Source organism: Brienomyrus brachyistius, chromosome 14 (genome assembly GCF_023856365.1).
Source record: "Brienomyrus brachyistius isolate T26 chromosome 14, BBRACH_0.4, whole genome shotgun sequence".
Classification (NCBI taxonomy): domain Eukaryota; kingdom Metazoa; phylum Chordata; class Actinopteri; order Osteoglossiformes; family Mormyridae; genus Brienomyrus; species Brienomyrus brachyistius.
The window spans coordinates 23708756-23970121 of NC_064546.1; the positions used below are offsets into that span (position 1 = coordinate 23708756).

General features: G+C 49.4%; 4 protein-coding genes across 7 annotated transcripts; 1 reads left to right on the forward strand and 3 right to left on the reverse strand.

Moving 5' to 3' along the window:
* Positions 1-6137: 6137 nt before the first annotated feature.
* Positions 6138-11242, reverse strand: LOC125708041 (G-protein coupled receptor family C group 6 member A-like). Of its 3 annotated transcripts, none has more exons than XM_048975523.1 (7): positions 10705-11242; positions 10248-10536; positions 9449-10029; positions 9169-9361; positions 8778-8990; positions 8567-8684; positions 6138-8436 (listed from the first exon to the last, which is right to left on the reverse strand). In XM_048975523.1, the coding sequence occupies exons 1-7, from the start codon at positions 10920-10922 to the stop codon at positions 7331-7333; spliced, it is 2718 nt and encodes a 905-aa protein (XP_048831480.1). In that variant the 5' UTR covers positions 10923-11242; the 3' UTR covers positions 6138-7330. The 3 variants fall into 3 exon arrangements, with proteins under 3 accessions (XP_048831480.1, XP_048831479.1, XP_048831481.1); XM_048975524.1 differs by having other exon boundaries at positions 7401-7690; positions 7795-8436; positions 9169-10029; XM_048975522.1 differs by having other exon boundaries at positions 9169-10029.
* A 1300-nt stretch (positions 11243-12542) lies between these two features.
* Positions 12543-47714, forward strand: LOC125707153 (CAP-Gly domain-containing linker protein 4-like). 2 transcript variants are annotated; one of them, XM_048974093.1, is made up of 15 exons: positions 12543-12661; positions 24999-25142; positions 28578-28717; positions 29819-29912; positions 30022-30183; positions 30291-30409; positions 37093-37329; positions 38843-38978; positions 39646-39774; positions 42699-42866; positions 43734-43868; positions 44063-44186; positions 45044-45108; positions 45273-45348; positions 46009-47714. In XM_048974093.1, the coding sequence occupies exons 2-15, from the start codon at positions 25013-25015 to the stop codon at positions 46337-46339; spliced, it is 2046 nt and encodes a 681-aa protein (XP_048830050.1). In that variant the 5' UTR covers positions 12543-12661; positions 24999-25012; the 3' UTR covers positions 46340-47714. The 2 variants fall into 2 exon arrangements, with proteins under 2 accessions (XP_048830050.1, XP_048830049.1); XM_048974092.1 differs by lacking the exon at positions 12543-12661 and adding an exon at positions 23383-23504.
* A 2535-nt stretch (positions 47715-50249) lies between these two features.
* On the reverse strand, positions 50250-52828 carry LOC125707246 (ALK tyrosine kinase receptor-like). Its single transcript, XM_048974230.1, has 4 exons — positions 52707-52828; positions 51759-51893; positions 51279-51369; positions 50250-51176 (listed from the first exon to the last, which is right to left on the reverse strand). The coding sequence occupies exons 1-4, from the start codon at positions 52826-52828 to the stop codon at positions 50250-50252; spliced, it is 1275 nt and encodes a 424-aa protein (XP_048830187.1).
* Positions 52829-54398: 1570 nt separating this feature from the next.
* Positions 54399-240294, reverse strand: alk (ALK receptor tyrosine kinase). Its single transcript, XM_048974091.1, has 25 exons — positions 238667-240294; positions 166058-166162; positions 159285-159425; positions 126792-126993; positions 92170-92297; positions 83196-83327; positions 80964-81098; positions 80769-80872; positions 79772-79944; positions 78823-78917; positions 68014-68136; positions 64150-64312; positions 63190-63337; positions 62543-62662; positions 62313-62454; positions 60952-61122; positions 60750-60848; positions 59679-59834; positions 58400-58501; positions 57559-57745; positions 56904-56994; positions 56566-56630; positions 55563-55692; positions 55375-55472; positions 54399-54531 (listed from the first exon to the last, which is right to left on the reverse strand). Exons 1-25 carry the CDS (start codon positions 239409-239411, stop codon positions 54426-54428), a joined length of 3861 nt encoding a protein of 1286 aa, XP_048830048.1. The 5' UTR covers positions 239412-240294; the 3' UTR covers positions 54399-54425.
* Between the last annotated feature and the right edge of the window lie 21072 nt (positions 240295-261366).

Here is a 261366-nt window from a genome sequence, read left to right on the forward strand (position 1 = left end):
ATGTGGTGCCGTGGTGGTACATTGGTTGGCGCCTCTGGGTTTGGTCTTGGTTCTGGGTTCGGTCCCGGGTCCTTTCTCTGTGGAGTTTGCACACTGTCCCTGTGTTCCCGTGGGTTAGGGTTTCCTCCCCCGGTAAAGGAGCGATAGCAGGTTAGGCTGATTGGTGAGATTAAATCGGCCCTGTGTGAGTGCGTGTGCACTGCGGTGTGTTGGTACCTGCCCAAGGTTGGTTCCTGCCTGCACCCATTGTTCCCAGGATAGGCGCCAGTGACCCCAGTTGGGATAAAGCAGCTTCTCTGTTAGTGGGCCATGTCTTAAAGCTGATCTATGGTGTTATTATAACAGTATCAGTGGTTATGCTAGTGGGTGCAGTATTACTGTCATTATTGGTTGTTGTGACAGCAGCTGAATGCTGGACAGAATGTTTCAGCCAATAAAAAGGATGCCTCTCCTGCTGGTTCCCCCAATGGACACTCTGGACAGAAGCTGGGGGTGAAATGCCACATGTCCCGTCTCTTCACATATTACTGCTCTGGCACTTGTGCCCCTTCTACTGCTTTGCAGCAGGTCCTAACCTGCACTGGGGTTTGTATTTGCCATTGTCTGGGTCTGAATTAGTAGCCCTTATTTAAAGCATGCGGAGGCCAAGAGGTCATTTTCAGTTCCGGAAGGCAGGCAGTGAAAGATGAATCGCAAATCCGTGACGTTTTCACGGCTGTCGAGTCAAAGAAAGCAGGTATATACTATTATAAAAACTGAAAACTGAGGGGACACGCTGAGCAGGCTAAGTGGCTAGAAAATGGACGGATGAATGGATAGAAAACTGATATAATAATGATAATGATAATAATGATAATGGTAATAATGATAATAAAAATAATTATAATGAGACAAAGATGAAGAGAATCGAAAGCCAATAGTAACAACACCAAGTAAAACAGTTACAATGAATTGCCTCTAAACTGTAAATTCGAAAAATTCCAGTGAAATAAGAGTATCCAGTGATGAGGGCCTCTGAGGGTTATTCCAGCAGTATAGAGCACTGCATCTGAATGCAGGCTTTACACTATGTACAGTATTACACTGCGTGCCCAGGAGATGGTCTCTCGGTGCCAGGCAGTCACACAGACACCCAGCAGCTCCTGCAGCCATCATACCTCATACCATGTCAGTGAAATAGTTTGGAGGAATATTAGGCGATTGAGCTGTTGTGGTGATTCAGAAGATCATTGGTGGTTTGAAAGCAATGGTTTTTTAATTGTCTGACATCAAAACCTTGTTTCTTATCAGGTGGCCCCTCAAACATTTCATTCTCAAATCTTTTCTAAATGGTTCCCAGCGACTCTTGGCTCCTAGGTAGTCCTTCCTACTTTGTTTTCCACCAATAATTATGTCTAAAAGCATCAGCAAGCTGTTCCCTATTTATTGTTGAAAACAGACCGGGATGTTTCATGCTAACCATGGGCTGAAGTGACTGCGTGAAGTGACTGCATGACTAGGTGGTACCAAACCCCTTTTCCACGAAGGATGTGATTTTCACTATAAGGAAACTGTCACGTGTGAATGATAAGGCAGAATCTCAGAGCCTAAGAAACACACAGACTGCTAGTTTATGACATAGAAGGTTGTGAATGCCACAAAGTTTTTGCTTCGTATGTAATTGTTCACTTAGGAACATAAAGAAAACAACTGAAAACTAGAAAGTAAGAACAACATTCAATTTTAATACAGAACTATATTTTACCATGCAGTTGCAGGCAGGTAAGAGAGTCCATTTTCTTTAAAATTCCCACCACAAGGTGGAACCATTTTCATAAGGCTGAATAGGTTGGCAACTTGACGGTGCCTTTACCTGACTTGTTGTTGGCAATTTTAAGTGGAACAGGGCTGTTAAACTACTGGGAAGTGGGGGTGTTATAACGAGGCCAGTCACCAGCATACGCTTAGATAAAACGCTGCTAATTGCTAACTCCCTTTGGTTACCTTATTGGTTAACAGAAAGTTAAACCAGGGGCGATATTAACAACAGATACTTGAAGATTTGTTTTTTTTATTATTTATTTACTTAAAATTGTTCCAAGTTCAAAGCAAAGTAATAAAATGCAGAGGCTGGTGGATTGTGATATATGTATGTTCCTTTGGGTGAATTTCCCCCCGCATTGAGGTTCACCGGAGCTGAAACGTAATCTCGGCTGCTTAACCGGTTTTAGTTCCTCTGCACCAACTCGCCACACCCCAACCTGCCGTGGTTGACAAGCATTGTTATCAGCTACAAAATCCCCCACATTCGAAATTCCTAAGACAATGGATTGTGGAATTGCCCTTATTTAATATCTGCTTTTAGTCATACATCCAAAATGTTCTTATACGTTTAATTGTATCATAGTATCAAAACTAGGGCATTTTCTTGAGATTAAAGATACAGGAAAATGAATACTGGTGTCTCTGTGTGGCGTGCAGGCTGCCACAACATGGTGTAAATCACAGAGAGCTGCTTCTCCACGCAGAATTTGATCTTCAGCATGGAGCATCAGTTATTTCAGCTAGGCTACAAGTGCAGCAACGGCTTCATAATTCAGGGAAGCGAAAAGATTGGCCCACTAAACGAAGCGACTCGTGTCAAAACGGAAACAAGACGCAACGGAATAAAGATTTCTTTGTTCCAGGCATAAAAATACCAACCATGTGCATCCGTAGAGCCCTTAACAAGTGCAACGGTCTACCAGCCAATGTGAGTGATGTTCCCCGGGTTCTACCTGCACATGTAATTATAGCCTTATGCTCCCATTCCGTGAAGAACCACAGTATCTTGTGTGAAAGTTGTCTTGCATGAGCCCACATTTTGTGAAAGTCTGTGAAAACAAACTTTGTTCACCACACAGATGTGACAGACCCTATTGAGTGTCCTGACATGCATCACAAACAACCCCAACAGAGAATCTGCGCACCAATCCAAAGTTTGGTTCATACAAAACTTATTTCCATTTTTTGACATGCCTAATGGGGTTTGCAAGCAAGTTGGACTTGGATGCCACATTTTCTCTTATAATTATACAGAATTTGTATTTTTGCAATATAAAATTCATTGGTCCCAAATGTCCCCCACAATGTAATATAAACCGAATCCACACACACACACACACACACACACACACTCATGACGGGTAAACATATCTTTTTGGGAAAAATGGGAAAAATGCTACCGCTAACTATGACAACCTTAATTTGCATTTTCAGTTTTTTCATTGCAGTCACAGATTTTTATTAAATTGAGTTTTCCCTCAAAAACGGGTATTCATCATGTTGTGGGGAGATGTCCCCATAAGGTAAGGTATACCCGCTCTCTCTCTCTGACACACACACACACAGACCCTGGGTGGGAATCAAATCAACACCCTGCAGATATCAAACCACAGCGGTATCCACTGCATTTAATACTGAATACTTCAGATGTAGATATATATATATTTGTTAACCTGCTAATTATGCTCATGTAGCCATTGGCATTGGAAACATGCAGTCTTACTACATTCAGAAAGATCGAGACAGATGAGTAGAACCTCAATGTGGCAACTGCTGCTTGAAGAATATCTGCGATGGCAAGAAAGTATGTGAACCCTTGGGAATTTCCTGGTTTTCTGCATGAATTGATAATAAAATATTATCTAACCCTCATCCCAGTCACAATGATGAACAAACACAATCTGTTTTAACTGATAATACACAAATTATTGTGCATATTGTTCTTGTATGTATTGAAGATATCATACAATTATGACCGATTAATGCAGAAAAGCAGGTAATTCAAAGGACTGACATACCTTGTCTTGTCACTGTAAGTACAGTTAGCTATAGTTTTATTGCATTTTCAGGTTTCAGGTGTTGGCATGAATATGTTAATTCAGCGTCTTGGCTTTGCAGGACCCAGTTAGACAATAGAGCAAGAACACATACATACTGTACAGCGAATTCTTCTGAGTTTCTGCTCATGCCTCTGGGGAATTACACTTAGGGTTCTGGGAATTTCTCAAGTCATTCAGTGACGTCCGTCACTGTGTGATAATTATTCAAGATCATGTTTCACACTTTCAAAAACCTCAACTTTTCCTTCCTCTTTATTTGACTAACAAATATTTAAGGCATGTACTGTAAATGTAATCCCCACATAATTGGACCTTTCATCGCCTACATTTGAGTATACAGTAAAATACTTTATACACATAAAATTCTTTATTTGACATGGAAATTTTTTTACATAAAACAAAAATGTACCTAGAACAACATGTAAAAATTATATCATAATTTACTTCCGCAAATATTATACTTCAAAGCAAAAAAAAAAGACTGACTATAGCGACTTTATTGTTTTGTGTATAATTCTGTTTAATAATGTTTTTGACAGGACCATTCAGTTTTAACTGATGATGGCCTAAATTCAGATTCATTTAGTTTTTAGTACTGATCACATTCCACAGACTTGTAAGTTAAGTGTTTTTTTTTGTAGGAAGCCAATTTAATAATAATAATAATTGACACTTTTATTGATCCCCGTAGGGAAATTGTCTTTACGCCTCCCACAACTTGCTCTTTTTTCATAGAGGAAGTTGTCTGCGAAGGGCTGCCACCTGTAGCAGCGCCCAGAGAGCTGGGGGTTAAGGGCCTTGCTCAAGGACCCACAGGCTGAGGCTGGGTTTGAACCTGCGACCTTCTGATTACAGGTACACATGCTGCCCCAATTTCACTAGTATTTGACTAATGCTAATTTGGCTTTTACTACTGAAATTAGTTTATTTGTGTAAAATGAATGATCATTTGATCTTCACTAATGAAGATCAGAAAAAGTACAAGTTTGTCACCAGAAACATTTGTTTCGCAGGTGGGACATTTATTTTGGGGGGGGGGGGGGGGGGGGGGGGGGGGGGGGGGGGGCACTGGTGCAGTGGTTACCTCTGGGACCTGGGTTACCAAATTGTCCATAGGTATGCATGCATTTCTGTGTGAATGATGTGTGAGTGTGCCCTGCAATGAACTTTAGCCATTTTACACCTTGACATATACTGTTATTATAACATCTGTACCAATAGCAAATTAGCATTAAAATTAATTAGCACGATGAGTTGTTTGGTTTTTATTAAAAAAAACTAAAATGTAATTAAGTAGAATTTCTTTGTATCGTAGCACAGCACCATCATACTCTTCTTGGTTGATCCCATCGACTTTTAACATGTAAATAAGTGATTATCTGTAATTAAAGATGAATGAGTCAATTAATGAGTCAAAGTTCTCGGTTACTGTTGAGTAACACATGGACTATGTATGTAGAGAAGCACCGCACTGCTGGTCGAAACGGGTGAACCGCTGTCGCTTTTCATGTTTCACTGCCCAGACGAGTTTTGGGGGATTAAAATACACGAAATGCTGGTGACTGGATTGCGATCCTAACAAATTAAGGCACTAGTAACATCTCAGCAACCTGTGTTTATTTATTAAAACTGAGCAAGTGCTCATGTTTGTAATAAATTCTGTAAGAACGACTGCAGTCGAGTCCAGCTTAAAAAAAATAATAAAATCCGTGACAATTTTACGTGTAGTGGATCAAAAATAATTAAGTAAAGGATGACCGAGAATTTAATAATACTACCCACAATATGACATTTATAACCAAGCGCAAGTGTGAGATCGCCAATCGTACAGCAAGTGTAAGTCGAGGATTTCTGGATAACCGCACGCCTCCAATAAACTAGCCACGGTTAACTTTTCAGAAGAAAATCATTTCAATTAGAATTTAAAGTTTCAATGTGCTCTTAAATATAGTCCCTATAAGAATAGAACGACTGGTCAAGCCTCACGGGAAAAGGCAAGTCCGTTTAGTTACCATAGAAACCGTCAACAGACAGGCGCGTGCGTTTTGAAAACCAAGGAAAATTATGCTGATGAGAATGTTAGGTGGTGTTAGGAGAACAAATGGGTGGGGGGTTATTGGGGTCAAAGGGGACGTCTTATATTGGGAAGGGTATAGGCAACGTAAGGACTAACTTCAACGACCGCATTGAACACAGGACTGGGAAGCACTTACATACAGGACTGGCGCAGGTGAGGATGGTTAGCGCAAGAGAGTTGGGGATAACGAGAGAGAGACAGACCTGGGGGAAATCAGAAGTGGTGCAGAGGACCAGCAGCGCCCCCTGTCGGTCATATGGGGGGATGGACAGGCCATGAAACTGCTTATTCACGAGTAAAAACTCACACAGGTTTTTGTATTGACATGTTTAATAAAACATTATAATGCAGTAATACAGAAGTGTTACTAGGTTGGTGGAACTACCCGTTGCACGAAAGGAATCAAAACCTACGTGACATCTCTGGACCCATAGAAAATAGTCCTAGTATAAACATTATATAAGACATTTGACACGAAATATATATAGATACAATTTACATGCACAGATATAAACACATATATCTTCTGAAATGGCACAAAGCATTTTACGCCAAAAAACAGATTCATAGATGATTTTCACAGGCACACTGCATACTCATGGAAATATATTTATATTTACATAAAAATCTTTAATGACAGGTATTTACAGATGTTTCATTATCAACTCAGACTCAAGTCACAAATATGATGACAAGTGACTCGACTCGATATAACTGATGGAAAGACTTGTAAAAAAAAAAAAGAAGAAAGTTTTAATCACTGAAGTTAAACTTATATAGGTAGGGACTCAAGTTAGGTGACTCCCAGCTCGAGTCACAAATATGATGACCTGTGGCTCAACAGCAAAAATGATGGAAAGACTTGGACATGAGGGCAGATGGCTTGAGAATTGACTTTGGCTTGTAATGTTTTGACTCAAGACTTGACTCGCCAAGGAGTGACTTGTTCCTTTTCATGGAGGATCACTGCTCTGGTTCTCAAACCTCTCCTTAGGGTCATCCCAGCAATTCCACATTGTTAAAATTTCACAAGCAGCTCACTAAATTAATAAACATAATTGGTTAAATAACTTGATGGGGTACTGATTAGCCAAAAATGGTAGGTTAGTGCGTGATTTAACAAACACATGGGTATATCTGATGGGCATTGCTAACACTGGGGTGATATTAGGAGATGTTTTGAAAATTCCAAGCTGTCACATGTTGACACACATCATATCACAGTTTTACACAAACATTAAGATCATTCAAACTCTGTTTTCCTTGACTGTCTAACAAAAATACATAAACTATGCACTGTTCAGTTCAGCAGAAATGTGTTCATAATTTTGTTTGTTTGCATAGGCATACCTTGTCTGTTTGCATAACTTACAAAGGCACAATGTTGCTTTTAAATAGAGGAACTCCTGAGCCTTCTCCTCAGATAGGTCAAGGATTCTGTAATAAGAAGGTCTTTACTGTGGCATGTGGCCATTGTGGATACAGATGCTGTAATCACTTCGGAGCTCATGGAATTTGGTGTAGATACTGACTCCATGTCACCATTCCCAGAGTCTACAGATGCACGAGCAACTGCCAGATTACTGCTCGTGATGGAGAAGATACGTATTTTGTCCAGGTATGCCTGGGGGCTGAGGTCTTGCTTCTTCTTGCAAAGGATCATGTAGCACTTTGGGAAGAAGTGGCAGAAAATGATCCCGTAGTTGGAGACCACGATGGCTGAGGCCTGGACGGCTGAACGCTGTTGATTCTTAGTGATATAGATGGGGATGAAACAGACCCAGACAAACAGGTATATCAGCATGCTGAAGATGATGTAGCCAGTCTCGTTGAACCGATGAGGGACCTTCCTACCCTTGAAGGCCAGGAGGAAGCAGATGAAGGCCAGGAGGCCGATGTAGCTGAGCATGACACCGAAGCCCACGCCAGAGCCCTCGATACACTGCAGCTGGATCTCCATGCTTTGGTTGGAAGTGATGGAGTCCAACCTGGGTGAGTCAAACACCAGCCAGAAGATGCAGATGAAGCCTTGGATTATGGTAAACAGGACGATGATTATGATGGGCTTGTAGAGCTTTTTCAGATTATGCTGCTGGTGCAGGTCAAAGAGGAAGGCGAGGAAGGTACGAAACGCCTTGATCAGGATGCAGGACACGCAGAGCGTGAAGCCCATACCATACATGGTCTGACGAATCTGGCAGATGGCATCGGTGGGCTTCAGCATGAAGAAGATCACCCCTACAAAGCTGACGAGCAAGCCCGCCATCATGACGTAGCAGAGATTCCCTCCAGCCACCTTCACGGCAGGGCTGTCTCGGGCTACTAGAAAAATAACGAGGACCACCAGCAGCATCAAGACCCCCAAGCCCACAATCGTAAGCAATACAATACCAAAAGGCTCAGACCAGCTGAAGAAGTTTTCTGATCTGCGGTGGCATTTGACCCAGCCCTTCAATGACCATGTGTCAATAGGGCAATTTAGACAAGTATCAAGGTCTGTAGGAAACATGCAGAGAAATCGAAGATTAGCATTTTTGCATTTAGCACGTGGATACAGACATTAAATGGGAAGGAATCCTATCAGTATGAAAAACAGATATGATCAATGAGCTCTTGTCACACTTACTGTAGGCATCAGAGTAGGTTCCTTCCTCACACTGTGTGCAGTTAAAGCAGCAGGATATGTTCAAAACCTTCTTAAATGTTCCATGGGGACAGGATGGTGAGCATTTGGACTCTGGGACCTAAGCAGGAAAGGAACACTGTTTACAAATTGACAGATTTTTTCATAACCATGGAGGTTTCAATTGGGAGTGTGAAGTGTGAATATTACAAACCGTGTTATTTGTGGTATGCCAGTCGATTTCATTCACACTGACATCCACATTGCCCTGGTTTGGAATGTACCGCCCAACTACCGTAAAATTTCTGCCGTCTCCATCTCTCATCCAGTTAATCAGGTCATAGCCATTCACTGCGTCGCCCGACTGGTCATAGTAAAACTGACGGCTGTCGATTGTAAAATTGATTTTTTTAATTTCTTGCAGAAGCTGAAAGGCATATCCAAGCAGAACATAAAATTATGCACGTTACAAGATGCAAAATGTTCGAATAAATCAGAAAGCAAACATACATTAAGAAATGGAAAAAATAACATATTTACGAGTAAATCGAACTAAAAGCAGCAGACAAATAAAGTCTTGTTTAGTTATAATTGTGTCTTCATACCTTCCAAGGGGGAAAGTTTCTCTCACCAGGACACACAATCTCATTGCAATTCAGGACTTTCTGCAGGCCATGAGCAATGGACCAGGTAGCCAATCTCTCACCATAGGTTACAGTGCGATCAACAGCACTTATCAAGAAGTCATCATTAGCTTCCTGAGGGTCAGTAATGTTGCAGGCACTGGGGGATGTAAAACTGAGGGGAGCAGGTGCAGGGCATGAATCTGAGGCATTGTTTGCGAGACATTTTCTATACTCGAGTATCTCAGGGGTACAGCCGAACCTCAGGTTCTTGTACTCCTCGATAAAATGGTTTACTGATCCTGGCTCTGGCTTTAGGTTCTGAAGGAAGTCACTGAATCCTGGGTTTGGTCCTGTCATGAAGCTAAATCCAAAGATATCTCCCACGTTGTTGATTCCTGGCATGCTGGCTAAAAGTCGAGACATGGACCAGATGTCACTGGCTATCCAGATTCTGGTAGTGTTAGTACGGATCATCTCAGCAAAGAGCTTCATGACCAGCTCCTCCTTCAGGATAAGGAGCACCACCTGGGCTGCTGAAGACCTGATCTTCTCCGCCACCTCTATGATCCGCCCATCACAGTCACCGTAATGTAAGTAGTGCGGCAACACCTGCTGATATGCCACGCAAATGCTTTCCATCTCGGAATCCAGCAAGAAGCTCTGGAGGGCTGCCTTGCCGTAATCGTCATCTCCATACACTACGCCGATCCAGTCCCAGCTAAAGAAGGACATGAGTTTGGCCAAGGCTCGGGTCTGGTGCACGTCGCTAGGCACCGTGCGCAGGAAGGACGGGAAGCGCAACTTGTCGCTCAGGATTGCTGCAGAAGATGATGTGCTAATCTGTTTGGATGAAACATGCAGAGAAAATATCAATTCAGTTCAATTATTCATAAATTGCATTTTCACAGCACTACACAGCCCTGACCCTAACCAGACCCAAAGGGGGAGCCCATCCGCCACAAGCAAGCAGAGGAAGTCAGTGCCCAATCCCAGTCAATCAATAAGGGCCATGATTAATATCCTTCAACACAAGTCCCAATAAGCTGCGTGTGACTCACCTGTGGAACCATATAAAGACCTAGGAGCCTAGCCACAGTAATGGACACCTCTGAGAAGCGAGCACCAATTACAGCTTTGACCGGAGGACGCTCAGTGGGGTCACATTCAATCTGCAGCGTGCCACTGCTGGACAGCAGGTACTCAGAGGCTTGGAGGGCTTTATTGGGGTTAGAACACGTGTCACAGACCATGTATCCGATCCGCACTCCGGGAAGGAAGCCGGAGTCATTGATTGTTTCGATGGTGTGGATGACAGCCAGTGACCGCACAAAAGAAAACAGATTAAAACTGCAAAAAGACAAAACATATTCAGCATATTCTACAACTAAAAAACACCAGTAATACCAAGCAATGAGAACATATGTATAACTAGACTGAAGTTAATTCTGTTAATTGCGTTAGCATAATATCCTATGTATGATATAATATCCTAACGTCAGCCTCTTCTCCTCTCACTCTGTGCAGTTGAAGCGCTGTGGTTGTGTCCGTTCATTCAGAGCCTCCACAGAAGCGTAGCAGGAGCTAAGGACCCCGATCAGGACGTCCCCAGGCGCCACTGCCCCACAGGTTGACTCGCAGACGTTAGCGCAGCCTCCCAGTCCCAGCAGCAAGGAAACCCCCAAGGGAGAAGTAAGCCAGAGAGCAGGCATGGCGCGCCGTACGGAGCGATACATGTGACAGAATGCGGCAGGAGCCCTGGCCAGCTCGCCCTTTCAAAGGCAGGAAGGGAGGTGACTGCGTACATTTGAGCAACTTTTCTGGCATGAATGTGAACAAAAGCGAGGCTGCAGGGTACAGCGGCATAATTACCTGTGGGAATCCTAGCTGCTGTTGCCTTATTGTTTCACGCATAGAATTAAGGTATCTAGAAACTTTGTCTTTTGTTTTTAAATGATGATGCTCATCTGATGTCAATATGTTTGTCATTTTCATAAAATGCCATATATGGTGAATGTTATGTCCGTGCATTGTAAAACAATTGTAGCACAACAGTTTATTCGATCTGCGCTTGGGTAAATTCCAGGTCACCACTGCTGTGACCGTGAATGCACGTAATGCTCTCCATTCTGGCATGTTTAAAGATCTTATTTCAGTTTTCCATTGTTACTCACCTGCGCCTCAGAATTTACATAAATGGTCTTCTCTTTGTCTGGCCTTACTGGCAGCCAACTCGCATTTCACACACTCTCATATCTATAACCATCAGGCACATGAGCCCAAAGCAGGCAGAGTATGGAACAGATGACACAAGGAGTATCTGGAATAAAACAGCAGTCCTGAGCCTGTGACACTAGTCAGGCATATTGATAACCATTCCACCAAAATCCTCTGTAGATGAACTGTTTGTTCAGCAGTATATATTTATAATGGAGGGACAGCAGGCTGCTGAAGCCTGAAATTTGAGACGTGCTCTAGTAGAATTCGTGGCTAGCTTGCTGGTTGCCATTCATCATGGTATATGGAGTAGATATTATTCAGTTTCACCTTTGACAAAAAGGGAGGCGTCTATGTGTCATTTATGACCTAATTGTGTCTGACATGTCTATCTTTCTGCCATATGTTATGACTTCATATGAAACATACAGTGAGATCTTTTTGTATCTTTTTAATGCACAGTGCCTTACGTAGCAAATTTATAGAGCAAAATCCAAAGCTGCAGCATCACAACAGGAGGGCAAACTAACAATATTTTCATTCTGAGGGTCTGCCACAGCTACACTGCCAGCCGTGCATATGAGGGCATACTTCAGGACAAATGGTGAATGGATTGCATTTATATGGCGTATAAAATTTATACAACCATATAAAGCTATTACATTTGAGTTATAGGTCAGTGCTCAAGGGACAGGCATACCCAAAATCCTAGCGATGTGTTAGACATGGCTGCAAATCATTCCACTTGCTATGTAGGATGCAGTAATGGCACCATAATCAATGAAAATAAAACAAAATAAAAACTGTAGTGCAACACATGGATCCAAAGATATATAGTAACCCACTACATTGAGCGAGTAATATAATATAAAGCAACTGTGGCTTTAACTACTTCTGGGTCAATATTGCGTTTCAAAGCATTTCAAATTAGATGAATGTGTGTGTGTTTACTTATATACTGTACATAGGTGACATAACAAATAGTAAGCAGATATAATATGGCGTATGATGGCAATATATACAAAATATTTATCACGATTATTTATTATATGTAATAGATTTCACAACAGTAATAATAGGAACACAAGTGTCGCTCGCCACCCCGCCCCCATCTGCGGTGCTGCGCGCCTCGTGACGACACGTCGCGTGTCGGAAGCGGCCGCACTTCACCTCGTACGTAAATCATTATGGTTGCTCGCATTTCCCAGCCGGCTCAAACGACGCGTATACTGGGGTCTTCTTTCGCACCTGGGAGGAGGTACTGTAAAATATGTGTGAAATGTATGCAAATGGTGTACTTAATTGAAATGTGTTTTTATTTTTTTTTTGACAGTCATTAAAATGCGCCCCCACCGTTCCATCGGCGGAAGGCGAACACCTTGCTAGTCCTAGGCAGCTAAGCTGTCAGGCTACCAGTACGGCTACATAGTAAGCTAGCTAGTTTATTATTTAAATATACAGTTTAATCATTAGCAATGGCGTAATGTAATAATATTTCCAGGAGTAGAAACGACGCGATATACTGACACGGGTATAAACGATATTCAGTCGCCCTTGACGTAAAACCACCTTCCACCTGTGTAGCTTTTGGGGATTAAAAATAAATACTTTAAAAGTGATGGTGTGTATTTTTTCACTTTATTTACGATGATTTGGAGACTGGTTAGGTGCCGGCGTCTCCGTAACGTTCTGAGGACTGCAGCCGGCTGTCATCGCATTTTTTCCGTTGTGATTCCCCCTCAACGTACAGAAAATGTCTGTTTAACCTCGTTTGAATTAAATGCCATTCAAGTTTATTTCAAAGTGATTGAGATTAGATGTGCTGTACGTATCAGTCGGCTTGTTACAATGCTAGAAGGTACTGCTAGATTTACCGATATCTCCATGTTACGAAACGAGTTTTTGCTGCTGTATTTTTTTTCTGTTATTTTTTCTGCCGATTTTTAGAGGATGTGCAGTTTGTGCGAGTTCTGTAGTTCCGCAATAAATGTTTTCTCCGCGGCATTAATATAGGCGCATGGGTCCTGTATCGTAGTCTCGTTTACTCAGCCTCCTGAAGCGGCTGTGCCGTCGAACACGCCTTCCACGCTCTCCATTGGTGGATTTTGTCCCAGTGTCACAGAGAGCTGAAATTTGATTGGACTTGAGTGGCTTTGGGCGGGACTTCATGTTTTAACATGTTGCAAGGTTGGGGTTACTTTAGCATGAACCCCTTGTTTTATGAGTCTGGATTTACGTCCTTGCCTCTGGTGTTGTAGTTATGAGTCACTTTATTTTTATATTTATTTATTCGCCAGTGATTCAGTTTAAGTACATGCCATAGATCATAAAAATAAACTCCCTGGTATAGATAATCGTTAAAAATCTTTGCTGAACTTCGACGTGAGTCATCATTAGTTGGGGTATATTTGGACGACTCCATCGATCAGTTTTCTGTACCTGCTTGTCCTATGCATGGTCACAGATGCCAATTCTAGAAAGCTACGGGTGCAAGGCAGACGGAGTGCCAGCCCATCGCAGAGCACACATACCATTCACACACACACACATTCACACCTACGGGCAATCTCGCAGACATTTGGATGGCTCTACAATAAAATAAACTTTTCACTTTTCAGCCCCAAGTTGCGTTTAAAAACATTATATTACAGACTTTTGTCACTTATTTTTCTAATAAAACGTCAACTATAGTGCAAGCATACTTTGAATTTCTATACTCTTTTAAAGGTATTTAATAATTATTTTGTTAGTGCTGTTTGAGTTTCACTTTACATGAAACACAGCCTGTGCTGAACTAAATGGCTGGTGCGTGTGAACCGACAAACAGAAAGAAAAAATGCCTTTGAACTGGTATAAACCCAAAGCTGCCCATTGAACTCCAAAAGACAGGGAACATTTAGAGTTTACTAGAAGAAAGCACCTGTTTATCCTCTTTATTCAAGCTTGTTTTGTGAAACTCCAGACAAAGGCCTCCTTACATCCCTGCACTTCTTATTATATTATATTTGTTGTAGGGTATTTCCGAAACTAATTTCAAAAGGAATAGGAGTCTTGTGGCTGACGCATGTTTCAGTATCCAAAAACAAATCTTCCCCTTGACTTAAGTTTGCAATTTTTATTTTAACGAACAAGATAAATAAGATATGAATTCCATATACATACAAGTCAAAGGGTTGAAATAAATACTGACTCATGGACACACAAATCTACAGATGCAGCTACCTCAAAAGGGAGTAACCCCCCCTCCTCCTTGGGGTGTGCATAATTCTCGTCTAAACCCGCCCAGTTATTCACTTGCAGGGTGTTACCATGAGATGGCGCTTTCTTTACGAAAACACATTTTAGTTGTGATCTCAAGTTCACACACACACACAAGTGCAACAGGTATCAACCAGAATCTTTTGGTAGCCATTAGCAAGCTTCTGGCATAATTCTGGCTGAATATTTGACCACTCTTCTTTGCAGAATTTCTAGTTAATTTAAACTAGCTGGGTTCCTGGCACGGACCCGGCTTTTAAGCATAACCCACAAATTTTAAATAGGGTTGAGATTGGGGGTATTTCTCAAAGCAGGATTTCTTGCTTAGCCGAATAACTGGTTGGAGTTAAGGTAAACTGAAGACACATCTGAACACCAGAGACAAACAGGGCTAGGTACTTGGCTAGCGATCATGCAAGTGCATTCTAATCCAGCGCAATGCTATTATACAGTACATACAAAAACCCCTTGAAATTGCAAAGCATGTGTTTTCTATCTCTGCCTTCAACCAGACAGGAACTGTTTTGAAGCTTGGCATCTTGACCAGGAATGACAATTTGTTGTTCTAATATTCATTTATTGTTTTGTATTATTCCTGTAATATAATTTGATTGCACATTTTATTCCTCAACGTTTAATCCGTTGCATGTTATAAATTGTAAAAAGGCTAGTATTGTGTCTTACAGTTTCTTCTGATTGATAAGAGAGTAGAATCTAGGGTAGTATCTCTTCACGTGCCTGATCCAACCTTGGCACTGCTCTGGAGAAATATCTTGGCATCCAACATTGTTGAAATATTAAAAATCATTCTGGGAACAAATCTGCCAATTGCCAAAAGTCATTTACTGAATCAGTCACTTGTCTGGCAAAACTTTAAACCACGGTCACATAGTTAGACACAACTTGCAGATCACAGTCAATCTCGAAACACATTCTCATTCATCAAAATACATTTTGTGCTTTGGTGAACTTTGAGGCAAAATAGAAAACACAGGCTGCAGAAGTTAAGCGCAGCCAGCACACAGTAGTCATTTAAACACAATGACTCAAAACTGTTCATACACATTTCTAAACATTTGAAGAAGCCAAAGAGTGACTAGAACATAGAATACGTGTCATAGGTGAATAGGAGCTGAATTTCAACATCAAGGTACAAATGGGCCACACAGAGGATTCTTTCTGCATCGCGCAACAAGGGATAGCATCGCTAGTCCCAGCCCTGAGACATGGTGATGAGGCAGAATGAATATACTTCCGTGACTCTGGCTTGGCAGTTGCACAATTTTACTGTAACATGCCTATTTGCTTACTTTTTGGCTTTGTCCTTTACAGTAACTTTTCTGGAGAACTGAATACGGCAAACGTTACCAGTTAACAGTTATCAGTCATAATTGTACAGTATACAAATATTTTTGGTAGACGACCATACTTTTTTTTTTTTTTTTTACTATAATCTTGCAATTTCTAATATACATGCCAACAAGAGTTTTTTAATTTCTTTGCTGTAGTGTGTAATGATTGTTCAGTAGTGTTTATTTAACCGACTGGCTTGATGCATGATCTGAAAGTGGTGTTTAGTTTTGAGCAAAGATAATATAGTTTTCAGAAGATTGATTTTGCAAGACAAGTGTAAGGTTTTGTTAGTTTAGCTTGAATTTTAGGGTTTGTGCTTAGTGGTTTGATTAAAGAGGAGGAGATTTTAGGAAATGTGTTTTAGCAATTCAGAAAAACTAAAATGTCAAGGCATGTCAGACTACTTTGATCGTGGGTGAGAGGCCTCCAAAGGGTTACAGTAAATACTTATTATGCTGTGTTTCTTTTCTGTTCCTCTTTTTGTGTCTAGTACTATGACAAAAAATCCCAATCTATCTAGTGCTGCTTCATTATTCCATCGTCTTTGTGTAATGTAGGTATCACTGCGAGAAAGTGTGACAGCTGCTTTCAGCCTGCTGCAAGTTGCCAAATTTAAATATTGTGTCAAACTAAGCTAACAGTTTATCTGCATACAAACAGCTTCTATTTTAACTTGTACAGCTTTATTGTAGCTTTGCTGCTGTGGAAGACAAATGGCGGTGGATGGGAGCAGCTGAAAACATCGCTTTTCTTCACCTTTCTGCTTGGTGAACAGCTGGTTTGGTTAAGGACTCTCGGCAGCTCTTTACCAGTAAAGGTTTAGTAGCGATTACAAGCACTGCTGCTGTTTTCCTTCACTCCACCTGAGTGTTCCTGTCACGATCGCGGGCGTGCTGAGCGGCGATCGTGAGGGTTGGCTGGTATGGAACAGGCAGGCAAGGCGAAATCGGGGCAAAACTCAGGGTTTATTAGGGAAACTAGGAACAGGCAGGATACCAACACCAGACCACATTGAATCCACAACTAACTACAATGACGGACAAGGGGAACAGGTCAGACCAGGACTTAAATACACGAAGACTAATCAAAGAAAGCGGACAAAGCTGGAGACGATCAGGGAAGTACACGTGGGTAATCAGGGGGCGTGGCACACACGAGGAGCGGACGAGCCGGGCATGACAGTTCCATTACAGAGATGGTGAAGTCTCTTTGCTCTTTGTGTATAGACAGGCTCCAGCTCTATGTTAAACATACATCATTTGTTAAACAGCATCATTTTCACTGCTGTTGTGTTATCAGTGTTTTTGTTGAAAAATAGGGGCTGCTTGGACTGAATCTTGCTATACTTTTTTGTTCGCACATATGCCCATAGATACGTTTCTATCGCAGGTTTATTTTAGCCGCAAATGTGAGTGAAACGCTCGCGCTTACCTTGTATTGGTTCCGCTCTGTGGACTGGATGCATAGACTGGGTGCTTTCTGTTGAGATGTTGAATCATTGACGTTGTGCTATTGTGGTAAGCTAATTCGGTTTTACAATGGACACACAGTACAGTATTTTCGCTTTTCTTTTGTTTGAAATGGTTCCAAATTTTAGACATTTTTCGTCTTTCTCTCGTCTTTTGCAACACAAGTACACTGTGCGACAGTAATAATCCTCCGAGTGAAACACGGTGATCACTAAGCAGTACATAGTCATACGGATTACACAAAGCACTGAAGCAAAGAATTTGCATCGAGGATTTTTTGTAATCGAGTTATTCGATGAAATGTTGTAGCCCTAGACACATTCACATGTCATTGTGACCCCCAGCAGGGACCTGTCATGGGCCAGCCAAGGCCCCATCATGGAAACTGGAAAATTCAAGTGACTACATCTGTATAAGCCGACAGGACACGACGATGACACGGTCAGAAAACCATGTGACTCCAGGCTTTTCAGCCCGTATCCCTCCTAAAGCGTTATCAAGCACAATGCACAGCCATTGCCCCGAAGTGCTTAAAGTGGCAGTACCTATTTTTATCATTAAAGTGCAATGACACTAAATCCAAGTGTTAACCATGTACATTATAAATACTAAATTATGTAATATAAACTTCATTTAAATTCCAGTGTTTAAAAACAGACATCTGGCACCTACATAACCATCCCCTAATTGTTCTAATAACAAACATCTTAGAACAATTACCGTATTTCCCTTCACTATGCACAATATGAACAGTATCCACATTAAGAAATATAAAAATTTCTCACATGACAAAGATGCTATTAATAAACACACTTAATGTCCATTGCTTTGTCATTCAACTTTTCAAAAGGATATAAAGTCCATTATCAGTCCATTTCCAAAAAAAAAAGAATGAAGAGAAAAAGACAAAGAAAGTCAGTGTTTACTAGCACATGGCTTATCGTTGGAACTCAATCTTTACCACTAGCCCAGTCATATTCCACGAGCAGACAAATCTTCGTAATGGGTCTGTCCAACATGTTGAGGTAGATACTCTTTAGTCCATCTCTTCCAGAATAAACTAGACATGTATTGCACCTGTTTCCATCTGCACCGTGAATAGAAGTCGTCCTGGTCAAACAATCCTGGAGGCAACAATGGTGTTTTCAACAACAGCAGATTAGATGTCAGAGCCTCCAAATCATTCTTAGTGATTGTCCGGCTGTTGATGATCGACTCTGCCTCACATAAGACTCACATATGAAGGCCTTTCTCATCGAGAATTTGCTCTTTTGCAGTGGAATTCAGCACCTTTCTGCTTGATCTTATCAACCTTTCCCATGCTCCACCGTAATGAGATGCAGTAGGAGGGTTGAATGTCCACCTAATTCCATGCAGGTGGAACAAATGCTGAAACTCTGAGGTGTTCCAATCAGCAATGGCTGCCTTCAGCTCACGATTGGCAGCAACAAAATTCGTCCCGTTATCTGAGCGAATCTCCTTCACTTGTCCTCTTCATGCTATGAAGTGCCGGATTGCATTTATGCACTAATCTGTGTCTAATGACGAGGCCAGCTTGATGTGCACTGCATGAATGGCTAAACAACTGAATATGACTCCATATCTTTTGAAGAGGGTTCTTCCACGCCTCACCTTGAAAGGGCCGAAATAACCTGCACCAACTCGGGTAAAGGGTGGATCATCTGGCATCACTCACTCTTGTGGAAGATCAGCCATTAGTTGTTTTCCAACCTTTCCATGCAAGTGGCGACATGTCACACACTTTGCAATGACCTTTCTGATGGCTGCGTTGGCTCTCGGAATCCAAAACCTCTGGTGCAATCCAGAGAGCATGTGATTGCGCCCTCTGTGCCCAATCTCTTTATGTATCTGTTGGAGGACTATTATCGGCAATGTAAAAGTCTCTGGGCAAGATGACAGGCTGCTTGCTATTTTCTGGTATTGCTGCCCGACGCATTCTCCTACCATCTCACAACAGATAATCCTGTAATACAGGGTTCAGCTTGTACAAGTGACTACTGCGTTTCATAATCTGCTTCTGAGAATTTCTCCCTTTGACAGAATTTGATTATGTCAAGTTCTACTTGATCCAGTTCCTCCACTGCGAGTTATGTATCCCTAAAGCTCGCCTTGAAACTGTCAATCTGACTTTGCATCAGATGTTGACCTCGATCTAAGCTGTTCTCCGCATTGGTCACACACAGCTCTTTTCATTTTTGAAAAGATAATAATAATAATTCCATAATAAGGCTTTAAGCTTCCGGAACCACACCACAGTTCTTTTTAACTTAATCCATGATGAGTAGCAGTTGATCGGTCTCTTGAATGGAGTAATGTTCTCTTCCACTTCTATTCGATTTACTGTGACCCCTTTGATCTTAGGATCATCTGTGATATCCGTGTGGCTCAATGGAGTGCTGGGATAACTCTACAGGACTGCGGAGAAACTCAGGTCCAGATACCCAAGTAGTGTTCTTCATAAATTCATCTACTTTTTGCCTTCTAGAGGTGCAGTCAGCCAGATTCTTGTCTGTGCTGACATGTCTCCACTGATCCACATCAGAGCCCTTCAAAATAGCTGAAACTCCGTTTGCCAAGAATGTGTGGAAACGTCTCATTCTGGAGATACTGTCAGTCCAAAAAATTGATCCAATTGTAGATGTTTTCAGGATGCCATCCATCTTAACGGCAACAGTAGCATCGGTCAATTCCATACGGGAAATGGTAGGAAACTTGAGAGACGCTACTCTGGACTTGCCCATCACGAATACACAATGCTACTCATTGTTCGCGTTGCGCAGGAGAAGGTAGCTGACTAATAATTAAGCATCCTCACTCGCATCCGCAAAGTGATGTAATTGCACGAATACACAACTTCCAAATTCTTCAGGTTTGAGATATCTTGCAACTGGGAAGTGTTGCAAAAATCAGGAAGACTGGCTATCCAGTCAAACCACCGCTTCTTCACATGCTCAGGTAAGTCGTCGTCCCATCCAATCTTCAATCTGCACAATTCTTGCACGATAGTCTTTGCTAGCAATACTACAGGTGACAAGATGCCTAATGGGTCATAGACTGATCCAATGACCGAAAGAAGACCTCTTCTTGTGAATGGGCGATCTCTAATGGTGATCTTGAATTTGAACGTGTCTGACTCAACAAATCAGTTGAGACCAAGGGTCCTCGTCATGTTCGTCATGGTCCAGATCTAAAGTTTTCATTTCTGTAGCCAGCTCAGACTTTGGGATCGAGTCGAGCACTTTACGTTGGTTGCTCCATTAGCACAGATTTGCATAAGATCCAGACACATTAATATGGCTGCCTCCTCTGTAGTAACAGACTTGAGACAGTCATCAACATAAAAGTTCTGTAATACTGTCTGAACCACTTCAGCTCTGAACTGCCCACTCTGATCTTCAGCACACCTCCTCAAATCAAAACTGGTGCAACTGGGTGAGGATGTGGCCCCGAACAAGTGCACAGTCATCTTGTGTTCAGTCAAAGCTTGGCTGCAGTCACCGCCTATCCACCAGAGGAACCTGAGTAAGTCAAAGTCTTCTTCAGGCACCTTTACCTGGTGGAACATTGCTTCCACGTCTGCCATGAACGCAACAGGCACTTATCTGAATCACGATGCCCATTAGACTGCTTGTCAAGTTTGGACCCTGAAGAAGTAGATTGTTCAGGGATGTGCCCTGATAGGATGCTGCACAGTCAAACACAACTCTTAATTTCTGCTTGAAGATGGTATACAGCGTAATGTGGTATATACCACACTTTCCCTTCTTTGTGTGTCAGTTTATCATTGGACAATTTCACTGCATAGCCCCTTTCAATCAATTCCATAAATCAGTTTATGTCTCTAAGGTAGATCCATTACAGACAGGTAATGGAATATATTCAGATTCAATTTTCATTACATGTGCAGGACTCACTTGTGATGAACACTCATTTTCTAAAAAACTCTTAATTTTGCATCAGACGCAGCGATAGCAGTTTGTAAATCTAATTTCAATGGATTTCAATTCAGCTTCTTGATGCTCAAGAGCTGGTTTTTGTTTGAAAGCTGCTGCCTGTGCAAGCGACGTAGCTCTCTCCATTTCTGCTTTAAGGCACACTGAGGAAGCATTGGACACTGCTCCCTGTGGCTGACCCACGCTTTCTGCTCTTATTACTTAATGCAGACACAACAGAGACGCTGTCAGACGGATGGAGGTCTGCGTCACAGTGCCTAGCTTCTTCTGAGCGGTCCTCAGCTGCTTTTATCCACAACTCCACATGCTGAATAAATCCATGCATACGACTTGCATTTGGCTCATACCAAGAACTTTGTTCCTTCTGAAATTCTTCCACATCCATTAATTGTTCTCAGCTATCATTTACCTTGCGCAATTCTCCAAAGGAGTCTTGATAGTCCAAACGCAATTTATGTTTAACTGTGTTTACGTTAGCATCATCTTCCACTAGTCTTTCAATCTGATTAGCTTGTCCAGTTAGGTGGCCTAGGTTAGCCTTTCTAGTTTGAATTAACCTGTACAGCCTTTCCTCAATAGCCTTCTCTGTCATTTTCGACTCTTTTCCCACAAGCTAATTGTCCACTAACATCGTCCATTATGGCAAACTTCCAAAAATAGCAAAGCAAGTTGCAGTTTACCAAAACTTTCTTTCATTCACACGGGTCTGGTTACCTTCCATCCACTGTGCGCGGCTAACTTTCGGTTCCTTGCTAACATTATTCAAGCGCCTCGTATCCTTTCCAATACTCCTTTTCCACACGAAGCAGCGGGTTTTCTGACTAAAGATGTAGGGCATTTCCGAAACTAATTTCAAAAGGAAGAGTTTTGTGGCTGGCGCGTGTTCCAGCATCCAAAAACAAAGCTTCCCGTTGACTTACGTTTGCAGTTTTTATTTTAGCGAACAAAATATGAATTCCATATATATACAAGTCAAAAGGTTCTAAATAAATACTGATTCGTACACACGCGAATCTATCAGCTGACAAGACACGACAACACGGTTAGAAAACCATGTAACTTCTGGCTTCTCAGCCCGTATCCCTCCTAAAGCGCTTTTAAGCGCAACGCACAGGCAAGCGCCTACGTGCTTAAAGTGGCAGTACCTATTTTTATCATTAAAGTGCAATGACACTAAATCATAGTAAAGTTTTAACCATGTACATTATAAATTCTAAATTATGAATTATGTAAATTGTGAACGTGTATGAAATATGTAATATAAACGTCATTTAAATTACAGTGTGTAAAAACAGACATCTGGCATCTACATTTACATTTATTTATATATGTATTTTTGCACAAACAGCCTGGCTGTTTCGTATGCACTATGTCTGGTTTCAGGGTGCCTCGATGCCCCATTAGTGAAGGTGGTTTGCACCATAAAGGTTATTATGCAGGTTCTTGAGGTTTTGCAATATAAATACTTCAAACAAAGCCCCTGAAGTACACTTTTACTCCGGTAATTAAAAAGGTTAAACCCAAGTTTGAGTTACTTGAGTTACTTCTCCCTGTTTCATTGGAGTTCCAAAAACAAACATTGGCCCTTCTGGTGCCATTACTGCACCCTACAACACCCCCCCCCTCCTTTTTTGTGTAAAGAGGATAAATGGGTGCTTTCTTTTCTACTACTCAAATGAATAGTCTTAAACATTTTCATTGACTGCCTAAAACTTTTGCGCAGTACTCGTTTGTTTGTGTTGTGTGTTGGTGTGCATTTTGCAAGGTTTTCTGTCCAGGGCATGTAATATTCTTGGAGGCCTCAAGACGAGAATGTCCAAAAGAGTGACAGTGAGAGAGAGGTAGGGATACTATACCCATACCATGAATGTCTGTGCTATAAATAGCCTGACTGCAGTTTCCAGGGACATGGGGATCAGGGTTTGTAGAGGGGGATATTGCAGGGGCTCAGCTGTTTGCTGTCTTATTTTGAGTTTTCTTTGACTCCAACAGCTGGGCCCTGGATCCTTTTTTATGGAGGATAGTGAATCTTTGGGTCAGAATAACAGTAAGTTGGGGTGCCAGTTGTTTGTGTGCATGTATTAGAGAGAGAAACTTTGTATGGACAGTCACTCATTCTTTTGCGCTGTTAACTACCTTGCTTATCTTGTTCTCTATACATAATCGTTCAGTTTTTTCCCCCCTTGAGTTGAGTGGATCTCCCCATTCCACTTCTGATATACCTATAAATGATCATGTATAGTGTAGTTTGTCAGGAATAATTGTAGCTGTTTTTTGAAAGCTGCTTTCAGTTTCACAACCAGCTTTATTCTGATCAAGTGAGTCATATAGTTTAGTGGAGCACTTGCTGTCGTAGCCATAATTCAAGTGTTTATTCAGATGAGAAATCCTGATGATGCCTCAGTTAGTGCTAAGGATGTCTTGCCACTTCTACAGATTGACAAAGCACATGGTACCGAGTTCAATTCTTCATTTAAAAGCAAGACTCCAGTCAGTGCTCTGAACTTTTCTCAGTTACTGATGCAGGTCCAGATAGGTCTTGCACAGTTGGTCACATAACACATGTATTTGTGTAGAGGGGCCATGCAGTGGGGTCAACTCAGAAGGACTGATCTGTAATAGCTTTTATGTACTGCCTTGCAGCAGAAAACTTTGAAACAAAGAGATTCCTTATAAGATCTGGTTTCATGTTTGTTAGGTTTGTTCATTGGTTCAGTCAAGGTGGTTAACTCATAAAATACTCAACGAGGTTACATACTTATTTTATTTTGTGGGTGTATATATTTTATTGCCATTTACTTGAGACCTCTTCTAAGTGGTGAATGAGTCGACAAAGTCCCTTGTCCTCTACAGAAAATGGCTTATCCAGTGCAATAATTGAATTATTTTAGTAGTTTTGCCCTTAGTGCTGCTGGCTTCAAATATTGACCAATTTGGCTGATACTTAAGGCTGTCACTGCCTCCAGTAGTTGCAGAGTCACTCCTGTGATGGAGCTGGCCATTTTGATGAGTTTATTCAGGTGTATGACCTCAGCTGAACTAATGCTGTTTCCCCAGCATGCAAACTACTGTATTACTGATGCCTAATATCTGTAGTTTTTTTCAATGCATCCATATCCCTGACCTTGTTGGCCTGAATTTATGTATGTCCCAAGATGAGCGTGGCCTAAACCTGAATGTGTCCTACAGAGAATGCATCCTGGACCTATATACGTCTCGAATCTTCTCTTGCATGGACGTATGTAGGCCCCACTCCCAAGGCGAGTGTGGCCTGGACGTAGGTGAGACATGGTTCCCCTCTGGGTTGGACCTATGTGCATTTGGATGTCTCTGAACTGGACTTGAGCACACCCTGGCTCCCGTCTGACCTGTCCCAAGACATGTGTTGGTCGTCCTCTGGGATATCGGTCTCGCACTTGCTAGAACCTAAGCAGATGCTGGCCCCTTCTTGGCGAATAAAAATTGTCATGTTACCTGTGCTTGGAGACGCCATTGCAAAAAGTGGTCAATTAGTTGTATGTTTTGTTCTTTCTCCCTGCAGGTCCTGAGAGGGACATGACCAAGGAGGATGTTCCCGAGTCATCGCAGGGAGACTCTGTCCTGGTTAGACACCAAAGCCTTTCCCATAACCTTGACCGGCCTGTTGTCCACCAAGTGGCGTCTGCCCCGATGCCTTTGGACTGTGGTGAGAATACACAGACATTAATAAAAGAGGACTAAAGAAGGACTTAGCCTGTACCTGGCTTTTTATTGTAATGTGTTTTGTGACCGTCCTCTCTCTTTTATGGGTGAAGTGCTGTGCGGTTTGTTTGCGTTCCTCAGACTCCCGCCATTTCACTGTGTACACGCGCGGTTTCTTTGCGCTCCTCAGGCTCCCGCCTTTTCACTGTGTGCACGCGCCGCGCGGTTTCTTTGCGTTCCTCAGACTCCCGCCATTTCACTGTGTACACGCGCGGTTTCTTTGCGCTCCTCAGGCTCCCGCCTTTTCACTGTGTGCACGCGCCGCGCGGTTTCTTTGCGTTCCTCAGGCTCCCGCCATTTCACTGTGTACACGCGCCGCGTGGTTTCTTTGCGTTCCTCAGGCTCCCGCCATTTCACTGTGTACACGCGCCGTGTGGTTTCCTTGCGTTCCTCAGGCTCCCGCCATTTCACTGTGTACACGCGCCGTGTGGTTTCCTTGCGTTCCTCAGGCTGCCGCCTTTTCACTGTGTACACGCGCCGTGTGGTTTCTTTGCGTTCCTCAGGCTCCCGCCTTTTCACTGTGTACATGCGCCGCGCGGTTTCTTTGCGTTCCTCAGACTCCCGCCTTTTCACTGTGTACACGCGCCGCGCGGTTTCTTTGCGTTCCTCAGGCTCCCGCCATTTCACTGTGTACACGCGCCGTGCGGTTTCTTTGCGTTCCTCAGGCTCCCGCCTTTTCACTGTGTACAGGCGCCGTGCGGTTTCCTTGCGTTCCTCAGGCTCCCGCCTTTTCACTGTGTACACGCGCCGCACGGTTTCTTTGTGTTCCTCAGACTCCCGCCATTTCACTGTGTACACGCGCCGCGTGGTTTATTTGCGCTCCTCAGGCTCCTGCCATGTCACTGTGTACACGTGCCGCGCGGTTTCTTTGCGTTCCTCAGGCTCCCGCCATTTCACTGTGTACACGCGCCGCGCGGTTTCTTTGCATTTCTCAGGCTCCCGCCATTTCACTGTGTACACGCGCCGTGTGGTTTCCTTGCGTTCCTCAGGCTCCCACCATTTCACTGTGTACACGCGCCGCGCGGTTTCTTTGCGTTCCTCAGACTCCCACCTTTTCACTGTGTACACGCGCCGTGCGGTTTCTTTGCGTTCCTCAGGCTCCAGCCTTTTCACTGTGTACACGCGCCGTGCGGTTTCTTTGCGCTCCTCAGGCTCCCGCCATTTCACTGTGTACACGTGCCGCGCGGTTTCTTTGCGTTCCTCAGGCTCCCGCCATTTCACTGTGTACACGCGCCGCGCGGTTTCTTTGCATTTCTCAGGCTCCCGCCATTTCACTGTGTACACGCGCCGTGTGGTTTCCTTGCGTTCCTCAGGCTCCCGCCATTTCACTGTGTACACGCGCCCCGCGGTTTCTTTGCGTTCCTCAGACTCCCACCTTTTCACTGTGTACACGCGCCGTGCGGTTTCTTTGCGTTCCTCAGACTCCCACCTTTTCACTGTGTACACGCGCCGTGCGGTTTCTTTGCGTTCCTCAGGCTCCAGCCTTTTCACTGTGTACACGCGCCGTGCGGTTTCTTTGCGTTCCTCAGGCTCCCGCCTTTTCACTGTGTACACGCGCCGCGCGGTTTCTTTGCGTTTCTCAGGCTGCCGCCATTTCACTGTGTACACGCGCCGCGCGGTTTCTTTGTGTTCCTCAGACTCCCGCCATTTCACTGTGTACACGCGCCGCGTGGTTTCTTTGCGTTCCTCAGGCTCCCGCCTTTTCACTGTGTACACGTGCCGCGCGGTTTCTTTGCGTTCCTCAGGCTCCCGCCATTTCACTGTGTACACGCGCCGTGCGGTTTCTTTGTGTTCCTCAGACTCCCGCCATTTCACTGTGTACACGCGCCGCGCGGTTTCTTTGCGTTCCTCAGGCTCCCGCCATTTCACTGTGTACACGCGCCGTGCGGTTTCTTTGCGTTCCTCAGACTCCCGCCATTTCACTGTGTACACGCGCCGTGCGGTTTCTTTGCGTTCCTCAGACTCCCGCCATTTCACTGTGTACACGCGCCGTGTGGTTTCTTTGCGTTCCTCAGGCTCCCGCCTTTTCACTGTGTACACGTGCCGCGCGGTTTCTTTGCGTTCCTCAGGCTCCCGCCATTTCACTGTGTACACGCGCCGCGCGGTTTCTTTGCGTTCCTCAGGCTCCCGCCTTTTCACTGTGTACACGCGGCGTGCGGTTTCTTTGCGTTCCTCAGGCTCCCGCCATTTCACTGTGTACACGCGCCGCGCGGTTTCTTTGCGTTCCTCAGGCTCCCGCCTTTTCACTGTGTACACGCGCCGCGCGGTTTCTTTGCGTTCCTCAGGCTCCCGCCATTTCACTGTGTACACGCGCCGCGCGGTTTCTTTGCGTTCCTCAGGCTCCCGCCTTTTCACTGTGTACACGCGCTGTGCGGTTTCCTTGCGTTCCTCAAGCTCCCGCCATTTCACTGTGTACACGCGCCGCGCGGTTTCCTTGCGTTCCTCAGGCTCCCGCCTTTTCACTGTGTACACGTGCCGTGCGGTTCCCTTGCGTTCCTCAGGCTCCCGCCTTTTCACTGTGTACACGTGCCGTGCGGTTCCCTTGCGTTCCTCAGGCTCCCGCCTTTTCACTGTGTACACGCGCCGCGCGGTTCCCTTGCGTTCCTCAGGCTCCCGCCTTTTCACTGTGTACACACGCCGCGCGGTTTCCTTGCGTTCCTCAGGCTCCCGCCTTTTCACTGTGTACACGTGCCGTGCGGTTCCCTTGCGTTCCTCAGGCTCCCCTCATTTCACTGTGTAATCATGCTGTGCAGTTTTTAAGAGCCCCTCCTTTAGCATGGTGCTAACAGAAGTTTGTGTTTCTCACAGCAGGGCTTTACATAATGGGCACACATTTGGGCTCATGGAGGATCAGCTGATTGGCTGATGTTGGGTTCACACACACACACGCAAGGATTTACCCCAGGGAAACTTTTTCTTGTCTTATTTTCAAACAAGTGCTGTCCTTTTTCATTCGTTTGTAATGGCTTTATAGACTTTGGTTCCTTTTTGGTGCATTGGAATTATATCATCAGTTAATTCTAATTCTCAGTGCCTTTTTGTCCTTTGTTATTTAATTAAACAGAGGGTTTAATGGCCTAGCTGATAGTATTTTACTGTTTGTTTAAAATAAAAAAAATCAAAGGATTAGGTTCTCTTTTGGAAGTTAATTATTTTTTCCCTCACAGTTTGGTCCTTCTGGTGTCTTCCTTATGAGTACTGTGGTCTCTCATACTGCTGGTTGTGGGTTTTGCCCCCCCCAGCCCCCCATGTTTGTGTCTCTTTTCTTACATGTGCTTTCTCTTCTACCTCTCTGAGGGGTAGTAATATAATATACATATATATTAATCCAATCAAGAAATATTGCTTTGGAGTAACAGATGAGCTGTCTCATCGGCAGAGTTCACGTTCTTCGACCCTAGCGAGCCGCAGTGCCGTGCTGTCCTGGTCGACCCGCAGACCACCGTGCCGGAGCTGTTTGCTGTGCTGAGGCAGTGGGTACCTCAGGTGCAGAGGAACATCAACCTCATCGGCAATGAGGTCAGCCCACCTGTGTGGCCCCGTACTCCACTGTTAGCTCCATTCCATGCAGCCCCACCTAATCTATCTCTATCACACTGACTTGATTGAAAGTAACTTTGCCAGCCCTCGAATACTCTTTCTTTAACACTATTTTTAAATGTTGTATATTTTATAATATATGCTAATATATTCATTAAGTGAAGTTTGTGTTGTACATCAAGCAAGAACCATTTTGACACCCAAATGTCTTTTAACCTTGTGCTTGACTTGGGCCATCAGCTTTTGCCTGTAGTAGATTGCCTCTTTTGCTCAATAACATCTTTCTGTTCTATTCAATATAAGAGAAGCAATTTCCCCTCAGCATCCACTCTTAAGACTCACTCTTTATTGCTACGTTTTTATTTGTTTACTTGTTACTGTAAGAACAATCAAAATTGCAGAACCATCTTATAGGGAAGCCAAAATGTGAATCAGATATATTTTGTTTGCTTTTCTCAGAGGCCTCTGGAAATACCCAGAATCAAGCATAACATCCTGTAGTCCTCACATCAGCGCACATCTATGCTTTCACATAACTGTTCTTCATGCTGGTTGACATAATTCTGGGGTTTTTGAGATTCTTATGACGTTGACCCCATTTATTGTTGTACATTCTCGCCAATGACTGTACAAACTTATGCTTTATCGTTGGGCTGTATTCCTAGAGAGCGCCCCCCCAAGAATTGTCATGGAGGCCTGTGCCACAAGGCTGTTGCACTTGCCCTTAAGGGTATCATACAAATCTCACAGTCTTGGCAGAGAGTTTCGCTCCCAGGCTTTCCAGGTTTGTGGGGTTTTTCTGTGTTAGGCCAGGCTGTATCATTACAGTTATGGTTTTCACAGGTATGATTATGACCTGGAATCAGCTGAATAGGCCTGAGGTGATTTTGGCTAACAGGAACCGCTTGCTGTATTATTATAGTGTCAAGGGGGATTGTGTGCTTGGGCTTGAATTTCAGGTTTAAGTTAACCTGTTTGGCTTGGTTTACTGGGGAATGTTGACACCCCAGCTGCTGTGCTGTTTGCTTGATCGCTAACTGTACCTGTGTCATCATTGGCCACCCTCTGTGGGCCTCGCAGATCCTGAAGCGAGGCTGCGGCATCAATGACCGAGATGGCCTGACAGACATGAGCCTGCTCCATTACTGCTGCAAGGCGGGAGCCCCCGGCATCGGTAAGTCATCCCCGAGTGGCATGTGCATGTAAATGCATCTGCGTGTCTGTGGGTGTTTATTCTTAATTGCTGCCTGTGCATGCGTGTGGATAACGGACCTGCCTCACAGGTGATGCGGAAGGGGCGGCTGGCTTTGCGCGGCAGCTGCTCTCGCTCGGAGCCGAGCCAAGCCTGCGGAGCCGCTGGACCGACATGAGTGCGCTGCACTACGCGGCCTACTTCGACGTGCCACAGCTCATCCACGTGGTGCTGGAGGCCGCGCAGCCGGGAGGTGAGTCCCGCAGGCTTGCTGGAGACTGACACGGACAGGAATATATACACATGGACACGGGTACGATTTCCAGTCACTGTGTGCTTCTCCGTGTGCTCCTCTTATAGAAGTGGACGCCACCTGCAGCGATTTTGACTTCGGTACCGCCCTGCATATCGCCGCATCCAACCTGTGCGTCTCTGCCGTCAAGTGCCTACTGGAGATGGGGGCCAACCCTGCCTTCAGGGTGCGTCAAAGCTGTGGGAATGGGTGGGTGTGGTAGGCAGTTCACTGAAGGAGAAGGGCAGTGTAACATTACTGCAGTTATAAACAAGCGAGTGACTGGTGTAAACAAACAGGTGTGTGCAGGTGTGGGACATCTGCATGCCTTCGGCAGGTAATGGGGGCTCCCTTGGGGAAGGGTTTGAACAGGCATTGCTTTTTAATTTGTAGGGGACCATAAGTCACCTGTAGCTCCACATGCTTTCATTTCAGCTGGTAAAGAATCACTTAATGTCGTTTTGGTTGCCACAGATGCAGATTTGAAAATAACTGAGCCGATTCATGTTATTGCTCATGCGCTTCAATGAATCATGTGATCTTGAGGAGAAGCGGGTGGCATTCTGGCTGGGGCTAAACACCAGCCAGGCCAGAGCTTCATAGGTCTACTATAAGAATAGTGGAAGTACGGCAGGGCTCCGAATAGCGCCGAGAGACCAGCGGGGGAGACGGTGCTTGCAGTGACAGGGAAGTGAGATGTTGGCAAAGTAGGCAGGAGGAATCTTTTACTTCAGTTACTTTAGCTGTGTCACACATGTGCCCACCAGCGCCGCCACAAGTGCCTGGCGAGGCCACCCTCCAGGAGGCACCACAAACGGCCGGCGAGGCCACCCTCCAGACAGCCCCACAAACGGCCGGCGAGGCCACCCTCCAAACAGCCCCACACACGTCCGTCGAGGCCACCCTCCAGACATCCCCACAAACGGCCGGCGAGGCCACCCTCCAGACAGCTCCACAAACGGCCGGTGAGGCCACCCTCCAAACAGCCCCACAAACGGCCGGCGAGGCCACCCTCCAAACAGCCCCACACACGTCCGTCGAGGCCACCCTCCAGACATCCCCACAAACGGCCGGCGAGGCCGCCCTCCAGACAGCTCCACAAACGGCCGGCGAGGCCACCCTCCAAACAGCCCCACAAACGGCCGGCGAGGCCACCCTCCAAACAGCCCCACACACGTCCGTCGAGGCCACCCTCCAGACATCCCCACAAACGGCCGGCGAGGCCACCCTCCAAACAGCCCCACAAACGGCCGGCGAGGCCACCCTCCAGACATCCCCACAAACGGCCGGCGAGGCCACCCTCCAGACATCCCCACAAACGGCCGGCGAGGCCACCCTCCAGACATCCCCACAAACGGCCGGCGAGGCCACCCTCCAGACATCCCCACAAACGGCCGGCGAGGCCACCCTCCAAACAGCCCCACAAACGGCCGGCGAGGCCACCCTCCAGACATCCCCACAAACGGCCGGCGAGGCCACCCTCCAGACATCCCCACAAACGGCCGGCGAGGCCACCCTCCAAACAGCCCCACAAACGGCCGGCGAGGCCACCCTCCAAACATCACCACAAACGGCCGGCGAGGCCACCCTCCAGACATCCCCACAAACGGCCGGCGAGGCCACCCTCCAAACAGCCCCACAAACGGCCGGCGAGGCCACCCTCCAGACATCCCCACAAACGGCCGGCGAGGCCACCCTCCAGACATCCCCACAAACGGCCGGCGAGGCCACCCTCCAGACATCCCCACAAACGGCCGGCGAGGCCACCCTCCAGACATCCCCACAAACGGCCGGCGAGGCCACCCTCCAGACAGCTCCACAAACGGCCGGCGAGGCCACCCTCCAGACATCCCCACAAACGGCCAGCGAGGCCACCCTCCAGACATCCCCACAAACGGCCGGCGAGGCCACCATCCAGACATCCCCACAAACGGCCGGCGAGGCCACCCTCCAAACAGCCCCACAAACGGCCGGCGAGGCCACCCTCCAAACAGCCCCACAAACGGCCGGCGAGGCCACCCTCCAGACATCCCCACAAACGGCCGGCGAGGCCACCCTCCAGACATCCCCACAAACGGCCGGCGAGGCCACCCTCCAGACATCCCCACAAACGGCCGGCGAGGCCGCCCTCCAGACAGCCCCACAAACGGCCGGCGAGGCCACCCTCCAGACATCCCCACAAACGGCCGGCGAGGCCACCCTCCAGACATCCCCACAAACGGCCGGCAAGGCTGCTCTCTAGACGGCCCCACAAATGCCCGGCGAGATCGCCCTTCCGAAGTCCCACAAACGCCCGCCGAGGCTGCCCTCCAGACACCCCCACAAACGCCCGGCGAGGCCACCCTCCAGAAGGCCCACAAACACCCGGCGAGGCTGCTCTCTAGACGGCCCCACAAACGCCCGGCGAGATCGCCCTTCCGAAGTCCCACAAACGCCCGCCGAGGCTGCCCTCCAGACACCCCCACAAACGCCCGGCGAGGCCACCCTCCAGAAGGCCCACAAACACCCGGCGAGGCTGCTCTCTAGACGGCCCCACAAACGCCTGGCGAGATCGCCCTTCCGAAGTCCCACAAACGCCCGCCGAGGCTGCCCTTCAGAAGGCCCACAAACGCCTGCCGAGGCCGCCCTCCAGACGGCCCCACAAACGCCCCGCAAGACCGCCCTCCAGACAGCCCCACAAACGCCCGCCGAGGCCACCTGCACACAAGCCCATATTGGCATAGGCAGATTCAGGACTGTGCACCCTTTCATTGCCAAGTGGCCTTTGCCTGTCTTTTCTGGTCTTTTCTGGTCTTTTCCTGTTCTTGTTTTTGTTATAGTTGTCTAGGGTGCCCCCCCCCCCCCCCCAGGAAGTCACACATGCGGGGGCCTGTCACCTGCTTATTTATTCTCTAATTTACTTTTCTCCTCTGGGCACTTTCTGGAAACGAGCTGCAGTAATTCATCCCCAAACTTATTTTGCAGCCCCGGAGCATGATGAGAAGCTAAAGCCAGGGGGTCATGGCTGGTAAATAGCAGAAGTAACCAGGTTGAATTTAATTATTTGCATTATTTTCACCATCATACTGAGGCACGGAGGTTGGTGGCTTCGCAGGCCCAGCAGGGGACGCCACCTTGCATCTGCTATCATGTGGCGTTTCTCCACATGGCTGTATTCAGCTGTCCCTCATGGCTACATGATACGTGTTAATCAAATAGATTGGGGGGGGGGTTGTTTTTGTCAGCAGTTTTTCAGTGATGCTCCCAGTCTGCCAGTTTTGAGTTGCATGGTCTTGCTGAGCGCAGATGTGATATTCTTCATATTTGTAATATTGCATTCAAAATGAAAAGATCACACATTGAAATATGACATGCTGACATTAGAAGCTGAAATATGATATCCTCACAGGTCACAAATTTATATATCTCCAGAGGAAACACACAAACAAGTAAGGACAGGGTGTCTGTGTGTGTTTGTAATTATTACATTGTTACAAATTATTACAATTTCCTCACAGTGTTATAAAAAAAAAACTTTTACATTAGGGGTGAATTTCTCTGGTCCCCACAAGGGAAACCTCAATTTTATAATAAAATAAATAAATAAATAAATCTGTGAATGCAGTCAGAAACCTAAAAATGCCAGAAGGCTTGTAGGCTTGTACTTCGTTTGGTTACTTACGGTTAAGGGGTGGGTTGGGGCTAGGATTCTCATACTTAGAATTAGGGTTATACCCATAGAAATGAATGGAGAGTCCCCTTAAAAATATGAATACATGCACTGTGTATGGTGTGAGTGTGGGAGACCAGCGATGGCTTGGCGTCCTCCCTCATCCTGACGCTCTTCCTCTAACTAGGGGACTTGTCACAGTGGTACCATTGTGCTGTTCCAAGTCCATACAGTATTTATGGTGGGGAAGTCAGCTTAGTTAATTATCTGAGGCTCAAAGGGCTTGCATGGCCAGTAAACCAGAGCTTGAAGCAGGCTGGAATCTCCCAGAATAACTAATAGCTATGCTAAAAATGCTGAGATGGTCTGGGGGACGGACACTTGTAGATGCACTAGAAGCTAGCTGTAGTGATAGGTGTCTTGCAATAGCATACACTTCCTTGTGATATGGGGGAGAGAGAGGCAAGGAGTGTGCAGTGACTGCAGCATGTTGCTGCACCCACCACATGACAAACCATCTCAGGGAACCTGATTTCAGTCGTGTAGTGGGTGATACCTCAGCTCCACAGTAGTTTGCTTTTTCTGGTGAGTACCAATCCTGACACCAATTCACTAAATTTCATTTCTAAATTGGAGGACAATCATGTAAATAAACATACCCAGGACAAAGCAATTGCAGATTAAGGGCCTTGCTCGAGGGCCAAATGAAGTAGGATCATTCCTGGAATTCACGGGATTCAAACCGGCAACCTTCTAGTGCCGCAGCCTCAGAGCCACCACTCCACCCACATGTGCTATTGGGTGTTTTTTTTTTAGTAGCACAGGTATGCCAGCTCGAGTTTAATACAGCCAGAAGGGTAATTAATCTAGCCACAAACAGCACAGCAATATACTGCTAGCCACATGCTAACGCTATCCAGAACCCTATCCCTGACAATGGCAGCAGGACCTGGGCTGCCTTAAAGCGCTCAGGATGGCCCGTTCATCTCGTCTTCCACGGGAGGCTTCATATTTTTTTCAAAGGAGAAATTTCTGGAAAACAGTTTCATGCAATCCTAAACAAAAACACTGTACTGGGTAAGCAGTTGAAAGACGGGAGGATGTTTAAGTTGATGTAAATTAGTTGTTCAAAAATTTGACAGTTCTGTCCAGATAGAGACATTTCTGAGGGCTTACTCACTATGTTCCTCTAAATGCCTTCTTGCTGAGTGATTTCTACCCTTTCCTACAATGCCTGGTTTTGGTAGACCAGGGTGTGCTGATGTGGAGAGTATGCTGGTATTATCACACAACCCCGGCTGACTTCTTGGCTGTAACATGCTGGTTTCTCTGGGCAGGGCGGTTTGGAAACCCACAGTGTCTTTTATTACAGCCATGTGAGAAGGACCAGGACCCCGTGTATCTGGGCATGGCTTTATATGCATGGCAGTGCCAGGAGTGTCCAGCAGAGAGCAGCATTGCCCCATCCCGCAATCTGATTAATCTCTGAGTTTGCTGAAAAGAGTCTGACTACAAATCGTACTGATCCTGCCGGTTTCTGATAGGTTTTCGCTGCCAGGCATTATTAAAGGTTGCTTTAGATAACACTCCCTCTTCTCGAATTTTTTTGTCCCCTTTTCTCCTGTTGGGGATTGATCTGTGCATTAAGGAACCAAATGCTGTGATGCGGGGAATGTGATCACAGCCTAACGCTGCTTAGTCTGTCCTTCAGTTCTTGCAGCCTGTAGAAGCAAAGAGCGTCTTTGATGGTATGATCATAGTCTGGGTGAGCAGATGGTACAAAAGGAGTGTGACATAATGGCTCAGCCTGCCGGCGTGGACAACAACAACGGTGACACCGGCCCACTGCCTTTTTAACTCTATTTCACACGTTACGTGAGTGTAGCAGGAGATGAATAAAGATACCTTTAATGCAAACGGATGAGGGTGTTCTCTCTTACTGGAGAGAGATGTGTTAATGTCCTTGTGTGCGCGATTATGTGAGTGTGGTCTCTCTTATGGAGAGAGATGTGTTAATGTCCTTGTGCGAGTGCTTATGTGAGTGTGGTCTCTCTTACTGGAGAGAGATGTGTTGATGTCCTTGTGCGCACGTTTATGTGAATGTGGTACTTTACTGGAGAGAGATGTGTTAATGATCTTGTGCGCGCGTTTAAGTGAGTGTGGTCTCTCTTACTGGAGAGAGATGTGTTAATGTCCTTGTGCATGCGTTTAAGTGAGTGTGGTCTCTCTTACTGGAGAGAGGAGTTAATGACCTTGTGCGCGCGTTTTAGTGAGTGCGGTCTCTCTTACTGGAGAGAGATGTGTTAATGTCCTTGTGCATGCGTTTAAGTGAGTGCGGTCTCTCTTACTGGAGAGATGTGTTAATGTCCTTGTGCATGTGTTTAAGTGAGTGTGGTCTCTCTTACTGGAGAGAGGTGTTTAATGTCCTTGTGCGCGCGTTTTAGTGAGTGCGGTCTCTCTTACTGGAGAGAAATGTATTAATGTCCATGTGCACGTGTTTATGCATGTTTATTGGACTACAGTCCAGCGCAAACTAGCTGATGAATTAGCTGCCAGGATGCGTGCCAAGTATGATTGTTCAGAGGGGAATTCCGCTGGAATTTGGCCATTCTGTACATGTTTATCATGTTTGCTATCCTGCTAATTTAGTGTAATAATACAATGGATATTTTTGTCTTGTGCTTCCAATCACATGGCTAGAAGTCGCTACTTAATAACAAATCTCACTATGCTACAAAAGCAGGTCTGGGCCAGCTGCTAATGTAGTGGCAATTGCATATAAACAGTGAACTGTATGGGTTTATTTTCAATATTTTATGTTCAGATTTATTCACTTCCATGTGAGCACTTTTTCTCCTTGTAGACAGTCGCACTTCATATTTTTCATAGCACATATGACACACGGAACATTGCAGTAACTTAATACAGGTAGGAGGGATCCAGACACATAACCATTTATCCCAGACAGTAGCATGCAGAGCTGTTCCCAGACAGCATGGGGCACAAGGCTGGGGTTCACCCTGGACAGGATGCCAGTTTGTGTCAGTTTTGAAGGCTCATCTAGTTTTACAGTACAGACTGAATCTTGTCTCCTTGTGAAATACAGATTTCTCTGATTACCTATGCCCGTGTGGTGGACATGGTCAGATTTTTGGGTTCGGTTTCCTTTCATGAGTCTCTCATTATCCACAATGTCGCCTCTCTTACCTGTCTTCCTGCAGAACGACAAGGGCCAGTGTCCTGCTGACGTGGTACCCGAACCATTGGACATGCCGCTGGAGATGGCCGATGCGGCCGCCCAGGCCAAAGCACTGCGGAGTCTGCTGAGGGAGGCTCTGCCCCAACTGCGGTACCCCGGCGCGCCCCCGGCTCCCGGTGTGCTCTCGGACCATGCCAGGACACAGCTTCTCAGCATGGGCATCCGGCTGGGGGATCGTGTGGTCATCGCGGGGCAAAAGGTCTGTCCGGCAGCATAATCCTTCTCACTTCCACTGAACCCGTTATGATTAAATGAGTCTTCTGGTACACCTGGTACAGGCTCTTGGACAGCCCATCTGTACCAGGATGGCACTATCCTGGAGGGTAAATTCCCGAGGCCAAATTCCCATTGGCGTTGTCCTGGCCCAGCCCGCGTGTTTAATTCAGTCTCTTGGCACAGCATCCTCCTCAGCAAAGCGATCCCAGATAAGCTCGCATAAATATTTATACAAATATGCCCAGGTTCTGTGGGGCGCTTCTAGAAGGCTGCCAGATGGACTTCACAAGCACATCCGCTTTTCAAGTGGGGTTAAGACAACATTGGCAGTGATGGCAGACAGAGAACAACAATCACTCTGAGAAAGCAGTGTTACCACGTCCGAGCTTTGATAAATACTTGTGTCTGTCGTTGTGGTAGATGTACTGTAGAGGCTTTAAGGTGAAGTAATGGGACGAGTGTCGAACATCTGTAAATCAATGAATTTCTGAAAGTGGAAAATCCACCAAGGGGTAGTATTTTGCAGTGAATGAGATGGTGATAATACATCTAGGAGTGCAGTGCAATGCACGTTAATCCAGCATGTATCCGTATCTGGTAATGCCCGTTCTGTCACTGCTAGCCACCCACCAGCTGCAGGCTGGGGTGGGGGGGGGGAGGGGGACGGGACTCAGTAACTAAGTCTCACACTGCGTGTGAGATCGCAGTGACTTGGGGGAGAGTCGGCACTTTGATTGGCCAATCATCCTTCTAACAGGCCGGCGCTGGCCCTCCGTGCTTTTCCCCTTTCTTACTGCCACAAGGCTTTCAGGTTTCTCCAGACGCGGAGCCGTATACAGGAACAAAAAAGGACATGATTGTTTTTAAAGCGCCGTGGCTGGACTGCTAAAGAGTAGCTCTGAGCGCCTGTGCTCTGAATGCTAATTCCGCCGTGTTTTTCACCTTTAGGGATTTTTAAATGAGCTACTTGTTTTTCCTTTTAATTTCACTTCATGTTCAGCTGGGCAGCACGTGTGGGAACACGTGTGCGTGTGCCTGCGTGTGTGGGTCCGCGTTTGCGTCCAGGTCCGCGTGTGCGCGCGCGTGTGGGTCCGCGTGTGCGTGTGGGTCCGCCTGTGTGTGTGCGTGCGCGTGTGGGTCCGCGTGTGCGTGCTCGTGTAGGTCCGCCTGTACATGTGCGTTCGGGTCCGCGTTGCGTGTGCGTGTGGGTCCGCGTGTGCGTGTGCCTGCGTGTGTGGGTCCGCGTGTGCGTGCGCGTGTGCGTCCGAGTCCGCACGTGCGTGCGCGTGTGGGTCTGCGTGTGCGTGCGCATGTGGGTCCGCCTGTGCATATGCGTGCAGGTCCACGTGTGCATGCACGTGTGGGTCTGCGTGTGCGTCCATGTGGGCATGTGGGTCCGTGCGGGTGCGCGTGTGCGTGTCGGTCCACGCGCCGCATCCCTGCCACGCCACATCAGGAATTCTAATGCAGTGCCATGTGTGTCTGTGTCCGCCCAGGTCGGCACCCTGCGATTCTGCGGCAGCACTGAATTCGCCGGGGGCCAGTGGGCCGGGGTAGAGCTGGACGACGCTGAGGGCAAGAACAACGGCTCGGTGGCCGGAGTCCAGTACTTCACCTGTCCACCCAAACATGGTACCTCTCACTCCTACTACTCGATCGTCAGTATCGATTCACTTGCCTCGGAGTCTGCCAGCACTTGTAATTTTACGTGCTTTTTTGATCTTTAAAAAAAAAATAAAAAATCGCCATGGTTTTTTCCAACTCTCTTAACACTCCCCAGCACTATTGCATGGATCTGCGGTACATGCAGTCGTGGAGGCCTCCAGTATAGTCACTATGCCACCTTTATGTGGTCATTATAACCCAGAGCATACTTTGGGCTCAGGAGGCCCCGCCCTGTACTCAGATCGTGATGAGTAGGCACAAGCTCTGCTGGTTCCTGCCCATCCCAGTAATCGCTGCACTCCTCTTTACAGCTTGCAGGTGAATTACTGAGTTAAATTTTGCCTCAGACTGAAATTGATTTCTTTCACCAAACACTGTCCTGAATATCCAGGAGACAGGCAGCCAAATAGCTGCCCATTTGCGCTTATGTACCCAGAGGAAATCAAAGTGTTCCTTACATAAACTGCCATCATTTCCTTTAGGTTCCTGCTGCTCCAAACAGCCTTTGTTTTTTATATCCTTCTTCTCCTGTGAGGATCTCTGAAAAAGTGTCACCAGGTTTCGGATCTCAGTATTACAATATGCACTTACTTGGTTCAGTATTTATTTTGACCTTTTTTTCACCTACTCTCAGGTATTTTTGCCCCACTGTCAAAAATCAGCAAACCCCCAGAGAGGCGTAAGCATGCCACTGTGCGAAGCTCCACCCCTGGCCGCCAGGCCCGGCCTGACCTGTCGCATGTGACCTCCAAGATCAACACAGGTACTTCTGTGCACGTCCCTGTCCATGCCTTCAGCTCCACATTCCAGCATGCAGTCAGTGGTCACAGGAAAGCTCTAGGTCTGCTGTCACCGGATCACCGGCTTAGGGAAGACGCAGGTGAATGATACGAATGCAGAAAGGAAGCTTTTCCCCAAGCAGAGTGCAGACGCAGCTCCCTGTTTACGGAGTGTCCGCCAATGGGACAAGTCGACGATTCTACTTCACGCTCTTACTTACGGTCACCTAAGGGGCAGGCTGATACAGTCTAACCCTAACCCTAACCCTACCGAACATGTGCAGATTCATTACCCCGGAAGCATGTGGCTCAAATCGTGATAAAAGCAATCGAAAAGAAAGCAGTAGCATGTCTGCCAGCGAGTGTCTGTGAGTGGCAGGGAAAGGACCTTCGTCGTGTAAACACAGGAAGCATAACACACTCTTCCATGTCCTCATAAACGTGCCACGTGAAGATCACAGAGCCCCCCCCGAAGAGGGAGGTCCTGCACGAACCCATGACTCAAACACCTGTGCTGCGTCACACTGACACAGCCCATAATTCCCGCCCGGCGCCCCTGCCCATTCTACGTAAGTGGTGTCTTGGCTGCTGGGGATATACTATGGTCATATGCTGTAATTCAGTGACGCTCGCAGGATCTTAAATTATATAAAGGAAGAAGAATGTTCCTGGAAATGGTGTCACAACTACCATCTCTTGTAGTAAACAGTACTTTAAAATTTTAGTTGTTTATTTTTCCCCAGGGCACCACTGGAGCGGATATGAGCAAAAGAGCCGGCCTAAGAATCTGGAATTCTGTGAGAGCTCCCCTGATCGATTGTCCAATTAAGCAGGTTTAATAACCCTGCCATGGCCGTTCTGAGTGACCAGCTCGTAATCCATCACAGGTTGTGGAGAAAATAAGTGTGTGTGTGTGTGTGTGTGTGTCCAGACGATGGCTGCGTTCCCTGCTATTGACAGTCTGACTCGTACTCTGGCTTGGTCTGTGTGCCAGGATCTGCATTGGGTTTATTATCGTAACGGTAAAGTACAAGTCAATGAGGTGGCCCTTGACACACAGAAGCCTCCAGTGGGGCTGCCAGGATTCTGAACATACAGGAAAAATAATGTTTCTTTTTGGTCTTTGGTCTATTATACGGTGCTTTTTTTGCCAACGTGCAACTTCACCATACTGTCAAAGTCCGCCCTGGCTGCTCGCTGACCCGTGAACGCGACGTCTGATTCCTGTCCGGCCACGAGGTAGTCAGTCTGCTGGCGCTCTGGGTGTGCGGAGGGAGGGGGGGGGAGGCAGGCGGGGGGCTTCTGGCCTCGTAAAAGTCATTGTTAAAGGTCAGCCTAGAAGCGCGGAATTCAGAAAGACTGGCGGGGTGCCGCCCGCCTATTAATACAGCCAGCGAGTATCGATAGAGCACATCCGTCTTTCAGGTCTGCGGTGTGGGTCCAGTGGTATGATAAATGTACTCTTCACATGATCTCTTTTGTTAGTCATCAGATACTAAAATGCGTTTAAGAAAAACCTCCGCACTCCTGCACTTCGCTGCTGGACGACATGCCCCTCAGCCTATCGCGGCTCTGCTGCCATTTCTCCACTGATAGTTTTTTTTGTCACTGCGCACCATTAAATTAGAAAAACAAAACCTGCTTAGAGCAGTTTAAAGGTTGCCGACCTGATGCGTGTTCACAGTGTGTTCGGGTTTAGCCTGGGCTCACCCCCTCGCCCGGCCCTCTGGGGGCAGCATAGACAATGAGCTCTTTTCTTCTCTCCTGCTCTCTCTACCTGGCATTCTTCTTCCTCTCCCCCGCCCACAAACTGAAGAAATTTGTGTACAGTCAGCTTCTTGCTTAAAAGTAAAAGCCTGTCTCACCTGGGGATTGAACTTTTGCTGTCTGCCCAGCTTCTTAATGTAGTTTTTTTTTCATTCTTTGCCGTCTTTGGTAAGTTGTGTTTCTTTTTGAGGTTTTGGGGGTCAGATGTTTCATCCAACAACGGAACACTCACCAAGCAACAGGTCTCTCCAGTCCCAATGGACCAGTAGGTCTCAATCCTGATCCTGTTCCTCCCCTCGCCAGAATGTTTTCATTTCAACCCACACTGCTTTCAACCTGCCACATCTATTACTATCCTATTAAGAACAATTTGAGCCTGATTAGGGTTGGAATATAAACATTTGGAGGGCGGGGCAGAAACAGGATTGCAATAGATGATGTCTGAGACAGGTGCTGCAGATGCTGTAATGCTTCATCTCGAATAACGTTTTGAAATTGATCCACTGAGCACAAGCCCCGTCTCTGAGTGGATTGTACTCCAGACAGCTGTGTGCCGGTGGTCTTTGCGACTGACGTCCCCCTGAATCAACACATGTAACCACGGCCTCTCTGTGGTCAGAATCCACCCATCTCCTAACGTTAGGCAAACCTTGTGCTTAATGGCCATCTCAGATGCTTAATTAATGAACTCCTCAGTCTGTGAAGGTCCATCAAAGTTAAAGTGTAATGAGGGCTGCATTCCAGAGGTTTCCGGAACCGTTAAATTGAAGAGCTTGCTCTGCTTGGCTCATTTGAAGTGTTAGATTAGGCTGTTCCCTTTATAGACCTGGACGAGGAGACACAGAAAAGTAGCAGGATTAAGATGTGATCTGAAACGTTCCTGCGGTAGGACCCTGAGCCGCGTGCCCCGTCCCCCCCGCGTCCGCGCAGGGTCCAGTGGCGGGTCCAGCGGTGCACTGTACCGGGAGCGTACATCCCGTGTCACGCCGAGCTCACGGTGGTGTGTTTGTAAATGCCTTCAGAGCGGGGCGATCACCTGCTGTTTGCCTGCACCCTCTGCTCCTCATTTTTCCCCCTATACTGATCCCCTGTCTGCCTCTCCCCCCCCCCCTCTCCTTCTCTCTCCCCCCCCCCCGGCTAGGTGCTCTGTCTCTTAGCGGTTCTTCCTCTTCCTCCTCTCTGGACTCCAGACACGGTTCTAATTCCCGGACTCGCCCGTTTCCCCGGCAACGACCCCCCGCTCGGCCGCACAGAGAGCGAGCATCACTCATCCCTAAAACTGCTTCTGCGAGTGCCCCCCCCTCAGCCGGTGTGTCTCAGTGGGCAATCCTATTCCACACCAACACCCGGGGCACAACCCTAACCGCCCCCCCTCCACAAACGCATACACATACACACATTTGTATTCATATCTTTGTGGAGACCGTTTATTCATTTCTATAGGCGTAACTCTACTCCCAAAAATGACAGCCTTAGCCCCGACCCAGCCCTAACCTTAACCATAAATAAACAAACTAAATATAAGATTTTTGGGATCTAATATTTTTAGTTTATTTTGACTGTATTCACAGATTTTTATGAAATTGATGTTGTCATAATTAGACACACGCACGCACGCACACACACAGAAAGTGTCAGCCTCTGATATCAGCAGCAGAGGTGTCTGTGCCGATCTGCGCTGTACATCTTACTTATTCTGCACATCACTCCATTTGCCCTTGCCAGTGGTGTCTCTCTTTTGACGATACTTCTATTCATTTTTCATTTCTTGCTGCATTGAAAAGGTTCAAGCCAGACCAAGATGGTGGTGGAACATTCAGTCCGAATCAAATCACATCTCGCATACAAACACAAACGTACCAATTGGACTAGTTAGGCAAACCACCTGAGTACTAATTATTGCAGCTTGCTGCTTTAGTAAACAGAGCAGTCATGAAATTAATTTTGGTGCCATTGCCTTTTGTATGTCTGTCCTCAGTTTCACCTTCAGTCTCTGCTCTAATAAAATGGATTTCATTTTGTTTTTATTTTTTAATGTTTTTTTTTCTTCAATAAAATATATAACTATCATAAAATATTTTACAACGCCATTGTGGTGCAGATGTACAAAGAGCGGGCTGATTTCATCGTGCATGTGCTTGAGATTGTTGCCATGGTGACGATGCGCCCACCGCAGGTTCCCGGAGCAGGACGCCCTCTGTCAGCAGCTCGCTGTGTGACAGCCCTGATGTGAGGCTGGGCGAGCGCGTGCTGGTGGTGGGCCAGCGTACAGGGGTCGTGCGCTTCTGCGGCAAGACTAACTTCGCCCCAGGTGAGGGCGCTTCGCCTGATACTCTGCCATTTTATTTCCTCCTTCCTGAAATCCTGAAATCTCGCACCTTAATATTGTACCTTTTCTGTGATATTTCACATAAAAGATCCGATAGTACTATCATAACAGCAGATTAAACAATTTTAGCTAGTTCAGCAGCGCATTGTCATGTATGGATCTGTTTGGTGCTCCAGGTTTCTGGCTGGGAATCGAGCTGGACAAGCCGAGCGGGAAGAATGACGGCTCGGTGGGTGGGGTGCGCTATTTCACCTGTCCTCCCAAACATGGCATCTTCGCCCCGCCCTCACGCGTGCAGAGGTGGGTTTACGTCCACCCCCCTGAAAATCAATACATCTCTATATCGCTATTAGACTAATTAAGCGAATATAGTAACTGTACAGTTGGTTCAGTAACTAGTTACATAAGATATACTCCAATTTATGCTGCTATTCAGAAGTGTAATATAGTTTCATAAAGTACTTGAACATTCAAAATTTGTGTCTCACATTTTTTACAAGCTTCACACATGACGACAGCAGTTATGTCAGTCCCGAATTACATGGTATGTTAGGAGGGAGAGATCAGCTCCGGGAGCCAGCAGATTTGTTTTTTCTTTTGTAATATCTGCAGTTCTGTAACGTATATCTTCTGCCTTGTATCTCCACACTCTGTGGTTATTTGCGGCTTTTCATTACGCTGTTAATGGCGGACGGTGTTGTGCAGCTCCCCGCCTTCTCGGCGGCCCTCTCGCTCGCCTGCAGCCCCGCAGCCCCACTCCGCGATAAGCTCTGTTTTTCTGTCCGGTCCGTCTTTCTTTTAATTAACCTTCAGGGCGGCTGGGCCACTGCAGAGCTCCACAGTGCTGGACTGGCCTAATGGAGACCTCGCTGACTCTCTTCATCTCCGAGTGTAATACCAGCCTTGCTCTTTCAATTCTGTGCTATTTTTCTCCTGGTCCTCAGCTATCAGCAGCCCTATTGAAACCCCCACCCCCCCTTCAGACTTCAAGGCCCCTGCAGGATGTAGACAGTAGCGAGGCGTCAGCTCACATGAAACATACCATCTCGTGGCTCTGTATATGCTGTAGCGGCTACTTCTGGAGGGAGTACGTGCTTGAGTAAATGAGCATGTGGAGGATGTATGTACCCGATGTGTCTCTTTCATCCCAACTCCAGGATCCATGGCTCTGTAGACTGCCTTTCCGAACTGTCCTCCTCGAGACTCAACAAATCATTGGGCGGTGGGTCTTTAAAAATTGCATCAATATTTCATTTTTAATTGGGTGCCATATGTTTGAGTGCATGCCCTGCGACGGATGACTGTTCCCCGCTTTATTGCGTCACCTTCAGTGACAGTGATGCAGCCAGTGATGCAGCTTCTTTCCCCGCTGTCTGTCTGCCGTAGGTATCCGGCGTACCCTCAGCAGCTCCTCGGCCTTCTCCATGCAGAAAGAGCAGAATCGCAGGAGTCCTGTCAGCAGGTACGCAAGCAGCCTATTCCTGCGAATTTTTAAGTGTCCATGTGGCAGACGGATCCAGAGTCTTGCAGGCTGATCAGAGTGAATGGTAATACAGTATGTCATACATGCATGCAGGGGACCAAGGTCACCACTTATCACCGCGGCTGGAATTGGTACAGTCATCAGGGCTGGCAGAAAACCTGCTCAATCCCAGAAACAGTCAGAGAACACGAGTCCACTTACCCTGTCGGGGGATTTCTGGGCCAGGCCAAACATGGTGCCGTCGCCCTTTAGCACGGTACTACCTGGTGCCCCCAGATAAAGGTGTGCTTTCTGAGGTAGCCCGTTCCTCACGTGGCATGAAAGAAAAGGTCTCTCCTGAATCAGAGCACCTTGCAGGCTTTCCATCCGCCCAGCCAGTGACAGGCCGAGACCCACTTAGACCTCCTATGGTTTAAACTCAGAAGAGAGATTTCATATAATGTAGGTCAAGACTGCGCTGAGAAGTACAGTAGATCCATATTTTGACTGCGAAATGTTCTCTGCCCCGGCCACATCGGCACCATGACAGGAGTAGCATGACGTAATGGGACAGGCTTTGGCGGTATCATTTTTAATGAGGGCCATCGCAATAAAGGCTTAAACAAGGACACTGTTCTCTCTCCGCCTGCTTTCTCTCAGGACACGGACGACCGTGTTGAGGCAGCGGTGGAGTGCAGCGGGGTCTGGGTCCCCAGGAGGAACGGACGGGGGGGCCAAGCTACACGTGGGCATGCAAGTCCTGCTGTGTAGCGCGAACGAGATGGCCGTGGTGCGCTACCTGGGCGCGGCCGACTTTGCACCAGGGCTATGGCTGGGCCTGGAGCTCCGGGGGCCCAAGGGTAAAAATGACGGCTCCGTGGAGGGACGTCGCTACTTCAGCTGCAGGCCGGGGCACGGGGTCATGGTGCGGCCCAGTCGGGTCACCTATCGAGGCATAAATGGGGCCAAGCTGGTTGATGAGCTCATCTGAAGAGAGGGCTTGTGCTCAGCTGGCTCCGGGGGGAAGGTAATGATCTGCAAGCCACGGCAATCGACTAAACACTAGTGACTTAACGTTCTGTAATAAAATTTAGTTTATTACTGTTCCTTGGTGATGGAGAGAGCAAAGTACCGGAAGTGACTAGGAGATCTTAGACAAAATGTGATTTAGTGAAATGAGACTCTCCTGGAATGAGACGTACCAGGCTGTACAAGAGATTCCCCCTAAATCTTAGTGCTGGGCCTTGCTCACCTCCGTCTGGTGCTTGTACTCCAAGGCGCAATCAGACTGGCCTGGTCTCAGCAGTGGCAGGGAGAGAATCTCCACAAGCAGGCGCTTTCCATCACTCAGATTGGCAAAACCCTGGTAGCACTTTAAAATGGCTCGTAGCACGTTGTTAACCTGATATAGCAACTGTAGCACTTAACTACTGATCTCTACTGAAACATAGGCAATGGACTTGGCGCGTTGTTGCTGTAGGTAATGTGAATGACTATCATTGTCCTATAAAGCGTAATAGACCAACAGCACTTTATTAACATTTTTGCTGAAAAGAAAAGTCTGAGAATTGTCATCTAACAGATTTAGCTGCGACGTTTCTTATTATGGACATGCACCAAATGTCAGGGTTATCTGACCAAAAAATGTAAATTATGTTGTTCTACTGTTCAGCTGTTTTCAGGGTGTGGTGAGTGTGGAGCTAAATCACAAAGATGTTATTAATAATGGCTTGTTTCACTGAGTAGAAAAAATGAACTTAAATGTCACCAGTAAGGATGGGTCTCATAGTCATGTGACTGTCACGTACACGATCATAATTGATCTTGATCTTGGGAAAGATCTCTGGCCAGGATCTCACGCCTCCTTCACACATACCTGCAAAAGCTTCTTCATCATCCATGTGACGCTGACAGTTGGAGGCCTTAAGCAAACCGCTGTTAATCCCATCTTGGGCCTCTTGGTCAGGGTAGCAGCACTGTGGGATTTCATGCAACAGCGCTTGATGCTGAAGGACGTGTCCAAGACTGCGACAGGGTGGGGCAGGCCGCCGGGCACGGACCCGTGTATCTACCAGATGGTTGTCGGGTCTCTGGTAAAGGAGGCGGCGCCGTCCTTGGCAGCGTGACAGCCGTGAGCCCTGATTACTCACATTACCGCACTGCTCAGATCTTCCAGCCTGGATTCTCCACTGTATGTATGTAAGTCTTGCGACCATATATATAGAATATAAGAGGTGTGTTTTGGCTTGTCAGATGTTAGTAAACTGCTAATTAATTTGTATTTTAGTAGCATACTCTACACATTAATTGTAAAAATAATTTGTAAAATAAGACATGAATAAAAATTTGTATTTCAATAATTCTAACTACAGTTTTTGGCACGAATCTGAAGGCTTCACGAAGATCAGTGTTTGCCTGTTAGGGATTTGTTCAGATTTTACATAAATCACAACAAGACAGACTGACTATTTACAGGCCATTGAAAAGAAAACAACCGAAAACATGAACAGTAATAACTTCTCGCAAACAGAACCTTAATTTCCCAAAATAACCTGTATTTTCTTTTTTTCTTATAATACACAATTCAGTCAGGATCATTAGGACATTGTACTGTGAATGTTACCTGTGCTCCAGGTTACTGGCGAAACTTACAAGGGCGTAAGCTAAACGGCTTTCAAACCTGCCCCCTCCCACTCTGGCTGCTATACTCTTAGCACACGGGGGCTTGTATTCGTTAGCCAGATGTTTTACCCTGGGTATATCTACAGGCTTTTTTTTTCTTTCTTTTTTACCAGCATCATAATATATTTCATAATTACAATATAGTACAAGAGCAGTTACAGTAGTATTAGCAAGAAATTGCCAATTTTCAAATAAAATCAGAGAGTATGTTTTTTTTTCCTTTTTCTTTTTTTTTTATCATCCTGCTATGCAAAAGAATCCAATCAGACCAGAGGGGGAAACAGGGAGCGACCAGCTTCAGACCAGTTTCAGACCAGCTTCAGACCAACTTGTATTCGGACAGCATCTGGCTGAAGAATGTGTATCCCAACCCACACCATGACAGCATAATCATTTCCACAGACATGCTCTACGGCGCCCCCTTGCCTTTTGGTACAGCATTCATTTAGAAATTTCTTTCTATGTAAGGCCTCGAGGGTCCCGAAAGCTGTACTGGAAGCACAGAGAGCCCAGCAGGGCGGGGTGGGGGGTGCGGAATATAATGGGGCTATACTGGTGCGTGGTCCGTACCCGTCTTCTAGCATTTTGGGTAGATGCCGCATACAGCCTTACTGTCCAGCATTTGCCTTAACAAATGCCGATAATTGCTTCCATGAAACATTCACTTTAGTAATTACGCCTGACTGCAGTAATTAAAATAAAATCTCTGTTGGTTACTGCGATCAGCTTTATTTCTGAAAGTTTTTTTTTTTTTTTCCTGTTATCTCTGGCATAATGACTAGTCATAATGACTGGCAACATTTTCTGTAGTAAAGTTAATTGTGCAGATGAACAGAAATAATGGCCACCAAGTCACTGAAGCTCAATATGGCTACGAAACGATACACAGAATCAGAAACCTGGGCATTTTTACAAGAGAAATTAAAAATATTAAAACCCAATATTCAAAAGAATCTTAATTAAAAAGTCCACACACAATTCAAAAACAGTTGACTTTTTTTTCTTTGCAGTTGTATGACACACGGACTGAACAGTGGCCCTGGCTTTCCCCATGTTTATGGTAAACAGCCAACACACAGAGCAGAGGAGCAGTACATCTCTTTAAAAGCTATTTTCTGGCAGGCGCTGGCTGGCCATACCTTAAAGCCCCCTCCTGCACTCGCTTCCCAAGGCCGCAGAAGACATTTCAGTCATACATTTCCGCTTTTCACCACACAGTGAATGACGTTAGCAGTCCCTGCTTCTGTGTGCCATGGCTGTCATGTGGGATTCACTTAATTAATCGTCAGTTTTGAATTAAAACTCCGGCAGTTAAAAAGCCACCAGTCCGTAAGCGTACAAAACAGTACCAGGGTCTAAGGGGAAGCGACTGGTACATAACTCTGTCATAAATAATTTACAGAGCTTCCAAATAATAAATTAAGAAATTAATAAATAAACAGGCAGGCAGGCAAACATCAACAAACGTTATGAAAATGCAGCCAGAATCCCTTTGTCCAGCTGCCGATAATCCACGATTTTGCATCACCTCAGAGCTGCTATTATTTTCCTCAATGCTAATCTGCTTGAGATTCCCTTCGGGGGGGAATGAGAACATGGAAAAGAGTCAGACTCCACAGCTGGGTTAGTTAGACGACGGCGACAGCGAGCGCTGGACGGGGCCGCCCAGCTTGATTCAGTGGTGTGTACGTGTGACACGGAGAGGCTGAGTGGTACTTTTCCTGCACATGGGTATAGTATCTGGATGGGTGTACCTCTGGCTGTGGGGGGCAGGGACTGAGGACCATTGTGGATGCTAGAGTGAAGCGAGGGGCGCGTGTCAAGCACAGCTACCAAAACAGGTGCCATCAGCAGCAAAAAAGTGCTTCAACAGAACGCTTCTTAAGCTTGAAGTGAATCTCTTTGCCGTACAAAGGGTCTAGACCTTAAAAGGCAAATATACAGGACTAAAGGGCCCCTCGCCATGTCAATATTTTGCTCGCTCACCGAACGACCCGGTCCACTTGAGTTAGACGGCTCATTAAATACGGCTGGATGAGCACCACGATGCTTTCCGTCTTTCTGAGCTCCTTTGTGGCAAAGAAACAACAAACGCATTTGTCCTGCAGGAAGCGTGGGCACATCCAAGCGAAACAGAGGCATTATGGGAGCAGTGCAGAGGACGTGGCGAGATGCAGTGCAGCACAGTGTTTGCGTGAGCGTGGCTACGCGGGGTAGAGTCACAGCACGGTGGCGTTGTGCCCCTCCATCGTAGGCAGCCTGGGGTCCTGCATTGTGGCCGTCCCCATCGTGACAAGCAATGGTCGGCCGTCCTCCGGGACGCCCAGCCGTGCCATAGATACGGGCCTCTGGGAGGGGGGCACGGGTGGTGGGGGCGGGGCCTGAGCCACGAGGGGCTCCATAGGCAGGCCCTGCTCCTGGTAACCATAGCCGATGTTTCCGCATGGGAAGCGGCGCAGTCTGAAGAGAGGCACGGGAGGAAGGGATGCCGAATCCAAAAGGAGTGGGGCGGCTGTGGGGGTGGGGGGCGGTGGGGGAGGGAGCAGCGGCCGACAAAGGCCTTGGTGCTGCTGCTGGAGCAGCTGTTTGTGCTGGAGCTGCAGACCGGCGGCCTCCCCCACAGTCCGGCCCCCATGCTCCTGCCCCTCCCCCAGGGCCCTCCCCACCACCTGCCTCTGCTGCCTCCGCTGCTGCTGCTGCAGGAACCAGGAGCCATACGTAGGATTCCACAGGTTGGTGGGCTTGCCGTTGTGGCCCTCCTTCTCAGGGGGCTGGCCCTGCGTGAAGCCCAGGTTGACATGGCCGCCCTCGGCGCCAGGTTGGCCAGCGGCGGAGACAGGCTTGGCAGCTGCTGGCGGCCCCTGCGGCACCTGGAGGTGTGGGTAGCAGGGTGGAGGAGGGGCTGCTCCCAGGGCGGGTGGAAGTTCAGGACCTCCAGCGGGTTGAGGGCACTGCGGGGCCTGACTGGGTTGTAGCGGCACGTCTGCCTCTTTCTTGCACTCCCCCGTGGGAGCTACCTCCTGTCCCGGGACGCACACCAGAAGCGAGGGGGTACTGGGGTCTTCGGGCCTCATGGGCACACGCTCCTCCTCCTCAGGGAGGGGGCCATACTCTACGGGGAGGGGCACGGACACCACATCCGGGTCCTGGATAGGGGAGAAGGTGGGGCCGGGTGAAGGACACTTTCAGTCACTTAAGTTAGGCGACCATAGGCGATCTCTGGCATGCAAGAGTGATGGCTGGCCGACCTGTAAGCAATAGTCGATCCTCTCCAGGATGGTGGAGAAGTTCGGTCTGTCTTCTGGCTGATGCTGCCAACTCTGTGTCATTATTCTGTAACTGCAAGGGTGCACATGCGCAATCCAGTGTCAGAAGGCATGCAGGACACACAGATGTATGCCGGTCATTTTACGTTTTGGTTCTTAGTTCACCGTTTTGGGACAACACATTTGTCAACAATAGTTTGTAAGTCACGCTAAAACAGGGTCTGAGTAGTTAGAATATGTATCCCTGTGAACTCCGAATACATTACGCTTCAAAAATTAGCTGTCAGTGGTAATGCGCAGTGTAGGGTTATTTCCAGCTTCGGGTCTAAATCAGCGTCTTCGTTCTGTGCCATATGGCACAAAGTGTGTTACAGTTGGGGACCGCAAAGCGCTTGTAGTGACAGAGGCTGTAGGAGGCAACGTCTCAACCTGAACCACGACGGCAATGGAACGTGCACTCACACGGGCCCGGGGCAGTTCTTAGGAGGGTCCATTCTGCCCCCATTGGTGACGAATTCTAGCACCTCCTGGTTGCTGCGACTGGGGTAAGGCATGTAGCCCAGGGAGAAGATCTCCCAGAGCAGCACGCCGAAGGACCTGAACTCGCCGCAGACATGGGGAGGGAAAGGAGAGGGGTAGCACTTAAGGTGGAGGACGGGAATAAAGAGGGAGCTGCACAAGGCAGACGGTGACAGCAGCAGTGTAAGTCTGAGATCTGATACTGAGGAAAATGCCTTAAGCGAGTTCTGGATGAATCGGTTATGGAGTGCATGTTGTTATTCTGAAGCTCCCTAGATGGTGTGTCTGGCGAATGTGAATAACTATGATGAGAAGCTCCGTCAGGCTCCCTCTCCAGGCCCTGCTGCCCCCCCCCAATGGGCTCCATGGAACGCATCGATTACAGACGATGCTAACAGGACAAGCTAAGATTACAGTGATGCTAACAGGAGCAGACGGGGGAGAGCAGACAGAAGGGAGCGGGAAGAGTGTCTCCGGGGACACACAGATAGTCATGTGATCTGCATGTCTGGGTAAGCTCGCTGTGTGTGTGTGTGTGGGTGTGTGTGTCTGTCTGTCTATGTGGAGGCATGTGTCCCCACATAATAAAAACCTGTTACTTTGACCTTCTGGGGACAATTTTTTCAATCCCCACAAGGGGAAAAATCAATTAAAATTATAAAAATCTGTGACCGCAATCAAAAAATAAAAATGCCAAAAGTCTTGTATTTTGTTAGGACCTGCAGGTCAGGGCTGGGGGGGGGGGGTTATGGTCAGGGCTGGGTGGGGGTTATGGTCGTCATATTTGGGATTAGGGTTTTGCACATAGAAATGAGAGAGTTCCTATCAAGATACAGGTCTGTGTGTGCACAGAGTACAGGTCTGTGTGTGCATGCATGTGTGTGTCCTCACCAGGTGTCCGTCTTGGAGGTGAAAATCCCCTCCATGAAGGCTTCAGGGGGCATCCACTTGACGGGCAGCATCGCCCTACCGCCCTTCCTATAGTAACTCGCCCTATGGGATCGCACAGGCATGTGCACACAAGCACACGCACACACACGCACGCACACACATGCATACCGACATCAGTCAGCTTCTCGGAGGTTTCATTCCTTACAGCACATTACCTGCAGACAGCACCAGAGAGGGCATGACCAGATCTCCTCATAGAATAACAATGATGAGAGGCGGACTCGGAGTCCCACCGCCGTTGCCACGGCAACTAGCTCTCGCGCTTATCAATTAGGAGACAGATTCCATTTCACTACCCATATTTTCAGGGGTTTTTTTTCTGCTCGTAACCCACCCTTATTCCGCGAAACGCATCATGAATACAGACATTTCTGCGTTTTACATAACCTCACTTCACACTTCGTGTTGCATTCCTGTTTCCCTCCCCCCTCCACCATAACATCTATACACTGTAATTATATTCCATGAGTTCCATGTCTCTGGGTTTACTCCTCGACTGCGTTATCACCAGCCTTCTCAGCGCAGCACTGGACCTAACGCCCAAACTTCCCCACCCCGTACAACCAGCGCCTGCTTTAGTGCATGAGCGACCTGCAGCTGGTACTGCGTGGGCCCCGGGAGCTGGAGTAGGAGCTGGGTGCTGAGAGCAGCTGCTCCGCACATTCTGAAGGACACGGACTGACAGCATTAAGAGAAATCTGCCTGACTGGTGGGACCGTATACGTATCACAGTCTTCACCGTCTAACAGCACAGAAAGTCAGAGTGGGGAGGTTGATAAAAGACAAAGAGTTGAGCGAAGACTCCCGTTTGCCGTGTTACACAACCCTTTTCTATGTCTGTCACTTTGGAGACATTTAAGGTTTCAGGGGTGCATTAGACCACCACAGGAGGGACATACCCCTATGAACTTACATGTAAGGCACTGAACTGAAGGACAGGCTACAGGAAACACAGGAGTGGCAGACAGAGAGGACCAGACACTGAACTAAGGGTTAAGGAATTTGGACCCGGAACTTTATAAGGTCAGATCCCACAGTATTGTGCTCTGAACCATAGTGTAATGGGGATAATGTCATTAAAGGAGTTCATTAATTCATTAAATGTTCACGCTGTACGTCGTCTTTAAAAAAAAACAAGTGTCCATCAAGCAGCCGTGAGATTTATGGTCAGGTGAGTACACAGTCAGACAGAATTATTCTTTGTCCCGCATGAATAATCGGCAGTGTCTGGCTCCGATGGCTGGGACAGAGGGTCAGAGTGCGTCACACATCACGAGGAACGTGACGCAAAGCGCACCGGGACAAGTCCAACAGCTTTCTCTTTCACAGAAGCCTCTAGAGGACTCCCAGCATGAGATGGGAAATCAGCTCCGGCAATTAAAAGCCGCTCTTATTGTATTAATCCCTGAGGAATTGTGCGATTCGAATGCCTTCCAATCTTTTGCCACATTATTCTCAAAATGACTCACTCCAGGCTTTTACAGATATTTCAGGAAACTGGCAGATGTTGCAGTTTGTTTCAAATCTTGATGGTTAGTTGTAGCCTCTGGGTACCCAGATGGATACAGGTGTTTCAGGAACACAGCAGTAAAGTGTGGGATACAGTGAAAGGTTCCTATCAGATTCACAGCCCTGTTCCTCATCAACAGCGATCCCACGTCACCATGCATACCTGTATATATCTCTGGCCATCCCAAAGTCCCCGATCTTGGCCACTCTTCCCGGTCCTTTGCACGTCAGCAGGCAGTTCCGGGCCGCTATATCCCTGTAGGAAGACAGCAGGCATCAGTTGGCTGCGCCTTGCCGGGGAAAAACCCAATTTAAACGCTGACAGCTGTCTGCCACGAAGAGGACCCCGGTGAATTTCTGCCGGCGTGGACAGTCGGCCGGCGTAACCTCGGAAGCCATCATTCCGGAGGCAGCCCTGAAGGGGCTTCTCCATAAAGCAGAGGAGGCCCAAGGACGTCAGCAGATACTTCATGCCGATTGGGCTGAGTGTGAAAAAAGCTCCCCCCTCACCACCCGCCTGGAATCATTAGGCGGATTGATGATTTTATTGCACATGTTTCTGAAATGAGGCTTAATTGTCCTCATTTGTCATGGGGGGGCCTGTAGGATTTGAAGTTCAGGAGTGGAAACTTTAGTTGCAGGTACAGAGATTGGTGGTGGCGGTGGGGGGGGGGGGGGGGCAGCATCAGGCCCACACAGCAGAAGCTTCCTATCGCAATTGGGCCTCTGAGCCAGATCCTTAACCTCCTGAACAATGCCCCAGGGGTCCTGGGTGGGTGGCAGACCCCAAGCTTCACACTCACCTTTATATGTGTGTGTGTCTTTAAAAAGGAGAGCATGATGGGGGAAAACATATCTCTTCTAGTATATCTGTTCTTGTACAAATGCAAATAAAGCCTAATTTCTTTTCATTTCATTGAAATGCTTAAGAGCCTTGAATGTGTATCTCTGCAAAAGCTTGGTTTACATTACACTCTTAAAACACGAACAGTCCCCAGTCCCTGGTCATAAACACTCATTCAGCATAATGAAATTGGACTATATTTGAGTGGTTGTTGAGTTTCATCTAATGTAATGTTCTTTCAGAACGTGGGCGTACCTGTGGATGAACTGATTCTCCTCCAGGTACTGGCAGCCCCGAGCAATGTCCCGGGCCACGTTCAGCAGGTCCACCATGTTCAGGCTAGAGGGCTGGTCCTGTGTGTCGAGGACAGGCGTTAGGCCACTGAGATGTGGTCGGCTGGCCTCATGAGCTACGGTTAGGTCTGTGTTGGGGGCGGGGCTTACCACTCTGGGTCGAGTCTCTCTGAGGAAGCTCTTTAGGTCTCCTCCCGCCATGAGCTCCAGCAGAATGAAACGCGGCAGGGCTTGAAGACTGACGCCAATGCAGCGCACGATGTTCTGGTGGTTGAACTTACTGTTGGAGGTAAGTCGGTTTAGCCCAAGGGTGTCTGACCCGTCAATTGCAGCATGTTTCCAGGTCGATCGCGAGATGATTAATGGGTAATGCTTTATTTCACTGGTGGCCAACTGGTCGATCGCAATCGGCAAAATGTACTAAGAAGGACACCAAACCCTGGATTGTCAAAATATATTGACGGTCCCCAACCCGCTGATGATATAACATTCAGTAGCCCATTAGACTATTTTCTTTGTCACGGCAAAGTAAAAATTTCTTAAACCAGGGACCCCTGAAGGAAAGTAGGTAAGGACCGGCTACTGATGTTTTATGTAAAGCGGACAATAAAATCTCAAGATCAGTTTATAATATGTCCCCGTGGACCCCCGGTAAACGCTCTATGGTGCCCCCTGGTGTAAAGCAAATGGCTCACTTTAGATGTCAGGACAGTCTGCTCTGCACTGTTACCATTTACATTGGTAGATTCTCACTGAAGGCATCAAAACTATGAATGAACATGTGGAGTTATGTACTTAACAAAAAAAGGTGACATAACTGAAAACATGTTTTATATTCTAGTTTCTTCAAAATAGCCACCCTTTGCTCTGATTACTGCTTTGCACACTCTTGGCATTCTTGAAGGAGTTCCCAGAGGTGTTTAGCAAGTGTGCAAATGTTTTCAGTTATGTCACCTTTTTTTGTTAAGTACATAACTCCACATGTGTTCATTCATAGTGTTGATGCCTTCAGTGAGAATCTACCAATGTAAATGGTCATGAAAATAAAGACAACACATTGAATGAGAAGGTGTGTCAAAACTTTTGGCCTGTACTGTATGCGAATCTGCTTACATGTTTAGATGTAGGATGGTGTGACGTGCATGTAACTCACCTGATGATCAGAGCCTCCATGAGGAAGTCTAACTCGTCCTGCTCGGAGCAAACCTCAGGAAGGGTCTAATGAAGGCACAAGGGATTGTGGGCACATACTCAGTGGTTGAGGGTAAGTACCCATCACTGGCACATTACACTCCTTCCAACAGGCTATGGACGATGATGGGTGCGGTCTGTGCTACTGCGTTGCCAGCTCTGAACAGGGCGATTTAACTGAGAATTATTATGCCCGGCCAAATTTATGGTTTTCACAACAGCTGGCGTGCCATTTTCGGAGACCAATGATAAAAACATTTACGAAACCCTTAGGAAACGCCCGGGGGGGGGCTTCCTTACCTTTACAGCCACCTGCATGGGGCTTGGCTCTCCAGGTATGCCTACTGCAAGGCCCTCATAGACCTCTCCAAACGCACCATGGCCCAACCCCCTGTACACACACGTGTGGGGGAAACGCAGCTTTATTGGTTATCTTACAACATTTGAGAGAACTAAAAATCCTAGTTAAAGGGCTAATTTATGGCCCCACCCCTGACATGACTTAAGTGTCCACACACAGCCATGAAGGTTTGGGGTCGGTAGGTGGGCGGTTTCAGTGGGGTCTGGTTCATGGGAGTTTTAGAGAGATAAGCAATCAAACTGTAGATGAGGTGGGTCCACCCAATCAGATGTCTTGGTCCCAACTCCTCTACAATTTGATTGGCTGTCTCTCCGAACAAATCATTGTTCCATCTGCTCTCAGAATATTTCTGTGTAAGTAAAACTCCCGCGAGCGTGGGTCTGCGTGTAAGCGGAAGGTCGCCGGCTCAAATCCCAAGGTCGGCAGAGTGATTTGACTATTGGGCCAATGAGCAAGGCCCTTAGCTGTCTGTCTCTGGCTTCCTGCAAAACTGCACGGTACTTTGGATATAAGTGTCTGCTACATAAGTAAAACATAAACGGTTTCAAGGAATTGGAGGGATTCACAGTGGCTGAGCTCTAACGGATTAGCCACCTGGTGAGCGAGATGTTGCGACGTGGAATCTCCTTCAGGTCATTGACGGAGGCCGTCTTGCCAGCAAAGCAGTAGTTGGGGTTGTAGTCGGTCATGATGGTGGAGGCCCTCAGCTTGCTCAGCTTGCAGTCGGGGCTCTGCAGCTCCAGCTGGATGGACTGCAGCTCTGTATGCTTGCGTCTGTACACTGGCGACACGCACATGTGAATTCCATCAGATTACGGGGGGGGCTGGGGGGAGCTCCAGAGCCAAGGAAGGTGCCCCGACCTCGGCTGTAAACACCCCGCTTTAGATATCGCCGTATTTATTTATCAAACTTTAATGGACGAGCACTGTCACACAGCCGTTAACTAGCAATCCATCTTCGGAGGGTTTCATTCATTACCGGCGCGCTGGCACAAGCCGGCCGCTGTAAATCAGAGCCGTGCGGTGTGTGGGTGAGGGTGATAAGGCCCTGCGGCCAGCCCCCAGCGCCTGAACGGGGGCGTGCGGCACAGCGTCCTTTGCATGTCTTACTGCATGTATTCCTGCTTTCTGTGTCTGTTACTTGTCTCCAGGGTTGTATATGGGGGCGGGGACACAGGGACACTGACCCAAGCTGAAGGCCGATTGGTCCCTGGAATGGCCCCTCCCCTGTCACTCACTAATTCAAAACATATCATTGGCTAATGATAAGGCTCCCCCCTCTGTATGAATTATGACCTCTCCTTAAACAATACTTAAGAACCCCCACCTTATAGAATTGGCCTTGCTTGTCTGTAATTTTGGGGAGGGAGGGCGGGGGGGGGGGGTACCCACGAGTATGTTTGCTAGTGCGTGCATGTGTCCGCGGGATACTCACTGATCATGACGCCAGAAACCGCCAGCAGTAGGGCAGCGATGAGGGCAGAGGTGCCCACGGAGAGACCCAAGGCCAGCTGGGGAAGTGGCAGCTGGGTCAGCGCTGAATAAGAGGAGGTACGGGGGGGCATCAGCACAAGGAAGACGTTTACAGAGTACAAAGCCCTAATGCATCACCTCACTAAGTCACACAGGACCCAATACAAACACACAGACACTGGAAACAAGCCATACCCCCGCAGCCCGGACAGGAATCTTAATTAAAATCTTTTTGTCCCCCCCCCCCCATTATATTCATAATTATTTTTATTGATGATGTTACAAGCACTGCAAAACACCACCATTTGTTTATTGAGCGAATTAATTATGGATTCTCAGAGTGGCCAAGAGTTGCAGGGAAGGAAGAGAGAGGGTTATGAAAAGTCAATCATAAATCTCTCTGGCAGGGTCTCGGTGTTCCTCAGCGAGAACGTCTCTCAGGCACGCCGACGACAGTTTTATAAGCTCTCTGGCTGCAGCAGTGATCGTAGGACATAAATATAAATTGAGTTATTAGCCCATTAACGACCAAATGCTGATTAAGAGCACAGTGTACTTTAATTACACAATCTTACTGCCATCCTTTACTCTTCAAAACAACCACACTGAGCATGTGACTTTGCAATAGATGAGATAGTATAAATACAGCAAGTGCTCAGGAATAGTTTATAGCCCGTAGGGCAGCATGGTCCGTAGCACCGGGCCCGTAAGCCAGAAGTCGACGGATCAAAAACCATCCTCTACTAAAGGATCACGGTTGGTTTGTTCCTCTAAATTTCATTTGAGATTTTCCCCCTGGGATCAATGACGTCTATCTAATGTGGCTAAAAACAACACGAAAACAGGAGCTATGCAGCAGCTACTTAAAGAACATTCTAGGCATGCGAAGTGTGTCCGCCTCACACTTCATAATTATTCGTTTGGACCCCCCCCCCCACATTTAACATGAAATATTAGTTGTATGCCAGTGTGTCCCCCCCCCCACATTCAAAATGCTTCCTACGCCCCTGATGCTAGGTCTCAAAAACCCAGGTAAAGATCAGGTTAAAGCAGGGGTGTCAAACTCATTGTGATAATTCACTGTTGTTTACTTATTCATGCCGGGTCCCTGGTCTGGTTCAGTTTATGCATCAGATCTGCTCACATGTTACCTTTCTGACCCAACATCTGCACCAGGAACAGCCCTGAATGACCATCACCACAAAAGGTTCCCCTTGGTTCCATCCCGGGTCCCAGGCTACCTGTGGTGTTGACACAGGACACCCCGTCAGTGGCCAGAACCAGGTCCTCCTCGCAGAAGCACACGACATCATCGCCGCTCTCATGGCAATCGCCAGTCTCGCAGTGGCTGCAGTTCAGCACAGGCGAGATAACGACCTCCCCGTGACCCTCGATCCCTGACGGATGCCAAAACAAGAAGGAGACGGGGTCAGCCGATAGACCACCTGCTGCTGTTTGTGAAACCTGTTTAAAAAGGTGGACAGACGAGGACAGATTAACGAACAGACGAGGGGTCTCATTTATCAAAGTGTCCATAGAACAAGTCTTAAATGTCTGGTGCAAATTGACAGCAAGCACAGGCAAATTGGTATTTATCACTCGTGCGTATGAACAGCCGGAAGAAGTGAACGTTGATAAATCTCACGCATTCTAAATGTGACTGAGTACACGGCAAGATTAATTAAAATTAAACAAAAAGCCCCCACGGAACCACATATGGACATATAACTTACAAATTAACACACGGCGAACCGCACAATAGGAGATGGTGCTGGAGAAATGGAAACCGTTAAGAGACTATGTCCTTATTCCTGTTTGTAATGTATTTCATACGATATGAAGTGGTTCGATCTGAAAATGACCACCACCGATCGCTGCCCACAGATCCCACCTCCGTGCCACAGGGGGGGTGGACCAATCCTCATGTCAGTGTCACCTCTGCATGGTAAGCAAAATGTCCCTAACAGGACTCATACCCGATGGTGACACTGACAGCCGCTCCGTCGCCCGTGGATGAGCCCGGGCTAACAGAAACAGGTAAGATGCTTTGGTGGGTGAACGCAGGAATAAAGTGTGTTTGCAGTGCTACAGTTAAAGTTCTCTGCTGCTAGGAGTTTATGCGTACACATGGTCGGAAGTATTCATAAATATACGCACTTTCCTATGGAAGAAATTGATAAATGCCATTCTATGCGTAAAAACTGTGCACGGTTTACGCAGAAATTGCACGTGTTTGTACAGACAGTACATAAACGAGACCACAGGACTAACGCCAAACCCCAACCGCAGAGTCAGACAGAAGAGCGTGACACCTTTCAGAGGCTCGATGAAGGTCTCTCCGATGGGACTGACGAAAGATGAGCCGTCTTTCCCGTCGTGGTTCGGGTCATCGTCCCGAGCGGTGCTGCCTCCTGCGTCATGACGGTAAGGAACGCGCGGATTAGGGGAAAGAGTGCAGACGGAAAGCAGCTAGATGGGCCTGTCCCTAAGGACGTGTCTCTATATTTGACCTACCTCTGTAGCCCCCTCCTCCACCACCAGAGGAGCAGGCTCCACCCCCTCCCCCGAAGCCCCCTTGTGTCTGCCAGCCAAACCGGCAGGACGCGCCCCCCTGGCCCCCCAGCAGGAGAGGCCTACCACCCTGAGTCGCCACTGGCATACTGTCGTTCCAGCCCCCACCGCCACCTGCAACACAAAGTCCAACACGTAAGGCCCATGGGAACTGAGCCCAGTATGAATCCCAGCTCCTGACCAGCAGGCTGTAGGTTCAAGGTCAATATGGGGAAAGTGACCAGCGTTTGGCCCGGAAGACTGAAGCAGAAGTGAAACAACATATCCACACCTTTACAGGCAGTGAGGGCCCTTGGACAAAGGGTTTGTTTTCTGCCATCTTTTGTCTTCGTTTGGTATTTTCTTTATCCTTAAAAACATAAACCATACTTTTTGCTTCACAGTAAAAAGTACTTTTAAGGCTGAAATGTTGGGGAGTTTCAGACAGAAGCATCTAGAAAGCAAAGGTGCCCCAGAAGTGTAGGTGGGATGACAGAAAGCCCAGAGATCACAGACAGGCGGGGTCTCCCTCCGCAGGCAGCAGGAGCATGACACGCGACACACTGAAGCCTCCTTCTGGCTCCCTGCCAGCTCCCCTCCTTCAATCATGCAAATGTTCAATTAATCTTTTCAGCCTGCTGCCTAAATTCCCCGCATGTCGCGTCGCTGACTCCGGTGAGGGGACAGGTCACCCGGTGAGTCCGCAGCCATGGCCTGCTTCCTAGGCGCTGCTCTCTAATCAGATGCCAGGGGGCGCCGCTCTTCACGTCGAGAATGCTCCACTTGAGCTGCAGTGCCCTAGTGACAGAGGGGCGGGCGTGACGCGAGAAAGGGCCAGTTTAAAGGGTGTTCCTTCTGCAAGGGGCCTCTGCTTTCGCAGCCGGAGGTGACAGCAAGTGATGAATAAAAACACTGGATGCCATGGCAGCGTCTCCCTGCTGGGGTAAAGCGGCGCACTACGATGCGCGAGGCGGGCATCAGACGCGGGCCTCGGACACGCTGGCACCAATGGCAGCCGCACGGGGTCGATGGCCGGCATGTCCTGCTACTTGGATCTGAAGTGGCGGAACAGACCCATGGAGGCCCAGCGAAGGAAAGGCCCTAATTCGGCTCCGCTGCATCCTAATGGAGCGCGCCTGGTGCGAGCGTGGAAGGATGTGGCACCTTTCCAGTCACAGCCCATTATCCTGCTCAGTAACTGTACCATTCAAGTCTGCTCCAAAACATGGGAGGGACACGTGCATCGAGGATGAAATTAAACACGATTTTCAGAGACAGCCTGAGATAGGGACGGAGGATTGTAGCGCTCTGTGGTATGTGCATACCTGCAACTCCTGAGCGTCCATTGGTCCCGAGTACACTGGGGTCTATGTCCAGCAGCTCCTCCTGGCTCTCTGATTGGCTGCTGTAGCCACGCCCCCCACCGCCAGCCGCTATGAGCAGGGGCACTGGAACCCCTTTTTCCATCTGCAAACATGAGTGATGTCAGCCTCGGAAGGTCCAGTCACTGTCAGGTATGGTCAGCTTCAGTCTATCCCTACATAGGAAGTCCCACCTTAAAAATGTACGTGGCTCCACCCCCTCCGCCTCCACCTCCTGGCAATTTTGCTCTTTTGGTCTTGCTATCAATGAGCAATGTCTGCTCTAAACACACCTTGTTGAGCGTGTGGTTGGACTGCAAGAGAAGACAGAAGAATATATTATTCAATGGATGACTTCTGTGATTCCTCTACGATGTGACAATGGTAGAAATGCATAATTAAAACAAAAGACTTATGGAGAATGGGGTCAGAAATTCTGAGGACCTGAAGACTCGGGCTAAGATAAGGAGAGATCCTGGGAAGCCAAGTCCTAAATCAGCTCTAGCCATTGGAAGCTGATGAGGGTGCTGGGGGAGGTCGATAAATCAGACTACAGTCACGTCTGGGGCTGCCGGCTCGGCGAGGCCCAATTTCACAGAGAATTATCCTCCTGTCGTTATCCTCCAGCAGTCTGCAAGGTTGGTCGGGGACAGATTGGCCGCTAGCTAAACCCTGTGCTCCTCCCAAAGAGGAGACATTAAACACACATTCCAGCCTCGGACGTTTAATGTGGCCTCATCTCCCCATCGCGATTACCCAGATGAGATAACACGAAGCTTCCTATTCAGCACCCCTGCCTGCCTGCTTGCGGCAGAGGGGTCCATGAGGAAGGGGTACCCACGTTCGGACAGGCGTCCTCCCCCTGCTGTCCCACCAGGATGTAGAGCAGCTGGTCCTGCTGCAGGTGGAAGTCTGCGGTGACGTAGACCCCGTGCGACCTGGCTGTGGCCACCACACTGCGGCCACCGGCGGCCCCGTAGCCCGTGATCCTGCGGGTGACAGGTGCAGACTCTCTCTAAATGTTCTGGCCCCTCTTAGCAAAACAGCTGGTGTTTCTCAGTACGCATACTTGACTATATTTGTGTTCCTGTTTTACTTCATCGCCAAATACACAAGGGCGGTAAAAATCCCCGGACGTCATTCCTGCCCCGCCCCAAATATGAAGGATACGCCAATCACATCTCTGCCCAATGACACCAATCCCATGATTCATTGCACCCCAAGTTCATTCTTGGAAGGCAAGTTACCAAGACCGGTTTTGCCAAGGCCACAAGTATGATCTTTCTTGGTATTGAGAAACACTCGGTGACAAGGGACGGCGCCCGGAGTGACTGAACATTTTCCGTTTGTTGTAACAATCAGTCCAGAAGCCTCCGCTTCCTTTGAAATGGATGGTCTTTTCAGGGACCTTCTTAACTCAGTTTGTTTGCCTGATATCGGGACTGTATCAGATAGTGTTTAATGTCTTAACATTTCAGCCCCATTTATAGCAAACACCTCCTCAGCTGAATTACCTAATTGTTTCGGAAATACTGCCTCACAATTCTACTCCCTTATATCAATTAAGTAATTAAGCAGCTTGGCATTAACAACATGAAATTTTGCACCGAGGAAACAGTGTCGTCCTGTGAAACAGAGAATAGATGAGAATGCATCATTTGTGGATTTTGGCAGCGTTCTCTTATCCCTGTACAAGATGTGTCCTTGCTGGAGAGGTGTGTATGTGTGTGTTTCGGGGGGACCAGGAGTATGTTTGTCTGCCGGATATGGGTGGGACCGTGCTGTATGAGGCTGGCCTCACCTGTAGGTTCCCGTCTCAGGAACCTTCCACATCTGCACGCCCTTGAGCATCCCCTTGGTTCCCACGGTGATGTTGATGTTGGTGTTCCGATAGGAATTGCTACACTGAGTGGGGGTGGGGCCGACGGGTCCAGTGGCCCCACAGGTGTGGAAGGTCCACTTGGCTGCAGGAACACACACACACACACACGCACACATACACACACACACACACACACACACACCCGGATGTGAGCCAGAGATGCTACATGGTCAGGGCCCTGCTATGTCAGGAAGTTCTGTAACCTGTGCTGAAACCAGTATCACACAGCTGGCGTCGCCCACGGGAGGGACAGTGTGTAAATCTTCCCAGATTGAGCCCCACGGGGCATAGAAATAGTCGCCGACCCATAAAGCAAATGAGAGAATCGACTGTAAAGTTGTGAATATTTACACCTGCATGAGAAAGTGACCAGAACACTCAGACGGCACATTCATCACACGAGCGCGTTGCACAAACACACTCCTCACGGGCATAAATCTGCCTGCTGTATTATGTCATCCCATGGGCGATCGATAACCTCCCACTTTTCAGCCCGACTCCCTGCCTGCTGGGGGCAGGGGGTCGGCAGAACAACAGCCAGCCATCCCCAAATATAGCAAAGGTGTGCACAAGAGAAAGGTGGGGGGGGTTAGGAAAGCAGTGTACTTTTTCATGCTCGGTGGGGAGGCAGCTTTTTACCCCTCCCCCCCAACCCACCCCCCAGGGATATTCAAGAGTCCTTCGTTCGGTCACCGGAGCTTTCAACACCTTAGCAGACTACACCTCTGAGTTGCACCATTGGCAAAGCCATGGGAGAGGATACACAACTCAAACGGCCCCCACCGAGGACAAAGGAGACAGGCACCCTAAAAAACAGGATGTCGCTCCTTCTCCTTCAATTATAGTTACTACTTTCATTTTTGTTTACTTCTTATTGTGCCTTGTGTCTGCTATTGTACTGAGCGAGCAGCTAGATGGAGGGGAGTAATGGATAAGGATTATATCCCCATTAGACCAAGGAATGCCGACAAATTGCAGAGAAGAATGGGAGTCCAAACTGATGCAGCAATTGTTAATCCCGAATTCTGCTTTACAGAATCGACGAAAAAGGAGTCTATCGGGAGAACTGCTGTTCAGAAAGAGAATCCGCCATGACCCGCAAGGTCACTGCACCGTACGTTATTACCGCAAATTTATTTCTTTTCATACTATATTTTTTGAAAGGATACTTACAAGTGAAATATGTGTAGCAGACCAAGCATATTTTTTCCGGTATGAATTTTTATTTTTAAAAAAAATGTTAGAAATGTTCCATTATGAAGTTTTTTGTCTTGCGTGGTAGAAGTTTTCGCCCACTTCATAAAAATTTGGATTAAAATTGGATGACTGGCACAGAGCGAGTAACCTTATTATGAACTTGATGGAAACACTCCTCCCAGTGCCCTATGGGTGTGATCAATCGGTGGGTTGTGGATCTGTGCCAGCGTCCAGAATGTCATGGGTTTGAATCCCCTTGCTAGTTGAACAGTCATATGAGCTTTGAGTCAGGTCATAACCCCGAATATTCCAGGGATACTGGCTAATGCCACATTTCTTTATTTTTAACTGATAGAAAGATGTTAGCTGATGTCAACAGGTTATGTTATGCTTTAGAGAACAAGACAATCCAAAATCCACCGGCAGGAATTTATCAAATATAAAATAAGGATTAGCTTTCACCAGGGAAGCATGACAGAAATCAGCTGACCAAGTGAGCAGACAAGCAAAAGACATACATCACTAGTGAAAAGTCTGGGCACAATTACAAACAAACATTTGTTTTTCAAATAGATAACAACCCATCTCCTCAAGGTTGTACGTATTGTCTTGTGAACAAGGAAAAACATGGCGTGCCGATGGGGGTGGATGACCTGACTGCCACAATCCCTGACCGAAAACCGACTGAGTAAGAGCAAGGTGCCCAGAACTTGTGGAAACTCCTTCAGGACTTTTGTAGAAGCGAAAGGGGGCTATTTTGAAAAGTCTAAAATTTGAGGAAATTTTGAAATGTTGAACACTTCTCTTAGTCATTGCAAAATCTGATACGTGTCACTTCATTGCCTCAAGGTCATCTACTATAAAGTGAATGATACAGCTAAAATAGAAACAAATGCATTAAAAGCAGATGTGTCCAGACTTTTGACTGGTACTTTACACAGAGCATAAGGACAGGATGAAGATGTAGGATGCTCCCATTTCAACGAGAACATGGGACATTCTGAGGCTAACCAGACTTGCAAACAGCAAACAAAGAATGCAAGCGAATGCCCTGGCACAGAGCTGCCCTGCCCCCCCCACCCACACACACACACACACACACACACACACACACACACACACACGCGGCTCATTTCTCATTGGCCGCCGTTTATGTAGCGTGCAAATGACCAGCGTTGCCTAAACCACAACGCCGTGAAGTTTCGTCTTGCCTGTACCGGCGCTCAGCGACCTGTTAGCGGTTCATTTGCCTTCGCCGCCGCCACCCCCCCCCCCCCCCCCCCCCACTTCCACTTCCCACCCTCCTCGCAAATCAGGGAGGAAATAGAGTGACAAACTGCGTAAATTACCCGTCTCCGAACGTGGTGGGAAAGCAGATGAGCGGCCAGAGCTGTTTGTTCTTTCAAAGCAGAGTTTGGGCGGCTCTCACTCCAGTTACGAGAGAAAGACCCAACCGCTTGGCGGCTAGCAGTCATCTTAGCGACTGTTTCTAGCGGACGGCTAATAGATGGCAGAGGATGGCGGGGATGAGACGACCGCACATATTAAATCGACTCCTCCCGATGAGACGACGAGCTCGGCGAGTCGCGCGCGGGCGGGGGCCTCCTTAGCATTGTTTATGAAAAATAATATATGCAGCGCCGCTGATTAATTCACATTGACGGGTGATCTGAGAGCGTAGGAAGGGAGTCACAAAGAGTAGCAATTACTCTGTAAGTAAACAAGATATTGAGTAATGGCGTCATGTGACCAGGGGGAGAGACGCGGCACCAGCCCCGCGGCCATTTATTTCGGCAGCAGTAGGAATAGATCTGCATCAATTTGCAGATCATTCCATGTGTACCGAACGCATATTCCATGATGTCCGTCGGAATTTTAAGAAGAAACTGAGGTCTTCCCCAGGTATGGCAAAGAATCTGCATTACTGTCAGTCAGACACCAACTTTGGTATAATAATATATTACAATTGTGAGAGTGATTGGTGTATGAGTGTGCTCTGTGATGGGTTGGCGCCCCTTCCTGGGTTGTTCCCTGCCTCCGGGATAGGCTCTGGACCCCCCACGACCCTGAATTGGATAAGCGGTTTCAGATAATGGATGGATGGATGGATGTATGGATGGATTATGCGAGTGGAAATTAAGGCCAATTAATATGACCTGTATACTTTCACGTCCGTTCATATGAATCATTAAAACCACTTCCACGGATTTACTTAAAAAACTAATTCTAGTTTGTACTAAAGCTGGTGTCCACGTACAGCGATGAACAGTGAATTATGTTCACCAGTGGGTGGCGCACTTTCTTCATTTGCTATGCTGCATGCTATATCTCTCTGCAGTTCTGCAGCAGAAGACCACAGGCAATGTATGGCTGACTTTCTGCACTAATTACAGACAGCCGCATGTTTCTCTCCCTTTTCTTGATTTTCTTATCGCTCTGCTTTCTCACATTAGCCTTGAAAATATCTGACAGTTTGAAAAGAAACACTGAGCGCTTATTGTATTTAATCTTTGTTTTGCTCGGGTAGGTATCGAGCGAAAGCATCATTAAGGATCAAAGTGCTACCCACGCAGTCGAGCCACTTACCGTCACTTGGGGGCGGTATTAGAATCGTCGAATGCGGATCCTCAGTGGCTGAAGGAGTGACCATCATACTCGGGTTTGACAGATCGGGTACCATGGGAACAACTGGAGGAAACTCTCCATTGGCTGAAGAGAAGGAGAAGGTATGGTCAGTGTCCTTCTGCTGTATCTACCATCACAACCTTAGCTGTGGACCTTCTGCTCAGATCTTTATCAATGGGGGAAATCCATCTGCTCTGAGGTGTAGTCTCCAAACAGATTGGGCATATCCACCATGACCATTAGCACAATTAGCATATCTAAATGATCCGGCCTCTGTTCCAAAACCTTTCGTGTGCTGGAGGAAAGCTCTGGAATTAAGCCTCTGAACTCCCCTCCAATGACCAGCAGCGAAGAGGCACTCGAGCAGCTGGGCCTCACCAGGTGGGAAGGAGCTTTGTGACCCCAGGCTACGGGAACCGGTGTGCAAGGAGTGAGTGGGGGGGGCAGAGAGGCTGCGAAAGGGCGCTTTTATCCGGGTGACTGACAGGTCAAGAGAGCGGCCGGAGAAAGCAAAGGCTGACACACGAGCAGCTCCTGAAACCTGACCGCTTTTCTGTATCAATTCATCTGTTTCTCCCAGCAAATTCATGGTGAGATAGAACTCAGCAAAGCAAATTCGCCAGGAAGCCGCGATACTTCTGGTGCAGCGAGGTGATGGCACACTAAAGGAGCCCTTTCCTATTGCCACTGCTCAATAGTACTTGTGCTACACACCTTTGAGCTCTACGCCGCAATATGAAGATACAGCCAAGCAGAGGCGCTAAATCATTTCAAATCTATTTACCCTCCCACTCGGAACCTTCATGACTCACCCCCCCACCTCCCCAAAAAAGCTATATACAGAAAGAAAATGGAATCAAGGGCTTCAAGGGATAGTTCGTGATCCTCAGGGGAGACTCTGTGAAGCCCACTTGTAGGGTAGGTGTGAGAGAGGGGCAGGTGTGGGACCCTTTGTTTAGGGCATTAAAGGTGAAGACTTGTGATGAGGGACTCAAGTTGGGGTGATGCTGGTGGCCCTGTCAGATCACACTTTATCTCGGGACGGCGCCTCTCATCACATGAAAGTGGAGCATGCTGTAGAGCAAAGATCTACAGCTGCCACCAGCAGAGCTGGTTTTAACAGTACTGAAACGAAAGATGGCCGACACTATAAACCGATCTACCAGCCCGAGAGTCTCGCATGTTGATGCTATGTATGGATTCTTCAGTTTGTAATACGCACGTATTTAGAATATGAGAATTGACAATGAGAAACGTGTAGCACGAATATCAGAAAGCGACCTGCCTTTTACAGGGAGAGCAGCAGAGAGTTTCTGAGTTTCTGACATGTTGATTGAGATTTCGGGGGCATATTCCCGCTCACCTCGCCCTCTTTAGCCGAGCTCCCGCTCGCTCACCTCAACCTCTTTAGCCGAGCTCCCGCTCGCTCACCTCAACCTCTTTAGCCGCGGTCCCACTCGCTCACCTCGCCCATTTTACCGCGCTCCCGCTCGCTCACCTTGCCCATTTTAGCCGCGCTCCCGCTCGCTCACCTCACCCTCTTTAGCCGCGCTCCCGCTCACTCACCTCGCCCTCTTTAGCCACGTTCCCGTCACCTCGCCCTCTTTAGCCGCGCTCCCCGCTCGCTCACCTCAACCTCTTTAGCCGCGGTCCCACTCGCTCACCTCGCCCATTTTACCGCGCTCCCGCACGCTCACCTCACCCTCTTTAGCTGCGCTCCCGCTCACTCACCTCGCCCTCCTTAGCCACGTTCCCGTCACCTCGCCCTCTTTAGCCGCGCTCCCGCTCGCTCACCTCGCCCTCTTTAGCCACGTTCCCGTCACCTCGCCCTCTTTAGCCGCGCTCCCGCTCACTCACCTCGCCCTCTTTAGCCGCGCTCCCGCTCACTCACGTCGCCCTCTTTAGCCACGTTCCCGTCACCTCGCCCTCTTTAGCCGCGCTCCCGCTCGCTCACCTCGCCCTCTTTAGCCACGTTCCCGTCACCTCGCCATCTTTAGCCGAGCTCCCGCTCGCTCACCTCAACCTCTTTAGCCGAGCTCCCGCTCGCTCACCTCAACCTCTTTAGCCGCGGTCCCACTCGCTCACCTCGCCCATTTTACCGCGCTCCCGCTCGCTCACCGTGCCCATTTTAGCCGCGCTCCCCGCTCGCTCACCGTGCCCATTTTAGCCGCGCTCCCGCTCGCTCACCTCACCCTCTTTAGCCGCGCTCCCGCTCACTCACCTCGCCCTCTTTAGCCACGTTCCCGTCACCTCGCCCTCTTTAGCCGCGCTCCCGCTCGCTCACCTCAACCTCTTTAGCCGCGGTCCCACTCGCTCACCTCGCCCATTTTACCGCGCTCCCGCTCGCTCACCTCACCCTCTTTAGCTGCGCTCCCGCTCACTCACCTCGCCCTCCTTAGCCACGTTCCCGTCACCTCGCCCTCTTTAGCCGCGCTCCCGCTCGCTCACCTCGCCCTCTTTAGCCACGTTCCCGTCACCTCGCCCTCTTTAGCCGCGCTCCCGCTCACTCACCTCGCCCTCTTTAGCCACGTTCCCGTCACCTCGCCCTCTTTAGCCGCGCTCCCGCTCGCTCACCTCACCCTCTTTAGCCGCGCTCCCGCTCGCTCACCTCACCCTCTTTAGCCGCGCTTCCATTCACCCACCTCACTCTCTTTAGCCGCGCTCCCGCTCACTCACCTCACCCTCTTTAGCCGCGCTCCCGCTCACTGACCTCACCCTCTTTAGCCGCGCTCCCGCTCACTCACCTCGCCCTCTTTAGCCACGTTCCCGTCACCTCGCCCTCTTTAGCCGCGCTCCCGCTCACTCACCTCGCCCTCTTTAGCCACGTTCCCGTCACCTCGCCCTCTTTAGCCGCGCTCCCGCTCACTCACCTCGCCCTCTTTAGCCGCGCTCCCGCTCACTCACCTCGCCCTCTTTAGCCGCGCTCCCGCTCACTCACCTCGCCCTCTTTAGCCACGTTCCCGTCACCTCGCCCTCTTTAGCCGCGCTCCCGCTCGCTCACCTCACCCTCTTTAGCCGCGCTCCCGCTCGCTCACCTCATCCTCTTTAGCCGCGCTTCCATTCACCCACCTCACCCTCTTTAGCCGCGCTCCCGCTCACTCACCTCACCCTCTTTAGCCGCGCTCCCGCTCACTCACCTCACCCTCTTTAGCCGCGCTCCCGCTCACTCACCTCGCCCTCTTTAGCCGCGCTCCCGCTCACTCACCTCGCCCTCTTTAGCCACGTTCCCGTCACCTCGCCCTCTTTAGCCGCGCTCCCGCTCACTCACCTCGCCCTCTTTAGCCACGCTCCCGCTCGCTCACCTCGCCCTCTTTAGCCGCGCTCCCGCTCGCTCACCTCACCCTCTTTAGCCACGTTCCCGTCACCTCGCCCTCTTTAGCCTCGCTCCCGCTTGCTCACCTCGCCCTCTTTAGCCACGTTCCCGTCACCTCGCCCTCTTTAGCCGCGCTCCCGCTCGCTCACCTCGCCCTCTTTAGCCGCGCTCCCGCTCGCTCACCTCGCCCTCTTTAGCCGCGCTCCCACTCGCTCACCTCGCCCTCTTTAGCTGCGCTCCCGCTCGCTCACCTCGCCCTCTTTAGCCGCGCTCCCACTCGCTCACCTCACCCTCTTTAGCCACGTTCCCGTCACCTCGCCCTCTTTATCCGCGCTCCCGCTCACTCACCTCGCCCTCTTTAGCCACGTTCCCGTCACCTCGCCCTCTTTAGCCGCGCTCCCACTCGCTCACCTCGCCCTCTTTAGCCGCGCTCCCGCTCGCTCACCTCACCCTCTTTAGCCGCGCTTCCATTCACCCACCTCACCCTCTTTAGCCGCGCTCCCGCTCACTCACCTCACCCTCTTTAGCCGCGCTCCCGCTCACTCACCTCGCCCTCTTTAGCCACGTTCCCGTCACCTCGCCCTCTTTAGCCGCGCTCCCGCTCACTCACCTCACCCTCTTTAGCCACGTTCCCGTCACCTTGCCCTCTTTAGCCACGCTCCCGCTCGCTCACCTCGCCCTCTTTAGCCGCGCTCCCCGCTCGATCACCTCACCCTCTTTAGCCACGTTCCCGTCACCTCGCCCTCATTAGCCTCGCTCCCGCTCGCTCACCTCACCCTCTTTAGCCACGTTCCCGCTCGCTCACCTCGCCCTCTTTAGCCGCGCTCCCGCTCGCTCACCTCACCCTCTTTAGCCACGTTCCCGTCACCTCACCCTCTTTAGCCGCGCTCCCGCTCACTCACCTCACCCTCTTTAGCCACGTTCCCGTCACCTCACCCTCTTTAGCCGCGCTCCCACTCACTCACCTCGCCCTCTTTAGCCGCGCTCCCGCTCACTCACCTCACCCTCTTTAGCCGCGCTTCCGTTCACTCACCTCGCCCTCTTTAGCTGCGCTCCCGCTCGCTCACCTCCCCCATTTTAGCCGCGCTCCCGCTCGCTCACCTCGCCCTCTTTAGCCGCGCTCCCGCTCGCTTACCTCTCCCTCTTTAGCCGCGCTTCCGCTACCTCACCTCACCCCCTTTAGCTGTGCTCCTGCTAGCCCCACATCTTATTTCATTATACGGTAATAACGACATTTCACGGCCCAACCGGGGAAGTCATTGTTGTGTTAATGTCACAAAGCCTCCTCCAGTACTAAAACCCCCAATTAAGCCCTGGAGGGGGGTCTTTATATCCGATCGAGATATAAAAGACGGACGGACGAGAACATCCATGACATGGTGGATGGGGGGGGAGCACCTTCATCTCTGACTTGGAAAAAGCCTGAAAGCAAGAACAGCGAATGGACCAGACTGGCCTACATGTCTGCTGTTAGGTGACACCAGGAGGGGACATTTTTATCTCACATGATGTATCAGCCTGGGACTCTCTTATCTCCCATCATGCACCAGGCCAGGTCATTTTTATCTCCCATGATGCATTAGGCAAGGTTATTCTTATCTACTATGATGTACCAGGCCGGGACATTCTCATCTCCCATGATGCACCAGGCTGGGACATTCTTATTTCCCCTTGTGAACCAGGACAGGACATTCTTATCTCCCATGATACATCAGGCTGGGACATTCTTATCTGCCATCGTGCACCAGACCAGGATATTCTCATCTTACATGATGCACCAGGCTGGGACATTCTTATTTCCCATCGTGAAACAGGCCAGGACATTCTCATCTCCATTGATGCACCAGGCCAAGACATTCTTATCTCTCATGATGTATTAGGCGTGGACATTCTTATTTCCCATTGTGAACAGGCCAGGACATTCTTATCTCCCATGATGCATCAGGCCGGTACATTCTTATCTCCCATCGTGAACCAGGCCAGGACATTCTCATCTCCCATGATGCAACAGGCTGGGACATTCTTATCTCCCATAGTGAACCAGGCCAGGACATTCTCATCTCCCATGATGCAACAGGCTGGGACATTCTTATCTCCCATCATGCACAAGGCCAGGATCTCCTCTCATATCTCATATCATGCATCATCACAGGTGATAGAAGCATAATGGATGCACACGTCACTAGGTGCACGTCAAGATCTCGCCTAGGTGAATCTGAAATTTGCAGTACGCCTGCTCACCCTGCTACCTGCTGTCAGCCATTACATTGGAGTGCATATTGTTATCAGGAGTGCCACAAGCTCAGTAATCGTGTCCCAGAGGCCAACATGGGTTTCTCTTTAATATTCATGCAATTTTCTCACTCCAGTTTTGAAATGAATTATATTGATCCATTTGGAACTTGAAAAGGAGGCAGTCTTTGCTTGTAAATTGTTTTAGCTGCAGGTGATGAGGAAACAACACAATAAAGTAAAATCACTGAAGCCGGCGAGAAACAAAGACTTCAGTGACGTGAAGGACCTGTGGGCACAAGATGAATGATCTAGAACCAACAATCCAAGTGCATTACATTACGGCGGAAGTCGTCACTGGGAGCCATAAAGCCCAGTGCAGTTCAGACTCTTTGTTTACTCCCTCTGAAGTTGGCTGCAGTGATTAAGCACATTATTAGCAGTACTGACAGACTCTGCGGAACTTCCTGTCGTGGGACAGGCCTCACATTCCATAACCCTCCCAGTTTGGCCAGCAGGATCACAGAGGTTGTGAACTGGTCATCTGCCGGCTTCACGATCCACGTCCCAGCATATAAATCAAAGCAGGGAATACGTGTCTTAGCGTAGTCACTGGCTGATTTCTTGGAGAAGGATGGTGTGGCACTTCCACATGCTAACAAGAGAGAATTGTTGTGACCCTCTGATGGCGATGTCCAAAAGCCTGGTTCATTCCAGCTGGAGCTGGAGAGGCACCATGGAGAACAACATCTTCATGCTCTGAAGGTGGCAAGCTTTTCCACACTCTCCTTAACAACCATGTACACACTATTTTGTAATTTCAATATTACATTTAATATATTAAAATATATGGATACCTGTCAATGGCTGAGTCTCTTAGACCACACAGACAAATAATGTAGACAAATAATGTTTTATCAGTCTCTTGATCACCAAACATCACAAAGGATGGTTAGAAGTGGCCTCCTTTTATCGCTCGCTCTTTAATCATCCTGAAAACCCCCAGTATCCCCGTGCACAGCCCTCTTCACCCCGTCATCTACAGATATCATCCATCAAAGTCCAGTGGGAGCTTTTAACAGCATACAGTACCGACGGTCCATAAATATTCCCCAAGGCGGGCGTCTCTGCACGCACCGCGGCCTCACAGCTTATGAAACAGCAGCACGCCGGTCCAGCTGCCCCCCCCCCCCCCTTGTGCCTGGCATGATGGGAGGCCCGGGCAGCCGCCATGACAGAGCTGTGACTTAATACTGCCAGCTCTCTTACTGTTATTTCATTTCTGGCTTCATTGAAGGCGATTCCCTTCAAAGCCGCTTTACTTTGTTATCGAACCTTCAGCACTTTTTTATAGTCAACTGGGTGTAGACAAGAGGAAGGCCGGGACACAGAAAGGGGTCTGGGAAGAAACGGCCAAAGTTCCTGTTCAGGAACTAGGAGCTGAGCATCACCGTGGAAACTGAAAACAAGATATCCTCCACCCCCCCCCTCCACCACCCCACCCCCCACAGGGATCTGCACCCTGGGCAGTTGCTTAGAGAAGCTGTGTAAAACCAAACATGTATGCGGACAGTTAAACAAGGCCCCTGAAGCAGGAAACAACCTCACTGATAACCTGGAGTTCTGGGTCAGTCAGAACCGCAGAAGCTGAGAGAGGCAACTTTGACCCGCTTACCTATAAATGTCAGGCCGTGTGTGTGTGTGTGTGTGTGTGTGCGTGTGCGCGAGCGGGTATACCTATCCTTATGGGGACACAAAACCGGTCCCCATAAGGGAAAACTCTATTTTATAAAATCGGTGACTGCTATGAAAAAAAATAAAAATGCAACAGTTCTTGTATTTTGCTTGGTTACTTATGGTTATGGTTAGGGCAGGGTGGGGGTTAAGGTTGTCATAGTTAGTGTTAGCGTTTGTCCCATAGAAGTGAATGAACTGGTCCCATAAGGATAGGTATACCCTACATGTGCGTGTGTGTGTCATGACCTGCTCGTCCGATCCTCCTCTGTGCCACGCCCCCCTCATTACCTCATGTCAATTGCTTGTTTTGCTAATAAACCCCCTTGTTTTGGATCTCCGTGTGCCTGACCCTGATTCCCCGGTTCCCGTTTGCTCGCCCTACACACGGTCATCACAGAGTGACAGGACTCCAAAAAGAAGAGAGGTTCCGCGGACCGAGGATCAGCGCCTCGGTCTGCTACAGGAAGTAATTTACTGGCTAAATCAGCCTGAGGTCTGAGGGGATCCCGTGGCGCTAGGTTAAGCCAGCCGGAGCGGGACCCTCTTGCAACTAATGTCTCCACCCGGGAATGCGCACCTCATAAGCGAGGTTTGGGAGAATCTCCGGCAGCTGATGGAGAGAGAGAAACGGAGGTGAGGACCCAACTGGTCTGTCCTCTCCGAAGCAAGCGAACCCCCGCCAACTCCAGCTGGCCGGAGGAAAAATAAGAAGCGAAAGGAGAAGAGACCGGAAGCCCCGGCAATCTTCCTGGGACCAGCTCTCTCTCCGCAGCTTCTCTCCCTGCCCAATATCGGGAGGAACGCCTCCCGACCCAGGATCCAGTAGGACTCGCCCCTAACATCACCGCCACCGTGAAGCTGTCATTGCGGGCAGCTCCCCCTTCCGGGGAACTCGACTGGCTCTTAAAGGGGCCAGGTCAATTTGGGTTGCCATCCCACGGGTCCTACGGTCTCTTAAAGGGGCAACGCCTGCTCTTGAGGGGCCAACTCTGGCGGCAATGTGTGATGTTCCTGTCCCACCGGTGCCTGATGTTCCTGACCCGCTTGCTGTTCCTGGCTCGCCTGACATTCCGGACCTGCCCGTGGTGCCTGACCTGCCTGTTCTGCCCGTTATGCCTGACCTGCTGCTCACAGAGGCTCCGGTCCCGGCGGCTGATGTGCCGCCCACAGAGGCTCGCGCTGCATCCGAGGCCCCCACAGCACCCCTAGTGGTTCCTGCAGCACTACCACCCTGCAGGGCTCCAGTCCTGACGGCTGCTCCGCCCGAGGCCCCTGCGGCGGGTGCTGCTCCGCCCGAGGCCCCTGCGGCGGATGCTGCTCCGCCCGAGGCCCCTGCTGCGGGTGCTGCTCCGCCAGAGGTCCCTGCTGTGCCTGTTGCACCGCCCGAGGTCACAGTTTGTGTGTGTGCGTGTGTGTGTGTGTATGTATGTGGAATATGTTAATATCACATAGTGGGGACCAAATGTTGCCCACAATGTAATAAAAACCTGTTATTTTGACGTTGCGGGGACCATTTTTCAGGTCTGTGAATGCTATCAAAAAACTAAAAATGCTAAAAGTCTTGTATTTTGTTTGGTTACTTATGCTTACGGGTGGGTCTGGGTTGGGGTTAAGGTCTCCCACAATCCTCCACACCACCATCCAAACAGACAGAAAAGCCCACAATTTCACACAATTACACCCAAGGGTCTGAACACAAAACCATGCACACAAATACACATTTGCATCTGCTTAGGAAGGCAGACAATGTAACCCATAACCCTTCAGTACTTGTTGGCAGATTTGCAAAACCAATAAATATTCTGTACTGGACAATCCCATTGTGAAGATCCATGAGGTTCTGACATTTCAGTGTATGACAGAGCAGAACGGGCCACATCACACCCTTTCAGAAAGGGGCCACATCACACTGCCAACAGCTTGGTATCGCAGCTGTTTCTTCAATAACCGTCAGCCTGCGGGATGCAGATGGGCACATTGGCACCCGTCCCCCCCAGGACGAAGCGGAAGCATTTTAATAACGACGATCAGCAGCTGTGAACAGCAGAGGACCCTCATAACAGGGTACTGAGACTCAGAACAGCTGCCCCCCCGTAAAATCACAACGGTTTGGCAGGAACTGGTTTGGAGAGAAGCCTGGGGAACACTGGTGGCTGGGGTATTCAAAAGGAACAAAACAGGTTCATAAACATAATTAACCATTATTAAAACCTAGATCCCACTGTTCATTCCGCAAAACCTTGTGGTCAATCTCGACATGGGGCTTTGAAGAACAGGATGACACGGAACATCACAACCCGACACCATCTGTACTTCCAACTAGGGGTGATTCTAGGATTTTTTTTAAGGTCAGAAGTGGCCTCCTTTTATGAACGTGTCGTTGGACCTTCACAGGCACATCAGCTACAATAAAGGACACCTGACTACACAGAAATAGCGCCATCTGGTGTGGCGCTTTAGGCCAGCGTTGTCCAACTGAATCAATATTTACGGCATGCAAGCCAAGTAAACAAAGCTCAAAGCGGATTCACAGAAAATATTAAAAACAAAATCGCAGAAATGTCCCGCTCAACGAGGTGCCCGTGATTGACGACGCCTGCGACTTGGCGGAGATGAATGCCCCGCGAATCGTAATCTCATCTCCAAACAGCTCTATCAAACAAATCACCGCGCATTGGACACGCATCATCCTTCGGCAAACCGCCCCTGCGGTGGCCCAGCCTAAACACTGCTAATTCCCGTGTAATAGGGCAGGCGCTTTAGCCTTCGTGGGTTACGGCTACGTCTACGACAGACGCCCTCGGCTGTCTAAAAGGCACCGCGGGGATGACCGCCATGTCATTTGCATATCCCTGCAGAGTCATTACGTTGACAAGCGGGACTCGAGGATAAACCCTTGGCCAACCGTACGTAATCAGCATACAGCTCCTTGCTAAATATGGTTTCCACACCGACTTTGTTGGTTTATTGAGATTCCGCCCTTGTCGCCACGGCTGATAGAGGCCCATTTGTTATTCAGTCTGGTCCCAATTTCATGAAGAAAACTAGTCAGCCAACTAAAATCATCGGCGTTTAAGCAGGAGATCTGGAGCCATTGAATCCTCAGAAGCCCCTTCCAGCTCCTTAAGGAAATGGATTTAGCTGCCTTTAAGGCCCTGTTTACATCACTGCAGCTGACAACTGCCTATCTTGGGGAGTGGCACAAATGTCATTGAGAAAATGGGAGTTGTGGCTGCCAGCCAATCAGAAGGTGGTGGGCAGGGGCCCTTCCTTCCTCAGAGCCAATGACGGAGGCCATTTTTTTCAGCAGTTAGCTCAATAGAAATGAAGGTTAAGACCATTTAACCTCAGCTTTAAAGTGATGTATTTGGAAACCTGAGATGAACTTTTTGGTCTGATATTGATCCAGAAAACAGCCGAACGAGGCAGGAAGAAAGAGTGTGCTGGAAGGGATGATCTTTCAGCGTTCCCGGAGCTTCTGTACTCACAGGCCAGGAAGCAGTCCAGGCTGAGGGAGACGTTGTCCAGGCAGAGGAGCGACCCGGGACCTGAGAGTTCCTCGGCGCTGAACTGCAGCCAGAACCTGTCCCGTGGCAGAAGGAGAAGGTCAACATATCCCCACGGCTGTGAGACTGCCAGCTGCAGGCATCCTGCCCAGCGAGCGACCCAGATGTCATCAGACACACATAGATGGACCAGTGACCCAGTTTGGCTTTGCTGCCACCCCAAGCGGTGTGTTCCGATGCTGCTGATATGGCATTGGAGCAGCAGAGACCCGGCTCGCTCACAAAGGGTACGGACCAGCATTTCCAGTCGGCCTGGCATTTCCGTCACTCCCCCGGATCCCGACTGCCCCCGACCCTGACACTAAAGCCAGGCCGACAGGCTCGTCCACTTGGAGACAGAACAGGCGTTTTTCACCGCCGTGCTTGGGAAACACTCAAGTGCCACGACTAATTGGGGGGGGGAAACGGGGGCCCTGGCTACACAGACTCCCCGGTCACTTTAAAGGAGGCATCAGAGGACACCTCGGGGAGGCCTGCCCAGCGGGACTCATTAAGCTTACACGCTGAAAGGGTTATTTCCCAGCACAGCAAGCACTCGCACATTTGCATCCGATAAAGGGGAGCAATAAATTATGCCATTTATGAAACCAGGAAAATTAACAGTAACACTGAATATTTATTCTATATCTCAAATAAAAGGATGCCTTAGCTGTTGCAGGGAGGGGGCGGCGTCCTTGGGTATTTGATGATTTGGCGTGTTTACGACGTGGGGATTTTTAAATTGAATTTTCCTGCATAAATCTGGTCGGCGGTGCGTGGTGTTTGAGCAGGGCGCATCGTGACTGTCAGCAGAACTCATTTTCGGGTTTAAGGTAAAGGCGGGAATTTCGTTATGCTTATGTCTCCAACCAGGAGGGGCGCTTTGCCTTACCAGTCCGCTAGCCTGTACAGCGGGATGACGACCAGCCTCCCGCCTGGTCCTGCATGGGCCTTGTCAGCCGAGTGCCACAGTCTCCGCCGTATGTCGGGCCCTGTGCCGTTCTCCACCACCCAGACAGACAGCTCCTCCCTGTGGAGGCCTCCAGAACACATCCAGAAACGGACCTGGGGAGTTCGGACAAATAATGTAAATAACCCAGGATCATGCTGTAAATGCTGGTACTGACCACTGTAATGGTCTCTGGCCCACAGCAATAGCGCAGACGGGCCGTTAGACAGATGGCGCAGTGGGATGCGATCCAGAACCATAACGCTCAAACGGCTCGCCGCCACACAGGGGCCGTGGGGTGCAGCTGTGCCGCTCAGAATCATTAAACTGCTCCAGCAAGTATCGGGTGCAGAAAAACTGTCATAGCACAGGGTTCAAAACAGACAACATCCTGTAATGCATAAAATATGTAAGATCAGATTTGCACCCTAGACACTGAGCAGATAAATGTATTAATCAAAGTTCATATAGAAATTATTAATAACACGTCTTAGAGTGGAAACAAAAAAAATATGTTCTTTTGCCCTGAGTGACTACAACTTTTTGTGCTTTGGACTGTTCCGTGCTGTTTCCGGGTCAGGAGAGCTAGAAAGCGGAATGCTCATCTGGAATTGCAATGCATGGTCGCCCTGTTCTCGGATCAGTCTTGCCTGTCAGCCGGTGCCACCTATCTGCCCCTCTAGCACAGCGCCGGAATCTCTCCCGACATGACATGTGGACCTGGGACAGGAGGAATCCCCATAAACCCTGATACTGCACTCCCGCTAACTCCGCCCTCCCGAGGAATGACGTCCAATTTACATGCTAGCTCAAGATGGCTGACGCTGTGTTTCATGGTACGAGTGCTAATGATGTATGAGCTCCCTCATTAGCAGCCGGTCAGGGTCCTGTTTCATTAACCTAGCTGGGCGTGACGCCATGCGACGGCTGTTCCTCTTACCATGCATGAGGAGTTCCTGAGAGGTGGAGGGAAAAGAGGGCTCCTGAGCAACGCTGCCCCCTGCTGGCCTTTAGACGGACCGCCTCTTGCAGCAATGACAGTCCCTGCGAATGCATGACACTCACAGGCTAGCTGAAAAGAGGCCCCCGTCCCATGGCTTTCAGGCTGTTTACTTCATGTCCCCCTCCCGCCTACCTCGGGGCTGACAGCTCGCGGCGGGGGCCCCTGGCTCGGAGGCCTGGAGCTTCCAGGATGGGCCCCGTGGGGAGACGGAGTGCCATCCACAGTCGCCGGCCTCAAACGAGCAGTAGCTGCCGTTGATAAAATGACCTGTCAAAGTGGAGAAAAGACACAAAAGGGGTGAGCTGTGGGGGTGAATGGAGAGAGAGCAGCTGGGGGGGGGGGTCTCAGGACAGTAGCAGAATGAAAGAATAACAGAGGGAGAGAGAGAGGGAGCATAAAATGATAGTGCTGGATGGGTGCTAATGGTCCCAGAGACATGGTGGGCAAACAGATGATAGATGGCGTCCCTCGCAGAGATGTGAGACACAGAGGACATAAAGAACCAGGTGTGAGCAGAGTAATTGGGCCTCAGAGAATCTTCTTGACTTGTCTGAGGCAGACGCAGTGGACATCAGAATGCTGTGTGTCAAGGCTGGGATTCCCCAACATGGCCGCCTGGTGGAACGGTAGTCTGTTATCAGGTTAAATAAAAGCTTTGATTTATACTGATTTGTAATCAGGTGGGTGGGGGTAAAAATTCAGCTGCCTAGGCTCTGAGAATGTCGCAAGCTCGCAGTGCACGCTAAGTCGATGCAAAGATGTCTTCGGTTTCACCACTGAATTTTAAACGGTCTCACTCGCCATAAGGGGAGGCTGAGTTACGCTGGTGGGGTCGTCTGGGGTGGGACTGCGACGGAGCACGTTCCTCACAGAAGGGCCCCATGGTGCAGCCGTGACCTTTGCGAGTGACGCTGATGTGGAAGGCGATCTCTCCCCCTAACTTCCCGGAGTGCAATCGGAATCTTTGGGAGGGAGACCACTGATCCGTAAGGTGTTCCCCTGGAGAAATGACCATTGGCCAGCCGGGAACGGACTCACAGACACGGCTGCCGTTAAACGTAATGGTGGACACATCAACCAGTGGGGGGGGGGGGGATCACAAATGTTAGATTAATTATCGAGATAAACAGAAACATCGCTGGATCACAGAATGGCATGGGAAATGCCTTCACCAACTGAAATCACAACACCATCCCTAGAGGCGCGTGTAGCACACACACACTCGCACTAATTCAGCACAATTCCTCTGATGATGTCCCCCCCCCAACTGTTTCCACTTGTTAAGTGCTTTGTTGATGAAAGTGGCAATAATTTTGCTGCCAGGATAGCGATTTAGGCTGCAGTGTGTGGAGAGAGAGAGATTGCAGCAGAGTGCAGTGAGAGAGTTGTTTCTGCTGACATAGTGATGTGAACGAAAATGGGCTCGGTGTCCCACAGATTGAACTTGTGTAAGAAGAAAAAGGTTGTACTTTGTCACAACTGCGCGCTGGACCAGTAGCCTTCAGCATTGGCCAAACTTTGGAAACAGAAAATGCTACTCTTTGCGTTGCAGGACAATTCGTAATACAAACACGGTTCACAGTGAAACTTAATATGATCCCTGGTGACGAAATGTGCCGTGGATTCACTCAGCATCTCCTGTATGCCCCCCAGGAAGCCCATAAAGCCACCCCCGCTATACCGCTTATTCGCAGAGTCCAGGGCCTGAGATGACCTCATACACAGCTGGACCCTTAAATCACAAGCCGCTCAACTTGAGCTTGGCACAGAAATATGAACGTGCAGGATCACAAGAAATATATCTGTCTGAAACATACGCAGAGCACATTTTAAGCTCCATCTGAAGGCCACAGATCCTCTGAGCTCGAAGCAAATCCGTATACCAAAAAGAGATATTTTAGCTAGGCACTATGTAACATTCCTGGTGTTAAACTAACTATTCCACATTCACCGTGCATGTCCACATCGCTTTACTTGAAAGATTAATGTCTTAAATAACCAGAATCACAGAGGTTATCTTCAGAGAAGACAAGATGGCTGCTTGATGGCTTCTTGAGTGCTCCTGTTGAATCGCTTTGCCTCTGAATGTGGGGGTAGACTAGCACACTGACTTTCAGCTGCTCCATGAACCACTGTGTGCATGTAATACATTAATTAACAACATGTCTGCGGCATTGATCTCCCAGTGTCATACCTTGCTGAAGCCCATTAATACGGGAACAAAGACTCGCTGATAAAAGGCCTCACAGGTATTCCCACAGGACACCGCGGATAACCCCAGCATCTAATCCCTCAAAAGATCCCAGATCTGCCCCCAAATAAAGGAGGGTTCAAGAGTAACATGACACAGAACATGGAACTCACTGCACATGTGTCCTTCATCGTCGCCGTGGGGACAGTCCGTCCGGAAGTCGCACATGTGTCCCATGGTGATCAGCGGTCCCTGATGACAGCGGTACCAACCCTGGAGGGTGATGTTGGGCGTGGGAGACGAGGCTGTGGACAGACAAAGGTTCAACAGCAACAGAAAACAACAGAGGGACTCAAAGGTCCAACATCAGCTTCCTTCCTAAAGATCTGAACCTGAACATAAGACCACAACATCAGATACCACTCCAGTTTGACCCTCCCCCATAGCCCTCGTTCCCGTTAATGTGATGTAGATTCCTAAACTTCTTGGATTTTAACCTCTCACAAAAAGCCCAAATATCCGTACATCCAGCACAGAGACTCCACAAAAGCAGAAAAAACACACGTGTCCTTGGCGAGGTGAATCTACCATCCTTACCATGGCAACCGCTTACTTTAATCAGGGCTCCGAAGCCGGCCGAGACAAGCGAATTACTCCCACCGATAACATGGCAGCTCTGTCACCACGACGACAAAACCAAACAAAGAAGCATCCCTGGGGGACGAACGCGATCTTGGCCAGTCAACTGTTGCGCGTCCCCTAGAAACGCTAACGGCGCCGCTTTGCATAGAGGACGGTAATGTAACGGGGGACCGGGACGGCTGGGCAGACGAAACAATGCAGGGACTGAGCGACACTGCTGATAACATCAGTTCACGCTTCAAGCGCTGACGTTGTATTTGCATATCAATGTAAATGGCTTCTGGCCCGACTCTGGCGCAGCTGTAAACTGCGACTGTTTTGCCTTTCACTGGCCCCATGATCCCCCTGGCCGGCACGCACGGAAACCGCCGGCATGTCGATGTTATGCACCGCGGCCTCCCCGATGCCCCCGGGAGGCCGGGGGCCGATTTAGCGGCGCGGGGGCCTCTGACTTCAGCTGTTTGCCGATTCTGTGGGAGCCTCGCGTCCGGACAGCAGTGAATGGCGCTCCACTGGCCTAATTAAAAGTTGGAGAGTGTGGAGAAGAACTTGGCTGACCTGAGCCGACCCAAGTCCCTTTGATCGTAAGGTTATAGCGAAGTCCTGCGAGCTGGATGTCCAGACAGAGCAGCTCGTCACAGAACTGCACACCCACCTGGAGTACATCGGGTACTGTGCTTTACATCACTCTGAGCAGATCAAGACACCTGCAAAGGGTAATCCATCCACCTCACAGCTGTTTATCATGATCAGGGACCCTGGGAGCCTGGAGCCTCTCATAGGTGGCATGGGGCACATCCAGGATGGGATTCCGGTCCCTCGCAAAACAGAGGTAGTTACTGTCCATGCCGCACCATAGACACGCAGTAAAGAGGGGATTCGAACCCACGGCATTGCAAGGGTGAAGTATTAGTGCTACCCACTGAGCCAAAGTCCCAATAGCGATTGCTCGTGCTGAGCAGCCACGATGTACAACACATGCACATACTGCGGGGAGACGCAGAAACGCAGGGGGTTGAGACCAAACGGCCATTCACAGGCATCAGACGTATGGCCCCAGTTAAAGGCCTCACACAGAAGCCCCTTCCCACATAATTGGCCTTGAAATCACAAATACCTACTTAAAAGAATATGGCAGGACGAGCTCCACACCGCGGCCGGTTCTCCCCCCGCCACACAGACTAATTGGGGGGACAGTTGTGCCCGTCAGTGTGGCAGTATCTCGCTAATGGCTGACAGAAACATGCCTCGCGGCTTCATTTACAGCACCGGTGGCTTGCTTGCTCTGTGCCCTCCCTGTTACCCTAATTAATGTCCTCCCGGTATGGCACGGGGGCGGCGGCTGTGGCCTCGACCCCGAACGGGCTTTTAATCATCCCACGCGTGGCAAAAACAGGGAGTTGGGAACAGGGAGGGGCTCGATGGGCGGCCGCATGCACTGCGACTTGATAAGATGCCCCCTCCCCCCACCAGTCAGGAAGGTGTGAATCCGCAGGCGAGGATGTCGTTAAGGGAAGATGGGATGCAGGTGGGGGCGGTTGGCTGGGGGGGATGGTGGTATCCATGCACCTATCTACTCTAAAGGATGATGTATGTCCGCAATGGAGACGCGCAGGTTAACGGAAAGCGGACACCAGCCATGATGGATGGTAGCATGGCGCTGCGGTATCTGTCACAACTGCCCCCATTCTCCACACCCGGTCATGCTCCAGGCATTGGCCACCAGGGGGCAGTATGGAGCAGGTTGACGATGGGCCTGCTGAGTTAACGCGGCAGCCCCGCTCCCACGACAGAAATCTCGAGGTTGTTTATACGTGTAGGTCAGCCGTGTGCTCTGAAGCAATTTCAGCTGAGGTCACTCTGTGTGAGAGGGGGCAGCGGGGGTCACAGACAGAGAGATAGCTTTGGTTTACATGGAGATTTTTCTAATATAACACATTCGCTTCCAGCCTGCTTGCGTGACGAGACACAAACGCAGCACTCAGCTGCATCTCCATCAAGCCCAACTCGTGCTGTCACACGTAATGAGGACGGCTGTTAGATGAAGACAGACATCATTATGCTGCTCTTAATGCTGTTTATTACCCGGCTTATAAACTCATAAGTAGGCTGCAAAATTAGCTGCTGCAAAACATGCTTTTGATTTATAAATATCATTACTGGAGTCTATTAATCTAAAACCATCCTCCATTAAATATACCAATAGCAGACCGCCATCTTTGGAGGCTTGATCCTGATTGGCTCCGACTGAGGGGACTGGTGAGGTCACTTGGCCTGGTAAGAGGCTCAGTCTCTACGCTGGTGATCGGAAGATCAGTGGAGCCCCGGCCTTGGAAGAACTGCTATATGTCTGTGGCTGACCCTCCACTGTGACCCCCCCAGTCTATGTAGAGCAAGACGGGATTAGCGAGGAAAATAACTCCAATTCCAGTGTACCTGTACTCATGCTAGTGCAAATGGTAAATAAAGGATTTATTATTATATACGCAGAAGCACTGAGGGAGGTAAAAGCCAGCGGGGGTGCATTCAGCTAGGGGACCAAAAACATTTTGGGGGGGGCAAAATGGCATTTGATAATCAAACAATGGTTCTGTTTCATAGCTTCGCCACTAACAACACCTGCGAATAGACTGGCACTTCCCCCGCTGAGAAATTATCTCTGCTTCACAATTCCGGAAGTTTCCGGGCCTAATTTGAATCGAAAAAATTGGCCGTCTAGCACAATTTGGGAAGTTCGGAACTTTTATTTGAATACGGAATGCAAACTGCCGTAAAATTTTTGCCGTGCGGTAAGAAGGGATTTTATTATTCATTTATCCAAATGCTGCTGTCGTGCATGTTGCTGCACCATGAACTCGGGAGTGAACTGCAACCCGCAGTGTAACCTCTGAGGAGGTGGTGGAGGAGATGGAGGGGGTGGAGAAGGAGGTCTGTTAGTGTTTCTTGGTTAACCAGGGCAAGTCAGACAGTGAGGGGAGGAAAGACTTGGAAATGGTGAACGCGGAATGATCTAGAGCACTGAGTTACAGCAATGTAACCAATGGGACGCGAGCCAGTGATTGGCAGCTGATGATAATACCCACCCCCCCATCCTACAGCTCCACCATTATGACCTATCACACCGGGACCTAATCAAGTTTAAAGCTGAGGTGGTGAAGACCAGTCCTCCAAGGACCTGGTTTACATTCTTACTCAGTCAGAATAGGAGTCACACCTCAGAGGCTCCTAGAAGCAAGTCCCTGACTAATTGGAATATCATGTGCCACCAGCACACCGAAAGCAGACAGGTGTATGGGTCACGCTATAATCATATTTTGGTCACACTATTGATATGACATTAAATCTCATCTTGGACAAGCCGAGGTTCCCATGACGTTGAAATTGGATGTAGGGCAGCCCGGTTCCTCCTCCGCAAACATCTCATCTCAGACTGAACAAGCGCATGGAGCAGATTCCACTGGCTTAGACCCTGTGGTCCCCCTGGGCCTCGTTCGGTGCAGGAAGCACTTGTTTAAGAATTCAATTAACTCTGGCGGGCCACGCTTGACTGGCTAACGGAAGCCTCTGGCTGCATCCATCTCTGTCACCCCCCGCCAAAGGGAGCAAGGGAAAAAATGGCCGTGAAGTCGACGCTAATGGCTTCAGCTGTGGTGGGTCACGGGAGCATAATGCCCCCCCCTCCACCCCTGCTTTGTCCTCCTCTACCTGGCAGCCGAGTTGATACAAGTATTTAAGCGACACATGGGCTCCGGCTCTCTCGTCAGTTGGACATAGGCACCCGCCCCCATGGGGCCATCCCGGGTAAAGCAGGTAGTGCTGTGATGTCACCGGCTGCTTGTCGGGACAATGAGCTGCTGTTTTAAGTGACTCCATCGCAAGTCATATACTCAAGGTGAGTCACGCTCAGAGCCACGGGCCCAACGGAATAATTGAAGAATCGTAGACGCCACAGGCACCCTCATATATGCAAAAGCGGGTGGACGTGTGTGCGACAAACAGGCGATTATGGAGACACTGTCGGAGGGACAGGCATAGAGTGGCACGCATCCAAACTTAGGTCAGACCATGCCTAATGAGACATGGGGAGGTGAACAGTCCAGACGACGAATCCGTCAAAAACACGGCGGGTGATTTATGTGATCGGCGCGCGGACATTCATTTCTGCTGTCAGAACAAGGATATTGAATCCAGAGAGGAAAGTCCGATTATGCGAGTCGATATCAGCCCCGGGGCATCGGAGAAAAGGCCGAAGCAGATGAGTCTGGGGTGAGCCGGTTCCATGCCGGAACCTCCCTCCAGGGCAGAGACTACGGAGTGAGGAATGAGACGCTCGCATGCCACAAAATGGCTACCTTAGCGTTGCCTGAATTATAAGTAGCCCCTGACACCTGTAGGGGGCGATACAGGCGACAAGGCACCAGAACTGCCCTCTTCCCAGGTGCTTAGATGGCAGGCCTGCATCTAACCGAGATGCGAGTCAGCGTGGATGTGTGTGTGTTCTTCTCGATAATTCATTTAGCCAAGGCGAAGCTTAGCGCCTGGATGTTTATTACGGTGCTTGACGTTAATGCTGCAGGGCTGCTGCCTAGACTTCATCACGCCGGCCAGTCGTTTCTAGGTGTTTCCATTGAAGACGGCGTTACCTGGAGGCCTTGCTTCACGCTCCAGATCAATTTGGCTAAGGGGAGGAATTAGCATTCGGCGGGCAGCCAAAACACTGGGGACGCCTCTCTCAATATCATCAGAAAATGCCAGGGGCTCGCATGTGTGAAGGCACACTCGCCTCGCAGGCTGTCTGCGGAGCGGGCGGGGGAGCGTGGATCAGAGGTGGAGGAGGAGGAGCAGGGGGAGGCGCGGTGCCGATGCCTCCCCCACCTGATATAGGATGCCCCTTTGCCGCCCACCAGAGCAAACAACGAGGACTCTTCGAACTGGGCCCCATAACAAGAGTTAACAAATGATGTCAAATCATCTGCAGATCACCCTCCCCCCCCCCCCCCCCCCGCCCCACACACACAAGCCGTGGGCTCACTGCCGTTGCTGACAGGCTCCAGCAACCTCGCGACTGACTCCCACGTGTGCTGGCACCTTCCAGAGAGAGTAAATTAGCGGCCACACATCCGTTCATGACATACGCCGCCAAAGATAAGCTAGACCATCGTGGAGAATAATTAGCGATTAGCCACAGAAAGCTGTAGGATGGGAGCCGGGGTGTCTGACGGGCATGTGTGATAATCTCTCATGGTGTCATGTGACACGGCAGCCATGTGCTCGCATTCCTGACACCGGAAGCTGCCAGCGTGGCGTGGGCGATGCTAAACCCACATGGCCCAAATCTCAGTTCCTCGTACGCATCGACAGCATTGAATTCGAACCCTGGGTTGACAACCCCCGCCTGTTAGTGCACCGCAGCCATGAAAAGGGAGTCCAGGGGGTGCCCTTGGGAAGACCGGCGGATCGTGGTACAAACGTTTTTCATGAAGTGGAATTATCGCTGCCCACTCACCGGACGGTTCCTTTAGCACGACCCCACATAAAACTTAGAATATGTCTTATTTACAAGCTAAACATTTCCGTTTTAATTGAATCACCGGAACAGGAACAGGAATGACAGAGAATGGGATATTATTCCTTTTGGATTTATTATTTAAAAAAAAACAATAAACACCAAGGCAGTCATGTGACCTTTGGCGTTCATCATGTGACTGCAGCGTTAAGACCTCGGAGGCGGTCATTGGCAGTCATAGGCAACGGCACCGAAGGTAGCACTGTAGGAGGACAGGGAACCTCAAAAAAACACATATATGTTTTTGTGAGTGCCAAAGACTAATTATGCTCCTGGAGAATAACGAGCCAAGGTAGGGTACCCTAGGGCAGGGCAGGGGACCCCAGGGCAGGGGACCCTAGGGCAGGGGACCTCAGGGTAGGGAACCCTAGGGCAGGGGACCCCAGGGCAGGGGACCCCAGGGCACGGGACCACAGGGTAGGGGACCCTAGGGCAGGGGACCCCAGGGCAGGGGACCACAGGGCACAGGACCATAGGGTAGAGGACCCTAGGGCAGGAGACCCCAGGGCAGGGGACCCTAGGGCAGGGGACCCCAGGGCAGGGGACCACAGGGCACAGGACCACAGGGTAGGGGATCCTAGGGCAGGGGACCCTAGGGCAGGGGACCACAAGGTAGGGGACCCCAGCATGCTTATGACATTTTTTAATGCTCCACAGCTATGTGTTAATACAGCTGAAACATCAACAAGTTTGAAAGTACAGCACTGCCCGCCCCCACCCCCAAACCACATGTGAGTGTGAAAGGGGTTGGGGAGCAGGGGGAGTCAGAAATTTGCCATCAGAATAGGACAAACCCTGAAAGTGAGGTATAGCAAATAATTAGCCAGGGGTGTGTTCATGGTGTGGGCGGGGGGTCCCTTTCATCCCCTAGAGCCACTGCAACGGCAGGCGACCATGGTAGGGGGCAGCGAGGGGGTCCAAACAGAAGGCCAAGCATGTTTCAGTGTGTGTGTCTGTGTGTCAGAGTGCGTCTGTGTGTCAGAGTGCGTCTGTGTGTTAGAGTGTGTCTGTGTGTCAGAGTGCGTCTGTGTCTTAGAGTGCGTCTGTGTGTCAGAGTGCGTCTGTGTGTCAGAGTGTGTCTGTGTGTCAGAGTGCGTCTGTGTCTTAGAGTGCGTCTGTGTCTTAGAGTGCGTCTGTGTGTCAGAGTGTGTCTGTGTGTTAGAGTGCGTCTGTGTCTTAGAGTGCGTCTGTGTCTTAGAGTGCGTCTGTGTGTCAGAGTGTGTCTGTGTGTTAGAGTGCGTCTGTGTCTTAGAGTGCGTCTGTGTCTTAGAGTGCGTCTGTGTCTTAGAGTGCGTCTGTGTGTCAGAGTGCGTCTGTGTCTTAGAGTGCGTCTGTGTGTCAGAGTGTGTCTGTGTGTTAGAGTGCGTCTGTGTGTTAGAGTGTGTCTGTGTGTCAGAGTGCGTCTGTGTGTCAGAGTGCGTCTGTGTCTTAGAGTGCATCTGTGTGTTAGAGTGTGTCTGTGTGTCAGAGTGCGTCTGTGTGTCAGAGTACGTCTGTGTGTTAGAGTGGGTCTGTGTGTTAGAGTGTGTGCTTTATGTGCAGGTCTGTGTCTGTGTGTCTGGCTGATTCTCCTACCTCTCAATGAGACTTCAGTCATATTCCATCATTTGCAATTCACTGATCTTCTCCTTTTTGAGTACCAGTACTTGGTATCCATTTTTTAACTGATTCACTTACATTTTGAGTAAAGAGTTCATTTTAAAAACAGGTTCCCTTTGCAAAAATATGTAATTTACATAAACAGTGTGGAACACTTTGAATGTTCTTTCGGAAGAACTTGTGGTGCGTTGCGATTTTATTTTTAGCGTAAATGTGCTAAATCACAGACTCCCCTCTTCAGCGTTTGATAAGGGGCTTTGATTTCCCCCGCAGGTGAAGCAAGTACCCCCCCAGCAGATTCAGATACCACGTCCTTGTAGAAGCCTGCAGATCTCATTTACAAGATAGTCATTCATTTTTGCCCAAACTAAAGCCCAGAGAACAAAATTATACATAAAAATTACACATAAAATAGAAAATGTATCTTTTCAGAAGCACCACCAAACACATTTCAATGAAAGTCAATAGCACTTTTAAGAGCGAAAGAGCCAGATGAAGAGAATGGAATTTCATACAAACAGAAGATATTGTTCTCCATAAATTTGCTGGAAGCTTCCGGTACATTTTATCACCATTTTATCATCTCCTCTCTCTGTCCACATGGCTCTGAAGAGACCATTAGATCTCTGAAACATGAACAACCCCCCCCCCCCCCCCCATTTAACCGAGGCAAGGAACACGTTGAATATCACAGCCTGCGACCATGTCCTTTAAAGGTAAGAAAAGTGCACGTAAGAAAGTTACGTAAAGTCACGCAAAGTCACGCAAAGTCACGCAAAGTCACGCGTACACTGTGGTCTGAACGGGGCTGAACATGACGGATGTGTGATCAGAACCACATTATATGTGTGACCACCTGACAGTCACATCCAATCTGAACACAAAATATCGTCAACGCACCTCGCAGCACGAAGGAATTCATAAACGACTGCCAGCGTGTGAGAAAGTGAATAATATTAAGGAGAGAACATTTCTAGAGATTTGTGTCTTGTAAGGGTCAACCCTTACATCCTTTTACCTTAATCTTTATATATTGCTGCATGTTTAAATCTGCAGGGAGTCACACAGCAAAGCATTTCTTTGTAGTTGTACTTGTACAAATGGCAGTAAAGCTTTCGTAATCTTTGAACCCTTGAAAACACACACACACACTATTCATTATATATCCGCATAAAGAAATGTGCTGAAATAATCTCATGTAAATGTATTTATTATTATTTATATATCAGGTACTTTGGCACAAAAACACCACTGGTAACACTGTGCTGTAAAACGTAACGATAAAAACGCGTCAGAGTAAATAAAGGCAGCTGTCAGTGACCAAGACGTGGGGATCTTACCCAGGGTGCAGTTGGTGGTGAAGTCCGGATCGAAGGCGGCGGTTCCCGCGTCTCCCGCTTGGCTGTAGCCGGACGAGATCCGGAAGGGGTTCACCCGGGCTCCCATGGTGAGCCGCAGAATCACCCAGCTGGCCAGAAGAGACGAGAACAGCAAGACCAGGGTGAGAAGCAGGTAGCAGGGGGAGCAGGGGCCTCGGCGGGGGGAGCACGTGGGGGCTGGGGCAGGGGCCAGGCTGTCGGGGGGCGGCAGGCCCGCAGGGACTCCCGGATCCGCCATCGGACAAAGCAGGGATATGCCTGTGTACGGTGCACGCTGTCTGACTATAGGAGGCCGTCGGGGGTCAGATGGGAAGGAGAGGATCCGGCAGCAGGCGGGAGCGACTCTGCACACGACTGAGGAGGGCAGCCCTAGCGGCAGAGCGCCATGCACGCCCCCCCCACTCAGCGCCGCCCCCTGCGCCTAATTTTGTTAACCAAATAACACAGATTGCATTTTGGCTCCAGGCTACAGAGCGGTTTGGGCCATGTGCACCCCCTCCCCCCCCCCCCCCGCTGAGTGACTCAGCCACCCCCCCCATGCCAACAGTACCACCTCGTTCCCTCATCCCCATTTCCCTCCCCCGCCCCCGCATGTCCACTGCGTGGTACCTCAGCCGCACTCACCTACCTGAGAACCACAAGATCCCAACCTTTACAGACTCCTGTCACCTTTTCCACATGGACTGTCTGCTCGCACGCCCATCCGCTGACTCACACGCCTCCTGTATTTCCGACGAGCCTGACTCTCAGCTCAGCCGGAGACATCAGCCATGTGTAGCCGCTTTAAAAGGTTGGTTGTTATCCTGTAAATTACGCATATGGCTTTCTGTTGGAGGACTGTCTATAAGATACTTCTGTATGAAGTACCTACTATGCCCATGTCTTAACCCTTAACCGGAACGTTCCACTCTGAATGATGTCGGCTGTGATAACCGGCGTTGGCCTGAAGCAGGCGTCTGTGCTCTCTGTCACTGAAACATTATGCTGCCTGTTAGCTGATGCCGTGCCTCGCCTCGCTCTCTGCCGCTGTACTGATATCTTTTCTTGTTTCCACCTGCAGACGTTGTTTACACGCTGTTATCTACACCTCTACTCCGCGCTGCTTTTTGGGCCTGAGAAGACAGGCTGGATGGATGAACACCGGACATGATGAATGCGACGAGCGCCCACGTCTGCATATCACTAAGCAAATGCGATGTCTGGGTCTCCTCCATGTCATACAGTGTCCCGTCGCATTTCAGTATGACACACATTTGCTCCAATGACCATCCGACTATAATCAATAATGTCCCGGGACATTTTTCTACAGTCCCCCCACCCTGCCAAAAAACTAAACCCAGCTTTATTTACAGACCCTGCCAAGACACCGACGCCAACGCACCTGTGAGCCGAGTGGCTTCATTTGCTTATTTGCATTCGTGCTGGAGATCAGACAAAGAGGCAGTGTAAGGTGCCCCCCCCCCCCCCCCGCGGGTGCCCAGCATGGACCAACTCCGCTGCCATGTAAATCCCGGCACAGATCAGCAGCAGATCTAACAGATCTCCTGACCTCGGCCTCGAACCCGCAGTAACGTCCGGTATGCCATCAGGAAGCTCGCAGGCCGGGAAGAGCACGTCTCTCACACGACAGAGGAACAAGCGACAGAAGAAGCAGATCTTTCCGGAAGATTCCATCAGGTTAACACCATGACCTTATTTACATAAAGCTACTTATCAAATTCATATCCAAAGTGAATTGAAAGTGTTTTTTTAAGTGCATCTCTCTGGACATTTTTCTATGCAGCCCCGTCCAAAACAAACACTCAAAGCAAAATGCGCGGGGCTATTGGCAAACGCGGAGAGGAGCGCTGGGGGTCTGAGAGCCAAGCAACTGCCCTTCTGCTTCCCCCTGCTGAGAGAGAACAGACCCTCCCCTGGAGAGAGGATGGTGCGCTCCGCGGTGCAGGGTGGATGGGGCAGCTCACGCGGCCTGTCCGGGCGCGATGGAAAACACAACAACAATGCAGACAATGCAACAGAGATGTCATCTGCCATCTTTCCCTTTCAAATATCACAGCTGGAAAGCAGGATTATGAAGTGTAAAATGTGCTGCTATTGCTGACTGAAAGAATTATACTCGAGGATTTTTTAAAACTGGAGCAACAGTAGCAGTAAATTCCCATGAAGGTTCACAGTCCAATTCTGGCTGGAATCAAATCCTTCCTAAAACAATATGGGCACCAGTGTGAGCAGGCAAACAACAAGGCCTGGCTTAGGACGGATATTCATGTCAGCCTTCTGTGAAACGAAAAGGGCTTTGTACACATTATTACATTGTTTCTATATTTCTGCCTGTTATTACATGTTTTCTAACGATAACAATTCATTATCGCAATACTGATTGTTCTAAAACATCCTTGAGCTGCAAGGACATTTAGAGCAGGCCGAGCGTAAACCACACCACGGCAGACGGTAAAATCAGGGCGATACATGGCAGGACGGTAAAATCAGGCCGATCCATGGCAGGACGGTAAAATCAGGGCGATCCATGGCAGGACGGTAAAATCAGGCCGATCCATGGCAGGACGGTAAAATCAGGGCGATCCATGGCAGGACGGTAAAATCAGGGCGATCCATGGCAGGACGGTAAAATCAGGGCGATCCATGGCAGGACGGTAAAATCAGGGCGATCCATGGCAGGACGGTAAAATCAGGGCGATGCATGGCAGGACGGTAAAATCAGGGCGATCCATGGCAGGACGGTAAAATCAGGGCGATCCATGGCAGGACAGTGACACTGACACACATATAAGAACAGTATCAGTCAGGAGAGAGTCTATCCTTAATCCTGAGATCCACCATCATAGCCAGCCAGACGTCTGAGTCCCCCCCCCCCCCCCCCCCAGTTACGTAGAACACCCACTAAATGAGATTCCTCTATATTTATTTACTGCGGTGTATGAAGATGCAACAATATATTTTATTTAGCAGATGCCTTTATCCACACTGGCATACATTATTTTTTTTAAAAGAGAGCAGCATTAGACTGTCCCTGGAGCAACTGAAACTGAAGGGTCTGGCTCAGGGCCCAGTAGTGACGTCAGTCTGCTGATGCTGGGATTTGAACTGGAAACCTTCTGATCACAAGCTCAACATTATTAGCAACTGAGCCACACACCAACCCCACAATGAGTGGAAGCACAACATCAGGGGGTCAGAAAGCTGTGCTACATATGTGTTGTTTGGCCGTAGGGTGCTTGTAATAAGCAGTTCACTGGTCAATCTCCGTGGTGACGAATCATTATCATCCAATAACCCAAACACTACATTCATTAAAATGGCACCTGCAGGGAAACCGGCCTCACAGATCCGCTGCAAAAATGTGGTGCCACATGCTGCAAAGGTGACGGCATGCCGGTGAGTCGGGATGCCGGTCCTCGGCCTCTGACTAATGGGCCACAAACTGCAATGAGTCACAGGACCGCAGGCGTCCCCAGCCTCGGAGGAGAGGCTGAAACAGACCCCACGTGTCGGGTCACAGGACCGGAGGCGTCCACAGCCTCGAAGTAGAGGCTGAAACAGACCCCACGTGTCGGGTCACAGGACCGGAGGCGTCCACAGCCTCGAAGTAGAGGCTGAAACAGACCCCACGTGTCGGGTCACAGGACCGGAGGCGTCCACAGCCTCGAAGTAGAGGCTGAAACAGACCCCACGTGTCGGGTCACAGGACCGGAGGCGTCCACAGCCTCGAAGTAGAGGCTGAAACAGACCCCACGTGTCGGGTCACAGGACCGGAGGTGTCCACAGCCTCAAAGTAGAGGCTGAAACAGACCCCACGTGTCGGGCCTCTCTGCAATAACAATATGTAAATAAAAAAGGCAGTGACCCTGTGTCCTTGCAGGCATCATGAGCTAGAATAAACACAGCTGTCTGCGTTCTGCATGTGCTGATCATTAATATTACAAATCGCACAGCAGTTCGATAGGATCCAAGGTCCTCGGCAAACTCGCTAAAAATCCGTCACGTTAGGAGCCCTTGTTTGGACCAGACCCAAGCTCAGGAAGTCATGCCGCCCACGCCACCTCAGGAAAAGCGCTGGATGTAGTGTAAGCGAGCTTCTCTGCACGTTTGTATGCCTTGCGGACGTAATAACGAGTATATGTGGAAGATGTGCTTACAAGCAAATTCTTTGTGCTAGATCTTTAGAGGAAAATGCAATAATGAACCCAGCTGCACAGTTTCTGGGAACAAAAAGGATACATATGTATAGCCATTCGTTCCGTTAAATAAATCTCTGTTTAGTGTCAGTAGATACAGTGTGGCCTTTGTGTGTTCGACACGCAGCCGCATTTATACAGACCTACGTTTTCGCCTCTTGGAGGATTCGCTTTATTTCCTTGGTACTTGTTTTCACACGCGTGTCTAAGGGTCACGGTTCTCTGCGTGTGTCCTCAGCGTGGTGCTGTGCCTGTCTGTGTACTCAGGGGGGTGCTGTGCCTGTCTGTGTACTCAGGGGGGTGCTGTGCCTGTCTGTGTACTCAGGGGGGTGTTGTGCCTGTCTGTGTACTCAGGGGGTGCTGTGCCTGTCTGTGTCCTCAGGGGGGTGCTGTGCCTGTCTGTGTACTCAGGGGGGTGCTGTGCCTGTCTGTGTCCTCAGGGGGGTGCTGTGCCTGTCTGTGTACTCAGGGGGGTGCTGTGCCTGTCTGTGTACTCAGGGGGTGCTGTGCCTGTCTGTGTCCTCAGGGGGGTGCTGTGCCTGTCTGTGTACTCAGGGGGTGCTGTGCCTGTCTGTGTCCTCAGGGGGGTGCTGTGCCTGTCTGTGTACTCAGGGGGGTGCTGTGCCTGTCTGTTTACTCAGGGGGGTGCTGTGCCTGTCTGTGTACTCAGGGGGGTGCTGTGCCTGTGTGTACTCAGGGGGGTGCTGTGCCTGTCTGTGCAGTCAGGAGGGTGCTGTGCCTGTCTGTGCACTCAGCGGGTTGCTGTGCCTGTCTGTGTACTCAGGTAGCTGCTGTGTGCTTCCATCTGTGGTTCTTTGATCATTGGGGCTGCTCGGGTTGTCCTGGGGACCCACTCAGAGAGTCAGTTTGGGATCCCCCCCAGCCCCCAGATGTATTAAAAACAAAATAAATATCTATCAAGTATAGCCTGAAGATCATAGCTGGCTGGCTGGGTAAATGAAGCAGTGTGTTCTGCGTCTCTTCAGCATGGAATATGTTTGATATTTAGTATAGTGATTGTCTGTGGCCAACAGGAGGCCAAATCTTGGGGGCCCATGAATGTGTGGTTTGAGAGCCAGTAAACACCATCTCTGTCTGTACATATAAGCCCATTGTCCTAGTACTAGAATCCATTTCAGTCCGGCCAACACTTCATAGCACCGGACCGGAACCAAAACCTGGAATCAAAGTCCCGCGATCTTGGCCGGCACTCTGGTCGCCGTAATCTTCTGTGAACGTCTCTGTGTTAAAAGGCCGAGAGACACGGCGATCTGACTGACAATTTGTGTCCACTGTGAGCAACAAATGAGCAGCTAGAGGGAGAGAAAAAAACAGACCTGCAATCAGTCCGATCTTATCCATGGCTGTATGGAAATCATGCCCAGAACGGACACGCTCCAGATGTCACGGAAACAAACTACAGAGAGCTCAAAGTGCTGTTAAAAAGGGGTGAAATAGTGATTAGTGACGTTAAGTGTGTCTGTCCAGCGCGCAGGATCCAGGACTGGGGGGGGGGGGAATACCTTACAGATAAATCGATGGCTTATTTGCAATCTCCCCGCCCCATGCTTCCTCTCACGTCCACGTCATGATAAATCCTGTGATGGATGATGCCTGGCTTTTTCCTTAACACAAATCCTTTACTTAAACCATTAACTAACTCCTAATTCCTACACCGTATGTCAATTATTTACAAGAAGATCCAGGACAGGAATAAGCAGCCAATGCTCCGTACGGAGCAGCCGCACATTCAGGGAGGAATTTCCAAACAGCGCTTTTTCGCTGAGGTACCCACTGTTTATAACCAAACCAGGTTCTCCATCCCGCATCCGTGGGATAAATCACATCACTGGTCCCCAGGCCGATACGGGGAAAATGTGTCTGTAAATTGGATTTTTTTTTTTTTTGGTCGCAAGAAGCCAGTATGAAATGCCAGCAAGACACTGAGCAAACAGGATGCTTAAATAACAACGTTTTATCATGTGTTACATCTGAAAAAGTTAACATCAGCCTCAACTTAACGGCCCCACATTTGATGGTCAAATTATTCACAGACAAGCAAAATTTCTACCTTTTTAATACATATATATATATCAGACTCAGTTCTGAACTGTAAACGAAAATAATAAAATGTCAAATCATATCATAGGAGCCCAATAAAGGGCTGCTGTGAAACAGCAGAGACCCAAAATGACCCGTATGTCTGAAGGGGGAACTAGTCCCTACTGACAGGCAAAACAAACTTTGAAACAAACTTTAGGGGGCTGTGTTTCTGATTAATTAAAATAAAATAGAATTAATTCAAAGGGACTACGGCCAATAACGAAGCGCTGGAAACAAAATTGCTTCCACGGTTAATTTCCCGGAGACGGGGCGGGCCGTCTGGAGAGCATGCAGCCCGGCTTTGTTCTGAGCGGACGGGAATGTCCTGGTTTGAACGTCACACGCAATGTGCAGATAAACGACATCAAAGGGAAATGAAGAGGCTGAAATCCCCGCCAGGACCGAGACCTCGTTTACACCAGACCGACTTTGGTACGAAAACAGGCCAAAAACAGCGATTAGGCCTCAATGCACACAGGAGCCCAAATGACCTGCCGTGGTCTCTGGGAAGCCACCAAGCCTCAGCTACAAGGCCACACCCACATCTGTGTAGGCCTGGCTGTTGCAGCCACGCCCATTCCAGACCACACCCACATCTATGTAGGCCTGGCTGTAGCAGCCACGCCCACTCCTGACCACCCCGACATCTGTGTAGGCCTGTCTGTTGCAGCCATGCCCACTCCTGACCACCCCCACATCTGTGTAGTCCTGGCTGTTGCAGCCACGCCCATTCCAGACCACACCCACATCTATGTAGGCCTGGCTGTTGCAGCCACGCCCACTCCTGACCACCCCCACATCTGTGTAGGCCTGGCTGTTGCAGCCACGCCCACTCCTGACCACACCCACACCTGTGTAGGCCCGGCTGTCATGGCTGCATGCCCGCAGCTGAACCTGTGATGAAGGGAAGGCATTTCAGCGCCACATGGCGGTGGCAGCACACATGCAGAATTCTCAGCTGCTCCCGATGCCGGCTGAGCGCGGCACTAAACTGAACGGCAAAGGCCACGCCACAAGCTCGCTGATTTACTCCGCGTGATGGATCAGGAGAAACAGGCACGAACAGGACTCATTTCTGTGATGAAGGCTCGGCCACTTTGGTCCAGAGTGCCATGAAATTACACAGATAAAAATAAAAAATGAGAATCACATGAGAACCACTTGTGCTTTTTAAGCTGAATTATGCCCAAATTCAATCACCGGGAGTCTCACAGACTTTCCTTCCGAGAGGAAACCTGTCGGATGAGGGGTCTGGGGCCGTGCTGTGGTGTCGGAGCATCTCTGCCTGACACAGGCGGAAAATCGGCCTGCTGTCACTAATCACGCAGGCCTGCGTTCATCTGTGGCTCATGGTGATTGGACAACAGGGGGCTGCCGCACGGCTACCCAGAAATGACGAGGCGCCCTGGTCGGGTAACTGGGGGAAGCTGTGCTGGCATATAGCTGCCCGGGGGTTGACCTGTGTAGAGATCTTGGATTCTGGAATGAGAATGTGGGGGAAAGTACAATGGCATGTTGGGCCACTAGGGGGCAGAGCTGCAGAAAGGGGATGGGCTTTTGGGTTTTTATGATCCATCGTGGCACCCTGTGCATACAGATCCCTGGGTTAATGAAACACAGCTGGCCCAGATTGGACTGATCACATTGTTAGAATTAAAAAGGCTGGGGGGGGGACTGCACAGTGTGATATATGTTCCAGGTAGGATGTCATGTGACCAGGTGTTTTCCGGATGAGTGCTTGAGTTTCCTATGGTTTCCACGACAACCAGAACACCAATTATAATTATACTGAACAAGCGCTTGTGTGTGACACATTAACCAATGGGGGGGTTGATCCAACAACAAAAAAAAAAACAAACACATCAGGGCTAAACGTGCAAAAACACGAGGGGAGGTGGGAAGGAGAGGCCTCCTATCCAGGTTACCGGGGGTGGGACAAAGCAGCAGAACCAATCGGTGCCATTGCTGAGAACGAGCAGTGGGAGCAACCTATCGATACGTATATGCCCGGTCACATGACTCTCTTATCACTGCCCTGAATCCATGTGACTTTCTCACTATCACATTAAGTCCTTGGTTAATTACAGGCTTCCTTTTGCCATTTAATTTAGACAAACAGCACAACACAGGTTTTATTTGTACAGATGAAGTATATCTGAGTCACACAGCGCACTCCATGAATGTCACTGGCAATCAGGCCGAACTCTGCTGGTAGGAGGCAACCGGGTCAGACTCCATTATGCTGCGTTGCAGTGATCCGTCAGTGTTAAATAAACCGCCCCGCTAACCTTGTATCTTAGTGACACTTTTTGCATTTTGTGAGTGATTTTTTGTTGAGTGTAATTTTCCTTGGAAAACGATGGCGATGCCTGATCCTTTAACTGTCTTGGGCTGCATTTCTCACTAAGTATGTAAGCGTGACCGGGCAGGCACTGCAAGGCGCAGGCACTGCAAGGCGCTGGCACTGCAAGGTGCAGGCACTGCAAGGCGCTGGCACTGCAAGGCGCTGGCACTGCAAGGCACAGGCACTGCAAGGCGCAGGCACTGCAAGGCACAGGCACTGCAAGGCGCAGGCACTGCAAGGCACTGACACTGCAAGGTGCAGGCACTGCAAGGCGCAGGCACTGCAAGGCGCTGGCCCGACGTATCTGGCCAGCCATGGAGATCCCGGGATTCTGTTTGGCATCTGTGACAAAATACACAATCACTCCCAGTGACTGAATTTTGGCATAATTAGCTTAAAAAACACCATCTGCTGGCAAATCGACATCGACACTGGCGCTGTCACACAGAGATGTGGGTGTGGTCCTTTCGAGAAACCAGCGGGGGGTGACGTCGAGTGAGGCCGAACCGGTTCCGATGTTACTTGGACCTCTTGCTTGAGTGTTTGGGCAGGAATTACCGGATGAGTAGAAAACAAAGAGACAGAGAGACAAGCTGACGACTAATCAATGAGAGAAGGAAATGACATTTCTAACGAGGTGTAAACAGAGTCGTTAAAGCCGCTGAAGTCTGTTCATCCATTCGTATGCGACGCGGCGATCGCTGGGGATTGCAGAGCCACCGATATCCGGAATAAGAGTCTACAAACGGGATTAACTAAGGAACAAAAATAACCTACGAATCGGAACAGGGAATTATCTCAAAAATGAAAGGGTAGGGCGATCGTTCGGGTGCCTTAAAGCCAATTTGACAGAGTAAATAAGGCTTGACGGGACCTTCCCGGGTGAGCGGAGGTGGCCTTCCCAGCGGGCTTATGTCAGCTTCCAGGAAGGACGTTTACCCGAGACACTCGGGGTTGTGACCAGTGAGCCTGTGGAAGGATTCTGCACGCAATGAGTCATTATGGAAAATTCATGCTGCCGATGTCACCTGCGAGGGCCGTACTGTAAGGTACATGGAATCCAAATATTGGATCAGCCACAGTCAGTGTTGATGTAAAAGCATGTTTATTTAATATTGAGTGTAGTGACTGTATGTAGCCCCCCTGAGGCCCCACACAGATGACACAGATGGTGTGAGTGGTGGTAGGACAGGTGCACATCAAGGCTCTGTTTTCGGTCTGCTAACTTTTTCAAGGAGAAGTTCACAAGTGTCTATCCTCCCTGTGATTGTAACGGCCTGTAGTTATCAAACGGCTAAATGTTAGCCGCCTGCCCATGTACTTTCAGCCCCGTTTCACAGTAAATTACCGTTTTTTCTTTTCAAAACAGTCGCTTCTTCTCAGTTACACTAAACAGTTACTTCTAATTATAAAACCTTTTCAAAAAAAATTTCAAACGGGGACCATTTGAAAATTGCAATCTTGCATGCCGCAAATTACCGAACGACGCCACTCAATGCGTCCAGTGTCTCACGGAAGGCATTAAGGCATTTCAGTGTAATACATATATTTAATTTGTTTGAAAGTGGATACTTTGATCGTCAGTGCTGAGAAATTTCTTTGCCGGTGAATGTCTTCTGAGATAAAGGCCTGCCTTCTGTAATTTAATTGAATACAGTTTTCAATACAGTTTGTATAGTAGCCTGAAAAGATACGTTTAGTACATGTAGGAAGCCACTTTCCGCCCGCACTTCTGACAACATTGTAGCTGAATATCATTCTGCAGGGCATTAATATGTTTTCAAACAGTCCACTATCCAGCATTTCATTTCCTGTAACTGAGAAACTGGTTCAAATCATAACGCCTTCCTCCATTTTTCCAACTTCTTCTATTTCTATAACTTTCCCTGCCATTTTTCGCTGGTTTAATTCCCCTCTCGGATCCGTACGGAGTTTGGGGTCAAACAGTTGACACGCACGTCCTCAGATACCACAAAATGCGACCCACCATCTGACACCAGGACGGGAAACCTCTGCTTTGCCCAGCGGCCGGGCGTCCCAAGTTCACCACGATTACCGCCTTTTGATGGGAGGCTGACGGGAAACACCAGACCGCGTCGGAGCCGCGTGACCCGTCTGCGATACCTGCCTATACAGCGACAGGCCTGCCCCCACAAAGCTAAATGCTCTATTACACCCATACCATCCCAAAACATCCCAAACTTACAATTCTGTATCCAGGGAACGTAACGTAACAGTCAGGCAGAGCGTCCCATCCGGAGACCAAACACAAGCCTGACTTCAGTATGACACATGTGGTCTTAGCCAGCACACTGTGCCCGAGAGATCAGGACACGTGAAATTGGACAGCTTTTCATTATTATTCATTGTTTCTCCTCCCCTCTCTCCATTCAGGGAGGTGCGGCAGTTCAGGAGCTTAAAAGTGCTGCCGGTGTAGTTTCTTGTGACGCTCTCATCCTTTCTCTCTCTCTCCCGCTCCCGCTCCCCCGTTTTTGCTGGTGCCATGGAGATGATCGCAAATCAACAGTATTTTGATCCCCGTCCCTGAGAATGCAATTCACCAGCAATTTTACCTTCACCTTGATTTTAATAGGATGCAACTAGGCCAGGCTGACTGGCATGTTCTTCAGCGAAGGAGCGAGACCTTGGGATAAATACTAATAGGACCTAAAATACCTCAGTTCAGATGGAGAATCGAGGGCAGAGGAAGATCAATTGATTTTGCAGGTGTGTCGTGATTCGAGTTAATAGCAAATTTTCAGCAACACTAACTAAAATCCCTGCTCTTTTCTGTCTAGCCTACAGCAAACATGGCGGTCACTTCCATCCATCCACCAGCACCGTAACAGCTTAATCCCAACTGGGGTCACAGGGGGGACTGGAGCCCATCCCGGGAACAATGGGCGCAGGTAGGAAACAGCCCTCGGCAGATGCCAACACACCACAGGGCGCACACACACAACTACAGCGCCAATTTAGACTCGCCAAACAACTTGCCCTGCGCGCTTTTGGACCATGGGAGGAAACCGGAGCCCCTGGCGGAAACCCACGCAGAGCGTGCGAGCTCCACACAGAAAGGACCTAGAACCAAACTCCGGGCCTTCTGGCTGTGAGGCAGCAGTGCTAGCCACTGCGCCGCCGTGGTCGCTTACCACCGAGAATTCTGGGGCCGAGGACAAAACACCACAACGAGGGCCTTGCTGGCACCCGGGACGGCGGTGCAGCGGGAAAGTGCGAGGTCCTTGGCGAATGACTGGCCAGCGTCCACATGCCCCGAGAATCCAGATCGATACACGCTTCTTTATATAGGCAGTGAACGAGAAACAGATCCTGGGTTTATCTCAAACAGCCCTGGCAGCAGTAAATTGTTGCTTCGGTAGGGTGTGTTTTCTTCTAAGGAAGCTGCAGTCGCAGGCAGGTGCTCCTCTGGGTGATTATTATATAGGGTTTACAGTCCGCAGCTCCGTCTCGAGAGTTTATAAGGACCAAAGAGGCTGCAGAAAGCACTGCAGCTCATTTCGCTTCTTTGCTTTTGTCAGTATCACTGCATCTGATCTAATTCCTATCATCAAGTCCGAGACCGTCAAACTCATCGTTGAGATGATTGACTCACTGATGACTGATGATGAGAACATTCACCATCTGCCCTAGGCTGTGACCTATCAGGAGATTCCGAAACCAAACGAATGAGGGACATTTTAGGTTATTTGAAGACTTAAGCAATGCATCCCATAATCTTGAATTCGAACCTGAGTCGGGGCTACACTTTCAGACTATGAAGCAGCACATCACCAGCCTTTAAGCCGGTGGTTATGGAGGTGACTCCTCCCCTTCGGGGCCCTGCCTTTTGTATGATCGAAGCACAGAGAGGCCCTGTGACTTATGTGAGGGTCACTGTCAGCCCCAGGAACCTTCAGACCAGCGGCTCATCAGTGATGTGTTGTCCCATCTAGCACAAGGTGCAAACAATCGCTGTGCAGCGTCACCCTCACCATCCCAGGAAACTCCAACCGCACAGAGTGCGTGCGGCAGGCGGGAAGCTGTAAAGTATAGCAGGTAGCGATTAGCGACTGCGTGCAGCATTAAAAGGAGGGGGAAAAATCTTCGCAGACGTGGTGTAGAAACTGTGTGGGGCTGCCATCACCTCTTACTGCTCTTTTTGTGGAATCAAGGTGATTGATTTGCAAATTCCAGTGTCTGTCATGTGACTCCCCACGCTCGCTCTCGGTTAGCATGTTGCCGCACACCTCCCGAGCCTTCCACAAGCTTCCGGGCATTTCCTCATTACTTCGCAGGACAGCGCAGCAGTCCCATGCTGTTCACCTTGGACGTGAACGGCGAGAGGGGCCGAGTGTGCGGGGGGCACTCTCTGATGCCGCATGGATGAATACATTCGTCCATGAAAGTTTGGGCGGCACCGTAAGAGTCACACGCTAATTAGCATGCTACGGCTAAATCAAGATCATTAGGGATCATTTGAGATGGTAATTTGTGCACATAATGGCTTTTATAATGTGAATACAATGCTTTTCTCTTGATTTGTTAAATACAGTATCTCAGACTCACCATGCAAGTAAATATATACACAAAAATGGCCCCAGCAGGCGTGCAGATGGAAAAGAAGCAGGAAATCCATAAACCAGGACTGATTATTCCTTCACAGTCACTCTCAGACAGGTCCATTTCCACGACATTCACATGAATATTTTATAACTCTCAGGTTTTGCGTCCGTCCCCCAGCTGAAAATATCCCTCAGTTTAGATCTTTTTACGTTGCAGTCTGCATTCGTCGGATCATCATTGTGCATTTCTCCAACGTCGCTGTGCCCAAATGGCCTGAGGTTTTCTGGAACGTTTGATGTGGGGAAAATTACAATAAGAAAATAAATGAACGCTCTGAGGGAGAATGGGAACTTTTGGACCCAAACTGTTTGCTGTCAAATGCTCAAACAAAAGTGCAACGTTTAATTAAGACTCCAGTGATAGGATGAGGCACACAGGCTGCTAAGTAAACAGCAATTTAAAAAGTTAAATGAAAAAGGAAAAGAAGCTGAAATAATAATAATAATGATTTTCAAGTATGCTTAATTAACACAAAACAATCTAGTGCCATAATCTGAGCTGTTGTAATAATTTCAGTTAGAATAACATTCATTCTGAAACCAATGGCGTAGTTTTGATTGTGCTGAACGCAGTGAGGGGTTACTGATGAGAACAGAGTAGATGCCAGAACTACTCCTGAGCAATAGGAGGAGTTCATACTGGCATTCAGCCAATAGAGAATGGAAATGCTGCCATGTCAGGAGCAATGGAGCCTGTGGCGATTGATCCACAGATGGAGATGGACCTGGAGCCACAGAGAGCGTGAGGCCAAAGGACGCAGGACGTGGCGATGCTCGTCCATGACAGTCAGGTGGTCTTCCTGGCATGCGGCCATGATGACAGTCAAGAATCCCAGTAGTAAAATCTTAATAATCACACTTGATGTCTTGTGGGAGTCTGCATACACTCTGGACAAAAGTGCGTTAACAGTCCGACCATATTGACAGGAAGATTAGCTGTACGGTTAAACTGAGCAATGCATACCTTTTACATTTTAAAAAGGTAGCTAAATAACACAGCTAGCTACAGAAATACAGACCGGTGATTAAACTCTAATGTGAAAATTCACTCTTTTTATTATTCATTAGAATTATATAAGTACTTAGGAAACCTTTATGGATGGGCACTTGGTTTGGGCACCCCGGGGGCCTCATTGTCCAGCCAGGGCCTATACACCGCGAACGTGGTGTGCGGGAGTTCCATAGATACAGTCAGGCTCTAAGTGGAAACATCCGGAAGGATATAGAGTGCCGTTGCGGGACTGTCACTCTCTGTCTGCCACCAGCCTTCGAGGGGACATAAAGTCCGATGTTATTGCACTGTTGGGCGCGAGAGACTCCCCCCCCCCCCCCAGAGTTGTACACGCTGTGTATCTCTCCATCATCTGCTCCAACCTCCTTTTGAGTGGACTCCAGGAACAGATTAAAATAGATGCTGGCTGCAGGAACAGCCCGTACCCCACGGCCTGTGCCTGCTCCGGGTCTTCCGCTCGCGCGTGACTCTGCTCACTCCGGCCTCTCTGGAGCACCAATCTGCTGGAGTTTTTCATACCACAAATGTGAGCGTTATTGGGAATTTATAGCACGATCGTTCGATTTAAAAATACTAACTTTGCTGCCTGTTAAACTTCCATCAGACACCACAGACACTTAAAGCCATGCACTGTGTATACATTATACATGGGTATATACATAGTACTTCTCTAATGATGGCCAAAGAAGTATTCCTTATTCGTTGCCCCCCCCCCGCGGCCTCGGATCATTATTTAATTCCCCACTGCAGAATATGCAGAAGCCCCAGGTGCCTAAACTCGCGAGGTTCTCTGTGTGGGGCCCTTCATGGCTGAGTGACCCCCTCATTACTGCTGCCCAGCCCCCCCGCCCGCCTGCTCTCGTATCTCCTCTAAGCTGACATGCCTTCCCAGAATGCCGTGCTGCAGAGCCAGCAGAACCCGCATGCGGGTCAGGATGACATGAATTACCTGTGCTCTGCGGCCACCGGCGAGGGCTGAGGTCTGCGGGGGAAAACGGAATCTGCTTTCACGGTCCGGCGTGCGTTAATAACGGCGGGGGGCGGGGGGCGGAGGGCGGAGGGGGGCACACGGATGGGGGCTCGCAGGCGCTGTAATGAAGGCCCCCGTAGGTGTTCGAGTCTGTCAAGCTGCTCACACTGGAGGATGGAGACCCGCCAGTCACTACTCGACTCCACTCGGCCTCCTAATTAAAAGTTGCACACAGGAAGCCGGTGGAGCGCAAAGGCGAAATTAACACATTAGCTTAACGAGGAAATGACTCACAAGGCCGTGTGCTGGTGATACTTTTTATTTTTTTCCCCTTCTTCCCGAAGTGAATTACGATTCGGGGGCGGGGCACCCCCACAGAATGTATAAATGTGACAGGGACATGGCTGCCCCACGGACACAGAGGTAATCGCCGGTAATTGCCCAGGGAAGTTGGCAAAACATCTACCGATATGATGACGATTTCAGTTCGTGAAGCAATGGAGGGGCAAGCAATGGAGACGAGCTGTAGGAGTTTGACTCACCCTGTCGCCAGTGTTTAATGGCCTTAATAACAGGTTAAGTGAGTCAGGTCAAATGAGCCCCCCCCCCCCCCCCCCCAATGACTTCCTGTGTGTCACCCACTGGAAGGCAGTGTGTGCCTCAGCAGGTCAGTAGATGATTCACTGCTGGGCCCCTGAGCAAGACCCTTAACCCCCAACTGTTCCAGGGACTGGATGACTCCGCTTTATGAAATGTTTGTCACTCTGGATAAAGGCGTCTGCTCAAAAAATAAAAAGTAAAAGTATTTATGGTGACGGGGTACCGGACCCCTGACTGTGAAGCCTTCATGTTTTTCGTCTCGTGTTCTTCCCAGACGCTGCTCTGGCTAATTTTGCTAATTACCGTCGCAATAGATGCGATTTAAATGCTCCTCGAGGCGCTCAGCTTGTACAAACGACGGACGGTTGAGCAATTAGCGGCGAGGAGCCGGTTGCGGAATTCCTGAGGGACAGTACGCCTGCGTCTCGAGAGCCTTGCCGGTCCCGAGCAAACAGGTGAAAACCAGCAATGACATGGGCAACAGCTAGATGCAAGGGAAGAACTCTCCGGAAGATAGAGGCAGCGCCCCTGAAATGACAGGCCGACTGACAATGGCATTCTGGTTCTGGGGCGAAGGTGGACCGGTGTCAGACACCTCGAGCAGAATTGCAATCGCTCCAAGGCATGCTGTGGACCAAACTGCGAACTAAATGGCTAAACAGAACATCAAAGATAGCCAACATCACCCACATGACATATCGATCGTGATTCTGTCCCTTCCCCGGAAAAACATACAACTACAACAGCGACATCAGCCTGTCTGTGCGCCGCTTCCTCCTGTTATCCACAGCATCATGGGTAAATAAGCGCGCTGCTCGTGGGGGATGTAGTTACACAGCAGGTCATCCACTTGACATTTATATCGTATGTCGTTCATAATTAAAGAACACAGGGGGGCTTATCATACTGCGCTGGTAAGCTGCAACTCGTCGCTTCAGCCAATGCGAAGGCGGAATCACACAACAATTGTTCTGAAATTAGGTTTTTGTAAAAAAAATTAATAAAAAATAGACGGCATGTGCTTTGGTGTGTTAACCATTTATGTATCTTTCAGGATGTGGTGACTAAGCTGAGCCAACACACACACACACACAAGTGTGCAAAGTGATCAGTTTTAATGGATGCTTAGTTTTAATACTCAGATCTACATCACTCCCGCATCCCTATTAAATAATGTAAGCTGTGTTGTGGGTGTGCTCAGCCGAATCTGCTCGAATCCGAAAGGACCTACTCGAAAAGCTACAAAATACAAGTGCGCGATTTCTGGATCCAATACAAAACATCTCACAGGAGTGTACAAATTGGGGAGGGGGCCACATTTGTTTGGTATATTCTTGCTTTGATATTTGATTTACTGTAGGCTTAGGTCCCCTCAACCGAGTTACGCAGAAGCAAGGAGTGACTCTTATCCTTGGGGTTTTCCGGAAAAGACCACAGTCAACAGTGAATGGACACCCTGCGCACCTGTTAAAACAGGAACGTTAAATCTGTCAGCGGGAATTCGAAGAGCCAGGCCCTTGCACAAGAAGATTCCCTCGTGGGCGTGTTTTCTGGGGGGAGGAGTGCCTCCCCTAGCTGAGGGGACGCGACCTGTCAAACACACCCAGAACCCGTTATACGCGACTCCTGCAGGAGAGGAGTAACCAGTCGGCAAGATGGATGATAAGAAGCATGGTTCAGTCACACACTGCGTAGCGGTAAAGGCTGCTTGGTTGGTTGCCAGTAGCAACAGCGGCTGCGAGGTCACTGGTAATTATCTCTCAACATGACAAGTGCGCAGTGGGCTTGCAGTTACGGGAGTCACTGGAAACCGCGTGGGACTGGCCGACGAGCCGCACGGAATGCCGCAGTTACAGAAAGAGGACAAAGTGGGAATTAGGAAAGGTCCCGAGCTCTGTCATCAGCTGAATGTCAACCGATTCCAGACCCCCCCTCCTGCTCTCGTCACGCACCAGTGCAGGGGTAGCCGCAGGAATGCCTCACAGTCCTCAGGAATGTCAACAAGTCCGCAGCACAATAACGGGATTATAAAGTGAGCGAAAGCTGGGAAGCAACGCGTCGGAGATGGCGGGAATGTTAGACATGCGGGAAACGCAGTCTGTGCATTCCGGAGGGGGGGGGGTCTTTTCTATTGTGGCCCAGTGATTATGCCCCGTGACGCTAAAACCGCATCCGCTTCACAGGAGTGATACTTACTGCAATAAGTGACAGGACTGAGCAGGCAAACAACTCAATAAACAAACATGATAAATGCTTGCTGCTGAGTCCCCCCCCCCCCCCACCTCCCCGAGTCAGAAGCAAGCAGGCGGGGGGATCATAAACCCCCCACTCCCATTGCTGTTCATCACAATGTGTATCACATCATTCATCTTCTCTTGACACTAATCAAACACAGGTCCAGAGCCTCGTTAAGGAGCGACGGAGACGGCACTGGGGGGAGGGGAGCTGCCTCGCCTTCACACTCGCCGTCATTTACTTCATTTCCTGAGTACCGGCCCACCTCACTGCGCTGTTCTTCACCATCATCATACGTAAAGATCGGAGGTGTGATGACCAGTTGATCTACTCCTAGTCGAGCTCTCAGCCTCACCCGGTACCTCCCGACCCCAGACAATGACATTCAGAGCCCCCCCCACCGAATTTAAATTACAAAAACAGCTTTATTCTGCGGCACTCTCTTCATCATCATTTGGAGAGGACTTCGTTTCCAGTCAAGTGGTCTGAAGGAGGGGGGGGGGGGCACTTGACAGTAACAGCAGGTGTTCCTTCTGCATGCAGACAGCTTCATTTCCATCAACGGCTCATTTGCATGAGACGATTCCATTGGTTAATCCGGCATGGTTTGTCTGCTATTGGCCAGGTGGACCCTTGTGATCGTAAGGGGGTGTGGCTTACAATGTTGTACAGAATATAGCTATTCATACATTAAGCTGGTCAAACGGGAACAACAAATGTCAGAACAGAAATCTACAGAAATGGGCAAACTTGGAGTAACTATGGCGGAAGTCTCCGGTGATGAGCGAGACGCAGAGCTGGAAGCAGCGTGATTGGCTACATCACCCCCAGGGACCACGTCTTCACCTAGAGGGCGCTGGTGATCGCTGGGAGGCGACGTGTCATGGGGGGGCATTGAGACAAGGTTGCCCCCACCGTTACACAAGATAAATCCTAATTGATCTCAGAAGGAACGAGGAGAATAAGGAATCTAAAGAAGAATGAGGCAAATCGGGAGACAGAGTCAGGACACCTCGACCCCCACGCGCCCCCCCCCCCCCCCCATGCTGACAGATAACCATTACAGTTTCTAATAGCCTGTAACAGGCCTCCTTCTGGAAGGAGCCCAGTGCTCCATGCTGGGGGGGGGGGGGCAGGGGTGTGTGGACAGCATGTGTCAGCATCAAGGAGGGGCACATGAGCGGGGCAGGGAGTCACTGTCGGGAAGCAAATGAGACTATTGGCACTAATGAGGCACAGCAGCCCGGCATCATGGGTGGGGGGTATCAGCCCCATGGCCCAGCGAGGGGAAGTGCCAGGTGAGTGCAAATTGGTGATGATGGCCGACCTCGGAAAATATGACTAATGAAATGAAATGGCCCCACACAATCTAATCAGGATGGAGGCAACCCAAAACCAGACCTCATGCCCTGGCTTACACAGGGACATGAAGGAATTACCCAGTGTTAGTGCCCCCCCTGAGCCATAAACCACCTAAAAATCACCCCCCCCCCCATTACACGCTCCACTGTTAACGAGGCCTTTCGCAGAAAACTAGCTAAACGGATTCTGATAAAGGCTATTTTTGAGGTTTTCCAGGCCAGAGCAAAAAAAACTAAACAAAAACTATTTCGTCAAACAGAACAGACAGCGGAATGTTACCACGGATGATAAATCTTTGTGTTCCATCTAACTATGAGTCTGCTGAAGCAGATAATAAGTAAGATAATGAGTAAGATCGCTTCTCCATAGTAAATTCATCCCCTTTACAAACCAAAACTCTGCCCCAAATCTAAAATACATTACATCCGCACTGACGACTGATGCAGAATTAGTCTCTACAGTCCCTTCAGTTGTTTAAATGTACATATCGTGTTGGTTTCCCTCGAGTGACAGTGTCTGTCAGTGTCTCGCTTCTCCCCGAGCCCCCTAGATAATTCCTCCCCACTCCAGTGCCACAGATGCATGTTTTCCTGCCATTACGATTTTACATGTGTTTCATCTGAGAAATGCTAGTGCTGGTGAGTGATCCTGTTTAACAAACAGGTAGTAATACGGCTTTAAGAGATTTGCCTAAGCTGAATGCCTTCCATTTACAGTTTCATTCAGCGTTGACTCTATTACACTCCTCACCCCAGTGACCCAGTGGGGGGAGACTGATGAATCCTCACAAAAGTAGTGATGTTACAGCCCGGAAGATACATTAGCACAGATGTATGGCGATGGGTTTATTTCTAAATCCTTTGAAATAAGGCTGCAAACTTCAGCTGGATAAATGGAATAGAAAATGGATGAATGGCTTTTGAATAAGGCTGTTTGAAATAATACATTTTGGGCAGGAACAAGCCTTGATCTGACATGCGAAACCTGGAGAGCTATTGTCCTGATATTTGGCACGGATATCCAGAGTAACGCAGCGGCGTGTGCTGCAGAGGGTCCCCGTGACCCGAAGGTTGTTGGTTCAAATCCTGACATTAGCAGACCGACGTCGCCTTTGAGCCCCCTAACCCATATTTGTTAACCCTGCTTTGCTTCGGATGAAAGTATTAATGAAGATACAGGAGACATTTTCAGTCACTGAATTTGACGCCAGTCGTACGTCGTACTCATGATGCGTGGAATTCATCTGGGAAATCTGCGGAGGAAAAATTCGCAGCCCCCCACCCTGTCTTCCACATTCTCCATTCTTTCATGCTGCCATCCTGTCCTTGAACACTTCCTCCACCCCCCACTGCCTCTCTCCAGCCCCCACCCACCACACTGGGACACCGCGGCCATTTCTATGTCGGGCTTTTAAAAACACTGAAATATTTATCCCGCGCACCGCATTCATAAAGGCCAGATTTGTTTTCATCAAAACAGGATCTTTTGGCTTTGACCCCCCCCCCCCCCTCCCATCATGAATACATTCATGGTCTCCCGCCATCAGACTTCAGCCCCTGAAGGTAGTTATGGTTTGCGGGGAAACCCCAAACCACAATCAGAGCCTAAAATGAGTGACTCCCTTGGGGAGCCCATCATGTCTGTGTTTTACTAATTAGCAAGGTGACTCTTCACACTGATGGGCTTCATTCCCAGGCACAGAGACCTAACTCACTGACCTACAGCTTAAGCAGGGGACAGTGGATCAAAAAAAGTCCAAGCCATGCGCTCATCCCAATCTGGCTCCTCCTCTCTTCTGCAGCAGATATCGATTCCCACGGGCTTTCGCCAAGAGCCTTTGAAGACATTTATCCTGGGCTGTCTTGAATTCTACTTTCTAATCGGTGTGGCTGCCCCCACCAGCTAAATCACCCACTTCCATCTCCGCCAGCCCCCCTTCCAGCGTGGTAGCTACCATCTACACCTCATACGGCCCCCCGTTCCAGCGTGGTAGCTACCATAGCCGCCAGTTACCGCTGCTGCTGTGCGTGCGACAATGTGTCACGCCATTGCGTCATGCTGCAGCCATGCATGGCTCAGGATGTGTGTTTGAAAAAAGGAACAGACCTTGTTCTCGTTAAGCTGGTGTATTTGCAGCGAGCTTAACGAGGGCCGATATCATGCCCTTGAGAAGGGCGGCAGCCAGTGTTGCTTTGGTAAATATGTAGCCGTACGGGAAGGTGAAACTTAAAAATGACTGGGAGTCATTAACTGGATGGCGGCCAGAGCATATAAATGGAACGACATTAGGACAGAGGAGGCTGTCGAGTATGTGAGGTAGGTATTTAACGATCGACGGCCTGAATAGCCCATCTTCTTGCGCAGGCTACACATGCAGTAGACCTCATACCTTGGGCACACTTGACTCCCCGCCCCAGCGGGCACAGACACTGAATATGTCCTCAGCGCCAGAATAATCTGTTCCTGTGCCATGTTTATCGGCGGACCGGCTGGTGGCAACTCTCCCGCATTAACAATTCATACCCAGCGAGCAGAACCTTCATTAGAGCACACCGACAGGCCGATACAGGAGCCGGGTAAACATCCCAATTATAACACGGACATAAACATGCCTCCGGCGTGTAACGTGACCCAGGGCCCTTCCTGGGGGATCCTGCCCCCTAATGCACACTGCCTGCACCAAGTTAGCCTGCCCCCACTGGCCGGCATGCTAATCACAGGTGCAGAAGGAGCCCCATAATCCAGGGGATGGAATTTGCATTTGGGCTGTCGCATTCAGGCCACAGACACTCTCGACTCTGAGTGGCTGAGAAGGTGCGGGGTGGGGGGGGGGTGATATGCCGTCATAGGAAATTATACCAATCTGCAGATGAGGGCTATTTGACAGACCCCAGACGGCATAATGCAGGATGCGCATGAGTCAGCCCATTGCGTTAAGGTGGAATAATGACATTGGAGTGGTCTGTGCACCCAAACACGCTTTAATTACTCCAAAGCAGCAGACTGCATCGAGCCAGACCCCTACGGCGCACAGTGAGGAATCGGGACATCCATACGCATCACGGTGCGGTGCTGCCCCCCCTCCCCCCCAAGCTACGACAGGTCTACTGTGCCTCTGCTGCAACCACTGACTGATTACAATAGTGCCATCTCAAACTGCAGGGCAGGGTGTCACGCATACGCCAGGCAGAACAGGAACGTGTTCACCTTAAAGGAACGGATCCAAAAAGCTGGCGGCGTAGCAGCGAAATGAAGGGAAGCGGCAAGTGTAGCCTACAGCGCTCGCTGGGGAACGCCAGGCTGGCTAAACGCTCACGCTAGTCTGGGCTCGGCGCCGTTCCTGCATTCCTGGTGCGAATGACATGACTGAAGGCCCTTTTCACGATTTCACAGGATGCGACCATTACGCTCTCGGGCCCAGATCCATTCCAGCACGGTTCATCTCCGCCTGGCGCCAGGATTCTCGCTGCGATCGTAGCGGGGGGGGGACGGGATCGTTTTGATGTTTTTCCGGAGAGCTCTTCAAAGCTTGGCGGTGCCAGCATCTCGAGGATCCGGCAAACGCTAAAACACGCCGTGTGACTTCACAGAGGCTCCTCCTGATCCAAATCCCCATCGCAATAAAAAAAAATATGAAAGTTACCTTTGGTTTTATTTCAGGATTTTCCCCCTTTCAGAAATCGCCCGATTGACAGGGAATGATTCATAATCATTGTGTGCAAATGTAGAAACACACCGATCAAGGCCCGCTGTGGTCGATTCTCTCAAACACTTCCCCCCATGAGTGCTCGCTCGCCTTATTGTCCAGGCGTGTTAGGAGGGTCCTCCGGCCTGACAGATTTCACAGGGGATGGGGGGCCAGCCAATGGTTCATTAGCAGTGGAATCGCACAGTGCTCATCCTTCACGGTACATTCCGCTGAGTATAATTGCACAGGACAAGTCCTCGCCGCTTCATGCCTTTGATCTGCTGCAGAAGACACTGTACCCAAATTAGTTTTAATGCATCTCCCTTCTTTGTTCGTCTCTCTGTTTGAGGCCTGAGATAACACATTGTAATAAGCCGGGTGGGGCCCTTTTTCATCAGCATACAAAGCTGCTGAAGCCTTTTCATTAGTGCGGTGTTTCCCAATCCAGGCCTCAGGGACACACAGACAGTCCACATTTTTGCTCCCTCCCAGCTCCCAGTAACACATGGACTGTCTGGCAGGGAGCTCAAAGGGAGCAAAAACATGGACTGTCTGGCAGGGAGCTCAAAGGGAGCAAAAACATGGACTGTCTGGCAGGGAGCTCAAAGGGAGCAAAAACATGGACTGTCTGGCAGGGAGCTCAAAGGGAGCAAAAACATGGATTGTCTGGCAGGGAGCTCAAAGGGAGCAAAAACATGGACTGTCTGGCAGGGAGCTCAAAATGAGCAAAAACATGGACCGACTGTGGGTCCCCAAGGACCGGACAGGGTAACACTGCATTAGTGTAAAACTCCCACCTAACACTCAGGCACACAATCACTCCCGTTTCACTCCAGCTGATACCGGTGAAAAAAACACATTTTTATCTAACAAGACTCTCCCATTTACAAGAAGGACTTCGGATCACCTGCCAGTGTACGCTTCAGTCAGGGTTCATTTTTTCTGAAGCGTTCTGTTCATCTCCAGTCATCCACAATCCAATGACCCCGATATCAGGCCAACTGAAATGTGCCCTTAGTTCCTCGACACCCCATGCGTGTGTCAGTATGTGTATGTACCGCTGTTCTGTCTGAGGTAAAAAAAAATAAATAAACGTTATACCCTTGTGAATTTGCAGTCACCCTTTTAGAAACCACTATGTCAATGGCATCGCATCCAAGGTGCTGCAACCACCCCATAGAAAACAGAGAGACTAAGTATTGATCTCTGATGAAGGCACATTCGCCCCCCCCCCCCCACCCACTTTCTATACTGTAACTGCTTGTCCTACTCGGGGCATAAGGCAGGGAAAATCTCCATCTGAGGCACTGGCCATGGAGTCAGGGCGGAGATTCAGACCCTGGTCCTAATAACTGGACTGGTTTAACTGGGAGGACAAGGCAGGAAATGAAAGCAACAAGGATCCCCATCGCCCCTAGTCTCCAACCCCGGACGCAGGAATGCGTCTTACTAAACAGAAAGTGAAGGAGAACCCGGTGGAAGCTGGAAACGACATTCCGGGATGATCCTGAGAAATGGGAGACAGAGAGCAGAGCTCTGCAAAGCACACGGAAGGCCAGCACCTGCTGGGGACCACAGGAGCAGCACTGTCAATCGCCCAGCCGCATTCAGACAGCGAACTGAGCGGAGACTCTGAGCTGTGCTGCCTCGGTAACTGCAGGGGGGAGGGGGAGCTGCAGCGTTAATTAACGACCTCCAGTGTCTCACACACACCTGCCAATAAGCCCCCTCACCCTCCGCTGTGGCAGGTGGTGCGAGGAAATCCTACCTGTTGGCGTGTGATTAGAACTGGGTGGCCCGCAAAGCCCCCGCCCCCCCGAAGCAGTGCTTCTCCCGGATTAGCGCACCTAACCAGCCCAGCGTAATGGGATTAATGGCGTCCTGGATAACGAGAAGGGCGTTGGGGGGGGGAGGTCGAACTCCCCGCCTCAGATGGTACAGAAGGCATCATTTGTTCAGCAGAGGGTGCCTGTTCAAGTGAAATAAATAAATACATGCTAACAAACATGCAGGGATCATGCAACGGTGCTGCAACAGCTATGGGCACGGCAGGGCGCGTGACGCATAGAGAACGGAATGTGTTCCAGTAACATCGACACTGTTTACCAGGCTCCCCCGGGCATTAAACCACAAATGCTGCAGAGGGCATAGAGACATGATCTGCACCAAGTGGAGAAACACACCTGGATATCTGAACGCACGAGCATCCGAATGCATCAGAACATCAATACACACGAGCATCCGAATGCATCAGAACATCAATACACACGAGCATCCGAATGCATCGGAACATCAATACAAACGAGCATCCGAATGCATCGGAACATCAATACAAACGAGCATCCGAATGCATCGGAACATCAATACACATGAGCATCTGAATGCATCTGAATGCATCGCAACATCAAAACACATGAGCATCTGAATGCATCTGAATGCATCTGAATGCATCGCAACATCAATACACATGAGCATCTGAATGCGTCGCAACATCAATACACACGAGCATCCGAATGCATCGTAACATCAATACACATGAGCATCTGAATGCATGGCAACATCAATACACATGAGCATCTGAATGCATGGCAACATCAATACACATGAGCATCTGAATGCATCTGAATGCGTCGCAACATCAATACACAAGAGCATCTGAATGCATCGTAACATCAATACACATGAGCATCTGAATGCATGGCAACATCAATACACATGAGCATCTGAATGCATCTGAATGCGTCGCAACATCAATACACAAGAGCATCTGAATGCAGCAGAACATCAATGCACATAAGCATCTGAATGCATCGTAACATCAATACACATGAGCATCTGAATGCATCTGAATGCGTCGCAACATCAATACACAAGAGCATCTGAATGCAGCAGAACATCAATACACAAAAGCATCTGAATGCATCGTAACATCAATACACAAGAGCATCTGAATGCATCGTAACATCAATACACATGAGCATCTGAATGCATCGTAACATCAATACACAAGAGCATCTGAATGCATCGTAACATCAATACACAAGAGCATCTGAATGCATCGTAACATCAATACACATGAGCATCTGAATGCATCTGAATGCGTCGCAACATCAATACACATGAGCATCTGAATGCAGCAGAACATCAATGCACATGAGCATCTGAATGCAGCAGAACATCAATGCACATGAGCATCTGAATGCAGCAGAACATCAATGCACATGAGCATCTGAATGCACCGTAACATCAATACACATGAGCATCTGAATGCATCTGAATGCATCGGAACATCAATAGACATGAGCGTCCGCATGCACAAGCACACTTGAACACCCCTGAACATCTGAATGTGCATGTACATCAGAACGGACGTGCACTACCTCCTAAATCACACAGAGCAATCGGCACGGGTCCCAAGCAAGCCGCCCTACTGTTTTCAGTCTGATGGCTTTAAGCACCGAGCGAAGCCCCTGTCTGGGCTGAGAGAATCACAGTGAAGTCCTGTGAAGAAGCGCTGCATGAGCGCGGGCAAGACTGGGGAGGTGGCAAGTTGGGGGGGTTTGGGAGAGACAGGCCAGAAATGGCCGCTTTGAAGCAGAGTGTCCAGAATGTAAAATCCGCCGTGATCTAGACAAATGCTCTCTTGTTCAGGTGTTTGTTCCGAAGCCGCGCTAGCTTTTTGTTTTGTTTTTTATTTCAGCTGAAGGTGATCATCTTCCCCCTCGCCTAAACTAGGACAAATTTCTTTGCAGATATATTTTTTTTTCCCCCTTAGTCTCGGAGCCAGCCCAGGGGACTGTGAAATGAAAGCGAGCTTGTGGGTGAATGCAAGAAGGGAGGCGCCCGGCATGGGGATAAAAGAAAAGCATTACCACTGGTTTACACTTACGCAGGCGTCTGCAGGGCGCATGGGGCCGCTCATCACACGCACTTATACATCCCGTCTCGACAGGAAACGGGCAGTACGATTCACCGCCGGCTCATGGGCCACGTAAGGGGACATGCCTCGCCTCTTGTAGGCTTTGTGGGGGGTGGTGCATGGCTCAGTGGGTTAGAATGCTTTATTTTATATCAGAAGGTTGTTAGTTAAAATCCCAGGGTTAGTAAGACGAGTTCAGCATTGGGCCCTGAAGCAAGCCATTTAACACCCCCCCTCCCAGCTCCTTCAGGGACTCCTTGGTATGTACCACTTTGGATAAATGTGTCTGTGCATACTGTAAATGCAAAGGTCCTACTTACAGCATATCCAAATGGCATTTCACCTGACAGCAGCAAAAAAGGTATTTTTGGGGAGCCGTGACCAAGCTGACACAAATTAATTGCCTTGCCCTTCAGTCAGCCATATTGGCCTCACGCATTTGCTGACTGCGGCGTCTTCTGCCGCCTTATCTGTGGACTGGCCGAGTACTCGAAACAAAAATATCGGCTATAAACTCATATCAGCTGAGGAGTAGAGCGCCCCCAACATGGCAGCAGCACGCCACAGCATGAGCCAAACACAAGCAGGGAGCTATGGAGACACCAACCAGGTGTGAGTGCTGTATCTCCGGGAAGGGAGCAGCCAATCGGGAGAGAGTGGAGTGCATCGATACCTCAGGCGGAGGACAGAACAAAGTGGCAGGCTGGACGCGGGATTCGCTGAGTCACATGTCACGCTGCCCCACACTCTGATGTGCCAGCACTTTCATGCCTGGTGCTAACGGCATTCATCTTTAATGAGCGGCCAGTTGGGGGCGCCGAGTGGCGCGAGGGAGAATTCACAGTTAATCACTGGCGCGACTCCGCCGTTACGCGCCACAGCCTTGGCACTGGGATTACAGTCATTAGCGCCGCGTTCCTCTTTAATCCGGCCCTCCCCCGCACGCGCCGGTGATTGCCATACCGAGACACACTTGCACCCGCACACATCACAGATCCGCAGATTTCCGTTTGGACTTCTTAGGAAACGTAAATTTGAGAGGGAGGAAAATATGGAGCCACTGTGTTAAGGTCTTTGGACATTCTCATGCCGGACTGATTCACTCACCTCACATTTTATTTTATGATTTTATCCCGCCCAGGAGACACTGAACAGCCATCCAGGCTGAAAGATTTACCCATTAAAGGTACAATTTGCTCTGGCTTCTGTCGCAAAGTCAAATCTGACGTGTCGTATCATTACAGTATAATGCACTTTATTGCATAGTGAATTATATATATCGCATAGTGATTAATAACGTTTCTTCTCACTAAAGTACACTTTTTTCGGAACTTCTAAAACATTCAATGGATAAATCTGATGCAAAACTGCACACCCAGTCTAGATTGACCCAGACTGTTGTGGGATCATACAGCAAATATCCTGGGGTGATTCCAATCCACCTGACACACCATCACTATTAAATCCCTTGGAAAAAGTTCCAGTTAGTTATGTCATGGAGCACTGAAGCCCCAGTGGGTCACTTACTATCGCTGTCTGAAAAAACACATGCCGGGGGGGGGAACCAATCAGGAGATGGCTGGAGGCGGTTTTCATGCTGAGCACGGACTGATCATCACAAAAAACACACCAAATATCTCTAAATTCCCCTAAAAATCTCTGATGACACCATGTAACCGACTGCTCTTCTAAAATGCTTTCATTCCACTTACAGTATGTAGTAGATGCTTTTACCCCAAGCAACATACATTTATTGTGACAGCAAAGGCAGGCGGCCACAGGAGTGATTGGGGCTTAAGGATCTTGCTCAAGGGCCCAACAGTGAAACCAGCTGACCCTCTTATCATAAGAACAGCATCCATATCCGCAGAGCCAACACAGACCTCGGCCCTCGATTTACTCATGGCGCTGAGATTCACATTTTAAAACTGCCAGACAAATCCTTCCATTTAGAGGGGAATACCTGGAACTAAAAACTCTTTGTTTCATATATTACTTTATGGGTGGCTCGCTGGGGGAGTTTATTGCAGATTTCGGACCCCAGAGGGCAGTCCAGTTTTCATTAGACACCTACTGGGGCGTCACTCCAGCTTCAGTGCGGTTATCTGCGCAGACAGCGCATGCGCTTCTTTATAGAAACATCGCAGTTTGAGTTAGACACATACAGACACGGGGCGTCACTCCAGCTTCAGTGCGGTTATCTGCGCAGACAGCGCATGCACTTCTTTATATATTAAATAACATTACAGTGGCAGTTTCTCTTACTGTGCCCATGGGACACCATAATAAACTATTTTATAACTAAAACAGTCAGGTAATTAAAAGACTAATAATATTAATACTAATATTATATACTGACATGTTAATGCCAATAACAGCATGAATAATACAATGATTGAACCATCTATCATAATTATATGATGATTATGATAATCATTAGCTCATTCTGGGTGATACTGACTCAATCCGAAATTAAAGTGCAGTATCTATGAAGAGGACAGATGAGCTGCATCCATGGCGACAGACAGGTGACAGGGCTACGTGTATTAATCACACGCATGTCAGCTTCCCTGCAGAACATGCAAAGGCATCGCCGTTCATTCGCGTGTCTTAACTTTTCAGCAGAAACTCGGAGGTCCGAGGTGTTAGTTGCTACTTTTGTCACCGTCCCACAATTCCTTGTTTTCTAAACCTTGTTTTCTATCCCCAGCCACTAGGCCCGGATTGTTCACCCCACCACTGTGTTATACGCAATAAGCCCCCCTCCCCATCCGCAGCGAGAGCCGGTTCCAGCCCCATAAGTCTGCTGCTCCTGAACCGCTCGGCGCCCTGGACCGACACACATATAAATGACTGTTAAATCGCCGTTCCGCTCCGCCCGTCCTACTTGCTTTCTGCGAATTAAAGCCCAGAGGTGCTGTTAATCCTTCGAATATGATGGCGGCCACAGTCGTGGGCCAGCGATTCCCCGATGAAAGTAGCGCAAATGGGGAAGCGTCGTCAGTGGGCTATGACCGCCCCCCCCCATTCCCCTCAGAGTAGCCCCTCGACGGACGCACTCGCCTCTCGGTGGGTCACAGGGCACTGCCTCCAGAAAACAGCCCATCGCCGCTCCCCTGAATGTGGGCAGCTACCTCCCTGGGTTTCATCGGGAAAAAGACTGTAAACACAGAGAGGTATTCATGGCAGAGAGGTCAGCAGAGCTATGATGAATGAGACTGGTGGATTTCAGCGGCTTCCCAGTGGATAGTCAGTTGGGTTTATGCCGCCGATGAGTGACGGAGAATGACATTCCCATCGGAAGCCTGTATTCACGCTGCACAGCACATCTCTATATATATATTCTGTGAGTATATATATATATATATATTCACACAGCTGAATATCTACATGGGACTCTTTGTCTTGGAATGATTTAACCCCATAATTGCCCATGTGCCCCAGCTAGGCCTCTCTACTCAAGTCAAACACAGCCGGCAGCAGGTGGGAGTGGCCTGCTGGGTGACATCATCCATCAGCATTGCAACGAAGAAGCTGACTGGAGCTTAAAACGGCCGGATGGCCAATGAGGATGGTTGGCTACACGACTCTTGTCTGTTCTTTGTGCGTATGGCGGGGTAATACCGCTGAGGACGACGAGGGTGGGGCTGCAGCAGATTAACACGGTGAACCATCTCATTAAGGCTGACCCCCCTCCCTCAAAGTCAACTCAACAGCAAAGTCCTGCAAACACAACCGCGGCTTCCGCTCCCCATGTGTCCTGCAGTCAGCAGCCCAGCCGCCACTCTCTCCATTAGCTCGTTCTTTGTCAGTTATTCTGCTAAAAGCCTTTAAAACAGGCCTGAAATAAAAACAGGAAGAGGGGCCCTCCCGCTCAGACTCAGCCCCCCCCGTATCAGCGTGCCGCTCCGCTAATCCTACAGGGCGCATCCCGGCCCACTCCGCCTCTGCACTGCAGCACATTCTCTTTTATTGCACACTGTTACACTTAAATGTCCCTACCCTCACCCCCCCACCCACTCCCCCCTCCATTTCTACCACAATAAACTTCTCGTGTAAGTCGTTTCAAGCAAGCTTTTTAAAGGCATGACATGGGTAGGGGGCTCACAATCATGGCGTGAAGGTCTCTGCAGACACATTTTCTCTGTGAGTCCCTGTATACCACGCCGGGAGAGATGAATCCGTCACGAAGAGGAAGTGGGCGATCGCTCGAACCCTTAGGACAGAGGCTGTCGCTCTTGCGCAGGTCAGCTGGCGGAGTTCCCGGATCTCGCAGAGCGACCCTCGCCACGACAGAGGGGTCAGGGGCCAGCGGGGGTGGGGTTCCGGCTAGCCTGCCGCCGGACTCACACGATGACCGTGAAGCAGTGTGTAACGTGCCTGAATCTACACTCGGCCGAATAAGGAAAATGGCCGCCGGTTCGCTATCGGAACACGACTCTGCGGTGCCAAACCAGACTTCATCATCCGCTTGCTTATTTCTCGATGGGTAAGAAGGTGCCCCCCCTGCTGTGTGAATCCGCCGTCTGCTCCTCCTCCCTGTTTAAACACTGGGGGACATGAACCTGGCTTCATTTCCGAGGAACAGAGTCACATGTAAACAATAAATTAGGAGTTATTGGCTGTTCTAGGCAATGGGGCAGAATTGGCATCAAATAACTGCCCATTAAGAGGCATTTTATACTGAACAATGCTATAAGAGTGAAGGACAATTGGTAACAGAAGCCATTTGGCCTCTTTGAGCTCAGATGGGCTGTATTCACAGTAAGAGTGCTGCAGGGAAGCATATGGTGATTCTTCCAACCTGACACTCAGTCCCGCGCCAAGGATGTCATACTGCTGCGTCGGCCTTAATGAGACAGGACAGCTGATCGAGACATCAGAGCTCGTCTGCGGTCCATCTTCTCAACAGCCCTGACAGGGATGGTCCCTGGCAACGGCCCAAACCACCCTGACACCACCCCCCGAAAACCCCAATATCACGCCGAAACCCATGGGGTGATGCTCAATATGCAGGCCGCAAGCTGATCCTAAACAGGGGTAAGTCTTACATCCATCCATCCATCCATTTTCCAAACCGCTTATCCTACTGGGTCGCGGGGGGTCCGGAGCCTATCCCGGAAGCAATGGGCACGAGGCAGGGAACAACCCAGGACGGGGGGCCAGCCCATCACAGGGCACACTCCCACAGGCACACCTATGGGCAATTTAGTGACTCCAATTAGCCTCAGCATGTTTTTGGACTATGGGGGGAAACCGGAGTACCCGGAGAAAACCCCACGACGACATGGGGAGAACATGCAAACTCCACACGCATGTGACTCAAACCCGGGTCCCAGAGGTGTGAGGCAACAGTGCTGACCACTGCACCACCGTGCCGCCCCATAAGTCTTACAGAGCATCTCAAAATTTACATTGAATATAATCATCTCCTACATACACTTTTATTAACCAAGAGAAATTATAAGATAAAATACATTTTAAAATGTAGACTCCAGCTACTCGGTTTTTCTCTGAAAATGCAACGAGTCTGAATTTAAATGTGTGTTAATATGCATCTTAATGACGTTAAGGAAACTCCACCTTTTAATATTTTCTTCTTTTCATTTTGGCCATGGTGCAGAGAAGTAAAAGGTTAGCAGGAATGTTGCACTGAAATCACTGCTTGTGTCTTCAAATGGGTTGACCAGCACTGTGTCCATCCATCCATCCATCCATCCATCCTCTAATCACTGGTCCTGTTGGGGGGTTGCAGGAGACCAGAGCCTATCCCAGACACTACAGGGCACACAGCTAAGGTATAGCCAGGACACAATGCTGCTCTCTCACTCAAGATAGTAAGAAACAAGCAGAGGTACCATTTCTTCAGACAGTGTCTCACTGCCAAACCTCCAGCAGACAGGACTGGTCCAGGCACAACCCCCAGGAGACTGTCCACATGACCCAATCCATCTCTCCTCTCCTCGCAATCACTACTCTAATCTACGGCAGAGCAGATCCAGCTGAAAATAATGATTTCTTTGCCATATTAACAGCGGCGGAGGCCCAGACTGTGGCCGAGCCCCTTGTGAGGCTTTGGGTGAGGAGCTGGGCCCGGCTCATAAGGCACTGTAGCAATCGGGGGGTGGGGGTGGTAGCAATGCAGGCAGCACGTGTGCTTCAGGGATTATGCAGGGGGGTTAACTCGTCACGCCTTGGCATTCCCCAGTCCCCCCGACGGGATGACATTAGCTCAGGGGTAAAACGAGCACCTGTAGCGTGCGGCAGGTACGGAAAGTTCACCAAAGCGGCGCCGAACCTTCTCCGCACAGACAACGGCGGAGTTCACAGAGCTATCATGAAGTAGCGGCACGTCGCCAGCGTCCACTGAAGGAGAAACGGTGCAGGGGAATGGAGAATATTAATGAGGAAGGACAGGGTAGCTCCGAGGAGGCCTGCTGAGCACGGCGAGCCTGCGCTAACGGCTAGCTCGTATGCTAAGCAGGCTGCTTTTACTCGTATTCCAGACAAAGGGCACCTGTGTCCCCAAAGCCCCAAAACACTCACACACACCCAGGTCCCTACAGCAGCCCCGGCCAAGCTTACATACTGCTGCGCCCGACACAGAAAAGGAGGACGGCTGTGAGCAGAATGTGTAACGGAACAGCGGGTGCGCTAACCTGGCCATGGCAGGCTCTCTATTCCTCTCCCTCTTTCTTTCCTCTTCTCTCTGCGTCTCTCACTCCTTCCCTCTTTTTCTCCCCCTTCCCTCTCTCTCTCCTTCACTCTCCCCCCATCACCCCCTTGCTCTCTCCCCCTGTCTTCGTCTCAGCCCCCTCCCTCGTAAAATGCTGACCGTGTGCAGACACCTGTCTGCTTTCCCCTCGTCCTTTGGATGCCCAGGGAGATGATGCTCCTCACTCTTTCATTTCCTCTCTCCCTCTGTCTACATACACAGTATTTTCTCGGTTTCGGTCGCGGTTTGTCTGCTTCCAGCGTTCCGGATCGTCGGCCTCATCCTGGCGAGGGGGTTCGGCCTTCGGCGAGACGCCCCCCCCCCCCCCCCCCCCACCAAGCCTAATTAGAGCACCGGAGCCCATGGCATCCGCCTGAATAATCTATAACCTGCTTTCTAGATCATTCATCACAAGAATATCAGCTGACTCTGCGTTTATCAAATATTTCCCCATCTTATTTTTCCTAAAGTGTGTTTTTGGTCCAAGTTTTGCTCGCGACGGTGAGCCATGCAGACAGATACTGTACGGAGCTTCTCGCTCTGACCCGATCAGAGAGGTCACCGTCCCTGACAGGGAACAGGGAAACACTTGATTGCACAAACGGCACCTGTCTCGCCATCAGAAGCCTGCCAGATGGCCGGAACGGCGGAATGATACACCCAGCTGCCAGGAAGATTTCCCTTATTGGCCTGCAGTTTTCTATCATATTGCAAATACACAGCAATATGAGATCATCTGAAGGGAAAAAACCAGAAGGATTTGAGAGGTTCCTACTTTCGGGCACCATGTGACCTTCGGCCAATCAGAGCTGCTCACCCCGGGCTGCGTGGCGTGTCAGTGGTGAGCAGAACGCTGGGCTTCTTGTCTCGTTCAATTAGCCACACCGTGTAGCGTCCACTCTGCTGGGGGTGGAGGAAGATGGACATGTCCAAGCTGCAGCGCCAGCGGCCCCCCCGCAGCCAAGGACTGGTCACCCAGGGGCCCCCCAGGACGGAGCCGTTCACAGACAGGAACTGCCCTATGCAGGGAAACATGAGCAGAGAGAAAATGTCAGAGAAAAGCACCACAATCATCATTACCCATGGCAATGCCACTCCAAACCACAGGGGTCGCACTCTAGGTTACTCAGTGGTTTGAAAGGTGATTCTCCCAACAATATTCATTTTATACACCCGTGGATGTGCCTAACACCATTTCTAATCATCAATGCTGTTCTTAAGGCGGTCACATATGCAGAGCAGCAGTGCAGTTTACAGGGGCCCCAGAATTAGGCCAGGGGGCCCCAGAAATTTAGCTACACCCCTGATGCAGCCCTGCACTCTCCTCCACATTTTAGGTGGAAGAATTTCAGTACATGGACTGGAGACTGTCGGTTGAAGCCAGTTTGTAAGCAAATCCAGAGAAATGAAAGCGAAGGTAACACTCATTAAGTTGTCTAATGACATTGACAATACAATCCCATCACGCTTCGTTACTTATTTTCCCGCTGATTGCGTGAATCATTTGCATACATTGCGTTCCAGATGGCAATATTCAAGTTAAAACTGACAGCTTTTAATAAAACTCTTGGGGGTGTAAAGAAGAGAGTGAATGAAACAGAGAATCCCTGCATAATTTATTCCTCTTTCGCGTAATTGGACTTAAATCCTGAAATATTTTTTCGGCATAATTCCGCAGGGTTAATTACGATAATGATGACTATTTTCTGCAAATCAGCAATAGAGAATAATGTCCTTCTCCACACACTGATAAATCAATGATATAAACAGATTAAACGGCCTGTGCGATTTGCTGATATAATTATCATGTATGTATTTGACTGAAGGCAGATCATCTGTAACTGTGACAGAAGATCTCGCAAAGGAAAGCAGCATTTGGAAAGTGTGTCAATTGGCAGGTCGTAACCCTGCACATACCTGTAAAGGTCCTGCAGCCTGCCGTGACGGGCTGTTTGGAATGGAAGGTACTAAACGACAACATCATCATGTGCTGACGATTGAACAGTGTGATTCTTTATGGCTGTTTAATTGTCATAATCGAAGTGTGAACCGCAAAACCCACACAACCCACGGAAAATCAAAGCGCATATACAAGTAACTTATTATATATGTATATCTGGAAGGCTTGGTACCATCTGCCGGCAGTGCTGTTATGAATAATCCTCACATATGCAGTTGCAATACTGTATGTTTCACCTCCCATATTTTACTGATCTTGTCTTGTTTTTTACTTCACTGCTGTTCTTCCTGAAACGCATAATTTTTTGCCCCTATGCATCTGCCCCCTCCCCTGTAACTGTGACACGAGAATGTTACTGTGTCCCTCGAAAGATATGTAACAAAAACTTGCTTTACTTTTAATTCTAATTCATGGTCAGTATGTCTGTATGACCTTGGCCAGGCCCAGAGGGTGGAAGATGATGGGTGGATGGATGGATGGATGGATGGATGGATGGATGGACGGATGGATGACAATATAAAACAAGCAAAGATGAGGAAAAATGATGAGAGTGTCTATGAGTCTCCATGAGTCGTTCATTATAAAGGTATTTGATATTTTCCCCTGCTCCAGTTCATGGATGATTTCCAGCTATGTACAGTGAACATGGACCCCAAAGTACTCTACCGCAAACGAGCAGATTCTGTGCCTCCGTCTCGGTCGCGGGGGGGGGGGGGGGGGGGGGGGAGACAACAAATCAAAGCTTTGTCTTTCGGCTTTGATTCAGAGTTCCCCTCTCTGCTGCCTCGTCGAGGTCGTTCAATAAGGAAGTCTGAGAATCGAGGCCAGGGGAAAATCTACAAAGATTGCTCTCCTTTAAGAAAAATTCATCTGCTTTAATCAGCCAGTAATAAAAAGCACGATTGGGAAAAAAAACAAGCAAGATTAGAAAAAAGATATGGAATTTCCTGACTCTGAGGGCAGTTAACCAGGATTTACTCTGCCACTCCATTTCTGTTTCGACAAAACTCACTTAGCTCCAAATTTCATATATATTTTTTTCATACCATCTTATTGTTGCTGTTATTGCTATTGTCTTCTTCCTGCAGCAACAGAGCTTCCAAGCACTGAAGCGAAGGCAGTCATAAAGACTGACGCTATATTAAAAGGCAACAGGTACTCGGAGATCATCTTGGACCGGGACTTGCCTCAGAGTACATCATTGTCATTCAATTCCATATCCCAGGTAATCCTGGCAAAAGATCTACTGGAGATCTTTAAGAAGCACCTGGGATCCTGGGGCTCCCAAAACCATCATGGTGCCTGGAACCCGCTACAGGAAGTGAGGTCATGAGGGCGGAGCCTTTCTGGAGCATAACAAACATGGGTCAGTTGATCTTCCTTACGGCAAACTCTTATTATTAAAAGGCCAGGTCTGCAACTTTGCAGTCAATGTTCCGTCTCTTATCTCTAATTGCGACTGAGCTTTTGCATTTCTGTAATAAATTATGTATAAAAAGGAATTTAAAAAAATTAAACTTGTCCAGGATTAAGCAGAGAATTTCACAAAGCCTGACAGATGCCCCTATGAGAATGAAATGCAGCACACCAATGCATGCAGTACCAGTGGGGGTGCGCCACATGATAAAACGAAATGGGGTAAGTCGCGTTCTTGAGGCAGGACAGAACAATGGTGCTTCCGAGCAAAATTCATGGGCATTAAATTAAGGCGGCAAACTCAGTCTGTCAGGACATTCATTAAACAAACGGGTCCCTTCTCAGAAAACAATCCTTTCCCACAAACTGTATTAAAAAAACAGATTTATACTCCACATAAACTATTTATTTTAGCAGTTCCATCTCAGCACTGTGAAAGGAAGCTGGACATAAAGACGGGTCATATTTAATCCCCACTGCGCCACGTAAAAGAGGCTGTGAGCATTCAGTGCCGTGTGAATTGCCCCTGCACAAGGACACCCTGCCAGGCGCTCACACCAGCGCCGCATTTGCATACTCGTGCTAAAAAGGAAATCGGATGACATTCTTTAAACTTGCACGGATGCAAAATACTGAAAGGTTTTTTTTTCTCAGTCTGTTTACCAGATGTCATTCATGAAAGGTCTGTTCACAGCAGAAAGGCAAAACACATGCGATATGGCTGCCGCATTCGTCAGCGTTCATCTTTTTCGAGTTTGCTACACAAATGATGCGAAATTCAATTGGAGCGTGTGATTTAATGACGTACAAGAAAGACGAGATTAACGAAGTATGCCGCATCCATAGGGAGGTATAATTCGTTTCAGTGTTTAATTTACCTGTGTAGATGGTATGAATCATCTAACTCGACAGCAGTAATATGGTAGCGTGGGGCTGTAATCGTGATCCCATCACCGGGGGAGGGGCTTAAAGGCCCCGCCCCCCAGCACGCCCTGCTCTCGCGCCTGGTGCCGTGTGCTTCTCCAGAAGGCGAAGAACCACATCCTCGGATCAGAATCTGTAATTTTAGCCTCAATCTCACCTTCGCCGCCAACAAACCTCCCACTTAGCAGCAAGGTGCCAGTGTCTGATGGGTTTTTCTGATCTGGACACATATTCGCACATGAGAGGAAAAATCCCCACACATTCACACATCTGTCAGACACCTTTGCTGAAAATTGGACCTGCAAGGGAGCCCAAACTTTGTGGGATGACGTTAGACACCCCAGCACCACGCGGTCCTGCAAAAAGCCTACCCATCCTCCCTCATACAAAGTATGCATGGAACGAATACTTTACCCATGCCAGCTTATCCACAGTGGGTTAGGCTTCAGTGCTGGTGATCAGAAGGTCACTGGTTCAAAACCCACCCTTGGCAGAATATTAATGCCTTAGCAAGGCTCTCACACCCAACTGTGTGTGTGTGTGTTTTTTGCAATTTTATGTGCGTCTTCTTTGAGGTCGCCGTTTCTGCCCATTCATACCACATCCACCAGGGGGCGCACACCCGACTGGTATTTTGAGAAACGCGCTCATTTTTGCAATTTGTGCTTTTCTGGAACGGAACCAGCAGTGACCTGTATTAGCGTGTTGCAGAAGCGCTGAAGTGTCAGCATTTTGGGAGTGTGTGCATGTGTGTCTGTGTGGCTGCCTGTTCCCCTGTCCGGCAGTGAGCGTGCGGGCCGTTCTGTGCCTGCATATATTGTTCCTGCGTGTGTTTCCGGGCTCCCCGGCCGGATTTCGGCTCAGCAATCCATCCCGGATGGCCGGTGGGCCAGCAGGAAGTGAGTGAGGGAGAGGAACGGATCTAGGAGCCCCGAGGATCCGCTGTGCAGAGGGAGAAGATGCTTTCGTGTGCGTTATCCCCAAAATTAATCGGACTGGCAGCAATTAAGTAACAGACGATGCCGCTGATGACGGGCACTTAGGTCTCTGTCCTTAAACCCCAGCACGGGGGGGGGGGGGGGGGGGGGGGGGGGGGGAGGAGGGGGGGCATAAGGGGAGCATAATTTATACAGAAAGGTCAGCTTTATCATTAGCCAATGATATGTTGTGAATTGGTGAGTGAGAAGCAAATAAAGTTTAATGCTCAAAACATTTGTAAAGCCGTAGACATTAGTATGACAAAGTTGGATTTCTTACTTAGATGGATCTGGTCAGAAGTGAGAATGAAGGTTGGGGTCTGAGTTGAAGGTCAGCTGTCCATCCAGGGTTTGGAACATTTGGTTTTTTTTTGGGGGGGGGCGGGGGTTACAACCTTGCTCAAGGGATATAGCTACCCACCAACACTGGAGTTTCAACCGACGACCTTCCAAACACAGGCACAGAGGTCTAACCCACTAAATATGCTACCTTATAAAAACTGCTAAATGTCGACTGCCGCTAGAGTCGAGTTCTCTCTTTACCGCAAACCCCCCCCACTCCCGTGGAAGCAGCTTTACAGATATATTTCTGTCTCCCACCACGGGCTCGCATCGGCCCTATTCATTACGCGTAACGGCCCGCATTCATAACCGTGAGCAGATTCATCAACGTCGCCGGCGTGCGACACCCAAAGCCCTGCCGCCCTGCTTGAGTTATGCTACTCCCAGCAAGTTCGCCGTCGGCTGCAGGAGATAACGCTCACATGCGGCAAATAACAGATTCCGAGCGAGATAATCGGAAAGGAAGAGGAATCATACGCCTCCGTACGCCTCTGCTCTCCGCACGCACCTGCAGCCGCCCTTAATTCCCTATCCTTTCCAGAGTTTACCGGATCCATCACGCGCCGTTTCAATCGGATTAGATGGATTAACACGTTGAAATGATTGAAAGGCTTCTGCGACTCGTTAAAAGGTGCATCTTACGGATATGGCCGCGTCATATTTCAGTACCGATGTAACATTTAATTAAATCATAAAACATGGTTCCAAAATGCTTCCAGTTTTACCGACAAAACATGTTAACATCACTCAAACAAAATGCATGTACTTACAAGACTAACCAAACACAATCAATGTCTGAGTGATCTAATGAGAGGCTGTTGTAATGATTTAATTGTTTACATGTGAAATACCAAACGTGGATGTACAGATGGCACTGAAATTAGCTCTGCAGCTTCCAATGCGTCGCTAAGCATTCCTTCAAATCTGTCAGCTGAACTCTTACCTACTGTAACCCTGGGAACAGCCATCCTGTGTTATATCTGATTATATCTCTTTGTGAATCGGGGGATTAAACATAACATGATGGTGTATGGACGAGGAGAAGGTTCTGGGGTCAGAAGGAGAAGCTCTTCATAACTCTCCAGCCAGGATCACAGAACAGGAAACACCTGACAGCTTCGGGTGAGGGGTCAGGCGAGGAGGGGGCGAGGAGAGGCGCTCGGAGCGGCCTGTCAGACCCATCAACGCCGCCTGTGAGTAAACCCATCACAGGGAAGCAAGAAGACAGCGTGAGGGGTAGGTGTGTAGTTCAGTGGGTTGGCATGCTGTGCTGGTGATCAGAAGGTTGGCAGCTCAAATCCCAGGGTTGGAAGAGTGATTCCGCTGTTGGCCAGGGGTCAGGGCGCCAGAAAGGCGAAGATATCCAGGGGGCAAAAAATGTGGGGGCAGCGTGGATAATGCGGTAGAATCATTAGTAATCACCAATTACTCCAGGAACTATGTGACCCTGTGATCGCAGTTATACATCTTATAAACAGACTCATGTAGGATGGTGTCAGGTTACTGGTGAGCAGGCAGGCAAATCCCCGGTGCCACAGTAAAAGGAGTTCATTTCAGATGAAGGAAACAGCCTATAATTACTGCTAGGTAATCTAGGTACCGGAATGAAAGAAAGTACAGGGCCTCAAAACTTAATTTAACCATTTTTTTCATTCTATGATTCTCCCCTCACAGAACGATGTGACTCATATCATTGATCCCCTGTATAATCATTTAAAAGATTCCATTTCAACTTAGGTGTATTAATTAATGACCAAGTTATATAATACAAAATTATATAACAAGTAATTATATGTTGAAAGTGTGTATACCAAAGGTTGCCTCATTAATGGTATAATCTCTTGGAAAAGTACAGAGGAAAAAAACGGATATGTTTCTTTGCCTGACAGTTGAAATCGAGAGTCAATATGGCCGAGTGAATACTGGGGCAGCTCTGCTTATTTCACATCAGTAGGCTCGGGCAACGCAGCAGGCTACTCTCACCTCAATTATAGGCAGTGGGGGGCCTTCCTGACAAAGGCCTGCCGGCTGTGGGCTGTCCGTCACACTGCCTGATACGGCGACGGCACTCACTCTGGCCAGTAACTGAGAATTCTTGGGTTCCGAGGGCCACTGTGTGGAACCCATGTTTCCAGGCTGATTAACATCGGGAGGAGTGGTGGGACCGGGATCAAACGTGGCCGGGGGGGCACGTCTGGCCGTTCAGAGAGAATCCCCCGCAATAGGAGCTTGCAATAGAAACTTGCATTTCCTGGGAGACCCCTGGGAAAAGCGGGTGGCGAGCAGACAGAATAGGCAAACTGAAAGGGAGCCTGAGTTTCTGAGACTAAACTCTGAGTTTTACTTACAATTTTTACCTGTTTATTTGTCAAAATCACCCTGCCAGCCTTTAGGATACATCTTAGAATAGACAAAAGGAAACACAACAAGGACACGGTGGCGTCAAACTGCATCTCTTGGACACAGAGAAATGGAGAGTCTGCATGTGACAAGCCTGTAACGGGTCATCATGACCCCACAGGAAGTGAGGAGAAGCCTACTGCAGGTCTGCCACAGCCCATTGGCCAGCAATTGTGCCCGTGTCACATGACATCTCAATGTGATTCGCTCCTGCACATGCTCATTACCAATTTAAGCAACTTTTAAAATAAATTCATTATCGCATTATTAGTGCTAAAGTAAGAATGCTTAATATTCTGGACACATATCAGGGGAGCGGAGCCACACCCTGCAGATCACGCCCCTCTGGATCGACAGGCAGGTGTTACCTGGACGCCTGAATACAGTCACGCACTGACTTTACTGACCACACCAAATGTCTACTTCTTTACTCAAAAACTCTTGCATGCTGTGCAATATGTACATTTTAGCACATTTATATGGACTGGTCTGGGATCAGCAGGCCATTATTGTGAAAGGACCCAAATCGCAGCAGGTCTAGTATGGGGATTCACCTCCTGGGCTGATGGATAAGAAGATGATGGACTCTGCAGACATGTCGGTGAGTGTCGCTTCTCTTCAGGTTTGGAATATGTGTCCAAAATGGAGGACTTTCCCTTGCAGGCGAATATCTTTGTCTGAACATTAAGTAAGGCAGTCAGACCGGGCTCAGCAGGGCATTGTCATGCTTTAATCTGATACTACTTAACTTATCTGATAGGAGGCCATTACTGCGATCCTCAGTCACGCTCAGTGAGTGTGTCACTGCATATTTCAGCCTCGAATAGCAAAAATGTTCCACACAAAACGCAAGACTACAAAGTGAACATTCTGATTGGTGGCCAGTGAACGACAACCATCGAAGGGGCCGACCTCGGTCTCAGCTACGCAACATCTCCATTTCTCAAGCTGTTGCCGGTAACGACCAGATTAATTAAGGATGTATCACTGAATTGTTGTCCCACTGTCGCAGGCGCCGGTCTGAAATAGCAGAGCTAATTTAATTATCCATTCTGTGGAGACCCCAGTTTAATTATTTACCAGCGTACCGGGGAGTTTGTGGCAAGGAAAATTCATTCATTCAGCCAGAATGTCTAATCAGTAACCACTGCGATCCCAAGAACTCCAGACTCTATGGTCCATCTACAGACGTCCCTCCTTTGACACAGTTCAAGGAGACGAAAACCTGTTAGCCGGGGGGAGGGGTGTTGGCCGTTAAACTTCCCATGGAGGGGTGCTAACAGTAAAATTTGCTGAGGAGGGGTGATAACACTTAAATTTGCTGAGGGGAGGTGCTAACGCTTAAATTTGCAGAGGGAGGGTGCGAACGCTTAAATTTCCTGAGGGGAGTGCTAACGCATGCATTTACCGATGGGGGGGTATTGGTTAGCTCTACCGAGAGGAGGTGCTAGTGGTTAAATTCACTGAGGGGAGGGGCCATTTGTTAAATTTGCCGAGGGGAGGGGCTAACAGTTAAATTTGTCGAGCAGGGTGTCGGGGGTGGGGAGTGCTGGCAGTTAAATCAGTTGGCTGGGCCGGTGGTTTAAATTTGCCGAACTTTTTGCCGGCTAAGTTCAGCATGACTGAATAGTGGGACGCAGGTTTCGGGGGCATCGTGTGTCGTTGGCGGGTGACACAGAGTCTCCGTCAGTTTGCAGGAGACGTCATGTCTGGTGGGACATGAAAACGTGTTTCTGCTCGGCAATGAACACTGGCAGCGTGGGCGGCATCCGTGCTGAGTCAACACAGAGCGTCCCTATTTCCCGCGATCATACAGCGTTTAGAAAGCCAGGCCATGATTCGCCGTTAAATGTCACATGACCGAAATTAGAGTGTTACTGTTGCCGTTCAGCCAGTCGCGGCCAGCAGGAGGAGGCGTTCACAGGCACCCCGCATATTTACTAGCACTTACCAAGCAAAACTGCAAATTTAAACTCTAGCTGTGCAAACAGATGACTGTTGTGCGGTTCGTTTTTTCTGCCTTCTCCGCATCCACATGACTGGCTGGTTAAACCAACACAAACAGCTGCGTATTAAGCCCAGATCCACTGAGCACACATCTGACCATGGGATCTACCTGCTACACAAGACAGAAACCTCTGCATATCTTCCACGAAAAGGAAATTAATTTATCCAGGGCTTAACTGCAATGTCTGCATTAGAATACATGACATTTATAAACAAACTGAAATGCAAACAATCTACCTTCCTCAACAAAATGAGAACAGATATGCCCCCCCCCCCCCCCCCCCGTGAGACCCCTAACCCCTATGCTTGCTGTTGCCCCGACACGTGAACCCCGATGTCACTTGACATACCAGCAGCGCATTTCTGCCAAACATGGCATGGTGTTCCTTGGGCTGTAGCCAAAGCCGCCCAGGGTCCTAAAGCCTCCCTTCACACGCACTTGCTGACACAGGGGTCGCCCACCAAAAACTCAAAGCCCGCCAGCCTGTAATGGGTTTCTGTCACTTTAAATACATCCGAAAGCATAGGTAGTATCTGGGAGAGATGCCACATGTCAACAAGGATCCTGCAGGTCAACAGGAGCCCAATCCTACAGAATCCACCAGAAACACCTAACTGAGCACCTGCTTGCCCCCGTCCACAAAGTGCGCCATTCACTCAGCCTAATGCACAAACCCTGCAAACTTTGATTTAATAGCTTTCGTTTGTTTATTTCAGAAATACAACAGCTTCAGGTTCCAGCCTGAGAAATAATCTCCTTCTGAGCGGCAACACAAAGACAAATTCATGAAACTGAGTATCGAGCTAAATATATCCGAGAGGGAGCTGGAGAGGAGCGGCGGTCCAGCCCCTCACTCCAGGTGACGGACCTGGCGAGTAAATCAAACAGAGGAAATCACAGGCTACGCACAAACGCGTTTCTCCCAATTTGTGGCCCCCGCCGGCACATTCAATCAGTGATCTCTCGCTCTTGCTTTTCCCAGGGAAAAACCCCACGAAACATTTTTACAGGAGCCATTTTCCTAGCAAAGGAAAAAAGACATTCATTTATTTGAATTACCATCAAGCAGCATGAGCAGGGAGGGGGTAAGGCCCGCCCCAACGGCTGGCCCCAGCATTTGAAAATATAACCAGCTTGTTAAAGGTCAGCTCTGACTCAGTCTCGTGATTTACCATACATCGCATGCCGCTGAGTAAATTGTAAGCAGTTTTACCCGCATTTTTAATTTTTCCCTTCGTTCTGAGGAACAGAGTTGGATGGAAAACATTATTAACACGTCGTTACATAAGATGTTGCTGGAACCAGAAACTGGAGACCAAAAAAAGAGACTGTTTGTCAATGTTGGTGAGAAAATTGACAATATGGGATGATAAAGGCAAGAGGCAAAACCATCCAATCTGGCCAAGAGGACAGCGACCGGCAAAGATTTCAAGGCAAAATCCAACAACACGCTATTCAAACAGCGTAGGGCCTTGCAGGTCAGGGGACTCCTGGGCGAGGAAGGTCATCGGTTCAAATCCCATGGTTGGCAGAATGATGGGTCCCCAACTGTGCAGGGATTGGCTGACACTGCCTGCTGATCATCATTCACTGGACAAAAGCTACTGCTAAACACACGCATGTCGTGTCATGGTAACAGGACACTAATAATATTCCTGAAATTACAATTCAATTACAATAGCTAATTAATTAAGACGTAGCCAATTACAGCTGCTGTAATTGTTTCCTAAACAGCTTTTGTAAACGCACACAGCTGCCATTCTATTAGGTGGATATTAAAGACAAGGAGGCTGACCGTACAGGAGGTAACATCTCCGCACCCTGCCTCCGACGCTTCGTCATCACAGCAGAGTCTGTCACCTTGCTGCTCGTGGTGCGGTGGCCGACTGGGGGACTTGGGGAACTTTGGAATGATCAAGTGATAAAGATCACTTGATCTTTATCGCAGCATGTCAGTCCTGCTCCGATGCCATCTGCCCCCCACTCGGGAAAGTGGGGAGGGCAGCGTGTCTTTCTGCCTCCTGGATCAGTTTGAGGGCAGGCAGGGGGCTGTGAGGTGTCACGGCCAAAAAGGGACATCAAATGAGATGAAATGTTGCTGGTTAAGGGCATTAAGCTGTAATATCCTTTGAACAAGCTGCTTGACATAATTAACCAGACTTAACCAGCAATTTTAAAAGAAAAGTAAACGAAAACTTAAAAATCATTCTACTGTACAACACCTAAGGCACAACGATGATGATGATGATGGTGATAATAATGATGATGATGATGATGGGGAGGAATTTAGTGGAGAATAAACCTGGCAGCCCTCCCCCATCTCCTCCTCCTCACCCCCCCTGCCGTGGGTCGAGGCGTGCTGGGTGGGGGGGGGGGGTGTCAGGAGCATTGCTGGCTGGTATCTAATAGCCGTCTTTCTTCTGGCGCGGAGAGCTGCACTGGAGGCCCCCTCAGCCACTATGTCAAAGGCCTAAGGAGTGTGATCGCCAGTGGGGGGGGCGGACACCATTGCTCACACACTGAATCCTCCCCATTGTTCAGCACCTAGACAGACTTCGGCTTGCTGCAAAAGTGCTAAGAGGCAGAAATGGCACGGCATGGCGCAGTGGTGTGCAGCTCAGTGGGTTAGTGCCTCTGACTGGATGGTCGGCAGAATAGTCACATCCCCGCTGTGCCCTTCACTAAGGCCCTAACCCCCCCCCCCCCCCCCCCACAATGCTTTAGGGGATGCATAAATGGCTGACCCTCAGCTCAGACCCCAAGCTTCACTCTCAACTAGTTATTAGATATACCTGTACATCTACGCATTTACACAAATATCTAATCAGCCAATCATATGTGAGCAACATAACGTGTAAAACCATGCTGATACAGGTCAGGAACTTCAGCTAATGTTCACCACAAACACCAGTACGGGGAGGAAAGGTGAGTTTAGTGGCTTTGAACGTGGCACGGCTGCTGGTGCCAGACGGGCCGGTATGAGCGTCTCAGAAACTGCTGATCTGCTGGAATTTTCATGCACAACCATCTCTAGGGCTGAAAAGGAAAAAGCGTCCAGTGAGAGGCAGTTCTCTGAGAGGAGAAAATGCCGTGTTGAGGGCAAAGGGCGGAGAAGAATGGACAGACTGGTTCATGCTGATAGAAATGCAACAGCAGCTCAACCAAGGTTTGCAGAAGAACATTTCGAACACTGGAGCAGATGGGCTACAGCAGCAGAAGACCAGACTGGGTGCCACTCCTGTCAGCTAAGAACGGGAAGCCGAGGCTACAGTGAGCACTGGCTCACCAGACTGGACAATGGAAGACTGGGAAAAGCATTGCCTGCTCAGATGAGTCTCGATTTCTGCTGTAATGTTTGGGTCAGAATCTGGTGTAAACATGAAAGCTTGGATCCATCCTGCCTGGTATCAACAGTTCAAGCCTTTGCTGGTGACCTAATGGTGTGGCGGATAATGTCTTGGCTCACTTTGGGCCCCTTAGTACCAACTGGGCATCGTTTAAATGCCACAGCCTACCTGAGTGCCGCTGCTGACCATGTCCATCCCTTTATGACCACAGTGCGCCCAGCAGGATAACGCCCCATGTCACACAGCTCATATCATCAACATGACAGTGAGATCACTGTACTCAAACGGCCTCCTCAGTCACCAGATCTCAGTCCCACAGAACAACTGTGGGACGTAAAGGGAGATTCGCATCATGACGGCGAAGCCGACAAATCTGCAGCAGCTACGTGATGCTCTCAAGTCAACATGGACCGGAGTCTCTGAGGAATGTTTCAAGCACCTTGCTGAGTCTATGCCATGAAGAATTACGGCAGCTCTGAAGGCGAAAGGGGGGCCAACCTGATACTAGCAAGGTGTACCTAATAAAGTGGCCAGTGAGTGTGTGTGTCTTAAAGAGGAGCAAGACAGAACACGTGAAAACTAAAGAAATCCACTGTACTTGTGCAAATGGCAAAATAAGCATCATTTCATTTTCATTTACACCTCCCCCCCCCATCTAATTTCTTTTAGTTCTTTGTGAGGTTTGCGCTAAAGACTCCTCAGCTGCAGGAGAGAACTGGTTTGGCTCCCTTACATAATTTGGAAACATCATTTTCTCTTTCGATCCAATTTAAAAAACTCGGCCTCCTTATAACCGAACACCCTGCTGGTAGATTAAAAAAAAAAAACTGCTCAACCGAGTTTGAGATGAGACCACGGACAGCCCTCTCTGATGGAGGCCTTTGTTGGAGGCTGGAATTATCTTTTGGGAGCCCTTTAGGGGGTTTTCTCCCCAAGCCATCGCCCACGTAAGTACATCAGAGGGATCTCTACAGCCGAAAGCCGGCCCCCACCCTCAAGTGAGAGCACATGGGGCCAGCTGAAGTGCCCCACCCTCACGAAAGCTGGAGAGTCCATTAGGGAAGCACGAATCCCTGTCGCATTTGCTTTGAAATGCGGCGCATTGGAGCAGTCAAATTCAGAATTGGAAAATCAATTCTATTCCCATCTAAGTGTAGTATAGCTGCACTCTACGAGTCGAATTGCCTAGCTGCTTTCCGAGGAATCAGGACAGGTGTAAGACTTTAGGACAAGCACGTCCTGTATCTGATCTTAGGCGGTACTGATTTTAAGGGCCGCTACACGTACGCCTGACAGCAGTCGATCTGGGGAACGGCGGCACGCTTCCAGAGGCTTCCTCACAACATGCCATATCACTCATCCCCATGCCGCCGATCCGCTGTCCTGCAGCGCGCCGTAAATTTTCCCCGGTAAATAATCTGCATTTCAGCGCAGCTGCCAAAGGATGACAAACGCAGCCCCTTCCATCCCTTCTGCCAGATACGGCGGATGTAAATCGAGATAGGCCCAGATAATTACTGGTGGGAGGTGCCGGGGGACTGACTGAAAGAGCGGCGGGTGATAACGTCCTTCCCAGCTGCTCAAATATTGTAGGGAGCCACGTGAGAATGGCACTTATCAGCGTGACTCAGGATTAACTGTGTCGAGTTCGACTGTACCCCCCCTCTTAACACCAGAAGAAACAATAGCCAATCGCGCATTTGCTGCGACAGCGTCACCTCTTTCGGCGCTTCCAGAGTGGGAGTCTCAGGCCTTTTACTCCACCATAAATGCCGATCTCCTTCTCCTCAGCTCGCTCAGAATAAATCGACTGCCACGGCGTTCCCGGCCCGATGCCAAGATTGAAACCGAACGGTGCGTGAACATGGCGGATTTCTCAAAACGCCTCAATCTAACAGGGGCCGTATCGCCGCACTTCCAGAAACGGATCTGCGCTGTGTCTGCACCGAGTTCCAGCACATCAGAGGCAGTATCTATCACTTTCACTCTCAGAAATGGACTTAGCTGAACTGCACCCTGTCAAAAGTGTTTACTCACAGGAGGCAGCACCGATGCATTCTGGGAAATAGGGAACAGGATCCAACACTGGATTGACGAGCCCCTTGCAGCATGACCTGACTGTTGTTAACTTTGACGAGTGACACCGAGGGCTAGGAAACGACAGCCTGACCTCCGATGTAGCTAAGTGACGGTGTATTATGGAGGTCTTGCACTGAGATAATAGGGCAGGAGATTCGATTAAGCCAGGTAGTACGGATGAGTCAGTTAACATTTAGGGTCATTCTAAGCCTGTGTGGCTCCATTAAGAGATACACGCAGTGGGGGTCAGGGGTCACGGCATAGTTTTCCACAGGGTTATTAAACATGACAGGAAAGAACATCGGGCTTCAGTACCCAGAATCCCCCTCTCAGTTCAGAGTAGTCCACACAATCCCTGTGATGGCAGAGCAATCTCTGTTTGACATTTTTCCAGCACATGGACCTCATGCCAGAGTCAAAATGCGAGGGGGGCTGTGAACATGGAATGTTGTCTTGGGGGGTGGGACATTACCAGCAGGTTTATGGTTTCTGTCCCCCCAGATAGTTCCAAACTCTAATCAAATAATGAATAGAGTCAGGAGATAATAGGTAGTTAGCAAAACACGCTTATCTCCTAAATAAACAACAGGACATGTTAATATTTAGTGTAGTGACTGTTTGTGACCAACAGGGGGCCCCACACAGGTGCCTGGATTTCGTGGTGGAAAATTCTCCACTGGACACTGATTATGAACAGACAAGTATGAGGTAGCAATACAAAGACGGCAGCAAGAGACAGCAGACAAGAGTGGGAGTGGGAAGTGATGAGAGACGCGTGTGCGAGTCGCACGGGGGGATTATCTGCGCCGTGCACTCGCTCTGGCTCCCTCACTCCAACTGGAGTGGGGTCAAGGGTTCGAACATTGACTACACTCCAACATCACACCCAACATTCTGCTCCTCTCCAAGCCCGAAACTGCCGCATCCGTCGCTTGAAATGCAAGCCCACAGGAGGGCAGAAGTGCATGTACTGAGTTATTTTCACGCTGAAAACACTTGATTAATGGAATCGCTTCAATCAGCCCGACCCTGAAAGTCATTGTCATGCACATACGACAGGATACACAGACGTTAAAGGCGGCGCCAAGGACACGCGTGTTTCTGTCCTTGCTGAGCGGAGGCTCGCACCCGGAGATTCCTGAGATGCACACTCTCTCAAACCCGCATTAGCATTTTCGTTGTCTTTCAACCAGAACAAAGAGGATGATTCTCAGGAGGCCTGCAGTTCAACCACTGTCTCATTCTTCCTTCTAAAAATGGTCTGTTTACTTGTACGAAACACATCGCCTGCAATTGACTCCATTCTCCAGAGGAGGGTGGAGGAAGTGTGGGGTATCGGGCAACGAGACGCGACACAGGGAAAGTAACGGCAATAAAGCCTCAGTTCCAGGTCACTCTGCACCTTGCACCATAGGCCATGTGATGCCAGACGCCTATAACTGCAAATAAGTCAGTACCAGTACTGTGAAAAGTGGCAGCTCTCTGAAAAGGAAAGGAAAAGAAAATGTTAAACCGAAAGAACGAATGAAGATCTGCCAGGACGTGTCTCAGTCGGGGAGTCGCAGGCCAGCCTGGCTCGGCAGGCACGCAGCTCTAGGGAGCCCTCTGTAAGCATCGCTTTAGTAAGTGTCAGGACCCGAGCATGGAGCCTCGGGGCGTCCGTGGCTATGCCCGACTGCTGCCGCGCATCACGGTCGCCATCTCTGCCCCGCCCCTGCATGCGGCTCGTTTGTCAGGGCTACTGTCTACCACACCATGGCATCACCGACCCCCCCCACACAAACCCCCAGCTTGACCTCTAACCCACAAGCCCCCCACCATCCCCCAGGATGGGAGCAGCTACCTACTGACTGACTAATGAGGGCCCTTTGTCATCCTGTTAACAGCTGACGGGGAACCAAAGTTCTGCACATGCAGAACAGGGAAATAAATAAATAAGCGCTTCATTTTTTATCCAGTAATTATTTCTCAAATTAGAAAAAGCCGTCCACCTACTCGGGGCTCAATCTGTTCGGCTGACTGGCGACGCCTGGCCGGCATCCAGCTGCGAATCTGTCATGCCGTCACCAGCAGGGCAATTGTTGTTATTGTTATTAGCGTGTCTGGGTGAGAGTGAGGCGTGCCTCACCAAGCGCCCAGTTACTTACTTCCAGCTGTTCTCTGACTTGGGAGGGGGTGTTGGGAGGGGGTGTTGGGAGGGGGTGGGGGCGGTGGCATAGCCATTAGCATTCGGAAACCACTCGGATGCGGGCGATCGGGGAACGTGGAGGTTGTAAGGGCGGGAGAGGAACACGCGCACAGACGCGGATGTAAGCCGTCACGCGCGCGGGGCGTGATCTAAAGCTGCATCTTCTCCCCAGATGGCCTATTTGATGATTCACAACGGCAGGGGTTTCAGAGTCCCGTCTCAGTCCCGCGGGAAGTGGAGGTAGGCCTTTCAGCATGCGGCGGGTGAATCCCGCGCAGCACAGACGGCCTGCCTTGTACTGCCCTGCCTCGTGTGATGCACAGAGAAAGCCCATGCAAATCATTATTTTAATTCAGCACAGCGTATGTTCACCATTGATCAAGCACACTGATTGATTGAGTCATCAACGGAATCAGATCCCCAGGTAAATTCCTGAGCTCTCGCTCAACAGAAGGTCCTGATTCACGCTTTTTTTTCCATCAGTAAATAAACTCCCAAAAAATATCGCCTGTGTTAGGATTATCTTCCAGGGAGGCTTGTCTTGGACGGGTGATACATTTATTTATCTAACACTGTTGTGTCAGGATATTAGCTGGCGGACCTCGGGTATCATTAAAATAACCAAAAAAGTGAATTTCCTCCAAAAATGTAATGTGTTATTATGCATTAAACCCAAAAAATTAACAACTAATAGGTGGACTTTTTGTAAGGATGAATAGGTGTCTTCATAAGTCTAGACATATGTTTACATTTTTTATAAAAGCACTCTAGCCTGAACTCGTCTGGTCTAGTCCTTGAAAACATATCGGCTTATAGAAACCGAGATCTCGCTGCTGAGCCCTGAGTGTCTGCGGCAGAGCGGAGGCAGAAGATGGAGCGCTCTAGAGAGACAAAGTCTCCGTGAAAGGAACTAAATCTTATTCATGCTCGAGTATTCAAAATTCATACTCTTAATAAGTTTGCTAATCAATTTGGTAATGGAATGGAGGGGGAAATGGTAACCGAACGTGGTATGAGATTCATATCGTAAAAAATAAATAGCAAATGAAATTAAAATATGTAAATGGAAACATCTTTCAAAACTTAGCATCTGAATTTGACCTGACTGTTACTCACTGCCCTGCTAAAAGGAGCATGCGGGGTCAGATACCAAATAAATTGCGTTTCCCTTCCTGGAACGGATTAAAAACCAGATCCCCCCCCCCCCCCCCCCCATTTTTTTTCTGATCTTGCCTTTACATTATAAATTATAGATATGGCTTCCACAAACACGGGCATGTGAGCGTGAACACTGGCCCACACTGCTGACCTCTGACCTTTCAGCTAGCAGAGAACGCATCCAGTGAGGCGCCTGATAATCTGAGCTCTGGCTCACCCACCTTTGGTTCGATTTGGCATGAACACTTTTTGCGGGTTTCGTTGGTTTTGTAAAGGGGGACGTATTTTTTGAAAGGGACCGAATTACAGAGACAGAACCAGTGAATGGATGTGCACAGGTCAGCTGCATCAGGGGCCTGGTTACCTAGGGAACAGTAACCAGCTGGAGTTGCAACAGATGTGTTAGACAGCAGAGACCCTCTTCCTCTCGTTGCTCTATTGCGCCGCCTACTGTCGGCTGTGCACCTATGGAAATCAGCCAAGTGGCGCTCTCAGGTATGCGGAACATCGCTCCAAACACTGTACAGTGTACAGTGCGGAATGAAGGAGTGGCTGGCTACATCCCACCCCCGCCCTTGGTGAGTGGGGGGGGGGGGGGGGGGGGGGCTCTGAGGGACAGGTTAAAGAGGCTAGGAGACATCTCCAAGACACACATCGACAGCTCGACAGAGATTAAGCTAAAATGCCGGTAGGATCAGCCTCTATGTTTTTGACAGTGCGGGGAGGGGCTAATTGCTGGTTACAAGCCAAAACCCCCCCATCAGTCTTCATCAATTGGCGCAGATGGCAGAGGGAGTCCACAAGGAGGCCCCGCAGTGTTAGTCTTCCACATAAATGTACCGACCGTCTTCCCTGGCATCTGTCACGGCTATCCAACACAAAGGATTTCTGTTTCTTTGGGATTCGGCATGATAGTGACGATTTGACACCAGTCGGTATTCCTCTCACACAGTTATTCCAGTTATGATGTCCGCCATTCATAAGCTAGGCATTTTACAGAGGGAATCATGGCTTCACAGCATGGCCGGTCCTGTGACAGAGGAGCAGCCCCAGGGTGTCACCCCCACGCCCTTATTTCCACCTTTAAATGCAAAAAAATTGCCTGAGGTAAATAGCACTGCCCTGGAAAACGGTGACAGCTGCAGGTGAGGACAGGAAAGGAGGAATCAGACAGAAGACACCCCTTTTTGAATTGCTATCATTGTGACAAAAGACCTGCAAGACAACGAATACTTATTTTACTACAGGGAGCGCTTACTTTGCTACAGGGAGCGCTTACTTTGCTACAGGGAGCTCTTACTTTGCTACAGGGAGCTCTTACTTTGTCCTTATGCAGCAATCCCTGGGCCAGTTCCTGCTGAATGTGCTCCTCTGCTTGGCCAAGATGACCTACAGACAGTCATAGTCATTGTCCCGTATACTGTAGCAAGTGGCTTCCTGAGTGTTCTCAGCTCAACCCCGACACCCCCAAAGACCTCTCCCACACATTTGCACAGCCCAAGCCCACCCCCACGGCATTACCACGTCCCATTAGTGTCACTCAGCTCGGCGGACGAAAAACCTCCCACATTCATCCTACACTTTTTCACCGTGTAGTTTTGCCAATAAAACTGAGGAGGAGGTCACTGTTGGACATTCAAACCGGCGGTGCCCCTTTAATCTCTGTGATTTACTATCCAGTTATGTCAGATCAGTCGTTCGGTATGATCCAAGGTAACTGGCACTTGTAGGCGTGTTCGGCGGGAATGTGGAGCCACTCGGATACCTGGAGCCCGTCCAGAAGCCTGCACTCTGCTCCTCTGGATGGATTCCAGGGAAAGAGAGACACGCAGCCTCGCGAACAGGCGCTGCAGAGTGTTGATTTAACGCGCTGCGTCTGATTCATTTGCTTTAACTGCGTGTTTATTAAATTGTAATTATGCCGCGGTGACGTATCATGGGAGGTTATTGTAAACGCATCTGTCTGAGAGGCTAACGGGGAAGCTCATATGCGAATGGTGGGGATACTGCACGGCTGGTTCTGTCCGCCGCCGCGTCCGTACACATCGCTCAAGTCCGCCATCCCAGCTGTGGAGAGCAAGTCGCTCCATGAACAGCTGGCAACAAATCTCTCCACCACTGCACCCAGCCCCCTGCATGAAGAGCATCCGGAAAAGCCCTCGGGTCAATACCGTCTCCTTGAGCATTCCGCTCGCCCCCCCATCTCCCAGTCTCTCCATCTGAAGCCAATTCCCAACTGCTGGCTTCGTTCAAAAAGCGACTCCGCCACTCGGCTGTGATTATCCACGCTGACAGCACCATGTACCTTAGAGAAGTAAAAGCCTTTCTGTCGCTGTGTCTTTCCTGAGTATGCGCCCCCCCCCCCCCCCCCCCCCGCCATGTTCAATCTAAGCGTGACTACACAGACGTCCGAGAGCTTTTCGTTTATGTTTGCTTTGATTTATCTGTACTTACAGTCAGTTTTCTCAGAGTGACCTTACAGATGTCTAACTAGCGGCCCCAAAGCCTCCGTCACCGGAGAAGAGGGGGGTCATGCGGAGTGCAAACGGAGCTCGGAGAGACCAGACACCCCCCCGAGCAGCGCGCAGGGCGCCTGTCCCGCACAGGAGTCCGTGCTCTGCTTTTAAACTCGATTACCCGCATCCCGGCCCTGGCTTTTTATAGATAACGCCCCTGTGGAGGGATGCAGCCATCAGCCCAGCCTGATGTGTCATTTTCCTAATGACTTCCTGAAGAAGAGCGATGGACTCCTTCTGCGCCTCAGTGGCTTTGGCTCACTTGCTCGGAAATACAGATGGATTCTGAATGGCGACGTTATGAATGACATTCATGCCATTTCGGAAGGCAGCTGCGTGATGGGAGGCGGATGGACCCCGGTCGGGCCCCTTAAGGGGCCATGTGGCCCTTCACTGCAAGAGGGGGTGCAGGTTGGGATATTCACCTGCTGCTTAGCAGAACACAGTGCTTCATATACTGTAAGGAATGAGTTTGTTTAATATTTAGTGTAATGACTGTTTGTGGCCAACAGGGGGCCCCAGAACTAGGGGGCCCTATGAGGTTTGAGTGGTGGTAAACATCATCAGTGGGGTAGGATGCAGGGTAAATACGCAGAGGCTGGCAGATTATTACAGCCACCGAGGAATCCTGCTAACTCACACCCACAGAACCATACCATGCAAAAGGCTATGGAAACACATTCAGCCACACCACCCCCCCGGGGGTCTATCATGCAAGATCATGACCCCTAAGTAGAGTACTTGACCAGCACAGCTGTCTCCGTGAAACGAAGAAAGTGGTCAGCCTTGAGTTTCTTTGGAACATTCCGGCACGTTCCGGGCCTTTCCGAGCAGCGTGATCCGGCTCAGCGGCCCTGTGGTTAAAGAGCAGGTGTCGCTCCGCGATAATCACCGCATCAGGCCAATTAAATGATAATCGTGTATCACAGCAGTGAAGTACAGCCCGCCGTCTGTCTGCCAGCACACCTGGTATCAAGCTGGGGGGGGCAGGTCATTTGCCCAGCCCTCTCTAGGGCGGGGGGCTTGGGTAGGCAAAATGGTAGTGGACACTAGTCTCCACAGAACCCTCTGCCATTAGCCTCCCCCACAGCACTAAGGAAACCAGAAAACCCTCAGCAATCGGGTCATATTTTCAACTTTCGTCTTATCAGACCCCCAAGCAAAAACAGGAACATAAAAATCTTATAAGACAATCAATCTAACAAATCGCGATTGCCGTCCGAAGCTCCCTGCATTCTCTGATGCTTCTTCTGCTTCATTTTTCATACATTTAGAAGCAAGTTGTAAAATAAATCCACCTTTGCTGTCTCAACCAAACGCCAGAGACCCAGAACTTCGCGTGACGGGAAACGTAAGGACGGTTTTAAAGTGTGGAAGCCACAACGTGAGGGTCTAGACTCCAATTCCCATGACAGATGACGCTGCTGTCCTTGAGGTACACATTTAATCTGCAAGCCTGCGGCCAGCGAGTCGGTTAGAGTATAAATTTCTAAGCTAATATCGGTTTTAATTTCCGAGCCAAAAGAGGGGGTGATATTATTAAATCGAACATTCTTTTCGGGCACACTCCATAGGTATTCATTCTAGTTTTCTAGCTACTGCGGAAGCTAATAACATGTGTCTTTAAATGACTTGCTGCCGTTTACATATGAATGACCGGAATATAAATTGCTAAAACACAATGGAAGTTAGTTGTGTTTGGATAATGAAAAGTTCCTTGAATGGAGTGTGTCCTATTGTGGAATTCAATTAAAGTGTCTTTACACAGGCACAGAATTTAAACAACGTGCCTGCATGTGGACACTACTATTCAGTACATTTCAGTTACAAACGTCCAGATGTAAAATATACACTGTCAACATCCCCCCCACCATTGCACTTTAGCTCGGTGTTTTTCTGAATGACAGCCGGCTGAGGACTGGGACCCAAAACAGCACAGTCAGAAGCTCTCCATTCAGTAGTTGTCAGCTGTTGAATTAGGGATTATGGTTCAGGCGTATATGTGGAGCTCAAGGGAATTTACATCAACACTATAAAGGGCTGCATGTTAAACACACTGCAAGAAGATCACATACCAAGCTGATCACGCGTCTCAGAAATGCCCCGTCTCTGCGCACGAGCACGACACTGACGGCTGGGCGCACCATCTCCAAGCTGTGGAGAGTGACCAGAAGCGGTCGTGGGCTGCGGTCAGACGGTGAGAAGCGGTCATCGGCAGCGGTCAGACTGTCAGGAGCGGTCATTGGTAGCGGTCAGACTGTCAGAAGCCATCATTGGTAGCGGTCAGATGGTGAGAAGAGGTCAGGACTGGTCATCAGCTATGGTCAGATGGTGAGAAGCGGTCATCGGCACCAGTCAGACTGTCATAAGCAGTCAGGAGCAGCAGTCAGAAGGCGGTCAAGAGCGGTCATTGGTAGCGGTCAAGAGCGGTCATTTGTAGCGGTCAGACTGTCAGAAGCAGTCACTGGTAGTGGTCAGATGGTGAGAAGCGGTCATCAGAAGGGGTCAGATGGTGAGAAGCGGTCAGGAACGGTCATCAGCGGCAGTCAGATGGTGTGAAGCGGTCATCAGCAGCGGTCAGACTGCACATTTCATGGTAACTGCCCCCCTCCACAGTACCTGAGTCCTTAAGGGTTATCAAGTTATGCAAACGCACATCCCATCACCTCATACAGTATCCCATAATGCCCTAGTCCTCAAACTAAAGTCTGGGAGGGTTTTGTCATGCGTGACCAACACGCCGGCCAGTTTGCAGAGTGTCATCAGATCAGCACAGGAACGTGCTGGCGGGGGGGGGCGGGGAGGAGGGTTTCAGCTGCTCGATCAGTCAGCCTGAGAGCTGCTGACGCACTGAGACTGCTATGGGCTGGCTGTGTGGCCTCAATGCCCAGCCATGCATGGGCTCCTTGTAACACACACACACACCTCAACCCAAATACATACGCAATTCAATACATACATACACACACACACACCTCAACCCAAATACATACGCAATTCAATACATACATACACACACACACACACACACACACACACCGCAACCCAAATACATACGCAATTCAATACATACATATACACACACACACACATACACACACACCCCAACAGAGACACTCACCTGAGTAACATAGGTATTTAACCATATTAAATTGTTATGGTTTAAGCATCTCTATGCTCACCGAATACAGCAAATATTACAACCCTATACAATGCAGACGGTACCTTCCTTTTTGCGGAGGTTGGCACACAGACATATATTAAAATGATGAATATGTATCCACTGACCCCCGGAGTGCTTACACAGCCTGAGGATTCAGGGTTACACGCATTAAACCTTCATTTCAAGACATTTCAGAAAATCTCTAGTCACTCCCCAGAGGGCCCACACACTGCATTTCAGCTGGACTGACAGGAATCTATATCTGCATGAGGATTTCACACAGCTCACATCATCCTAAACTGTATTAATCAGTCAGAGCCCCCTCAGTGCACCCCCTTCTTCTCTACCTGTCTACCCCAAACCCATCCCCTTCCAGAGTCCCCTCAGTGCACCCCCTTCCTCTCTACCTGTCTACCCCAAACCCATCCCCTTCCAGAGCCCCCTCAGTGCACCCCCCTTCCTCTCTACCTGTCTACCCCAAACCCATCCCCTTCCAGAGTCCCCTCAGTGCACCCCCCTTCCTCTCTACCTGTCTACCCCAAACCCATCCCCTTCCAGAGCCCCCTCAGTGCACCCCCCTTCCTCTCTACCTGTCTACCCCAAACCCATCCCCTTCCAGAGCCCCCTCAGTGCACCCCCCTTCCTCTCTACCTGTCTACCCCAAACCCATCCCCTTCCAGAGCCCCCTCAGTGCACCCCCCTTCCTCTCTACCTGTCTACCCCAAACCCATCCCCTTCCAGAGCCCCCTCAGTGCACCCCCCTTCCTCTCTACCTGTCTACCCCAAACCCATCCCCTTCCAGAGTCCCCTCAGTGCACCCCCCTTCCTCTCTACCTGTCTACCCCAAACCCATCCCCTTCCAGAGTCCCCTCAGTGCACCCCCCTTCCTCTCTACCTGTCTACCCCAAACCCATCCCCTTCCAGAGCCCCCTCAGTGCACCCCCCTTCCTCTCTACCTGTCTACCCCAAACCCATCCCCTTCCAGAGCCCCCTCAGTGCACCCCCCTTCCTCTCTACCTGTCTACCCCAAACCCATCCCCTTCCAGAACCCCCTCAAAGCACCACCCACCCTATCTCCTAATCCGCACCCCAAACCCGTCCCAGCAGTGAGGGCCGAGGCTCACTGGCCTGAAAAACAAGCCTGCTGTATCCATCGTGGGCTGCCCGCTATCGGCAAAGAGTAGAGGTCCGTTGAGTTTTATTGGCTGAGGCATTGATAATTGGTTTTTATTTTCAATTTCATAGCAATGATAGCAGTGCGTAACACTAGTTATGGAGAACCGCGACGCTGATTAATTAATCGCTTTATCTCGGGTCACTTCCCCACAATATCAATATTTCTTCTGTCTACCAGGCTATTAAATAAGATGAAAGCATGTCGTTGGGCAGCGAGAACATTGAGACCCTTGACCTCCCCCATTCCCGGATTGGCCCTCACTCACTCCGTAACATGTCCTCTTACACGCACCAATGCACCCCCCCCATTAAGGTCCTTGTGTTAATATGCTAACGCCATCCAGCACGTCGTTGACGGTCGTGACTCCCTGCCTGCTGTGACACGTCTGATGTTGGCGGGGAGCTGACAGACCCCCCCCTTTTAGGGTGATATCCCTGAGAGGTACCCCCGGCCCCTCCCAAAAAGCTCCAACGGCGCCGCGGTGAAGGACAAGCACCCTAAGGAGGGGCGTTTATTTCAAAGAACCGAAAATGCCACACGACTGAGTCGTGACAAAATAAGATGGGCTGCGACACCATCACTTCCCACTTCATCCCGGGCAAAGGAACACAGCCTGCCTCACAAACTCTTCAACTTCCTGCATACTGGGCCCAGAGGGAAAACACAGAACTTGCCACCCCAGCTGATCTATTGTCTTAAAATTTTAAACGTACACTCCAGGGGATGGAAAAAAAAACAAATGCATTTTTTAAGCAAGCCGTGCAACGCCAAGGGTGTGAGTAGTGAGCACGCACACACTTTACTTATACATCACAGAGATCACTACGCCTCAGGCGAGAAAGCCGGCCGCTGCAGGGGCCAGCAGGGGTCACTGCTTATGCGAAGCGGCCAGGAAGTCCCACAGGGAGCCTACGTGTCCTGTCGATCAGCTCAGCGAGACAGGAACACACTGGCACATACAGCACAGCACACTGCCCCCCGGGGCACTGAATGCGTACAGCACACTGTCGTCCTGGGGATTAACAGACTCGCTGTATAAATGCCTCCCCATGGGAGACAGATTTAGTTAAACAAATTAAATGAAGTGTGCGTAATGACCCTGTCGTGGATTCCACCAGGCAGTTTAATCAGGAATCTTCAGCAGGCATTTTGATAAATTAATTGATAGATGGAGTTTCTACCGTATCTTTCCGGCAATGCTAAGGAGAATAATCCCAAAAAGGCGTCTCTGTGAAATCAAAACAGCGCCGAGTGCAGCCAGGTGACTGATAGCATGTGGGACAAAGAATGACTCGGCGCAGGCTTGTCTGCGTTATGGAAAACATAAGAGGAACTATGTGACGGACACCAAAGCCGAGCATATGGACAATGGTGCAAATGTGTGGGGAAATCACCACTGGGGGGCTCGAAATATAGCCGCTTCAAAAAGAGGAGGACTGCCTGGAATTTCAGTATTGCGGTAGGTGGGCTCCGGATCAGAGAATAGAGGATGGTACATAGGTATGACACGAGCATTTTTCATTTTTATTTGATTGCATTCACAGATCTTCGTAGGGACCTGAAAAGTGGTCCCCACAACGTCAAAATAACAGATTTTTATCACATTCTGGGGAACATTTGGTTCCCACAATAGAATATAAACTTAATCTAGACACACACACACACTCTCTCTCTCTCTCTCTCTCTCACACACACACACACACACATACACACACACACAAACAGATGCCAGAAATATCATTGGCTTCTCTAATTATGGGGGGGAGAAAGCAATATTTTGATTCCATTAGGGTGGACATCAGGGATAATGAGATTTTCTATTTCTTTTGCCTAATTCTCATGTACAGACAACCATGAGGTCATAAGTTTAAGGCTTGCATGGTGTATTTAGGTGGGACATGGGTGAGGGTGGGCTGGACTGGTGGGCGGGGGGAGTAGGTGCAGTCATGCTGTTAGTGCGTGATTCAGGCCAGAATACAGCTGATTAGCAGGTTCATTACCAGCCATGGAGGCAGATGTGATGCAATGCTGAGCATGAACAGGGGAACGGCGCCCCCAGCAGGATACATGTGGAACTGCAGGCAGTCTTACCCTGTAAGGAGGTCAATCCACTAATCAGCAGTTCTCAAACCAGTGGTGACTATGCTGATTGGCTAAAAAACAGGAAGGAAGGTACTAATTTGAAGGCTGACATGGGGATCGAGGCTAGTTTTTAATATTTTCCTCCCCAATAATGAAGAAATGCAGCCCATCCCCTCCAAGACCACGACTGTACTTAAAAGTTAATGCACAGCAGTGGGGTAACTTATAATAGAAACACACACAGCGAGCTGATAAAAAGCGATGAGCTTGGGCTGCTTCCCTCTGCTGACCTGCTTTTATTACCCGATGCTGGTCATTAGCGGGGAGAGGTACCGGGATTCGTGTTCCGGGGAGTGTGGAGCTGGCCGGCCAACCTCAGCTCACACCCCCCGCTGGGTCATCACCGACGCTGCTGTTCATGGCAGCAGAACTCAGCCCAGCAGACCCAGAACAGCCGTTTTGCCCAAACCAGCAGCATTTCCACCACCCCCCCCCCCATATCCCGTGACACTCGCTTCCATGGTGCCACTTACACCACTGTCACGCCACTTCCTCATCAGCATATTGTCTGGTTTTGGACAATAGCTGTACTATTTTGCTCTTTCTTGTATTGTTCTGCACTGTCTGTATTATGCACTAGCGCCTGTATTATTTAGCACTGCCTGTCCGCCTGTTTTGTATAGCACTGTCTGTCCATCTGTATCATTTTGTACATTCTATTGTTTTGCACCACCTGTATTGTTTTGCACCGCCTGTATTGTTTAACACTGCCTGTCTGCCTGTATTGTTTAAAACTGCCTGTATTGTTTTGAACTGGCTTTATTCTGTTTGTAACCAACTATGGCTGCATAACGAGCAAGAATTCTGATGCACCTTTTGCACATGGCCAATAAAGATCTCGAATCTTGAATCAAACAGCCGAGGTCCAACAATGCGAGTTAAACAGTCAGACAACACTGGCGGGAAGATGGTGACCTTCGCTGGACTTTGTCACCTGCCTGGCCAATGTTTCGGCAAAGGAGGGGGCCACAAAGGAGGAGGGGGCCACAAAGGAGGAGGGGGCCACAAAGGAGGAGGGGCACACAAAGGAAGAGGGGGCCACATCGCATTGTCCACCGCCGTAATGGCATTTATGTTCCGCCCTTGGCTTCTGAGCGACAAGGAAAGGATTCACTCATATTTTATTCACTTGGCCATCACCTCGTAGAAGACGCCCAGGTCAGCTCAGAGAAGCACCACCTTCCCACAATGCAGCAGCCGCCTGGACTGGCCGCATGGCTTGACAAATTACCCCCATCCTCAGTAATGCTTCTTAATTATTTACCTGAACAGAAACCGTTGTCAGAGGAGGTTGTTTGCTTCTGGCTGGCAGATGATTGATTTTTTTTTTGTTTTTTGAAAAACGACTTTGCACAGAGCTGGGGTACATATGAGACACTATTTATTTATCTATTTCGAATTTCGTTTTGGATATTCAAGCTGCGATGTAATCTATGACCCCTAATCCTTTAATTTCATTTTTGATGCAAAAAAACCCCTCCTTTGAGCATATAGACTCCCCCACCCCCCATCCCCCCACCGAGATTCAGAGGCACAATCCAGTGGAATCTTAACAACTCAACTGACTGACCTCCTCTCAGAAAATTAACACCGGCCCAGAGGGACCTCGTTATTTCGGCCTGCTTTAATTTTCCATTCTATCTCTGAGAATTATCAACCTGCCGCTGCATTTAGGACGGCAGAGAACGCGCTCCGATACCGTAAGTAATGCACGCATTGCATCAGTCACTTTCACTGCTGCCAGGGGGCGCTCACTGGGGAATCACAAGGAGAATTCTCTCCTCGGGAAAGTCGGACGAGCTCTGCGGGAGAGAGCGGCTCTTCCTTGGGGGGGGGTGGGTCGCTGACACAGGACCTGATGAAGAGAAATGGACTGATTCCAGTGGAGAAAACGAAAAGAAAATTGAACAGTGGTGTGGAAAACAGGAGCCGCAAGCCTCTCGCAGGCGAGTGCGTGAAATCTCGCTGGAGGCATTGGCAGGGCCTCAGATGATCCCTTTAAAGGCAGAAAAGCAAACGCCCACGATCAGATAAAGAGGCACATCTGAAATCAATAAATCTGCATCTATCCTGACTGGCACTAAGGAATCCATTTTCTTATACTCGTGCTACAATTTCACATGACGATCCAATTCTTCTGGCACCACCTCTGAGGACTCGTGGTGGGCCGGTATTACAGACGTTACAAAAGATTTATTATCGTGGCGGTAGGTTGTGGACACTCGTCACTCTAAATCTGCACGGGGAATGTAGTGAAAACAAGCAATCCCACGCGATCCAATGTTTTCCTGAAACGATGGCTTTTTGGAAACTAACACGTTGGCCTGTAATACAACGCTAGCCCAGAGCAGTGTTTCCCAGAATCCTTTTAGCCAAATTAAAGCACCATTGTTTGGTCCGGCAGCCACATTATTAGATAAGTATTATTATTGGTAATAACTGGAGAGTGTAAGCGATTCTGATCAAATCTGCTCGGAGCTTTGAAAAACCAGCTGGAATCATGCGATGAAAATTAATAGCCAGACTGTAAACAGTGAAACAGCGGGATAACTGTGACAATTATCCGGTGTTGGATGATGAATCAAATACTAATTCGCAGTTTTTGATTAAATCAAATCTGTCCAGCCGCCACAAATGTTTGTCACTAGCTAGACTGAGATGGGCAGGGCCACCGTGTGCCGTAAACAGAGAAGTGGTGTCGGTTCTGGGCGTTTTCAAAGAGACACTAAAATCCTGTCAGACTCAGAAGACACCCCTCCTTGGACCCACATCAGGCCCTAAACAGATAAATCGACAGCAGCCAGCTGGCATGTCTCCGAGCCGGCAGGAATCGATGCGTCCATCGGGGTCTGGACACCCACAGCGGCTGATGGTCCCCGATTCAGATGAAATGTCACGGACACTGACGTTTGCGATGGAAAGTGGCTCCGGCGTGGTCAGCTCAGCGGCAAACACACAATAACTACACGACGGCACTGCGTGGTGTGAAACAGATTTCATTTGCTGAATGTCCTCTCTCTACAAAAGGATATTTTACTAGGATAAGTTCCCCCCCCCCCCCCCCAAGGGTAAAGCCCTTTGATGTGCCTCTGCCTCAGGCAGCATGGATGGTAAGTCGTTTGGAGCGGGACGGGGGACACCATGATCACAGACACCTAGGAAGGGTTTTTGGGGGGTTCGGGTCACCCAGAGGCTGGCTAGAGTCGAGGCGTACCTAGGCCCCCACCAAACCCCCATCTGACACCCCCAGGTTCCTGGAACTCGCAGCGATCTGCTAGCAATGCGTTAGTGAGATCAGCAGGAGTGCGTTGGACCTGGTCCTGTTTGCGCGCACGCACACACACACACACAGACACACACACACACACACACACACACACACACACACACACAGCCTACCCCCCACCCGCCATCCCGCTTTCAGACGAGCCCGCCCTTCTCAACGCCGTCCCCCGCAATCATTCTAAACGGCACGGCTCTCCATGCGTTGATCAGGTCCGGCGCTCCAGCGCATTTCCTGTCATGTTTACCGCTTTTGCCGCTCGCTGGCATTTTGGGGGCGGGAATAACATTTCCAGAACTCCGTTTGCGACGGGGGCTTCCTGTCAACGAGTACGGATTTCATCCAGGGAAAGAGGCGGGTTAGGGAGAGCGGGAGAGTGGGGGGGGGGGGGGGGGGGCGCTCCAGGTCCATCTGGCGGGGCTGCGCGGGGGGGGGGGGGGGGGTCATGTCATCAGAATAGTCTCATTACTCATGAATGAGCACAGCTACATCTGGGCCGGATGAGTCACCTAGCAGCAGCGGCCTCTGAATGCACAAACGCACAGGAAATAATAATAATAAGAAAGAAAAAAAATTCTGAGCCACTTGGAACGCCGGGAATGCCGGGAACACATTGGGGCTTCCACGACAGATTCATTATTTACATTCCTATCAGATTCTGCTGTTTGCCACAGTCTGATCATAATGGGCCATAAATATTCAGCACCGTGCCCCCGGTCACACCTGCAACTGCAAACCCCCCCCCCCAAAAAAAAAAAAAAAACTGAAGTGCACTTTTCCAGGATTCCGTAAGTGTGCAAAAACTTTCTGCGGAAAAAAGAAAAAAATGTCTGCCAAATCTCCCCTGAATAATGAGAAATCATATCTACAATTTGTCAAGTTGTAACAGAAGTTGACTTTGATCAATTTGGCCTGTTGTTTCTTCTTCCTCCAGTCTTTATTTTTCATCTCTCTTATCTGTTCGGCCTTTAGTAACAACCCCATTTGCTGGAGGAGGCTTACAGGGAATGGAGCTTCGGCGAGAGAAGTGAAATCACGGTGGAATTTGCCTTTGAAGTGTTTGAATTGGACTTGAAAAGCTTGTAATTCCTGAATCCTCACCGCCTTTCTGGGTGTTAATGATCGCGCCCCCCCCCCCACCCCCAGCCCCAGCACATGCCACCCTGTTTTTTTTTACACTTTTTTTGTGAAATTGAAATAAATGGAAGAGTCAGCGGGCCACTTATGGGATTAGCGTGGCCGTGGTGGGTGTGGCAGGGCGGCTCTGGCCTGTGTCAGACAAGCCCGCCGACGGCTACCCGCTATCTGCGGATGAAAGCCACGTCTCTCTCACGCTCCTGCACCCTCGTTCCCTCTCTCTACACCCCCATCCCCCCCGGTGGTTCCTGCACAGATGCTCCTTCATTACAGGGGCATGACAGGCGTCCAAAAAGAAAAAAATTAAATTAAATAAGGATGACACTTCACCCCCCCACACACACACACCTGCCGCCACCCCCCGCCCCCCATCTGGATTGGCACCGCAGCACATTTTTGGGCCTAAAAATCTGCCGGACGCAGCAGAGGACCGGAGCGCATGACGCCAGTTCAATGTGACCGGCCTCTTGGGTCCGGGCTTCGCCGCAACTGGCCATAGCCAATCCAGTTCCTACAAAAGGGCCGACATTATCATTAGCCAATGATATGTTTCGAATCAGTGAGTGACCGGAGAGGGGCCACTCCAGGCGCGAATCAGCTTTCAGCTGGAGCCAGTGCCCCCTGTGGCCCCACCCCTGTGCTCCTGGGATGTAACCAGAATGGCAGCAACAGGCCTCTTGAACATGGGACAGGAAAAATGTTTACATTAAAGTGCTGAATAAATAATCAGCTCCCCCCTTTGGGAATTCCCCTGGACATTCCCCCTCCCTCCCATAGTCTGAAGGACCACACTCTGGGGACTCCCAACTCCCAGTAGGTAAGGTGTGCAAGTGGGGGGAGCAGCGGATTGATACTAGGAAGTAATTTAGGCAAGTGGGTGAAAAGTGATCTAATTTGTGCTGAATAAAGGAGACCTTTGTTCAGACCTGACTGCTGAACGCGTCGCCTTTTGGAGATATTACAATCCATCAGCGCGGCAGATCTCGCAGAGCCATCGCTGCATACTCGCACATGCGTGTGAGCACACACATGCTCCCCTTCCGTGTTCTGCAACTGGTAACTGCAGAACACCCCGAAACCCCATTAACCTCACCTTCATCCCAGGCGCGCGGCACACGACCTGCCCGTTCCGACTCGCGCAGGTCCTGGGCCGGCAGCACGCTCCAGCTGAAGTCCGGTCCATCTCCCAGGGGCCATCCGCAAGCCTGCCTGCCGTTGCCATGGCAGCGGGACTCTGACGGGGGAGAAAAGTCAGCAGGCTCTTAGGGGAGAGGCGGAGAGGCGGAGAGGCGTTTGTAAAGTCGCTGACCGGGATGAGAGGCGGCTGTGAGCCGAACCCGACACCCAGCCAGAATGGAGGCAAAATTTCTTAACAAACGGTGCTAAGGGATTAAATTGGTTTGTTAACAGGTGAAAATGTCAGGAAGTGCCTGCTGGAATGCAGACGTCCTGATGGCCCCCGAGCCTGTGGGATTACTGGCCATAACACAAGCCACTGATCTGAATAACCTTTAAATGGCTATAAAGACGTCTCAGGCCTGGCAGCTGAACCCCCCCCACCCCCCCGCCCTAATTCTTTTTTTATTGCTCTTATCATCGCTGTTGGTTCCAGATGACAGGCCAAACAGCCCCAGTAAAATCTGGTAGCCGAATCACACGGGCATTTCTCTGTGGTCGCAACTGGCATTGAAGAATGTGGTCATGCGGTCAGCCTAGACGCTCAGACCGGACCAGATGATCATCCCGGTCCAGGGCTAGGTCTATACGCCTGCTCAGGAATGTGTGTTCCGGAACTTGCTCAGCTGCCGAAATGCACGGCCTCTCCCTGCTCCCCAAAGATGATGGCCCTGTTCGCTGAAAAAGTGCCGATTGAGTCAAAGAGTCAAATGCACCGCTTAGTGAGAACATCGATCGCTTGGCGGCTCGAATGTTGGGGAGGTTGGCCAGGTCTCATTCAAGGTTATTGTGAGAAAGAGCCACTCTGTGCCAGTCAGTCGATAATTGTACAGCCCTCTTGAAACACATAACCGCGTGCTGCCCTCCCCTAACGCGGGGACTTCGTGCTGCCCTCCCGTAACGCGGGGACTTCGTGCTGCCCTCCCCTAACGCGGGGACTTCGTGCTGCCCTCCCGTAACGCGGGGACTTCGTGCTGCCCTCCCCTAACGCGGGGACTTCGTGCTGCCCTCCCGTAACGCGGGGACTTCGTGCTGCCCTCCCCTAACGCGGGGACTTCGTGCTGCCCTCCCCTAACGCGGGGACTTCGTGCTGCCCTCCCCTAACGCGGGGACTTCGTGCTGCCCTCCCCTAACGCGGGGACTTCGTGCTGCCCTCCCCTAACGCGGGGACTTCGTGCTGCCCTCCCGTAACGCGGGGACTTCGTGCTGCCTTCCCGTAACGCGGGGACTTCGTGCTGCCCTCCCGTAACGCGGGGACTTCGTGCTGCCCTCCCCTAACGCGGGGACTTCGTGCTGCCCTCCCGTAACGCGGGGACTTCGTGCTGCCCTCCCCTAACGCGGGGACTTCGTGCTGCCCTCCCGTAACGCGGGGACTTCGTGCTGCCCTCCCCTAACGCGGGGACTTCGTGCTGCCCTCCCGTAACGCGGGGACTTCGTGCTGCCCTCCCCTAACGCGGGGACTTCGTGCTGCCCTCCCCTAACGCGGGGACTTCGTGCTGCCCTCCCCTAACGCGGGGACTTCGTGCTGCCCTCCCCTAACGCGGGGACTTCGTGCTGCCCTCCCCTAACGCGGGGACTTCGTGCTGCCCTCCCCTAACGCGGGGACTTCGTGCTGCCCTCCCCTAACGCGGGGACTTCGTGCTGCCCTCCCCTAACGCGGGGACTTCGTGCTGCCCTCCCCTAACGCGGGGACTTCGTGCTGCCCTCCCCTAACGCGGGGACTTCGTGCTGCCCTCCCCTAACGCGGGGACTTCGTGCTGCCCTCCCGTAACGCGGGGACTTCGTGCTGCCCTCCCCTAACGCGGGGACTTCGTGCTGCCCTCCCCTAACGCGGGGACTTCGTGCTGCCCTCCCGTAACGCGGGGACTTCGTGCTGCCCTCCCGTAACGCGGGGACTTCGTGCTGCCCTCCCGTAACGCGGGGACTTCGCGCTGCCCTCCCCGTAACGCGGGGACTTCGCGCTGCCCTCCCGTAACGCGGGGACTTCGCGCTGCCCTCCCGTAACGCGGGGACTTCGTGCTGCCCTCCCGTAACGCGGGGACTTCGTGCTGCCCTCCCGTAACGCGGGGACTTCGCGCTGCCCTCCCGTAACGCGGGGACTTCGTGCTGCCCTCCCGTAACGCGGGGACTTCGCGCTGCCCTCCCCTAACGCGGGGACTTCGCGCTGCCCTCCCGTAACGCGGGGACTTCGCGCTGCCCTCCCGTAACGCGGGGACTTCGCGCTGCCCTCCCGTAACGCGGGGACTTCGCGCTGCCCTCCCGTAACGCGGGGACTTCGTGCTGCCCTCCCGTAACGCGGGGACTTCGTGCTGCCCTCCCGTAACGCGGGGACTTCGTGCTGCCCTCCCGTAACGCGGGGACTTCGTGCTGCCCTCCCGTAACGAGGGGACTTCGTGCTGCCCTCCCGTAACGCGGGGACTTCGCGCTGCCCTCCCGTAACGCGGGGACTTCGTGCTGCCCTCCCGTAACGCGGGGACTTCGTGCTGCCCTCCCGTAACGCGGGGACTTCGTGCTGCCCTCCCCTAACGCGGGGACTTCGCGCTGCCCTCCCGTAACGCGGGGACTTCGTGCTGCCCTCCCGTAACGCAGGGACTTCGTGCTGCCCTCCCGTAACGCGGGGACTTCGTGCTGCCCTCCCCTAACGCGGGGACTTCATGCTGCCCTCCCGTAACGCGGGGACTTCGTGCTGCCCTCCCGTAACGCGGGGACTTCGTGCTGCCCTCCCGTATCGCAGGGACTTTGTGCGGCCGTCCTGCGACACGCAGGCGCAGTCATTGTAGCCCCATTTCACCCAAATCCATACCTCCCGCACCCCCTCCATGTACACCTCGGAACCTCCCCAAAAGTGAGCAGTGAGGAGGGATCTCCCACAGCCTGGAACGGCGTCCCGCCTCTTCCACAAACATCGTGAAGAATTGATGACTTGCAAAATGGCTCAGGATGGAGATTTTATTACCCATTTGTCCTCATTTGGACCGCTCAATTATTCGACATCTTAATGCCCCTGAATACGTAATCATGTTCTCTGTAACATTACTCAACCTGATTGTTTCCTTACAACATTAAAGATGACGGCAAAATTAGAATTCCATGTATTCCTACATAAAAGCCAGTGCGATAAACACAATCCCCTTGAGTGTGAGCTTTTGGGGAAATCTTACACGCTGTTTATTACATCAACCCTGTCGCAGAAAGTTAAACGAAATCTGACGTTTATGAGGAGGTGGCTGCAGTGATCTGTCGGATTCACGCCAGACACGTTAAATGACATAGTGAAGGAAAACATCCATCCATCCATCCATCCATCCTCTAACCAGGTCATGGGGGAACAGCATAGGACACTGGGCTGAGGTACACCCTGAGGGGGGGGAAGCCAGACCATAGCAGCCAATTAAAACATTTTCTGCATACAAGTAAGAAAAACACAATTTCAGGGGCCACTGAACCTAGCAGGCTGATAGCATCACCTGCTGTGAAGCATTCGAGGCAGAAGCTGGACCGGCAAAACCGTGCCAGTAAAAATTATTGTCCCTAGAACCCACATGTAGTGGTGGAAACTCCCCCCCCCCCCCCACCCCAAAAAATAAATAAATAAATAAATAAAAACAAAGTTAAAGTACAAAACGACTTTGGCTTATTGAGCGATACGAAGCACTCCCTTCTCCTGTTATCCCCTTCAATAATCTTTCGACGCCGATCTGGCTATAATTAAACAATATCCATGAATACTAATGAAACGCGAGGTGCGTGGAGAGGAGCGGCCAGGACATAATAGGTTGTGCAATAAAGTGTCGGGGAGCTTGTAAGAATAAATAAATAAAAATGCATTTTTAAACAAACAGGCCACAGATTGCATTTACGGGCTAGCGGCGTGTAAATCCAAAATGGGCAATTACTCTAGCATTGTCACGCTCCGTACCAGTGAGGTCACTGTGATAAATCCGTCAGGGGAAGAGGGACCGCCACGTGTGACAGTCGCCTAGGTAACGGGCGACAGCTACCAGACCCTGCGGACTGCTGAAGCTCCAGCCTGATATTGTCTTTACTGGTAATATAATTATTCTGCTGATTGTAGGATTCAAACCCATAACCTTCTGGACATGGGCAGCTGTGATGTTTACCAGAACTCAAACCATGTATTTTGCCGATTAGCCTCAAAGAGTCCCTACTAGGGGCGATCACAAAGTGACTTCTTGCCCCTGGACGTGGCCACGGATGCTAACCCAGCGACCTAGACCCTGTCCCCTGACATCTCCAGGGGAGTTCCTGGCACAGTGAAAAATCCGGATGCGCTAAGGAATGTCACTCAGCTGCCCCAGATGAATGTGGTCTCCACTGGTGACTGGCCACCTCACACTAGTGCACAGATGGCTGACGTCTCTCGTAGTCGCGCACCTACAAGGTGGCAGCTGAGCCAATCAGCAGGATAAGCAGATACCGAACAGCCCCCCCCCCCCGTGGGGTGTTGATCCTAGTCAGGGTCGTGTGACACACAGGGGTCGGCACATTGGTAATAAGCACACAGCGCCTTAGTGTACGTAACTACCGAATATGATAAGGCTCAGCCCTGCCAGTAGGGGGCAGCAAAACAGACATCTGCCAGGGCTGCCCCCTGACTCACCCCACACAGGGTGCAAGGCCCCGGGATTTGGGGATCGTGCCGTCAGTGTGAAAAGGTCTGGATGTTGACTGCGACAAATAGCTTTTTGTCATAGAGCCCAGTGTTTGTTTGTTTTTTAGCGTGGTTGGGGTGGGCGGGGGGGCTGCATATTCTTTTGTTTTGCGAAAGTATCTATTCAGCAGGCGCAGGCGGGCACCCACGGGCGAGACGCCCTTGACAGCGTGTCCCTTTGAAGCCAGTTCCTCAACCAAGGCAGCGTGCCCATGACACCCCCCACCCCACCCAGCCCCTCTCCGTCTTGTGACAGCACTGGCATCCAGGGACTCCTCCACGAAGCCTCTCTCATACTGAAAGGGGCATACTGGCAGTCTGGTCTGGGGTAGGGGGACCACAGATGGGACAAATCCATGGGTGGGAACAGAGGTGGGTTAGTTATTTATCGGGTGTCACTCAAAATGTCAATTCAAGACCCCCTTGCCCCCCCCCTTGCCCCCCCCCAGTCCAGTAAGCCCAGTCCTCAGGGTCCCACACAAAAGCATGGGAGACTTACGGTCGAGCCGGAAATCCTAAGGCCCCCTCCCCGTGTCCTTGCCCCGTCAAATCAGGGCATGTCTGTGAGTTTGTCTGTGAGATAAAACAGTCGCAGAAACCCGAAAGGCAGCCAGAATGTTTTATTCATGACACGGATGACACACGTCGCAGCCGTCACAGTAGCTGAGGAGTGGGGGGGCTCCTCTCTACGGCTGAAACGTTTCATTTATGGGAAAAAAATCCCACAGTGAGCTTGACTTACAGGGTCCATGTTAGCCAAACAGCAGATATCGCTAATTACAGCACTTTCATCAGCTGTTTTAATGTAATCTGCCCTATGGCCTTTACTGTGGCATTAAACAGTAAGGCTGCGCGCTTAACATGACCCTACGGGAAAACGTGACTCATGTCTGCAGATTACACTCGAGGAACCTTAGCTTTTGTGCTTGTTCTGATTTTGTAAGGCGCCCCGATCATCTACCGTGATCTTTGCTAGCTTCTCTCAGATCCTTTCAGCCTGTTCTCACATTGGCCTCATTCGCTGTGAAATCTGACACAGGTGAACTTTACATTTGCCATTTATCGGCGCTGTCGCTCTGAGAGCGCGGAGTCGGATGACGCCGGCGTATCTGTTCGGCCCGTCTTCCCGCGCTGTGTCGCACACTTAATCGCTGATTGTGAGCTTCATTAAAACCCGACTGGCGTGAACTTTGCGCCTGTTAATGCCAGGAGGCCACTCTGCACACAAAATGTCAGGATTAAAAAACACGGAGCGGCTTAAAATTGAAAGAACTCGTCTTCCTGTAGATCCACGTAAATTAGCTGCGAGGCTAGCCGGTGCATTAGCGCATTAGCTCGTTAGCGCTGCCGCGCACGTGCATCCAATTGAGCTGAATGTCACAGGACCGTTCAGTGAAAAGCCTACATATGGTCTTTCCCCTTCTGATTTTCATCTAGCTTTTTTATAATAGTATCTAAGGATATTGTTGGTATTATTCCCATTGAAACTGCAATGTACACAGTAAATGTGGAGACCACCAAGCCAGACCGGCCCAAAACCCATCCCAGCTCACAAAGACTTCACTTCAATGAGTACTGCGCTGTTATTTAAAAAAAAAAAATTCCGGGAAAGAAATTTAAATGAATTACATGTGAATAATAATTTAGCGGCATGTTGACTCTGTGGGAACAGGACTGATCCCTCAGGTTGAGGCTCCCTCCTGTATGAACTTTCTTGTTCTCCAAAGATGTGCAGTTCGGCACAGTTGCAGCTGTAAACTGGCCGTTGTGCTTATGCATGTGTGTAACCAGCAATGCAGGCCGTAGCCCAGCCGGCTTCCATTTGCTGCCTGGAATAGACCCTGGATGAAGGGGTTATTTTAAAGATATCATACACCATCTTCATTTACTATTCTTTTGCTAATATAAATATTGAATATGTATTAAAACTCGTTGTAAATAAATCTGTGGTTTCGTTGCTTGTTAACAGGTTTTCCAGGGTCCTGTAGGATGCGCTTAACTGACAGAGAGGATCTCACCGGCTTCTGGCGTCTCCTCTGGGAAGCTGAGCTCATCCTCTGCTGTCCAGGTGAAGTTCCAGTAGCCTCTGGGAACGGCGCTACGCTGGGCGGCCTGAGGCGTACCTGCGGAGACGCACAGATAGTCAAAACGAGAGAAAACGCTCCACTCGCACGACAGGCAAACAGGACACTCACTGTGCTGAGAAAATAAGGTCGCCGTGGAGGCAGAGATCATCGATTTGCTGCGGTCCTGGGGGAGAGGTGGGCGATGCCCCCCCCCCCCCCCCACCCTTTCCCAGCAAAATCGACACCCACTGAACGGCATTGACAGCCTATCAACACCCATGTGGGGCGCTGACAGAGGCTCCGCCTCCCTACCTTCACACTCGACAATCAACAGCTAAAATGGCCGACGGCTCCCACAGCTCAGCTGCAATGCAGGTTGCTGCCTGTCTAAAAAGTTTCGGAATACTTGGACTTACTTATGTTTTACTATAGTACACCAGCCATGACATATTTTTCTCCAGTACTACTTGAGAGATCACCCATTGGCAGTAGCTGACTGCGTATCCTTGACCTTTCTGGACATTTCATCCCAGATCAGGTCGATGGCATTAAGGTCAGCTTACTGTCTCTCTTCCTTATTCTCCAGAATCTTCTGACAGGGCATTTAAACCTCAAACAGTGTGATTACTGTAACCAAAAACCGTCAAATATAAGGTCTTCAAAAACGTTTTTCTTGTACCACTTTACAGGAAGGCTACCCTTATAAAGGGTTTGGGAACAGTATATAATCGGCTTATTAATTAGGTTGTTACATTTTGTAAATTATTCATAGACAATTGCAAAAAACTTATAGAACCGTTTTCTTTTTCTTGATGAGTTACTACCATCTATAAGAGGCAAAGGGGAGCCTTATCGTAAAGTGCTACCTTTTCTTTTGCCATTGAGTAAACCTCCACCCCAGCCACCCCCCATTTTTTTGGAGATTCAGACATCCACCCACCACCCAAACCACATGACTTCATTATAAATTACCCCGCAACCCGGTGAGCGGCCATTCCACTGTACGTCTAGGCAGAAACCCCACCAGCGTGGCTTTACACGAGGCAAGCTGCTAACAGTCGCTAACGGCTAATAGCGAGCTGAAAATAAATAGACGGAATTTTGTCCCTCTCATTCACTCTGACGTCAGTACCATTATAAGAGAACAACACCTCAATGGGACGGCACCCCCCCGAAACACAGCTAGCATGCGTTAGCTGTAACAGCCGTGTGGCACGGAGGGGGACAGGCCTCCTGCTGAAAATAACCTGGGCTATTAGAATGTTGCATAAAAACCTGTTTTCCCATTTACTCCATTTTCTGTCTTGTCACCTGTTGTCCCTCTGCTAAGCCTGGCCGCACCCATTACAGCTTTACGACGCACTTTCCATTCCTGCCTCTCTCCGTGAGAGTAAGGCCTCAGGTCTGCCACGGAAATTTAAAGCATTATTTATGAGCCAACACTTGGAGCACCAGCCTGCGCCCCCCCCCCCCAGTCCGCCAAGCCTCGAACTTCAAGCCAGGCAGAGTTGGAACCAAGAGGTCAGACTTTGCTCACTTCACAGCCTACAGACCCCCACCAGGGGGAGCCCCCCCTCCCCATCCACAGCCTGGAGCATATCGTGGCTCTGTTCATGGTAGAGTAATACCACCCGCCTTGCAAAGGTGTTAAAAGGGAAGAGAAAGAGACGTTTAAGCACCGACATGCCCCTCCACGCGTTTATTGGGCCTTATTTCCTGGCAGTGAAACAATCCTGAAATAAATTCAATTACCTGTAGAGAAGCGGCATGGGATCAAAGCAATAAATGGTCACAGACCCCCACAGGGTCTATAAACCCCCCCCCCCTCCCCAACACAAACACACAAAAATTATAGGCAACTGCTGAAGATGGCGACAACTGCAAAGAGAAACAGGCTCCAAGCAGGAGAAAAACATGCTGGAACTATCTGGCAGGGTGTGTTACCCTCGAAGACATCAAGCAATGTACCAGAGCTTATCATCAACTGGAATACACGCCGATGAGGGCCCGGAGACAGGGGTCTGCCCCCCAGTCAAAGGCTTGGCCCATGCCCCCCACCCTCTTAGGTAATCCTTTGCCCCCCCCACCCCTAAAATTTTAAAGCCAGTACGGGGCCTGTGTGCTTCTCCTGCAAGTCACTGCAACTGCAAGGAAGAGCACAGGGAGAAGGGAAGCGTCGTGAGCCAGGGAACCCTAATTCAGCTCCATTTCCTGCCCTGCCCTTCAGCATCGGCCCACGCATCCATCATCATGTATTCATTACAGATCTTACTATACGTTCGGCTGGATTGATCGTCCTTCACATGATGATGGAGATGAGCAGTGCCAAAGTGAAGCAGCAATCAGATCCGAAAGAAGGAGCTCCATCGATTTCTACCAGAGTATTAAGAAGACTGGCCATCGTTAAGCATGTCTGATCATCCACCCCCTCCCGCTCGATGAATATTGCAGGCCAGTGTGGGGTCGTGAAAGCTCGTCCACGATTCGTCCATCTTGCAGGAGGTCAGGTGGGGGGGCCCGCTGCCCCCAGTGAAGCAAGCGAGATATTGACATAACTTCAACGGAAGTAGCATCTTTTCAAGCTGCCATGGAAACAGGTGTGCAGCGAGCTGGAAGGTACCTGCCCTCTCCTGATCGGGCCTCCCGTGATGCTTATTCACCTCGTACTAACGGCTTCACGATATCGAGGACACAAGGAGCATCCCAGTCATGCTGCCTGTTCGAAAGTGGGTCTGTACCACTTTGCGCTCATGGGGGTGGAACGATCCCTGCAGGACCTGTCAGTCTGGCGCAGGTGAGGCGAAACAGGAGGAGGTCACGAGAAAACGGCAAGGACGCATCTCACCTGCACACTGCTCCTGATGCACGTTCAATAATGGATATTTGTGCAAACACTTTGCATGCTCAGCTAGATGATCACATGGCGTCCCCCGCTTATGAGCAATGGTGATTTTTCATGTCCGCCCCACACCGCACACGCAAATATCGAGCCAAAATAACTCATAAACTCAAAACATACATGCTTAATTATCAACAGGAACAAAGTGCAACATCCATCAATATCTAATGCTTAAGGGCATAAACATTTGGTTGCATAATCACCACTTCAAATATGGATTCTTAACTTACACATTTACATTAAATTTCTTAACTTGCCCGAGTTCCTATGAGACCATTCAGCTGCTCACATTTGAAGGAATCAAGAAATGAATGGCTGCTGCTCGGTTTGTCACCTATCGCCTCGTGAGCAATACGGACAAAAGACAAAGGAAAACACAGTCAGATGAAGATGACGCACCGCAGTGTGTCTGAGTCTCTGCGCTCTCTGCTCGCCGTCCCTCCAACCCCGAACCAACAAGCGGACTGCAGAGACACGGGCCGAGGCGCAAGCCCGAGGATGTCGGCGTAGACCTGCCCGGCTGGGCTCCCTAACAAGGCTCAACCCCATTGTGCCAGCAAATTAATCTGGCTCAGTCTTCAGATTCCAGAGGGACAAAAGGGAATGTGTTCATACAGGGATACATTCATTAAAGCCGGTAAAGGGGTAAAGTTTGATCTCCATTCCCGTCGATTTCCCAGCACCACCCTCTCTCTGGCACTTTAAGGGAGGAGTGTTTCAACGCCAAGGCCCGCTGCTGTGCTGTTCTGCATGGATGATGATGGGCCCTGACTGCATGCCCAAACGACCTGGGCGTTACCAGACACCAGCACCAGAGGGCCGGCGTTAGCGGGCACCAGCGCCAGAGGGCCGGCGTTAGCGGGCACCAGCGCCAGAGGGCCGGCGTTAGCGGGCACCAGCGCCAGAGGGCCGGCGTTAGCGGGCACCAGCACCAAACAATCTGGGCGTTACCGGGCACCAGCGCCAGAGGGCCGGCGTTAGCGGGCACCAGCGCCAGAGGGCCGGCGTTAGCGGGCACCAGCACCAAACAATCTGGGCGTTACCGGGCACCAGCGCCAGAGGGCCGGCGTTAGCGGGCACCAGCGCCAGAGGGCCGGCGTTAGCGGGCACCAGCGCCAGAGGGCCGGCGTTAGCGGGCACCAGCACCAAGCAATCTGGGCGTTACCGGACACCAGCACCAGAGGGCTGGCGTTAGCGGGCACCAGCACCAAGAAATCTGGGCGTTACCGGGCACCAGCGCCAGAGGGCCGGCGTTAGCGGGCACCAGCGCCAGAGGGCCGGCGTTAGCGGGCACCAGCACCAAACAATCTGGGCGTTAGCGGGCACCAGCGCCAGAGGGCCGGCGTTAGCGGGCACCAGCGCCAGAGGGCCGGCGTTAGCGGGCACCAGCGCCAGAGGGCCGGCGTTAGCGGGCACCAGCACCAAACAATCTGGGCGTTAGCGGGCACCAGCGCCAGAGGGCTGGCGTTAGCAGACACCAGCGCCAGAGGGCCGGCGTTAGCAGACACCAGCGCCAGAGGGCCGGCGTTAGCGGGCACCAGCGCCAGAGGGCCGGCGTTAGCGGGCACCAGCACCAGAGGGCCGGCGTTAGCGGGCACCAGCACCAGAGGGCCGGCGTTAGCGGGCACCAGCACCAGAGGGCCGGCGTTAGCGGGCACCAGCACCAAGCAATCTGGGCGTTACCGGACACCAGCACCAGAGGGCCGGCGTTAGCGGGCACCAGCACCAGAGGGCCGGCGTTAGCGGGCACCAGCACCAGAGGGCCGGCGTTAGCGGGCACCAGCACCAAGCAATCTGGGCGTTACCGGACACCAGCACCAAGCAATCTGGGCGTTACCAGACACCAGCACCAGAGGGCCGGCATTAGCGGGCACCAGCACCAGAGGGCCGGCGTTAGCGGGCACCACCATGAGAAGGCCGGCGTTACCAGACACCAGCACCAAACGACCTGGGCGTTAGCGGGCACCAGCACCAGAGGGCCGGCGTTAGTGGGCACGAACACCAGCAGCAAACCGGCATTACCGGACACCACCACCAGCGGGCCGGCATTACTGGACACCACCACTAGAGGGCCGGCATTTCAATGTGGAAGGGGCCTGAGAGAATAAACGTGAATACTGCAATAAAGTTGTCTCAGTCTTGTTTAACGGGGGATGCCGTTCTGCTACTATACTTATTGTTTAAATACAAACACATGGCTCTATGTTCACAAGCCCCTGTGTCCAGCCCCCAGGTCTCACACTGTCCTGTGAAAAGCCTCCTCAGTCACTCACTGTCTGTATGTCACACTGCCGCCCTGGGGGACATTATTTCATGCTGCTGTGTACCTGTACTGGGACGGTATGACAGTGAAGCCCACTGCATTATTATTACCATTATTAATTACTCACTGTCTGTATGTATTTCATGCTGGTCTATACCTGAACACAGTAAAAGTCGCAGGACTTGGCTTGATTTGCAGGCAGATCATTCGGAGAACACTGTAGGTTTGCACTAACGAAATGGTCAGTGATTAGCCAATCAGAAGAGCTGTTACACCATGTTCATCTTTCTGCCCCACCCATGTATTTCGAAAGCTCTGTATATTTACCCAGGCCGTACATGCAGAGCTTTGCATTCACATTGGGGGGGCGGGGGAGAGAAATCAGTCGCAGAAGGTCTGGATTTTCAAGAACACAATTAGTGACCCAGTCGGGTTGCTCTCTCTCCCAAGGGCTCTTATTCTGAATTTAAAATGTGTGGAAATAAGAACGTGTTTACATTCCCTTCATCTGGAAAGGCTGTTAAGGCAGTCCTTAAGAAAACGTTAAGAAATTAAAAAGTCAAATCACATCATTAGCCGGCTGTATTTTCAGCTGGCTTGGCAGAGTCAGGCTCAAAGTGACGAACGCAGCACATCGCCATTTCTGAAAGGGCCTTCCACCCTAACCTAAATAGGCTAAGGAAGTCGAAATTACTCACTGCGGATGTTCATTTTACTACTTTTCGAACCTGAAGTGGCTTATTTTAGTTCCACGTAGCTGGCAAGCATGTAAAGAAGAGAGGCCTTTTTGATCACAAAGGTACGAACAAAAGCTGCATGCAAACTCCCCAGCTGTCCTGCAGAAAGGCATTTCTCCCAAAGCCTCAGCCATTTCAGGGCGTTTGTCTGGCATAACCAATCTTGCATAAGAATGCAATAGAGTCCAGGCTTTTTATACTGATATTCGGACAGAAGTTTAGCTGTGAAATGTTTGGGTTTGACCTGCGGTTAGGAAGCGAGTGAAAATGCAAGGGAAACAAACACACACACACACACACACACACACACACACACACACACACACACACCAGAGCCCAACATTTTTTTCACATTAAAAATGCTTTACACAATTTGATTTAAAGAAGGTGAGCAGACCAGAAGGGGAGAAAAATCCGGACAATTTTCATATAAATAACCTTTATCAACAGAAAGGAAGTATAGCTTTTAAGGGTGAATATTCAAGGTCTGTACTGATCTAGACTAACAAACAGGCCAAGAACAGACTGGAATCGCATTTTTGCTGATCAATATCAATACCTTGAACAAACGTCATTTAACCACGTTATATTTAACCACATTTACTGGAACCATTATGACAGCTGTTTATAAATCTAAATAAATCCTACTGATCTCATTATATTTGTGCTACGGTTTTGACAACAGTTCCATCATATCTGCGGGGCTCTTCCCCCCCAAACGGAACAGACATCAACATGTTCTGAAGACTTTATTCTGCTTGACAGCATAATTTCGAACGGAATTCAATTACAGCCTCATTGCACCAGATTTTTGCATAACTTTATCTTAATTAATGAACATTTTGCCTTTTTTTTTGCACTTTAATTAATTTATCTGGTTTGCTTGTTTTATCAGATGTCGCTATACTAAGTGACCGACATTAAGGAGCCTCATCCATATCAGAGAATTCCCATAACTCAGTTAACCGCTACAGGTACCAGTCTGAACAGAACAATCTGTAGTCATCTGAACTGTTTTGTATCGCCACTGGGTCCGGCCAATCAGAAGGCACCACACCTCAAGAGGGCGGTCCCCGGTGCATAGGGCAGCCAATCCGGCAAGCCAGGCTGCCATTATCTGCTGACGACTTTTCCGACCAGCTGCAAAGTATAATCGGCTGAGTGCGAGCGTGGGATTGGACAGAGAAGATCTATCAAAGTCCCTGGGTTTTAAAGCAGGCATGTGAATAATTCTGCTCTTGCGGCGGTGACTGAGCATCAGGTGTCCAATAGAGAGGCAGAGGCTCGACGCAGTGGTCCATCCGGAACAAGCGGCGAGCACAGCCTGTAAACACTATCAATCAGCAAAGACCGGAACTGTATGAAAGTGGATGTGATTTAGTGAGATCCCCCCCCCATAATCTCAGGGTTAATGTGATGTGAGGGAGCTTTTAAAAAGCAAAAAGGGGGCTGTATAAATCTGCCGTACACTCTGACCTTGCGGAGGCGAGGTCGTTTCCGATCTGGATTCCCGCTCGTGACACTTGGGCGGGTCTTTCCGTGTGGGCGGGGCCCCGATGTCACGCTCAGCAACAGAGGCCCGACTCAGCGGAACACAAAATGAAGGCGCCTCCCCTCTTCCCTAATGACGTATTGATTGAATTAGGCACAGATCGTGCCTGGGGGGGGGGCTCGCATCCGTGTGGGCGTCGGTGCAGCCGAGACTGTGATGTCATAGCATCGATCAGCCCGCTCATCTCCAGCTGCTCACTAACCTCAGAGACACACGTGTTTATATTCTTATCTTTGTGGGGACTCTCCATTCATTTCTATGGGGAAAACCCGATTCCCAACAACGACGACCTTAACCCCAACCCAGCCCCTAACCTTAACCATAAGTAGCCAAACAAAATACAAGCATTTTTACTATTTTGATTGCATTCACCGATCTTTGTGGAGATCTGAAAAATGGTCCCAACAATGTAAAAAAATAACAGGTTTTTATCACATTGTGGAGGACATTTGGTCCCCACAATGTAATATGAACATAATCCACACGGACACTCACAGCTGGCCTCCAGGTGGACTAATGCAGAGGCTCCGCGGGGCTCCTGACCACCGCGATGCTCATGCTCCAGTCAGGAGGGACAGATCTAGACCAGCCATGGCCAAGAGCCGACAGACACAACAGCCAGGGGGCATCTCGCATGCCGCCATTACCTGCATCTCCCTGCTCGTGTCGCCTTCACTCCAGGACGCTCTGTCATTTGGCTTCAAACGCATAATCAGTGGCTTATCGCTTTACCCTTATCACCAGTGTTCCTGCCTGTGGTCCTACTGACTAAAGACGCTCTATGGCTGCCTAATAAATGCTATACATTCATATAATAAATAGGTCTTTAAAGAGATTGTCTACACCAAATGTTACATTTTTTGTGCAGTGACAGTTGCAAACGTGATATGTATGAAATTTCTAAAATGAAAGGCAGGAAAATATCTCCCCTAAAAGACGAAGGTTGGATAGATGGATGGATGGATGGATGGATGGATGGATGAAAAGGGTAAACCCAATACAATTCTTAGCAGGTGTGGCTTTCAGCCTCTTGATTTCAAACGCTTGAATTGTCATAATGTCCGATATGCAATTAACAATGCGTGAGGTTATTCTATTCTAAGAACATTTAACGCTTCAAATACAATAGCAGTTTACTTCAGAAGGGGGGGTTTCAATATGCCTGATCTGACATTTAAAATGGCAGCATTTCTGAACCAGCTCAGCGGGAAGTGTGTCCGGACGGCACTGACGAGCCAAACTGCAGCCTGTGCGATTAGCCATTAGCGTAGCTGCCCCGCCCTCGTCATTGTCCGTTAGTGGGCGGGTCGAAGGGCGCACCGAGACGGTAATGCCGGTGATCCGCTTCGCATGAAATCCGAGGAACCATCTGCTGAGCAGCGAGCGGCATCTGATCGGCGCATCGTCCGAGGGCGACGGCAGAGGAAAGACGGGGGGGCGACAGTGCCGTGCGCCGTTCCGCGTGATTTCTGCCCCTTTGTTAATCCGCGTGCTCCGCGGCAATTCATTCACCTCGTTCAGGGGTACGAGGAGACGAAATGATGGGGCGGACAGGGACCGGTAAGCGTCGTGGGAGGGCAGTGGGGGCGATTCTAAGAGGTGGGCAGCGCAAGACGGGTCATAATTCATACAGAGAGGCCAACCTTATCATCAGCCAATGACATGTTTTAAATTGATGAGTGATACAGCAGGTGGCACACCAGCAGCCAATCAGCTTCCAGTTTGGGCCAGTGTCCCTGTGGTCCCGCCCCTGCATATGCTTCTGGTGCACAGGCACGGTCAGTGGTGGTATGGAGCTGGAAGTGGCTTCTCCTCCAGCTGCTCTTCCATGCCACAGGTAAGTGGCATCAAACAGCCCCACGTCAGACAGGAGAGCGGTGGTTTAACGGTGTCACAGTGAGACGAGGGACGGACTGGCGGAGGGTTAACAGCTCGAAGGGGGCAAAGAACAGAAGTCAATGATCTGGAGACTCTGCTGTGGCTGTGAATTAAAAACTGAACAGCAGGGGGCGTGGCAGCCAAGGAATTTTTTATAACCTGCTTCATAAACAAATAAAATTAATGAGGATTAGAGTGTGGAACCAAAATAATGATAATAGATGAATAAGCACTGCTAGGGCTATTTCGTAAGCCTGGGCGCTATGGGGTGGCATCGAAACCAGCCGCGCATTTTCTGCACGAGGCATAACCTGCTGGCGGGGGGGGGGGTGAATGCAATCAAAACATGCGACAGGAGTCTAAGTGCTGGTAAAGGCAGGAATTTGTGCTGAGTGACAAGTGGCATGAAGGACTGGAAATCAGCAAGGTCAGAACCTGACTGGCGCGAGTCAAGGAGAACCAGGAACCTGGCGTCTGACATCACATCGTGAAGTCAAGCTCTGGGGGGGTTAATCATCTATCCAATTACACCCCCCCCCCCCCCATACCATTTCTGCTTCATCAATACACCTCGTGATATGTACACTCCAAATGTACAAAATGGCGGTAGGATTTCAATGGAATCCTATACAAAGTGTCATTAGGTCCTAAGCTCACCAAACGCAACGCAATTGCATAAGACCTTCATGCTGGGCACTGCAGGCTTTTATGCTGTTAGGGATGAAAAGGGCATTAAAACTCTCCCCTTGGCTGGGTAGGCGATGGACATTCTCAAGATTTCAATGAAAGGCTCCGTAAGCAAGGACAGCTGAAGCCAAGGACGCGGTGTGACATGAAATGCAGGACTGGCCCACGACGGAGCCACTGAAGGATGGTAACCACTGGAAACACTACTCATACTCTTCCATCCTCTATCTCTCTGTCCTCTAAAGGTCCTGATGGACGCCCATCTTCTCTCCTTCTCCATCCTCTACCCTCTCTGTCCTCTAAAGGTCCTGATGGACGCCTATCTCCTCTCTATCTCCACCAAGCAAGCCATCAGACAAGTTCACCAGACAGGGGGGGAGGAATCAGTCTCTGTATGCAGGAAACACTGCAAAGTGGCTCAGAGGCCTCAACTCATGCAATTTGCCTTCCAAAGCCCACCTACCACAAAATCCCCTGGAGAAGAAATACGCACCCAACTTCAGGGGCTTCAAAGGAGCTACCAGTCATTTTGAACTAGTCCTTAGCCACCGTCCATCATCCTGGCCACCGGATCACTGTAAATAACACACCACGGAAACACGCCAGCGGCAGATTTTTATAAACAATTAGCACGAGTACTACCGCGCTGAAAGCGATAGCCATTAGTGTCGATGCTAGCCGTGATAACTGCCTGTAACATAAGGCCTGGAGAAGGCAGTCCGATCAGGATGTCAGTTGGCGCCTCTCCACAACTGACGTAAATATCAGGAATCTCATCGGCAGGGTAATTTAGCTGACAGCTGCCAGGCTCGCGAACCATAAATTATCGACAGGAGTGCTTTTCCCCGTCGACGGATCGTAACGTCAAGGGCGGAAAGGGAGAAATTGTCTGCGGTCGGGCAGCTGTGGAGGATGCTAATGTACACAAACCCTGAGCGCAATGAGATACGACAGCTGGTCCAGGTCTGTCCTCGACAGGTGAGCGCTGGCCATCGTCAGCCGGGCGTGGCTGAAACTGCTCCGCACGAGCGCCAGGATTGGGAGAACAGGCTCAGGGAAACACCTGACTCTTTAGGTTCACAATTCCAAGCTTTCACCCCCTGGCTCTGCTCCTGTCCTGTATGTGGATTCCGGCTAAACTTTCACAGCTGCTGAATTGCCAAAGGGAGGCAACACTGCAGGTGCAGAGTGAGAATTCCATGGCTCGGCATAAAGCTAACATCGAACCCCACACTGCAATTCCATCTAACATGCTGCCGCATATCTTTAAGCTTGTAGAAGTCCTGATACGAGGGGGTTGAGGAGGCTGGACTTGGCCCCCATTAGAGCCAAACATGAAGGCTCATGCAGGTAAGCAAAACAGACGTAAAACCTGCACACCCAAGAAACTCAGGAGATGCAAACATAAGGTGCTTTCGTATGAATCTATACATTCAGCCTTGCCGTCAGAGGATATCCTGCAGAGGATGGGATGCCCTTCAGAGGTCAGCAGACTGAACAGTCACGCAAAGTCAAAAGGCTTGACGCGGAGTCAAAGGTCTCCACTTCGCCGCAAGATGGCGGCTTCCAGCAGAACAGGGCAAGGGCTCTTTGAAACTCGCAGTTCATCAAAAGCTCTCCTGCAGCTTCTGAGGCCAGGAGGCCATTTGAAACGTATGAAAACTGCAGAAGAAGCGGGGGCTTGTGGGACAGATGGAGGCCAGCGAGAAAAGAGCAGCTTTGAATGAAGCTCATTTTGAATTCCATTGGAACTATCCCACAGTATCACTTCAAAGTTTGCTTTTTATCTGACTAAATAATAGTACGTTTCCTAGGGCCCAGTCAGTATTTTTAAACTAGACTGTTTTAAGTTGCATTTAAAACAAAACTATCGCAGATTATATTAATTACAAAAACAAACCCTGAGCATTGATATTCATATGGTCGCACGGCAAATGCCAGTCTCTGAACTCTGACAGGAACGCAGCGAGTTGAGAATTCAAGGCACGTTTTTCATTTTCGCTTTTTATTGGGGGGATCTCTCAAAATAATTCCCGTCGATTTTCAACCACGGCGTAAACCACACACACAAAAAGACGAAGAGAGCATCACAGATTGGGCGCGCGCCATGAATTTGGTGCGGAGGTGATGGCGGCTGAATCCGAATCTCCAGCTGCGATAACAAGGTCCACATAAGGTCTCCAAAGATGCGGATCCAGCCTCAACATGCAGCTACGTGTCGAGCTTACAAGCCAGGGGGCGCTTCTCCTTTGGTGATGAGGTGCAAGCGGCTCACCAAGCAAAGCACATACTATACACTGTATAAATTATATATAATACACTTGTATGTGTTGTGCATATATTCAGCATTTCATGCTTGGGGTTTAAAAGCATCTACGAGGAGAAAGGTCAATGACACGCACTGTAGTGAATGGTAAGGCGTGTGGAGGGGGTATTTGAGGGGGACAGTGAGGGGCGATCATGGACGATGCAGTGTCTTTGGTTCAGTGTGGGCACGAGCAGTGACAAATGGCCGTCTCAGCCCACTCAAAGTCACCCTGCTCCTGCAGCGGTCTACTGGAGTCTAGCCAAGACCCATTGGACATCTACCAATTGGACAATTCAGAGAATGTGCTGGGAAAAACAGCATAGAAAAACAATTTTATATTATTTAGTGTTTTTATCCAAAACAATGTACAACTGAGAAAGTGGGTTCAGACAGCCCCTGTAGCGACTGGGGGTTAAGGGCCTTGCTGAAGGGCCTAATGGTGAAGCCACTCCGCTAACTCCGAGACTGGACCTGACAAACTTTTGACCACAGACGCCGCATTATAACCCACTAAGCCACACACTGGCCCCAGGAAAAATAAACAGTACAAGGGCCAGTACAATCCTTGCAGGATTTGCTTACTGTTGGTCCTCACAGGATTGATTTTTTTAGTTGATGATGTATTTTATTAAGCTTAAAACTGGAAGGAAGCCCTCATTCCAGCCCAATGCATCCTAACTATAGTTCTTAGGTTCGAAACCGTCAATGAGCCCCACGTCATTTCAGAACGGGATGTAGCAGCACACCAAATTAAGTAAATTAATCATCCACGGTCACTCTACAAGCGGTTCGAAGCCATGATTAATTACGCAAATGCCCCATTGAAGATGAGGGCATTTGAACCCTACAGAAAGTCTGATAGTGTGTTCGTTGCCTAGCTGGAAAGGAAAGGGCACGAGGCCCGATGAAGGGGCTGAAATGAAGTGTTCCATTTGGTCCTTCATGCGTGGGTGAGTCACAGCTTTCATAGGACACAGAAGTGCTACCCTTTTTCTGAACATCGCTGCCATAAAAACACAATACAGCTAGCAGGAGATATATTTGATATGATATTTCAGGATGCTACACAAAATGGAGACCTCACCTTGTCCAAAAACCAGGTACAAGAATATGCTGCAGTCACATGCACTGACATTCAACTCGGAATTTTTCCTGACTGTTATGGGATCAAATCGGATTTCACAACAGCAAAAATCAGCAGGAACCAGCTGGACTTCATATACACAAAGCGGAAGATCAGTCCAAAACCTGCGGTCAGTTCAACAATGTCACCACTGGGCCCTTGAGCAAGACCCTTAACACTCATCGTTCCAGGAATGCGGGTGAACCTGCTCCCTAAACCTTATTCATTACTAAGAAACGCTACTGATTATTAAGCTGAAAAAGCTGAACAGAACAATCCTGCCTGCATTTATCTTTGGGAATTGTGAAGCTTACTGGTAAGATGAAGACGAAGCAGCCCTTCAGCTCCTCAGACGAAGCAGCCCTTCAGGCCGAGGTCCGAATCCATCTAAGGGCGGAAAGTACTCTCTGGAGCCAAATGCAGAACTCTTTTACATCTCAGCAGACCATTTCCCTCCAGCATGGGCTCTGGTGTCGCTGGGGAGTCGATTTAGCACCCCCCTGTGGCTGTTGCAAGTCCTCTTTCGAGTGACTGTCGGTGGCTCCTCCTGCGAGCACAGCCCCCACCCCGCAGGGTATGAAGGTGGCCCCCACGTGCGACATCCACACTCAACCACATCAAGCGGCTGCAGTCTAACAGCCGCTGTCACAACATGCCAGCATCTCTGTCCGCTCATCCACTTCCGTACCCAGAAGCCACACGTGCAAGGCAGGGGGGCAACTGAGGCCAGGGCGCCAACCCATCAGAGAGCACTCACACATTCACACCCACAGACCATCTGCCAACTCAGATTCACCTCATGTTTGTGGACCGTAGTGCAAAGCCAAAGTACCTAGAAGAAACCCTATGACCCCCAGGGTAACTGAAACCCGAGCTAAAGGAAAAGACACATGGACAACATGCAAACTCCACACACAGGGCCGGGGTTGAGACTCGAACCCGTCAGAGGTGAGAACCCGTTACTTGGATCAGTCACCTTTCAATTAATCTTGTAGACGTCCATATAATAACTGTAACAAAGTAATACATGCTTCATATGTCATCCATACCAATTGAAAAGCAACTATTATGTAAGCTGAGGATGTGTTACAACAACTGGGTTAGCGTGGGCGTCACAGTACTTTTAATTACATTAAATGTGAGGAACATACCATTTTATGACTCCCAAAAACTCAGGACCCCAAAAACTCAGGTCAATCACAGGGAAACCTCTCAAGTAAAAAATGGTGCTGTTCACACCCATTTCGCCCCCCAGGGACCAGCACTAGACTAACTCTCCCAGTCATCTACCGGGGGGGTCGGTATAGCTGGGAACAGGTGGCCGGTGCTCGGCAGTGAATCAATGAAGAGGGGAAGTCCCTCCTATTCTTGAAGCTCACGGTTCCTTCTGTCGACAAGCTGAGCGATGATGCACTAAAGGTTTTCTGGCAAGGTGATCAACCTGACAACCTCCTTACTTGTCAATGGAAAACTCCCCTCTGCAGGGAGGATCGCGGCAGCTGTGGAGCACAGAGACGGATGAGGCTTCCCTTGCCGTCTCTCCAGCGCACACTTCCTCTCTACTTCTGCACATCCTCGCTCCCCGGACTGGCATTCCTTCTGTCAGAGGACTAGCCTCACTTGGTTTTCCTTTTTACTCTTCAGTGCTTCACAGCGAGACAAAGAATGAGCTCAACTTGTCATATAAGCTGTGTGATCTGCAATTTTATTTAACAGGACCTAGACAGATATCACAATATGGCTGTGCAATGGACATTTAAGATTCATAAATGAGAGTAGGGCTCCTCTCCAGAGACGAGCGAGGTGCCAGAGCACTGAAGAGCGCCAATCCTCGCTACACTCACACTGGTCTTCCATCCCCATGAGGATCTTGTGGACTCCGTCTCTTAGTCTGCTTTATTCTGAATGTCTGACCTTGGCCTGGGCATTCCTGACCCCACACTCACAACCTTTGTATGGGCGTCTCTGTCCCCAAACTACTCACCTTTGCCTGAGTATCTCCAATGTTCCCCTGGGTGTCCTTGACCTCCAATTCCTGACCTTTGCCTGGATGTGCTTGACCCCCCAACTCCTGACCTTTGCCTGGGTGTCCTTGACCCCCCAACTCCTGACCTTTGCCTGGGTGTCAACACTAAATGCCTGACCTTTGCCTGGGTGTCCTTGACCCCCAACTCCTGACCTTTGCCTGGGTGTGCTTGACCCCAAACTGGGTCTCGGTACCCCCGATATCTGCCACAGTTTTCCCTCACACTCCTGACATTCACCCAGGGTATCCCTGACCCCGAGTTCCCAACCTTTGCTTCGGCGTCCACGACCCCTGCCTGGGCATCTCCGACCTCAAACCCTGCCTCTTTGCTTGGGTGTCCGCAACCCCAAACTCCTGACCTTCGCCTGGCCTTGACCCAAACCACCCAAACTCGTTGTTGATGTCTGTAGAGATTCAAAAAATGACTCACCAGAGCAAACACCTCAGCATTTGGATCCATAAAAGGGGGAAAGATCTTTACCTTCACGTCCAATGAAACATTTATGGAACTTTACATTGTTGTGTATGTAGGAGTAACAGTAAACAAAGGAGGGGATAAACGGTGCCAACAATGCAGCTTCGTGGTCCTCACTGTATACGAACATTTATTTTTTTTACTATTCACCCTTGAGTAAACTGGTTTACACAGCTTATCCACCTTGACGAATGAGACTACGCAATGTTTCCTGAAGTAATATGGCCAAATTAGCTTGCTTGAGGCTACAGTATCATCTAAGTAAACTCTGCTTATCTTCAATATATATTTCAAAAATGTTTTCATATATCCAGTTAATCTTAGACTGTCAGCTACAGTGCCAGTAGGAACCTGCTCCATCAACCTGCCTTCCAGCCAGACTAACCCTGCATGCTGGAAATAGCCACTTGTTTCATTCAATTTCTCTCTTCGAGACTCAAGGTTCAACACTAGTTGTTTTTCCCCCACTGATAAAAAATTAAAGTACTTGAAAGAGCCCCATTGCTCCACACCATTAGGGATTAATCTCAGCGAGAACTCAGAGGGCTGTTCAGCGTCAATGTGGTGATAGCAGACGTTTCTCCTGGAAGCCTACAAGACAGTTGGCCTTGAGTTATTCTCCGGCTTGGCAACCTTGTACATTTTCGCCCTTCTGTCCTTTAGGACTGACATAAAATTTCTGAGACGTTCAAGAAAGACACGGGGGGAGGGGCGGCGACGTCGTGTAACTGTCACCGCGTCTGGAGCCAAAGACAAGTATCAAGCACTGAGAAAGACGCTCTAATCATACAGAGATTTCCTTTGTGTGAATTTTGTGATTAGTTTTCATTTTTTTGCAAATGGGCAAGGAGAGCAGATACAGGAAAACAAAAGCAGATACATAATTCGTAGTGTTTGAAGGCCACAAATCAGAGTAGTTCTATGCTAATCACGAGCCAAAGCCGCGCAACACAGTCTGCGAGTGTAAAGCCAAGGCTGTCAAATCTCGCGTAAAGTGAGTTACAGCGATTCTCGGCAAGGAGTGGTGTTTGCACTGCAGGCTGACAAGAGCAGGAGCTAAACGTGTGTAAATATAGTAATTATCAAAGACTGCGAGTGCTTCATCTGGAAACATGGTGATGAGGCACTAATTTCAGCCTTTCACCACTGAGAAAATAACATCTTCAAAGAAATATGATAAACGGAGCAAACGTGGTGAACAGACACGCGCACACACACAAGGCGGCACACACACACACCTACAAGGCGGCACACAGACAGACACACAGACACACACAAGGCGGCACACACACACACACACACACACACACACACAAGGCGGCACACACAGACACACACACACAAGGCGGCACACACACACACCCACAAGGCGGCACACAGACAGACACACAGACACACACAAGGCGGCACACACAGACACACACACAAGGCGGCACACACACACACACACACCCACAAGGCGGCACACACACACACACACACCCACAAGGCGGCACACACACACACACACACACACGCCTCCTTACACACGCACAAATACGCATTACCGTCGTACATAACGTACTCCTAAAAGCAGGGGCGTAGCTAGATATTCTGCCCCCCCCTTCTAAATTTCCTTACAAGTATACGTACTGAAGGGGAGGCCCTGTAAAGTGCTGGGTGTCTGCGTCCCTCTAGCACCTCAGCCTGTTATGACCACGGGGTCTGGGGTGCTATTGAAGCGATAAGACCACCGGGATAATTGAAATGATTATTAAATGGATAATTGGACTATCAGGGACCCCCATGCAGGGGTGCAGCTCACTCGAGTCAACCTCCCCCCCCCCACCCCCACCACTCTCTGGAAACCCCCCTCCCTCCCCCAATTCTAAAAATTCATGTCGGTTGACAGGCGCCTTGACACACAGCTGGTAATTACCATAAACTCCCCAGCTGCCCCTCCCCCACGCAGTAGCAGCAGTTTAGAAAGGGTTATGAGAGTCAGTGGGCAGGGGTCGGGGGGGGTCAGTTGCCCCCTCCTCAGGACAGCCTGGGCCGACCTCCTACCCCCTCAGCATTTCAGCAGCCTCGGTCTCACAATATGCACTGTGTCAACTACGCCACTCGAGGGGGTCGTCCTCTGCATCCAAGCGCCCCCCCCACCAGACGTGTCTCCAGTGTCCCCTCTCCCAGTGCCAGTCATCTTCAAGAGCCTGAAGAAGCCTGCCTACTGAGGTGCCAGGTACTTGTATTTTGCTTAGGGGGGGTGGGCTCGTGCCGAAATGGGTGGATTGTCCCTGTGGGTGGTTTGTCTGGTATCACTTGGGAAGAAGGACAGCTCCATCGCCTGAAGGATGAGTACAGATCCTTGCTTCACAGTCAGGGAACCCAAAAAAAAGCCCAGTCATTAGTTCAGCGTCAGGAAACGAAACAGGTTTAAAAAAAAATCCATCGTGGCTGCTGGCCATGGTGAGGAAGCACAGCCGCCCCCCTCCTCCATTTAAATGTGGGATGTAAATTAAGATCTGCTTGCTTGCAGGGAGGGGTGTTGAGCAGGACCGGAGAGAGAAGGCGGGAGGATTCAGATGGAGGAGGCGTGGGAGGGTGAGATTTTGGAGGTTCATGGCTTTTCGCCGGGAGAGCCTGACGCACGTTTACTTAAGATGCCGGAACGGGCTCCGTGTGCGTGGAAATAAATACTTTCTGTCGAGAGAGCCGGTGAAGTTAAGACCACGAATAAAATTTTTAAAGTATGAAAAAAGGGCATGACTTTGAATTAAAGGAGGTTACTGTGCAAGACTTTGGCAACCAAAAGAGTCGTGGGTGTATGTGAGGGGTTGGGCAGGGGGGGTAAAAGCAGCCGGCTTGGCCTCCTGGGGGGGCCAGGAACAGTTATCGATCTGGAAGAGGTTAGAGAGCTGGGGGCCTTCAGAGAACAGCCAAAAACGCAAGGGAGGGGAGGTGGAGGAAGAGGAAAGGGGTTGCGGCCTTAGAGGAGAAAAAGTGCAAGTCCGTCTGCGAGCGGGGGGGCTGCGAGCGGGGGGGCTGCGAGCGGGGGGGCTGCGGAGGAAGGTCGATGACGCAACCCCACCGGCGTCGTGCTCGCCGAAAAAACAAGCCAGAAAAATCCGGCATGCTCCACGGCCGGTCTGCCCCATAACGGAAAGGTCGGCCGGTACGGTCTCTCAACAAAAGCCTGACCAGTACCATGCCTCTCTCACTCCCACGTATGGGGGGGGGGGGGCACAGGGGGGCATCAGATACAGCACAAAATGGATACAAAATAATATTCTGAAAAATCCATAAACACTCAGGAGGAAGAAAAAAAAAATTATTAAATATGCAACACATCTGTGGATCTGAAAGGCGGAGGAGGAGACGAATGGGGCAGGCGAGGCAAATGTCAAGCTGGCAAGGTCAACATGGAGCAAAGGTGGCTGCGTGCGGGTCTGCCCCCCCCGAGATCGATCCACCGACACCGAAAGACACCGAAATGCCTCCTTGCTCAGTTTGTAGCTCAGGGCAGGATGACACAAGACGTTCCCATCTTACAGTCCTTAAAGGGCCACATAAAACCAGATAAACTAACATGGTGGAAAACGCGCTTCACAGGTTGCGTGTGCTATAACTAGGTCAAAATTAGCATGCTGTCCACCATACAGACGATGGGGCGGGGGTCCAGCGGGGTCACTGCGAATCCTAAATGATCACAGTCGATTGCAGGACTGCAGTCTGTCACAACACTGCCCCCCGCGCCTGATAAATGGCTGCATACAGCTCCCTCTATTGGTCGGGAACAGCACTACGCTGGAGCAAGGCTGATTGGCCCCCAGATTACCTCCTCCTCTGTCATTCATCAATTCATTGCCCCCCACCTTAAAAATCCTAGAATCACCCCAGGCAGTACCCGCCCTGCCTGCCTAACAAGGAGCCATATTTATTCACCCATGCCAGAGGGACTGCCTTCGCAGGAGATACCAGGGCAGCTTCAAGTTCATCTTTCTGCCAGACACTCTAGGCTTCCCCCACAAAAATGGCCATTTTCACATCTGCTGATGTGTGCTTAAGCGATAAACGTCAGTAAACACAGATAGCAGGTGCCGGCCCCGGTCTGCACGCGCATATGGCGAGCGGCTGCTCCAGGTAGCACCGCTCCATCAGCTTGTCAAACAGGCCGCTGGCGTGACTGTCTGCCCACAAAAAATTAAACAGCAGGCCAACGCGCGGGTCAAAGCGTGCGGGCGTTTTCCTGCCTCTTCTGGGCAGGGAGCATTTTTGGTACTTAAATTGTTACAACCCCGTTTTTATAGCAGGGACAAAACCCTGGACAGCAGTCAACATTTCTGTGCCGAAGTCATTAGCAAGTCTGCCGTTCCGTATGAGCGATACAGATTCCAGGGCCGTGTTGGCATTCTACTAAGTGATACAGGTTCCGGTGCTTCATTGAAGTCCTGCTATGTACCTGTAAAGTGATACCTCTCAGTTTGTGTGCAACAGTTCATTAACCACCAGAATACAGGAAGCATCCCCAAATTTGGCATCGCCCAGTTGTACAAATCCCTTAACACAAACAGGACTGATTTCAGGAGGATGTATTTAGTTACTGTACATTGCTACAGCTCGTCAGGAATGTAAATCCTTCAGAGATGATGTACATTCCTATAAACAGCATGTTTAAGAGGCACAGTCATGCACGCACAATCCAGGGAGCGACACAGAACAGCAGATTCAATGAAGGTGACAAAGGCTATGCTGGTTTCATCACACACGATTTAGGAGTTATGGGAGTTACAGAAATCCCACACAGAATGCCACTGTAGGCTCTGTCGGAAAATCCCTCCGAATCACCCCTTCCTTTTGCCTCAAAAGGGAGCTGCAAGTCCCTGACAAAAGGCAGAGAAATAGAGGGAAAGAGGATAGTCAGAATTGGAAAGAACATTTGCCATGCTTCCAGACAGACACATCTTAAAATACATACAATACACATACACACATATTATATATGTCCCTCCAGGAAACACAGGAAGAATAAAAAAAAATTATTTAAATGACTCCAGAACCAAGAGATGCTTTTTAATTGGCCCACTTGGGGAAATGCATTAAGCTTAGCGATATTGGCCAGTATTTTTCACCCAGACCAGAACACAGGCATTTCGGCGGCATCATTAAAGGGCCGCATTGCCGGGTCTGTGCACTGCCATCCTGACAGACCAAACTCCATTATTTTAATTTTGGCTCATTTAGCAAATCCTTCCTGTTTGCTGGGTTTTGCATGAACAGCTAACCATGTTGAGTTTGACAGCTATGGCATGGTCCCCGGCATTAAACGCCTTCAGCTATAAATAAAGATATAACCATAACACACAAACTTTACAATATCCCAAAGTTACTCATTTGATAATCTCAGAAACAGTGGAGGCAGTGCCTCCTGTAGCTCTAAGGACCAGCCGCCTCGAACATGAAAGCTGAAGCGCGATGTAAACCGCAGGCCTGGCGGATACAAAAATGGCCACACCGAAATCTCACCCATAAGAAGAGAACCACAGACCGTCTCTTAGCAATGACTCCTCTCGGGTTCGCATTTGACGGGTAATTGACTTTTACCATTTGATGCATTTTCCTTATTTACATAAATTGTTAACTCTTAGGTGACAGTCACATTGGTATTTTTCCAGATCACACAAACCACAGGGGCCCAGCAGTGAAATTCAAAGAGAAATGTATTCAGATGTAAACCTACTCTTAAAAAAAAAAAACAATCATTTCCGCAGAATGAGTCTGCTTTCCAGTCACCCGTTTGAAATGCATTAATGTTTAAACAAACACCCCGGCAGAAGCACTTGGGGAGATGTTCAGGCACTTTGATACGGTAAGGCCTCAGTACAGGATAAATACTCAGAAGTATTACTCTGGGAAAGAGCATATGTTAGCCTGTAATAACAGAGTAATGTTCTCAGCGTGGACAAATTGAGATGCCTGACAGGCGCAGATTCCTCTGGATGTTTTTAAAATGGCCTGTTGGGACAGTATCACCGTGACGGCGGAGGCGCCGTGTGACGAGGAAACTTCCGGAATCTCAGGGATCCCTAGCAGCATGTTTTTTTTTTTTTATCTTGACCACGAGCCACAGCTACGAGATGGACCCAGAGCCGGGAATGACGGCAGGAGCCGGCTTCACCGTCAGGGGGCATAGAGAGTGGAATATGATGTGTTAGCTGATACTGAACAGGGGGAAACAAGGCTGACCGGAGGTCTGATGGCTCAGGGCAAGAGGTGGTTTACTTTCCATCTGCCCCTGGTCTTGGAGCAGACCTCCTCTGATGGAGACAACAAACATTACGGAAAAAAACATGAGTTTACATGAGTAAGTATGACACTGACAAGAGCCGCCCTTAATATTATTATGTAGCTTTTGTACTATTACATAAAAGAGGTCAACTAAATTCTACTTAAACAGTGAATGGTTCCGACATTCCGGACTGCAGGATACGGATGGAGAATTTAAGCCAAGTTTCTCCCATAAATTTTCTGTTCTGTTATCTAGCTACTCACCAAGCATTTTGGTTTTCCCTGCCTTTAAGACGCACCTCAGAGTGCTAAATAAAAACCACAGAGGTAAGCTATAAAATACAGGCCTTGTTCATAAGAACTTGACAGTGGTATGTGTGGACAGAGTGAGCGAGACCTGGGGAGGACACACCGCAGGCTGAACATGCCGCAGACACCGACCCAGGCGGGACGTTTAGCAGGGAAGTCGGAACACGACGGGCAACATAACCGACGTCGTGAAACCTGATTGGTGTCGAGATGTTACCTGCACTACTCTGTCCCTCATGGGACCCCGAGCAAATGTGTGTGGGTGTCAGCCAGGCACAAACCCAGTCCCCCCCCCCAAACTCAGGCCACCTGCAAAAGACCCAGAGGACAGCAAGCGTAGACCTAGCTAACTACAAAAACAGACACTTTTCTCCACAAAATGCTCACATCCCCTGGGAGCATCTCGGCTACAGTTTCAGACCATCGGGTCACTATGAGCCTTTAACACAATGTAGAGGAAATCAATGTTATCTTGAGTCGTTGAGAAAAGCCCAAAAGATTTCAATGGTACACACTGAATCCTCTACACACTGGAAACCTCTACACACTGGAAACCTCTGATCTCCGGTAAGCTGGTCATGACTGCGCTGTATATATATTCATCACGGCACCTATTCCCTTAGTGTAAAGTGAGAAGTGTGGCATGAAGATTCCGGTTTTGCTGACACGCGGCAGGTTTATTGAGCAGAGGAATCTGGAACGTGACCGGGCACCTTGCATGCCACGTCACGCACGCCGGGGTCATACTGTCCATTCAATAAAAAAAAAAATTCCATCGAAATTGAAATTCTGCCCCAATTCGCATATGGTGGCATCTAATCAAAACTGATGCTGCAGAACTGCACAGCTATAGGGTGTGGTTTTGGGGGGGGGGGGGGGGGTCACATGTTCTCGATGTCTCTAGTGTCACTGCAGCCTGATACTACTTACGCACCTCTTTATTCATATATGCATTTTCCAGGATTTAAAGAACCACAGAAGGGCTTTACAATGGTAAATACATACGGATAGAGATGGCACCTCCAGAGATACCCAAACAGCAGGTGGCAGCAGAGAGCAGGGGCATGCATGCTAATTCTCGTATCTAACTGGAGGCAACTCAAGTCGTGGGGGATAGCCCTTCACTTTGCTGCCCATTATTGCGTTCCTTTACAAGCTTTGGTACAACCAGTACAGAGTAACCAGTCCCCGTTAAAGAACAAAAGGTGGTGGTGGGGGGGGGGTTCCATATTAAATCAACTGCAGATAGCAGGATATTTCCACGTGAAATATGGAGAGACGAAGGTAAAGCGTCAAGAGAACTTGCTGTAGCAAAAATGCGATGTGTTCCAACGGAGCAGCGTGCAGCCGAAACCGCTAACGAGCCGCAAATGCCGATGGAGGTCAGAAAGGAACGTTTGCCGAACTCTACATTCCTTAAGTATGGAAACTTAATCTTTTAATAGCCCTTCCTTCTTAGATTTTAGCAAAGGCCTAAATCATGCAAGTGCCTGTACTGCTACGGGTTCAACTCATAACATCCAAAACATGGTGTTTAACTTTTCATCTGTACGTCAGCGTTTCCTGCGGCAGACGCCCTTCCCAGGCCTCGATCACAGCACTGCTCAGTAGCGAATGTCCTTAACTCCAACAAATGGATTTTATACAGCTCCTGCATCTTGCCCTGCACAAACAGCATCCTTAAGTTTAGTCAAGAACAACGGCTCAGCGATTCACTCGAATCGAGGCCTGGGTCTTCTTGTCCGTTTTTGGTCTGGATTTGGCTAGGTACCTGTTGTACGGCGTTTGCACATGGATGGATTGCCAGGCCTATTCATCTTGCGCAGGAACTTAAGATGAAGCTTTAACGAGGTGGCACAGCCTTCACTACCATGAGCAGCAAAGCAAGGCCCTCCCCAAACTGAGCGACGCCCAGACGGTTCTCACCTCCGGTAGCCAACGACTTGTACAGTCAAAATTGCAAAAATGCAGTGGTGGCCAGTAAAACATCTTTTTCTCCTTCCTCCCACTGCAAACCCCTGCCTCATCTATCCATGCTCCCCCATCCTGAGTGACAGAATAAATGAATGAGTGGGGGGGCCCCCACATCCAAGTGCCCTACAGCAATGTAGGCCTGGCAACGGCTCACTGTCTCCTTAGCTGTTCCCACTCCCAACAACATGGCACCAACTTCAGAGAATCCGGAGCTCCGATAAGGAAATGGTTGTGAAGATAGGTGCAAAAAGACAGACTATCTACGGCGCCAAACCTGTCATAACACAGCTACAGACAGCCCTGGCATTTTCCAGGCGACAGTGTGTCTTTAAGACTGAGGATATGGCTCGACAGATATGATGAAAGTGGAAGTAACTCTTGCTTCATTTTGAAGAGTCTAGGTCTCGTAAGGTCTAAGTTCCTTACACTCCCTCTGAAATTCCAGAAATCAGTCTCTAAAGGTGCCCTTAACAGTTGGGGCGCAGCGTGTCCATCATCGGCTGCTGATCGAGTTCACCCAACTGGCAGTGTGAGCCCATAAAAAGAGTCGTGAAAGGTGATGAGGTTTCCAGAAATTCATTCACACAGAGCACAGCATCAAAAAATGTACCTCTAATCATTAATCTGATCCTTAGCAGTCCTTTGACTTACTAAGATTTGGCAACACGACGTTAGACCGGGACCAACACACACACACACACACACACACACACACACACACACACACACACACACACACACGAGTACCAGCATCTTGACTGGGGACAAAGGTGGTGCTTAATGAAACATGATCTTCGTCTCTGTAGCTCAGGAGAGACAGTGTGAAGACTGGAAGTCTGCTCTGCTTAAAACCAAAGCATCTGTCAGCAAGTGTCCAATTACAGGAGCCATCAGAACATGCCACCCCCCCTTCTCACACATCGCATTATTGTCCTGTAATTAGCTTCTGATCAGCAAATTAATTAGCATAATTGATTTAGCTCAATCTGTGGACATGCTGTGCTGCTCAACTTGTAGATTTTATCTCATCAAAGTGTTTGCCAATTTCCCTCTCTTCCCCTGAACTGCGCTCTCCGCTGCAGTCTGGCAGGTTTGCCAACTCAGGATAAAGTTTATTTCGGAGAAGCAGCCTACAGGATCGGAGGGATGGATTCCTGCTCAAATCCTGATATAATTCAGCATATTCTACCCCTTTAAAGCCAATGGTGGCCAATTACAATTATAGCACAATGCAATCCATCATTCCCGAACTAAGGCAGCACCTGTCCATGCAGCCTCGGCTGCACTAGTGTGGAAATGCTAATCGCTGTCACTGAACACTCAACTGCTGGACAGAAGCCCGACTACCTCCGGAAATCACTAGGCACTGCATGTTTACGACGACACCTGTTCAGCTTCACCCAGTAATGTCCAGCTTGTGTGCTCATTGCAGTAGAGAACAGCAAGAGAGGCAGAACGGGCGCCTACAATTTGAGAACCTTTATTGTATTAATTTTGACAGAATAGCAAATGTCTACCATAGTCATGCAAAAAAAAGGAGAAAATATGCACCCTGTATAACTGTTTATCCATTAAAGGCCAATTTGGAGCCTGTTTCAAGAAGCATAGGGGTCAGCTGCCTGGACGGGAGATCAGTCACACTCAGAGCCGCCCCTTTGCAGGCGCCAGAGCGAAATCCGAAGCACTGCGGCAAGCAGATTAAACAGAGTTAATCGCTGCATAAAGAGAAGCAACAAATCAGCAGCATACAAAAGAATGCGCTCAAAAACATTTAGTGTCCAAGAAAGGAATTAAATTTAGTCTCGGCCAGTTCCGGAACAATCTAGGAGAAAAGCTGGACAGGGAGGGTCACAGATGCATTAGGGTTCCGTTTGAGGGACGACCGGTTATTTATATAAAGATGAATAAAAATGAAATGGGTTCAAAGGCCAGATGTTAATTCTGCCACAAATCACTGCATTTCAGAAGAATGCTTCGGCAATTGAAATTACTAGATGTATTTTAATGCATTTTAGCCCATTGTTGTTTTTTTTAATTGCCCCCTCTCCATCAATAGGTTTCTGCCATTTACTTAAAGCCAATATCAGCTCTCAGGAAAAGCCTGCTTACACCACAATTGTTTAGTTTCATTTTCTTCCAGCATGTGGTGAAATTTTATAAAAGTCATGCCGTGAAAATATGAAAAAAAAATGCATCTTTCGCACTACAGCGGTTCACCAGTTAAGGCTGAAGTGTAGCACTATCCTTCCCAAATGTATTACTGCACCAGAGAGCCTCAGAGTCCTCACTGAGTGCTGAGCCTCAGAGTCCTCACTACATGCTGAGCCTCAGCTATCAAGTCTGATTAATTAATATCTACTTATGTAGTTGACTTCATGCAAAAACTGGATTTAATCTTGAAATTATGAAATTTTCTGCACTCTGAACATTTTTGAATTATGGTCACAATAGATCTGAAGTGTTTTCCAAACAAATAAAGGCTACATTGAATGGTAATGAATTAATGAATTTTAAAAGCTTGTAAAGAATCATATTTATGCAAACCTCCTCTAAATTCAACTACAAATGAAATTCAGTCAGAAGATTAATAAGTAGACCTTATGGTAGCATAAAACACGAGTAATGGAGAGTACAAGACAATATGAAATTAAAACAATGACAAAAAAAAAAAAAAAAAAAACTGTATCCAGTACTTTGAACAAAGAAGCATCGGAGGATCTGTTAGACCAATGGCAAGGCAGAAATGGGGGTCACAGGCTCCTCCCACCACCAAGAGACAGGGTCTCCAGCTCATTATATTGATATTTCTGTGTCCTCAGGGTGCTTTTTTCCATGGAAACACACACCAACGCAACACCTTTCACCACAAATTAGTAATTTTTAAAAAAACAAGAATAAAACCCAACCGCAGATCTTCACGGGCTCTCTGGCAGCCGCACGACTGAGCGCCTTCTGCTTGGCGGGAAACGCTCTTCTCTTCCAGCGCTCAGCTGCACCCGAAACCCTCGCGGAGATCTCGCAGCCATCAGATCGGTACCCGTGCTGCTCAGGTGCCGGGACTGAGCCGGATCGGCCGAGTGTTTAGAGAAGACACTAATAACACAGGAAGCCAATTAAACAGGCATTTAACCTTGGGACAGGAGAGATAGGGGCAGCAGAAAGCCAGCACGGTGCCCGGGCCGTGATTAAATGCTTCTGAAGAGCCACCGATTGCCTAATCCCAAACGGCATTTCCGTATCTTTCACAACAACGTCTCAAATAACAGCATCACAAGATGGCCACAGCGTGTAATCCAAGAGGTGTCAGATTTGGGGAGGTGAGCTGTTATACATTACAGTGTGGGGTTGGGGCAGGGGGGTCGTCTTCGCTTTGTGTCACATACGTTTCCTGTGGGTTACTGCTTTCCACAAGACGCGCCAACAAATAACCGAACCAACAAATTTAATCTCCCAGTTAAGGAGGGGGATTAAGGATTCTTAAAGTGCGACGGCGTGTCATAAACCAGCAGTCTGGGACTGCGTCCACACGTGCACTGGTATGTTTTTTTTAAACTATGTTTTTCCTCTTCAAAAAAAAAAAAAAAAGAACATGAAAATGCTGAAATGCACTGTTAAGCGCATGTCAAACCAACAGGGGGCGATATAACTAGCCATGAAGCCATGTTGGCCAATCAGAAGCCTTATTACCAGTTTGGCTAGGCTAAAACAGCTAAAAGCGCACACTCTGATGTGAAATAAACTAGATAAAGGTGCACACTCTGATGTGAAATAAACTAGATAAAGGTGCACACTCTGATGCTACAGGTCAGAAAGTTGTGTTTCACAAGAGAGAAAGAAATTACAAGATGCAGAGAAAAGGCTACGTTTTAAAAAAATATCTGTGTACGTGTGGGAAGAATGAGCCTTTTGCTCCATGATTGTCTCTCAGACGACAAATAAATAAGCAAATAAAGAGAAACACCAGACATCAGTTAATTTGCAGGAAAATTACAATCACATAAGCTTCTGGACAGCTGTATATCCTGCAACACTTTTGCATCTTCGTTATAAAACACGCCAGAATAGCAGTTGAGTGGGTCATTTGCATGTGCAATTGACGGCGGACAATTAAGCCAGCCAGCACCCTGTAAGTGCAGTGACTGTAAGTACATGCCAGTTTTTTGTGATTATATTATGGGTTATTGCTCTGCATGAAAGCACCGGCAAAAACAAACTCAAGCCAGATGTTAGGGGAGAAAACACTAACACAGAAAAACAAGATTAATAAGATGTTGAACAAGAAGTTTATAGACACCAAATGTTGATCATATACATCAATTCTTTGCCTGAATTGTTTGGCAAATATTAACTTAAGTTTATGACAGCAAACGAAAAAGATCCACTGACACTTATAATAAAACTGGCAGTTTGTTTCAAAGCATTTTAAACAGAGCTCCCACTGTAAGGTTCTGATGCTGTGATGGTTATCAAGAGCAATTTCACCAATAAAGGTTTTCAAATACACAAGGATGTTTAAAGAAACTGTAGGCTCTCTGACAAAATGTCTCCTTGCCCCCCCCGCCAAATTTTACATATTCAAGTGCACCTGTCAAGAGCTGTACTCCCTGAATCTGCCAGGGCATCCGTGCCTGTCCTGTGCTCCGGCAAATACAGGAAGATTTAAAAAGCCCAGAATAGAACACTTCCCAAGATGCACCGGCGTTTCAGTTAAATCCCAGAACAGAAGCATCATCTCCCCTTGAACCCCCTTTAACACCTGCTGTTACAGCGCAGACACGGTCATGCAAAATCTCCGCTCTACGCCATGATCACCAGAGAAGGGCTTGGCTGATCGGGGGTTCGGGGTTCAATCCCACAGCAACAGTCTGCCTCCACACTTCTGTTTAAAACTGACTGGGCAACATGCAGGAAGCCATTAGGGTTTCTCTAGAAAGAAGCCAGAGGTTCCCTTGAATGGAGCCAAACTGGCCATTCATGTGTCCCATTCAGTGAAAAGTACCTGGCAGCTTGAGACGCCTTGCAGATTAAAAGGACAAACACCTACTTCAATTTAAATACGGATCAGAGCAGGACAGACCCAGACCCAGACCCAGACCCAGAAGGCCAAAGTCAACACGAATACACCAGTTACCTCTCCAAGCTACAGCAAAACTGACCCAAGCACTGAAAATCACACTTTAATGGGTAAACAACAACAGTAACCAAAAAAAATGCAAGCAGAAAGACGCACTCTTCATTGTTATTAATGAGGACATAAATCTTACCCAAAGCAATTAGCCAAGCAGGCATGATGGAATGACGAGACGAACAGGTGCATTTTCACAGGGAACGAAAAGCTCGGAAATAAATACAAAACCAGTAAACGAGATGAAGAACTGGAAAAAGTCAGAGCACCTTTACATGTCACTAAACCGCCAATTTAATTAACGTTTAAGTTCGTCAGTCAGCAATACGAGGTCTATTTTCATGCCCTCGAGTCGCTCTCAGTGCTGGATTTGGGCAGGTTTGCGGCGAGCTCTCATGTTGCCATGGCGATTGATCAACGGCCCAGCACTCGGGGGCTCGGCAGGTAATGAAAAGCCAGCTGACCTTAATTGGAGCGATCGCCAGATTGGGACTTAAATAGGGTCACCTGGAGCCCATCAGATGGAGTGATGGAGGAAGAATAAGGTGTGAGTGTTTGAGGCCATGGAAGTTTTGCCAAGTGCTTTTACGTGGCTTTCTGCTGTCTTTTGAGTCTGCTGTTTAAGGGGGGCTTGACCCCATTTTATTTTGCCCTTAAAAAATGTTTCGTTCAATGGAATCCTATTGCCTCTCAGCCTGCCTCATTTGGGGAGGAAATCACTACGTTTTCTGTGCATGTCGTTGGTTTGCGTGGGAAACTCATTCCTTAACACCAGCTGTGATCATTGCTGGTTTGCCTCATGTTTTCCCTATTTGTAAATATCACAGCCCATAAACAGGCAGTCTGTGTGAAAAGGGGGTGCAACCCACTGGAAGTAGGAATCACCCTGTGTTACAGCAGCATGTCCCGGATATCTGCATGGTGGGGGGCCAATGAATAAACCCACCGCTTTCAGAAGGAACAGTTATGAGTAAAGATGTTGGTTTTGATCACAAACAGGATGTGATGCGTAAACTGAGGCATGGGTACAAACCCAAGATGCAGATTTGGCCTAGAAAGTGTTCCTTTTTGCTGCCTTGGGTGAATTTTTTTTTTTATTATTTTTAATCATTACTAGTTTTCCATCACACTTGAGAATGAGATGGTACAGAGTTTCATTGCTACTCTACAAAGGCCAGGGGTGAGTCTCTTCTGCTCGCTGATGTCGAACGATAACGCATGTATTCGAAATCTTCACACTTCCTGCGGTCACTGCAAACCCATGCGCTTCTGCTCCCTGTTGGTCAACGATAACGCATGTATTCTATGTATTGCTGTAACATGCACACTGCTGGGCGTGAGAATGTGTCTCTTTATACTCGGTAGTATCAGCTGGGTAAGAGGGATTCCTCTGAGTATAAAAAGGAGAACATTCTCCCATCCAGTGCTGCATGTGTAACAGCAATGTGTATAATTACAGCTGTGACCCTTACGACCATCCATCTAAAGCTGAGAATCGGCATTGCGGTGGAGATTTCATGTTCTCCAGACTTTCTCCTGCACTCCAAAGCCATGCAGGAGGTTAACTAGTATCCCTAATTTGCCCGTGTGTGTGTTGAGCCCCAGCCTTGTTCCTTGTCCTGCCTAAGAAACTGAGCTGGATAAGTGCAGAGGTGGAAATTTCAGGTCCAGAAAGCAAAAATCCAGACCACGATTTTGTTTCAACCAACCAGCTGCGCACTCTGTGACTGTGACTCTTCATACTCAATTGGTCGGTTGAAACAAAATCATGGTCTGGATTTTTACTCGCTGGACCTGAAATTTCCACCTCTGGATAAGTGCTTAGGAGATGGATGAAAGGAAGAGAAACACAGATGCAGGAATGGGAAGAAAGCAGGGAAAATGGAAATGATGGCTAGTGTGACAAGTGAGAAGAGGAATGGGGAATGGAGGTGCGTCCAGGTAAGGTGGGATTTCAGGTGAATGACTGCTGCATCCCAGGCATCCTGCAGGAAGCAAACGTATGACTGGATCAGGCAAAAAGGATGGATTACAAAAGCTACTGCCAGAGAGCGAGTGACTCAGCTACAAAAGTCTAATGTCAGGGTCCACCAAGAGCGAAGATGCTATATTATGGGGGTGTCGCTCAGATAAAGAGAAATTAATGAAGAGGCTCCCATAGACATCAACAGAAAGGGAAGGAGGAATCGCAGGAACGGAGAAGCATTAGGATGGAAAATTAACCGCAAATGAACCGTCATTTTTAATCACTTTTAATTCAATTCAATTAAATTCATCATCTGCTTTGTTGTAAAACATCACAAAAGAATAGATTATAGATTAGATCAGGCTTGTCATTTTAGTGACTGCATAAGATCTTACAGCTCAAATGGTATCTGGCTTTCATTGGCATTCAAAGACTAAAGTAGGTGCATTTCTCAGATCGTAAAATATTATGTAGACACTAGATGACTCGAAGATGGACACGATATAAAAGTGATTTTAAAAATGACCTCAGGTGAATCAGAGTGATTCGGCTGCGGCCCCCGGTTAGCAGATACTGATTGAGTGTAGCCTAATGAATTAGGTTTGAATAAGATAAGCTATTCACTCTGGGGCATTACGTCGGCCCTGTGGATTCACAAAAGCCACGTCACTCAGCACTAACAGACAAATAATGCAAAGCCTATATGGGCCAATTGCCCAGATGCTTAATGGTGCTAAGAGGGCAGCCTGTTAGACTAACTCTAGTTTTTAGTGCAGTCTGATTGAACATTAAAAGCTCTGCTTTATTGCTGAATAACGCTTTATAGATAGACTTTGCTAAACCGTCCTCACCCCCCTTTGGTGTTAAAGTTTACTCTATGTCATCAGTGGTAAGTCAAAAACTCTGAGTAAACTCATTGTCAAAAGAAAATATCAATTACAGACGCTCCTCTGCTTACGATTGAGATGCGTTCCGAAATGCTCGTAAGTTGTAGTATACGCAAGTACAAAGGACTAGGATGCTGGGAGTACGCACGCTATGCTACTGTGCGGCGGGAGTAGTGGCCAGGAGTCGTACGAGGCGGAATTGGCGCGCAGAAAAACTAAACCGATGTTGCGGACAGGAAACGGGAGCCCAATGAACACAATTTGGACTTAGAGTCCTCTTCGTTCGTACGTGTGAAAGTTCGCAAGTTGAAAGTTCGTAAGTAGAGGAGCATCTGTGTATCCCGTTTTGTTTCACAAAAACAAGCAGTTTCACATGATGCCAATAAATGCTACAAGGTACGTATGCTTGGCCATATCTGCAAAGGCCAATAAGAAGGGCGTTTTGAAACATCAAATGAAGCACTGATTGAGTACATGTAAGGGCTGAAATTCATTTGAAAAAAAAATCTCTTGTTAATGTAACCTTGTCCTCCCCCTGACATGCAGTGAGGTGTCTGCCTGCACGAGGCAAGAATTTTAGGTTTTAGATTTTCACAAACTCATAGCCGCAAGGCCTGAGAATGAAGCCTAAGGGAGCGCAATCAAATTTTCACCAACTAAAGATAATCGGTGGAGTTCTCCACAGTTTCGCGGTAGCTGGAGGAAGCGGGCTCTCACTCGAGGAGTCTTTCAGGGAGGACGATGCCGCAGCGAGCGCCCAGCTACCCTGCCCACTTTTGGAAGTCTGCTTCGCACAGCGGGCGAGCCGGGAGGGAGGGCGGGCGGGGTGGCACTCGCCTCGTAGGAGCTGACAAGCACTTCTAGATACGGAAGGGCCAAAAATAGAGAGAGAGAGAGAGAGAGCTGGAGCGGGGTTGCCGAGACAGGCCCACGCTCCTACCGGGGACTGGAAAACGGAGGAGGGAGTACAGACTGGGAATCGGGGGGCCTCGGGGGACTGGGGTCTTCTGGATGATCCAGGTAGATCTGACTAGGAGGATATAAGTACCCCTCAACCAACCTAGCATTCCAAAACATGAAAAAAATTAAATCCTCACTGGTTTCTTGTGTCCGAGGCCCCCTGACTGAATGCTCAAATACCCTCCCAAAGTAATTTCCTCTGGCTTGTCTGTGTCAACCTGAGCGGCTGGTTGGTCGGCGGACTAAACGGAAGCAGATCAGCCAGTAGGGGAGCAGCGGCAAACTGGGCGACGGGGCCGACCTCAGCTGAAGGGCAAAGGATTTAAAACCCGAAAGCTTCAAGGGTCCAAACACTTCACACGGTTTGACGGTGCCTAACTTAATTTACCCTTTGTGTAAAATGACACGAAATGTCACACTGCCGAGAATCTCCGGCAATATCTTTCCTGTTTTGTTGGCTGCTTTCAGCTGTAATCAGACTGCAGGTGTGACAGCCAATTAAAGCAGCGAGGAGTGCAGCAGACGATTAGCCACAACGCACAAATATCATTTAAAAACGAAATTACATATTCCCATATAAAAACAAACAATCGCGTGGTTTAAACGCCACCATTTCTTTAGGTTGTACACATTTCTTATGTGTACAGCTAGCGGTTTAATTTAAGCGGGGAGTCTTATCAAAGCCAGACCCACGACAGGGTCTCCAGTTCTGAGCTGAGTTGTGTTCCTGAAGCCTGACATGACCTAATCTAGTTGGGTAGCTAATCGAAATCACTTTCGCGAAATAAACCGAGGCCGGAGCATGAACAAAACTGTCAATTTTAAAAAACACACCAAGCTAGCACAGTCTCAAACCAGCCCTCAAAGTAGTGTGACTTACAACATAATAAAATAACCTCTGGTGATTCAAGCCACTTAACACATCAGTTACTCCTAATGAAATCTCCATTCACACGGCCCGCTCTCCTGCAGACACACCTCTGATTGGACGCTTTATCCAATTAGTGACAGAGTAACGAGCTTCCGTGGATGCTGATCACTCAAAATATACAGCTGCCAGCAGAAAATAAACGAGGTAAACAGGGAGCGGAGGCATTTGGAGGGAAACGTGACAGTCGTCCAGCCTGTGTACACTACAGGACTTTCTCATATGCGGGCATTCTGGAGCAAAACATTACTAATGATGAAAGCAATCTGCAGATGCCAATTACATGGTGATAAACAGGGCAAACAGGCAGGGAGCAGCCGGGAAAACAGCTTTGCCACAAGAAGGCTGAATATCGTTCCCACTTCGGCCTGTCACGCCTGTCACGCCTCGCCCGTTCGCCGCTAGTCACTGATAACCAATAGCTTCAAACTCCAGGAATACAACAAGGCCGACCTCATACACGTTTCCATGCAGCCTTGCAGCCCTCGTGATGCAATTAATGTGCTGACGCATTGATTGATTGGGACGATCCCAATCGGCAGCCGCCGAGACGAAGACCGTAATTTGGCCCACAGGGACAACCTAGCAAAATGCAAGGTGAACATGTAAACACCACTGAGCAGAGGCAGGAGTAAAAACCCTCGACTCTGGGGTTGTGAGGAGACAGTGCTGCTCACTGAGGTGCTCAGTGCAAGCGTCTGTAAGACACTTCATGTAATGTTTGTCCATTAAAGCCGATTATAAGCTAAATTGGACAAACCCTGTTAAGTTTTTCATTTTAAAACAAGGTTTTGGGGCATTCTACCATTACTACTAAACTGCGGAGGAATGAAATTTAAGCTAAATAATGGCCAGTTGTTGTTCAATTCCTGATTAATATAACATAAATTATGGCCTTGATCTGTCCTTCCACTTTTTATACCTTAAGCAGCGCTTGTGCATCCACGTCCTTGTCCCGGGTAAAACAGCAGGCAGATCACTTCTCGGAACCGGAGCCGTTTCAAGGCGGGTCCCGATCTGCAAGCTCCTCCGATACCAGCTGTCCCAGAATGGCTGGGTCTGGAGGTTCACGCTCTGATTAGCTTCGGAAATAATAGTTTCACGAGAGCTTGAGCGTTAATTATATCCTGCCCGTTGATCCACCTAGCAGCTGTATTTGGACAGAATCCCCTCTTTTGAAATCACTTTCCACTCCAAAAGCCAGTCTGCTCCTGGCGACGATGGCCAGCTCGGCCTGCAGAGGGCACCCTAACCCCCAAGTTACCTGGAAATGGAGGGCCATTTTTTCAGATTAGATAATGTCAGCCTAATTCTCTAAGCTGCACAGCAGTCATGCATTACAAAGAAGCAACTGAAAAACGTTTTGCAAGGGAAAAGCTACTTTGAGATCATACAATTAATACAATAGGATTATTACCTCAGTTATGTCATAGTACCGAAAACAGTTATTATATTAAATATATATCAAAATATATATCAAATATTATATCAAATATATATATTATATCAAAATATAAAAAACACAGTCCTTAGTTTACTGTCCTTCTCCATCCTTTACTCCAGTGGTCAACAACCTTTTTGTAGTGAGAACTATTTTTACAAGAAAAATACTGTGGCAGGCTACCAAATCGTACCGATATACCACGGGGGGGGGGCAGGGGGGTCTCTATTGTATTTTTTGCTGTCCATGCAGGCACTGGAAGAGGTGTCGCAAGCAACTACAAATGTCCTGCCGATCGACCTGTCGATCATTATCAACCGGTTGGTGACCACCCCTGTAGTCCGTCTCCATCCTTAAAGGTGCCGCGTTGCAGGAACACAGACTCCGTCGGCAGCTCGGCGGCGGTACCTCAGCTCATGTGCCAGTGACCGACAAACCGGAAAATACACACGTGGCACCGTGGCCCCTGGCGGTCCTGCAGGATGTGGCAGAGGCTGCGGGCCACCAGTCCCAGGTGTAAAGGCCCTGACAGCTGAGCGAAGATGGAGTGATGTGGGAGGAGAGCACCACGGAAACAGCAAGGAGGCTGGCGATTCGAGGGGGGGGGGGATCACCTTAATCCCCACTGGTCACGGTCCGCCCGGCCTTGGATATTCACCTCAAATAAGATCCCCAGGGAGGAGAGTACCAGCACTGAAAATAAGATCCTTCTTGGGGACTATTTTATTTTTTTACCCAGAATTCCTTTCTCATAGTATCTCAAGAGCACTTAGGAAAGTGTATGGTACATGCCTATAGCCCATTCCAGGGGGGGAAACAGATGGACTGAAATAAAGAGTAAGTGCAAGAGGGAGAGAAAGAGAGAGAGAGAGACAACAACTGGAAAATGTGAAACAAAGCGAGCGATCCATCTCGCATTTGAGAAGGTAAAGATGGCAGAGAGATGATTGCGCGGCGCGGAGTGGAGGAGTGGAGTCAAACTAATCTGGCCATATCTATTAAATCTGACAGTTTTCTTAACCAGAGCCGACAAGCTCAGGGAAAAGAAAGATAACCTCGTCGAGCCATTTAGAAGGAAATAACTGAAACGCCAGTGAGATGAGAGAGCTTGTGACGGCGACCTGTTGCCAGAGCGAGTTTGTTTCTGATTACGTGGGACGCCGATGATACGTGTTTATACGCGCATGGCTGAAGGGGGGGTGCCATGTTAGCATGTCTGCAGGCCCATTCCCTCCCCGGTGTGTGTCAGCATGTCTGTGAAGTGGTAGGACGAGTGGACCGGAACCCTCATACTGCAGCCTTTTATTTATTATTCCATTAACATGGGCGCCAGGATTTATTCGTCCAACTAAACACTTTCCCAGAGTTGAATTTTTAACCAGCTCACCTCATCCGGTGAACTTTTTTATGCAGACATACATCAATAATATATACATCTGCTAAGGTAACAGTGGCATGAATATAAATGGCTAGTATGATGAGAATATATAGTTACACAGTATATGTGTTTGTGACAGACATTCTTCTGTGCCCTTTAAAATGGGTGTCGCCCGCACCATGGTAACAGAAAGTAGGACTGGGAGATGGGCTAACAAGGACTGAGGTTCACTGTTCAGTAAGACCGACCGCGCTAAGACTCTGCAGAGATGCTACAGAGATACACAGACTGTCTCCTGCCCAGATTTGGGCCGAATCCCCAGACGCAGCCCTTTGTTCCGGCGTGACGTTTCTTCTGCACTGTCTTTCTGCACCATCGTCTGCTGTGGTCCTCCGCCCGTCGCTCAGCCACAAGCCACCGCTAAGGGTCCTCGTGTGCTTTAACCCCCCAACAGGGAGAAGCCGCATTAACATGCGCGGAGGGAGGTCTGTTGCCGGGGAGAGGAGCTCAGATATGTGGTGCTGAAGTGGAGGCTTTCATCATACATAGCATTAGTGTCTCACTACTGTCGCACATAGTGTTAGGGATAGTGTCTCACTATCATCGTGCATAGCATTAGCATCACGCTATCAACATGCATAGTTTTAGCATTAGTGTCTCAGTATCATCACACATTGCTTTAGCAGTAGTATCTCACCGTCATCATGCATAGCGTTAGCATCTTGCTATCATCATCAATAGCATTAGCATCTCGCTATCATCACGTGTAGAGTTTGCTTCAGCATCTTGCCATCATCACACATAGCATTAGCATCTTGCTATCATCACACATAGCATTAGCATCTTGCTATTATGCATAGCATTACCAGCAGTGTCTCACTATCATCACACATAGCATTAGTGATGATTAGCTCTCATCACGTATATCATTAACATCAGTGTCTCCCTTGCAGAATGCAGCACTTGCATGTGATCACTCCATCGCAGGGCTGCTGTAATCGGAGATGAGCCACTGGCATGCCTCCGTGCCAACCACACACTGCTTGCCCTTCCAATGACTGATTGTCTTGGGGAGAGCTTTCGGTGGGCCTCCCTGAATGAGGAACAGCAGCTCCCTCTCTCCTGTGGTCCTTCCCCATGCTGTCGATTAGGAGAGGAGGCAGCTGCCTGCATGCAGCACAGTTACTGCGATTCTTGGACCACAGAAGCGAGGTGCATTGGTGCTTACCCGCCCCTCACAGCTCAGTGCCCAGCAATCGGCAGGGGCCCTTTGCAGATAGCGAGCAAGGTCGGGCTTGGCTCAGCTCCATGACCATGACCCGACCGCTAATGAACCGCCGCTAAGCTGGATGGCACCTGTCCACGGCCCTTTGTTCCTGACTTGGACTGGCAGATACCATACTTCTCAAAAGCATTCTGAATAGAATTTATCTTGCACCCATCTTGCAACCACTTATCCTGGACAGGGTCACCAGGAACCTGGAACCTATCCCAGGCCGCAGGGGACTCATGCATAAGGCAGGGTATAAGTAGGAGGGAGCGAGGCTATTACAGGGCCTGCATGCACACATGGTCACACAGAACGAGACACCAACCAACCTGAGTTGTATGTCTTTGGGCTGTGGGAGCCCCAAATGCCCAAAGGAATCACATGATATGCAAACCCCCCCCCCCCCCCCCCGCCTCTAGAGTCTAAACGAAATTAAAAACATACAAATCAAATACGAGAAGATCAAAAACTTTCTAAAGTTGCAAAAAATGTCATTTCTAAAATGCATATTTTATGCGTGAACTAAAAAAAATCAATAAAGCTTCATGAGATTTGAGAAAAATGAGGCGACCGTCCTGATTAGATGACCAGACCATGCCAGTTTGGTGTCAGAATGAGCTCCAGCTCGGAGATGAGTGCGTCCAGCGGCCCGGTACATAATTCCTGCACACAGACGATGGCAACCTCACTTTCCAGCTTCATGGAGGATCACCACGGTAACAGGTCAGCAAGACGAGGGGGGAACCAGTAACAGAGGGAGTCAGGATTGTTTGAGAGGAACCAGGCTTGGGCTGATGCAGGCTGCCTCAGGCATTTGTGCCGCTCGAGCGCAGCGGCGAGGATGACCTACAAAAACGCCACGCGATGTTAGCGACCAGCAAGCGCCAAGTCCCTCCCCAGGGTCGACTCGAATGGCTGGCTGGGCCAGCGGCTGCTTCCTGTGTCCGTTAGGGACCTGAAATGGGGATATGACCTATGCCCCCAAAAAATCTTTCATCGACAGAACAGAACCCAGCGCATCAGTGTGCTGTAGGGACGGGGGGGGGGGGGGGGGGGTTGGGAAGATGCGAGGAAACCGCAGGGGCGGAGGAGGGGCTGCCGGAGATAAAAATTGCCCCGATTTCTGATCATTAAAGCTAGATTTTTCTTTGCAGCCTAGTTCTGCGCACGAAGCCCCCAGATCAGCACTACAGCGTGAGAGATGTGGGGGGGGGGGGGGGGGGCTGCGGCCTGCTTTAATCGGCTCTTTGTGTTAATCAGTCCCGCCCAAGCTATTATTTATGAGCCTGATCTTTTGATGGTGCTGGAAGTTAAGAAAAGAGCTCTGGATGGAATCTGAGAGGTAATGAAAAGCCTCAGTGATGGAGCCCCCCCCCCGCACACGTGGGTAATCGCCGACGTCCTGACCGCACGCCGGGGGGCCAAAAGCGGCCCAGGTGAGCGCCGCCGTCTGGGGAGGCGACAACAGAAAGATTGCCCGTAAAATGCTTTTATGTTGCCATAAAATGGCTCAGATGTGACTCTAAAACCATACAACAATAGCGATGCTAAAGTTAGTCAGGTAGCAGCTGTAGGAAGCTGTTTAAGAGCATCCAGTCCTGCAGGGAGCCCCCATTAAAACACATGAAACTATTCGTACTGCAGTCAAGTATAATTGAATGCATGAACAAATTTGTATCATTCAGCTTTTTTCCTGCTGGACAAAAACAGGCCCTTAAGTATCCAAAATTCCTTCCTTCCAGAAGAGCTTTGGGAGGCGAAGGTGACACCGGCTCTTCTGAGAAAGCAGCTCAATACAGTTGTGTTTTTGCAGTGCCAAGTTGCACTTGCGCAATGGCGCTCTTCATCTCTGCAGCACGGCTTTAGTGGACACTGACACCCCCGGTACATTCGCAGAACCGAATGCAGACCTCCACGCCATAATCTCATCGCATCGTTCTGTCGCGCTGCTTGCACACGCTGACATGTTTCTCGCCCCTACATCAGCTGGCTGCATTACGCTTAATGCCGCGGTGCAGGCCTGGCCCAACTCTCTAATACCCACAATCCCTTGTTACCCCTTACAAACCTTCTTAAAACCTCTCCTTGTTCTCCCACATGGTAGCCTCTCCTTTCCTCATGGTGCTACAACCCCCAGCAGGAGAGCTGCTTTCCGACGCACGCTGAATGATTATCAGTTGTGGGAAAAGGGCCAAACGTACTGTGCGCATTGTTAATTCTAGTCACGCTGGCTTTGGGTTTTAACGTTTCGCCACTAAACCTGTGGGAGAATGACCTGCCCTCAACATTCACTTTAAATAACCCAGAATACCGTGCTTTTCCCATCACCGAGATTCGCAGATTTATAAACTGTTCTGGCAAACACTCGCTTGGACATTAATTACATTCTTCCACCTACAAAACAATTCAGCAGACCATTTGCTGCTAAGCAACGAATACGCAGCGAAGGTGTCTGCAGATAATAAGTTACCCTGGCGAATTTACAGCACATTTCACTACAGCATTCATGGCAAAACTAAAATAAAGTGGGAAAGAGTGACTTTAAACAAGCAGTTAGCCGAGGCTTCCAAGACGTTAAACGAAGATATGTAAGGATTACTTCCGTCGGTAAATTACACACGGTGTGTATTCCACAAACTACGGGCATCCATATCCGTGATCTGGATCCTGCTTCCTGCAGCGGACCACTTCGTAAGTGGCCATATTCCTCAGACTGGCATAATGAAGCAGGTGTGCGCCGCCGTAACCAAGGGTTCCGTCAAAATGCAGCCAATGAGAAGGCAGCCCCAGAACTAACGGCTTTAAAGTAAAATGGCCTGCATCTCACTCGGAACATTTCATTGCCTTAAAATGTTCTTCCAACACATGGCTGCACTGGGGTGGTTCTCTAAACAGCGGCGGTATTTGCCACCACTTAAACCACGCATGAGGCCCCTGAGTCACTACACTGGGGGGGGGAGAGGAAGTAACTTTTAAAGTGGAGCCCCATAAACAGCGAACCCACCCCCGTCTCTCATCCACATACTATCTTTTGACTCAAACCGTTTATTCTGGCAGTCAATGCTATAGGACAGTGTTTCTGAAACCCACCCTCAGGAATCCCCGGACAGACCAGGTTTTTGCTCCCTCCCAGCTCCCAGCCAATCAGGTATACCGAACTGGTACCTTGGCTTGGATGGACAGTCTGACGGTCCTTTTAAGTTGGTTTTCTTTGATTTAGTGCTTGTGTTTCCTAATTACAGGCCCAGAGCTTAGGGTCTCTCCCACAGCCCAGGGCAGGTTGGCAGACACGGCCTAATATGTTTGGACGTCACGGTTTCTATCACCGAGCCAGAGACCCAACGGGCCTGGTGACCGGAGCCGCGCCGGCGACGTATTCATTAGTGACGCTTGCGGAGTCCCAGGTGGCGCCGTCCCCCACGCGGGCAGGTCTCACAGTGTCTCCAAAAGCCCCGCGGCCAAAGAGCTCCTCCGTCTCACCGCTGCCACCTGTCAGCTCCGACCAAGATTATAAATCCCCGGCGGAGATCCAGGGCACCGTCTGGTCAACCAATCCTGTGCCTGACTCCGCCGGCTGCCTCTAATCACTCCTGGGGTCTGGCAGAACGGAGCGAGTGGAGCAGCACTAGGGTATCATCCCCAGCTGCATACCTGGCCCCTCCATCTCCCTCGCCGGGCACTTGTTTGCGATTCTAATTATTACCTGCGGAGGTCGCCATGCGGCTGTTTGTCCGCCCGGCTGAGTATGCCAGCCCGTGTGTGTCAGGTGCAGAATCCCCACCGCTGGGCGCCGGAGAGCGATTCCCGGGAGCTTTTGACAGGAGCTGCCATGAGCGCCGCCAGCGTACAGGCGATGACTTCCTGCTGTCGGCCAAAAAGAATTCTGGGAAGTTCGGGAAGAGGCGACGGCTTCCTGCTGTCGGCCAAAAGGCATTCTGGGAGGCTTGGCAGAGTACGTTGCCCCCAACCATGACAGGACATGTGTGGAGATACACGGCCTTACAGATCTGGGGGGCAGAGAGAAGCGCGACATGCTAAATGCCGGCGTATGCCTGGGGATGCGGCAACTTATACACATGAATTATTTAACCGCCACTGAGCTGGTGCAGACAAATGACAGACCAGCAGGGGGCAGGAAAGGTGACCTGTTGAGGCGGCTGCAGCAGTCTCTCTGAGGAACCTGCTACCGTATACATCCTCAAGCCGGCGAGGACGCACAGGCTGCAAACGAGCCTCTGCTGATTTTCTGCGCCTGATTGGACGTTCCAAAGCGATGGCCTCCAGCGTGTAGATGCTGAGGGGGGAAGGCGGGTAAGGATAATGAGGCCGGAGCTACCCCTTCCGGAGCCAGAGGAGCTCTTGGCACCTGAAGGCCTCTCCAGAACTCACAGAGCGCGTTATTTGTCCATCTATCTTCCAGTCGGTTTATCCCTCGTGGCGCGGTGTGGCGTGGCGTGGGGTGGGGCGGGGGGCAGGGCGTGGTGTGGCGGGGGGCAGGGCGTGGGGCGGGGGGCAGGGCGTGGGGTGGCGTGGTGTGGGGTGGGGCGGGGCAGGTGTGGCCAAGGAGCATCCCAGAGAGGTGCCGGTACACTGCTGGCACTCTGGCTGCCTTCATGTGTTAGTATTTCCTGCACGAGGATGCAGGCAGCGGGGAAGTTTTTGAATTATGGCTTAAAAACAGCATGAAAGAGAAGAATATGGAGGTGGGACGTGAGAGACCATGTGTGCCTGGATGGCAGGTGAGAAATATACCCCTGTGCGTGTCCCGTCTGCGGGGGGGGGGAGGGTCTCACGCCCATCAACACGACAGTAAATGCTGTGCGCCGTTCAAACACTCTCAAAGCCTTTAAAAATACTGTGACTGCTGCATCATTTGGTCATTGCAGCCCGTGATGTATAGCAGCTTACAATATACTGCGTCCGGCTGCCTATAGATCACGGTTCAACAGTCGCACGAAGATCATTTTAGTCACAATGCCCAGCACACAACATCCCATTAAAGACGGGACAGAGTTCTGGTCTTAATCATTATTGACATTAATTTCTATACGTGTCTGCAGTAGTTTATTTTTATTAATAATTATCATATTTTAATAGAGACGAATGAGGGCGAAATGGCTGTGAATAGGGGAGCTTGTTAACACTGTCAGGTGCTGACCCTGGTCTCTGGCCCCTAGCTGTCCTCACTTACACATCTGCTTAAACTAAATGTACAAATATACATTTAGTTATATATTCAGAAGTTGTAATGTGCATCACCAGTACATTTTTCTTCAATTAAAATACAACCCAGGGGCAGAGTTAGTAACATTCGCATCTGCTTTCTCCATACTGGCCATATTAGGAGGCCTAATGAGCTTCAGTCTAATGGACCATCACCTGGTAATGTACCATGACTCAGCTCACAGAGGTTCGGTACACGCCTGCAAACAGGAAGAGCCGCAGGAGGAAAACGGCAATGACTTCGGTCTGAAATAGAAGTACTGAAGACTCTGGAACGATTCACATAATGCCGGCCCTTTTCATAGCATGGCAGGAAATGGTGACCTTTGGCACAGGAACTAACCCGGCCCTCAAGAACATGGCGTCCTTACAGGCAAGTCGCAAAGGATGGCATGCACTGCTGCTGCTATCGAAGGAGTTCTTCTTGCCGTTCCGTTTTCGGTTCTGCTTATCCAGCTGAAAATCCCAGCACCGGAAAAACAGTGATGGCATCAAGATGAACGGCCCATTTTCTGCCTGCCAATCAAGCAGACATCGTGGGCTGGGTAACTGCACTGGTGTCAGAGCTAGCTGGATGTGCTGGCAATCTCCGCGGTGATGTGTCAACACCAAAGGTGCTAATTCGGGATCTAGCCTAGAAGGCAGGCCAACTTGCTGACCAAACAGCTGCCCGAGTAAGGCGTTAAGACAGCGTGATGGGGCGTGAGGAAGGCTCTGCGTGGAACAGCTTACAGCTGATTAAAAACTCACTAAAAAGGAAGCTACATCATCAGGCTACACCCAACAAGCTGTGGAAACGGGAAAGAGGCAAGAGGTGGGCCGTGACTGGAGTGAGTCAGCGGCGAGTCCCCTCCACAGAAAGTGGAACGGATACTGACAAGGTGCTGTCACCTTCTGTCTCAGCACAGGGCTGGTCGGTGTACCACAGCTCTGCGGCAAAGATCAGGAATAACCACGATACTGAAGCATCAGCGGAACAGCCAGTGTGGGCCAGGCCAACTGCAGCCGTGACGACCTTTAACGTGGACGTGCAGCTCATGGCTGGGGGGGGTCAACCGGAGTGACACTTTCTTCAAATCCTTGTCCAAATCGATTAAATCACCCTTGACGAGATTTCGAAAATAAACTTCCTGAAAGTTTCCAAAGACTGAGGCCCTCTACACTGACAAAACAGGAGAAGAAAAGCAGACCAACGCGGATACCAAAGTTATATAAGTTTGAGCTCTGGTTTTATTTCATGCAAGTCTGTAAGGAGTGAAAGTCAGTCACTTTTAAAGGTGTAATTCAGCGTCACCCTACCCCCATTTCGTCAGCCTAAGTAAAGTTTAATTAACGTGCTGACCTTTCATTTTAATTGACAAGAGCGATCGCACGTCCATGTGATCGCGGCAAGCCTTTGGAACCTTAAAAGATCCATGGAGACAGACCCGCGTGTGCATCCTGCAGATATCGTCACGTACGGCAAACGCACGGAGAACTCTGGGCCGTTTTTTTTTTTTATTTCCTTTTCACAGCGTCGTTCAGCAGAAGCCGCAATCACAGATCAGACCCGCTCGTTAATTAATGGGTCAGAACCTTCAGCTTTGCGTGCTGAGATGGAGCGCCGGGTGCCAGACGGCAGCTGTGTAGGCGCGGGTCCTTCTCTCCATCTTTATGGAGACAGAGCTGTGTGACAATAATGACTGTAGCCTCTGAGAAAGGCCTCGTTCGATTGCCTGCCAGTTAGCCAGCGACGGCGTACAGGAGCACTCTGGTGACTGCTAAGTGTCCATCATTAGAGTAAAATTGCCCACTAGCCAATCACATATTAGTGCTGGACTGATACAGTCTGGGCAGGTGGGGGGGGGGGGGAGGCATGGAGGCGAGCGGTCCTTCAAGCAGAGATACACTGATTACCCCCAATCAGAGCTGCAGCCCCCTCCCATCATCACCCTCTCTTCTCTGAGCAAATGCATTTATAGCCAATCAGAGGGATCACCTTTGGGGTCTGCAGACTGATCCAGAGGCTGACAATATGAACCCTCAACAGCATTACCATATTATAAGGAATAAACACCCCCTCATGAATGATGAGGCACTTTCCGGTGCTGCATCACGGTTTAGAGTCAAAATTAATCCTTAAACCTTAATCCATAGCGTTCCGGTTTGTGTCACTGCGCTACTGTGCCAAACAGCTACTAGCATGGAGGTGGCAGCATTTACAGCCCACAGTTAGTCATATATATCTATTCAGAGTTTAAATATAGACAAAGTCTGGCAGAGCTCAGCTCTGCTTCCTTATCCCCAAATCGCATCTTGCTGGAGTGCAACTTTGCCTCCTCATGTACAAATCACACCTTGCCAGAGTATAGCTCCGCCTCCTCATATCTAAATCACACCTTGCCAGAGTATAGCTCCGCCTCCTCATATCTAAATCGCACCTTGCCAGAGTATAGCTCCGCCTCCTCATATCTAAATCGCACCTTGCCGGAGTATAGCTCCGCCTCCTCATATCTAAATCGCACCTTGCTGGAGTGTAACTCCGCCTCCTCATAGCCAAATCACACCTTGCCTATGTAGCTCCGCCTCCTCATATGCAAATCAGACCTTGCCAATGTAGCTCCGCCTCCTCATATCCAAATCAGACCTTGCCAGTGTAGCTCCTCCTCCTTATATCCAAATCGCAGCTTGCCTTTTTCAACATTAACCTTCTTTCTTAATGTCCCAAAATTTAGTAAGAGATTCAATCTAAGCGGTTTAATGAACGGTCAGGTTTATGCTAAAAATCATGTTTTTTCATGAAATTTTATGTTAATTATCATTAGCAGCTTTAGTAGCCAGACATTCGTTTCTTGAATGGATGAGTTATTCCTGCATGACGCTTTGGTTTCTTTCCCATGGTTCTGCATGCTGACATGCGTATGGATCCAAGAATAACTTGATATTTTAATGCATTCTCACAGGGATATTTCGAATGAATAAGCAAGATCATTATTTGTGGTGATAAGCAACTGTGATACATTTTTAAGTTTTATTTACATGTTACGTTTAAAATAATTCGACTATTATCAAACCACGTGATATACACGATACCTATATCAAATAAAAAGAACTTTTTCATCAGCTTTTTATAGTATATTTTGTTTCTTTAAAGCAGTAAAACATCATAACGGCAAATGAACATACGACATCTTTAAGGCTGCGATCATAAACACATAAGTAATAAACTAATGTACAAAGTCGCATAGTCAGGTTCCCCCCCCGTCCACCTGCCCCCATACCTGACAGCCGCCCCCCCCCCCCCCGAACAGAGTGCAGCCAAATGCAAACATGCAGAGAGCAGCCAAATGAGTCTGGCTGCCCTGAAACTCAGCAGCGTGGCCAGAAAAGGGGGCGGCGGCATCCCAAATGTCATCCCGACCAACCGGCGTCAGAGGGATGGAAAAGGGGGCGGCGGCATCCCAAATGTCATCCCGACCAACCGGCGTCAGAGGGATGGAAAAGGGGGCGGCGGCATCCCAAATGTCATCCCGACCAACCGGCGTCAGAGGGATGGAAAAGGGGGCGGCGGCATCCCAAATGTCATCCCGACCAACCGGCGTCAGAGGGATGGAAAAGGGGGCGGCGGCATCCCAAATGTCATCCCGACCAACCGGCGTCAGAGGGATGGAAAAGGGGGCGGCGGCATCCCAAATGTCATCCCGACCAACCGGCGTCAGAGGGATGGAAAAGGGGGCGGCGGCATCCCAAATGTCATCCCGACCAACCGGCGTCAGAGGGATGGAAAAGGGGGCGGCGGCATCCCAAATGTCATCCCGACCAACCGGCGTCAGAGGGATGGAAAAGGGGGCGGCGGCATCCCAAATGTCATCCCGACCAACCGGCGTCAGAGGGATGGAAAAGGGGGCGGCGGCATCCCAAATGTCATCCCGACCAACCGGCGTCAGAGGGATGGAAAAGGGGGCGGCGGCATCCCAAATGTCATCCCGACCAACCGGCGTCAGAGGGATGGAAAAGGGGGCGGCGGCATCCCAAATGTCATCCCGACCAACCGGCGTCAGAGGGATGGAAAAGGGGGCGGCGGCATCCCAAATGTCATCCTGTGCCTCATTCTATTTATGCAGCTTTGTGACCCACGTTTTTTGGGTTTTGTTGGGGGGAGGGGGCAGTTTTCTCCTTTCACCTAAGAAGTCAGCGTGGGTGTAGTGCAGCGTATGCTTCTGCTCGGGGCCTGGAATAACGGACAAACGCTCCCCAAATGAAGGAAACATGCTAGCGAGGATGGTGAGTAATCTCAGCCTGTGGGGGAGGGGGTGGGGGGTCACTGCTAGAGCTGCACTGAACTTTTGTTTACTCCCCCCCCCCCCCAAAATAAATGTACATTAATGACTTTAAATAGTGTTTTATCATATAATTTCATTATAGCCAGATTCCCCCCCCCCCCCCAGTAAAGCCCCCCTCTCTTATTAATCTCCAACGACGCTCTGGTTGGCCCCTGTGCCTTGACTGGGGCCACCTTCCGAGCAGATATATACGTGGGCACTGTCGCTGAAGCCGGTGTCTCCCTGCTGAGTGGCGAGAGGAGCTGCCATGCAGACACTGCCCCTGAAACAAGTAAGTGAAGGAGGGAGCTCCATTTTACCCCCCCACCCCCACCCCCACCCCCACCCCACCCAGCCTGAACAGTGGCCTGGAGACGAATCACAGCACAGGCTGCCTGTTCAGCTCCCTTGATAAAATGCCACGGGGATGAGTCACCGACTTGTCCAGGGTCTCGTACTTCGGCAATTATGGCGGAGGAGCCGGGAATTGTCAACAGCTGTGATACTGTCTCCTGGTCGTCAGGGACCAGCCGCCCCTGCTCTACGGCTCCCATCACATCAGAGAGGGGGAGGGGGGAGGCACATCACAGAAGATGCCTTCCTTTAATCCCTGCTCTGTGCTGCAGATCGATGGCCTATTTGATATGATCCCTCCTCCAGCAAGTCGATTCGTGACCCACCTGGGTCGAGATTTCACCGATTACAGTTTAAATCCTTTGGCGCTCCTTGTTTAAATGACCATAAGCGATTGTTTTAGCCTTTGTCAGCTAGACTGGCACTACAGTCTAGTGTACCTAAACCTCCACTGATAGAGACCAATCCATCGGGAACCAAAAATACGTTACGTTTATTTGGCAGAGGGAGTTTTTTTTTTTTTTAGAGAGAGAGGGGTCATCCAGTACCTGGAGTAATTGGGGGGTTAAACATCTTGGTCAAGAACCTAATGGTGAAAATTGCTGTACCAACCCTGGGCTTTGTCCCCACAACCTCCTGATCCCAGGCACAGTATCCTAAGGCACTGAGCCACATATTGCCCCTCTCAGAAGCCCACAGACGAGCAGCGTTCGTCTCCTTATGTCCCTGTGCTTACGTCCCTGTGCTTACGTGCCCGTGCTCACGTCCCTGTGCTTACGTCCCCGTGCTTACGTCCCTGTGCTTACGTCCCTGTGCTTACGTCCCTGTGCTTACGTGCCCGTGCTCACGTCCCTGTGCTTACGTCCCTGTGCTTACGTCCCCGTGCTTACGTGCCCGTGCTCACGTCCCTGTGCTTACGTCCCTGTGCTTACGTCCCTGTGCTTACGTGCCTGTGCTTACGTCCCTGTGCTTACGTGCCTGTGCTTACGTGCCCGTGCTCACGTCCCTGTGCTTACGTGCCCGTGCTCACGTCCCTGTGCTTACGTCCCTGTGCTTACGTCCCTGTGCTTATGTCCCTGTGCTTACGTGCCCGTGCTCACGTCCCTGTGCTCACGTCCCTGTGCTTACGTGCCCGTGCTCACGTCCCTGTGCTTACGTCCCTGTGCTTACGTCCCTGTGCCCACGTCCCTGTGCCCACGTCCCTGTGCTTATGTCCCTGTGCTTACGTCCCTGTGCTCACGTCCCTGTGCTTACGTCCCTGTGCTTACGTCCCTGTACTTACGTGCCCGTGCTTACGTCCCTGTGCTTACGTCCCTGTGCTTACGTGCCCGTGTTGCAGGGCTGTTGCTGGGCCGGCGAGAGTCGTGTTTCCCTGTTTGCCAGGGAAAAGGGAAGGGGGGCCCAGAAGACAGCAGAATGGGCGGCCCCAGCATTAGAGAGTCCAGTGGCTTCTTCTCTCCTCGCATGGAATTTTAATGCTCCATTTCTAATTATGAGGCAGCAGATAAGCACATGTGTCGCTGACGCCTGACTTCAGCGCTTCGCACGTCTCAATATCATCATGTCAACAGACTGGCAAATTAAAGCATTTGGGGAAAACAACATCCTTTCAAATTTCCATTATAGTTACAGGTCTCGATATCCAGTGGCACCTCTGCCTTGCCTGGTGCACCTGGAAGGACACGTGGATAATGGAATACGGTAACATGAAAGAAATCGAAACCATTAAAATTAAAGGCAGTACTGAAATACGACACAATTAGTGGTATTGTTAGGCTCCCCCTTGTGGCAAAAAAAAAAAACATTCTTTTTTTTTTTTTTTTTGAGATTTTGAAGCTATTTTTGGAGCCGAGTTGGAAAAGCTGGCAGTTTGAAGCTATATTGCTAGCGGTCCTTGGGATGTATTTTCTCTGTAAGTGTGTGACTCATTCATATATATTTGGCCAATTTGTCTGTAGAAGAGGAGTCAACTGTCACTTCCCGGTAATGGGAGGAATATTTAGAGGTTTTGGCACGTTGTTAAGGGACATGCCACCTCGCTTCTGGACTTGTCATAATCGCTCTAATGCTGTTTGCCACCTATGACACAAGAGAACCCTAACATATAGAAATAAAAGCAGACTAGTATAAATAAACGCAAAAAAAAATAAAAAATCGAGCAGTCACACAGGCTGATGCAAGCGCCTACATTTCCCAGGGGCTGCGAACCGAAGAGCTCACAGCTGCACTAAAACGAGGCCCATTAGGATGGCTGGGCTTTCCTGTGTCTCCTCCGCAGACCCCTGCGGAGGAGCAATCTAATTGGTTCATGGCCTCCAGGTCTATTTGCATCGAGGTATCCCATTGGGCAAAATAGCTAAAGCGATGGCGGCGGGAAGTCATTCATCGTGGCCCTGCCACCTTCCCGGATCGAAAGTAAGCCGCCCCCTTGACGCCTACCGACCGGGAATAGCTAAAGAGATGTATCACAAGAGTGGGCTTGATGACTTTAGAGTCATAACATTTCAGGTGTTCAGAGGTTCTGGTGCCACCCCTACGCGAGGCTTACCAGGACCGGGCTTAATCTGTCAATATTAAGTATTAAAGAAACAGCCGGTGCAATACATAAACAGACTGCTTAATTATAGAGGTGTGGAGCGGCCCTGAAAGGCGCTATCTATACAGCAGGACACGGATAATTATAAACCTTAGCTTACAGAGTATAGGCTTCAGGTGGGCAAAGCGTTTTTCCGCATGGGGGTCATGACCTTCAGAGCGGAATGTTTTACTTTTGATACTCAGAGATGAACAGAAACTGACAATCTGCGTGCCGCAGTATCAAACTGACAATCTGCGTGCCGCAGTATCAGAGGAGGCTGATTTAATGTCGCTGGAATTTTCCCCTCGCATTTGGCACCTGCTCTCTGCGGCTTCCCTCCGCACGCATGCGAGTGGTCACACACACGCACACACACGCACACACACGCATACACACGCATACACACGCACATTTATATTCATACATTTGTGGGAACTCGCCAATATGTTTGGTCCCCCAATATATTACATACATAACCCACATACACACGAATTAAGCATCTATGGCTCTGGTCACATTACCAGGCTGAAGTGACTCAAATCTGATTTTTTATTTTGTCTTAATGTGACACAGATCTAATACTTTCATGGCTGTGTGGACACAGACATCCAGTCTTTTCACATCAGATTGGAGTCATTTTCATACCTGGTCCTAGATCGTATACGTATCTGATTCACAGCCATTCCACATGAACCAGAACGGTCAGATCGCAATTCATGCGGTTTTTTTTTTTTACCTCTACTCTTGCGCCGAGTGTTTTTTGCTGTTGTCCATAATGCAGCTGACTCATGCAAAAGCCTATCAGTGTGCACATGCGTGCTGTTTTGGGGGACAGATGCTCTCGCATTATAATTAGATACAGGTCACTTGTAATTATGAATGTCAGCTGCAAAGCAAAATCAGGATTGAAGAATGAGGCTTGTAATGTGAACACAGTCTATATCTTTGTGGGGACTTTCCATTCATTTGTATGGGCAAAACCCTAATCCCAACATGGCAACCTTAACCCCTACCCAGCCCTAACCTTAACCATAAGCAACCAAACCAAATGCAAGAGTGCTGAATTTTAGAGAAACTGGTCCCCATAAGGTTAAAAAAAACGGGTATTTATCACGTTGTGGGGACATTTGGTCCCCCAAGGAAAGGTATATCTGGACCACACACACACACACACACACACACACACACGCACACACACACACACACACACACACACACACACACACACACACACACACACTTCCAGCGTGTATACGCCTATGTCGCAAATCCCAGTTGCGTGTCTGCGGCTGACAGGTTCACAGCACTGTTTATATGCGCCTACCAGCATGTGGAATGGAGCTTGACTGTGCCGCGGTACGGACGCGAGTAAATACTGACACTCTCCCCGGTGCTTAAAGTCTTCCTTAAAATGCAAAGTGCGAGGCCCTCGTTTTCACTGCTGACTCACTGGCTCTCGCTCCTCTGAGCAGATGGATCCACTTTGGATCGCTTGCCGTCTCCGATAATGAGGCATGGACGTGGACACCCCCTTAACGCAACTCCCAAGATTTGGCAACCTTCGCCCAATATCTGGCAGCCCTAAAGATGCAAGAGCTATCAGTTTTGGCATTTGCAGCATGTGGCTACCCCGGGAGCCAACGGAGGGATGTGGGAGGCATGGGTCCTGGGAATTGGGGGGGGGGGGGGTGAGGGGGCGGCAAGGAGAGCTTATCCATCATCCCAAAATGGGTTGGGGAGAGACTTTGAAGAGAGTTTCACAGATCATAATGGTTGCCCAGGAGAAGGCCAGTTGTACTTCTGTGCTTGTTTTATGGTTTACATCACTGTTTCTCTACTGGTGGGTCAAGACCCTGAAGTGTGTGGTAAATATATATATATATAAAAAATTTGTTTTTTTTAGCAGTGTGTGGATGTTACTGCATCATGTTCTCTTTACAGTTACTGCACTATTTTTTCGTGAAATAAATTTGGTCCGAAGTTTCAGAAATTCAGCTACGGATTTAATGACCAGGAAAAAATGTGGGCCCTGAACCAGACAGCCACTGGTCTTCATGGTTTCCCAGGCACTGGGATCACGCTATAACGGCCCCCTTTGTCATGCAGATCCCCCCCCAGCGATACCAGTCTGCTGTACTGCTGTACACCTATTTAGAGAAACACTTAACATTTTACTCCTGCAGCCCTCAGCTGTCAAACTACTACAATGTGTAAAAGGTTTGTCTTTTTCAAAAGACAGGACAGCTACTATATCAGTAATTATCATATTTTTTTATACTAGTAACAGACTAAAATATTAGCAAGTATTATTATTAGTCTCTACCTCAGGACCGACTCCAACTTTGAAATGCTAGTCCGGGGCCAGAGAGTTACGTAAGGGGGCTCGGGGGGGGGCAAGCTTATGATTGGGTGGGTTGGGGATAGGGCCCCTGGTCTCCCCCTTTGCTTACCTCGCTCTGTCCATCTCCACCTCCTTCCCTCCTCCTCCACCCGCCAGTCTTCCATGACGTGCGGATGAGGCGCGTGACGCTTCTGGGCCCGACACCTGTCCCCCCTTAAGGGCCTCACTCAGGGGCCCAGCCGTGACGCCACTCTGCCAGGTCCGGGACAGGAACCTCCCGGTCACATGGTCCGAATCCACAAAGTCAGGTGCTGCTACTGCTTCTTAAAACCGGAGTTTTATCCAAGATGGCGCCCATCCATGTACGAGCCGCTCATACCTGCTGACCCAGCGCCGTCGCAGGGAGGCGGAGGCCTCAAAGCTCAGGGGGCGTTTTTCGAACCCCCAGCCCTGGAGGTGCGAGGCCACACTGATAACCCACCTTGCTGTGCCTGCCTGTTACCGAAGGCGAAATGTATCGTTCCAAATACGAGAGAACATGGGACTCGTGCTCATAAAGGATAAGAATTCACAGTCAGTAACTGATTGGGACTCTAGCACTGCTGGATAAATTTCTCACTATTCCCCACTGTGTGCGCCGATCACGTCCATAACCATAGTATTCACTACCCACAATGCACGTAGATGTTCGTTTAGCCTTAATGGGCGTTTTTGGATTTAAAATAAACTGGGTATTTCATTCTGCTTTTCCTGCTGACGTTGTCTAAAGCATACGGGTTTTTGTCCAATAGCTTGTGGTTTTTATTATACAGCTGAACACTCTGGTAGCTCTCACACCTTGGGATATAATTTAACCGGCAGCAATCCTGGTCTTTAGCTACTGCACCGTTACCTCCCCCAGCTGTGCCCCTGCATCCCTCCTGTGTGAAACCCCTAGTTTAACGGTGCTTCATACCAATTTTCACATGCATCCATCCATTCATTCTCTGAACCACTTATCAGGTGCATGTGAGCGCAGTGAAGCATGGAGCACCTCCAGTGAAGCACCTCCAGTGAAGCACAGGGTAGGAGACGTGCCAGGCTGGGCAGGGTGCCAGCATTTTCACACACATGGTCCTCATGATCACATCTACATGGCTTTTTTTTCTCCATCTTAGTGCCAGTCGGAGCCAATGTGGAGCCTTCCGGGCGCCTATGGTGAAGCCTGCCAGGGGGTGGTGCTAGGGGTCGGCTATGTCAGTGACACCCTGGCCAATTGCCCATCTTGCCCTAGCCAGGATCCACCCATGCCTCCCCTAAATGGTCCATCACTTCCTTTCTAGCCAGTTCAGGAAGAATTTGGGTTTAAAGGTTAAAGAGGCGGGCCCTCTGAGTTGAGCAAGGTTAAAGGGGCGGGCCCTCTGAGCAGAGCAATGTTAAAGGGACTGCCAGCCACACACTGGGCAAATGCCAATGGTTCCTGGGTATAGCTCACTCTCCCTCCTTGTGGGACCATTATGGCCAGTCACAGACTCTACAACAGGATTGTGGGTAATCTCGCTTAGTTTAAAGTCATGCTTATTCCACACGAAGTGATGCATTCTCTGGGAATTAATGATTCCAGAACATGCTGCAGTTTGGTAATGCCATGTGAAAGCTGGTTTTCAGGAGAACTCCAGGCTTTAAAAAATATCCGGCGTGTTCCAAGCCACGCAGAACTAACCTCGCTCTTCCTCTCTTCCTCCCTCCCCCTCTCTCTCTCTCCGTCTGTCCCTCTCTCCCTCACCCTGCACCTGTCGCACTGAATCTCATCTGCGGCGGATCCACAAATCAGTCTGAGCGGCATGCCGTCCACTGAGGGGGGGGCTATGCTCCACACTGACTCGTCAAAGAGCCCATATCAACCAGCGGATAAGCTAGGCTCACAGAGAGGGTGCTGCCGTGTGTAGTGCTGCAGTCTACAGCTCTCTGGCAAGCCCCACCCCTCTCACTCAGTTTTTAATATTAACCCACATCGGGCTCTGGGTGCATTTAAAGAAATCATTTTATTTTCATTTTTATTGGTTTTCTGTTCAGTAATCAGGTAAGAAGAAATTCAGCTGCAGCAGCTGAAGGTATTAGTGTGCTGATGTTGGAACACGTTTCCCAGAGCGGTAACATACAGGGGATCCCACACCTGATATCTGTATCTCGTGTAATGATAGACGGAGCAACGGGCGCCGTCATCCAGTGCCTGACAGGAGGCTTCTCTACATGTCAAAGCGCTGGGATACCCGCTCTTGTACCAGTCTTACAGAAGCTTTTCGCCGGCGTCACATACTCGTCCATTTTTTGGCAGGAGAATATATTGTTTCTGTCAGAGAAATCCATTATCATCCATTTTCTGGAGGCTTTTCCATAATAAAGAGGGAGCCTTTCCCCTCTGAGGCAAAGCCATCGCTGAACTCCAGCCAAATGTCCGTCCTCCACGGAACGGGCGGGATTCGGAGCATTCACGGCTCCATTTTTCCCCACCACCCGTCTCGGAGGTGACCTTTTGTCTATGTTTGGGATTCTTCTTCCTTTTTAATCAGCGAACGACCCACTGAACCTTCCCCCGGACGCCGCTGAAGAGCTCGCATACATCATAATAAGGCACTGGCCCGGCGTAATATCATCCACCGAGATCAAAAGTGATCGGTGTTTCTCCCACGTACAGACAATACGGGCCATTTGACCTTCACGATGTCTTTATTACCCCATCCCGCGGGCAGCCTGTCCAACGTGGGGGGGGGCTTCTTACTTCTTACTTCTTACAGGGCTCAGCCTAAATTGATACCCGTCTCCCTGCCTGACTTTGATGCTCTGTGCCGCTGGCCGGCATGCAGGGATGGTGTACTCATACCATCCTCAGGCATTTCTCTTTATGCGTAAATAAATCACCCCCCACCCCCCACCTCCGTCTGCTTTCAGAGCAACACTTTTCAGCATTTTTTCACTGCTCCACGCTGATTCTATCTGTTTGACAATATTATAATGAACTTGACATGTTGAGGTATAAACAAACAGTTCATCCTGCGACAGGGTTTTGGGGAAAGTGAGATCTGCAGTGTGGTGTTGTCATGGATATTTGGGGTGTTGGGAAAGTGAGATCTGCAGTGTGGTGTTGTCATGGATATTTGGGGTGTTGGGACAGCAGCGATCTTGCAGTGTGGTTTTGTCATGTTTTTTGGGGTGTGGGGACAGCAGTGATCTTGCAGTATGGTGTTGTCATGGATATTTGGGGTGTTAGGACAGCAGTGATCTTGCAGTATGGTGTTGTCATGGATATTTGGGGTGTTGGGACAGTAGTGATCTTGCAGTGGGGTGTTGTCATGGATATTTGGGGTGTTGGGACAGCAGTGATCTTGCAGTATGGTGTTGTCATGGATATTTGGGGTGTTGGGACAGCAGTGATCTTGCCATGAGTTGTTGTCATGGATTTTTTGGGTTGTTGGGACAGTGGTGATCTTGCCTTGGGGTATTGTCATGGTCTTTGGAAGGCTTGTGATATAGAGACTAAAAGTGCCACCAATCAGCCACCCAGGCTGAGAAGCTGATGGGGCGGGGTGGTACTCTCTGAAGAATAGGGGTGTCTTGGCTGTACTCTTTAATGGTAAATATTAATGGGATCAGTCACCAGAAGGATCATCTCAAGTTCAAAATAATTATGCAGGTCTTTCTGTCAGGAATCAACATGAGTGCTGTTTTCTGACGTTACTCCTCTGGAAGCCGGCTCCAACCTGGAAGCTATCTTTGTACTTTGAATAATCAGGAAAACAACCCAGCAAGCATCCATGCCTGAGCACTATGGTACGGACAGAGGCTACAACCCAACCTGCCCCAAGTATGATCTGACCAACAGATAAACGTCCCATTCTTAGAAAATTGTCCAGACATTCGCATACAATAAAAAAATAATGAAGTGTCAGTTGATAAAGCGCGAGGTTGCCGTGGGAGAAAATGGAATGTGGTAATGAGGTTGGTACCAAAAGTTTTCCATTATAGGAGGTGAAGATGGTATCATAACATGAAGGTCAATGGCTTAGAGGGGTAACAAAGAGTTCAGCTCATGAGTTTACAGCTTTTATACTCCCAAAAAGCTTAGAAAGTATTCAGTCAGAACGCCAAGCAGCCATGTGACTGACAGGAGCGAGAACTCTCCCCTCCGTAACAGAAACACGTCGTCAGCATTTCCGCTCTCTCCTATCACCATCCTGCATAATGTCACTTCCTGTTTATTCTATATTTTTCCATGAGTAATTAACATTGCATGTTGGCAGATCATAAACAGCTGATTATGGGTGTCAGGGGTTGAGGGTAGCAATGCCAATCCCACTGACAGAACACAGCAGCTCCCCTCCATTCCGCTGCTTTAGACCGCAAGCTTCTTTGACCATATCCTATTAATCCATCAATCTATCCAATCATCCATCATTCCATCCATCATTCCATCAATCCACTTATCCTCAGCAGGGTCAGGATGGCCTAATGATGACTTTGTTAAACTCATTAAGAGTGAAGGTAAGATGAGATAAACGGACTGGCAAGTTTTGATGGATAATTGGGTCCTGTCGCCTCTCTAAGGAGTCCCTCCACGTACCTGTTGGTTTATCTACCAGAACTCGTCGGGATTCGACACCATGTTAAACTCAGGCGGCAGCCATAACTCACAGGAGAAAGACGGGCGCCTCTGTTTATAGCACGCTTTTTATTTCTTTGTTTTCAAAACGGCGCGGCCTGTTCCGATCCGCGGGCGCGGTGAATTATGGCAGCGTAAAGTTATTAAATCTCCCCGGAAATACGCCGTTGATCGCAAAACACGATCTGCGATGGGAAATGGGAATTTTCTCCACCCGCGTGGGATGAGTGATAAGACCCGTATTTTATGTGCTGGCTTAGGCAATTACCATGAACGCTGAGCTGATTATCGCGGGCGCTGCAGTCACATGGCTTTACAGGCCTTCAGACTTGTGTACCGTGGTTTGATGACAAATGGAAACTTATCCTCTCACACAATCCCAAATCTCCATTATCCAGTCTCTCTTGATTGATTACTTTGGTAAATGCAGGGTGAGAATAGCAGCACCAATCCCAGAGTAACTGTTTGCACGACCTTCCCCACTTGTCCTGAAGACTCTGGGAGAGACACGATCGCATCAAGCATCTGATACGGCTGCAGGGCCATGGAGCACGTTCAACCTTCTGTGCAGAGTCTACAAAACGCCTGAACATCTTGAGATATCTATACCGTTCGCTCGGTTCAGATTAAAAAACCACAAAGACGGTTTGTCTACCGATGTGCAACACCGACGAGATTTAATTGCGTCATATTTTAGTGTTCACATAATATGTAAGTCTCTTCCAGGTGATATAATTTCTCTTAAATCAGCTGCACTCGGCAAAAACTTCGAAATGGGAAAGAAAATGCCGAGAGCATAAAGGAAGAAAGTGCAGTTTCTTAAGCTCGCAGATCGATTTGAAACCTCATTTGTGAAGTGGGGACATTTTGACCCCTGTCCGTCTCTCTCTCTGTGCCCAACGTAAAACAAAGCCGACCATGTGTACTAAATGAGGCCTTCGTGAAGTCATTTACTGATCCCCAGTCCCTCCGAGAGACCCAGCCGAATCGAACGGGCGCTCGATCATCCATCAGCAAGGACTCCTGGAGAAGAGAAAAAAAACTCTGTCTTGCCATCATTCACCCTCACGCCTGTGCCTCATGTGGGCAGGTTATGCAAACAGGAAGCACAGTGAGGAAGGCAGGAGATGCGCAAAGGAAACATTATTTAAAAAAAACAGCACAACATGTGTATGGGCTTGTCTGTGTGCCAGACTCTCCCGATGGGGGGGTCGACTGAGTTTGGACAGCCCGCCGTCTGGCCCTCTCCCCCAGCCACAATCAGAAGTACACGGCACTTCTTTGGCTGCCATGAAGCACAGCCATCCCTGCTGGCACCACGCGGCCTGTCTGGCGTAGGGACAGGCCGCCGCATGGCGAGGGAGCAGGGCAGCATCCAACGCGCTACAGCCATCACCCTGCCATGACTCCATTCTGACGCGGCCCAGGGGAGCCTGCGAAGACTGCCACTTCACTCCAAGACCCCTGATGGGTGCTGACAGCCAGCGCCTCACCTGCTATTAAAGCAGACGGCCGTGTACACCCCCAGATTCCCATGGGGGCCATCAGAGGGGAGGGTTCTGCTCCTCCGGCGGCTGCCCCGTTGTCATGCTGTCCACCTCGATAGTAGCCAATCACGTCAAACACCACCCTTTGGGCGCCACCCCTTAGCTCAAGTCACCATCATTTTAAATGCCATGTCAAAAAGCTAAATACATACACCCCGTCATCTTCATATCAATCAGACTTGCTTTCTCAGGGGGATGACTGAGAAAGTTGTACTGGGCATAGGTAGGAGGGGCTGGTGTGTCATGGGGGCGAGATTGAAGTAATTTTGTCCCAGGCTTGGGAATCACGCAGAAAGGACCTGCCAGCCATTGGCAATTATTACATTAATTTTAAGAGTTACTTACATGCCGTGTGCCATGTATAATTTATCGAATATGTCTTAAAGAAACCATGAATTTTGGTCACAGCTGCCCAGCAGAGAGCAGCGTAACCATCTGACTGTACGACGCTAATTTGCAAACGCTAATTAAATAATGCAAATGACAGTGATTTACAACGAACACAATCTTCAAAGAGGGAAAACAGCTTGAGGGAAAAGAGCTAAGTCACGTCCCCACCTGTTAACCGCAGGGTTCGGATGCATGCGGGGGTGCAGGGACACGCGGCCGCCATCAGTCAAGCGAAGGAGCAAAAGGAGCAAGGCTGTGATTCGCTGCCGGGGGGAGAGCAGCCGTGGGCCGTGGATCTACCTCTGCCAAGCATCTCCGACTTCTCCAAACCACGCCTGCTTCCCTGGAGTCTGGCTGGATTTACTGCTTAGTCTGTATCATGCTTCTAGCAAATTAGGCACAAGCAAAACGTTTTTATTTTCCCTCCTTCTCGGCCACCACTGGCATGTGTCTCCAGAGATCGGTGCGGGAAAACCATCCCTGCCGCAAACCGCATCCTGACATAAGGAGCGACTGTAGTGGAAGGCCTAAAGGCCGCACTCCCGCCCCTTATTAACGCACGTTGTAAATTATTTCAGTGGGAAGTTTTCGATGCCCTGCTGCCAGGATCTGTGCTGGCTGATCTTTCCCGTCTGCATCCATATTTGGGTCATGCAGGTAACCCCCACTTTCCTACATGTCAGTCGCCCCTCACTGTCAAAAAACTCGCTAACTGATTAATCCTCATCCAAACTTCTTAAAATAACATCTAGGCCATCTCATTTACCCACCCACCCCTTCCCCCCCCCACCCCGTTCGAGGTTGTTTACTCCTTGCAAACTGTGCCGACTGAGACCGCCCTGCCTGCTCTCTGCTTGGGGGGGCTCCAGAAGAGTGAAGCCCCACCCTCTCCGTTTTCCGAGTCTGTGACCTGCAGTGCTCATCCTTGGCTGCCTGTTCGCTCACGGAAAACCTGAAACAAACAAAACGCAGCACTCAGGTGTCCCTGTATTCCTCATCTGAGCCCCAGAGTTGAACCAGAACCTTCTGGCAGACCAGGGGAACTGCTCGCTCCGTTGCTGCGATTCTAAGTAACGCATGAAGCGTTTCGTCTTTATTCTGAATGTTCGGTCTGCTGTGACTTGTTTTAGTTCATCCGAATGTTGCTAACAGGGCTTGTTTCTTACTAAACAAAAAACAGCAGAGCTAACAAAATGTATACAGAACACATCTCAGTGAACGAGGCAACAGTGGTAGCTGCGACGTGCTTGGCTGGCAGCTGTCATGCCCCCACACAACAAGTACATGTGGAAAGGCCTTACATGAGATTCCATGATCCATTTTAAAGTGTTTTTCTGAGCTGAACTACCCAGAGCTTCCTGGTGCACAGCAATGGTGTCACTATTGATATCTCCTGTTTATTTAATATGCACAAATGATGAATCGTTCCTGCCGGAAATTCTCTTTGAATCCAGCGTCGAGAGCCTGCATCCCTCCAAACATGAAGCGTAAATACTGTTGGCATTGCTGTTATAACTACCATTTACATCCCGCGTGTGTCCCTCCGGTCCGGCGGCTTTTGTGGCCGATCCTGAAAATGTCCCCGCACTCACCTCTGCAAAAAGTTGGCCGTTTAGTTTTTACTTACTCAGGGATACTGCCTGGCCTTAGAAAATCGGTATTGACGGCTCGGCACAGGCGCCCTCTCACCGAGCGACATCAGACCGCAGCGAGCGGAGACCGTGATCTGCATGGAAATGTGCCAAACTGAGAAGGCCCCCACCGGCCCCCCCATCTCCTCACGCTGATTCCTACATTCGGTCACATTCCCGCACCCAGCTTGCCAGCACCGCCCCGCCGTCCTGGCAAATGCGATTCCTCGGATCCGGATTCGATTGCTTAATTACCACATGACCGGCAACCTCCTCCCCGGCCGGTACATCATGCCCGCCTCCCCCATGGTGGGTGCAGCATTATGGCGTCCGAAATAGAGGCACCATAGCATAAGCCTGTCTGCACTGCTGCGCTCAGAAGTGGCTGCAAAATTACTTAAGTGAGCACGGCAGGGTCCCGAGACACATTATCTCTGTCCTGAACACGGAGTCCACCCCCCCCCCCCCCGAGAGCCTAGCGCTGTGAATGACATATACGCACTGCCCTCTGCCCTGCTCTCGGCACACGTCCTGTGGCACAGTGTGAATTCAGAGACTCCCCCCGCTGAGTAAAACACACAGGCAGCAGGCGAGTGTGCTGGGGGGGGGGGGGGCAATAAAGTTTGGTGAACACTAAGGAAGTTAGGTGGGAATATGGGGGAGGGGGGCGGTTGCACTTCGAAATTAAACATTCAGGAACAAGATGGATCGGCCGTGTTTTATACCCTCTGTGCTGTTTATATGAGACACGTCATAAAAACAGCAGCACAGTCACAATGATATAAGACTTCTGTGACACTTAGGCTATAGATGGGTCTTAAAAACAGCCCCCCCAATTTAAATCTATATTAGCTATGCGCACATGTAAATGCTGAGAGACGTACATCATTCCAGAGAAGTAATATAGCATAAATCCTGCCTTCTGAATTAATTACGGAAGCCTAACTAACTAATAACTAAATAGGGTAGCGGAGGTACTGCTGGTAATCAGCATACAGGGGGCGCTCTCCCTGAAGTCTCTCGGCTTTGACTGCAGGTATTAATGAATCCCAGGCTCTTCCATGAACAGCTCCACTCTTCCCAAAATGAGCCTGTGCTTTGATTAGTCCTGATCTCGGTCTTAGCGCTTAATCTTCACCATCTTGTTGGGTTAAGTTACTTCCCAACGGCCGGTGAAGCAGACACCTGTTTAGCTGTTTAGTCGCTCCGCTCCGGAGGTGCTAGCCCGGGGGGGTTGGGATACTTCCTGTGAGAAATCTCCCCCCACCCCGTGCATCCTAAATGGGGGGGAAGGGATATAAACGGCAGGGGATCAATCTCTAATGGCCTCTTCGCTCTGATAGCCACTGTTTAATCAGAGTAAGAGGTAGAGTTTGCCCTCAGCCCCATGCTAACCGCTCACTTCACGTCCTCCTTTATAGCTTGTTGTTCTTTTATTGCTTTTCTGGCAAGCAGCGCATTTGTCACGGGTTCGATACCGGGCCCATAAGGGGAGCGACAGGCGACCTGATAACCTGCGTTTGATGCCCCATCTGCACCACTGCCCTCTTGCACTTCTGCGGGGCCTGGCGAGCGGAGCAATTAGCCGCCTCTTATTTGCATGCTCTGCCGCTTTGAATTATGGGCCATACAGGCCTCTGTGCCAATCCACCGCAGTGAAAATCTACAGAGTCAGACGGTGCCCTTGCCATCAGTTTCAGGGCCATTACTCAAACCAATCTCTTTTCCCCTCATCTTCCTCCATCTTGACCATGTGATGTACTGCCATGCTTAGAAGGGGGAACCTAGCAAATTTCCTGCCTGCAATCTCAGAGCCCTTGGCCAAACCCAGGGCTACAGTGGTAGTTTTCCGTGTTTTGGTTGTATTCAAATGAAATTTGTCGCGCGCCGGCAGATATGCTTATCTGGCTGTTTTTAATTCAAAGATTGAAAATCTAAATTGAACCTTAAGAGCTATCTAATTAAAAAGTAATTCCCCATAACCTGATGGAAATCGCTGGTTACATATATTGCCTTATCATAATCCTCATTAGCAAGATTAATTTGGTACCTTGCAGCCCAGAGGTAGCTGCTGGTTCTGCAAAGGCTTTCAGAGGCTCCACCAAACCGGTTGTTCACCTTCCCAAACACACCATCCAAAATACAAGGGTCTCAGTGAAAACTATGCAATGGCCTCCTTACATTACTGGAATGCCTGTCAGATTCCAAAAACAAATCCCATAACATTTCTAAATCTGTGGGGGGGGGGGGGATTGCCACAGGCAGCAGGAGTGGGGTCCAGATCACCGGATCACCGGATCACTACATACATGCACTATGGGAGATTTAGCTTTTATGTCTTTTCTACCCACATACTGAACCTAATTTCATCGGTTACATTTTATCATCTAGTGGTGACTTTAATCTAGTCCATGACTCCAATCCACTGATAGAAAACTTATTTCAGACTCCAGGTGCCCTTTAAACCAACACATTTCTTTGTCTGGATTCAAAATGCTCCCCAGTTAGTTGCATTACAGCAGACTCTGGCCAGTTCCTCGTGGATTCCTTCATCCTGCCACCCACCCCCACGTGCAGTCAATCCAGGTTTACCCCTCCTGACTCGTCTTTCTCCTTTAGGATCAAGAGTCACTCCCGTGACTCTTCTAAATCGCCGAAATTCCCTGCACAAATCCGTTGGCCCCATCTCCATCGAGACTCCACCCCTGCACCCGATCGCCTCGTTGTGCCTTCCTCAGCCGTCCGCACGCTTACAGATATGTCAGACCCTCCTGTTTCTATTGGCTCCTTCGGAACAGGGGTGTGAAGGCCACACGATGTCATCCACGTGGAACGCCTTTCACCATTCGCAGCTGGCGCCTTTCATTCCTCAGCTACAAGTGGTGATATTCACACCTTCCATGTACCGTGTCCAGAACTAGGAAACGAGCCAAAACATTCAGAGTAATACAGTAACGAGTGCAGCCTCCTCACCTTGCACGCGTTCGCACAGCCAGGTTCACAAGAGTTGATACCGGGGCTCTGAGCTTGACCCACTCAGATCTGAGATAGCTCTGAGGAGCCGCCTCTGAGGACATTACCCAACCTCTCTGTGGTTTTCTGCCCCCGTCAACAGCATAACAGCACAACCCCTAACGCCCCTTCTGCGTACCGCAGATGGAATAATCTCCGCGTCGGGGCCAGCAGACCGTTCCTAAGACTGCGTCCCACTGTACACTGGACTAAAACAAGTCCAGGATGTACTACACGAGAGAATCCAACGCCATGTCCTCGGCACATTTTCAAAGGCAGGCCAACAACATATTAAGCTCCGTCTTCGTCTGCTTCCGCCTCTAATTCGGAAATGTCTCACAGGCGTGACTACAGCTTTCCAATTTCACCTGCGCCATTTCCTCAGATCTTGATGTTGAGCTGTTTTAATTGGCCCCAGATAGCAAGGCAGTATTTTAGGCTTTTGAAAAGGGGAAGGGGAGCGACAGACCAGCGGAGGGGCTGACCCACACCCTGCCAGTTTCGGTTCAATTTGATCGCGGCGGGTAGATTGCTTATCGCCACGGCGATTCTGCGATCGCCAGCTTTTTTTTTTTTTTAACGATAAGCAAAACACGGCTAAGCTGTGGAGGGCGCCGGTGTCCGTGAGCTGGATAAATCCCCTGTCAAACCGCCAATTCTCCCGGCAGGACCTCTTTCATCCTTTCTTCTCTCCACAAATGAATTGACAGGCAAGGTCAGGCGGCAGCGCCGGAGGAGGCGGCCCTGGCCAGAAGCGGAGTGCGTGTACCCAAGGTCAGGCGGCAGCGCCGGAGGAGGTGGCCCTGGCCAGAAGCGGAGTGCGTGTACCCAAGGTCGCCGCGTTCCCGTCCAGCTGGCTCACGGGCCCGTCCAGGTCTCCAGCCTGGTGGACCAAACGGAGCCATCATCGAGGAGAATACCGAACCGCAATGACTGAACCATGTGGTAAATATCTAAATAAATAAAGTGAGGCGATGTAAAAGCTGTTTGCCTGATAAATAATGAAGCGGGTATCACAGGAACTAAGGTGCTCACAATAATTACTATAAACATGCTGCAAACCAGCCTTGTCCTGTTAATATACGCCCCCACCCCCCACCCTCTACCGGCATTCTCTATGCTCAGCAAAACCACCTCCTGCCCAGGAGGGATCGGATGCAACCCCCCCCCGCCCGTCCCACCTTCCCACATTACCGTCTCCTGGAGAGAGGCAAGGCCGACTTGTCCTTGTGCCTTTTCGAGCGGGCCAGCCCACTCCGAACGTGCACACGCAGCGGACATGTGGTACAAATGGCTGCCGCTTCTGTGCGTGTTTCGCGACGGCCAGATGGATCTAGGCTCCGCTTTAATTTGACACGAGGTCGGGCTCGCAAGCGGAAAAGCAAGCCGATGCCGGATGCTAATGAAACGAGCCGGGCTCCGAGAGGATATCGATCGGGCCCTGCGTCTGGAACGAGAAAGCCGAAGGCGTCGTGACAGAGTGTTACGGGAAATCAAATGCCGCCCGCAGCTGCGATCATCGGGCCTGACGTGCAGACAATAGCTGCTAACATGCTGCTAATCCATGTCATCATCCTGATGAATATAATAATAGTGAGGAATAAGAGAGGCGTTCTGCTGTTGGGCAACACGCACTCATTGTGGATCATTCCGATAGACTTCAGTCACCAAGCTCTTCATTCTCCCATAATGGGGTAATCCGAGCTTGACCATCACCGCCCCCTGTGGGTCTGGAGGTCTGCATACCTGCCTATTTCAAGAGCACACATGAAAAGTGACACCAAAAGCGAGGGCTCCCATCTTGGGGTATGACCATATCCCGGTCCGGTGCACATAATCCCAGCCACTGTGACTTCGAGCCCCCTTTACATTTTCCATTGTACTGAGGTGGATTGTTGACTCGTGAACCCGGAATGTTCGATATGCATGACTTTATGGGTTTTTAAGCAGAACAGATCGGTATAGAAACAGATTAATGTTAGGTTTCACAATTAACTGATACGAGATTAGAAAAATATACACATTAGCGTCACTACTTAAATTAACCATAACCCTAATCCTAACCCTAATCCCTTTATCAACCTGCGGTACCATTAACATCATTGCACCCATATGTGGTGACTGAGTAACATGTCGCTCCACCTACATCTCACTCCGCCCACATATCACCCCGCCCCCATGTCGCCCCACCCACACCTTGCCCCGCCCACACCTCACAGGCTGCAGAGGTGTACTTGCAGTGACCTGAAGCCTGAGAGAGCCAGCGTGGGCGGGGTCATCTCAGCCACCACCCTCCACTTTCCTGCTTTCCAGTCCAACAGTCCTTCATTAATTAGGTTTCAGTGATGTATTAATTGAATGTGTCGCATGGTTCTGATCATGTGAGGGATTTGCACATGTGGGGGGGATGAGCACTTGCATTGGGATGGGAATTGCTGCCCCCCCCCCCCCTTCTGTGGAGCTGGTGCCAAGTCACCCCCTCCTCCACCCTCCTCCTCAACCGACCAGTAGCGCCATCCCTACACGGATATAGCCGAGGCCTTTCCCAACCGCCCTCCTCAACGAAGGATGAAGCAGTGAACAAGTAGGAGGGTGGGTTGCCAGCAGGGGGAGCCAGTGTGTGACTGTTTACAAAGCCAAATTTCCCACCAAACAGGGGGGGGCGTGCAGTGTTTTTATCTATCCCCAGCACTGTGCAATTACAGAAATGTACGACATTAAGTCACATTATAATGATGCAGTCACCATGGAAACCTGTGTCAACTTCATCACAGGAAATTCCCTCTTCGTACACCTGATACGGACGGCGGCAAACATATGGACCAGCACCAGGGCGCTCAAACGCACGCTGTCATCCACACGTCAAAAAGACGGCGGGGAGAGAACACAGTCCCAAACTTCTGAAAGCTCTGAGTCAGTAACGGAATGGGAACCGGCTGCGACGAGGCCAAAGGGCAGGACGGGAAATGCATCCGATCCGGAAAAGACCAGGCAAAACCCCACACATTTAAATGTGATAACGGAGGGAAGGGCGGCATCAACAAACACAGCATACCACCAAAATTAATCGTTTTTTATATATTACGAAATTAAGATCACTGAGGCTGAATTTCATAATATTTGGATCGTTTCCAGAAACTATATAGAGAAAAACACAAACAAATCAAGTCTCCTTTCTGCTCTAGACAAAAGGGCATAAAAGATTCATCACAGACTATGAACACAATTGCATTCTTGGCTCAGTTCATACTACAAAGTCATCAGAGTACAGCAGGATCCTTGAGTGACTGATCTCTATGTTAATATCCGAAATGTTTCTGACGATGCAATCAAATGTTACCATTTATGGAAAATACTCACCGATTTATTTTCAATTTGGAAAATAGGTGCATATAGATTCCCTGAATGATAGGTATAAATTTGCTTTATATTTTTAAATGCAACATTTACATTTCTTCCATAAAGGCGGCAAAGTGCGTCAGGCACGAAGCCTCAGTGACTGACGCGAGAGAGAGAACACGAGGAATTAATGTGGGGGAAAATGGAAAATGGAAAAATGGGAATCTATTAAAAAGTCCATTTGCTCGGCATATTAGGAAGGGGCCGTGCTTCCCGACTGTTACAGCATTCCAACAGCTGGGAAGAGTTTCACAAAGCAGTGCGGAGAGACACACACACACACACACGCACACACGCACACACACACACACACACGCACACACGCGCACGCACACACGCGCACGCACACACACACGCACGCACACACGCACGCACACACACACACACACACGCGCACACACACACACGCACACACACACATGCACACGCACACACGCATGCACACACGCATGCACACGCACACACACGCATGTATATGCTGCATGATCGTGGGGTCAGAGTTCAATTTACTGTAAGAAACCGCTTACCTCTCTCTGCCGTTATTTCTCTACGCCACCATTCCGTTCGACGGTGGAAACCAGAACAACAGCATCCTGCCTTTGTCCAGCTCTATAGAGTTGTCTTGGAAATTCTCCATGAATAGTACTGGATGACAGACCTGCTCTAGGTACAAGCCCCCCCCCCCCCCCTTGGCTCACTGCTAAGGAACCCTGAATTACTCTGGGAAAACACTCTGCTGTATGAATTAGCATGTAACTGAGTTCAATTCAATTCATTTTTTTTGTACCGCACCTTTCATAACAGATTCACCCCCAGGGGCTTTACTTGGCTGTTGTAATGCATTCCTACAACATCCATCCATCCATCCATCCATCCCATACATCCATCCATCTTCTGTAACTGCTTATTCAGGGTCACAGGGTCTTACAGCATGTATACAGCATGCCAAAAAGAAAGCCAGGTGACAACGGAGGAGAGGAAGCAAAAACTCACAAGTAGGGAGAAAAAAAACCTCTGAGGGTCCAAGGTCAGCTGGCTGTCCAACCCCCCCACCCCCCCGGCCATGCTAACATTACTAAAACAGAGCGTGTGGGCTTGCTTGCTAAAAACAAGGTGTAGACTGTGGTCAAGGGCAAAGGCAAAGTCCATGAGTGAGTCAGTTCCCCACGCGCCTGAAGACTGAAGGCTGCACCCACAATGTCAGCGACGCACCAGCTAAGAAACTGCCTGTGCGCTGCCTGTGCTCTGCCTGTGCCCTGCCTGTGCTCTGCCTGTGCGCTGCCTGTGCACTGCCTGTGCGCTGCCTGTGCACTGCCTGTGCGCTGCCTGTGCGCTGCCTAAACCACACATGAACGCGTTTTTTTTCTGCTTTCAGCATTCATGTCGATGAAAGCTTGACGACGTCGGGCGTGGTGGTTTGGTGCTGGGTATGCTGTCACCTCACACCTCCAGGCTTGGGGGGTAGACCCTACCCCCTCCCTCTGTGTGCTCTCCCCCCCCCCATGACCCTGAACAGGAAAGATGGACGGAAAATCTAATCTAATATTTCATATCTAATACAAAGAATGCTGACCTTAAAGTAGCATTAGCAAATTCCCTGATCAAGCCAGGTCCTGCACTGATCAAACAGACATTCTCCCACGGATGTTTGCTGACCGCTGTTTGAGTCTTCGCCACCTGGACCGCACTGCCATCAGGCAGACTTCAGAGACAGTAAATATGCATCATAACACTTAGAGTCGTGCCTGACTAATGCCAAAGGCCATATTCTCTGATAAGGGCACTTTATTGTTTGAAATTGGTCACTTCTCACACCCAATGATTATTGAAATCCTCATATAATGAACCCTCTCTGTCCATTTCAGCACACATTGATTTAGCCATTAATGCCAGATTGATACAAGCTTTAAATGTCAAGTGGCCATCGATTCCCAGCGGTGGCAGGTACTCAGCGCTGGGGGCCACCTTTTATGTCCCTTTGGGGACAGGCTCCACCCCCCTGGAAGCTGGCACCTGGCCTTCTAAAGGTGCCTACGAAAGGTCATAGGTCATAAGCCACGTGTGTGTGGAGTCGGAAAATACCGTTGCGAATTCTTGCATATTCCTCTGCTACCTTTGAAAGGCATTATTTTCACTCTAAACCGTGGCACACAAGGCAATGCAAAAGCTGCGATAACACGCACAGAATGATGCATTTTCACTATCCTGTCAGCCATCACGGAGTTTTCCAATATGAATGATTCATGCGGAGCGGACGCTTCATGCACCAAAGGTGTTACGGAGGAGTCACTATCCCTCAATGCGCTTCCTCTATCAACAAAATTTACATGGATTTCAGGCTGAATGAACCTCATCCAGGCCATGATATATGGATTAATTTGTACCATATAACGACAAGGTGGGGAGGATATGAAGAATTAGTGAATTTCTGTAAAAGCAAGTAGCATAAAAGAGGAGTAAATTGCTTAGTAGCAGTGAGTATATTTCATATACACTAATAAGCACCTTCTTTAAAATTAGTCCTGGTACTAATTAGCTCTATTTACTGCCGAGGCACAAGTCTGTCCACTGGGAACAGGAGTAAACCTACAATTAGCATATGAAAAGCTTCCATGAAGATCCTCAAGCTAAATGATATCAGCACATTATTAAGCACGGGAGCCGGCTTTCAGACGATAAGAAAGAACGGTGCAGTCACATGTCAGTTAGTCTACGGCAATATTAAGGTCTAACAGCCGGTTCCGGGAGACCATCTAAACAGAAATTCTCTTCATTCAAAGGAAGGGAGTATCGAGAAAATGCCAGAAGGCTAACAGCTTACGCCAGAGACGAAGGTGTTTAGCTTATTTATTAGAAGGGAAACAAAAATGTTGAATCAGGCTTCATTGTGAATAGTGCTGTGGGCCGTATCCGTTACTTTTAGAAAACAGCACTAACTAAAGTAAAAATCACGACAAGGACAAACTAGAACTACAGACAGGGTCCTGGAAATGTCATGTGACACTTTAAATAGGTGTTGGTCAAAAGCTTTATAATACGGGGTAATTGTCAGTAAGAGTATGGGGGACACATACAAGGTCTTAAGCAGCGGGAAGTGATGTTGTATTCGATCTCAGAATCCGATGAGGTCTCCTGAAGCCGTTAGTCGAAAGAGAGTGCACACTCACCTTAAACACAATTAAAATCTATTTATCACCCATCATTAGCAGACTTTTATTCCAGACGCATGGTTTGTAGGAAAGCTAATGTATTATTCTGTAGTTAGGCCTTAATTATAGCCGATTTGGAATAATTATAGGCTTATATATTTCAATTATGGCTGCTGCATTATATTGTCGATAATCATTTGCCCTCATTAAGGCTCATATTAGGTGATGCATCCCTTTGAATCATCCAAGCAAATTAAACGCCGCTGGAGTACATTTCATATTCGTCTGCATGAAGTTTTAGACACCCTGTTTAGGGAGAATAGGTTAGCTTTATGGCCGTTACTTCCATCCGTCCATCCATCCATCCTCTGAAACCGCTTATCCCATTCACGGTTGCGGGGGTCCGGATCCTATCCCGGAAGCTACGAGCACAAGGCCACCGTTTTCTTAAACCATAAATCAGAACGCGCAATTTCGTTCTTGTTTGGCAGCCTTGAAGAGCATTTTAATAATGGCTATAGGAAAGAACTCAGAATGATGTTATGTTTCTACCTATTGAAATAATTCGCCATTGCGTGATTAAATAAGTAAACGACGTGCTTGATTTTTTCTTTTTTTGACACGGCAGACATACAATCATATTTATTGCAGGGTACGGACCTATAATAAAGCTGACTGGCAGTTAGTGGAATTGATTGCTCTAAAACATTGAGTGATCCCGCTGGTGCTGTGAGGGCAAACGTTAAGTCCAGTTAATTATTTTATTTGTCTCTAAATAATAGCTTTATTCATAACAAAACATTTATTCGAGATTGACAGTGTTATTCGGCTGAAGTGGAAGTTAAGGAAGTTTTATAATAACCCGATTTCATTTAAAAATTAAATGCACTATACGCTACTTCAACAGTTTTTGTACCTGTATTTTTGTACGTTTAAAAATCCCTATTCAGAATATGACATCATACTGCCACATTGCACACGTCATATGTTCACAGCCTGGACAACTTTCTCAGCTATTCCATTCAGGTGGCGTCTTAAGGTACACATGTGACAAATTTCGGTTATATTCATCTGCTTAAGCCATACGTTTGTTTCACTCTACATAAAATTAATTATGAAACATTATTGGTTTTTCTATCCCTTTAAAGCTTGTCACGCTTCAAACGTGATTGTGGTGCATAAACGGAGCGGCGCTCGAGTCCCCAAACGCGGCCGCTATTTCGCCGCCAAACAGGGAACAGGCGGTCCCAGTGAAGCGGGAACTGACGCTCAATTGAAGGGCAAAGTCCACAGATACAACACCAGGTTATTCTAGCAGCTGAATAACTTCAATCGACGACTTGTACAAAAGCGGCACCAGGAAGCAAATGTGCGCAAAATGCGCTTTGGAGCAACTTCACAGCTTTTTCCTAATTCCAGATAAAAAATGAATGTTATTATATGGCAAAACTTTGTTCAAGGCTAAACCCATTATATTCATTGGACACCGCTATTTCAGTCGATATATCCGCAGCAAAACAGAAGGGTAAAGGACTGTTTCTCACCACGGGAAGCGATCTGGAGGAAGAGGCGGGGATCAGCCGCTCGGATCGCGGCCGAGTACTTCTCCTCTCTTCCTGGGACTTGTGCTCGTCTCTCGGGTATGAGCCTGACCCTGAGTCGTCCCCCTCCGGCTCCCAGCCACCACTCCAAAATGCGGGTGAGGTCTATTTCCAGTGTACCCTGAGGGGGGTCCCCGTCCACGGAGAGACCCCCGCAGCCCGTCCGGACGCTCTCCTCCCCGATCTCCATAACCACCTGATTGGATTTCCTACCGTCCTTGGTCAGCGCGAAATTCAGGACCCTGGACGGCGGCCGCTTGTTCCTGTACGGGAGCTGCCCAGCGGCTGAAACATTGTCGGGGGGGTCGGCGGCGCCCGGCTTGCTCTCCAGAAAACTGGAGACGGTTTTTTGCAGGGGGACGCAGTGCATCCTTAAGTTCGCCCGCACCGTGTAGCATCCGTCTGCATGCTGGCAGTCGCCGTTCAGCGGGCGCTTTATGAATTCAGACAGGTAGTTTCTTAAGAGAGAGGGAACGACGAAATCCACGGACAGGTTTGTCCTCCTCTGTCTGGCGAAGTGCGTCTGGTTGGCGTCTTTTTTCCCGCTGGCTTCCCCGCTGCCCGCCACCACCGTGCTGGGTAGGGTTACCCCGACCCCGACCCCGATCGGGCTCTTCTGCGATGCGCACTGCAGCCCGGCGAGAAACGCCGCGCATAAAACAAACAGGCAAAAAGCCCCGTTGCTCATGGCCGTGCTGTTCGGTGGCGTCGTTTCGCTCCCTCACCCCGTGTCTCCCGGAGATGCTCTGAGAGCGGCGACCCGATCAATGATCATGCGGGTTGCACGCTGCCGGCCAGTGCGCCCCGCCGCACCGCTGTCTCTGCTTCACTTCTCCTTCGCCAGACCCACGGCTACGATCTCCACTTACCCGTCGCTGGAAGCCCTAACGCCTCTCCTTTTCCCCCCTTTCCCCTCTTCTATCGCTTATACCCCCACCGTTTCACTCATCGGCACATACTGTTTGATATGCTCCTCCAGTCTTTCCCCAGTGGCCGTCAATGAATCCTTGTGTCGTTGTCGCGGCACAGCGGTGCAAACACAACAAGTCGTCTTGTCAGCGAGCACAGCCACCATGCATCGCCCTCGTAGCTGTCCGATCATCCGCGTCGGGAAAATTAATTAAGACTTTGGCGATAATGATCAACAGCTGCGACCCTCCTCAATTCTTAACCATCAACATCGACCAAATTACACGCTCTGCGACCGCCTGCTCACCTGGACAAGGAATAAGTTCACAAGGGCAATTCATAAGTTTATTCCTGGCAAAAAAGGGGGTCTCGGTCCTTCGTTGATCTTTGCTTTTTGGTGGAAATCAGCATGAAGGTGCAGGCATTTTCCTGCTGAGATTCATTTCACTGGAGAAATCGTGGCTGTTCAGGCGCTGACATGTGCGCGCTGTCCTCGGCTCCACAGTTATAACTCTCCTTCTGCATTGCTTTGACGTCAATGGCAAGTCCCTTTGCTAAAATTAAAGAAACGATTTAACGGGAACAACAGTCCCTCTGTGTGGCCGGCAGCATGGCGCGGACGCGGCGCTGTGCGATTCCTCCGGCGGTGTGTCAGGGCTCCTTAGGACGGTCCATCCGCCTTGAAATTAACCTTGCAAATTGCAGTGGATTTGCAAAAAAAAAAAAAAAAAAAAAAAAAAAAAACAGCAGATCACTCCTGCGCTGATGATACAGATGGCACTTTTTTCAGATATCTTGTCATTACCGTTTGGGGGATCGGTTTGCCGAAAGCATGTAAAACCTCAAAAAATGCGTCCGGTGCTTCAAGAACTAGGGCGTCAAAATCCGTCCACTATCGCTTTATTTAAGCATCTCTTCTGGATAACTCGCTTCTTGCCTCCTTAAGCGTTGCTCTCTACGGGCAACTTTACCGTATTTCTAAAACAAATTGCTTTATAAGAGCTCTAAGCAAGCTAGGTCCCTAGAGCGCAATCCCGCCGCTGTACGGAATGGAGCGCGAGCCCCAATTGCTTTCCCGTATAATATGCTTAAAATATAAATGGCTGTGGAAAGTTGGTTACTTGCGCCGATTGAATCTGACTGTAATTCCAAACATGCGTGGGATATTGGTCCGGGAATTGTCACATCTTACTGCGTAAAATTAAATGTAAATTATCACAATAGGGAAACAATTTATACTAATGCATCTTGTAAGGCATAACAACGACAATAATAACAATAATAATATGCCTACTTTTCACAAATTATAGCTATAATTAGATAAATTGCCTGGCAAAAGTATTTATGCACACCGTTAAAATAAGACTGATAGCATTTCATATTTGCTCTCATTCACGTCGTTCTCTTCTGGAGATAACGGCAATTAAAAATATATCTGTAAGACAAAACGCGGTACAGCAGAGTCAAATATACGCTCTTCTCCGCAAGATGGCGTTCAAGATAAATGATGAATATATTGATTTCTCTTTGTACAAGTATTTTAGTTTAAGTATGTCGTGTTCTCAAGGAAGTAAGAAGGTAGTTACTGAATATGTACGCTTCATACTGCATGTAAAATATACGTGTTGTATATATTTGTATTACAAGCGTGCCCCATTTTGTAAATGCATACCAGGCATAAATAGAATACTCTGGTCTAAATTCGAATTCTAAAAATGTAGAGGATTCTATAGTTCTCTTTTTTTTGCAAACATTTGTTGCAACTTATAGGAGAAAATAAATGAGCTAGTGCATTTGATGACAAAAAGAGTTTACGGACTGAACTGTCTGGCGAAAGCGCCTGTAAGTTTTGGCGCAGTGCGCGAGACGCACTGAATCCCCGCAGGATTCGAGCGGCCAGCGTCAGTCCGTCGCGCGTCTCCCCCCGTTTTCCTTAAACCTTGGGCTTTTAGCTGGTCAATTAGCCACAACAGTTTATTTTTTTTTTACTTTACCCAGTTCATTTCCTTATTCATTTAATTGCTTAGTTTACACTTCTACCCAGTGATATTTAAATGTTTACCCATTCATAGAGTTGGAGTAATTTCCGTGTTTATTCACATAACAGCATCGTGTTATTTATTTACGCTTGTGGTCAAAATACATACATAAATTATATTTATGTTTAAGGGCTTGTAGTAAAAATAAACAATTTAAAGTAGAAAAGAGTATCTAATTTTGACTCGCATTAGAGTCTCCGTCTCTGTTTCCTTGACGACTTGTCACTCCGTCCCCTGGACCGGGCCGAACATGCTGTCATTTTGTCAGGGACCCCTGCCTTATTAGCATTGCAGTGCTTTTACACAATGCCTTGACTCCCCAACCCCGTGCCTGCCTGCAAAGGGGAAGCCCACTGGTTGTCCCCTGGAATGTGGAAATATTTGCCCCCTCGTTTCAAAAGAGCCAGTAACCAGGAGGCTTCAGGTCCAGAGTAAAAATCCAGACCAGGATTTTGTTTCAACCAGCCAGTTGCTTATAAAGAGTCACAGTCACGGAGTACTCAGCTGGTGGGTTGAAACAAAATCTTGGTCTGGATTTATACTCTCTCTGGACCTTAATTACCAGTCTCGCCCCCCCCCCCCCCCCATCAGGGCTGTTCAGCAGATCCCAGTGTGTGTTGTCTAATGTCTGCTTTTCTTGAGTGCCTCTTCTCCATCCTGGTGAACTGGACAAGGCTCAAGGGGAACACTGAATTAACTCTCTGAAACTGCAGCTAAAAAATGAGCAGATGACCAAACTCTGGAGACGGTTTTATCCTGTAGTGCAGTAACTTTAATGCACCACAGATAAAACAATAGAAATATGAATCAAGAGGGAATACGAAAATGCACCTGTGAACCGACGGGAAAAGAGAAAGAAAGAGTGTGTGTGTGTGTGTGTAATATATATATATATATATATATCTGTGTGTCTCTCTCTCTCTGTCTCTCTCTCTGTGTCTCACCCCATCTGGGACACTAAGCTTCAGACGCCAGTGTCAGACCGCAGTGCTTTTCCTGAAGACAACGTAAAATAACCTCTCAGTCCGTGTGAGAGGTCACAGGCGTGCTGACATCCAAACATGAGTAAGGGAGAGTTTGCCAAAGTACCAAACATGCAGAAGTAGCGTAACATTTTGTTAATAATGTACAATTAAAAGTACATGATTTGCCACAATGTGCATCTGGCTGGTATGTAAACCCCGCTGTGTTTGTAGAAAACACTAGAGCAGGGTGACCTTAACAGTGTTGATTTTAGAAAGGGTCAAATACACCCCCTCCAAGCACGTGTGGAGTTTGGGGAGCGTGAGAGCTCAGGGCCAGTGTTTTCCTCACTTTTATCCAAAGCAACTTTAAATTTGCTCCCCAGTCAGTGAGATATTTCAAGAGCGACTCAAGTTTAGCAATTTGCTGAAGGAGTCAGGAGTCTTACACTTGGGAGCACACTGGAAGTCACATGACCACCTGCGGTCACATGACCACCTCACTGTCCTCCACACCAGCAGCTGCTCTTGGAGAGTTTGAAGGTAGCTAGTCAGTGACCCAGGAGGGGAGCCACTGTCTATGGGCTGGGGGGGGCACTTAACCTGAACTGCACAGATACAAAAGAAGGATAAAGGAGAGAGAGCACTGGATAACCAATTCAGCAACAAAATAAAAAGTAATCGCATTGTGCATGAAAGCCGACTGTTGGCTCGGGGGATGAGGGCAGGCCTTTTGGTTATGAATGTTAAAAACACAAAAGCCTTTGCAGAATGAGAGCATCTTTTATTTACACCGCTTAGTCCAGTGTCATCGTCCGATAGCTCAGCGTATCAGATATTACAGACCACAAGTACGAGCTGTTTTATTCATATTTGTGGTTTTGGAATGAGAGCAAGCAGGTCTTTGGGGGGTGATACTGAGAGAGAGCCTATTACGATTCTGAACAACACTCCGGGGGGAATCCAATATTCCCAGGGCATCTAAACTTTTTGCTGAATCCAACTGCTTTTCTTTAGGGGGGGGGGGGCACTGTGTACATGGATATTACATACAGAAATTTTTTATAAAGCAAAGGAGTGAATTTCAAGATGTATGACACAAAGATGCTGTTTGAAGTCAATGACTGGGAATGCCCAACCTTACAATACATGACGGTCCCTTTTCACTGCTGATAATATAGATAAGCCAGTAATACGGGCATTAGTTATAGAAAGCTTAGTGTTCAAAAAGAAAACATCGTCAACCATTTCCATCGTTTAAATAGATGTTAATGACTGATAAAGTCCAATGACATTTTTAGACCCGGAAGTTCCCTGTTCTGCGGCATTCCTTTATACGAGGCGGTAAAGTTTTAATGATGATTTTTGTGACAATACTGATGCCTGCGGAGGGCGAAGCACAGTGCTAAGGCTCCTTTATGGCTCTTCGCTCGACTCTAATAACGTGGCATTAAGCCAGTTGTCACTTATTGTTATTTGCCGTTTCTAAGGTGACGGATTCATAGGTGCAGCACGGCGCCCCCTACTGCCTCATCTCATCATCAGCTGGACAGACGGATTGTAGTTAGTTTCATAAACTTCACCCCCCCCCCACACACACACACAGCACACTACACCACCATAGACCCCATCCTCAGCAGCCCATAAGTCATCAGCCCCCCCCCGTGTGGCTGGCAAATTCCCCTCAATGAAGATTGACTCTTGGGCACCATCTTTCAGGCTCTCCATTGCTCCTTTGGGTAAGATGGATGTACAATCATAAGAGAACAAAGTCCTCTTCGCACAGCTTGAAGCATTTTTTGCCCACGGCTCACGACGTCTTGTGTAAAATGAAGTAAGAGGAGCTTGTTGTGCTGTTCCTGAGGAGATTGTGTATTATTTAGTCACTGAAGGCAGCGGGACCTCTGTCCTCGCCGTTCTTGGCTGGCGTTGATTTGGGAATCTATCATCCCGTGTATGTGGGGCCCTGAAGCGCGACGTCACCATGGAGGAACTCGGAATAGGCAGCCTGGGTAACGGCGACATCGGCACCGCCAGCTCCGGTGAAGGCAGGCCCCGCTTTGCCGTGGGTTTAACGGCGACATCGGCACCGCCAGCTCCGGTGAAGGCAGGCCCCGCTTTGCCGTGGGTTTAACGGCGACATCGGCACCGCCAGCTCCGGTGAAGGCAGGCCCCGCTTTGCCGTGGGTTTAACGGCGACATCTGCACCGGCAGCTCCGTTGAAGGCAGGCCCCGCTTTGCCGTGGGTTTAACGGCGACATCGGCACCGGCAGCTCCGTTGAAGGCAGGCCCCGCTTTGCCGTGGGTTTAACGGCGACATCGGCACCGGCAGCTCCGTTGAAGGCAGGCCCCGCTTTGCCGTGGGTTTAACGGCGACATCGGCACCGGCAGCTCCGTTGAAGGCAGGCCCCGCTTTGCCGTGGGTTTAACGGCGACATCGTCACCGGCAGCTCCGTTGAAGGCAGGCCCCGCTTTGCCGTGGGTTTAACGGCGACATCGTCACCGGCAGCTCCGTTGAAGGCAGGCCCCGCTTTGCCGTGGGTTTAACGGCGACATCGGCACCGCCAGCTCCGTTGAAGGCAGGCCCCGCTTTGCCGTGGGTTTAACGGCGACATCGGCACCGCCAGCTCCGTTGAAGGCAGGCCCCGCTTTGCCGTGGGTTTAACGGCGACATCGGCACCGCCAGCTCCGTTGAAGGCAGGCCCCGCTTTGCCGTGGGTTTAACGGCGACATCGGCACCGCCAGCTCCGTTGAAGGCAGGCCCCGCTTTGCCGTGGGTTTAACGGCGACATCGGCACCGCCAGCTCCGGTGAAGGCAGGCCCCGCTTTGCCGTGGGTTTAACGGCGACATCGGCACCGGCAGCTCCGTTGAAGGCAGGCCCCGCTTTGCCGTGGGTTTAACGGCGACATCGGCACCGCCAGCTCCGGTGAAGGCAGGCCCCGCTTTGCCGTGGGTTTAACGGCGACATCGTCACCGGCAGCTCCGTTGAAGGCAGGCCCCGCTTTGCCGTGGGTTTAACGGCGACATCGTCACCGGCAGCTCCGTTGAAGGCAGGCCCCGCTTTACCGTGGGTTTAACGGCGACATCGGCACCGCCAGCTCCGGTGAAGGCAGGCCCCGCTTTGCCGTGGGTTTAACGGCGACATCGGCACCGGCAGCTCCGTTGAAGGCAGGCCCCGCTTTGCCGTGGGTTTAACGGCGACATCGGCACCGGCAGCTCCGTTGAAGGCAGGCCCCGCTTTGCCGTGGGTTTAACGGCGACATCGGCACCGCCAGCTCCGGTGAAGGCAGGCCCCGCTTTGCCGTGGGTTTAACGGCGACATCGGCACCGCCAGCTCCGGTGAAGGCAGGCCCCGCTTTGCCGTGGGTTTAACGGCGACATCGGCACTTTGCTGCGATTTGGAACCAGAACGGTGAGAAGGCGACTGTGGGGAATTTCACAAAGGAACAGCAGCAGAGAGAAGAACTCCCCAGATCCCCCCCCACCTCGACACCCACTGTGAGGATCCTGCAGACAGTGGGTCAGTGAGTCACCTTAATCATATAGACAATGACATCAAAAAAAAGTCTAGCAGAGCGTTTCTTCATTGCAGCCACTCAGAGTTCAGTGTACTGCAAAATCAAACGATTAATTCCTTAACAAAAATTAATACAGTGTGAAAAAAGCTTGCCACTACAAGTGGAAACAAAGTACATTTTTTGATGTAGCGCAGTTGAGGGGGCGGACCACTCTCACCATGGAAACCCAGATTCTCCCAAGGTAGCCATCTCCAGCCTCCACCTGAAGAGTAAAACTCCAGCAGGCTTCTCCAGAAGCCTCACCATCTGCTTCTGCAGGTCGGAGTCTCGCAAGCAATCTCCGGGTTTAACGAAATGTTTGAAGACTGACAATGGCACTGGCCTCTCAGTGAAGTGGATTCCATGCACTGCACATCTCCAAAAAGAGAGAAAGTAGGTGGAAGAAAAGGCAGAGAGCGGAGGCATGCGGCTCCAGCGAGCAGAGGACCACGCTGGGGGCGTGAGAGGCAAAGCAGCGGTGGACACCATCCGGCTGCCAAGATGCAAACGCTCTCACACCCGCGCAAAACCTGAGAAGAAAAGCTTCCCAATAGCTGCACCTGGGCCCAAACGCAGAAAGGCCACTTCCTGATACGTCAGTTGCCACTGATAAACTAACAGTGCCTGCCCATTAACTGTGGAATGGAACAGACGGCTTCATCCGCCATTTGTACAGGTACAATGGAATGTGTTGGCTCTCGCATATCCCATCATGCTCCCCTTCTTAAAGGTATACACATAGATATAGAAGTGAGCGTGAAGTTTGGGGTCTGTTTACAGGGGCAGCCGTCCAGAGGGGATGTGGATACTCTGCTGAGGATTCGAACCAGCGAGCTTCTGATCACAGATACAGAGGCCTGGCTAACCCAGTGTGATGTACATGTGAGGGAAAACTGGGATCAGATAGAAGGGTCAACCAGCGTTCAACATCCTGGGGCAGTTGGGGTTAAGGGCCTTGATCAAGGAACCATCTGAGATATGATTACTCAGCCAGTTTTGAGAATCGAACTCACAACCTTCTGGACTCAAAGCCCTAACCTACAAAGTCAGACATAGCCCCCATACCTCTCTGCTGTATGCATAATGCGATATTTGTGATTCACCAGAACGGCATCTTCACCCAGGGACGCCTGGAGCTGTTACAACAGTAGCCTCGTCGTTCTTGGACAGGTCTGATAAGTCACCTTCAGAGATGAGTCGCATCGATGAGCAGAGCCAGATCAAATGCGGCAGGTCAGCCGGGAATCTGCTCGCTGCCTCTGGGCAGAGTCTGGAGCAGCCTGTGTCTAATAAACCTGTCTTTGCAGGACTTGGCGGGTCAGCGTCTCCCTTCTGATGTGAAAGACTGGACGGAGGTGGCTGTAAGGCTGCACCCAACGTGTCGGAGTGCGTCTTGAGGACCAAACCACGCAGCTGCAATCCTGAACATTTAACAGACTTGAAGCAGCATTTCGGAAGCGGAGCCATTTTGAGCTGCTTCACCGTTTTTAGGGCTTTTATGAGCAGGGCCTGCTGTTTGTGCGTTGGAAGTTAGTAGTTACTCACTCCATTATTGCAGAATCTTGTTTCCTCGTCATGCAGTTGAGGGCCAAACATCTGCGTGCCAGCGGTCTCACACCTCAGAGACAGCGTGTTAAGAGATGCATAAACGTGTAGGATGACAGCATGGGGAGCTGCAGCCTCAATTGCGATCAAGAAATGTGACACAGGGGCAAACATCGCAACTGTCTCACCGCGAAGGCATGCCACGGTCCCTCGGCAGCTGTAATTTTGTCCTACACTGTAATGTTCATGCAAACCTCTGCCGTTTACCTGTACGCCTCGCACAGAAACCGCAAACATTCTGCTTTGCATTTGTGTGGCACAGAAATTCACACCGCAATTATTGAAGGCCTGCGACTGGCTTCACCTCTGCGTCTGACGATATTTCTAAATCTCTAAATCGCAAAGATTCTCCTAGGTGACTCAATGCAGTGCCTCTGCTTTGACGTGGCAAGTCGTGCAGCAGCATGTGGCCATAAAGAACGCTTGACGAACAAAGTTGTTTCCCTTCTAGCATGCGAGTGCGCATTACAACACACCGCGGGGTTTGGTAATACCAATAACCCCTCATTGCATTGTTTTATTTGATCTAAATTACCCTGCGTCACCAAATGTGACTCAACTTTTACCTAGAGCTGCTCACCACAGTAACTGGCATCATCTGTGTTCTTTCATACAGCCACAGACGGAGGATTACGACCTTCCGCGTGATGCAGCGTGACGTGAGGAAGCCGCAGGCTGCTGCTGCAGATTCTCACTAAGTAGCGCCAAGAGAAAAGCTACGTACCTGCAGCCTTTTTTAAGCCGGGCCAAAGAGACCCCGGGGCCACCGGTAGTAAACGTAACTCTTCGACATCGACTCCCATATTTCACTTCTGTTTTTCTTAGCAGAATGATGGCTTTTCTCTGCGCGGGGGTGCGCAAATGCAACATGTTTATTTAGAATGCTCGATGGCCGCACTGTAGTCTTAATTATGCACCGAGCAATTAGCAGATGCCTGAACTCCATGCTGGATGCTGGTGACAGCCCGGCCCCATCTCCCGAAACACCTGCAATGACCGCATGGTTTCGGCCGAGCGATTCCACGGTAACGGTCGCAACTGCCGAAATGCTAATTAACCCACACCGGCTGCCAGAGGCTGCTAATAAAGGGTATTTCGTGCTTTATTTCCAAAGGACAGAATTAGTCGGTCCCCTCAATGCGAGAGGCGATCAATTCGGATGGCATTTGTGTAAGGAATGCCGCAGTAAGAGGTTAACCGTCGGAATTGCACCCCAGGGGGGAGGTCACGCTACTTCAGATAGTGCCGCCGATAAGCTGCGGCACTCAGGCTGATGCTAATTGCGACCGCCCGCAGCCCCCCGCCCACCACCACCACCCCCCCCCCAAAACGATTTCCTGGCGCTTTGAAGATCTGCTGGGGAGGCTGCCGTGTTTAAGCCGGATCGGCTCGTTAGCATGCAGGAAGCGGCCGGTCGGACATCAAGCGGCGCCAGTGGAAGAGTGTTGCACATTTCAAAGAGAGCGACAGGAATGAGATCGGGGAGGGGCGGGGGTGTCTAAACTGCAGGATTAGTTTCTACTCCCCAGCAGTTGTATCACAGACCTCCCCCCCCCCCCCACCCTTTCGTAGGATTTAATCAGGCACGGGGGGGCCCTGTCACTGCTCCCTGTGGCCCTGATGAGCGTCGGCCCTCCACATCGTCATTTGTTTGGCTCACTGCAGTTGATTCATCTTTAAACAAGCAATACTTTCAAAATTATTCATCTGCCTCCCGGCCGATTCTATAATCCCATTTCCTCCTCTTCTGACACATAATCTTTCTCGCCTAATATGAGTCATCTGACTTTATTGCTCCAAGTGCCCTGATCTGGTTCCTCTCCCCAGGACTTACTTATCATGTACCTCCGATTGATTTCCCCCCACGAGTCTGTGGATTCACGACTCTTCCTTCTTTACACATTTATTTTAATATTATTTCTTTTTCTGCTCCCAGGCCGCACGATAACCACTAACCGTCTGACTGTGTTCGATTAATGACCCCAGCCGGCTTCACTGATGCAGCAGACGGCAATTCTGCTGGCTAACTCTTTATGGGCGAACCGCGACGCCACCAGATGGTATTTCAAGTCAGCTGTGTCTCACTGGAGCACAACATTCTGACATAAGTCACAGGCTCCCCACGTTCTCAGTTAAGGAAAAATTCCATTAGAATTTTTTTATTTTCTTTTTAAGAGTGATGTATCGGCGCCATTTTGCATAAACATCACCGATGAACTTCAGCTCCCAGAAACACTCTGACAGACTTGGCCCCGCCTACCAACCCCCCCCCCCCCCAACACACACACACACACACACACACACACACACACACACACACACACACACACCCCACGTAAGTACATACACACAACTGTACTGAGATTTGGCTAAATACAAAACCTAATGTTTTTCTGGCCAAAATATTTAAATGCCAATTCATTCAAACTCCGATCTGAGCCGTTACCTGCTCTCAAACATGGAGCACCTGCAGAATGCCGCGTACTGCCAGCGCTCTCCGCTTCCACTACAAGCCGGGAAAAACGAGGACAGGCCGCTTCTCCATTTAGCGCCCTCCGCAATTTTCGCTGTCCCCCTCTCCCATTTTTCACGCCACAGGCATTCACACGAAAGTCAATTGGCGTCTTCGATGCGGAAAGATTCGACCCTTCATGTGGTATCAAATTGCAATTTTCTGAGCTCGCCATTCTTAACGTCACCATAGACAGAAGGGAAGAGGACGTCTCCTCAGATTCAGCGGCTGACGTCGGCCCCACCCCATGGCCCCGCCTAACCCCAAGCCCCTATGCCTGTGTTCAGAAGGTCGTCGGTTTGAATCCTATGCTTGGCAGAATAGTCACATCTCCTTTGGACCCATGAGTAAGCGCTTAACCCCCCCCGACTCCAACCCAGGGCTGACTCCAGTCTCAGTGTGCAGACCTCAAGCTTCACTCTCATATCTATGCATGTGTGTACATCTTACAGTCTTACAGGAGGGGGGGAACATTTCTCATTCATTTTGACTTGATTCCTGACCCTCCCCCAAAATAAAAAACATTTGCGGCGAAGATCTCCGCAGGTTCCTCTGTGAAAGGAAGCCTCTGCTGGAGCCACTGATGGGGCGGGGGGGGGGGGGGGGAATGTGGCTGTGTTTCGGGCCGGAGCGTGACCGGAAGGCGGTCATGAATAGCAACCGAACCCCCACCTTGGGCCTCATCCTGTCAGCCACTAACGGTGAGCATCGACGACCATGGGCCACTACATTAAACCACTGCCTCTCGGTTACATAAGGAGGACGGCCCTCCCCTGCACAAACACACCTCCATCATCCCAAAGGCCTGCCCAGAAAGGGGAACAACCCCCCCATCCCCCGCCTTATTAAATTACCTAAACTTAAATAGCTCCAGGTATATTTAATTTCCAGTATATTCCCTTGGGGTGCCAAAACAGAGCCCTTCATGGCGATTGAGCCCCCGACTCTGAGATCACGTGCTGCCACACGTCCCCGAGTGTGCTGCTAGTGTGCAGGAACTAATTTAACAGGCCAGAGGAAGGGGTGGAGGCGGAGTCCCTGTTCCTCAACTGCGTCCCCAGAAAGCTCAGGTGAAGGGCAGGTCCGCTCACCATCTCCAGGGCCCGCCGAAGCATCCCCACGTTCCCGGCGATGCTTTGAAGGTTGGGGGGGGGGCAGGAACACTCCAGCGTTCAGGTTCAGACCTGAATCGCTGCCCTCCCCCAGCCCGTGAAACCCGCTCCTCACATCACAGCACGCTCAAAACTGTCAGAGGATGTGTGATCTCAGGTTTCCCTGGCAACGATGCCCTTACACCTAAACAGGGCTCCCACAGAGGAATCGCGCACGGTAAACAACTGCGCTGTTGAAGGCTCTTTCCTGAAACACAGATGTAATATAAACTACTGTCGTTTTTTTGGTCAAAATTTAGCTGTCTAGCTAAGAGTGCCAGCATCCACCTCCAGTACATAACTTAAGAAGCACTTTTAAACATCAGTGCGGGGTGCTGTGTTGTGTCGCACGCCTCATTTCACCATCGCCGCCCATCCGTTCACAGACACACTAGCACATCGCTTATGGCGTCGACGAGCCCAGGCTGTACCACAGTACACGTGGTGACATGACGAAGAATGCAGGCCAAACCGCGCTGGCACTCAGCCCTGGCGAAAATGTGGAGCGGCGATTGTGGAAGACAAAAAGGTACAATCATCACACAGAAAACACAACACGAGTACTAAGAGAAGGATTATGATTCAGCATGTGGAGGATTCTTCACGGTAAACGCACCAGCCTGGCTGCATCGCTTATTTCCGCGGTTAAACATCAGCCAAAGAAAAGGCCCCTGACCCGTTTCTGCTCACCAAGGGAAATCTACTCAGACTGGCCAATGTATTCCGGGCCCGGCGCAGAGAAACACGGGCCTGCACAGAGCCAGCAGGAAGACGAGCCCACGGGAACCACCGGAATTAAACAAGAGGACCGGCATCCGTGCTATGAAAACAGTTCCAAGCACATTTACACCCGGTGAGGAGATGGGAGATGAAGTGATTTCAGTCACTCCCCATTAAAACTGACAAAGGAAAGACCCAGCATCTGACAAACGCCTTTCATATTTAATTCATTCTAGTGACTTCTGAGCAAATAACATAATGACACAGTCGAAAAACAACGCATAAATAATATACTAGCATTACATAAATTACAGGTCTGAGATGCGACCTTAGGGGAGATTTCTGGAAGTGCGAGGGTTTGCATGGGGAAAAAAAAAACAAAATGCAAAAACAAAAAAATAATAATAATAATAATTAAAAGGAAAATTCCGGATGCTGTTTGACTGATTCTGGCAGGCACAGACAGAACCTCATCCAGGCTAAAGATGGATTCTAGCACAAAGGCGGCCGTTTAATCGAACGCAGCTGTAACGTTTCAGCCACCAAATCACAAGTTTCATTGGCGTTGATGAGAAATTATTCCGGAAAGTATTGGAAAATTAGAAAATGAGGAAGGCATTACACTCGGGGGAATGACACGGCAGCATCGACGTCGCAGTAATGGGGCGATTCCAGGTTCTGGCCATCAGCCCGGCGAGCACATCCATGCGTCAGCTGGGAAAGTCCGAGCGAGCGATGTTTACCACGCGGCATAGTGCCGGATCCGCTTCAGGGATTTGGCCCGGATCGCTAACCACGGCGCCACCTGCTGGGCTAAAGCATCTGCGGGGTCAAACCTCATTTACCTTCTGTGAGCGAAGCAGATGCCTTCGGCTTTGTTTGCGGTTAATTAAGCGACCTGTTAGCCAAATAAAAAGCGGGGCTCACACCACAGCTCATCGGAATCGGCATCTCGCTGCAATGGGCACCATTACTGTCATGAAATATTCATTAAACGCCGACAGTCGGGGCTGGAAGCGCCGTGCTTTAGCTTTTCTGCAAGGGAGAGAGGCAGATTGAGGCAGCTGCGGGGGGGGTGTATACCTGAAACAGCCTTTGCTGCCAGGATTAATGGTACGATTACGGCCATTAACGGCATCGCCCAGCTGCGATAACCTTTATGGTTCACCTCTCTGAGCCGCTGAAATCAAGTAAAACAGACAAGGAGCCAAACGACGCAGCTTTCATAATCCCTGGGAGACGATGTCAGAGGCAGAAGCACGCCCCCCACAGGGCCGGAGCAGACACACAGACGGAGGTCTGTTAAACGGACACCGGCGCCATTCGCCGTGAGACGTGGAGCAGGCTGGGGTGGGAAAGCGAGCAAGGCGTCACACGCACGGTCTGTGCGAGAAATCGATGAGGGGGAGGCGATCGATATATAGGACCGAAAGGGGAGAGCTATTGCTGGAAGTGAATGTGGCCGTGATTGGGCGTGCTGCATGGGGACCGTGATTATGCTCCGGCTGGGGGATCGTGAAAAAAGGGGGACCTCTTTCTGAGACAGTGTCACGGGGTAAGAAAGCTGGCTGAAATGCCGGCGCCCTCCCCTCCCCCTCCAGGTCAGCCAGTGAATAAAGGGAGAGGCCAACACAGGTGTGAGGGTTGGGCATAGCCTCCCACCCCCACCATCAGGATTCGCCAGCTTCTTGGACCCCATCGTCTTTCCAGGACCCCCCTCCAGGATGCTCAGCGTCCCGAGTCTAACACAGAGCCTTAAATTTCATCAACGATCCTTTTTTATTACACCTTATTCCCCCAGAGGTCCAGAGTCTCAAAATCCAGACCAAGATTTTGTTTCAACCAGCCAGTTGAGTATAATGAGCCACAGTCACAGAGTCCCTGAACTACAAACCTCTGCTCCAGTCTTCCCTCACAGACACGCTGCTGCTCATGCATCTGAACCAGAAGATGACTTCCTGGGTTCACTTCAGAACGGTGGTGAAGAGAACAAACGCTCGATGCCTAAATCACATCTCACATAACCCATCGGGCTTGAGCAAAACGGTCACTAAATCCCAGCGGCAAACTGGAGAACACATGTATGAAAGTAGATATCTGGGCTGCAGCCGGCATAGGGCTTAATTTTTTGCAGATATGAAAGCACAACAGCTCAGATCACCTTGCAAAAGTATACAGCCTATTCTGTCCTGAGGCGTAGAATTGTGGGCAAACCTTCTTAAAATGCCACCCTAAAAGTCAGAGGAGCTCAAAACGCTCTTCTTCAACAGAAACTTGAAAAGGTTGGTAAATGTCTGTTCCGTCTTGCTTATTTATTTTCATTTGTTGATTTTTTTTTGCTCACTGCATGGCCTCTAAATGCCGCGCGGGGGAATAGTTTGCTGATACATCAAAACGAACGTTGCAAAGAAATCCTGGTGCTCTGCAGGTTTGAACCTTGAGCCGGGCTGCAAGACGCACAACTAGGAAATCCGCCATTAACAAAAGGAGAGGTGCCTCACGGAGGTGCCCCCTTGCAGAAGCACGCAAACTCATCCCGCAGATATACTGCCTTGCTGTGAACGTTGCTCTCGGAAAGCAGATCTCTCTCTAAGGTTAGTCCCAATTTAAACTAAAATGACTACTCTGGGAAAATGGAATAAAATGCTATTAATAAGGACCATTTTGTGCATCACGATCAGGCTGCTTCATGGACATCAGGACAAAAGATAATTTGCTTTTCGAAATCACGTCATAATGTACTTGGAAATGAAGCCACAGAATTTATTCCAGCAGGTGTTTTGAATCCCGGTACAACGAAAAACTCAGAGTTAATAACAGGCGATGTACAGAGATTACACTGCCCCCCCCCAGCTGCCAAGGAAACCAAAAACCTTTAATTTTGCAGTGATAATCATAGACTCTGAAGAGAATTATCCAGAAGGACCACACACTATTATGCCCTAATATATACAGACTTTCATAAAATGCAGCTCCTTACGTGCAGATGAATCCCAGCAATCCCCCAGAAAAATCTACTTTACATAATTGAGGGCCCTGTTTCAACATTAACTGTCAAAACTTCCTCCCTCGGTCCATTTTTAGCGTTTAGAAAGCACACGACCCCAGTTAAAGGCACACAGAACGAGATATAGCCCAGAAAATATCTTTCAGCACTCGGATGCTTCTTAATTATTCTTTTTTTGGCCCTGGGAGGCACTTTGGTGAAGGATGAGATAACGTAACGAGCCAATTAGAATCCCTTCCCAGGATTCCAGCTCTCTCTGTCACACTTCTGCAGGAATCACCCAGGAACTTCCAGGAGGGACTCGTGTGCCAACTGGGGGGAGGGACATGAAATAGCGTGTCTGAGAAGCGTGTGCCCCTTTGCCCCGGCACCGAGCTCAGCCATGTTTCTCTATGTTTCCATTACCGGAGACAAGAAGCACCACTCCTGTGTGCCTGAAAATCGGGTGGTTTCCAAAATGACTTCCTGGGCGGGCCTCCTGGCCCGATGAAGCTCAAGAGATTATTTTCCTATTGATTCGGACTACTTTGCATTCTGCTTCGGTGGAAACAGGAACTTCACAGCAAGCGGCCCGCTCTGCCCTCGCCATGCTCTCCCATAAAGCAGAAATGCTTTCTGAGCACCGGCACGGAGTTCCGATAGCGTGGGTCAGGAAGCCGGCCCCGGTACCCTCGCTGCCATGCATCACACAACCCAGGCTCATTACCTGCTCCCTAACGGTTCTGCTGGGGTTAAAAACGCTCCATTCACACTCGAGCGCTGCTACCCATATCCAGCTGCACTGTTTATCACCTCTGAACCACACATTGGCATGGGGCCCCCAAGGGTTTGGCAGCCACCTGTTGGCCACAAACAGTCACTACACTGAGGAGGAGGACAGCGGACCCCAAAGTCACTTTTGGAGCACAACAACCCGCCCGCCCCCACGATAACCCACTCAGCTGCAGGTCTCTGGAAGCCTGGAACACTGCGTACCTGATAGTTGCAATTTATGCAGATATAATACTTGTCATATGACTGGCAGCCAAGACAGGCACATAAAGTTGGGGGCCGGAGAGAGAGACAGCTGCTGTTTTACTGTTTGACAGGCGCAGCAACACCAGAAGTCTTTTGAAGGCTCTTCTCCCTCATCTCAGTTGCAGAAGATGTCTGTCCAGAGCATGAGAGGCTAATGGGAGATGACTAAGGAAGCCATTCAGCACCATCGGGGTCAGTGTGTGTGCAGATTCCTGCCAGGAAGGTGGGCGGAGAGGACAGGCCAATGCCTCACCTCAGGTGCCGGCTGATTGGTCAACTGGAGGGCCCTCATCAGCGAACAGGCCATAGGCCGGCGGGAAAGTGGAACATGAAGTCATCGATGGTGGCACATGAAAGGGTCAAGAGTGTTCGCCTGGAACAGCACTTGGGAAATGCTTTATCAAATCACGCAAGCATTACTGCTGTTGGCTGGACATTCTGCTGGTTAATGGCTCAAACTGATTTAAACACACAACAGACCAGTAAGCAGGAAAGCTCACCCTGGAACCCGGAAGTGGCTGGTCCGATGGGTTCTGCTGTTGTACAGTTGTACACCAGAGGCGTATTAGACTCATCAGGTTTGGCTTCTGTGCCTGTGATCGGAAGGTTTCTGGTTCGGATCTCATGTTTGGCAGAATAGCTATGTCTCCGTTGGGGCCCTGAACACGGCGCTTGATCCACTATAAAAAGCTCAACTGGTGCTGGATGGACGTCTGACCCCGAGCTCAGAGCCAAGCTTCACGCTCACCTCACATGCGTGTGTATAAGAGAAAAAAACACACAGCCCAATATACCTGTTCTAATACTTGTACAAATAGTAAATAAGGTTTCATTGCATTTCCAGGAGAATACTAATAATAATTCAATCAACTTGCATGTTGCCCTGGAAAACAGTTTCAGCAAAATGAAAAAAACATGAACGGTAGCAACGAATTTATCAATCCAGCAGTCAGTGGCTGCGAAGTTCCCCTAATGAGCTGGATCAGCGTGGGTCTTCACTGCAGGGCTATAAATAGCCGGAGAGAGATGGCAGCTTCCTGGAAAACTAAGGAGGAGAAGATCTGCGACCGAATTCAGATCAGAACCGGAGCCGGACCAGGATTTGGACCCTAGCCTTGCAAGGGCAGCTGGGGGCTGGTCCCATAGAGCTTCATCCCAGATGCCTATGATTCATTTTGTCCCCTCGTGCAGGCTGGTGATGCACTTAGGGGGGCACATTAACCGGGCTGGGGGAGGAGGGGGTGCATCCGGAGTAATCAAGCTGAAAGTGTGCGTAAAAAACAGACCTGGCTGACACCTCCCAGTCCCATCTTCATGTGAGGGAACAAATTAACCAGACCCAATTAAAGCCTCAGGTCTCGAAGCAGGTGGACCCTACAGCCCCCTCCCAAACATCGAAACACTGACCATTATAGATTCATGCGTTTCAGACATGAGGTTCACTTCCTCCCGGAACCAGCATTAGCTGTGGTTACTCGCCTTTTTCATCTAAAAAAAAAAACGCACAGACGCATATAGCAGAAACATGCTAATGTTTCCTATCCTGCTTTTTAAAACTATCGGAGCGTTTGCCGGATTATACAGCATTTATGTTACTAATGAATTAAGTAGCAAACTGCCGCCATTTGCTTCACAGCGGTTGCTGCTGGCGTCCTGACTGAGCAATCCTCGCGATAAACCAACCATGCGAGGGCCCGCATGACGCATCAGACTTCACACCAAAGCCCATTAACCACACCACCATCCTGAGACACAATCGTCTCGCTTGCCGAGAAGCAACACGGAGCCAATCTGCGATAGCCCCGTGTTTAGCCACACATTCACCGGCGTCCCTCTCGCCGTAAATGAACAAAGGCCATTAGCCAAAAAGCCCAGTGCTCACTGTTTACAATCCCATCACTCCACAGGGCTGGACCGCGGAGACGCTCTTGCCTTTACCGTGGGACTGGACCGCGGGCCTGTACTACGGAGTCACTCTACCGTACGCTGGTGTAAGACTGATATGCAACTATACTGTTCAGTAGGGCTACTATCTCCCGTGGGCCTGGGGTGGCAGGAGAGGACCTTGGTGGAAGAGGCTGTGCGTCACTGCAGTTGATTTAAGTAGTACAATCCCAGGCCCAAAAGGCCAGGCGGAGACCAAGGAAAGACTCACTGCTGTTGTCCCACTGACAAAATACCTCATCAAGATGCAATTCTGCTTCGAACTGTTTTGCTTCAGGTCAGCTGATCGCTTACTGGAAACTATACTGGCAAACCCTAGAGGACACATCGAAGCGTAAAGCAAAACGACCATCGGAAAAACACACCCCAAAAGAATCACTCATTACAAAGCACAACAATAATCAGTTTATCTGGGCAACCACTTTCATAAATACCCAATTAACTGTCGAGGCTTGGCGTGACTGAGCTAGAGGAAGCGATGGGTGCATCGTGCTTCCCTCGCGAGGTCTGCCCGTGCCCCCCGGCTAGGATCTGCGGAGAGTCGTGTTCCGCATCCACCACATAATTACACCATATTATTTTAAGCTCTAATTGCTTTGCTCGACCACGCAGCTTCCATTACTTATCTTGCGATTGCCACGACACACCCGGCACGCGCGTGACAACATCCCTCCTCAAGGACCCGGGGAACAATAATGGGGCGCCCGAGTTTATCCCACTTTCCAAATTGTTTTTCATGGCTTCATTAGAACTTTGAATTTTGCGTTCAAAAGTTAATTGAAAATTAACCGCCGCATTATATCCATTAGCAATTATCATTTCCGCTCAATTTCCTCCTTGCTAGCCAAAACAATTCCAGTCGATCTCCCCAGGAGCGCCGGTCTGTGACACGAGCGGGGCACAGAGGAGTGACACACCGCCGCTTATCGCACTCCCTCAGGGCGACCAGACGGACACAGGGTAGTTTACACGTTATTAAAAAATTATGTCGCTTCTCGTCCCTTCATTTCTTGTTCGCGATTTCCACCCCCATAAAAGGCTGAAAGTTCTGCTCTGGCTTCAAAGACAAAATGAAGGGTTATCACATTCAGCAGAACAACAGCAATAGTTCCAGCTACTTAACACTTATCAATAAATAATTCGTTTTTAATTACGCATTCGAAATACCAGGCTCTGACAGACAAAAAAAGGGATATAGGGTCAGGCCCGTCATGGGGTTCCATTAAAAGAGTCACTCTGGGGCCCCCTGTTCCCCAAGTGTAGTGAGTGGTTATGGCCAACAGGGGGGCTCCACACCAAGGGGGGGAGGGTGGCTGGGGTACAAAAATTCGTAATTTGAGCAGGTTTAAACCAGTATGTGTCCTGTGTGTGTTACTCTGAAGTGAACAAGTCCTGGGGGAGGGATATAGGTACAGTGAAAACGCCCGAAAATAGCAACACCACAAAGCTGTTAAAGTAATAAAAACAGATAACTTGGAGGATGGGAAGTAAGAGGGGGCAGGAATAACGGCTGTGCTGACGGCACTGGGGGGCGCACACCGTCCCAACTCACTCACCGAAGCTAAAGAGGAAGCAGCGGCAGTAAGGGGCTTCATTAAGAAGCGGATTAGGGGCACAAGAGGCAGAGGAGTGGCTGATGAAATGCTCTGTTTATTAGAGGGAGCGGGCATTAATCACAGCGCGCTGGGCAGCCGGGGGCCGGCTGACTGGGGGAACATGGGCTGGGAGCCACAACCTAAGCAGAACTGACATTCTGTACCTGTTAAGCGAGCGCCACAGACACATGGACCCCAGCGCTTAAAACAGGATAAATCCCGACAGAATCAGCAGGTCGTGACGGGAGCGGCAGAGTTGTTCCGTCCCTGGGACGCCTTGGATTTACTGTCAGGCCACGTTCCCCTTTTAGTCGGATATAATACAAAGTGCTACTCCCACAGACTACAATTAGCAGATTCCCAATATCCACCAAATTTTCTATGGCCAATTAATCTGAACATGGGTCTACTCCACCACCCTCCTCTCTGAGGAGGTGAGGACCGGCACAGCCCACGTCCAAAGGGCGCTTGGATGAGCCACTCGCAGCTCTATCGGCGGCCCGCTGACAGCAGATGGCGCTATGGAGCGCTGAGTGAGGGGGGGACCCAGCGATCCAGCCCGTAGAGCGCTAACGGAGCGCTGAAGTAACACGTGCCTGTTTTATGGATTCAACCAGCAGCACGATCTCCCGAAAATTTAAACCTGATAAATTATTCAGGATTATACAAACCCAACAGACAATCCATTGGAAGTTCTCAATGTGTTCAATAGCAATCCATCAATCCTTAAGTAAAACGTAGGGAAGCGCTAAAAAAATCAATAGTTTCAGATATTGCCAAGAATGTCTGTCCTTGTCCGAAAGGTAGCTTTGACTTTGCCGATGGCTTGCAATGTACCAGCATGACTTATATCAATAAAGGTGGTATTGAACTGTTGCTACAGTGTAGGAACAGACTGAGAAGCGCGGAAGACGGTACCTGGGCTGGGTGATATAATAGTAAGCTGCGATATCAACATGAGGCAGCTTTGGTGACAGCGCTCAGTACCGCACACACCGTGCTGACGGAAGATAAAATCAACATCCTTCTTGCCTTTTAGATTTCAAAACATCTGCTCTAACATTTGTGCGACCTCAGCTTGTGTGTTTAATTATCTGTCGCTCGGCCGCCCGAAATCACAAAATACATAAAAATCGGCTTTGAGAGCATATGAGTCAGTGGCAGTAGCAGTGGGTTTGGCAGTAGGATATTGCAGGGCAAGTCAGCAGTTTCTTCTGGGTGAGATCAAAGCAGCGCGTCTGAACTTCACATCTCCGAAATATTCACAGGAGCTGCAGCAATCCCGTCCTTTCAGGGGAAGGCTAAATAAATCCGTGTCTTGGTCGCATCTGCCTTATGTCTTAACGGACAGAGTGCAAAGCAGGAGATTTATTATTATTGCGGTCCTGATGCGGACAGCTGGAGTCAAGCGTTCCCCCCAAAATAGGACTACAGATGCAGCTGAAAATAAGTAAGACGGCTGAATCCGTGAGTCACTGTAGCTTGCATCACCCTCCGACGCCACCGGCAGCACCACCATCACCCCTCCCACCAAAAAACCAGCAATTACTCCAGCGGGAGGAATCAAACCAGAGTTCCTCTGGGGAATTTAATCACACTTAGCCTAATCCTGTCAGAGCCATTA

Coding starts and splice junctions, on each gene's coding strand:
- LOC125708041 (XM_048975522.1), bottom strand. CDS start 10,922: ATGTATCGCTCCGTACGGCGCGCCATGCCTGCTCTCTGGCTTACTTCT. Junction 8,991..9,168: donor GAAACTTTCCCCCTTGGAAG/GTATGAAGACAC, acceptor TATGCCTTTCAG/CTTCTGCAAGAAATTAAAAA. Junction 8,685..8,777: donor GGCATACCACAAATAACACG/GTTTGTAATATT, acceptor TTTCCTGCTTAG/GTCCCAGAGTCCAAATGCTC.
- LOC125707153 (XM_048974092.1), top strand. CDS start 23,471: ATGGAGGATAGTGAATCTTTGGGTCAGAATAACA. Junction 39,775..42,698: donor GACCTCCAAGATCAACACAG/GTACTTCTGTGC, acceptor CCCCCCGGCTAG/GTGCTCTGTCTCTTAGCGGT. Junction 45,109..45,272: donor ACTCAACAAATCATTGGGCG/GTGGGTCTTTAA, acceptor TGTCTGCCGTAG/GTATCCGGCGTACCCTCAGC.
- LOC125707246 (XM_048974230.1), bottom strand. CDS start 52,828: ATGCCTGTGCGATCCCATAGGGCGAGTTACTATAGGAAGGGCGGTAGG. Junction 51,894..52,706: donor ACCTCCAAGACGGACACCTG/GTGAGGACACAC, acceptor CGGCGAGTTCAG/GTCCTTCGGCGTGCTGCTCT. Junction 51,370..51,758: donor AAGAACTGCCCCGGGCCCGT/GTGAGTGCACGT, acceptor GCACCCTTGCAG/TTACAGAATAATGACACAGA.
- alk (XM_048974091.1), bottom strand. CDS start 239,411: ATGAGCAACGGGGCTTTTTGCCTGTTTGTTTTATGCGCGGCGTTTCTC. Junction 83,328..92,169: donor CACCACCAACTGCACCCTGG/GTAAGATCCCCA, acceptor GTCTGTCCACAG/CCTCGTCTCCCACGCCCAAC. Junction 63,338..64,149: donor CCTGAGACGGGAACCTACAG/GTGAGGCCAGCC, acceptor TGTCACCCGCAG/GATCACGGGCTACGGGGCCG.